At 45.1% G+C, this 237,500-nt stretch overlaps 5 protein-coding genes across 11 annotated transcripts in view; 3 read left to right on the top strand and 2 right to left on the bottom strand.

The window, feature by feature from the left end:
* Window positions 1-7,879, top strand: part of areg (amphiregulin) — a 17,332-nt gene extending 9,453 nt beyond the window's left edge. The window contains exons 5-6 of the mRNA XM_036936479.1: window positions 6,164-6,270; window positions 7,457-7,879. Of these exons, the coding sequence (XP_036792374.1) occupies window positions 6,164-6,260 (97 nt within the window). The 3' untranslated portion in view covers window positions 6,261-6,270; window positions 7,457-7,879. The remainder of the gene's footprint in view (window positions 1-6,163; window positions 6,271-7,456) is intronic.
* A 21,712-nt stretch (window positions 7,880-29,591) lies between these two features.
* LOC110536463 (granzyme A) lies at window positions 29,592-32,115 on the bottom strand. 2 transcript variants are annotated; one of them, XM_021622234.2, is made up of 5 exons: window positions 31,879-32,115; window positions 31,634-31,781; window positions 30,945-31,083; window positions 30,582-30,857; window positions 29,592-30,238 (listed from the first exon to the last, which is right to left on the bottom strand). In XM_021622234.2, exons 1-5 carry the CDS (start codon window positions 31,940-31,942, stop codon window positions 30,077-30,079), a joined length of 789 nt encoding a protein of 262 aa, XP_021477909.2. In that variant the 5' UTR covers window positions 31,943-32,115; the 3' UTR covers window positions 29,592-30,076. The 2 variants fall into 2 exon arrangements, with proteins under 2 accessions (XP_021477909.2, XP_021477910.2); XM_021622235.2 differs by lacking the exons at window positions 31,634-31,781; window positions 31,879-32,115 and adding an exon at window positions 31,216-31,428.
* A 13,810-nt stretch (window positions 32,116-45,925) lies between these two features.
* On the top strand, window positions 45,926-48,193 carry LOC110535132 (probable glutathione peroxidase 8). Of its 3 annotated transcripts, XR_005034754.1 has the most exons (4): window positions 45,938-46,226; window positions 46,383-46,644; window positions 46,921-47,352; window positions 47,383-48,193. XR_005034754.1 is itself a non-coding variant. In XM_036936478.1 (3 exons), exons 1-3 carry the CDS (start codon window positions 46,005-46,007, stop codon window positions 47,082-47,084), a joined length of 582 nt encoding a protein of 193 aa, XP_036792373.1. In that variant the 5' UTR covers window positions 45,926-46,004; the 3' UTR covers window positions 47,085-48,193. The 3 variants fall into 3 exon arrangements, 2 of the variants coding, with proteins under 2 accessions (XP_036792373.1, XP_036792372.1); XM_036936478.1 differs by having other exon boundaries at window positions 45,926-46,226; window positions 46,449-46,644; window positions 46,921-48,193; XM_036936477.1 differs by having other exon boundaries at window positions 46,921-48,193.
* A 20,469-nt stretch (window positions 48,194-68,662) lies between these two features.
* On the top strand, window positions 68,663-172,558 carry LOC110535133 (BMP-2-inducible protein kinase). 3 transcript variants are annotated; one of them, XM_036936475.1, is made up of 16 exons: window positions 68,663-70,031; window positions 115,772-115,890; window positions 123,913-124,018; window positions 124,279-124,421; window positions 128,282-128,403; window positions 133,968-134,049; window positions 134,810-134,987; window positions 141,473-141,576; window positions 141,704-141,783; window positions 142,044-142,291; window positions 142,665-142,804; window positions 146,740-146,850; window positions 153,767-154,053; window positions 154,344-154,558; window positions 155,876-156,004; window positions 169,801-172,558. In XM_036936475.1, the coding sequence occupies exons 1-16, from the start codon at window positions 69,893-69,895 to the stop codon at window positions 171,366-171,368; spliced, it is 3,771 nt and encodes a 1,256-aa protein (XP_036792370.1). In that variant the 5' UTR covers window positions 68,663-69,892; the 3' UTR covers window positions 171,369-172,558. The 3 variants fall into 3 exon arrangements, with proteins under 3 accessions (XP_036792370.1, XP_036792369.1, XP_036792371.1); XM_036936474.1 differs by having other exon boundaries at window positions 154,341-154,558; XM_036936476.1 differs by having other exon boundaries at window positions 68,664-70,031; window positions 134,855-134,987; window positions 154,341-154,558.
* Window positions 172,559-176,871: 4,313 nt separating this feature from the next.
* On the bottom strand, window positions 176,872-192,268 carry paqr3a (progestin and adipoQ receptor family member IIIa). Of its 2 annotated transcripts, none has more exons than XM_036936471.1 (7): window positions 192,081-192,268; window positions 189,997-190,229; window positions 189,473-189,635; window positions 184,840-184,995; window positions 180,570-180,767; window positions 180,222-180,312; window positions 176,872-177,825 (listed from the first exon to the last, which is right to left on the bottom strand). In XM_036936471.1, exons 2-7 carry the CDS (start codon window positions 190,182-190,184, stop codon window positions 177,683-177,685), a joined length of 939 nt encoding a protein of 312 aa, XP_036792366.1. In that variant the 5' UTR covers window positions 190,185-190,229; window positions 192,081-192,268; the 3' UTR covers window positions 176,872-177,682. The 2 variants fall into 2 exon arrangements, with proteins under 2 accessions (XP_036792366.1, XP_036792367.1); XM_036936472.1 differs by having other exon boundaries at window positions 189,997-190,226.
* Between the last annotated feature and the right edge of the window lie 45,232 nt (window positions 192,269-237,500).

The following is a 237,500-nucleotide window of genomic DNA, read 5'->3' as shown; positions in this document are numbered from 1 at the left end:
TAGGAACAGTGGGTTTAACTGGTCTAGGAACAGTGGGGTTAACTGGTCTAGGAACAGTGGGTTAACTGGTCTAGGAACAGTGGGGTTAACTGGTCTAGGAACAGTGGGTTAACTGGTCTAGGAACAGTGGGGTTAACTGGTCTAGGAACAGTGGGTTAACTGGTCTAGGAACAGTGGGTTAACTGGTCTAGGAACAGTGGGTTAACTGGTCTAGGAACAGTGGGTTAACTGGTCTAGGAACAGTGGGTTAACTGCCTGTTCAGGGGCAGAATGACAGATTTGTACCTTGTCAGCTGGGGGGGTTTAAACTTGCAACCTTCCGGTTTACTAGCCCAACGCTCTAACCACCAGGCTACCCTGCGGCTAGAAGCGATATGTGTTAATTGTGGGGGTGCCCATGGGGCTGGGGATCAGAAGGATCCGGAGAGAGAGAGAGAGAGAGGCACCGGGGTTGAGGTCGATGTATTCCGGTGTGTAACGGATGTGAAACGGCTAGCTTAGTTAGCGGTGGTTCGAGCTAAATAGCGTTTCAATCAGTGACGTCACTTGCTCTGAGACCTTGAAGTAGTGGTTCCCCTTTGCTCTGCAAGGGCCGCGGCTTTTGTAGAGCGATGGGTAACGATGCTTTGTGGTTGACTGTTGTTGATGTGTGCAGAGGGTCCCTGGTTCGCGCCCGGGTATGGGGACGAGGGGACGGTCTAAAGTTATACTGTTACAGAGGCAGTGAAGAAAGTAGAGGAAGATGAGTCAAGACAGGGAAGGATCCCGAGAGGAGTGGTGTGAGTAATAGATCTCTATCAGTACAGAGGGATTGGCCCGACGAGTGATATACTGTATGCTTCAGTAAGATTTTTTGTTTGTTTGTTTTGGCGTTCATAGCAATGGTGAGTAATTGCACTGCCGGGATGGAACGTAAAGTTGCAGAAAATAGAGGTTGTGTTGACAACCGCTGAGGTTGTGTTGGCAGCCGCTGAGGTTGTGTTGGCAGCCGCTGAGGTTGTGGTGGCAGCCGCTGAGGTTGTGGTGGCAGCCGCTGAGGTTGTGGTGGCAGCCGCTGAGGTTGTGGTGGCAGCCGCTGAAGTTGTGGTAGCAGCCGCTGAGGTTGTGGTGGCAGCCGCTGAGATTGTGGTGGCAGCCGCTGAGGTTGTGGTAGCAGCCGCTGAGGTTGTGGTGGCAGCCGCTGAGGTTGTGGTGGAACTGAGAAATGTTTGGGTGTACGAGATTTGACCTCAGAAGAGTTACAGGGTTTGTTGAGTGTTGGTGTCCCGTTCCGTCCTTTCAGGATGTTGGCCTGAGGTCGGACTAGGTAGGTTTAAATAGTGGAGTAGGGTGGTGTGTTTTAAATGAGTGTACGGTTAGACGGCAGGGTATTTGTTGGTGTCCCGTTCCGTCCTTTCAGGATGTTGGCCTGAGGTCGGACTAGGTAGGTTTAAATAGTGGAGTAGGGTGGTGTGTTTTAAATGAGTGTACGGTTAGACGGCAGGGTATTTGTTGATTCATTTGACTTTTTTTTCAAGCAAAGTACAAGGTAGTTATACTCCAGCCTAGTAGGGGGCAGTAATGCCACATTTATTGGATGCCAACTACCATTAAACCTCATGGAAGAAGTCTTCCCTTGTTAGTAGTAGCAAGCTGACAGCCTGGATAGCTTTTAGCCTGATCTGCAGACAGTGAGTATAGACCTAATACAACCATAACACAACGTTAATATAACCATAACACAACATTAACACAACCATAACACAATGTGTATTCAACCATAACAAAACGTTAATACAACCATAACACAACGTTAATACAACCATAACACAATGTTTATATGGCACAATGTTAATACAACCATAACACAACGTTAACACAACCGTAACACAATGTTTATATGGCACAATGTTAATACAACCATAACACAACATTAACACAACCATAACACAATGTGTATTCAACCATAACAAAACGTTAATACAACCATAACACAATGTTAATACAACCATAACAGCCATAACACAACCCAAACGTACTGCTCATGACCTGTGCACAGTAAGTAACAATGACACAACGTTAACTCAACCACGACACAACCCAAACGTACTGTTCATGATGCAACCATAACACAACATTAACACAATGTAAACACAACACGAATACGACCATAACACACCTTTAACACAATGGTAGTGACACGAACACTCCAAAACGCCCCCCCCCCCCCCTTTAACTCAGGGTAACGCATCATTGAAACACCTGCACACATCCTCAACAAACCCTTATACACCCCCTCGCCCACGCTGACATACCTTGATACTGCTCATGACTATATCAAGGCAATACCTTTTATGACTATGAGAAATCATATATTTACTTGGACATAGACGATGCCTGATGAACACAAAGGTGGACTCAGCGCACACACACACACACACACACACACACACACACACACACACACACACACACACACACACACACACACACACACACACACACACACACACCACACCTTATCAATCAGTAACCCCGTTATGTCATTTACGAGAAATGTCTAAATGAGGGACAAAGTCAACAGTCCAAGTCAGAGCAGATATGATACATGGGCCTGGGATTCCTCATAATGGCCTGCAGTTTGTACTGTTCAGAGAGCAGTTTGTACTGTTCAGAGGGCAGTTTGTACTGTTCAGAGAGCAGTTTGTACTGTTCAGAGAGCAGTTTGTACTGTTCAGAGAGCAGTTTGTACTGTTCAGAGAGCAGTGGTCTGGTTCAGATAGGAGAGGGCAGTGGTCTGGTTCAGATAGGAGAGAGCAGTGGTCTGGTTCAGATAGGAGAGAGCAGTGGTCTGGTTCAGATAGGAGAGAGCAGTGGTCTGGTTCAGATAGGAGAGAGCAGTGGTCTGGTTCAGATAGGAGAGAGCAGTGGTCTGGTTCAGATAGGAGAGGGGCAGTGGTCTGGTTCAGATAGGATTCATTTCATGAAGCTCTCAACAAACAGTTATTGTGCTGAAGTTGCTTCCAGAGGCAGTTTGTAACTCAGTAGTGAGTGTTGCAACCAAGGACACTCGGCGGTCCCAATCTGCAAGCTTCTGCGGCCTACCACTTCATGGGTGAGCCGTTGTTTCTCCTAAACATTTCCACTTCACAATAACAGAACTTGCAGTTGACAATGGCAGCTCTAGCAGAGCAAAAATTTGACAAACTGACTTGTTGGAAAGGTGGCATCCTAGGACGGTGCCACATTAAAAGTCATTGAGCTCTTCAGTAAGGCCATTCTACTGCCAATGTTTGTCTATGGAGATTGCATGACTGTGTGCTCGATTTATATACACCTGTCAGCAACGGGTGTGGTTGAATTTAAAAGCAAAATGTATTTAACCTTCATTTAACTAGGCAAGTCAGTTATGAACAAATTCTTACTTAAAATCATGGCCAACCTGGGAATAAACCTTAATTCCACATACTTTTGTACATATAGTGTATACACATCAACACCCCCCCCCCCCTTCAACCGTGAAAAACCCAGCAGCGTTGCAGTTCTTGACACAAACCTGTGCACCTGGCACCTACTACCACACCCTGTTCAAAGTCACTTAAATCTTTTGTCTTGCCCATTCACCCTCTGAATGGAACACATACACAATCCATGTCTCAATTGTCTCAAGGCTTAAAAATCCTTCTTTAACCCGTCTCCTCCCCTTCATCTACACAGATGGATTTAACAGGTGACCTCAATAAGGGATCATAGCTTTCACCTGGATTCACCTGGTCAGTCTGTGTCATGGGAAGAGCAGGTGTTCCTAATGTTTTGTCCCCTCAGTGTATATACTCCCCTTGATTCATGCCCATTGATTGAAAGACAGGAAGGTGATTATTGCACGAGTGAGCCAATAGGTTCATCAGCAACCGTGGTGGAATTGCCATGCTCATAGGCTGAGACGTGACGCTATGCTGATGAGGTAACATTATAGACACTACCATAGATACCTGCTATGCTGATGAGGTAACATTATGCTGATGAGGTAACATTATGCTGATGAGGTAACATTATAGACACTACCATAGATACCTGCTATGCTGATGAGGTAACATTATAGACACTACCATAGATACCTGCTATGCTGATGAGGTAACATTATGCTGATGAGGTAACATTTATACTGATGAGGTAACATTATAGACACTACCATAGATACCTGCTATGCTGATGAGGTAACATTATGCTGATGAGGTAACATTATGCTGATGAGGTAACATTATAGACACTACCATAGATACCTGCTATGCTGATGAGGTAACACTATAGACACTACCATAGATACCTGCTATGCTGATGAGGTAACATTATGCTGATGAGGTAACATTTATACTGATGAGGTAACATTATAGACACTACCATAGATACCTGCTATGCTGATGAGGTAACATTATGCTGATGAGGTAACATTACGCTGATGAGGTAACATTATAGACACTACCATAGATACCTGCTATGCTGATGAGGTAACATTATGCTGATGAGGTAACATTATGCTGATTAGGTAACATTATGCTGATGAGGTAACATTTATACTGATGAGGTAACATTATAGACACTACCATAGATACCTGCTATGCTGATGAGGTAACATTATGCTGATGAGGTAACATTATAGACACTACCATAGATACCTGCTATGCTGATGAGGTAACACTATGGACACTACCATAGATACCTGCTATGCTGATGAGGTAACATTATAGACACTACCATAGATACCTGCTATGCTGATGAGGTAACATTATGCTGATGAGGTACCATTATGCTGATGAGGTAACATTATGCTGATGAGGTAACATTTATACTGATGAGGTAACATTATAGACACTACCATAGATACCTGCTATGCTGATGAGGTAACATTATGCTGATGAGGTACCATTATGCTGATGAGGTAACATTATGCTGATGAGGTAACATTTATACTGATGAGGTAACATTATGCTGATGAGGTAACATTTATACTGATGAGGTAACATTATAGACACTACCATAGATACCTGCTATGCTGATGAGGTAACATTATGCTGATGAGGTAACATTTATACTGATGAGGTAACATTATGCTGATGAGGTAACATTATGCTGATGAGGTAACATTATACTGATGAGGTAACATTATGCTGATGAGGTAACATTTATACTGATGAGGTAACATTATGCTGATGAGTGAGATAGGAAGCAATGTGAATTATATGAGTTTACTAGATTAATGACAAGTGACAATTCATTCAGACCAGCTTTTTACTGATTGAACTTTCATAATCTACGTTATGTTGTTACCTATAAGACTAATTGGTTTTTGACAATGTAGCTAAAGACATGAGTGATAGCAGAGCCATATACAGTAGAAACCTATTGTATTAGACAAGCAAAAAATATATACAGTTAATGTAAGCTAACCACGGGTAATAATGAGCCCATGTTCATCTGAATCGATTTTACAGTCAACTGTGTGGTGCTGGAATACTGGACTCTGCTAGGATGCTGTGGTAGTGTAGTGGAATTGATTTCTGAATCCTGCTAGGATGCTGTGGTAGTGTAGTGGAATTGATTTCTGAATCCTGCTAGGATGCTGTGGTAGTGTAGTGGAATTGACTTCTGAATCCTGCTAGGATGCTGTGGTAGTGTAGTGGAATTGATTTCTGAATCCTGCTAGGATGCTGTGGTAGTGTAGTGGAATTGATTTCTGAATCCTGCTAGGATGCTGTGGTAGTGTAGTGGAATTGATTTCTGAATCCTGCTAGGATGCTGTGATAGTGTAGTGGATGTGAAACCAGCCCATGTTGCCTGGGGTGGCAGGTAGCCTAGTGGTTAGAGTGTTGGGCCAGTAACTGAAAGGTTGATAGGATCGAATCCCCAAGCTGACAAGGTATAAATCTGTCACTCTACCCCTGAGCACACCAATTAACACACTGTTCTCCGGTAGACTGTCACTGTAAATAACAATTTGTTCTTTAACTGACTTGCCTAGTTAAATAAAAACCATGGTGTGATTCACATTCCCTAAAATCTAAAACTAACTGAATGAAAAACTTGGTCTCTTTGAATGCTGTTGTGCAATTCAAGCTCCATTTGTGGCAGAACGGATTGCACGCTATAAGAGTAAACTCCCTCTCTCTGTGCGTCTGTCTGCCAGTTACAGGACACATAAGAACTTCCTGGTTGCCTACCTGGCCTCCAGCAGTGAGAAGCAACAGCTCCAGAAGACCACACCCTGTGACATCACGGTGTGACCATCAGCAGGTAAGACACACACACCTGTTGAGACTGCAACAAACCGCATTCAGGTGCGTTTGTGTGTGTGTGTGTGTGTGTGTGTGTGTGTGTGTGTGTGTGTGTGTGTGTGTGTGTGTGTGTGTGCGTGCGTAGGTGGGTGGGAGTGTGAATTGCGTCACATGAGGAGGTGTAAGAATGCAGTATTAGACTGGATTACTGGTGATGTCTCATAACCCCACACACACACGCACACACACGCGCGCGCGCACGCACGCACACGCACACACACGGACACTTGCACACACACACACACACACACACACACACACACGCACGCTTGCCCACACACACACACACACACACACGTACACTTGCACACACACACACACACACACACACACACACACACACACACACACACACACACACACACACACACACACACACACACACACACACACACATGCTCTCGCACACATGAATGTCTAAGTCACTGTGACCTCACACACATAAATCCCTTCAGTTAAACAAACTGGCCTTTCAGCATTCTCCTCATGCATGTCTGTTAAAACACGAATTAAAGGCTCCGTCTTGCTTTAGACTGGTCTCTGGTACCTGGTCTCTGGACCATGATGTCCCAAAGCCTTCACATTCTTTACCCAGATTTTCCTGTCAGACTTGGATTGAAACTGTCGACCCTCAGGTTGCTGGACCATCTCTCTAACCTCCTGGCTAACATACCTGGCTAACCTCCTGGCTAACATACCTGGCTAACCTCCTGGCTAACATACCTGGCTAACCTCCTGGCGAACATACCTGTATATCCTCCTGGCTAACATACCTGGCTATCCTCCTGGCTAACCTCCTGGCTAACATACCTGTCTAATCTCCTGACTAACATACCTGTCTAATCTCCTGACTAACATACCTGTCTAACCTCTTGACTAACCTCATGGCTAACATACCTCTCTAACCTCCTGTCTATCCTCCTGGCTATCCTTCTGGCTAACCTCCTGGCTAACATACCTGTCTAACCTCCTGGCTAACCTCCTGGCTAACATACCTGTCTAACATACCTGTCTATCCTCCTGGCTAACCTCCTGGCTAACCTCCTGTCTAACATACCTGTCTAACCTCCTGGAAGTCTTTATTACTGGCAATTGGTCAATTCAACAGCTAAATACTGACAATTTGCTCTCTTCTCTTACTCTAGAGAACTTAAAGGTCTGGAACCATAATTTAGAACCATGAGAACCGAGACAATCAGAGGAGAACCGGTGCTGACTCCTGCCCAGCGGAGTGATCTACTGAACGGACACTACAACTCCAGATAGTAGAGCGTTCTGTAGAAGAACCAGCGTAGAACCGTCTTGAAGAACCACATAGAACTGCCTTGTTGTTTATTTATTTGATTTGACTTATTTATTGAGGACAGAGCTTTCTTTTGACTGGTGTTGTGTTAGATGTGATTGGACCGTGATGTTGAGCATACCGTCCAATCATTTCACTACTAAGTTATTGCTTATTTATTGCCTTGCGTCTCCTAGGAAACAACAGAGAGATACGGCTATCGATAATCCTGGACATAGATGGAATCTATCGGTTCACTAATAAAGTCCTTCAGTGTTATAAGAAACGTCTTTATGTGTGTTTGTGTGTCAACATGCGTGGGTGTATGTGGGTGAGTCCTGTACCCAAACATAGATACACAGTAAAATGTCAGAGGGAGAGAGAGAGAATAACTCCGACAAAGAACCTCAGCACATAGTTCTAATATTTAATTCTCTCTCTTTGTCTCTCTCTGTGATGTCACAAAGGGATGGAATGCATTATTTATGACATCACCGAAGTAGGATTTTAAAACGGAATGGAACACTCCGAAGCATCTGATAGGTTCCGCAAACCATAGCATCATAGTTCTCGTATATTCTCCTGGGAGTGGATCTGGAACAAAGTGACATGAGTTGAATGAAAGGATTGGAACCATCATAAAGATACAAAGAAAATTGAAGCAATCTTGCGTAGGTCACTTTCCGTGCTCTTTCTATGGTATATTAATCATTATCCTTTATCTCATTCTGGAGCCAACCAAAACTATGGAAGTTGAAATGATAGAGAAGAAGCATCATAATCATCAAGATAGTCTGATCTTTATGGTTCATAAACTCAGTTCATGTGTAATGCCATCATCCGCGAGGAGATCAAATACTAAGTTCATACATAAAGACAGAAAATAAAAACATAAGTTGATTTGGGATCAATCTCCTTGTCCCTCCCTCCCTCCCTCCCTCCCTCCCTCCCTCCCTCCCTCCCTCCCTCCCTCCCTCCCTCCCTCCCTCCCTCCCAGCTCTCTTTCTCTCTCTGTTGTTCCCTCTGTTTTCCTGTTCACATGCAGACCTCTCTGTTACCATGGTGCAGAGCTGTTTTGAATGGCAGAATAACGCCCATTGCGGATTGAATGAATGAGCACAAATAGCTATGTGTGTTTGAGTTAGGAGAGAGGGAGTGACTGGGCTATTCTGAGCTACAACAATAAGCAGGTCAGACGTGCTTGGGAGACACGTACACGCTGCGGTATGTAAACAGAGAGGTGCCTCTAATTACAAGGCTAACATCAACGGAACAAAAAGAACAGACTAACCCTGAAATGTAGTTTAGACTTATCAAGCAAGCCCAGCCACTTCACTCGGAGCAAAGACTAGCTATTAGTTGAAGTCGAAGTACGAAGTCATGAATGTTCACCTCATATGTTCACCTTTATGTTCATCTCATAAAGGCGTTATGAAGTGGATACGAATTTGTTACTAAGTCAAGCGATTCCCAAACTTGGGCGTCGGGGCCCCATGAGCGGTCACCTGAAATTAAAAATGTGGTCCCCTGAGAAAAATCTATAATCTTATCAAACAAATGAAGAACATGTTTTCTCTCCTCAGATGAGTATAGCATACAACCTTTAAGCATCAACTAACACTATTAGAATGTTCTTTCTGGTCAATATTATCTGTTGAGACAGCCTGCAGGAGTAAATATGTTGAGTGAATACTGTATGCTGAGTGAATATGTTGAGTGAATATGTTGAGTGAATACAGTATGTTGAGTGAATATGTTGAGTGAATATGTTGAGTGAATATGTTGAGTGAATACAGTATGTTGAGTGAATATATTGAGTAAATATATTGAGTGAATATATTGAGTGAATATGTTGAGTGAATACAGTATGTTGAGTGAATACAGTATGTTGAGTGAATATATTGAGTAAATATGTTGAGTGAATATGTTGAGTGAATACAGTATGTTGAGTAAATATATTGAGTAAATATATTGAGTGAATATGCTGAGTGAATACAGTATGTTGAGTGAATATGTTGAGTGAATATGTTGAGTGAATATATTGAGTGAATATGTTGAGTGAATACAGTATGTTGAGTGAATATATTGAGTGAATATATTGAGTAAATATATTGAGTGAATATGTTGAGTGAATACAGTATGTTGAGTGAATATATTGAGTGAATATATTGAGTAAATATATTGAGTGAATATGTTGAGTGAATATATTGAGTGAATATGTTGAGTGAATACAGTATGTTGAGTGAATATGTTGAGTGAATATGTTGAGTGAATATATTGAGTGAATACAGTATGTTGAGTGAATATGTTGAGTGAATATGTTGAGTGAATATGTTGAGTGAATACAGTATGTTGAGTGAATATGTTGAGTGAATATGTTGAGTGAATACAGTATGTTGAGTGAATACAGTATGTTGAGTGAATACAGTATGTTGAGTGAATATGTTGAGTGAATATGTTGAGTGAATATATTGAGTGAATATGTTGAGTGAATACAGTATGTTGAGTGAATATATTGAGTGAATATATTGAGTAAATATATTGAGTGAATATGTTGAGTGAATATGTTGAGTGAATACAGTATGTTGAGTGACTACAGTATGTTGAGTGAATATATTGAGTGAACATATTGAGTAAATATATTGAGTGAATATGTTGAGTGAATACAGTATGTTGAGTGAATATATTGAGTGAATATATTGAGTAAATATATTGAGTGAATATGTTGAGTGAATACAGTATGTTGAGTGAATACATTATGTTGAGTGAATATATTGAGTGAATATATTGAGTAAATATATTGAGTGAATATGTTGAGTGAATACAGTATGTTGAGTGACTACAGTATGTTGAGTGAATATATTGAGTGAACATATTGAGTAAATATATTGAGTGAATATGTTGAGTGAATACAGTATGTTGAGTGAATATATTGAGTGAATACATTATGTTGAGTGAATATGTTGAGTGAATACTGTATGTTGAGTGAATATGTTGAGTGAATATGTTGAGTGAATACAGTATGTTGAGTGAATATGTTGAGTGAATACAGTATGTTGAGTGAATATATTGAGTGAATACATTATGTTGAGTGAATATGTTGAGTGAATACAGTATGTTGAGTGAATACAATATGTTGAGTGAATATATTGAGTGAATATATTGAGTAAATATATTGAGTGAATATGTTGAGTGAATACAGTATGTTGAGTGAATACAGTATGTTGAGTGAATATATTGAGTGAATATGTTGAGTGAATATGTTGAGTGAATACAGTATGTTGAGTGACTACAGTATGTTGAGTGAATACAGTATGTTGAGTGAATATATTGAGTGAATATGTTGAGTGAATATGTTGAGTGAATACAGTATGTTGAGTGAATACTGTATGTTGAGTGAATATATTGAGTGAATATGTTGAGTGAATATGTTGAGTGAATATATTGAGTGAATACAGTATGTTGAGTGAATATATTGAGTAAATATATTGAGTGAATATGTTGAGTGAAAACAGTATGTTGAGTGAATATATTGAGTGAACATGTTGAGTGAATATGTTGAGTGAATATGTTGAGTGAATACTGTATGTTGAGTGAATATATTGAGTGAATATATTGAGTAAATATATTGAGTGAATATGTTGAGTGAATATGTTGAGTGAGTACTGTATGTTGAGTCAAATCAAATCAAATGTATTTATATAGCCCTTCGTACATCAGCTGATATCTCAAAGTGCTGTACAGAAACCCAGCCTAAAACCCCAAACAGCAAGCAATGCAGGTGTAGAAGCACGTTGGCTAGGAAAAACTCCCTAGAAAGGCCAAAACCTAGGAAGAAACCTAGAGAGGAACCAGGCTATGTGGGGTGGCCAGTCCTCTGTGCCGGGTGGAGATTATAACAGAACATGGCCAAGATGTTCAAATGTTCATAAATGACCAGCATGGTCCAATAATAATAAGGCAGAACAGTTTAAACTGGAGCAGCAGCACGGCCAGGTGGACTGGGGACAGCAAGGAGTCATCATGTCAGGTAGTCCTGAGGCAAGGTCCTAGGGCTCAGGTCCTCCGAGAGAGAGAAAGAAAGAGAGAATTAGAGAACGCACACTTAAATTCACAAAGGACACCGAATAGGACAGGACAAGTACTCCAGATATAACAAACTGACCCTAGCCCCCCGACACATAAACTACTGCAGCATAAATACTGGAGGCTGAGACAGGAGGGAATATGTTGAGTGAATACTGTATGTTGAGTGAATATATTGAGGGAATATGAACACACCTGGTGTCCCCTGCATTTCCTAGTGTCAATTTGAGGTTGTGTGCACTGCAGAAAGGGTTTGGGAACCACTGTATGAAGCCTTATAAGGTCTATTAAACGCTGTATCATCTCATGACCATATTTGGACTGCTGTTTTATTGTGCTGTCTTTTACTGACCCATGTCACACAGTGTGCAAAATGTGTGTGCGTGCGTGTGTGCGTGTGCGTTCGTGTGTGTGTGTGTGCATATGTGTGATCTACCAAGATAAGACTGGGCAGACTAACTGGGGGAAAGGTGAGTGCAGGTGAGTGTGGCTACAAGGATTTACTCACATGATGCAACCTGTCAGCCAGTCAGTTGGCCCGTCAGCCTGTCAGTTGGCCATTCAGTCAGCCAGTCTGTCAGTCAGCCAGTCTGTCAGGCAGTCTGTCAGTCAGTCAGTCAGTTAGACAATATGCCAGTCAGCCAGCCAGTCAGTCAGTTAATCAGTCAGTCGGTCAGTCAGTCAGTCAGTTAATCAGTCAGTCGGTCAGTCAGTAAGTCAGTCAGTTAATAAGTCAGTCAGTCAGTTAGTCGGCCAGTCAGTCAGGCAGTCAGTCTGTCAGTCAGCCAGTCATCCAGCCAGTCAGCCAGTCTGTCAGTCAGCCAGTTTGCCAGTCTGTCAGGCAGCCAGCCAGCCAGCCAGTCAGTCAGTCAGTCTGCCAGTTGGCCATTCAGTCAGCCAGTCTGTCAGTCATCCAGTCTGTCAGCCAGTCAGCCAGTCTGTCAGTCAGCCATTCAGTTAGCCAAATATGTCAGTCAGCCAGTCAGCCAGTCTGTCAGTCAGCCAGTTTGCCAGTCAGCCAGTCTGTCAGGCAGTCAGCCAGTCAGCCAGTCAGTCAGGTACTGTAAACATGGGACCACACACACACACACACATGTGCTTTTCCATGTGCATGGTGCTACTTCTAGCCTGCTAGCCAAGATGTTAGCCAGTCATGCTAGCTCTTAATGTTGTATACCATGTGCCTCGTTTAGGATGGCCTGTATACACTGAACAAAAATATAAACACAACATATAAAGTGTTGGTCATATGTTTCATGAGCTGAAATAGAAGATCCACAAAATGTTCCATACGCACAAAAAAAAGTATTTCTCTCAAATTTTGTGCACAAATTTGTTTACATCCCTGTTAGTAAGTATTTCTCCTTTGCCAAGATAATCCATCCACCTGACAGGTGTGGCATATCAATAGCTGATTAAACAGCATGATCATTACACAGGGGACAATAAAATGCCACTCTTAAAATGTGCCGTTTTGTCACACAACACAATGCCACAGATGCCTCAAGCTTTGAGGGAGTGTGCAACTGTCACGCTGATGACAGCAGGAATGTCCACCAGAGCTGTTGCCAGAGAATGTAATGTTTATTTCTCTACCATAAACCGCCTCCAACTTGGTTTTGGAGAATTTTGGCAGTACGTCCAACCAGCCTCACAACCGCAGACCGCCTGTAAGGCGTTGTGTTGGGCAAGCGGTTTGCTGATGTCAAAGATGTGAATAGAATTCCCAATGGTGGCAGTGGGGTTATGGTATGGGCAGGCATGAACTACAGACAATGAACACAATTTCATTTTTTCGATAGCAATTTGAATGCGCAGCGACATCGTGACAAGTTCTCGAGGCCCATTGTAATGCATAGCCCCATGTCGCAAGGATCTGTACACAAAATGTCCCAGTTCGTCCATGGACTGCATATCATTGAGCATGTTTGGGATGCTCTGGATCGACGTGTAATACAGCTGGCTTCATATCCAGCAACTTCGCACAGCCATTGAAGAGGAGTGGGATAACCTTCCACAGGCCACAATCAACAGCATTGATCAACTCTATGTGAAAGAGAACTGTCACGCAGCATGAGGCAATTGGTGGTCCCACCAGATAATCTGTGACCAACAGATGCATATCTGTATTCTCAGTCATGTGAAATCCATATACTAGGGCCTAATGAATTTATTTCAATTGACTGATTTCCTTACAACTCAGTAAAATCGTATAAATTGTTGTATGTATATACAGTATGCAATAATCATATGGTCTGTGTATGCATATCTTCATGCTTATTGATATTTACAACCTTTGTGTAGCTTCTGTCACGATTGTTGTATGAAGTGGACCAAAGGGCAGCGTGGTATGAATGCATCATTTTATTGAATGACGAAAAACACGACGCACTTTTGAAATGCACAGCAACAGAATTCAGAACATGGGCCGTTCTTACAGTGTTCTCCCTGTACACCAAGTCAGAACCGTAGGATAAATAAAGGGGGCATATAGGCAGACAATGAAAGCTCTTACAATATTCGATGATGACATTTCTCTAAAACTGGCTATAGGCTACATGTGCACCACCAAGTCAGAACAGTAGGTAAAATTAAGAGGGGGAAAAGGGACATGTTAGGGTGAGGCACACGGGATACTAACAGCTTACTACACAACATACACTTAGTATTACTTTCTTAGCTACAGTGTACATATCTCGCTGGCATATTACATAATTTATGCAGCAGTGTACAAGACATTTATGGACTCACCTTGTTGTGCTATGCTCACTTGATAAGGAAGGTGGCGCGGCAGTCCTTCGAGGGCAATTTTTTTGTCACCAAATTCTGGCATTCTCTGGATTCATGGTGCTTTCAAGACAACTGGGAACTCGGGGGGAAAAAACAAGGTGGGAATCATGATTGACGTCAGTGATCTTCAGGTCGTAGCTCTACAAAAGAGGCCTGAGTTCACAACTTACAATTGCAAGTTGGATGACAGTTCAAAACGTATTTTCTCAGTCGGAGAACGTTGTCTTGAACTCACGGAAGTCAGATTTCCTACTTCCGAGTCAACAGTTGTTTTGTGCAGAAAGCATGCTGCATTGACAGCATGGCAATGTTGAATGTGTGTAACTTGTAGCTTGGGAAAATAAACCCTTAAACCCAGAATTGGGACCGCAACACCCACTCTGACTAGCAGTCTAGGGATTGCTTTGCAATGCTTGAAGTTAGCCACGGATTCCTTCCAAACCACTCATTGTTTATTTTGCGATTTCCAACTTGTTGTGTAACGTTTATGTCCAATGGCCGATGAGCATGATACATTTTATCTATACTTTATCTCAATACGACAAGGATTAAAAAGGATTTGACAGTAGATTGTTGACTTGATTCATGATGATGACTGCTAGCTTGCTAGCTAAGATTTAGAAAGTACGATGTTGACATGATCAGTCTAATCAAAGCTACTGTAGATATAAGGTGATTTGACCTAATTTTATCTGTAATTTTATCTGTAGCCAATGACCTTGAGACTTCATGGATGGGCATTTCTAATGTAACTATATGGCAGCACCCAAGGGGCTTGAATTTTCGAGCTCTACCCTTAGATTTGGCATTGACATAATGTCCCCATGAGTGACAGACCCCTGAACCAATCACGGCACAACTAGAGAATATTACCAACTGCTACACCCCACCACCACAGAAAGCAAAAAAGAGACCAAGTTTGTATACAGCTTCATTAACTCAATGATTTTCTATTTAATTTTTTACAATGTTTGCAAACTTATATGTGACACGTATTAATGCCAAAATAACATGCAAAACAGGCAACCCCTCAAAATAGGTGGGGGGGGGATCTACCCCACCTGCCCTGAATGATGGGTCGACTTTGCTCCCTCTTCATCTGAAATGAAACAAAAAAACAAAAACATGACTAAGAATTAGCCCAGTCAGTCAACTTTCATCACTGTCTGATAATAAGTCACCTTGTCCGAGAGAGATTTACATTGTTATTACGCCTATACGAAACATCCCTTATTTTAAATCTAAAATCCCCTGTAGGGAAAATTTCCTTGTTTGACCGCTAGGTGTTATGGGTATTATGACTCGTCCTGTGGTACTCTATAGGGGCACGTTTTTAAGGACACACCTCCAATATTTCCACCCCTCCCTAAGGACACACCTCCAATATTTCCACCCCTCCCTAAGGACACACCTGCAATATGTCCACCCCTCCCTAAGGACACACCTCCAATATTTCCACCCCTCCCTAAGGACACACCTCCAATATTTCCACCCCTCCCTAAGGACACACCTCCAATATTTCCACCCCTCCCTAAGGACACACCTCCAATATGTCCACCCCTCCCTAAGGACACACCTCCAATATGTCCACCCCTCCCTAAGGACACACCTCCAATATTTCCACCCCTCCCTAAGGACACACCTCCAATATTTCCACCCCTCCCTAAGGACACACCTCCAATATGTCCACCCCTCCCTAAGGACACACCTCCAATATGTCCACCCCTCCCTAAGGACACACCTCCAATATGTCCACCCCTCCCTAAGGACACACCTCCAATATGTCCACCCCTCCCTAAGGACACACCTCCAATATGTCCACCCCTCCCTAAGGACACACCTCCAATATTTCCACCCCTCCCTAAGGACACACCTCCAATATGTCCACCCCTCCCTAAGGACACACCTCCAATATGTCCACCCCTCCCTAAGGACACACCTCCAATATGTCCACCCCTCCCTAAGGACACACCTCCAATATGTCCACCCCTCCCTAAGGACACACCTCCAATATTTCCACCCCTCCCTAAGGACACACCTCCAATATGTCCACCCCTCCCTAAGGACACACCTCCAATATTTCCACCCCTCCCTAAGGACACACCTCCAATATGTCCACCCCTCCCTAAGGACACACCTCCAATATGTCCACCCCTCCCTAAGGACACACCTCCAATATTTCCACCCCTCCCTAAGGACACACCTCCAATATGTCCACCCCTCCCTAAGGACACACCTCCAATATGTCCACCCCTCCCTAAGGACACACCTCCAATATGTCCACCCCTCCCTAAGGACACACCTCCAATATGTCCACTCCTCCCACCTCAGCTCAAGCCTGCTGATGTTAGACAGGTAAATTGCCAAACCTGGCGTTAGGAAAATGCCAGGGCGCCAGTTTTTACATGACGAAATGGAAAACTAACGTGCATCTGACACCTGCGCCTCCTTATCACCACCCGAAAACAGAGCCCAGAGACACAGTTGCTTACGGGGTGACAGGTAGCCTAGTGGTTAGAGCGTTGGGCCTGTAACCAAATCCCTGCTGCATCAAATCCCTGATCTGACAAGGTAAAAATCTGGCATTCTGCTCCTGAACCATTCAGTTAACCCATTGTTCCCCGGGCAGCCGTCATTGTAAATAAGAATTTGTTCTTAACTGACTTCCCCAGTTAAACAAAAGTTACATTTTATAATTTAAAAAAATGTAGGATGTGATGCTGGTGGTAGTGTTGGTGAGGTGAGTGTCTCCATGGTGACTGGGTAAATACATTGATGGCATTGGGTCAGCCTGTTACCCTTGATGATGTCTTGGACAAGTGAATAAATTACTGTGTTGTTGGTATTTCCAGCGCCAACAGCTTCCAGGTATGTGTTGTTGTCAGTGTGCATTTAACACCACACTGTCTCTTAAGGCAATAGACTTGAACGTTTACTAATAGCACCACCTAGAGGAACTCAGGGAGAATATACTGCAGTACAGAGAGTTTAATAGTACCATGTAAAGTCAGTTGTACAAGTGAAATGTGTCTTCTGCATTCAACCCAAATCAGAGAGGTGCAGGGGGCTGCCTTAATCGACATCCACAGCACCCGGGGAACAGTGGGTTAACTGCCTTGCTCAGGGGCAGAACAACAGACTTTTACATTGTCAGCTCAGGGAATCGATCCAGCAACCTTCTGGATACAAGTCCAATGCTCTAACCACTAGGTACAGGGTCGCAGGTGTGATTGCAGGGTATAGTGAAAATATTAGGCTCCGAGCTTCAATATGCAGGACTAAATTAAACGTCCCTTTTCAGGACCCTGTCTTTCAACGATAATTTGTAAAAATCCAAATAACTTCACAGATCTTCATTGTAAAGGGTTTAAACACTGTTTCCCATGATTGTTCAATGAACCATAAACAATTAATGAACATGCACCTGTGGAACGGTCGTTTAGACACTAACAGCTTACGGACGGTAGGCAATTAAGGTCACAGTTATGAAAACCTAGGACACTAAAGAGGCCTTTCTACTGACTCTGAAAAACACCAAAAGAAAGATGCCCAGGGTCCCTGCTCATCTGCGTGAACGTGCCTTAGGCAAGCTGCAAGGAGGCATGAGGACTGCAGATGTGGCCAGGGCAATAAATTGCAATGTCTGTACTGTGAGATGCCTAAGACAGCGCTACAGGGAGACAAGATGGACAGCTGATCGTCCTCGCAGTGGCAGACCACGTGTAACAACACCTGCACAAGATTGGTACATCCGAACATAACACCTGCGGGAAAGGTACAGGATGGCAACAACAACTGCCCGAGTTACACCAGGAATGCACAATCCCTCCATCAGTGCTCAGACGGTCCACAATAGGCTGAGAGAGGATGGACTGAGGGCTTGTAGGCGTGTTGTAAGACAGGTCTTCACCAGACATCACCGGCAACAACGTCGCCTGTGGGCACAAACCCACCGTCGCTGGACCAGACAGGACTGGCAAAAAGTGCTCTTCACTGACGAGTTACGGTTTTGTCTCACCAGGTCGGATTCACATTTATCTTCGAAGGAATTAGCGTTACACAGAGGCCTGTACTCTGGAGCGGGATCGATTTGGAGGTGGAGGGTCCGTCATGGTCTGGGGCGGTGTGTCATAGCATCATTTGACTGAGCTTGTTGTCATTGTTGGCATTCTCAACGCTGTGCATTACAGGGAAGACATCCTCCTCCCTCATGTGGTACACTTCCTGCAGGCTCATCCTGACATGACCCTCCAGCATGACAATGCCACCAGCCATACTGCTCACGCTGTGCGTAATTTCCTGCAAGACAGGAATGTCAGTGTTCTACCATGGCCAGCGAAAAGCCCGGATCTCAATCCCATTGAGCATGTCTGGGACCTGTTGCATTGGAGGGTGAGGGCTAGGGTCATTCCCCCCAGAAATGTCTGGGAACTTGCAGGTGCCTTGGTGGAAGACTGGGGTAACATCTCACAGCAAGAACTTACAAATCTGGTGCAGACCATGAGGAGGAGATGCACTGCAGTACTTAATGCAGCTGGTGGCCACACCAGATAATGACTGTTACTTTTGATTTTGACCCCCCCCCCATTGTTCAGGGACACGCTATTCAATTTATGTTAGTCACTTGTCTGTGGAACTTGTTCAATTTATGTCTCAGTTGTTGAATCTTGTTATGTTCATACAAATATTTACACATGTTAAGTTTGCTGAAAATAAACTCAGTTGACAGTGAGAGGACGTTTTTTGTTGTTGCTGAGTTTATAAAGTAACACAATAAATAACAGTAACGGGACAATATACAGGGGGTACCGGTACCAAATCACTGTGCGGTGTTACAGGTTAGTTGAGGTAATTTGAACATGTTGGTAAGGGTATGCATAGATAATAAACAGGTATTATCTGATTGGTCGTCCGCCCACAGATCACTTCATAATAGGAGGTATTATCTGATTGGTCGTCCGCCCATAGATCACTTCATAATAGGAGGTATTATCTGATTGGTCGTCCGCCCACAGAACACTTCATAATAGGAAGTATTATCTGATTGGTCGTCCGCCCACAGATCACTTCATAATAGGAGGTATTATCTGATTGGTCGTCCGCCCACAGAACACTTCATAATAGGAGGTATTATCTGATTGGTCGTCCGCCCACAGAACACTTCATATTAGGAGGTATTATCTGATTGGTCGTCCGCCCACAGATCACTTCATATTAGGAGGTATTATCTGATTGGTCGTCCGCCCACAGAACACTTCATAATAGGAGGTATTATCTGATTGGTCGTCCGCCCACAGATCACTTCATAATAGGAGGTATTATCTGATTGGTCGTCCGCCCACAGATCACTTCATAATAGGAGGTATTATCTGATTGGTCGTCCGCCCACAGATCACTTCATAATAGGAGGTATTATCTGATTGGCCGTCTGCCCACAGAACACTTCATAATAGGAGGTATTATCTGATTGGTCGTCCGCCCACAGATCACTTCATAATAGGAGGTATTATCTGATTGGTCGTCCGCCCACAGATCACTTCATAATAGGAGGTATTATCTGATTAGCCGTCTGCCCACAGAACGCTTCATAATAGGAGGTATTATCTGATTGGTCGTCCGCCCACAGATCACTTCATAATAGGAGGTATTATCTGATTGGTCGTCCGCCCACAGATCACTTCATAATAGGAGGTATTATCTGATTGGCCGTCTGCCCACAGAACACTTCATAATAGGAGGTATTATCTGATTGGTCGTCCGCCCACACATCACTTCATAATAGGAGGTATTATCTGATTGGTCGTCCGCCCACAGATCACTTCATAATAGGAGGTATTATCTGATTAGCCGTCTGCCCACAGATCACTTCATATTAGGAGGTATTATCTGATTGGTCGTCCGCCCACAGAACACTTCATAATAGGAGGTATTATCTGATTGGTCGTCCGCCCACAGATCACTTCATAATAGGAGGTATTATCTGATTGGTCGTCCGCCCACAGATCACTTCATAATAAGAGGTATTATCTGATTGGTCGTCCGCCCACAGATCACTTCATAATAGGAGGTATTATCTGATTGGCCGTCTGCCCACAGAACACTTCATAATAGGAGGTATTATCTGATTGGTCGTCCGCCCACAGATCACTTCATAATAGGAGGTATTATCTGATTGGTCGTCCGCCCACAGATCACTTCATAATAGGAGGTATTATCTGATTGGCCGTCTGCCCACAGAACACTTCATAATAGGAGTGTCACGTTCTGACCATCGTTTGTGTGTGTTTTCCTTGTTTTAGTGTTGGTCAGGACGTGAACTGGGTGGGCATTCTATGTTGGATGTCTTGTTTGTCTATTTCTATGTCTGGCCTGATATGGTTCTCAATCAGAGGCAGGTGTTAGTCATTGTCTCTGATTGGGAACCATATTTAGGTAGCCTGGGTTTCACTGTGTGTTTGTGGGTGATTGTTCCTGTCTATGTGTTTTTCACCAGATAGGCTGTTTTAGGTTTTCGTTACGTTCATCACGTTCTTTATTTTGTAGTGTTTGCATTGATTCGTGTTTTACGTTTGTTCATTAAAACATTGATCGCAATCTACACGCTGCATTTTGGTCCGACTCTCCTTCTCATAAAGAAAACCGTTACAGAATCACCCACCAAAAAGGGACCAAGCAGCGTGTCAACAGGCAAGAACAGCCCAAAGTGGAGAACAGTATGGACTATACTTCTTGGGAGGAGATAGACAGGTGGGCGGTCGACCCAGGGAGAGTGCCGGAGCCCGCCTGGGATTCGATGGAGCAGTGCGCGGAAGGATATAGGAGAATGGAGTTTGCGAAGCAAGCAAGGCGGCGCGGACGGAGGCCCCATAGTCAGCCCCAAAAATTTATTGGGGGGGGGCTCAGGGAGAGTGTGGCAGAGTCAGGAGCCAGACCTGAGCCAACTCTCCCTGTTTATCGTGAGGAGCCAAGGAGGAGACCAGAACCAGAGCCGGTGTTGGAGGTGAGCGAAACAGAGACTGTGAAGGAGTTAATGGGGAAATTGGAGGAGAGAGAAATGAGGGAGTTGCTGTGTTGGTGTTTTAAACATGGAATTTGCCCGACGGAGCGTGTCGGGGATTTGATGGCACCTGGGTCAGCGCTCCATACTCGTCCTGAGGTGCGTGTTAGTCGGCTGGTGAAGATGGTGCCAGTCTCACGTACCAGGCCTCCTGTGCACCTCCCTAGCCTTGCACGTCCTGTGCCAGCACCGCTCTCAAGATCTCCAGTACGCCTTCACGGTCTAACCCATCCTGTGCCACCTCCACACCCCAGCCCTCCGGTAGCAGCTCCCCGCACCAGGCTTCCTGTGCGTGTCCTCGGCCCAGTACCACCAGTGCCAGCACCACGCATCAGGCCTATAGTGCGCCTCGCCTGTCCAGCGCTGTCGGAGCCCTCCTCCTCTCCAGCGCTGTCGGAGTCTCCCGCCTGTTTAGCGCTGTTAGAGCCTTCCTTCTCTACAGCGCTGCCGGAGTCTCCCGCCTGTTTAGAACTGCCAGTTAGCATAGAGCTGCCAGTTAGCATAGAGCTGCCAGTTAGCATAGAGCTGCCAGTTAGCATAGAGCTGCCAGTTAGCAGGGAGCTGCCAGTTAGCAGGGAGCTGCCAGTTAGCAGGGAGCTGCCAGTCTGCAAGGAGCTGCCAGTCTGCAAGGAGCTGCCAGTCTGCAAGGAGCCGCCAGAGCTGCCTTTCTGCAGGATGCCGCCAAAGCTGCCAGTCTGCAAGGAGCCGCCAGAGCTGCCAGTCTGCAAGGAGCCGCCAGAGCTGCCAGTTAGCATGGAGCAGCCAGGGCCGCCAGTTAGCATGGAGCAGCCAGGGCCGCCAGTCAGCATGGAGCAGCCAGGGCCGCCAGTCAGCATGGAGCAGCCAGGGCCGCCAGTCAGCATGGAGCAGCCAGGGCCGCCAGTCAGCATGGAGCAGCCAGTCAGCATGGAGCAGCCAGAGCAGCCAGTCAGCATGGAGCAGCCAGAGCTGCCAGTCAGCATGGAGCAGCCAGTCAGCATGGAGCAGCCAGAGCTGCCAGTCATCATGGAGCAGCCAGTCAGCATGGAGCAGCCAGAGCAGCCAGTCGACCAGACTCTTCCAGATCTGCCAGTCGACCAGACTCTTCCAGATCCGCCAGTCGACCAGAATCTTCCAGATCCGCCAGTCGACCAGAATCTTCCAGATCCGCCAGTCGACCAGAATCTTCCAGATCCGCCAGTCGACCAGAATCTTCCAGATCCGCCAGTCGACCAGAATCTTCCAGATCCGCCAGTCGACCAGAATCTTCCAGATCCGCCAGTCGACCAGACTCTTCCAGATCCGCCAGTCGACCAGACTCTTCCGGATCCGCCAGTCGACCAGACTCTTCCGGATCCGCCAGTCGACCAGACTCTTCCGGATCCGCCAGTCGACCAGACTCTTCCGGATCCGCCAGTCGACCAGACTCTTCCGGATCCGCCAGTCGACCAGACTCTTCCGGATCCGCCAGTCGACCAGACTCTTCCGGATCCGCCAGTCGACCAGACTCTTCCAGAACCGCCAGCCAGCCAGGATCTGCCGGATCCAACCACCTGCCTGAGCTTCCTCTCAGTGCTGAGCTTCCTCTCAGTGCTGAGCTACCCATCAGTCCCGAGCTACCTCTGTCCCGAGCTGCCCCTCTGTCCCGAGCGGTCTTTAAGGAGGGTAACCTATCTAGGGACGCTAAGGAGGTGGACTAAAACTGTTATGGAGTGGGGTCCACGTCCAGCGCCAGAGCCGCCACCGCGGACAGATGCCCACCCACACCCTCCCCCATAGGTTTAAGTTGTGCGTCCGGAGTCCGCACCTTGGAGGGGGGGTACTGTCACGTTCTGACCATCGTTTGTGTGTGTTTTCCTTGTTTTAGTGTTGGTCAGGACGTGAACTGGGTGGGCATTCTATGTTGGATGTCTTGTTTGTCTATTTCTATGTCTGGCCTGATATGGTTCTCAATCAGAGGCAGGTGTTAGTCATTGTCTCTGATTGGGAACCATATTTAGGTAGCCTGGGTTTCACTGTGTGTTTGTGGGTGATTGTTCCTGTCTATGTGTTTTTCACCAGATAGGCTGTTTTAGGTTTTCGTTACGTTCATCACGTTCTTTATTTTGTAGTGTTTGCATTGATTCGTGTTTTACGTTTGTTCATTAAAACATTGATCGCAATCTACACGCTGCATTTTGGTCCGACTCTCCTTCTCATAAAGAAAACCGTTACAAGGAGGTATTATCTGATTGGTCGTCCGCCCACAGATCACTTCATAATAGGAGGTATTATCTGATTGGTCGTCCGCCCACAGATCACTTCATAATAGGAGGTATTATCTGATTAGCCGTCTGCCCACAGAACGCTTCATAATAGGAGGTATTATCTGATTGGTCGTCCGCCCACAGAACACTTCATAATAGGAGGTATTATCTGATTGGTCGTCCGCCCACAGATCACTTCATAATAGGAGGTATTATCTGATTGGTCGTCCGCCCACAGATCACTTCATAATAGGAGGTATTATCCGATTGGTCGTCCGCCCACAGAACACTTCAAATTAGGAGGTATTATCTGATTGGTCGTCCGCCCACAGAACACTTCATATTAGGAGGTATTATCTGATTGATCGTCCGCCCACAGATCACTTCATATTAGGAGGTATTATCTGATTGGTCGTCCGCCCACAGATCACTTCATATTAGGAGGTATTATCTGATTGGTCGTCCGCCCACAGATCACTTCATATTAGGAGGTATTATCTGATTGGTCGTCCGCCCACAGATCACTTCATATTAGGAGATATTATCTGATTGGTCGTCCGCCCACAGATCACTTCATATTAGGAGGTATTATCTGATTGGTCGTCCGCCCACAGATCACTTCATATTAGGAGGTATTATCTGATTGGTCGTCCGCCCACAGATCACTTCATATTAGGAGGTAGTACTATCACTAATCATTTTGACATTTTTAATGAAGTATGCTGTTAGTCACATGTCTGTGGAACTTGTTCAGTTTATGTCTCAGTTTTTGAATCTTGTTATGTTCATACAAATGTGGCATGACCATTTGGGGGGTGGGGGGAATGACCATAGAGGGAGCAGCATGACCATCGGGGGGGTGGGGGGAATGACCATAGAGGGAGCAGCATGACCATCGGGGGGTGGGGGGAATGACCATAGTGGGAGCAATTAACAACTAATACAATTTGATTTGATTTGACATCTGTCTCATACATTAGAATCCATCCACGTAGTTTCTGAGAAACGGGACGGTTTAGTTTAATCTCAGATCTCATCACAATGACAATCATGGTTTCTCAGGAACGCTGTGGTTTCACCTCATGGGGGTCTGTGGTGAATCTGCCATCAAAGTATTTCATCATGTCAGCAATTTCTCTGAACTAGCTGGCACTAACCCTATCCCTGCAACCAAGCTTGAGACACACTTCTTCAGGCCGTGGTTGTAAATAAGAACTTGTTTTTCATTGACCTACCTGGTAAATTAAAAGGTAGAAATGAAAAAAGGAATAAACGCTGGAGATCATTAAACCACCCTTGTACGACACAGAAACATCTTTTTTTTATGGATGTGTTGTGTGCTTTCACATTTCATCAGTGAAGATGGAAGATAGCTGACGATGTTTAGGGAATAAAGATAACTTGTCTCGGTAAAACAGACAGCATTTGTGTTAAAGCATTCTGGTAAACAGGAAGTTCAACAGGAAGCTACAAACGGCACTCTATTCCCTGTGTGCATTACTTGACCAGGGTTCATATGGATTGGGTGTCATTTGGGACACCCCACCCTTGTTAGCGTGGGATACTTCTGAAGAAAACCAATGGTCTTTGCAGATGCAGATAGAGTCAGAAGTAAACCCTGACTGTGGTCTGTGGGTTAGTTTACTGACAGCCTGTGAGCTACAGGGGAGGGGATGTCAATACAGGCAGGCAGTTATGCTGACTCAGTGTTTCAGGGTAGTTAGTGAGTTAGTGAACCACTGTGTGAGAGGAAACTAGCGAGATGGGGGCTGGGGCGGTGGGGCGGGGGGTCTTCAGTTTCACAACCGCTGATAGGCTTGGTTTTCCACTGAGTGCCTCACACCTCAATCTGCCCAGTGTTATGGGAATTGGTCATGATCACACACTGCGTGTATACATTCTATTTCATTGATTTATATGGGTTTTATACCATGGCATTGCTGAATTCTTTCTGATTGGCTTGTAAGGGCATTCTAGAATGTGCACTGTTTCCCTAATAATGGATATGATGTTTATTCTTACATGTTCCTCGTTTGAGCTGCTTTTTTTCCCCCGATTTTCACAATAGCAAGTCAGCAGCACTGGTTAGCTAAGCTAGCATGTCTGTTCGTTTGGTTACCATGGCAACTACTGTAGCTATCTGGTATTCTTGCTAGCTACTCTACATCAGTGGATGTTGAACACATTTACAATGGATAATCAACTCAGGGCTGTATGCATTTTCTAGGAAAATAATGAAACTCTGTTGGAAGGATAATGCCACTTCCTAGAGCGTCGTGGCATTCCTTTCATGCATTATTTTCAACAGAGTGCATAGCCCTTTGCTGATTATCCTTTATAGAATGTATTAATGCATTAATAACTGAAACACTGCTGGCTTGGTAATGGTGCCCGGAGGGGATGGCTGCCATTTTACGCTCTTAACCAACTGCAATTTTCTGTGGTTTTTATTCTGAATTGTTTGTAACTTATTTTGTACATAATGTTTCTGCTACTGTCTCTCATGACCGAAAAAAGCTTCTGGATCTCAGAAAAGTGTTACTCATCTGAAACTGGATATAGATTTTCGTTTTTTATGAATCCGACACAAAAGATATACTGCTTCTCCGAGACCAGGCTCAAATTCCCATCATTAGCGTGAAATTAAAAAGACGGAAATACAGGGGGAAGAGATCGGGTTGTGAGAATTAGTCAGCGAGTGGGTAATCTGCCCTTTCCATTCGTTCACTTGACCAACGTGTAATCACTGGGGAAAAAACGGGATGATCTCACTGAGTGAGGGGGTATAACACCTCAGTCACTGACTTCATCAATAAGTACATTGACAACGTCGTCCCTACAGTGACAGTAAGTATATATCCCAACCAGAATCAAATCAAATGTATTTTTATAGCCCTTCTTACATCAGCTGATATCTCAAAGTGCTGTACAGAAACCCAGCCTAAAACCCCAAACAGCAAGCAATGCAGGTGTAGAAGCACGGTGGCTAGGAAACCGTCCCTAGAAAGGCCAAAATCTAGGAAGAAACCTAGAGAGGAACCAGGCTATGAGGGGTGGCCAGTCCTCTTCTGGCTGTGCCGGGTGGAGATTATAACAGAACATGGCCAAGATGTTAAAATGTTCATAAATGACCAGCATGGTCAAATAATAGTAACCAGAATCCCAACAGAAGCCATGGATTACAGGCAACATCCACACTGAGCTAAAGGCTAGAGCTGCTGCTTTTTGTGGTTAGAGCGTTGGACTAGTAACCGGAAGGTTGCAAGTTAAAATCCCCGAGCTGACAAGGTACAAATCTGTCGTTCTGCCCCTGAACAGGCAGTTAACCCACTGTTCCTAGGGCGTCATTGAAAATATGAATTTGTTCTTAACTGACTTGCCTAGTTAAATAAAGATTAAATGAAAAGAAGGAGCGTGACACTAATCCGGATGCTTATAAGAAATCCTGCTATGCCCTCAGACGAACCATCAAACAGGCAAAGAGCCAAAACAGGACTAAGATTGAATCCTACTACACCGGCTCTGAAGCTCGTTGCATCTGGCAGGGCTTGCAATCTATTACGGACTACAAAGGGAACGCGAGCTTACCAGATGAGCTGAATGACTTTTATGCTCCCTTCGAGGCAAACAACACTGAAGCATGCATAATAGCATCAGCTGTTCCGGACGACTGTGTAGTCACGCTCTCCCTAGTCGATATGAGCAAGACCTTTAAACAGGTGAACATTCACAAGGCCGCGGTGTCAGACGGATTACCAGGACGTGTACTCAGAGCATGCACAGACCAAATGACAAGTGTCTTCAGTGACTTTTTCAACCTGTCCCTGGCCGAATTTGTAATACTTACGTTTCAAGCAGACCACCATAGTCCCTGTGTCCAAGAAAGCAAAGGTAACCTGCCTAAATGATTACCGCCCATAGCACTCAGTCAGTAGCAATGAAGTGCTTTGAAAGGCTGGTCATGGCTCACATCAACACCCTAGACCCACTCCAATTTGCATACAGTCTGAACAGAACCACAGATGGCTCAATCTAAATCGCTCTGCATGTGAGAATGATCTTCATTGATTACAGCCCAGCGTTCAACACTATAGTGCCCACGATGCTCATCACTAAGCTAAGAACCCTGGGATTAAACACCTCCCTCTGCAACCGGATCCTGGACTTCTTGACGGGCCGCCCGCAGGTGGTGAGGGTAGGCAACAACACATCTGCCACGCTCATCCTCAACATGGGGGCCTTTCAGGGGTTCATGCTTAGTCACCTCCTGTACTTCCGTACCCCTGTACTGCGTGGCAAAGCACGACTCCAATACCATCATTAAGTTTGCTGATGACACAACAGTGGTAGGCCTGATCACTGACAACGATAAGACAGCCTATAGGGAGCAGGTCAGAGACCTGGTAGTGTGTTGCCGAGACAACAACAATCTCCCTCAGCATGGGAAAGACAAAAGAGCTGATGGTGGACTATAGGAAAAGGAAGGCCGAACCCCCCCCCCTCACATCAACAGGGCTGTAGTGGAGCGGGTTGAGAGTTTCAAGTTTATTGGTGTCCACATCACCAACAAACTATCATGGTCCAAACACACCAAGACAGTCGTGCAGAAGTCACGACAACACCTTTTCCCCTGCAGGAGACTGAAAAGATTTGGCATGGCTCCACCAGATCCTTTAAAAAAGTTATACAGCTGCACCATCGAGAGCCTCCTGACCTGTTGCATCACCACCTGGTATGGCAACTGCTCGATGCTATGGCTCAAGACATCACTGGGGACCAAGATTCCTGCCATCCAGGACCTATATACTAGGCAGTGTCAGAGGAAGGCCCAAAAAAGTTTCCAAGACTCTAGTCACCCAAGTCATAGACTGTTCTCTCTCTCTCTCTCTCTCTCTCTCTCTTACTTCACGGCAAGTGGTACTGGAGCGTCAAGTCCTGGTCCAGAATGCTCGTTAACAGCTTCTACCCCCAATCCATAAGACTAGTGAACAATTAATCATATGGCCACCCAGACTATTTGTATTGACACCCCCTCTCTTTTTACACTGCTGCTACTCGCTGTTTATTATCTATGTATAGTCACTTTACCCCTACCTACATGTACAAATTACCTCAACTAACCTGTACATTGATTCGGTACCGGTACCCCCTGTACATTGCCCCATTATTGTTGTTTATTGTGTTACTTTATATTTAAAAAATTACATTTAGTAAATATTTTCTTAACTCAATTTCTTGAACTGCATTTTAAGGGCTTGTAAGTAAGAATCTCACAGTAATGTCTACAACCGTTGTATGAGGTGCAGGTGAAATATTTTGTTAACACCAGATGACTAATAGGGGTCTCTGTTTTTAAGCCACCGCGAAGCCATTTATGATACTCCACTGTAAAAATATACCTTGGGGGTTATAGAAAATACATGTATTGAAGGTGCTACCCATAGGATTCATTTTTATGTTTGCGTTGTAATTTCTGAAATTGTCCATAATACATCTGCAGTTCTAGTGGAATGATTGTGTTTCACAGTATTTACTTAACTTCCAGTGCTGTGATTAGCTGGGATATTCTCCTAATGATTTCTACAGTTTTTTAATGTGTATAGTATTGCTTACTAGATGATAACCACTCCCTCCAGGGTTTATACACATCATTGGATTGGTCGGTGGCGGTTCTATAACAGGTTTTTTTTCCGATGACTACGTTGGGCCCTGAGGATGTGTATGTTTCTGTAACTAAGGTTGAGACGGTGACAGGAAGAGTGTGGTTTTTCAGATGAAAGACGTTTCTCACGGTGTGACTTTCATGTTTTTAAAAAAAAGACGACACTTCCTGTCTTGAACTATCTACTAACTAACTTTATTTCCAACTAGAACAAGACTTGACATGTCAGGTTGAATAGATAGTAGTCAATTTAAAAGGATGGTAAAACACCTGAAACGTCTGTTTGTTTTCACATTTTAATTTTTGTGAGCAACTCCTTTAGCCATATGTAACAGTATAGCTTCCGTCCCTCTCCTCACCCCGACCTGGGCTCGAACCAGGGACCCTCTGCACACAGCGACGACAGCCACCCTCAAAGTATCGTTACCCATCGCTCCACAAAAGAGCAACTTCAAGGTCTCAGAGCGAGTTCACATCGGTTACACATATTTTCCCATCTTGTACCTACATCACATGCCTAGGTTCACATGACATCTTCACACAAAGCTTGGCAAGAGTTCAAACATACTTCACAGCTTCCAGCACGTGAGTTATAATTCAAATTCAGTAAATATTAAATTGTTTCACAAATGATTGAGAAAAGCCTGAGAAAGCAGGTATCAATCAGTCAATCAGTGACTTCCTCATGGTTTTGTTGATCCAGTCAAGGTACATTTTCGATATGAGTGTGTACACCCCCGGTTTGGTCTTGATGCCACATTTTGTACCGAACGACACGACTCCCCTTAGTTCACCTCCACACACCAACGGGCCACCAGAGTCTCCCTGAAACACACAGCACATCAATTCATACATGATTACTTTGTCATTTACAAACAATATATACAGTTTAAACGCATGTATCAATGGTTGATCATTGGCTCCCTGCAAAATATATTACAACTTTATCAGAGAGTACACAGACACACAGGAGGCTGGTAGGAGGAGTTTTAGGAGGATGGGCTCATGGTAATGTCTGGAACGGCATCGATGGAATGGGGTCAAACATGTGGTTTCCATGATGTGTTTGATGTGTCTGACACCTTTCCAGTAATTCCATTCCAGTCATTACAATGAGTCCGTCCTCCTGCAGCTCCTCCCACCAGCCTCCTCTGACACACACACACACCTGACATGAGTCCACCCTGGTCTTGTCCACAGAGCCGGCACACAGCATGCTGTAGGTGATGATTGGGGTCATGTTGTAGTAGTCTGCAGAGTTACACTTTCTCCTGTCGATCACGGTGACGTTGGTCGATTTCAGGACGTCAGACATGGTTTTAGCATTGTTCTCGGTGGCTCCCCATCCAGACACTGAGCAGGGGGTCCCTGCTTGGACGTCTGGCACAGGGACAGGTAACGCTAGAGGTCTCACCGCCTTAGTCGGCTTTACTTTCTTATCCAACTGGATAGAAGAAGAAGAGGGTCGTGTCAATTCTCCTTCAAACGTCTCTAGATTTGAATAATGGCTGACACCACGGTAGTGACTGACCTTCAGCAGCATGATGTCGTTGACTTTGAATTCGGCGTCATAACAGGGATGAGGGACGCGACCTTTCACCTTACGGACCTGTCTAGTCTCCTTCTCCTCCTGTTTGATGGAGTGGACCCCTAGAAACACCTTGTTGATGCTTCAGACAGACACACAACCTTCTGGTTAGATCAGCTGAAGGATGCAGCCCAACAAATACAATGACACAATCTCAGAAGCACAATGTAAAAAAATCTAACATTTGAGACGGAGTTGTTAAGCAAACCATTACAGTGACAGCATCTGTACAAGGACAACAACACTGATATTGTCACGACCGTCGTGTGAATAATTGGACCAAGGCGCAGCGTGAGTAGAGTTCCACATGTTAATGATAGTGACACTTCCAAAACAACAACGACAACAACAACGACGATGATGATGATGATGATATAACGATCGTGAACTACATCGCACACATAGGCACTCATACGAAACAATATCCCACATCGCAGGGGGGGGGGGAAAGGACAAACTAAGTATGATCCCCAATTAGAGGTAACGACTATCAGCTGCCTCCAATTGGGAACCATACACACACACACACACACACACCAACATAGAAATATAATACCTAGAAACCCCCCTAGTCACGCCCTGACCTAAAACACCATAGAGAGCCCTCGGGGTGTGACAGATATTGGACCTACTCAGTACAGTGGGCCGCAGTCAGAACCCACTGCTGGTGGATCAGGATTCCTCCACACATTTTGTTTCCTTTGTTGTCCTCCAGTAGAGCCATGTAGGGTAAGGAGTGAGGCTTCACCTCCTTTCCACCAATGATCTCTGCACAGTCACCTAGGAGCATTGGACAAAACACCAACACTAACTAATTAGAGAAATAATAATATATATGTATTTGTCAGATAACATAAACACACAAACACACACCTACCTGAGTGCAGATATAGAAGGATCATGGTAGAGGTCCAGAAACTGGCTGTTGTGGAGAGGATCATGGTTATTTAACTGATGTAACCTCAGTAGTTCAGGGGCTACTGTGCTGTGATGCTCTCTGATCTCTCTCTTTATACTAGAGGATGTGGTCTGATGTTCACCTCAAAGTGGAAACACACAAGCATGCACACACACACGCACACACACACACACACACACACGCACACACGCACACACGCACACACACACACACACACACACACACACACACACATCTTACTTAAATGTCACCATTCAACACCTTAAATCCCAATTTCATTAAAACAAGACGACTGAATGTGTAAAACAAGATGACAATGACAAGACAAATTACAAAAGGAGAAACAAGAGTTTATCATTTTCTCCAGTAGTATTAGAGCTTTACAAAATGACCCTCGGTCCACAAAAAGTTGTTTACTGTCTAGTTTAGTTTCTAATATAGAAGTACATCATAACACTGTTAGCCCACTCAGTCTGTTGAAGAGAATATGTTCACCAATTAGTAGAGACAGAACGCCAACAACGAAGTCATTCCATTCATATGAAGACCCAATGACTCAGTTACACAAGAAAGTTACATCATTGACAGAGGTTTCACCTTTCACTCATTATTTTCCCTAGGTGGGTGAGGTGGTCTAGGAGGGAGAGGAGGGTGAGGTGGTCTAGGAGGGAGAGGAGGGTGAGGTGGTCTAGGAGGGTGAGGTGGTCTAGGAGGGAGAGGAGGGTGAGGTGGTCTAGGAGGGAGAGGAGGGTGAGGTGGTCTAGGAGGGAGAGGAGGGTGAGGTGGTCTAGGAGGGAGAGGAAGGTGAGGTGGTCCAGGAGGGTGAGGTGGTCTAGGAGGGTGAGGTGGTCTAGGAGGGTGAGATGGTCTAGGAGGGAGAGGAGGGTGAGGTGGTCTAGGAGGGAGAGGAGGGTGAGGTGGTCTAGGAGGGAGAGGAAGGTGAGGTGGTCTAGGAGGGAGAGGAGGGTGAGGTGGTCTAGGAGGGAGAGGAGGGTGAGGTGGTTTAGGAGGGTGAGCTGATCTAGGAGGGAGAGGAGGGTGAGGTGGTCTAGGAGGGTGAGGTGGTCTAGGAGGGAGAGGAGGGTGAGGTGGTCTAGGAGGGTGAGGTGGTCTAGGAGGGAGAGGAGGGTGAGGTGGTCTAGGAGGGAGAGGAGGGAGAGGAGGGTGAGGTGGTCTAGGAGGGAGAGGAGGGTGAGGTGGTTTAGGAGGGAGAGGAGGGTGAAGTGGTCTAGGAGGGAGAGGAGGGTGAGCTGGTCTAGGAGGGTGAGCTGGTCTAGGAGGGAGAGGAGGGTGAGGTGGTCTAGGAGGGAGAGGAAGGTGAGGTGGTCTAGGAGGGAGAGGAAGGTGAGGTGGTCTAGGAGGGTGAGGTGGTCTAGGAGGGTGAAGAGGGTGAGGAGGTCTAGGAGGGTGAGGAGGTCTAGGAGGGTGAAGAGGCTGAGGTGGTCGAGGAGGGTGGGGTGGTCTATGAGGGTGAGGAGGGTGAGGTGGTCTAGGAGGGAGAGGAAGGTGAGGTGGTCTAGAAGGGAGAGGAAGGTGAGTTGGTCTAGGAGGGTGAGGTGGCCGAGGAGGGTGAGGTGGTCTAGGAGGGTGAGGAGGGTGAAGTGGTCTAGGAGGGTGAGGTGGTCAAGGAGGGTGAGATGGTCTAGGAGGGTGAGGTGGTCAAGGAGGGTGGAGGTGGTCTAGGAGGGTGAGGAGGTCTAGGAGGGTGAAGTGGTCTAGGAGGTCGAGGAGGGTGAGGTGGTCGAGGAGGGTGAGGTTGTCTAGGAGGCTAAGGAGGTCTAGGAGGGTGAGGTGGTCTAGGAGGGTAAGGAGGTCTAGGAGGGTGAAGTGGTCTAGGAGGGTGAGAAAGTCTAGGAGGGTGAGTAGGTCTAGGGGGTGAGTTGGTTTAGGAATTTCTCGTGAATCACTCTCCAACCATAAACTGCTGTTAATTTCCATCCCTTTTTTTCTCCCCTCTTCTTTACCATCCTCCAGTCATTCTCACCAACTGTATTGGAGACAACAGATTCACACAATGCTTCCACCATTGCTCAATGTTCCATACTGCACTCACCTCCTTCTCAAAACCCATTGGATGACAAAACTCCAATGGGTTTAGAGAAGGGAGAGAGGAAGTGAGGAGTGTGCAATTGAGATTTTCCACATGTGTTTGATCTATCACACCTGATTCAATTTATCAACTAATCATCAAGCCCTTGATTGGGTGAATCAGGTGAGCTGGTTCAGGGCTACAACAAAATTACTGATCTAGATCAAGGATATTGAGTAACACAGTATGGAGTCATAAAACCCCGAAATGGTTCCAATCGTTTTTACACTAATCGTTTTTCCATCAGGGATTTTAGAACTATACGGTCTGTGTTTCGTGTAGGTGTGACAGAGTGAACATTTAGAGTTTCCATCCAACCTCCTGCGCAATGTAGATATCAAAGAACACCGCAGGTCGCGGGTAGAGTAGTGGGTGAAACCGTTCACTTCAAGAAAAGCTGTGATATAAATAAAGTTTCGTTATGTGTTGTCGAATTCATACAAATATTTGCTGCCATTGTAGTAAGGTTGGCAATAGGAGAGGTCTTCAGGATGAACCATTTCCTTTGAAAGAACAACTAGTGGGTTTCGAGTGCGTCTTCCTTTATTTGGGAAGTTGGTCTGTCTGCTCTTCAGTCTGAGAGAGATTTTCTGCGAGCAGTGAACGTGTGGCTGTGAAAGTCCTGTTTTAATGCATGTCTTCACCGTTTTATATATTTTACTGCAGATACAAAAATCAAGTCAATCTGAAGTGTTGGTGTCCGTGTGTTCCCTCTTCTGCTTACCCTGGCATGATGTTTTGATAACCTTGCAAATCTCTCGGACAAGGTCATTTTTTTTAATCAATAATTATCATTGCGCATTTGAGAGTAAATTGAGGCGAATATATTGATGAAATGCACCTTGTCCGAGAGAGATTTTACATGGGTATCAAAATAATCACGCCAAAGTAACAAATAATTGAAATTTTTAAAATGTGAAAAATGAACGGGGGGGGAACCCATTGGAACTATTTCCTGTATCTCATAATAGATATCAGGGTTACATATCTCATAATGACGTGATGACGTCTGCCCCCATATAAATATAATCTAAATTAGGTAGCCTAGTGGTTAAGAGTGTTGGACTAGTAACCGAAAGGTTGCAAGATCGAATCCCTGAGCTGACATGGTAAAAATCTGTTGTTCTGCCCCTGAACGAGGCATTTAACCCACTGTTCCTAGACCAGTTAACCCACTGTTCCTAGACCAGTTAACCCACTGTTCCTAGACCAGTTAACCCACTGTTCCTAGACCAGTTAACCCCACTGTTCCTAGACCAGTTAACCCACTGTTCCTAGGCTGTCATTGAAAATAAGAATTTCTTCATAACTGACTTGCCTAGTTAAAAATAAAGGAAAACATGTATATTTTTGGTCTGCACTTCAGGTGAGTTATTTGTTTCAGCAGTTTGAGTTAGTTTGTGAAATGTGAGAGTGTGTTATTTACCCAGGAAACCCAATCGCTGCAGGGGTGAGGGTTAAGGTTAATGTGTCAGTCTGATTGGTCCGCTGGGTAGGTGGGGTGTCTCTCATCTCCTCCTGACCCCTTGTGATGCAAGCCACGTTCAAAACAACTGTGAACTCGGAAGAATACGAGGTCAAATCACGACGTCAGTGATCTTCAGGTAGGAAAGTCGGAGCTCTAGAAAGAGGCCCAAGTTCCCTAGTTGGATTTTTCCCAGTCGGAGCTCTAGAAAGAGGCCCAAGTTCCCTAGTTGGATTTTTCCCAGTCTGAGCTCATTTTCTTCCCAGTTCTGAGCTGTTTTGAACGTGGCAGCACTCTCGGTCCATTTCAATTCAAGGGCTTTACTGGCATGGGAAACATATGTTAACATTGTAAAAGCAAGAGCAGTAGGTAACAAACAAAAGTGAAACAAACAGAGGTTGACAGTAAACATTACACTAACACAGAAGTTCCAACATAATAAAGACATTTCAATTGTCATTAAGTACAGCAAACCAAATTTAATTTGTGACATACATTGGTTAGCAGATGCTAATGCGAGTGTAGTGAAATGCTTGTGCTTCTAGTTCCGACCGTTCAGTAATATCTAACAAGTAATCTAACAATTTCCCAACAACTACCTTATACACACAAATCTAAAGGGGTGAATGAGAACATGTACATATAAATATATGGATGAGCGATGGTTGAGCGGCATAGGCAAGATGCAATAAATGGTATAAAATACAGTATATACATATATTGTATTTATTTAACCTTTATTTCACTAGGCAGTCAGTTAAGAACAAATTCTTATTTACAATGACGGCCTAGGAACAGTGGGTTAACTGCCTTGTTCAGGGGCAAAGCAACAGAGTTTTACCTTGTCAGCTCGGGAATTCGATCCACCAACCTTTTGGTTACCAGCCCAAGTCTCTAACCAGTAGTCTACCTGCCACATCATTTGAGTAAAGTAAGATATATAAACATTATTAAAGTGGCATTATTTAAAGTGGCATTGTTTAAAGTGACTAGTGATCCATTTATTAAAGTGGCCAATGATTTCAAGTCTGTATGTAGGTAGTGGCCTCTCTGTGTTAGTGGTGGCTGTTTAACAGTCTGATGGCCTTGAGATAGAAGCTGTTTTTCAGTCTCTCAGTCCCAGCTTTGATGCACCTGTACTGACCTCGCCTTCTGGATGATAGCAGGGTGAACAGGCAGTGACTCGGGTGGTTGTTGTCCTTGATGATCTTTTTGTCCTTCCTGTGACATCAGGTGGTGTAGGTGTCCAGGAGGGCAGGTAGTTTGGCCCCGGTGATGCGTTGTGCAGACCTCACTACCCTCTGGAGAGCCTTACGGTTGAGGGCGGAGCAGTTGCCGTACCAGGCGGTAATACAGCCCAACAAGATGCTCTCGATTGTGCATCTGTAAAAGTTTGTCAGGGCTGTTGCGCCTTCTTCACAGCACTGTCTGTGTCTATGGGTTGACTGTGTATTTATGGGTTGACCCTGTGTCTATGGGTTGACTGTGTATCTATGGGTTGACTGTGTATCTATGGGTTGAATCTGTGTCTATGGGTTGACTGTGTATCTATGGGTTGCCTGTCTGTCTATGGGTTGACTGTCTATCTATGGGTTGACTGTATCTATGGGTTGACTCTGTGTCTATGGGTTGACTGTCTGTCTATGGGTTGACTGTCTATATATGGGTTGACTGTATCTATGGGTTGACTGTCTATCTATGGGTTGACTGTATCTATGGGTTGACTGTATCTATGGGTTGACTGTATCTATGGGTTGACTGTATCTATGGGTTGACTGTCTGTCTATGGGTTGACTGTCTGTCTATGGGTTGACTGTCTATATATGGGTTGACTGTATCTATGGGTTGACTGTCTGTCTATGGGTTGACTGTCTATCTATGGGTTGACTGTATCTATGGGTTGACTGTCTGTCTATGGGTTGACTGTCTGTCTATGGGTTGACTGTCTGTCTATGGGTTGACTGTCTATCTATGGGTTGACTGTCTGTCTATGGGTTGACTGTCTATCTATGGGTTGATTGTATCTATGGGTTGACTGTATCTATGGGTTGACTGTATCTATGGGTTGACTGTATATCTATGGGTTGACTGTATCTATGGGTTGACTGTCTGTCTATGGGTTGACTGTATCTATGGGTTGACTGTATCTATGGGTTGACTGTCTATCTATGGGTTGACTGTCTGTCTATGGGTTGACTGTATCTATGGGTTGACTGTATCTATGGGTTGACTGTATATCTATGGGTTGACTGTCTGTCTATGGGTTGACTGTATCTATGGGTTGACTGTCTGTCTATGGGTTGACTGTATCTATGGGTTGACTGTCTGTCTATGGGTTGACTGTCTATATATGGGTTGACTGTATCTGTAGGTTGACTGTCTATCTATGGGTTGACTGTATCTATGGGTTGACTGTATCTATGGGTTGACTGTATCTATGGGTTGACTGTATCTATGGGTTGACTGTATCTATGGGTTGACTGTCTGTCTATGGGTTGACTGTCTATCTATGGGTTGACTGTATCTATGGGTTGACTGTATCTATGGGTTGACTGTATCTATGGGTTGACTGTATCTATGGGTTGACTGTCTATATATGGGTTGACTGTATCTATGGGTTGACTGTATATGGGTTGACTGTATCTATGGGTTGACTGTATCTATGGGTTGACTGTATCTATGGGTTGACTGTCTATCTATGGGTTGACTGTATCTATGGGTTGACTGTCTCTATGGGTTGACTGTCTATCTATGGGTTGACTGTATCTATGGGTTGACTGTCTGTCTATGGGTTGACTGTATCTATGGGTTGACTGTATCTATGGGTTGACTGTCTGTCTATGGGTTGACTGTCTATCTATGGGTTGACTGTATCTATGGGTTGACTGTATCTATGGGTTGACTGTCTATCTATGGGTTGACTGTATCTATGGGTTGACTGTCTCTATGGGTTGACTGTCTATCTATGGGTTGACTGTATCTATGGGTTGACTGTATCTATGGGTTGACTGTCTGTCTATGGGTTGACTGTATCTATGGGTTGACTGTATCTATGGGTTGACTGTATCTATGGGTTGACTGTATCTATGGGTTGACTGTATCTATGGGTTGACTGTATCTATGGGTTAGGGTTAAGGAGCAAGACACTTCGTGTTTTCCAGTTGCTAACAAAATAATTATGTTAAATGCCATTTTTCCTCACAGTATATCAATGTTTTTCAGAATAGACAGAAGTTTGTCTATATCAGCCAGCGGTTTGGATGGCTGTATTGATCCAGTCCTGGTGTTTAGATGTGAGTGTGTACACTCCAGGTTTGGTGTCGCGACCACATCCATACGCGAAGGACACGACTCTTACGCCTTTTAACAGTCAACAGCCGCCACCATCTGCAGGGCTCTCTTCGCGTACGGACTAGTACCGAGTTAACTCCCATTTTGGTTTGCATTGTTAGCGACACCTGAAAACAGATGGCATACAGGGAGGGATTGGAAGAGCCCTGCTATAGAGGGCTACCTCGTTATCTCCCTTACATACTAAGGACTCCTTAAGAGAGTCATTGTTACCCCCGCCGTTTACCCGCGCTTCATTGAATTTCTTCACTTTGACACTCAGAGCACTGGGCAGAAATCACATCACGTCATCACCCACCTTGGGCCTTCGCGATGCTTTGTTTGAATTAAACTGTCGGATTCCCCTGGTCCGCACCAGTTCAAAGTCAGCTGCTAGGCCCTAGCTGATCTGACTTGCCGACTTCCCTTACCTACGTTGTTCTAACATGCCAGAGGCTGTTCACCTTGGAGACCTGCTGCGGATATGGGTACGGCCCGGCGCGAGATTTACACCCTCTCCCCCGGATTTTCAAGGGCCAGCGAGAGCTCACCGGACTCCACCAGAACCGCAACGCTTTCCAGGGCTTGGGCCCCCTCTCTCGGGGAGAACCCATTCCAGGGCTTGGGCCACTCTCTCGGGGCGAACCCATTCCAGGGCTTGGGCCCCTCTCTCGGGGCGAACCCATTCCAGGGCTTGGGCCCCTCTCTCGGGGTGAACCCATTCCAGGGCTTGGGCCCCTCTCTCGGGGCGAACCCCTTCCAGGGCGCCCTGCCCTTCACAAAGAAAAGAGAACTCTCCCCGGGGCTCCCGCCAGCTTCTCCGGGATCGGTCGCGTTATCGCACTAGACGTCTAGTAGTGCCCGTCTCCGCCAGTCCGTGGACATTCTGAAAGTAGTTTGAGGTCAGTAGGTCACAAATGAGAAAGTTTGAAAAATGTATGTAAAATCTTATGAGTTGAAAATTTACACATTTTAAAGGATGTGCAAAGTGTAGGCCCACTGAGTGTACATTCGGAACCTTGTTTGAGTCCAGTAGGTCACATGACCAATTAGCTATTGAAATTAGAATGTTTGAAAAATATATGTAAAATCATGTGAGATGAAAATGGACAAACCAAAGGATGTGCAATGTGTAGGCCCACTGAGTGGACATTCTGAACCTTGTTTGAAGTCAGTAGGTCACATGACCAAGGAGCTATTGAAATGTAACATTTTGAAAAATTAATGTAAAATCATGTGAGATGAAATTGGACAAACTAAAGGGTGTGCAATATAGAAGGGTAGTCAGTGGACATTCTGGGCCTTGTTTACGTCAAGTAGGTCACATGACCAAGGAGCGATTGAAATTCGAATGTAAAAAAAAGTTTGTACTTTGTTTACGCTCCCTAACTAATTCAACTAGGAATACAAAATGCTGCTCACTTTTCCACGTGTTTATTAGCTTTGGAAAGCAAATTAATGCTTTCCAATAAGACCTGTGCAATGTTGTGCGCAATTTTTCCAACATCATGACACTGATTTGGAGTCTGTGGCTCAAGTGGTTTGAAAGCGCTAATATCCGTTGAATTTCCAACTTGAAACTGTCTTTACCTCGGTCGTGTTGTGACTGTGGAATTTGAATAGCGCCTCACAATCACACATAACATAGACGGCACTGCTATTAACTGCTCTTAACACTTCACCAATCTTTCCCAAATATTACTTTTCTGGCTCTCCCTTCACTTTTTCAACTCTCATTTCGCAACTTTTGTCTTATTGAATTAAACTCCGACAATGTCACTTTTGCCTCCGTGGATTGACATGAATTTGTTCTGCCTGTTCCCATAAACATTATTCGGTGATTGGCGTGTAGGATATTGGCGCACGTAAAGTTAAGCCCTACGGTTACGTTTAGGTTTATGTACTACTGCAAGAATAACTATAGATATAAACTACACAATAATTATACATGTATGGATATTTTAAATATTGTTTTCGCTTTATTCAAATCGCCCTTATTTAATGACCCTAAACCCGTCTGCCCCCTGGATATAACCGCGGGGACTGCGGGTTATGAGTTAACACGCGCATCACTAGGACACGTGCACGGTGACACAAGTATATGTATCTTATTAGCTGATGTGTAGTGAACGTTCTGGTACAAACAGTGGTAGCCCACATCTCCCAACTGGGTGCCACACATTGACCGTGGACGAGGTGAGTTTCCCCCTTACTATGTAAAGCGCTTTGAGTACATCCGTAGGCTGAAAGGCGCTATTTATAAATCCAATCCATTATTTGTGATTGTTGTGGTTATTACTTTAAATTAAAAACAACATTATTCCCAAATACATGTGGTGGGTCTCTCAATCTGTTTTTACACCTCATTTTGAATGAGAAATATCATGGATTAGTTTTGGTGCAATTTATTGTTTATGAATTATCCTGACCTGCATGTAGCAGCATGATGTCGTGGCGGTGGTCCGCAGCATTGTAGTAAGGATAAGGAACGTGCTCCTCCACATCTCTGACCTGTCTGTAAGCCTTCTCGGTTTAATTTACGAGGTTGACCGTCTTTATTCTAAAGACAATATCCAGAATCCGATTCGTTAGACAATACATTCCTTAGAAAAATGTACATGGAGACGTGTTGGATACACTAGCTGCTCTGAATATACAGTACAGGATCACAGTACAGGATCACAGTACAGGATTCAGCACAATAACGTTTGACTTGATTCATTTCAGCTTTGCATAATTATTTTATTTTTTATTAATACATTTTCTCAGCAATTAAACAAAAACAATATTGCAAAAGATGCACAAAAAACATTTAGTATTGTGACAACCTACAAATGTGAGAACAAGCCCTCTTTTACTTGACAGTGGGCCTCATCGTTGATGAGGATCAACGAATCATGGGATGAGGATCCCTCCACAGACTAGATCACCCTCCACAGACTAGATCACCTTTGCCGTTCTCCAATAGGGCCAGAGTGAGGCACCACCTCCACTCCACCAATGATCTTTGCACAATCACCTTGGAGGACATATGAAAGTATACATTGACGTGGATCAGTGAAGACAGGGAACATGGTACATACATACTGCCAGACAATGAACATATACAGACACTGAGCACCAAGACAACGGAGAAGATCAGATATGATGGCGTGCATGTACCCCACACATACACAGGCACACAGAGACTCTTACCTGTGTGCAGATATACAACGGGATAATAGTGACGACCCAGAGACAGACGACTATGATGTGTGTCATGGTCGTGTCCTTCAGACTCAAACTCAGTGCCTCTTTGCTTGACATCATGGGAAAATCAAAAGAAATCAGCCAAGACCTCAGGAAAAAAAATTTAAGACCTCCACAAGTCTGGTTCATCCCTGGGAGCAATTTCCAAACACCTGAAGGTACCATGTTCAGCTGTACAAACAATAGTATGCAAGTATAAACACCATGGGACCACACAGCCGTCATACCACTCAGGAAGGAGACGCGTTCTGTCTCCTAGAGATGAACGTACTTTGGTGTAAAAAGTGCAATTCAATCCCAGAACAACATCGAAGGACCTTGTGAAGATGCTGGAGGAAACAGGTGCAAAAGTATCTATATCCACAGTAAAATGAGTCCTGTATCAACATAACCTGAAAGGCCTCTCAGCAAGGAAGAAGCCACTGCTCCAAAACCACTGTAAACACAGGCATTAACAAACCGATACCAACACACACACACACACTCCTGGAAATACATAATCTGACAAAGATCCAGGTCAAGGTTTAACGTGTAAAGGGTAAAGGTTAAACCTTATCTATTCTATCGACCACCATAACACAATGGATAAGCACTCTGTTCAAAGTTATTTTGTGGTATTCACTCACTCACTCACTCACTCACTCACTCACACACCTCACTCACTCACACACCTCACTCACTCACTCACTCACTCACTCACTCACTCACAAACTCGCGCGCACACACACACACAGTAGTCAACCTCCAGCGAGGGAACTGCCAGACTCAGCTATGGTATAGACTAGGCATATTCAGCACAGAGAACGGCTGCAGGACAGAATCACACAGAGATACACAGTCCACCTTAAATATACACAGTCAACCTTAAAATATACAGTCCACCTTAAATATACACTGTCAACCTTAAAATATACAGTCAACCCATAGATACAGTCAACCTTACAATATACAGTCAACCCATAGAATTACAGTCAACCCATAGATATACAGTCAACCTTTAAAATATACAGTCAACCCATAGAGACACAGTCAAACCATAGATATACAGTCAACCCATAGATACAGTCAACCTTACAATATACAGTCAACCCATAGATATACAGTCAACCTTTAAAATATACAGTCAACCTTTAAAATATACAGTCAACCCATAGATACACAGTCAACAAATAGATATACAGTCAACCCATACATACACAGTCAACCCACAGATACACAGTCAACCCACAGATACACAGTCAACCCATAGATACACAGTCAACCCACAGATACACAGTCAACCCACAGATACACAGTCAACCTACAGATACACAGTCAACCCATAGACACACAGCCAACCCATAGACACACAGTCAACCCATAGACACACAGTCAACCAATAGATACACACAGTCAACCCATAGATACACAGTCAACCCACAGATACACAGTCAACCTACAGATACACAGTCAACCCACAGATTTACAGTCAACCCATAGACACACAGTCAACCCATATACACACAGTCAACCCATAGATACACAGTCAACCCATACACACAGTCAACCCATAGATACACAGTCAACCCATAGACAGACAGTCAACCCATAGATACACAGTCAACCCATAGATACACAGTCAACCCATAGATACACAGTCAACCCATAGACACACAGTCAACCCATAGATACACAGTCAACCCACAGATACACAGTCAACCCATAGACACACAGTCAACACATAGATACACAGTCAACACATAGATAGTAGTAAATAGAAGTGAAACATATCCATTGTTAAATGAGCCTCCATACTCTATCTGCATTCTCTGTGCATCTGTCCTGTTCTCTAGAATCAGATCAAACCCAGTCCATCAACAACATGTCCTGTTCTCTAGAATCAGACCATACCCAGTCCATCAACAACATGTCCTGTTCTCTAGAATCAGATCAAACCCAGTCCATCAACAACATGTCCTGTTCTCTAGAATCAGACCATACCCAGTCCATCAACAACATGTCCTGTTCTCTAGAATCAGATCAAACCCAGTCCATCAACAACATGTCCTGTTCTCTAGAATCAGACCATACCCAGTCCAACAACATGTCCTGTTCTCTAGAATCAGACCATACCCAGTCCATCATCAACATGTCCTGTTCTCTAGAATCAGACCATACCCAGTCCAACAACATGTCCTGTTCTCTAGAATCAGATCAAACCCAGTCCAACAACAACAACATGTCCTGTTCTCTAGAATCAGACCATACCCAGTCCATCAACATGTCCTGTTCTCTAGAATCAGACCATACCCAGTCCATCAACAACAACATGTCCTGTTCTCTAGAATCAGACCATACCCAGTCCAACAACATGTCCTGTTCTCTAGAATCAGACCATACCCAGTCCAACAACATGTCCTGTTCTCTAGAATCAGACCATACCCAGTCCAACAACATGTCCTGTTCTCTAGAATCAGACCATACCCAGTCCAACAACATGTCCTGTTCTCTAGAATCAGACCATACCCAGTCCAACAACAACATGTCCTGTTCTCTAGAATCAGACCATACCCAGTCCAACAACATGTCCTGTTCTCTAGAATCAGATCAAACCCAGTCCATCAACAACACGTCCTGTTCTCTAGAATCAGACCATACCCAGTCCAACAACATGTCCTGTTCTCTAGAATCAGACCATACCCAGTCCAACAACATGTCCTGTTCTCTAGAATCAGACCATACCCAGTCCAACAACATGTCCTGTTCTCTAGAATCAGATCAAACCCAGTCCAACAACAACATGTCCTGTTCTCCAGAATCAGATTGAGACTTACAGTCCAACAACAACAACACGTCCACCAACACAAACAATTATTGAGACTTACAGTCCAACGAGTGCATATATTAGCAGGAGGACACTTTTAGAACTTTTAACGCCAATCAACAGTTTTGGTGTGGTGTGTTGTGATGTGTGTGTGTGTGTGTGTGTGTGTACGGACAGACCTGTTTAGGCACATTCCTCCTGTAGGTGGTTAATCTTATGACAGGTGTCATATTACCTGTGTGACAGTCCGGCCTCCACCACTGTGTCTGACGGAGAAAGGTCACACCATCAGCTTGCATCATGGGTGTTTGTATACCTTAACAGTCTTTTAGGTGTACAATAAGACCATAGTTTTGGCCGTTTTGCACCTGACCAATAGTGTGTGAATTTGAAGGTGTGTAAACTTATTTGTCTTAGTAGTATTTACATTGCAACGCAATTTCCCCTATTGGATATTACAGTATTTGTTGATTCATTCACTCAAACCTTGAAGACGTGACTCTGTGCTCTCTTCTTGCGGTGAATGCAGACAGTCTCTGGCAGATCGTGGAATTCCAGGCAGGGAGAATGGCGCCATCTGGTGGCTACGGGGATATTGGCTAAAGTCTGCTCTGCGCTCAGCCGCCTGCTCACCATCCGATTTAAAAGCGCTTGTGAGATGATTAAGATGCCTCAATTCTTGTTTAAAGAAAAACAGAAAAAACGACGTACTTAACATTAGAATAATGTCTGATAAAAGGGTTACTTATTAACTGAAATCCATTGGATAAATTATCGGCCTATTTTTACATCATTTTCACTTTAAAAAAAAGTAGGTTAGACTAAAGTAAACATTTCCAGATTTCAAGATTAGCCTGCTTGACTCTCCATGTTCTTTTCTTTTTATTATATTTTTAATAATGATTACAGGTCTTAAAAAACGAATAGTATCTGGACTGGCTGTAAAATCTCAGATAAAATTAGATGATGAGATTAAAGTGCTGCTAAATCGCCCAAAAAACACGGAATTCCCTTACAGAAATATGATCCCTAAAACGGAAAAGACCTCCTCCCAAACCGTTACCTCCTCAATCGTGAAATCCACTAGATTCAACCCCCGTTCCCAAACTCCTTCCCCCGCCCCAAACCTTCCTTATTCCCCCTCCAAGATGGAGGCGCTGGAGGTTTTGGGGGGCTACCCGACCAAGCCCTTAAACCCGAGAGCCCGAATGGTCAGGGTTCTACTGAGTATGACGGTGTGCATGGGATGTTTATTAATGCTACATAGTTTTCTCAAAATCTCCAAGTCCAGGAAGCCGCAAGATTTCTATTCTTTTGAGGTGAAGGACGCCAAAGGGAGAAGCGTTTCTTTGGAGAGATACCGAGGCAAAGTAAGTCCGCATCAGCAAAACTCAACGAGTAGACTAACCCTGTCTACTGCAAAAGTCAGTGAGTTTATCTAAAAGGTTGATAACTTGTTTCTGAGATGTAGCATGTTTACAATTCCCCCACATGTATATATATATATATTTTCCCCCCTGGCACAGGCGTCTCTGGTTGTCAACGTGGCGAGCCACAGCGAACACACTGAGATGAACTATCGCTCTCTGCAGGAGCTGCACCGGGAATTGGGTACGTCCCATTTCAACGTCCTGGCGTTTCCCTGCGGCCAGTTCGGGGAGACCGAGATGGGGGCCAGCCGGGACATCGAGGCCTACGCCAAGAACACCTATGGCGTCACCTTCACCATCTTCAGTAAGGTCAAAATCATGGGTTCGGAGGCGGAGCCAGCCTTCAAATTCATAACAGGTAAGCACAGTAGGCTTATTATAAGTCTGATATTTAATAAAGACAGTTTATGCTATTTTCTAAGGACAAGAAAAACGAAGGGTAGTTTAACAAAGCCTAGCCATACATGCCTATCTTTAGTCTAACGTTTTTAAAATAGTAAAATATTATATTCACGATAATATTTTTCATGGGAAATGTGGGTGTGGGAGGAATTGCAGTTATTATTGGCACATTGGCACACAACACAACAAAGACGTTGGGCCTAGTAACCATTTGTTTCCATTCACCATACAGATTCTGTGAAGAAGGTTCCGAAGTGGAACTTCTGGAAGTTCCTGGTGAACCCAGAAGGCCAGGTGGTGAGGTTCTGGAAGGCAGAGGAGCCCGTCGACAGCGTTCGTCAGGAGGCCATAACCATGGTGCGTCAGATTATTCTAAAGAAAAGGACAGAGCTCTGACGGGATGGCGAGGAGTGGAATAAGGACACCTCTGATGGTTTCAGAGTTAGAATTAAAGGTTATGAGGTATTAATTAAGATACAAAGTCAACTCTGTTAGGTGCTGAGTGGTGACTTTAGACTTTAGGTGCCTTGTGGTATGGGAAAGGGTTTGACATTATTTTTCTGAAGATGAAGACTGAAGATGATGACTATTGCAATAAGAGATTAAAGGGTGTGTGTGTTATGCCACTAAGAGGGTGACACTGACATTTCCTGACAACCACCAGGTCCATAGTGAATTCCATGACAACCACCAGGTCCATAGTGAATTCCCTGACAACCACCAGGTCCATAGTGAATTCCCTGACAACCACCAGGTCCATATTGAATTCCATGACAACCACCAGGTCCATAGTGAATTCCATGACAACCACCAAGTCCATAGTGAATTCCCTGACAACCACCAGGTCCATAGTGAATTCCATGACAACCACCAGGTCCATAGTGAATTCCATGACAACCACCAGGTCCATAGTGAATTCCCTGACAACCACCAGGTCCATAGTGAATTCCATGACAACCACCAGGTCCATAGTGAATTCCATGACAACCACCAGGTCCATAGTGAATTCCCTGACAACCACCAGGTCCATAGTGAATTCCCTGACAACCACCAGGTCCATAGTGAATTCCCTGACAACCACCAGGTCCATAGTGAATTCCCTGACAACCACCAGGTCCATAGTGAATTCCCTGACAACCACCAGGTCCATAGTGAATTCCATGACAACCACCAGGTCCATAGTGAATTCCCTGACAACCACCAGGTCCATAGTGAATTCCATGACAACCACCAGGTCCATAGTGAATTCCATGACAACCACCAGGTCCATAGTGAATTCCCTGACAACCACCAGGTCCATAGTGAATTCCCTGACAACCACCAGGTCCATAGTGAATTCCCTGACAACCACCAGGTCCATAGTGAATTCCCTGACAACCACCATGGCTTGTTAAACCAGTATAATCACCTCAAAGAACCACTATTATGTGTAACATAGATATGTCTGATTTAAAGCAGGTTGTTACTTGTTTTGTAATTTTCAGATTAAAAGACTGTTCTTTAAACATGTCAATCCCTGTTTACAGTAATGTAGAACAATCATTCTGTTCTTTAAACATGTCAATCCCTGTTTACAGTAATGTAGAACAATCATTCTGTTCTTTAAACATGTCAATCCCTGTTTACAGTAATGTAGAACAATCATTCTGTCCTTAAAACATGTTAATCCACATTTACAGTAATGTAGAACAATCATTCTGTTCTTTAAACATGTCAATCCCTGTTTACAGTAATGTAGAACAATCATTCTGTTCTTTAAACATGTCAATCCCTGTTTACAGTAATGTAGAACAATCATTCTGTCCTCAAAACACGTTAATCCATGTTTACAGTAATGTAGAAAAATAATGTAATGTATAACATCTCTACCAGTATTGGATTTATAGATAAATGTTTACAAAGGTTGGATTTAAAATATTCAGATGACACTTGAATTAATTGATTTATAGAAGGAATAGACTCTCAAATGTTTATTCAATGTAGATGTATTTATATATCTTATTCCATCGTGGTCAGGTAGTCAGTCACGTGTGGGGACATGGAAGTATGTAACAGCTGAAGTGAGAACAGTCAGCTAACACAGCACTGCCTCAGCGTGACACACGATGGAAACAAAGCCGAGTCCACACCGACCATCTGAGAAAAGTCAAGGAGAAAAATAATAACAAAAATCGGACAACCTCTGTGGTTCCAAGATTTTTTAAAATCTGAATTCAACTGACAATATTTGAACCAGTTGAGATGAGTCTAGATTTTTCTCAGATGGTCTGTGTGGACTCAACACTTGGTAGCAGTACTTTATTGATCCTAATGAGGGAAATTGATGAGTGTAAAGTTTCATTTCAACCCCAGTGCCGGTTTACATGGACAGCTAGAGGGCAGCAGCAGGTAAACTGATAAAACAGACCAATCAGCTAACGAGACACTGCCTCCCAGCCGCCCAATCAGAACAGAGAAGAGGGAAGGGGCAGCTTAGCGTAGCAGGTGCATGAGCAGCGTTTCCTTCTTTCAGATCTGCTCTAACACCTAATTCAGATCTGCTCTAACACCTAATTCAGATCTGCTCTAACACCTAATTCAGATCTGCTCTAACACCTCATTCAGATCTGCTCTAACACCTAATTCAGATCTGCTCTAACACCCAATTCAGATCTGCTCGAACACCTAATTCAGCTCTGCTCTGACACCTAATTCAGATAATCCAAGGATGGCAAATCCAGTCCTCAGTTGATTAAACTTAACTGAACATCATGATTAGTTGATTATTAACGGGGCAAAAGTGTGACACCAATCAGGTCCCGAGGACTGGAGTTGCCCATCCCTGAGCTAATCAATGTCACAAGGAACAGCTGAGTAATAGGATCAGGTGTGGTAGTGCAGGGATGGAGAAAACCCCTGCATGCAGAGTTCACACCCAGGTGGAGGCGGAGTTTCAGGTGAGAGTTTAGAGGGCAGCTGTAGCGTGAGCTGACGAATCAGATAACAGTCAGTTAACATTACACTGCCTACTAACCAATCACATGTTACGTTACACTGCCTACAAACCAATCACATGTTACATTACACTGCCTACCAACCAATCACATGTTACATTACACTGTCTACTAACCAATCACATGCTACATTACACTGCCTACCAACCAATCACATGCTACATTACACTGCCTACTAACCAATCACATGTTACATTACACTGTCTACTAACCAATCACATGCTACATTACACTGCCTACTAACCAATCACATGTTACATTACACTGCCTACTAACCAATCACATGCTACATTACACTGCCTACTAACCCTCCTCTCCCCTGTAACTATTCCCCAGGTCGTTGCTGTAAATGGGAATGTGTACAATGTTGACAACACCTCCTTACCCTCTGGCTGGAGCAATGTCTCCTCTTCGTCTTGAAATCCCCCAGCAATCTCCTCGTGATGTTATCCTGCCAGTCAGAAAGACATTAGTTTACATGACTTTATTGCTGACGGTATTAGACAACAACACACTACAACAGCAGCAGGTGAATTCGACGACGGGTATTAGACCACAACAACACACAACTGTCCTCGGTATTAACTTTAAAATTAGAATATCTCTTTAACTTCAAGTCCATATAACTGAAATAATTCAGGTGAAAACTTTACTGTCTGGTAGTAGTAACTTGTTACCCTTCAACTCACTGTGGCTGAATGTGCACCTGTGCCTGTTCTCTGTGCCTCGTACAAATACGCGCAGGGGCGGTTGATGGAGCGGGAAGCCTGTTCCCCGGCTGGCCATTGGTGGACAGAAACGTGTTTCTCAGTCACTAGCAGTAGACGCGTCCTGGTTGCCCTGGAGACTGACAAGAACTAACACAGTGACCTGGTTTCCCTGGAGAACGACATGAACTGCTACAGTGACCTAAAGAATCAACAGAGCCAAACGCAGCAAAGGGTGTGTTCATAAATTCAATCTGGAGCGCCAGAGTGCGCTCAGAGTGCGCTCTGGGCGTTCGGTAAATTCAGAGCGTTCAGAGACGCACACTGAAGTGTTCTGACCTCACAACAGCAGTCAAGCACCCAAGTTAACTGGCTAATGTTGGCTAGCTATTTCCAGACACAAATAAGAGAACACCTATTTATTTTTAATAAGATAACACCTCATACTGACAATTTTACGCCCGCCAGGCTGTTTTTAGGCTGTTTTCAGGCTGTTTTCATGTTATCTAGAGCGTTGGTGACTGTAACTGTCCCGCTGGCAACAATTTAAATACGCCTTTTTTTTTTGTGCCAACGTTTACTTACACCGGCCATATTTAACTGGTGTTGAGCGTCCGTAAATTCATCAGTTATTATCTGTTACACTCAGACGAGAGTGCTCTGAAATCGGAGTATATAGCCAGAGCGAATTTACGAACGCACCCAAAGTTTTAATGGTCTTGGCACGGTTATAGTTTTTTTCTCCATCTCTTCATTTAAAGACTCAATCATGGACACTCTTACTGACAGTTGTGACTGCTTTGCGTGATGTATTGTTGTTAGCATGTTGCTACCATGTTGTTGTCATGTTGTGTTGCTACCATGTTGTTGTCATGTTGTGTTGCTACCATGTTGTTGTCATGTTGTGTTGCTACCATGTTGTTGTCATGTTGTGTTGCTACCATGTTGTTGTCATGTGTTGCTACCATGTTGTTGTCATGTTGTGTTGCTGCCATGTTGTTGTCATGTTGTGTTGCTACCATGCTGTGTTGTCATGTTGTGTTGCAAGAACACTAAGGTAACCTGCCTAAATGACTACCGACCCGTAGCATTCATGTCTTTAGCCATGAAGTGCTTTGAAAGGCTGGTCATGGCTCACATCAACACCATTATCCCAGAAACCCTAGACCCACTCCAATTTGCATACCGCCCCAACAGATTCACAAATGATGCAATCTCTATTGCACTCCACACTGCCCTTTCACACCTGGACAAAGGGAACACTTATGTGAGAATGCTATTCATTGACTACAGCTCAGCGTTCAACACCATAGTGACCTCAAAGCTCATCACTAAGCTAAGGACCCTGGGACTAAACACCTCCCTCTGCAACTGGATCCTGGACTTCCTGATGGGCCGCCCCCAGGTGGTAAGGGTAGGTAACAACACATCACCAACAAACTATCATGGTCCAAGCACACTAAGACAGTAGTGAAGAGGGCACGACAAAACCTATTCCCCCTCAGGAGACTGAAAATATTTGGCATGGGTCCTCAGATCCTCAAAATGTTCTACAGCTGCACCATCGAGAGCATGACTGGTTGCATCGCCGCCTGGTAGGGCAACTGCTCGGCCTCCGACCGCAAGCCACTACAGAGGGTAGTGTGTACGGCCCAGGACATCACTGGGGCCAAGCTTCCTGCCATCCAGGACCTCTATACCAGGCGGTGTCAGAGGAAGGCCCTGAAAATTGTCTAAGACTCCAGCCACCCTAGTCATAGACTGTTCTCTCTGCTACCGCATGGCAAGCGGTACCGGAGCACCGACTCTAGGTCCAAGAGGCTTCTAAACAGATTCTACTCCCCAAGCCATAAGACTCCTGAACATCTAGTCAAATGGCTTCCCAGACTATTGGGCTTCCCAGACTATTTGTACTGCCCCCCTCCCTTTTACACCGCTGCTACTCTCAGTTATTATCTATGCATAGTCAGTTTACCTCTACCTACATGTGCATATTACCTCAATTACCTAGACTAACCAGTACCCCCCCCTGTAAAAAGCCCCGCTACTGTTATTTTACTGCTGCTCTTTAATTATTTGTTACTTTTCTTTCTTATTGATTACTTATCTATTTATTTATTTATTAAAAATGCATTGTTGGTTAAAGGCTTGTAAGTAAGCATTTCACTGTAAAGTCTACTACAGCTGAGCATGTGACTAATAACATTTCACTGTAAGGTCTACTACACCTGAGCATGTGACAAATAGCATTTCACTGTAAGGTCTACTACACCTAAGCATGTGACAAATAACATTTCACTGTAAGGTCTACTACACCTGAGCATGTGACAAATAACATTTAATTTGATCAGCAGGGGATACTTAGAGACAATTGAAAATGCTCTGCAATAATAATTCGATTTTGCACATTTAATTGATTTTGTATTTTTCGATTTTGTATGTTTTATTGTAGCCCAAAAATAATCTCACTCTGCACCAAGTGAACCTGAATTACCTGATGCCAAAATATATTATTTCAGCTTTTCAACTTCGACTAGTAAAAAGGAAAATCGAATGGTTTGGGATAGAAAACAAAATAGACTATGTATTCGTATTATTACTAAGCAATAACATGTTGACGAATCAATTATGCATGTTATTATGAGGTTATTATTATTATTAATATGCTATTACAATTAGTCTATCATTGTCTAGACCTACTAGACTAGAGGCTACCATTTTTGTTCTTGCCATCTTTGTTGTAAAATTACACGACGATAAAGTGGTCCTGATTGGCTATCAGAATGAGATCAACCCAGAAAGCCCTCCGTTGCTCGCGGGCAATTCCTTATGAATCAACCTGACTGAACCGCGGAAGAGAGGGATTTGATTATAGAACCGCATCCCACTCCCATTCGCCTCTCTTCCTCACACCCTGACCCTCAGCCTCAGTCTGGCCTTGATGTTACAGGTGCGCTCAATGACAGGAGAGACAACAGATGCTTCCCCCTTAATGTCATTACAGAGAGAGAATGGATGTTTTCAGCAGGCATGTATTTAATCTAAATGTATGTTTTATTATTATCATCATCATCATCATCATCACTTTTGTCTTTATCATCGTCACCGCTATCGTCATCATCCTTCTTCTTCTCCTCCTCCTCCTCCTCCTCAGCGGTGGAATCAGTTACTGATTACATTTATAGGCCTATTTAGTCTACCATTCATTTCACCCGCTGAAATACTTCCTAATTCAGTTGCCTTGGAGACGCATTTTCTTTCCCGCATTCTCTCCCGCAGTTCGGTAGTAACCGACGGACCCTTCAGCGGCACTTGTGCTGAACTGCCCGCTGTTCATTGTTCTGAGTGTTCATCATCAGTGAGAAAATTATTCGTTTTCTAGAAGAATAGCCCAAGCCACTCTTTGGCCATACAAGCTGACTCGAAAGTAGTTAATCAAAGGAGGAAGCCCATTATTTCTGACAGCAAGCGTCTTGTTTTATTTACTAACGGCATCAAGGATACCAACTCTGAACATTTCAATTTATATTAAAAAGAAACGTGATATGCTTACTTAAGCGAAACCTCAAATATAATCACACCTTTAATAATTTAAACAATGTGAACTCTTCAGAACATTCTATTCTACTCTATTCCACTCACTCAATCTGTTCTAGGCAATTATATAACATCATCATTAGGACAATTTGGACATTCTTTAAACATATCCCTGTGTTGTACACTATCACTGTTGCAAAATCATCTCTATCCATATCCAATCATATTCTCATCATGTCAATTGTATAATATCCTATCATATCAGGGCTCCAAAGCACTGCATCTCAGTGCTAGAGGCGTCACTACAGACACCCTGGTTTGATTCCAGGCTGTATCACAACCGGCCGTGATTGGGAGTCCCATAGGGCGGCACACAAATGGCCCAGCGTCGTCCGGGTTTGGCCGGTGTAGGCCGTCATTGTAAATAAGAATTTGTTCTTAACTGACTTACCTAGTTAAATAAAGGTGAAATAAAGGTGAAATATGTCAATGTTTGATTTTTTATATCATATCCTCATTATGTCAATCAAGAGAGTCGTCACTATCTGGCCAAGTTGCAAAGTAGGAAGCCCCTCCTAGTTCTCTTCTTAAAATCGGATTTGAAACCTTACCTCATCATTGATAAATGTTGTGATGTTTGATGATTCAGGAAGTAGACACACATAAAGATGCCAATGGCCAGGTTGTTAGGCTGAGGAGAATGGTTAAAATAAAAATAAAATTAAATAAATTATTTTACCTTTATTTAACTACACAAGTCAGTTAAGAACAAATTCTTATTTACAAGGACAGCATACCGGGGAAAAGTGGGGTTAACTGCCTCGTTCAGGGGCAGAACGACAGATTTTAACCTTGTCAGCTCAGGGATTCCATCCAGCAACCTTTCAGTTACTGTCCCAACACTCTAACTAGACTATCTGCCGCTCCTATGGTGTCAAGACCCACTACCAGGGGAGTTTCCCAGATGGTGATTGGTCTTCTATTGACTGGGGGGAGTCATTAACAGATGGTGATTGGTCTTCCATTGACTGGGGGAGTCATTAACAGATGGGGATTGGTCTTCCATTGACTGGGGGGAGTCTTTAACAGATGGTGATTGGTCTTCTATTGACAGGGGGAGTCATTAACAGATGGGGATTGGTCTTCCATTGACAGACTGGGGGGAGTCATTAACAGATGGGGATTGGTCTTCCATTGACTGGGGGAGTCATTAACAGATGGGGATTGGTCTTGCATTGACTGGGGGAGTCATTAACAGATGGGGATTGGTCTTCCATTGACTGGGGGAGTCAACAGATGGGGATTGGTCTTGCATTGACTGGGGGAGTCATTAACAGATGGGGATTGGTCTTCCATTGTCTTTCACAGATGGTGATTGGTCTTCTATTGGGGAGCCATTAACAGATGGTGATTGGTCTTCTATTGACTGGGGGGAGTCTTTAACAGATGGTGATTGGTCTTCCATTGACTGGGGGAGTCATTCACTTCTTATGGTTGCAGGGGCACCATTGAGTAGCTTGGATGAAAGGTGCCCAGAGTAAACGGCCTGCTCCTCAGTCTCAGTTGCTAATATATGCATATTATTAGTATTGGATAGAAAACACTCTGAAGTTTCTAAAACTGTTTGAATGATGTCTGTGAGTATAACAGAACTCATATGGCAGGCAAAAACCTGAGAAGAAATCCAAACAGGAAGTGAGAAATCTGAGGTTGGATTATTTTCATCCCATTCCCTATTGAAATCCCCTTGGGATATGAATGAAGATTCACTTCCTAGGGCTTCCACTAGATGTCAACCGTCTATAGAAATTTGAATGAGGCTTCTACTGTGTTGTGGGACTGAATAAGAGGGGAATAAGTCAGACTACTGGCAGAGAGCCAGTTCCAGGTCACATGATATCTTCCTGCGTTCCGTTCCTCCTCAAGACACAAAGGAATTCTCCGGTTGGAACTTTATTGAAGATTTATGATAAAAACATCCCAATGATTGATTCAGTACTTAGTTTGAAATGTTTCTTCGACCTGTAATATAATTTTTTAAAGTTTTTGTCCGACGATATGGTCGACCAGCACCAGCGTTTGGATAGGTGTACCAAACGCGACATTATCGAACAAATCAATAATTTATTGTGGACCTGGGATTCCTGGGAATGCATTCTGATGAAGATCATCAAAGGTAAGTGAATATTTATCATGTAATTTGTGGTTTATGTTGACTCCAAAATGGCGGCTAATTTTATTATATTTCTGAGCGCCGTCTCAGATTATTGCATGGTTTGCTTTTTCCGTAAAGTTTAAAAAAATCTGACACAGCGGTTGCATTAAGGAGAGGTATATCTATAATTCCATGTGTATAACTTGTATTATCATCTACATTTATGATGAGTATTTCTGTTGAATTGATGTGGCTATGCAAAATCATTGGATGTTTTTGGAACGTACCGCGCCAATGTAAACTCAGATTTTTGAACTTTATCAAACAAAACATACATATATTGTGTAACATGAAGTCCTGTGAGTGTCATCTGATGAAGATCATCAAAGGTTAGTGATTCATTTTATCTCTATTTGTGCTTTTTGTGACTCCTATCTTTGGCTGGAAGACCTAACATAATCGTTTGTGGTGCTTTCGCTGAAAAGCATATTTGAAATCGGACACTGTGGTTGGATTAACAACAAGATTACCTTTAAAACGATATAAGATACATGTATGTCTGAGGAATTTTAATCATGAGATTTCTGTTGTTTTGAATTTGGCGCCCTGCACTTTCACTGGCTGTTGTCATATCATCCCGTTAACGGGATTGCAGACCAAAGAGGTTTTAACAGATGGCGCATGGCAGTGGCGATTTTTGTATGTAAATCTTGTTTGGGCATTTTACTATTTTGGGCATTTTACTATACTATTTTACTACTATTTACTATAATAAAATATCTAACTATTTTATTTATTTATTGTCATATTAATGCCAGCAAAGCCACTCCACAACACTAAAGAATACATTCATTGCACTATAAAGGTGACAAATGGTGCCCACAAACTGTTAGGCCCTACAGAAATCTGTCCCAACAGCAGAGCTTTCTTTTCAGCACCATAGAGTGTATCCTTAACACTGCTACACCGGCCTATCAGTGGAGCCTTGTCTTGCAGCGAAACAGTTCATTCAGCCTCATTTACTGCCTTTTTAAAAAACATAGCTGATATGGCTGACTTACTTTAACAAATGTGGTTTCTACTGACAATTGAGATGTACAAACTATGGCATAAGGGAACGAAGAGCGGATAAGAGGCAATCTGTAATTTCGATTAAGACATTAATTAGCGAGCTAGGTGACATTAGTGAGCAAGCTTGGACAGACATATACTGTAACTATTTGTTCAGCACTTTTGAAATGTACAGTGACAGAATTGAGAACATGAGTTGTTCTTACAGTATCCTCCCGGTACACCAAGTCAGAACCGTAGGAAAAATAAAGGGGGCATATAAGCAGACAATGAAAGCTCTTACAACATTCAATGATTACATTTCTTTAAAATTAAGTTATGAAGGTGAAAGTGACCAAATTATTAGGGTGAGTCACATGGGCTAATAACAGCTTACTACACAAAATACATTTAGGAGTGCTTTCTTAGCTACCGTATACATATCTTCCTGGCATATTATATAATTTACAAGACATCTATGGACTCACCTTGTTGTGCTCACTTGAACAGGAAGGTGGTGCGGTGGTCCTTCTTGTGGGCAAATTTTGTCATTAAACTTTATCATCAAAGTCTGGCATTCTCTGTATTTATGGGGCTTTCAAGACAACTGGGAACTCATAAAAAAACAAGGTCAAATCATGACGTCAGTGGTCTTCAGGTTGGAGCACTAGTAAGAGGCCCTATATCCGACTTGGAATTCCGAGTTGAAGGACCATTCAAAACGTATTTTCCTAGTCTGAGCTAAAGAATGTTGAGGTCCCAGTTGTCTTGAACTCACTGAAGTCTGAGATTTCCCAGTTACATGTTTCCAATTGTTTTGAACGCGGCAGAAGTCATGCTGGATTGACAGCATGGCCGATGTATTCAACTTTTTCTGGCCCATGTGTAACAGCATAGACTTTACGTCCATCCCCTCGCCCCGAACTGGGCGTGAACCAGGGATGCTCTGCACACGTCAACAGTCACCCTCGAAGCATCATTACCCATCGCTCCACAAAAGCCACGGCCCTTGCAGAGCAAGGGGAACCACTACTTCAAGGTCTCAGAGCAAGTGACGTCACCGATTGAAACACCACTAGCGTGCACCACCGCTAACTAGCTAGCAATTTCACATCGGCTACACATGGTGTGTTGCGAGTGAATGTGTTGAGAGTGAAAAATGGCACCGGAGGGACTGGCTGCTGTTTTACGAGCTCCTAACCAACTGTGCTCTATATGTTTTTTCACGTTCTTTGTAACTTATTTTGTAAGTGACCGAAAACAGCTTCTGGATATCAGAACAGCGATTACTCACTTCGAACTTGACAAAAAACATTTCTTTAATGAGTCCGATGCGAAGAATATCGTGTCGTGGTCAAAAGTTTTGAGAATGACACAAATATTAATTTTCACAAAATTTGCTGCTTCAGTGTCTTTAGATATTTTTGTCAGATGTTACTATGGAATACTGAAGTATAATTACAAGCATTTCATAAGTCTCAAAGGCTTTTATTGACAATTACATGAAGTTGATGCAAAGAGTCACTATTTACAGTGTTGACCCTTCTTTTTCAAGACCTCTGCAATCTGCCCTGGCATGCTGTCAATTAACTTCTGGGCCACATCCTGACTGATGGTAGCCCATAATTGCATAATCAATGCTTGGAATTTGAGGATTGACCACAAATTCTCAATGGGATTAAGGTCTGGGGAGTTTCCCAAAATGGACCCAAAATAACAATGTTTTTTTCCCCGAGCCACTTAGTTATCACTTTTGCCTTATGGCAAGGTGCTCTATCATGCTAGAAAAGGCATTGTTTGTCACCAAACTGTTCCTGGGTGGTTGGGAGAAGTTGCACTCGGAGGATGTGTTGGTACCATTCTTTATTCATGGCTGTGTTCTTAGGCAAAATTGTGAGTGAGCCCACACATGAATGGTCTCAGGATGCTTCACTGTTGGCATGACACAGGACTGTTGGTAGCGCTCACCTTGTCTTCTTCGGACAAGCTTTTTTCCGGATGCCCCAAACAATCGGAAAGGGGATCCATCTTTGAAAATGACTTTACCCCAGTCCTCAGCAGTCCAATCCCTGTCCCTTTTGCATAATATCAGTCTGTCCCTGATTTTTTTCCTTGAGAGAAGTGGCTTCTTTGCTGCCCTTCTCGCCTCACTGTGCGTGCAGATACACTCGCACCTGCCTGCTGCCATTCCTGAGCAAGCTCTGTACTGGTGGTGCCCTGATCCCGCAGCTGAATCAACTTTAGGAGATGGTCCTGGCGCTTGCTGGACTTTCTTGGGCGCCCTGAAGCCTTCTTCACAACAATTGAACCGCTCTCCTTGAAGTTCTTGATGATCCGATAAATGTTTGATTTATGTGCAATCTTACTGGCAGCAGTATCCTTGCCTGTGAAGCCCTTTTTGTGCAAAGCAATGATGACAGCACATGTTTCCTTGCAGGTAACCATGGTTGACAGAGGAAGAACAATGATTCCAAGTGATCTCCAGCCTTGTCCTCGTCAACACTCACACCTGTGTTAATGAGAGAATCACTGACATGATGTCAGCTGGTCCTTTTGTGGCAGGGCTGAAATGCAGTGGAAATGTTTTTGGGGGATTCAGTTCATTTGCATGGCAAAGAGAGACTTTGCAATTAATTGCAATTCATCTCATCACTCTTCATAACATTCTGGATTATATGCAAATTGCCATCACACAAACTGAGGCAGCAGACATGGTGAAAATTAATATTTGTGTCATTCTCAAAACTTTTGGCTGCCCTGTTTCTCCGAGACCAGGCCCATTCACATGAAGAAAAGACGGAGGTACAGGGGGTGCAGAATGGGGTGCCTTGTAAGAATTCGTCAGCGAATTCATCCGTTCTATGGCCAACGTGCAATTACTGGAGAATAAACTGGATGAGCTCCATTTGAGACTATCCTACCAACGGGACATTAAAAAACTGTAATATCTTATGTTTCACCGAGTCGTGGCTGAACAACAATAATATACACGGATAATATACAGTTGGCTGGGTTTTCCGTGCATCAGCAGGACAGAACAGCTATGTCCGGTAAGACGAGGGGTGGTGGTGTGCGTCTATTTGTCAATAACAGCTGGTGCGCAATGTCAAATATTAAGGAAGTCTCGTGGCATTGCTCGCCTGAAGTAGAGTACCTCATGATAAGCTGTAGACCACACTATCTACTATACCAAGAGAGTTTTCATCTATATTTTTCGTAGCTGTCTATTTACCATCGTATACCAATGCTGGCACTAAGACCACACTCAATGAGCTGTATGAGGCCATCAGCAAACAAGAAAATGCTCATCCAGAAGTGGCGCTCCTAGTGGCCGGGGACTTTAATGCAGGCAAACTTAAATCAGTTTTACCTCATTTCTACCAGGCATGTGCAACCAGTGGAAAAACTCTAGACCACCTTTACTCCACACACAGAGATGCATACAAAGCTCTCCCTCGCCCTCCATTTGGCAAATCTGACCATAATTCTATCCGCCTGATTCCTGCTTATAAGCAAAAACTACAGCAGGAAGTACCAGGGACTCGCTCAATACGGAAGTGGTCAGATGACGCGGATGCTACGCTACAGGACTGTTTTGCTAGCACAGACTGGAATATGTTCTGGGATTCATCCAATGGCATTGAGGAGTACACCACCTCAGTCACCGGCTTCATCAATAAGTGCATCGATGACAACGTCCTCCCCACAGAAGCAATGGATTACAGGCAACATCTGCACTGAGCTAAAGGCTAGAGCTGCCGCTTTCAAGGAGGTGGACACTAATCCGGACGCTTATAAGAAATCCTGCTATGCCCTCAGACGAAACAATCAAACAGGTAAAGATTCAATACAGAACTAAGATTAAATCGTAGTATACAGGCTCCGACGCTCGTCGGATGTGCAGGGCTTGCAAACTATGTTTTCATTTGTAATTTTACCTTTTTTTATCCAGGGTTTTCTCATTGAGATAACATCTCTTTTCCAAGAGAGACCTGGTCCAATAGCAGCAGGGGGAACAACGTTTCAGACAAAACAACTTACATACACAACATTAAACAAAACTGTAAACACACATACAGTACAACAAAAACATTTTACATTAAAAACACGAAAGTCTTGACTAAAAACAGCTGGCCTAAAAACAATTCCACTCTTCTATGATATACATCGATCAAGTGTTTAAACTCCACCGACGAAACTAGATCATCACATTTTAAAATGTTCAGGAGAGAATTCCAGGAGCTAAGTAACTAAAACTATTTCTACCATGACCTGTTCTAATTTTTGGTACTGTTAGAAGCAAATGAGAATGGGACCGTAATTTATATTTATTTGCCGACCTGACTACAAAAGAACCAAGATAAAATGGCATTTTACCCAACATGGCCTTATAAATCAGTGTATACCAGTGTTTAAGCCTACGCAAGGTCAATGACAACCAGCCAACAGCGCTGTAGAGATCACAATGATGTGTTAGACGTTTCTGATTTGTAATGAACCTGAGAGCTGCATGATACACTGAATCAAGTGCTCTCAGGGTAGTGGCTGAGGCCTGCATATATATAACATCACTAAAATCACTAATATCTATTTTTTGGCACCATTGGTTAGAGCCTGTAAGTAAGCATTTAACTGTAAGGTTTATACCTGTTGTATTCAGCATTTCACTGTAAGGTTTATACCTGTTGTATTCGGCGCACGTGACAAATTAACTTTGATTTGAGGGTTTGTAAATCCGGGCACTCCATTTAGTATGATATGTTACGTTTGGTATGGTATGTATTCATTTGTGGGTGACCATTAGCAAATTTGTTATATGTTACAAATTGCAATTCGTACTAAATGTTACACATTTGCAAAATGTGCAATATGTTACAAATTCTAGTGAGGTTGCTAGGTGGCTAACGTTAGCTAGCTGGATAATGATAGCTAGGCTAGGGTTAATGCTGTGATGGGCATGTAGAATGTTGAGGCGATGTCCTGGGCATGGGCAACTGCATGTCTTGTGGGCCCTGGGATCCAATATTGCTTTGGATTATAGTGGACTAAGCCAATCTATTACTTCTATGCCTGAACTTTGAATTTGGTTGGATTACACAATTCCAGTGACTTCTGTGCCCCTAATCATTCTACTCACACAAATGCTCGATATAGGCAGAATACTCTACCTTTGATGCATTGTGCTCTGGGTTGTATTTTTCCCTGTCTTCTTCTTCAGATACCTACTCCTCTTCTAAATCATTGTTCACTTGTTCCTCCAGGACATCTGAAAAAAATCAGATCTACGACCTGTTGGGCACTGAAACGTGCCCTCGTTGGCTTCAGTAAAAGAGAGAAGGGACTGTCATCTGCAGCACCTTTATAGCCTCTGACTGCATTCCCCAATAGTAAACAATGCTTTCAAGAAATGTTTATTTTGTCTGAAATTGTTTTTATTTTGTCTGTGAACTTGTGTTGTGTGTGTGTGTGTGTGTGTGTCGTCTGTGTGTGGGGGGGGGGGGGGGGGGGGGGGATTTTTTTATTAAATTAAAATTAAATTTTTTATTTCACCTTTATTTAACCAGGTAGGCCAGTTGAGAACAAGTTCTCATTTGCAACTGCGACCTGGCCAAGATAAAGCATAGCAGTGTGAACAGACAACACAGAGTTACACATGGAGTAAACAATTAACAAGTCAATAACACAGTAGAAAAAAAGAGAGTCTATATACATTGTGTGCAAAAGGCATGAGGAGGTAGGCGAATAATTACAATTTTGCAGATTAACACTGGAGTGATAAATGATCAGATGGTCATGTACAGGTAGAGATATTGGTGTGCAAAAGAGCAGAAAAGTAAATAAATAAAAACAGTATGGGGATGAGGTAGGTAAAATTGGGTGGGCTATTTACTGATGGACTATGTACAGCTGCAGCGATCGGTTAGCTGCTCAGATAGTTGATGTTTGGCACATGCACAGGAACGTTTTAGTTTTGTCTGGGTTCAATCCGTAGCACACATAATCTCAATTTCTCCGTGTGTGTGTGCATGTGTGTGTCTTTGTGTTTTTTTTGTGGTGTGTAAATTATTTTATATCTGCTGGGTCAAAAATGACCCTAAGACAATCTTTGTCCCCTGGTGGTGTCCAGCTTTCATGGAAATATGAACAAAGGCAATGTTTCACTTTTTCTAATGTTGAGGTCACTCTAGGAAAAGTCATCAAATTTCAAGTTGAAAAAAATATAATTTAGGGGGGTTACTCTGCTGTTAAACATAGTGGCAGATCCTTTTTGACCCGTAAAAGACAACACATACCAAACATAACGTACATTATGATTTCATTGTCCCGAATTTACATTTTCAATGTTACGGTCTAGTCAGTTTGAACGACTTCATTTTATGTCCAGCAGGTGGCCACATGCCACATTGTCTTAGACTTAGAAGAACCAGCACAAGGAAATCAAGCTCTTTTCAGGGAACGTGAGGGAGGGGGTCTTTCACGGTTGTCCTTCAACTAGCTGTAGCTCCTCTGCCTACCACTGCCAATGGATGAGAGAGAGAGAGAGAGGTCTGATTCTGCCATTAGGGAAGTGCAGGTATAAAGATCTACGCAGCTCATTTACTGTGTTTAATGATGCTCCTCTGTGATGTCAGATGGCCTTGAGAAGGGGAAAGATTGAGAGGGAGGGGGAGAGAGAGGGAGGGGGAGAGAGGGAGGGGGAGAGAGGGAGGGGGATAGAGAGGGAGGGGATAGAGAGGGAGGGGATAGAGAGGGAGGGGATAGAGAGGGAGGGGGATAGAGACTGAGTGGGAGAGAGGGAGTGGGATAGAGGGAGGGGGAGAGAGGGAGGGGGAGAGAGGGAGGGGGAGAGTGGGGGGGATAGAGAGAAATAGAGGGGTAGTGGGTAGAGGAATCTGTACAGCGTACACCAACTGTGAATTCAATCAATGGACACATGGTTGAATTATACATGTTTCACCTTGGCCATTTACAGTAACCCAGTGAGCACAAAATTCATAATTTCAAAGTTTTTTTTATATCTTCAACAGAAAATCTTTATTTTCAACGTCTTCTGTTTTGATAGGGAAGTATCTTACCTTAAATATTGTATCTGTTCCAGTCAGAGGTGAATATATTCTAAAAAGGTAGCCTATTATTGCCTCATTTTTAGCTGTTATAGCCTAAGCCTACTAGCCAATTAAATAAAATTACAGATTTGTAACTATTTTATTGACATTATGAGCGAGAGGGTGCAACAACATCAACAACAAACATGTCGACCTCCACTGCAGGAAGGGAGTGGTTGATGCCAGCAGGAAATATCAACCTCTGCCCAAAGCCCTTTCTTTAATGACATTACCAATGTAGTCTACAGACTGCTTGGAGAAGCAAGGTGAAATACTGTCATGGGAATCTACACTTCAATAATGGAAGGTTATCTCATCCTTTGAATGAATGTCGTGCATAGGCATATTCAAGTAATAATTTACTTACATTTCCATAGATTGACATAGATTATGTTAAAAACTTTGGTAAATTACCTGTCATTTTGCAACCCTAGTTTTGGCCTATATAGCTTTTTTTTCCTCCCCTCTCACAATAATAGGGTGCAGTTATTCCATGTTCTAGGGCAGAAGACCCTCTGATGCTGCTAGCACTATGCCGTAAACCCACGGACAGAAGACCCTCTGATGCTGCTAGCACTATGCCGTAAACCCACGGACAGAAGACCCTCTGATGCTGCTAGCACTATGCCGTAAACCCACGGACAGAAGACCCTCTGATGCTGCTAGCACTATGCCGTAAACCCACGGACAGAAGACCCTCTGATGCTGCTAGCACTATGCCGTAAACCCACGGACAGAAGACCCTCTGATGCTGCTAGCACTATGCCGTAAACCCACGGACAGAAGACCCTCTGATGCTGCTAGCACTATGCCGTAAACCCACGGACAGAAGACCCTCTGATGCTGCTAGCACTATGCCGTAAACCCACGGACAGAAGACCCTCTGATGCTGCTAGCACTATGCCGTAAACCCACGGACAGAAGACACTCTGATGCTGCTAGCACTATGCCGTAAACCCACGGACAGAAGACCCTCTGATGCTGCTAGCACTATGCCGTAAACCCACGGACAGAAGACCCTCTGATGCTGCTAGCACTATGCCGTAAACCCACGGACAGAAGACCCTCTGATGCTGCTAGCACTATGCCGTAAACCCACGGACAGAAGACCCTCTGATGCTGCTAGCACTATGCCGTAAACCCACGGACAGAAGACCCTCTGATGCTGCTAGCACTATGCCGTAAACCCACGGACAGAAGACCCTCTGATGCTGCTAGCACTATGCCGTAAACCCACGGACAGAAGACCTTCTGATGCTGCTAGCACTATGCCGTAAACCCACGGAGCTATTAAAAGCACAACAGTTGATATACACCCAACGACTACTAGGGCCCTGTCATATTCCAATTCTCAGATGTCTAAGCGGCAGTCTCCAACATTCCTATATGTTCAAACTGCTCTCTCTCTCTCTCTCTCTCTCTCTCTGCCTCTCTCTCTCTCTCTCTCTCTCTCTCTCAGTCCTACTGCAATCTACTGTTATTGTACTGTGTGTGGTTGTTATACTCTAAACATGTTCAATTCCTTAAAACGCTGATTAGATGAGAGACCTAGGCCTTTTGGAGTTCATGGTGCTGATCATTGCAGGGTAGTGGGTTCGATTCCTGGGACCAACCATACACGACCGCAAGTCGCTTTGGATGAAAAGATAAAAGTGTCTGCTAAATTGCAGATATTATATTAGTGTGATGAGGAGAGTAGGTTAGGCACACACACACACACGCACACGCACACACGCACACGCACACACACACACGCACACACACACACACACACACACGCACACACACACACAAGTTAGAGCTTATTGAAGTGGAGGAAGGCAGAGAGACAGATCCTCATCCGAGCCATGTAATCACCCAGCATCCTTCACTCCTCTCCATCTCTGCTCAGAGGAGAGGTGGAGAAGACCTGCTAACCCACATCTCTATCCTCACACGTACACAGCTCCCTCCCTGTCACACCAGAGTGTGTGTGTATTCTCTCGAGCAAGCATGCCGTTAAGTGGATTGTTATTGGATCCATTCCCCTAATACCATTCTCTCTGGGTTAGATAGTGGGTTTAGTAGGACCATGACATACATAGACAGCTTCCCTTTCATCCTATAGCCCAGTAGTAGCCTAAAACGTCAACAGCATATCCAGGCTGTATCACAACCGGCAGTGATTGGGAGTCCCATAGGGTCGGCGCACCATTGGCCCAGCGTCGTCCAGGTTTGACAGGTGTAGACCGTCATTGTAAATAAGAATTTGTTCTTAACTGACTTGCCTAGTTTAATAAAGGTTAAATAAAAAAATGAATATCATTCCACAACACAGAACAATAACTGCGTCAATAGACAGAGAGACACAGAGACCCTCCTCTGAGACACTATATGTGGCAGTGGGCCTAGTGTGGAACGGGATCCCTCCTCACGGTCCAGACATGGTAGAGTAGTTAAGTTACCTCCTCCTCATCTCATCGATATCTCTGCCATGTACACCCTCTAATTCTAAACCACTGGCCTAAACTACCCAATGACCTGACTATTATGATCAATCAATTAACATCACTTTGTAAATAGGTCACCTCAGAAAATAATATTTAACTTGTTATGTGGGTCTGTAAGTAGCCCAGGCTAACAGAAACAGTAGCCCAGTCTAACAGAAACAGTAGCCCAGTCTAACAGAAACAGTAGCCCAGTCTAACAGAAACAGTAGCCCAGTCTAACAGAAACAGTAGCCCAGTCTAACAGAAACAGTAGCCCAGTCTAACAGAAACAGTAGCCTAGGCTAACAGAAACAGTAGCTTAGGCTAACAGAAACAGTAGCCCAGTCTAACAGAAACAGTAGCCTAGTCTAACAGAAACAGTAGCCTAGTCTAACAGAAACAGTAGCCTAGGCTAACAGAAACAGTAGCCCAGTCTAAACAGAAACATTAGCCCAGTCTAACAGAACCATTAGCCTAGTCTAACAGAAACAGTAGTCTAGGCTAACAGAAACAGTAGCCCAGGCTAACAGAAACAGTAGCCTAGTCTAACAGAAACAGTAGCCTAGGCTAACAGAAACAGTAGCCTAGGCTAACAGAAACAGTAGCCTAGTCTAACAGAAACAGTAGCCTAGTCTAACAGAAACAGTAGCCTAGTCTAACAGAAACAGTAGCCTAGGCTAACAGAAACAGTAGCCTAGGCTAACAGAAACTGTAACGTAACAAAATGTGGAAAAAGTCAAGGGGTCTGAATACTTTCTGAATGCTCTGTATGAGTGTGGAATGTCAACATTCTAATGTTTTTGAATGTTTGTCAATTGTATTTTTGTCAGTAATGTCTTTGTCATTATGTGTCGGTCCCCAGTAAAACTAGCTGTCACTATTAGTGTCGACTAACGGGGATCCTAAATAAAATCCAAGGGGTCAACTGTTGTTTTGTTATTCATTGTACAAATACAGTACAATGAACATAAGTAACCTACTAAAGTAACCATATGTAGCCTATTCCCCCCCCAGCAGACAGAAAATATTTGGCATGGGTCCTCGGATCCTCAAAACGCTCTACAGCTGCACCATCGAGAGCATCCTGACTAGTTGCATCACCATTTGGTATGGCAACTGTTCGGCATCCGATCGCAATGTGCTACAGAGAGTAGTGCGTAAGGCCCAGTACATCACTGGGACCAAGCTTCCTGCCATCCATAACCTCTATACCAGGCGGTGTCAGAGGAAGGCCCTAAAAATTGTCAAAGACTCCAGACACCCGAGTCATAGACTGTTCTCTCTGCTACCGCACGGCAAGCGGTACCGGAGCACCAAGTCTAGGTCCAAGAGGTTCCTTAACAGCTTCTACCTCCAAGCCATGACTGCTGAACAGCTAATCAAATGGCTACCCAGACTATTTGCATTGACCCCCTTTTTTTACACTGCTGCTACTCTGCTACTGTTTTTTTTAAATTTAATTATGCATAGTCACTTTACCCTTACCTACATGTATTACCTCAATTACCTGGACTAACATGTAGCCCCGTACATTGACTCGATACTGGTACCCCCTGTATATAGCCTTGTTAAAAAAAATGTTTTTTTGCAAACATTTTCTTTAAAAAAAAAATGCATTGTTGGTTAAGGGCTTGTAAGCAAGCATTTCACGGTAACGTCTACTACACTTGTTGTATTCAGCGCATGTGACAAATACAATTTGATATGATTTATTGTAGCCTAATGTGATGTCAATGGCTGCGTTTAGACAGGCAGCCCAATTATTATTTCCACTAATTGGTCTTGACCAATCACATCAGATCTTTCCAGATCATCAGATCTTTTTTTTCAGAGCTGATCTCATTGGTCAAAAGACCAATTAGTGAGAGAAAAAATCTGAACGCAGCCAATAAGAGTCATGCCAAGTCACTTCCTCAAAACAAGGAATTACCCCCCCATTCTCATGTGATTTGGACTGGCATGAGGAAACCATTAGAAAACCACTTTATCTGTCCAGTTTATATAATCAAACTCTGACATCGTGTTGAAGGAATCATACAAAAAAACATTTGTCAAATAAGATGAGAAAGGCATGTTTCAAATGCGTAACCTACATGTAGACATTTTCCCAACGAGGATCACTATCTACTTGATAAGAAATATTATCAGTCACAAATCATCCATTCTCACTCGTTTTTGAAGCTGTTTTGTGTGTTTCTCCCTCAACCTAACAGAGGAAAGGTGAGACGGTGCAGACTGTCATTCACGCCGCCCCATCACAGAGGCGCCCTGTACGTCTCTGAGCTCCGTACACCACCAATCATAACAATAGGAGGGTGACGGACAACGCTGGGTTAGGTTGTCTACTGTCTGATTGGGAAATAACAAAACCTAAAACCACACAGTGCTGCTGAGAGTCGGAAGTTTTACCGAGGGGCTGGGGACGAAGACACAAATACAACTGAATCGGACGCGACATTTATTTGCACTGTGGTTATTCCCCTGTCGAGGTGGTGGCTACAAGCTAACGTTAGTGAAGACGGTCCGCGAGCAAACCACCAACCAAGTGCCGTGGAGAAGTCGGGGGCTGAGATAGTGGAAAGAAGTGTTGGTGGTGTCTCTTCGACAATAGTCTGACAAAGGGGCAGTCAAGACAAATCGTGGCTACTATTAGCGAGACGAAGCCACAGACCGTGTTCAGCACCGGGTAGAGTCCCATATGCTTGGTGGTGTGTATCATACCTTGTTGGACTCGGGTTTTTTGAAGCGTCTGCTAAATGTCTGTAGACTGTCGGGTGCAGCAACGCCTGCATGTATGTGTGCTAGCTAGTTAGCCACAGTAGCTATCCCGTTGATATCATTACATCTGACTCGGTTAGCCAGCAGCGTTGAGCTCGTTTCAACGTCGAAACTAAAACAAACAAAAAAAAAAATAACATTTTGTCTTATTCTTGAGACACCGCTGTTAACTAACCGTGCGAACTAGTGGGGAAAAAATAGCAACATTTCCTCTGATAGCTACGCCTTGCTGTGTCATGTCATTCAAGTTGTAAGCGAAGTCCTTTCCGAAGAGTATGCAGGACAAGAAACGAGTTGGGATAAGTATATAGCAAAAAAGGGGACAGAGCAATCTTACATTGATTGATTGAAGTTCATATCGGCTGCCCCTCCAAAAAAAGACTGCATTTGGAGGTCAAAAGGAAGCCAGAATGAAGAAGTTCTCCCGAATGCCGAAGTCTGAGAGTGGCGGGCTGGGAGGGGGGTCCGGCTCCGGACTCAGCAACTACTTCGGGAAAGTGTTCGGCGTGGGCCGGTTTCAAGTCACCGTGGAAGAACTCATAGCTGAAGGTATGTCTCTATGGGCTTATGTATGCTTAGTAAGGCTATTGCACATACAGTACATACATTGCATAACAAACGAGTAAATACACAGTACCTTCCACTGGCTGTTATTCTTTTTTAAAATGTGTTATTTATTTAACCTTTTAACTATGCTAGTCTTATTTACAATGACGGTCAAACCCAAACCTGGATGACGCTGGGCCAATTGTGTGTGCCACCCTATGGGACTCCCAATCACGGCCGGTTGTGATACAGCCTGGAATCGAACCAGAGTCTGTAGTGACTCCTGTAGCACTGAAATGCAGTGCCTTAGACTGCTGCGCCACTCTGGGGCCAAGTAAGGGGTGGCAGTGATTATTACATTGACAATTACAGTACAGTATGTCAGAATTATAATAGAGCCTAAACAGTGCAAAATGTCGGTGGCATTGTTCTATATTGTGTATTTGCATCTGCGACTTTCCACACTGTTTGCATACTGGACACGCCCCTGTACTGTCTCACTAATTTCCCTGTCTCTCTCTGCATTTCGGTAGTCCTCACTTGACTTTAACAGGGAAAAGGCTCACGGCCTGCTGAATGACCTATCACCAGCTCACAAACTCTGTTGAGGTAGCATCTAGCCCACGTGTCAAACTCGTTCCACGGAGGGCCGAGTGACAGTGGGGTTTCACTCCTCCCGTGTACTTGATTGATGAATTACGGTAACTAATTACTACAGAACTCCCCTCACCTGGTTGTCTAGGGATTCATTGAAAGGAGAAACTAAAAACCCACTGACACTAGGCCCTCCAGCCCTGATATTGCCTATAACCTGCTCCCTAATTATACAGGTGTCCTGATCTCGCATGTCAACAAGTCACTGACTAACTTAACCTGTTCTACCACTCCTTATTTTAAAGCGGAGGCTGTCTGGGCACAGGAAAGTATGCTGTGTTTGCCAGTCTCCCTCTCAAACGGATACAAGGTCCCCCCCTTTTACTGACCTTTTCCAATGTGCTTTGAGAGGGAGGTGAGGAATTTTAGGCCAGAACTAGGACGTAGGAAGCAAGGATGACTGCTAGGAACATGTTCAGACGTCATCTGACGTGGTCTGGAAAGGACCCCACCGTTTAGAATTAGGGAAGTGAGGAGCAAATGAGGAAGCTCTTCTTTTTATTTATTTTTTCCTCTTGAGGGACTGCTTTCCCTTCCCCAGGTCTGTCATGCACCTCCGCCATTATCACACAGACGCTGACTGCAGTACACTGTCATGATGCCTGATTCTGTTTAGTTTTTTTCTCCCATACTCCATTTATTTATTTTTTCCAGGTGTCTGTTTTTTTTTCCCACAATTTTTCACATTTGAATTTTTCAGCTTTGTTGAATTCGGTTTTAATGTCTGTATTCCGTGATTTATAGGGCCCTACATTCCCCGTAAAAGCTCTGTAGCCTAATGATCCTTCTAGAATAGCGCTTAATAAACAACATTGGTTTTGAAGTATGGCTTAACGAAGATGCTTTACACTGACACCCGTAGACAGTGCAGCAGGATATATCCAATGTTATGCAACTTCCTTTGTCTTTGTCTCAGAAACACTTTTTGCATTCCAAATGTCATCCTCTTCCCTACATAGTGCACTACTTTTGACCAGAGCCCTATGGACCACGGTCAAAAGTAGTGCACTACATAGGTAATAGGGTGTATTACTGACTTAAGGACGATCACGATGGCACCCAGCCTCAACCCATTGGACACAAACTACACTATTCACACTATGGAAAAAAATATCAACTGATCTGAATCACCACGGGCGATGGAGTTCTGAATCACCACGGGCGATGGAGTTCTGAATCACCACGGGCGATGGAGTTCTGAATCACCACGGGCGATGGAGTTCTGAATCACCACGGGCGATGGAGTTCTGAATCACTGTGATCCTACTGGAATAAAACACCACTCTTTTACAGAAGAGGCTGTAAGCCCAGTGTCAGAATGTAATCACATGAAGTGACTGAAATCTTCATTTAAGAAGCAGAGTGTGAAGTTCGGTGGTTTAAACAAGCACCATTCATTCATTCTTTCCTTCAGGAAACCATCAAGGAAATCCTCATTCTTCTCTAGAGGAAACCACGGATCCAACACGGCAAGAACAAGGAAGTGGAAACCATGGGCGAATCTCAACTGTATTTCCTTGATTCCTAGCATCATCCTTCTCAAAAAAAACATTGTCGGGGGGAAATCCAAGGAAAGGAACTTCCAGTCTTCTGCTCTAATGTTCTTTGAGAAGGAGACGAAAAGGGAAATGTGAGGAATCAAGTAAATATTACTGAGGTTCACCCTGGGACTTAGAATGGGGCCTCAGGCTAGTCGCCCTGTGACTTCAGCATTGTAAAGGTATTGGAATGGGGCCTCAGGCTAGTCACCCTGTGACTTCAGCATTGTAAAGGTATTGGAATGGGGCCTCAGGCTAGTCGCCCTGTGACTTCAGCATTGTAAAGGTATTGGAATGGGGCCTCAGGCTAGTCGCCCTGTGACGTCAGCATTGTAAAGGTATTGGAATGGGGCCTCAGGCTAGTCGCCCTGTGACTTCAGCATTGTGAAGGTATTGGAATGGGGCCTCAGGCTAGTCGCCCTGTGACTTCAGCATTGTGAAGGTATTGGAATGGGGCCTCAGGCTAGTCGCCCTGTGACTTCAGCATTGTGAAGGTATTGGAATGGGGCCTCAGGCTAGTCGCCCTGTGACTTCAGCATTGTGAAGGTATTGGAATGGGGCCTCAGGCTAGTCGCCCTGTGACTTCAGCATTGTGAAGGTATTGGAATGGGGCCTCGGGCTAGTCGCCCTGTGACTTCAGCATTGTGAAGGTATTGGAATGGGGCCTCGGGCTAGTCGCCCTGTGACTTCAGCATTGTAAAGGTATTGGAATGGGGCCTCAGGCTAGTCGCCCTGTGACTTCAGCATTGTGAAGGTATTGGAATGGGGCCTCAGGCTAGTCGCCCTGTGACTTCAGCATTGTGAAGGTATTGGAATGGGGCCTCAGGCTAGTCGCCCTGTGACTTCAGCATTGTAAAGGTATTGGAATGGGGCCTCAGGCTAGTCGCCCTGTGACTTCAGCATTGTGAAGGTATTGGAATGGGGCCTCAGGCTAGTCGCCCTGTGACTTCAGCATTGTGAAGGTATTGGAATGGGGCCTCGGGCTAGTCGCCCTGTGACTTCAGCATTGTGAAGGTATTGGAATGGGGCCTCAGGCTAGTCGCCCTGTGACTTCAGCATTGTGAAGGTATTGGAATGGGGCCTCAGGCTAGTCGCCCTGTGACTTCAGCATTCAGCATTGTGAAGGTATTGGAATGGGGCCTCAGGCTAGTCGCCCTGTGACTTCAGCATTGTGAAGGTATTGGAATGGGGCCTCGGGCTAGTCGCCCTGTGACTTCAGCATTGTGAAGGTATTGGAATGGGGCCTCGGGCTAGTCGCCCTGTGACTTCAGCATTGTGAAGGTATTGGAATGGGGCCTCAGGCTAGTCGCCCTGTGACTTCAGCATTCAGCATTGTGAAGGTATTGGAATGGGGCCTCGGGCTAGTTGGCGTTCCACCGAGGAGTTGAGGACACAAAGCAAGGGCAGAGACGCTTTGGCTAATCTGAATGCTCGCCTCTCTCTGGCCCCCTCTTAAGACCGGCTGCCCTGCTTGCAGCCGGGTGGTGTCTGTCAAAGGGTCGTTGCTGGTGTGACTTTGCTCTCTTTCTGTCTCAGGAAAACAACTCAATGAATCATGGAATGTTCCTCAGAGGGAGGCTCATCTCGCCACCCCCTCTCTCCTTTTCTCCTATCTTTATCTCTACCCCATTTCTCTCTTCTCTCTCTCTCTCTTCTCTCTCTCTTCTCTCTCTCGTTCTTCTCTCACCCCCTCTCTCCTTTTCTCCTATCTTTATCTCTACCCCATTTCTCTCTCTCTTCTCTCTCTCTCTTCTCTCTCCCGCTCTTCTCTCACCCCCTCTCTCCTTTTCTCCTATCTTTATCTCTACCCCATTTCTCTCTTCTCTCTCTCTCTCTTCTCTCTCTCTCTTCTCTCTCTCGTTCTTCTCTCACCCCCTCTCTCCTTTTCTCCTATCTTTATCTCTACCCCATTTCTCTCTCTCTTCTCTCTCTCGCTCTTCTCTCACTCCCTCTCTTTTGCCCCCCCCCATACTCCAGCTGTGCCAGTTTAATGAAAAGCATGAGATTCCCTCAAAGCCCAACTTAACAGAGAATGTGGTCTGCTCTGCACAAAATGTTATAGGAGGAAGTAATGTGAATTATGTGAGTAACCTGGGAGGTATCCTAGCTTTTTGACCATCCTTTTCAGTGCACTAAAGCTCCCAACTTATTTTTCAGTGCATTTTTAATTGATTGGCTTTTCTTTTGACATTTGGAAAAATACTCACATGTGTCTGAGTGGTCAAGTCAATATCTTTTTATTGTACAAATTAGGATGTTTGTGTGAAGGTTCAGCAAAAAAAAAACATGCCGTTTCAACTCTGCTCATCATTGGCCAGTGCTAAGCATCAGTCACAACAGAATGGTTGTATTTAGTTATGAGCAGAAACACACACAAACACACACACACCAGTGTTTCAGGAAAATGAGGCACCAGACATTTCACTGTTAAATTGTATTTTCATTTACTGGATATTTCAGAAATGTACTGGATTCATATTCACTGGGTGTGTAACTTGATTAGGGCATCCAGCCACTGCTCAGAATGACAAAAATCACATATATAGATTATGGTCATTCGTTTTAACAGAACAGTCAACTCGAGGATGCAAAATGGCGTGCGCGTCCTTAACGAATTCCGATGCGCAGATTGAAGATTTTACAATAACTGTGCACACTTTTTTTTTCCTTAGTCTACAAGACCAGTAATGAACAATAAAATCACGAGCCTAACTCAATCTACTAGCAGAAAAAGGTAACCTATTCTATTGGTCAGCTTGTCGAGAAAGAAATACTCTATTCCAAACAGACTCTGGGACAGTTGTGGGTCGATTAGATCCCACATTTATACAACCAGTAGGCCTAGGATACATACAAAACGTGTTAAATAGCAATGAGGCTGGTGGAACAGATCAGAACATTCAGATTCAAATGTTGATACATTATGTATACACGTAAGTGCAGCAACAAGCCGGTAGGCCACATGCAAATGTTGGTCCCGTAATGCAATTGATTGAGAGAAAAAAACCCCACCATTGCCAGCGGTTTCATGAGACTGAGATGAAAAATATCTGTTACAAAGAGGGGAGATCTAAAGATGCAACAACTAGCATGGGATGCTAATATGCCTGGGATTGTCATCAACTAGCATGGGATGCTAATATGACTGGGATTGTCATCAACTAGCATGGGTTGCTCATATGACTGGGATTGTCATCAACTAGCATGGGTTGCTAATATGACTAGGATTGTCATCAACTAGCATGGGTTGCTAATATGACTAGGATTGTCATCAACTAGCATGGGTTGCTAATATGACTAGGATTGTCATCAACTAACATGGGTTGCTAATATGACTGGAATTGTCATCAACTAGCATGGGTTGCTAATATGACCTGGGATTGTCATCAACTAGCATGGGTTGCTAATATGACTAGGATTGTCATCAACTAGCATGGGTTGCTAATATGACTAGGATTGTCATCAACTAGCATGGGTTGCTAATATGACTAGGATTGTCGTCAACTAGCATGGGTTGCTAATATGACTGGGATTGTCATCAACTAGCATGGGTTGCTAATATGACTGGGATTGTCATCAACTAGCATGGGTTGCTAATATGACTGGGATTGTCATCAACTAGCATGGGTTGCTAATATGACTGGGATTGTCATCAACTAGCATGGGTTGCTAATATGACCTGGGATTGTCATCAACTAGCATGGGTTGCTAATATGACCTGGAATTGTGCCTTTGGCTACTGGTCAATGAAAGAAAGTTGAATTGAAAACCAATAGAATATGAGCGAAATAGGCTACTGGTTTCAGTGGCATATGGACGTCCTTTTAATGGCCTCCTCGTTTCTATGGTCTGCTTTGGCTAGGCTACTTTGTAGCAAGGTAAGACGACATGCCTCATAACATGAACCAAGACGTTCAGGTTTCAAACTATTTTAAGTATATGTTTTCATGCTACTTACTGCCTCCTTCAGCTCAATGCGAAGTGGTGTGTGATGCACTGAAGCCTGTCTACCGTTTGCCTATTTTATTTATTTACTTAACCTTTTATTTAACTAGGCACGTCAGTTTAAGAGCAAAAATTCTTATTCACGATGACGGCCTACCCCCGGCCAAACCTGGATTCGAACCAGGGACTGCAGTGACGGCTCTTACACTGAGATGCAGTGTCACTCAGGAGCTCGAGCCTATGCACTTGAGTGGCGAATTGGAAGCGTGCTTCAATCACCAGTGGAGAAATAGAAACAGTTTTGATAGACAAAAAAAAATAGAAGCTATTTGTAACACGTGATTGCATTTTGAATTGTTGTGCAATTATTAGGCTTATAAAAAAAATATAAGAAATCACGTTTCACTTTAGACGGCAAATTCTGAGCTGTTTTGACAATCTGTAGCAGCTGCTCTCGTGCTGTCTGATTTTTTTTTTCCCGCTCAATCTCGGCTCTGTGTCTGTCTGTATGCTGTTGGCTCGTGATAAATAAAATACATAACGACTAACGAAAATACACGCCGCCAGTTTAATTCCGCTAAGTTATGCAAATTGACCTGTAAACCGATAAGCATGACCATTCAAATGCCTTTACATCGACTGGTAGGCTAAAAGGCATTATTTTGCAATGGGATTTTATTTTCTTTCTTGTCCCAGACACTTTGCCAGTGGCAATTTTTGTATTTATCGACCAAAAGCCAGCTATTACCGGCTAACGGAAACCCTGACACACACACACACACACACACACACACACACACACACACACACACACACTGCAGTGGTTTTATCTAGTGATAAGCAAGAACTTAGTTATTGCCATTCTCCTCCCACCACATTGCTCTCAGTCTCTCTGATGAGGTATGTCACTGTCTCAGAGGTGGTTCCTTTCTGGAGCCAGCTAATCCCCGTCAGGCTGACTTGTGTTTTGGTAGCAGACTGAGTGAGTAAGCAGGTATGGTCTATGTCTCAAATTTACACAGGGCACATAGTGCTCTGGTCTAATGTAGTGCACTATATAGGGAATAGGGCTCTGGTCTAAAGTAGTGCACAATATAGGGAATAGGGCTCTGGTCAACAGTAGTGTACTATATAGGGAATAGGGCTCTGGTCTATAGTAGTGCACTATATAGGGCTCTGGTCTAAAGTAGTGCACTACATAGGGAATAGGGCTCTGGTCTAATGTAGTGCACTATATACGGAATAGGGCTCTGGTCTAAAGTAGTGCACGATATAGGGAATAGGGCTCTGGTCTATAGTAGTGCACTATATAGGGCTCTGGTCTAAAGTAGTGCACTACATAGGGAATAGGGCTCTGGTCTAATGTAGTGCACTATATAGGGAATAGGGCTCTGGTCTAAAGTAGTGCACGATATAGGGAATAGGGCTCTGGTCTATAGTAGTGCACTATATAGGGCTCTGGTCTAAAGTAGTGTACTATATAGGGAGTAGGGCTCTGGTCTAAAGTAGTGCACTATATAGGGAAGAGGGTGCAATTTGGAACACAGACTCCCTTCTCCAATAGTGAACAGACGCATGCACCCCATCAGGGTTCTGTTCCCCCTTCCTTAAAGCTACCAGGCAGACAAGCTAGCCTTCATCTGTTTATGTAGCAGTGCTTGCAAATGTCAGCTTGTATGTCGCACAGCCGACGAAGAGGAAGGTCTAGGAAATGTCCCTCTGCCCTTTTTTTGTTGTTTTTTGTGTTTTTTGTTTGTTTGTTTGTTTTCCATATCAACGACGCCAGACATTTCAGGTCGTCAGTATCACTGGTCTCAGCCAGTCGCTCACGTGCGGTATTAGCCCGTCGCCACGGTAATGAGGTGTGAGTGTATCCCAAATGGCACCGTATTTCCTGTATAGGGAACACACAGGGCTCTGGTCTAGTGCTCTTATGCAGTGAAGCAGCTGAGCCTACTTTGCCCAGAGAAGTTTGTGTCTGTGTTTTAGCTTGTATAACTTGTTCCTTGCTTTGTATGGCTTTTACGGTGCTCAGTTGAATTTATTTCCTGTCTTTTAGGACCTTTTTTTTTTTCCAGCTCTAAAACAATTTTATTTTGTGATTTTGAATTCCCTTTTTTATAGTAAGATAATGTTTGTGTATATAGGAGATCACCATTATTACCAAGTCTAAAATGGACTACCACAAAACACAATGCATCCTGGGAAAGTCCTCTGCGTGTATGTACAGTTGATGCATTTGAGAGAAAAAAAAGTGAAGTCAGCCTGTAGTTTCACTCACAGAACATGCTGATGGTGTCACTATTTAAATGATATTTTCTGTCAGCAAAATTCAGAAACCAAGCCTGCCCTACACACTCACTCAGTTTGATCACAACAACAGCCTTAACACTGTTCGGTTGTGTAATCAGCTTTTTGTATCTTGACCAGAGGCCTTTATTTTGAGAGATAAGGGCAAACTGAGAGAGAGAGGCGAGATCAGGGCTCTCCAACCCTGTTCCTGGAGAGCGACCATCCCGTAGGTCTTCTCTCCAACCCTGTTCCTGGAGAGCGACCATCCTGCAGTGTGCCCGATTCTAATAATTGGATTGATATGTTGAATCAGGTTAGTCACAACTGGGTTTGGATGGATAACCTCCAGTAATATGGTTGGAGAGCCCTGGGCTAGATGGTACAAGTTGGCTGTAGAGAGCAGAGACTCCTGGACCTAGCAGAGCTACAGCTGACCAGAGACATATTCAATGGGGCCCACAATGGGGAAAACGTTTGCTACTGAAATATATATATTTAGTTTCTTAGGATTTCTTCTACGACTTATTTTCTCATAAGTCCAAAAATGTTCTTTCCGTTTTGTTGTAACCCTTATCATGTAAACACGGTTTCCATGTAGTCCCTCTCTGCTTTCAGTCTGTTTTCTTCTGTTTGTTTTCTGATGGTTTCCATGCACACAGCTGCTGTGGTCACAGTAAAACACAGGGCTTTGTCCCAAATGGTATCCTATCCCCTATGTAGTGCACTACCGTTGACCACAGCTCTGGGTCTGGTTTAAAGTAGTCAGAAGTAGTGCACAACATAGGGGTTAGGTTACCATTTTGGGACACTACTCATTTTTGCTACTTATCTTTGAGGTACGGGCCACTGTGGGGTTATCGACCCAAGTATTGGCCACGGCCATTCTAGAAATGACAGAATGATGTAATCGATGCATATAATTGTGTCATTGTTGATTTTCTGTCCAGCAAATGGTAGACCTTTTTTCTAGGTCTAATAAACATAAAATGGGTATGGACTTGGATTGGAAAGGCTTCAGTTGATCGTTGATTTAAAAAAAATATATCGAGTTATGAACTAGTTAGTTCTGTGATTAAGAACAACATGTAGATTTCTGCCGAAATAGACATGTAATAATTTTTCATGAGATGACCATCGAGTAATGCTGCATAGTTCTAGAATGTTCTGGAACCGTCCTTTTCAGGCACAAATAGTAATTCGGTGGATTCTGAAAGTATTCAGACCCCTTGACTTTCCTTGTCATTATGGGGTATTGTGTGTAGATTGATATCACAATACCCCATAATGACATCACAATACCCCATAATGACATCACAATACCCCATAATGACAATGCAAAAACAGGTTTTTAGAAATGTTTGTTAATTTAATACAAATAAAAAGCTGATATCACATTTACATAAGTATTCAAACCCTTTACTCAGTACTTTGTTGATGCACCTTTTGGCACAGATTACAGCATCGAGTCTTCTTGAGTATGACGCTGCAAGCTTGGCATACCTGTGTTTGGGAGTTTGTCCCATTCTTCTCTGCAGATCCCCTCAAGCTCTGTCAGGTTGGATGGGGAGCGTCGCTGCACAGTAATTTTCAGGTCTCTCCAGAGATGTTCGATCGGGTTCAAGTCTGCGCTCTGGCTGGGCCTCTCAAGGACATTGAGACATGTCCAGAAGCCACTCCTGCTTTCTCTTGGCTGTGTGCTTAGGGTGGTTGTCCGGTTGTAAGGTGAACCTTCGCCCCAGTCTGAGGTCCTGAGCGCTCTGGAGCAGGTTTTCATCAAGGATCTCTCTGTACTTTATTCTTCATCTTTCCCTTGATCTTGACTGGCCTCCCAGTCCCTGAGGCTGAAAAACATCACCACAGCATGATGCTGCCACCACCATGCTTCATGGGATGGTGCCAGGTTTCCTCCAGATGTGACTCTTGGCATTCAAGCCAAATAATTCAATATTGGTTTCATCAGACCAGAGAATCTTGTTTCTCATGGTCTGAGAGTCCTTTAGGTGTCTTCTGGCAAACTCCATGCGGGCTGTCATGTGACTTTTACTGAGGAGTGGTTTCCTTCTGGCCTGATTGGTGGAGAGATGGTTGTCCTTCTGAAAGGTTCTCCAATCTCCACAGATGAACTCTGGAGCTCTTTCAGAGTGATCATCGGGTTCTTAGTCACCTCCCTGACCAAGGCCCTTCTCCCCCGATTGCTCAGTTTGGCCGGGCGGCCAGCTCTAGGAAGAGTCTTGGTGGTTCTAAAATTCTTCCATTTGAGAATGATGGAGACCACTGTGTTCTTGGCAACTTTCAATGCTGCAGAAATGTTTTGGGACCCTTCCTCAGGTCTGTGCCTCGACACAATCCTGTCTCGGAGCTCTACGGACAATTCCTTCGAACTCATGGCTTGGTTTCAGCCAGCATGTTGGTGTAAATTCTAAACCTGTTTTTGTTTTGTTATTACGTGTAGATGGAGGGCGGAAAAAAATAATTTTAGAATAAGGCTGTAATGTAACAATGTGGAAAAGGTCAAGGGGTCTGAATACTTTCTGAATGCTCTGTACATCACTGAGGTGTACTCACTGTTGAGGAGGACACAAGCTCAGGTACATAGTACAAATATATATTTAAAAAAAACATGATTTTCCCCCCTAGTTCTTGAAATGACTGAAATGCTTCTAAACATAGTGTTCGGTTCTAAACAAACCTTATACAATTTCACAGATTTAGTAAAGCTTAAACCCAGTTTATTCCCCCATTGGGTCATACAGCTGCGTAAGGCAAAGAATGGTTCCTCCAGTGGTAGTGTTCTATACAGTGGTCCCCCCCAGTGGTAGTGTTCTATACAGTGGTCCCCCCCAGTGGTAGTGTTCTATACAGTGCCCCCCCCCAGTGGTCCCCCCCCCAGTGGTAGTGTTCTATACAGTGGTCCCCCCCCCAGTGGTAGTGTTCTATACAGTGGTCCCCCCCCCCCCCCCCCCCAGTGGTAGTGTTCTATACAGTGGTCCCCCCCCAGTGGTAGTGTTCTATACAGTGGTCCCCCCCCCCAGTGGTAGTGTTCTATACAGTGGTCCCCCCCCCCCCCCCCCAGTGGTAGTGTTCTATACAGTGGTCCCCCCCCAGTGGTAGTGTTCTATACAGTGGTCCCCCCCCAGTGGTAGTGTTCTATACAGTGGTCCCCCCCAGTGGTAGTGTTCTATACAGTGGTCCCCCCCTCCAGTGGTAGTGTTCTATACAGTGGTCCCCCCCCCCCCCCCCCCAGTGGTAGTGTTCTATACAGTGGTCCCCCCCCCAGTGGTAGTGTTCTATACAGTGGTCCCCCCCCAGTGGTAGTGTTCTATACAGTGGTCCCCCCCCCAGTGGTAGTGTTCTATACAGTGGTCCCCCCCAGTGGTAGTGTTCTATACAGTGGTCCCCCCCCCCAGTGGTAGTGTTCTATACAGTGGTCCCCCCCTCCAGTGGTAGTGTTCTATACAGTGCCCCCCCCCCCCCAGTGGTAGTGTTCTATACAGTGGTCCCCCCCCAGTGGTAGTGTTCTATACAGTGGTCCCCCCCCCAGTGGTAGTGTTCTATACAGTGGTCCCCCCCAGTGGTAGTGTTCTATACAGTGGTCCCCCCCCCCCAGTGGTAGTGTTCTATACAGTGGTCCCCCCCAGTGGTAGTGTTCTATACAGTGGTCCCCCCCTCCAGTGGTAGTGTTCTATACAGTGCCCCCCCCCCCCCCCCCCCAGTGGTAGTGTTCTATACAGTGCCCCCCCCCCAGTGGTAGTGTTCTATACAGTGGTCCCCCCCCCCAGTGGTAGTGTTCTATACAGTGGTCCCCCCCTCCAGTGGTAGTGTTCTATACAGTGGTCCCCCCCCAGTGGTAGTGTTCTATACAGTGGTCCCCCCCCCAGTGGTAGTGTTCTATACAGTGGTCCCCCCCAGTGGTAGTGTTCTATACAGTGGTCCCCCCCCCCAGTGGTAGTGTTCTATACAGTGGTCCCCCCCTCCAGTGGTAGTGTTCTATACAGTGCCCCCCCCCCCCCAGTGGTAGTGTTCTATACAGTGGTCCCCCCCCAGTGGTAGTGTTCTATACAGTGGTCCCCCCCCCAGTGGTAGTGTTCTATACAGTGGTCCCCCCCAGTGGTAGTGTTCTATACAGTGGTCCCCCCCCCCAGTGGTAGTGTTCTATACAGTGGTCCCCCCCAGTGGTAGTGTTCTATACAGTGGTCCCCCCCTCCAGTGGTAGTGTTCTATACAGTGCCCCCCCCCCCCCCCCCAGTGGTAGTGTTCTATACAGTGCCCCCCCCCCCAGTGGTAGTGTTCTATACAGTGGTCCCCCCCAGTGGTAGTGTTCTATACAGTGGTCCCCCCCCAGTGGTAGTGTTCTATACAGTGGTCCCCCCCCAGTGGTAGTGTTCTATACAGTGGTCCCCCCCCCCCCCCCCCCAGTGGTAGTGTTCTATACAGTGGTCCCCCCCCCAGTGGTAGTGTTCTATACAGTGGTCCCCCCCCAGTGGTAGTGTTCTATACAGTGGTCCCCCCCCCCCCCCCCCCCAGTGGTAGTGTTCTATACAGTGGTCCCCCCCCCAGTGGTAGTGTTCTATACAGTGGTCCCCCCCCCCAGTGGTAGTGTTCTATACAGTGGTCCCCCCCCCCCCCCCCCCCCCCCAGTGGTAGTGTTCTATACAGTGGTCCCCCCCCCCCCCCAGTGGTAGTGTTCTATACAGTGCCCCCCCCCCCCCCCCCCCAGTGGTAGTGTTCTATACAGTGGCCCCCCCCCCCCCCCCCCAGTGGTAGTGTTCTATACAGTGGTCCCCCCTCCCAGTAGCTTGCGAAAGTATTCTCTCCCCTTGGCTTTTTCCCCTATTTTTAAAACCTGGAATTAAAATTGATATTTTTGTAGGGGTTTGTATCATTTGTTTTACACAACATGCCTACCACTTTGACGATGCAAAATATTGTTTTATTGTGAAACAACAAGACCAAAAAACAACAGAACTTGAGCGTGCATAATTATTCACCCCCCCCCCCAATGTCAATACTTTGTAGAGCCACCTTTTGCAGCATTTACAGCTGCAAGTGTCTTGGGGTCTGTCTCTATAAGCTTGGCACATCTAGCCACTGGGATTTTTGCCCATTCTTCAAGGCAAAACTGCTCCAACTCCTTCCAGTTGGATGGGTTCTGCTGGTGTACAGGTATCTTTAAGTCATACCACAGATTCTCAATTGGATTGAGGTCTGGGCTTTAACTAGGCCATTCCAAGACATTTAAATGTTTCCCCTTAAACCACTTGAGTGTTGCTTTAGCAGTATGCTTAGGGTCATTGTCCTGCTGGAAGGTGAACCTCCGTCCCAGTCTCCAATCTCTGGAAGACAAACAGGTTTCCCTCAAGAATGTCTTTGTATTTAGCGCCATCATACCTTCAATTCTGACCTGTCCCTGCCAATGGCAAAACATCCCCACAGCATGATGCTGCCACCACCATGCCTCACTCTGGGGATGGTGTTCTATTGTTGATGAGGTGTTGGGTTTGGCCAGACATAGCGTTTTCCTTGATGACCAGAGTACCTTCTTCCATATGTTTGGGGAGTCTCCCACATGCCTTTTGGCGAACACAAAACACGTTTGCTTATTTTTTCTGGTCACTCTTCAGTAAAGCCCAGCTCTGTGGAGCGTCCCGCTTAAAGTGGTCTTATGGACAGATACTCCAATCTCCGCTGTGGAGCTTTGCAGCTCCGTCAGGGTTATCTTTTGTCTCTTTGTTGCCTCTCTGATTAATGCCCTCTTTGCCTGGTCCGTGAGTTTTGGTGGGCGGCTCTCACTTGGCAGGTTTGTTGTCGTGCCATATTCTTTCCATTTTATTTGTTAAATAATGGATTTAATGGTGCTCCATGGGATGTTCAATGTTTCAGATATTTTTTTTATAACTCAACCCTGATCTGTACTTCTCCACAACTTAGTCCCTGAACTGTTTGGAGAGCTCCTTGGTCTTCATAGTACCGCTTGCTTGGTGGTGCCCCTTGCTTAGTGGTGTTGCAGATTCTAGGTCCTTTCAGAACAGGTGTGTGTGTGTGTGTGTGTATATATATACTGAGATCATGTGACACTTATATTGCACACAGGTGGACTTTATTTAACTAATTATGTGACTTCTGAAGGTAATTGGTTGCACCAGATCTTATTTAGTGGCTTAAGGGGTGAATACATATGCACACACCACTTTTCTGTTTTGCTTAAAAAAATGCTCAATTTTTATTTTTTTTTTCCACTTCACCAATTTGGACTATTTTGTGTCTGTCCATTACATGAAATCCAAATAAAAATAAATGTAAATTACAGGGTGTAATGCAACAAAATAGATAAAAACGCCAAAGGGGGCTGAATAATTTTGCAAGGCGCTGTGTGTGTGTGTGTGTGTGTGTGTAGATCGATATATCTATCCCACAATATGGGTGACGTCCTCCTTATTAAACATCACGCCTTTGTTGCTAGGCAGGAAATTAAGTGAGGCGGGCAATTAACTGTTCTCCCTTAACGTGACCTGACCTTGACCCCCCCCCCCCCCCCATCACTAAACCACCTCTCTCCATCCTTATCAGTGCCTGTGATTGTCTTTTCTTTTACTCCATACAACCCCCCCCCCCCCCCCCCCCCCCCTTACAGATACCCGTTAACTTCTGGTGTACCTGCTAGACTATGCCACTCAATATTCCAATAGGATACCTGATAATAACAATATTTCAAGTTTTAGAACTCATCAATAGTTCAAATCTAATTATTAATGACTTAGTTTAAGACTTCACCTTTTTTTATAACTGTAAAATAATTATGGTGGTATTTAGTGATAGTACAAATTTGTCTCCATTTCATGTAACTGACGACGGAACATTTTCAACAGATCGTCGTCCTCTGAGCAACGCAGAAACACCGATTCGAATGTCTACGGACTCTTGACTTTTGTCACGAGGAGAGAAATCTAAATCTGTCAGAGAATACCACAGCGAGGTGAAACCACCATTTCTGGATTCACTAGACAGTCCCCCTTTTTTTAATATGCCGTTTCCCAGGCTCCGTCGCTCACAGGCAGAAGAAACCAGTTATTTGTCAGGATAGGTCAGAAAATGTGACACGTCACTCCCTATGCAAATGAGGAGAGTGAAACCTGACACTTGAAATCAGCTCCACTGACAGAGTGGTAGCAGAGAGGAGACAGATTGGACTTTCTGCCACTGTAAGGTACTGGACCCTGTGATGTTCACAGAGGACGTTGTACACCGACATGTTGGTCAGAACTGGTCCAGAACCGCTCAAATATCTGAGGTTTAAAAAAAACAACAACAACAAAATATGAAGACCTAAAAGCAGCATGAGAATGGGGTGTAATTGAATTGATCAACATTTATGAATGATGGCTAAAGACTACAGCCTTCATTTACAACTATTTGTCCAAATGCTTATGACTCTTTTCTTTGCTGAGACTAACTGTGGTGTAAAATGCTGCCTGTTACCCATCCATCTACATTTATTAGCATACTGTAACTGATAATGAATGGGTGGATTGTGGCTCCTTTGTCCTGCTCTTGTACCCTATAAAGAATGCTGCTGGTACGATGCAGTTCTCTCTCTCTCGCTCTCTCTCGCTCTCTCTCGCTCTCTCTCGCTCTCTCTCTCTCGCTCTCTCTCGCTCTCTCTCGCTCTCTCTCGCTCTCTCTCGCTCGCTCTCTCTCTCTCTCTCTCGCTCGCTCGCCGGGTCCCATGACGGAGCGGTCTATCCTTTGTGCATGATCATTCAACCCTTCTCTCTCCGTCTCTCTATATAATCATCATTGTCTCTTTTGTGTTATTCCAAATGAATTATTTTCCTACCAACTAACTTATTTACAGCATCCCAAATGGCACCCTATTCCCTGCATAGTGTGCTACTTTTGACCCAGAGCACGAGAGGGCCATGGGATGCAATTTGGCCATTTGGGATGCCTCATTATTCATCCAGTTTGGGTGGGCATCGGGCCAAGTCAACTTTGGAGCTTCGGAAGACTAAACGAGAAATAAAGAGCTGGACTGTTGTGGATTAATTGATTTGCACAGAATAGACAAAACGCACATCCCGACAAGAGATACAACACTACAAGATGAAGAGAGACCTAAGACGACAACATGGCAAGGCAGCAACACATGACAACACAACATGGTATCAACACAAAACATGGTACAAACATTATTGGGCACAGACAACGGCACAAAGAGCAAGAAGGTAGAGATGATTTATAATGAGGACTGTCTGTATAATCAGGAGAGTCTGTGACTAATCCTTCACTGGTACTCCCTTATGAAGCCTAAAACTAGTGTTGAATTATAAATCATCCTGTAGCTACAGGAAATGTGCATTATAATTAATGTTTTTTTGTTTTGTTGTTGTTGTAGGGGTTACATTTTAAGTTGGCGCAAATCAAGAGTGAAATTTTAAATTGGAAATGACAAACTTCGGAAGCCTTTTTAAACCTTGAATACACTATAAGTTTGCGTTTAAATGACCTGCAACAACAGTGTGATCAAATTTAAGATTATTGTGTATATATGTTGGGCTAAATTTGCCATAGCTGATTTAACTAGCCTGAATGTTTGTGGAAGTGTTGCTCTGAAGTGGAAGTCATGCCGCGAACAGACCACATCTTTGTTGAATCACATGAATCAAGCGTTTTTTTTTTTTTAAAGGAAACGCCCACATTGTTCCACTGACAAATAAGAACAGACATAAGGCTTGATCCCAATTTACACCCTATTCCCTATTATTGTGCACTACTTTTGGCCAGACCCCTGGTCAAAAGTAGCGGTCCACTTTTTATATAGGGGATAGGGTGCTGATTGGGATGCAGACAGAGGATTATTATTTTTCTTCACAGCCAGTGGAGTTTATTTATCCTAGTGCTGACCCCATTTAGTTGACTAGTTGGTTGATTGGCTGTGTTTGTTGGACAGATTTTTTTGTTTTTATTCTTTTTTTTATTTTTTAGAGCGGTTGCAAATTGATAAATCTTCATGACACTTGTATGATTTTTGCGCCTGTCTCAGTGGACTAACTCATTGTTGAGTCCGCCAGGATGTCACAGTCCATCACGCTAACATGCTGACTTGACCAGGCACGCCAGACGCGATCGGGGCACGCCAGACGCGATCGGGGCACGCCAGACGCGATCGGGGCACGCAGGTAGAAATATCAATATGAACTCAGAGCCAACTATATTAGTTTGGGGACAGGTCTAAAAGCATTCATGGCAATTTATCTAGCTACCTTGCTGTTGCTAGCTAATCTGTCCTGGGATATAAACATTGGGTTGTTATTTTACCTGAAATGCACAAGGTCCTCTACTCTGACATTTCATCTACAGATAAAACGGAACACCAAGTTCGTTCTAGTTAATCCCTCATCCTTCAAGCTTTTTCTTATTTGGTGGTTGGAAACCAACTTTAAGGTGCATTACCACCACCAACTGGACTGGAGTGTGGACCTCAGTTCGTCTTTCAATCACCCACCATAAGGAGATGGGAGAGGTGGGACTTGCGGCGTCAAGCGTCACAAATACTTATATTTTAACGTCTGGCTATGCAGACGCTCGTGAGCAGTTTGGATGCAATGATTGAATAAACGTGTGTGTGCATTTTATTTTGCAATGCTTGTGGACGTAACAGGAGCGATCTGGTCAGCATGTAAGACCAGCAAAAAAAAGTTAAATTGCATTGGTTTTCTATAAATGGTGCCTGCTTTGGACCTGACACCGGTTGTGAGAGTATTCCTTAGGCCTACAGTAGGTGTGAATATAATATGTCTTGGGTATAATTTTAATATGTTGAGTCAAGAAGAACGGGAGTGTTGCTAAGATACACATGTGTGTGTCTCTCTCCACAATGTGCTCTTTCCCGTATTTAAGCTCATTCATTGTTCCATAATTTCATTGTGTGAATTGTTTGTCCTTTTTGTTTCTCCTTATATATATAATCACCGGTAGTTTACCTGTCATTTCTCATTTATAATGTTTGGTTATGGTAATTTGTTAACACATTCAATATATTATTAGTCTTTTTACAGTCGTTTGTCATTGTGGACGTGTTGTTTGCAGAGCTCCAAAACTATGCTACACTTGGTTTTATTTTATTAAATGTATAATTTTGGCAAAGTTATTCATGGTCTTTTAAAAAAAAAATTTTTTTGGAGCGCTCCTGTCAATGTTTAGTAAGGACTCACACCTGATTACACATAGAAGTAGGCCTATAGGCTACCTGGCCTGCGCGCAACTGTATGCTTATAAATGTGCCCATTTGGGGATCTGATTTTAGTATTTCTGATGGTCTTAACTCACCACCACTAATGAGCTGTGGAGCTTCTCAAAGTAAATGTTTTCTTCACCTCAAAACAGCAAGTTAAACAACGTCTGTTTTTTACATCCATTGAGATTGACAATAGTTTCTCAATGTATTTGAAAAATATTTCCAGCTCTCTCTCCCTTTTTTCGATAACCACCGAGCCTCGGTGTGAAAGGGGAAGACGCTCTGATCCAGTGGAAACGGCAGAAAATAACTGATTACTTGGTATCCCTTCCGCATATACAGCCATCTGTCCAGAGCTCACTGGTGCAGGAAACCCACTGCTCCCTGGTGCAGCAAACCCACTGCTCCCTGGTGCAGGAAACCCACTGCTCCCTGGTGCAGCAAACCCACTGGTGCAGGAAACCCACTGCTCACTGGTGCAGGAAACTCACTGGTGCAGGAAACTCACTGGTGCAGGAAACCCACTGCTCACTGGTGCAGGAAACCCACTGGTGCAGGAACCCCACTGGTGCAGGAAACCCACTGGTGCAGGAAACACACTGGCGCAGGAAACACACTGGCGCAGGAAACACATTGCCCACTGGTGCAGGAAACCCACTGGTGCAGGAAACCCACTGGTGCAGGGAACCCACTGGCGCAGGAAACCCACTGCTCACTGGCGCAGGAAACCCACTGCTCACTGGCGCAGGGCCCAGAATAGTTGATACAGTATTGCAGGTTTGCTAGCTGATCTTCAGGCTGGACCCAGTTGATAGTTAATACAATGTTTCAAGTTTGTTGCAGACAGGCGGAGTACAGAGATGAACATGAGCAAATGTCCATGTGTAGCCAATGATTCTTTATCAGAATATTTTAAACCTGCAATGTTTTTTATTTTTGGGCAATAGAAGTCAATTGCATTGGTATATAGGCCCAATTCTGGGTTCTTTAGCTGCCAATGGCTCACGGTGTAGCCTGTCATACAATGTGTCCATTTGGCCGAGGCAGACACTCTTGCAATAGATCAATTTACAACTTTTAGATTGTGTTATTTGCAATTAGGTTTAGATAGAATTTAGATGAACAAACGTGACGGTGTGGTTTTGACATACGAAGACATTATTAGAATTGAAAAATGAAACTGTTCCACAAAAAATGTGCATATGAAAAATCGTAACTGCCACGTAGATTGGTAAGATAAGTTAACACTCCAAATAGACAAAAGGTGCGAACATCTATTACCTGCAACTTCAGGAACGTAACAATCACATTTCAATCAATCAAATGTATTTATAAAGCCTTTTAAAAAAATTCAGCCGATGTCTCACAGTGCTGTACAGAAACCCAGACTAAAACCCCAAACAGCCAGCAATGCAGATGTAGAAGCACAGTGGCCAGATGTAGAAGCACAGTGGCCAGATGTAGAAGCACGGTGGCCAGATGTAGAAGCACAGTGGCCAGATGTAGAAGCACGGTGGCCAGATGTAGAAGCACGGTGGCCAGATGTAGAAGCACAGTGGCCAGATGTAGAAGCACAGTGGCCAGATGTAGAAGCACAGTGGCCAGATGTAGATGCACAGTGGCCAGATGTAGAAGCACAGTGGCCAGATGTAGATGCACAGTGGCCAGATGTAGATGCACAGTGGCCAGATGTAGAAGCACAGTGGCCAGATGTAGAAGCACAGTGGCCAGATGTAGAAGCACAGTGGCCAGATGTAGAAGCACAGTGGCCAGATGTAGAAGCACAGTGGCCAGATGTAGAAGCACAGTGGCCAGATGTAGATGCACAGTGGCCAGATGTAGATGCACAGTGGCCAGATGTAGTGGCCAGATGTAGATGCACAGTGGCCAGATGTAGATGCACAGTGGCCAGATGTAGAAGCACAGTGGCCAGGAACACCTCCCTAACAGCAGAATCTGTGAAAACCAGCAGCAGAGGGAGGAGGGTCGAACTGTTTTTATTTTTTGTTCTTCTGGTTATCTTGACCTCTTGAGACATTTGTGTGTGTCTTTTTTAAATTATTTAATCAAAACCGTGCGCTTAAAGCATCAGACAAGCTCAGTGCATATAGTTGATTTTTATTCAAACACAGGATGTGTCTATATGGAAAAGTAGATGTTTAAAATGTCGAAAGAACAGATGACTCTTGGTTAACTAACAAAATATTTTTTTTGGGAGGGAGCAGCAGCCCTGATTTCTCCACAGCCACTCACTGAGCATGTGTTCCAAGAATGTCAACACTGACAAGCTCAAAGTCGGCAGGGTTATTTCCTTATCTTTACACAAACAAGCAGTCCTTGCTTCGACCAAGTTCTCTGTTTTGATGTCTGGTTCAGGGCAATTTCACAGTAACAGAGTGACACTGAGACTCCATATTTTTCACTTTAAAATGTTTTGTCAAACAAAAACCAGTGATTGCAAAGTTAATCAAACCATATGCACTAGGACTACTTCAAAATAATGTCTACAGAAAAATGTCAAACACATTTACTTGAACAGTTCATATGCAAAGTTTGGTAACAGATTGGTGGCATAAACGGCACAAATCTGTTTGTTACCAAACTTTGCATCTGCACTGTTCAAGAAAATTATGGTTTGTTCAACTTTTCAATCATTGGCTTTTGTTGGACATTTTTAAAGTGAAAAATCTGAGTCTCACATTGTCACTCTGTTACAGGTGTGATTGAAAGGTACGCAGAAAATCTTAAACGCCTAGCCCGAACGTGCAGGACTAAGTGAAATAAATAATGAAAATCTTTAAGGTTAGGTATTAACCTCGAAGGATTAAGGTTTGGGATAGGTCTGAGGAGTTAACTCGGTAGGCTAACTTTGGTCAACTCGGGATAACCTGTACCATGAAAGTGGCTGACCTTTTATCCAGGTAAATTTCTATGGCAACAAATCCTTCAGAACTAACCTGCTCCGGTCCTGGCTAACTCTGATTTAGCTGCGAGTTGAGGACCAATGAAATTGGATTCCTTCCCCCGTCGCAAATATTGCATCATCCCCCTTTCATTTGAGAAAGACAACTGATTTTTTAAAATATTTTATTAATCAAATGTTCTTTTGTCTTTTTAATTATAAAAAAAAATATTGAAATACTAATCATATTTTAGTAAAGACAGAATGCATTTAACACTACACACACATTTGTATTTTTATAACTTTATAATAATATTATATATATATATATATATATATATATATATATATATATATATATATATATATATATATATATATATATATATATATATATATATATATATATATATATATATATTATTATACTTCGATAGAAGTGTGACCCTCCAGGGTTTCTGTTAAAACCCCCAAAATGTTCTGCCGGACAACATGATTGGGAAGATTTAAAATTGACAGCCATTTTGATAACTTAACCGGACCCTATTGGGTGTATTACCCATTAGGGTCGTTCACCCACGTTGCTCAGAATGACCGAAATCACATTTTTAGATTGTGTTAATTAATCCTAACAGAACATGCAACTCCTGTAATGAAGCAGCCAAGAGAAACTAATTTTCAAACATTTGCCGAAATGCAATTTGTGGGAAAAATGGGGGACTTCGTTATAAACAGCGCACCTGATGAGCGCGGTATATGACAGAGATGGTATATCTCCTGTAGAAACTTAAGAGGGTGAATCTAAAGATGTAACGACTAGGATGGGTTTGCCATTATGACTAGGATTGTGCCTTTTCCTGTAGAAACTTAAGAGGGTGAATCTAAAGATGTTGTCACTAAAGCACCTTATACCACCCACCACTGCGACTTGTATGCTCTAGTCGGCTGGCCCTCGCTACATATTCGTCGCCAGACCCACTGGCTCCAGGTCATCTACAAGTCCATGCTAGGTAAAGCTCCGCCTTATCTCAGTTCACTGGTTACGATGGCAACACCCATCCGTAGCACACGCTCCAGCAGGTGTATCTCACTGATCATCCCTAAAGCCAACACCTCATTTGGCCGCCTTTCGTTCCAGTTCTCTGCTGCCTGTGATTGGAACGAATTGCAAAAATCGCTGAAGTTGGAGACTTTTATCTCCCTCACCAACTTCAAACATCTGCTATCTGAGCAGCTAACCGATCGCTGCAGCTGTACATAGTCTATTGGTAAATAGCCCACCCATTTTCACCTACCTCATCCCCATACTGTTTTTATTTATTTATTTTTCTGCTCTTTTGCACACCAATATCTCTATCTCTACCTTTACATAACCATCTGATCATTTATCACTCCAGTGTTAATCTGCATAATTGTAATTATTTGCCTACCTTCTCATGCCTTTTGCACACAATGTATATATAGACTCCCCTTTTTTCTACTGTGTTATTGACTTGTTAATTGTTTACTCCATGTGTAACTCTGTGTTGTCTGTTCACACTGCTATGCCTTATCTTGGCCAGGTCGCAGTTGCAAATGAGAACTTGTTCTCAACTAGCCTACCTGGTTAAATAAAGGTGTTCTCAACTTGCCTACCTGGTTAAATAAAGGTGTTCTCAACTGGCCTACCTGGTTAAATAAAGGTGTTCTCAACTGGCCTACCTGGTTAAATAAAGGTGTTCTCAACTGGCCTACCTGGTTAAATAAAGGTGTTCTCAACTGGCCTACCTGGTTAAATAAAGGTGTTCTCAACTGGCCTACCTGGTTAAATAAAGGTGTTCTCAACTGGCCTACCTGGTTAAATAAAGGTGTTCTCAACTGGCCTACCTGGTTAAATAAAGGTGTTCTCAACTGGCCTACCTGGTTAAATAAAGGTGTTCTCAACTAGCCTACCTGGTTAAATAAAGGTGTTCTCAACTGGCCTACCTGGTTAAATAAAGGTGTTCTCAACTGGCCTACCTGGTTAAATAAAGGTGTTCTCAACTGGCCTACCTGGTTAAATAAAGGTGTTCTCAACTAGCCTACCTGGTTAAATAAAGGTGTTCTCAACTGGCCTACCTGGTTAAATAAAGGTGTTCTCAACTGGCCTACCTGGTTAAATAAAGGTGTTCTCAACTGGCCTACCTGGTTAAATAAAGGTGTTCTCAACTGGCCTACCTGGTTAAATAAAGGTGTTCTCAACTAGCCTACCTGGTTAAATAAAGGTGTTCTCAACTGGCCTACCTGGTTAAATAAAGGTGTTCTCAACTGGCCTACCTGGTTAAATAAAGGTGAAATAAAAAAAAATAAAAAAATGTAACGACTAGGATGGGTTTGCTATTATGACTAGGATTGTGCCTTTTGGCTTCTGGACAACAAAATAATTTTTAGACAATTGTAAAAAAAGATATAAAGAAAAACCATTTGAATGAGTAAGTGTCAAATTTTGACTGGTACTGTAGAAAGAGGCCAAAGGTAGGTAGTTTGTGTGAACGAGGACGAGCAAAAGTTGTCAAAAGTCTCCACTTCTGGAGGCGCCTGGCCTAACTGTGGTGCTTCATCCTTGCCTTTCACACTCGCCAGACAGGAGTTTGCCATGCACCAAATTGAGTTTTGGGAGAAATTAGGTCAGTTAAGTCTGCTAGTCAAATGGAGGCCGAGTCTGGCATACCTCGCTGCCGTGCGTCGGCTCGGACGGCGTTTTCGTTGTTGAAACACCCACTGTTTCCATATTGCAGCTCAGGGCGTTTTTGATTGGAATCTTGAGTACCTGCACTTGTTACTGTTCATTTCAGTTTGTGTTTCTGATAGTTGATTTGAGTTAGGTCTGTTTTTATTTTTTTATTTTTTCACCTAAACCCCCCCCCCCCCCCCCCTCTTCTCTCCACTACAATACTGAATTAACTAATGTATCGCAAGAGCAGAGCATAACCTGGGTCGACGCAGCGTAACCTGGGTCGACGCAGCGTAACCTGGGTCGACGCAGCGTAACCTGGGTCGACGCAGCGTAACCTGGGTCGACGCAGCGTAACCTGGGTCGACGCAGCATAACCTGGGTCGACGCAGCGTAACCTGAATCTTCCACTCTGAATTTAAGCTGATCTAAATGAAAATGGAGGGAAGACGATAGCAAGTCTGTTAAGTGTCAACAACGGCAGGGCAGGGGGGCGGCCTTATCCTCCCTCCCTCCCTCCCCACTAAGAAGGATCTGAGAGGATCGATGTTGTCCCTGTCTTTCACTCCTCTACAAGTCTTTTTGAACACTGAATCATCTGGCAGGGGAAGTAAAACCCCCGTTCTCCTGCATCTCTACCGTCCCATGGATTATTAGGCATGCACAGTCTTGTCTAGGTAGGTATGTCATCCAAAAGACGTCATGATGTCCTAAAATAACAGTCCCCTGTTAGGATCACAATTCTGCTCAAGAAGTGTTACACAAACCTCTTTCCGGAGTACCCACCCAGCCAGTCCAAATTTGCTTGATTATATTCCAGAACTAACACACAGCTACATGGTTGTGATGATCAGGTGATTGAATCCGTTGTGCTCGTGTACTGGAGTAGACGTTTTGACAAACCTGTTCTGGAAACAGTGGTGCTCTATTAGACTGTCCCGGTAGACTGAACACACGTTTAGAACAACTGGTGTAAGTAAGCATTTTCACTGTGAGGTCTACTACACCTGTTGTATTCAGCATTTTCACGGTGAGGTCTACTACACCTGTTGTATTCAGCATTTTCACGGTGAGGTCTACTACACCTGTTGTATTCAGCATTTCACGGTGAGGTCTACTACACCTGTTGTATTCATCATTTCACTGTAAGGTCTACTACACCTGTTGTATTCAGCATTTCACTGTAAAGTCTACTACACCTGTTGTATTCAGCATTTTCACGGTGAGGTCTACTACACCTGTTGTATTCAGCATTTTCACGGTGAGATCTACTACACCTGTTGTATTCAGCATTTCACGGTGAGGTCTACTACACCTGTTGTATTCAGCATTTCACGGTGAGGTCTACTACACCTGTTGTATTCAGCATTTTCACGGTGAGATCTACTACACCTGTTGTATTCAGCATTTTCACGGTGAGGTCTACTACACCTGTTGTATTCAGCATTTTCATGGTGAGGTCTACTACACCTGTTGTATTCAGCATTTTCACGGTGAGGTCTACTACACCTGTTGTATTCAGCATTTTCACGGTGAGGTCTACTACACCTGTTGTATTCAGCATTTTCACGGTGAGATCTACTACACCTGTTGTATTCGGTGCACGTGACTAATAAAATGTCAATTTGATTGTATATTCTCCTTCCATGGGCTGCCATGATGTTGTCTTAAAATCATGTCAAATGTATTTGTCGCATGCTTTGTAAACAACAGGTGTAGACTAACAGGGAAATGCTTGGTAAACAACAGGTGTAGACTAACAGTCAAATTCTTACTTACCAACAATGCAGAGTTGTATTTTTTCATTTGATGTATTTATTTAAGATATTAACGAGGGATAAATAATAACAAGGCATAAATACTCTTAATTAAGTCAGTCAGACCAACCTGTTTTTTTTTTTTTTTCAATGCTCCGAGACTATTTTCATCTCTGGGCTTCAATGCCTCACCACTGTCTGTCTGATTTAGTATATGGCCGGAATATGTGTTTTTTTTAAAAAACATTTTTTTTTTTTTTTACATGGCTTTCTCAAACTCGATATCAAGCTCTTACTAATGCACATCTGTTTTAATATCTCATTGTTGCCAACAGCCAGGTGCTGACGACTCTGGCACAACTTGAATTTTAAACATTTTACTTCTGTTTTTGTTTTGTTGTTCAAACACTTCCTGGGGATTGAATGATTGTTAGTTAGCTGATTGCCTCGAACTCTCTCTGAACCTAGCAATAATCTCAGGCCAGATGCTAGGTGCCATCCCAGAGCCGTAGACGTTGTCATCCCCTCTCTCTCTCTCTCTCTCTCTAGGTTTATAAATATCTGCCCTAAAACCAACCTTTATCTTCCAGTCTTGGTCACTACCGACTTGGAGGGAAAGGTAGGAAGAGTAGGGCTGAGCTACACGGTGGTAGTACTCCTGACTTGGAGGGAAAGATAGGAAGAGTAGGGCTGAGCTACACCGTGGTAGTACTCCTGACTTGGAGGGAAAGATAGGAAGAGTAGGGCTGAGCTACACCGTGGTAGTACTCCTGACTTGGAGGGAAAGATAGGAAGAGTAGGGCTGAGCTACACGGTGGTAGTACTCCTGACTTGGAGGGAAAGATAGGAAGAGTAGGGCTGAGCTACACGGTGGTAGTACTCCTGACTTGGAGGGAAAGATAGGAAGAGTAGGGCTGAGCTACACGGTGGTAGTACTCCTGACTTGGAGGGAAAGATAGGAAGAGTAGGGCTGAGCTACACCGTGGTAGTACTCCTGACTTGGAGGGAAAGGTAGGAAGAGTAGGGCTGAGCTACACGGTGGTAGTACTCCTGACTTGGAGGGAAAGATAGGAAGAGTAGGGCTGAGCTACACCGTGGTAGTACTCCTGACTTGGAGGGAAAGATAGGAAGAGTAGGGCTGAGCTACACCGTGGTAGTACTCCTGACTTGGAGGGAAAGATAGGAAGAGTAGGGCTGAGCTACACGGTGGTAGTACTCCTGACTTGGAGGGAAAGATAGGAAGAGTAGGGCTGAGCTACACCGTGGTAGTACTCCTGACTTGGAGGGAAAGATAGGAAGAGTAGGGCTGAGCTACACCGTGGTAGTACTCCTGACTTGGAGGGAAAGATAGGAAGAGTAGGGCTGAGCTACACGGTGGTAGTACTCCTGACTTGGAGGGAAAGATAGGAAGAGTAGGGCTGAGCTACACGGTGGTAGTACTCCTGACTTGGAGGGAAAGATAGGAAGAGTAGGGCTGAGCTACACCGTGGTAGTACTCCTGACTTGGAGGGAAAGGTAGGAAGAGTAGGGCTGAGCTACACGGTGGTAGTACTCCTGACTTGGAGGGAAAGATAGGAAGAGTAGGGCTGAGCTACACCGTGGTAGTACTCCTGACTTGGAGGGAAAGATAGGAAGAGTAGGGCTGAGCTACACCGTGGTAGTACTCCTGACTTGGAGGGAAAGATAGGAAGAGTAGGGCTGAGCTACACGGTGGTAGTACTCCTGACTTGGAGGGAAAGATAGGAAGAGTAGGGCTGAGCTACACCGTGGTAGTACTCCTGACTTGGAGGGAAAGATAGGAAGAGTAGGGCTGAGCTACACCGTGGTAGTACTCCTGACTTGGAGGGAAAGATAGGAAGAGTAGGGCTGAGCTACACCGTGGTAGTACTCCTGACTTGGAGGGAAAGATAGGAAGAGTAGGGCTGAGCTACACGGTGGTAGTACTCCTGACTTGGAGGGAAAGATAGGAAGAGTAGGGCTGAGCTACACGGTGGTAGTACTCCTGACTTGGAGGGAAAGATAGGAAGAGTAGGGCTGAGCTACACCGTGGTAGTACTCCTGACTTGGAGGGAAAGGTAGGAAGAGTAGGGCTGAGCTACACGGTGGTAGTACTCCTGACTTGGAGGGAAAGATAGGAAGAGTAGGGCTGAGCTACACCGTGGTAGTACTCCTGACTTGGAGGGAAAGATAGGAAGAGTAGGGCTGAGCTACACCGTGGTAGTACTCCTGACTTGGAGGGAAAGATAGGAAGAGTAGGGCTGAGCTACACGGTGGTAGTACTCCTGACTTGGAGGGAAAGATAGGAAGAGTAGGGCTGAGCTACACCGTGGTAGTACTCCTGACTTGGAGGGAAAGATAGGAAGAGTAGGGCTGAGCTACACCGTGGTAGTACTCCTGACTTGGAGGGAAAGATAGGAAGAGTAGGGCTGAGCTACACGGTGGTAGTACTCCTGACTTGGAGGGAAAGATAGGAAGAGTAGGGCTGAGCTACACGGTGGTAGTACTCCTGACTTGGAGGGAAAGATAGGAAGAGTAGGGCTGAGCTACACCGTGGTAGTACTCCTGACTTGGAGGGAAAGATAGGAAGAGTAGGGCTGAGCTACACGGTGGTAGTACTCCTGACTTGTTTGGGCTCATTTTAAAGATCAAAGGGATGGTGAGCCCTGTTTTTTACATTTTTATTTTGTAAGTGCTCATAGTTTCCATGTTTCTCAAACCTATCCTCGAGTACCCCCAGCTAACTAGTTCTACATGTTTGATCTATTCACAACTAGCACACCTGATTCAACTACCGAAGGGCTTGATGATTAGTCAAAAAAAATAAAAAATAAAAAATAAATAAATAAATCAGGTCTCCTTGTTGTACTGGAATACATCAAGTAAGTGGAACTGGTTGGCTGGGGTTATCTGAGGAAAGGTTTGGAAACAATGGAATGAATGAATAAATATGTAGTTGACAATCAGTCATAGGCCTAGTTGTATGTAGTGATGTCATAAGGTCCCACCCGGCACTTAGGGTCTTGTGACATTGGTCTAGAGCTCGTTACTGCATGCCAGGGTTCCTATGGCAAATATAATTTCCTCTGTAAAAGCACGTGGGATGCTACTGCCCGTTTTGATGCCGTCTACTCATGGAAGATATAGAGCGGGGTCGGAGTAACAGGAGGCTCTTTTTTAAAACCACGAGAGCCAGTGTCTTTTCACGGGGCCACAATTGCGTTCTTCTCTTATTACATAATGTTTGACGTCCCTTTTTATAACAAATGAGCAATCTAGCGAAGTAGACCGATTTTTAAATGTTGGATAAACAAGCTTTTATACAGAAGATATCTGAATAGTTTAATGAACAGGTGTTTTTATTTAATTTAAAAAAAATTAAACAGAAGACAGAATTACCTAGCCTGGTTCGTCTAAACCTGACAGATAAAAAGAACTGAAAGAATGTTTCTCCTTATCAAAGGGCTTCTGTTGATTCCAGAATGCCTGGAAAGTTCCAGAGAGAATGACAAGTCAGCTCCAAGCTCTGTTAAGGGGGAGATATACGCTCCTGGTGTAGAATCTATCAACTGCACACCAAAAGCAAGCTGTTCTCTATTTTTAGACCGACAACCTAGTACGCAGATACATTTTGTGAACATCATTATGGTGTAACTTTGGTAGACTTAAGCTGTGTTCTTAACATATACTTACTAGCCTGAAGTGAAGTGGGTTACAGAGGAGAGCCTTGATGTTAGTGAGTGGGAAATAAATATCCACATCCGCACATGAAGGAGAGTGTGTGTGTGTGTGTGACAGAAGTGAATCCAATCCATTACAAAGTGAAAGCTTAGTAATACACAGTAAACACTGTACTGAGTAGGCTCGGGCAGTATCCAGATTGTCATACCGACCTTGTGCCGTCCTGGGATATTTGATTAATACTGGCACTGAACACAAGGGGAGCTATTTTCAAACTCCACTGAGCTTCTGTTATCTGAAGATTGGCAATGCTAACAAGTACATGTACAATCCCATAGAAAATGCTAGCTAAATGCTAACGAGCTCATTGGTAACATTTTATACAGTCTCAGACACACCATGTCTGCAGGACAGACATTTTATGCTCATAAAGTTATACAAGTAACACAAAAAATGCTACTCACAGTTTGCAGTACGCCCAAAACAATTATTAGACAGCAAGGCTCTTGATCCAGGAGGGTATTTTCTGTTCTCTACCAAAAGAAGCTTGATTTAGCAAGAAGCTAACCTGTTAGCTAGATAACTATCTACTAAATTAGCAAACCAAATGCACAACTGCAGAGCATTTATCACATTTTAGACACTTAACTAAATAGTTAGAGCTGGCAAACATTTAGATTACGTGCTTGGGGGGAATAATGGGGGAGGGTGGGGTAGTGATGAATGGGGTAATACTAGGTTAGTATTGGGGGAGGAGGGGGTGATGAATGGGGGAGTACTGGCGGGGTGATGAATGGGGGAGTACTGGGGGAGTGATGAATGGGGTAATACTAGGTTAGTATTGGGGGAGGATTGAGGAGTACTGGGGTAGTGATGAATGGGGTAATACTAGGTTAGTATTGATGAATGGGAGGAGGGATGAATGGGAGGAGGGATGAATGGGAGGAGGGATGAATGGGGGAGGGATGAATGGGGAGTACTGGGGGAGGGATGTAAGGGTGGGATAACGTTTTACAGGTTGGGGCCTCTTTTCTCTGAAGAACCCTGAGAGGGAGGGGTCGTCTGTTCTCTGAAGAACCCTGAGAGAGGGAGGGGTCGTCTGTTCTCTGAAGAACCCTGAGAGAGGGAGGGGTCGTCTGTTCTCTGATGAACCCTGAGAGAGGGAGGGGTCGTCTGTTCTCTGATGAACCCTGAGAGAGGGAGGGGTCGTATGTTCTCTGATGAACCCTGAGAGAGGGAGGGGTCGTCTGTTCTCTGATGAACCCTGAGAGAGGGAGGGGTCGTCTGTTCTCTGATGAACCCAGAGAGAGGGAGGGGTCGTCTGTTCTCTGAAGAACCCAGAGAGAGGGAGGGGTCGTCTGTTCTCTGATGAACCCAGAGAGGGGGAGGGGTTGTCTGTTCTCTGATGAACCCTGAGAGAGGGAGAACTCCATAATAACAGAAAACACTATGTCATCATCAATGACATCTTGCATCAGATGGATGAAACTATCTGCTTCATGCCTGAACAGAACCACACACACACGATCTGTGTTTGTCCCTTTTTATGAAGCCAATCCTCCTGTTTCCCCCCCCATTTTCCTTATTGGGTTTCTCTTTTCTACTCCTCCTCTTGCTTTGGCAGCCCTGACAGTCTATTGGAATAGTAATCCAGTCGGTTGTATTCTGTTACGCCTTCTGTGTGGGTGTTGTGAAGTAGGCCTGTCATTACTGGGGAATTTTCCCCATCTGTGCTCTAGATTCAGGGACCATGACCTCGCCCGGCCTCCACTAAAGCCCAGGCTTCAGGACCTCGCCCGGCCTCCACTAAAGCCCAGGCTTCAGCACCAGGACCTTGCCTGGCCTCCACTAAAGCACAGGCTTCAGCCCCAGGACCTCGCCCGGCCTCCACTAAAGCCCAGGCTTCAGGACCTCGCCCGGCCTCCACTAAAGCCCAGGCTTCAGCACCAGGACCTCGCCCGGCCTCCACTAAAGCCCAGGCTTCAGGACCTCGCCCGGCCTCCACTAAAGCCCAGGCTTCAGCACCAGGACCTCGCCTGGCCTCCACTAAAGCCCAGGCTTCAGCCCCAGGACCTCGCCCGGCCTCCACTAAAGCCCAGGCTTCAGGTCCTCGCCCGGCCTCGACTAAAGCCCAGGCTTCAGGACCAGGACCTCGCCCGGCCTCCACTAAAGACCAGGCTTCAGGTCCTCGCCCGGCCTCCACTAAAGCCCAGGCTTCAGGTCCTCGCCCAGCCTCCACTAAAGCCCAGGCTTCAGGTCCTCGCCCGGCCTCCACTAAAGCCCAGGCTTCAGGTCCTCGCCCGGCCTCCACTAAAGACCAGGCTTCAGGTCCTCGCCCGGCCTCCACTAAAGCCCAGGCTTCAGGTCCTCGCCCGGCCTCCACTAAAGCCCAGGCTTCAGGTCCTCGCCCGGCCTCCACTAAAGCCCAGGCTTCAGGACCAGGACCTCGCCCGGCCTCCACTAAAGCCCAGGCTTCAGGTCCTCGCCCGGCCTCCACTAAAGCCCAGGCTTCAGGTCCTCGCCCGGCCTCCACTAAAGCCCAGGCTTCAGGTCCTCGCCCGGCCTCCACTAAAGCCCAGGCTTCAGGTCCTCGCCCGGCCTCCACTAAAGACCAGGCTTCAGGTCCTCGCCCGGCCTCCACTAAAGCCCAGGCTTCAGGTCCTCGCCCGGCCTCCACTAAAGCCCAGGCTTCAGGTCCTCGCCCGGCCTCCACTAAAGCCCAGGCTTCAGGTCCTCGCCCGGCCTCCACTAAAGCCCAGGCTTCAGGACCAGGACCTCGCCCGGCCTCCACTAAAGACCAGGCTTCAGGTCCTCGCCCGGCCTCCACTAAAGCCCAAGCTTCAGGTCCTCGCCCGGCCTCCACTAAAGCCCAGGCTTCAGGTCCTCGCCCGGCCTCCACTAAAGCCCAGGCTTCAGGACCTCGCCCGGCCTCCACTAAAGCCCAGGCTTCAGGTCCTCGCCCGGCCTCCACTAAAGCCCAGGCTTCAGGTCCTCGCCCGGCCTCCACTAAAGACCAGGTTTCAGGTCCTCGCCCGGCCTCCACTAAAGACCAGGTTTCAGGTCCTCGCCCGGCCTCCACTAAAGCCCAGGCTTCAGGTCCTCGCCCGGCCTCCACTAAAGCCCAGGCTTCAGGTCCTCGCCCGGCCTCCACTAAAGCCCAGGCTTCAGGACCAGGACCTCGCCCGGCCTCCACTAAAGCCCAGGCTTCAGGACCAGGACCTCGCCCGGCCTCCACTAAAGCCCAGGCTTCAGGACCTCGCCCGGCCTCCACTAAAGCCCAGGCTTCAGGACCTCGCCCGGCCTCCACTAAAGACCAGGCTTCAGGTCCTCGCCCGGCCTCCACTAAAGCCCAGGCTTCAGGTCCTCGCCCGGCCTCCACTAAAGCCCAGGCTTCAGGACCTCGCCCGGCCTCCACTAAAGACCAGGCTTCAGGTCCTCGCCCGGCCTCCACTAAAGCCCAGGCTTCAGGTCCTCGCCCGGCCTCCACTAAAGCCCAGGCTTCAGGTCCTCGCCCGGCCTCCACTAAAGCCCAGGCTTCAGGACCAGGACCTCGCCCGGCCTCCACTAAAGCCCAGGCTTCAGGTCCTCGCCCGGCCTCCACTAAAGCCCAGGCTTCAGGTCCTCGCCCGGCCTCCACTAAAGCCCAGGCTTCAGGACCTCGCCCGGCCTCCACTAAAGCCCAGGCTTCAGGTCCTCGCCCGGCCTCCACTAAAGCCCAGGCTTCAGGACCTCGCCCGGCCTCCACTAAAGCCCAGGCTTCAGGTCCTCGCCCGGCCTCCACTAAAGCCCAGGCTTCAGGTCCTCGCCCGGCCTCCACTAAAGCCCAGGCTTCAGGACCTCGCCCGGCCTCACCTAAAGCCCAGGCTTCAGGTCCTCGCCCGGCCTCCACTAAAGCCCAGGCTTCAGGTCCTCGCCCGGCCTCCACTAAAGCCCAGGCTTCAGGTCCTCGCCCGGCCTCCACTAAAGCCCAGGCTTCAGGTCCTCGCCCGGCCTCCACTAAAGCCCAGGCTTCAGGACCTCGCCCGGCCTCCACTAAAGCCCAGGCTTCAGGTCCTCGCCCGGCCTCCACTAAAGCCCAGGCTTCAGGACCTCGCCCGGCCTCCACTAAAGCCCAGGCTTCAGGTCCTCGCCCGGCCTCCACTAAAGCCCAGGCTTCAGGTCCTCGCCCGGCCTCCACTAAAGCCCAGGCTTCAGGACCTCGCCCGGCCTCACCTAAAGCCCAGGCTTCAGGTCCTCGCCCGGCCTCCACTAAAGCCCAGGCTTCAGGTCCTCGCCCGGCCTCCACTAAAGCCCAGGCTTCAGGTCCTCGCCCGGCCTCCACTAAAGCCCAGGCTTCAGGTCCTCGCCCGGCCTCCACTAAAGCCCAGGCTTCAGGTCCTCGCCCGGCCTCCACTAAAGCCCAGGCTTCAGGACCTCGCCCGGCCTCCACTAAAGCCCAGGCTTCAGGTCCTCGCCCGGCCTCCACTAAAGCCCAGGCTTCAGGACCAGGACCTCGCCCGGCCTCCACTAAAGCCCAGGCTTCAGGTCCTCGCCCGGCCTCCACTAAAGCCCAGGCTTCAGGACCTCGCCCGGCCTCCACTAAAGCCCAGGCTTCAGGTCCTCGCCCGGCCTCCACTAAAGCCCAGGCTTCAGGACCAGGACCTCGCCCGGCCTCCACTAAAGCCCAGGCTTCAGGTCCTTGCCCGGCCTCCACTAAAGCCCAGGCTTCAGGACCTCGCCCGGCCTCCACTAAAGCCCAGGTTTCAGGTCCTCGCCCGGCCTCCACTAAAGACCAGGTTTCAGGTCCTCGCCCGGCCTCCACTAAAGCCCAGGCTTCAGGTCCTCGCCCGGCCTCCACTAAAGACCAGGTTTCAGGTCCTCGCCCGGCCTCCACTAAAGCCCAGGCTTCAGGTCCTCGCCCAGCCTCCACTAAAGCCCAGGCTTCAGGTCCTCGCCCGGCCTCCACTAAAGCCCAGGCTTCAGGACCAGGACCTCGCCCGGCCTCCACTAAAGCCCAGGCTTCAGGACCAGGACCTCGCCCGGCCTCCACTAAAGCCCAGGCTTCAGGACCTCGCCCGGCCTCCTCTAAAGCCCAGGCTTCAGGACCTCGCCCGGCCTCCACTAAAGACCAGGCTTCAGGTCCTCGCCCGGCCTCCACTAAAGCCCAGGCTTCAGGTCCTCGCCCGGCCTCCACTAAAGCCCAGGCTTCAGGTCCTCGCCCGGCCTCCACTAAAGCCCAGGCTTCAGGACCTCGCCCGGCCTCCACTAAAGCCCAGGCTTCAGGTCCTCGCCCGGCCTCCACTAAAGCCCAGGCTTCAGGTCCTCGCCCGGCCTCCACTAAAGACCAGGCTTCAGGTCCTCGCCCGGCCTCCACTAAAGCCCAGGCTTCAGGTCCTCGCCCGGCCTCCACTAAAGCCCAGGCTTCAGGACCTCGCCCGGCCTCCACTAAAGCCCAGGCTTCAGGTCCTCGCCCGGCCTCCACTAAAGCCCAGGCTTCAGGTCCTCGCCCGGCCTCCACTAAAGCCCAGGCTTCAGGACCTCGCCCGGCCTCCACTAAAGCCCAGGCTTCAGGACCTCGCCCGGCCTCCACTAAAGCCCAGGCTTCAGGTCCTCGCCCGGCCTCCACTAAAGCCCAGGCTTCAGGACCTCGCCCGGCCTCCACTAAAGCCCAGGCTTCAGGTCCTCGCCCGGCCTCCACTAAAGCCCAGGCTTCAGGACCTCGCCCGGCCTCCACTAAAGCCCAGGCTTCAGGTCCTCGCCCGGCCTCCACTAAAGCCCAGGCTTCAGGTCCTCGCCCGGCCTCCACTAAAGCCCAGGCTTCAGGACCTCGCCCGGCCTCCACTAAAGCCCAGGCTTCAGGTCCTCGCCCGGCCTCCACTAAAGCCCAGGCTTCAGGTCCTCGCCCGGCCTCCACTAAAGCCCAGGCTTCAGGATCTCGCCCGGCCTCCACTAAAGCCCAGGCTTCAGGTCCTCGCCCGGCCTCCACTAAAGCCCAGGCTTCAGGACCTCGCCCGGCCTCCACTAAAGCCCAGGCTTCAGGTCCTCGCCCGGCCTCCACTAAAGCCCAGGCTTCAGGACCTCGCCCGGCCTCCACTAAAGCCCAGGCTTCAACGCCAGCTCCCCTCCTTTTCTTTCCTTTCCTCTGGGCTTGACACACACACACACACACACACACACACACACACACACACACACACACACACGGTGCTGGCCAAAGTAGAAGAGATTTTGTTTTGTTGAACAACTGAGAAGGTCACGTCTGGTGCCTTGTTAAAAGGACTTTCTACTTAAAAATGCATGAAGGAATAAAATGATTCTCCTCTCCCTTCACCCTGCTGCTGATTATTTTAGAGGGCACTTTGCCTTGAACATGATTACATTGTTAATCTGGGTAAGATTATACTGTGCCTTCAGAGAGTTATCATACCGCTTGATTTATTCCACTTTTTGTTCTTAGATCCGTAATTCAAAATGGATTACATAAAAACAATTTTCACCCATCTACACACACAACCCCATAACCACAGTGAGATTTTCGTTGTTGAAATGTTAGAAAATGTATTGAAAATGAAATACAGAAATATCTCATTTACATAACTATTCACACTCCTGAGTGAGTACATGTTAGATTCACCGTTGGCAGTGAGTACAGCTGTGTCTCTTTGCACACCTGGATTATACACATTAGTTGATTAGCAATGATAAACATTTTCAAGTATTGCAATAGATTTTCATGCCAATTTAAGTCAAACTGTATCTACTCGTGAATATTCAATGTTGTCTTGGTATGCAACTCCAGTGTTTATTTTTGTTGGCCTTTGTGTTTTTTGGTTATTGTCCTTCTGAAAGGTGCATTTGTGTCTGTTGGAAAGCAGACTGAACCTGGCTTTCCTCTAGGATTTTGCCTGTGCTTAGTTCTATTCAGTTTAATTTTTATCCTAAAAAACTCCCTAGTCCTTGCCTTTGACAAGCATATCCATAACATGATGCAGCCACCGCATGCAGTATTTTTACTTTAGTGCCTTTCTGTTAACAGGATGCATGTTTTGGTATATTTTTCTGTACAGGCTTCCTTCTTTTCACTGTAATCTAATCTATTTTGAGTCAAAAAAAAAAAATGTTTTGCTTACTACATAATTCCATACGTGTTGTTTCATAGTTTTGATATCGTCATTATTATTATACAATGTAAAAAAAAAAAACTTGAATGAGTAGCTGTGTCCAAACTTTTGACTGGTACTGTATATTTAGGAGCTACCGAATGTCATTTTTTGGGGGGGGAATTTGGACATCTACAAGCTAATCTGAAGGAAGAACAGTACTGGCTCCGGAGCAGCATGAGTACATGTTGTGTCTGTGTGGAGTCTGGAGTCGCTAGGGCGACGGGCCTGCATGCTCTGCTTAAAAAAAAAGATGGGGGGGAGGGAGGAGCAGAGCCCGAGAACAGTGGAGAGAAAAAAAAAACGCAAGAAAATCTGAAGATTGCGGTGGCAGCTGTTCAGATAACTCATTCTAAGGGCTTTGACTTGATCAAACACGACGGAAACCGAACACACTATGATTCCCCGTCACTTTATTAAGGCAACCACTTATTTAAATAACTAGAAAATTAAACTTCCTTTTTTATTTTTTCACCGGAAAAAAATAAACGCATAAGAAAAATCTTGCCGCTCTAAAATGCTTCGTAGTGTAATTTCTGCTCGGCATCAGACTCATTTTGTCCTTCAGTTGCACTTCTCCGCCTGATTTGCGAAGGGGCATTTTATCAGCAGACAGCGCTCTGACTCATGTGTAGCTCGTTTTCTCTGGTACTTTTCTTGGTGTAGCTAGCCTAGTCTTCTTAGGTATTATTAATGCATGATGAACTTTTTAAGCAAAACATTAGGAAATGATGGCTTTTGCAATGAAGACCTTGCTTTGTCATTGTAAGATAATTTAATACCAGCCAAATACAGTTGCTCTTCTGTTATCTGAGGAAATTAAGATGATTTCTGCTGACTGTGTTGCACAAATGTATTTTTTTGATAAATAAAAATATAGTTGCACGTCAATGATCACTCTCTTAAAGCAACAAAAAAAAAAAACACTTAATTTTAAAAATAAAATGTGACCCCCTGTACACAGCTACTCCCATTGTGGTATTTCCAAACTAACGTGACTGGCTCAGCTGTTCTGGGGAACTATGGGAAGCTTGATAACGTGACTGGCTCAGCTGTTCTGGGGAACTATGGGAAGCTTGATAACGTGACTGGCCCAACTGTTCTGGGGAACTATGGGAAGCTTCATAATGTGACTGGCCCAACTGTTCTGGGGAACTTTGGGAAGCTTGATAACGTGACTGGCTCAACTGTTCTAGGGAAATTTGGGAAGCTTGATAACGTGACTGGCTCAACTGTTCTGGGGAACTTTGGGAAGCTTGATAACGTGACTGGCTCAACTGTTCTGGGGAACTTTGGGAAGCTTGATAACGTGATCGGCTCAACTGTTCTGGGGAACTTTGGGAAGCTTCATAATGTGACCGATGAAATGAACGTGATCTGCTTTACTTCCTGATGTATTGCACAAGTTGAATGCAGGTTACTTAAAAAGTAGCTACAAACACTTAAAATTGTTATTCAACGGTATAAAAAATAAAAAAACGTCTCGTGGCTATTTCCAAATACCCCTGTATACGGTATACCGCCCAAGCCTAGTAGCCAGGACCAATCTCCTGTACAGAGGCTTCCTTTTGTCCACACACACACACACACACACATTGGTACGCAGGGTACAAAGCCCCCTAAGAAATCATCCGTCCTGAGGCACTCTGGGAGAATAATGGAGTCTATAGCCGCTGCACTTCCGTGGCTGGCATGGCAGAGCGTGTGAACTAAAGCAACAGAGCTTTGATTTTAGTGAGAACCTGATCAGGAACCATATGGCTCCCGTCAGAGAGGGAGAGACCGGCAGGCTCAGTAGAGAGAGCGAGAGCGAGCGTTTTGGTTATTTAGTTAATTGGTTATTTTCTCACTGTCCAGAATTTGCAAATAATAGTCCTCTGTCCTTTTTTCTTTCTTTTCAATACTCCCTGATTGACTAGCTTTCCTTTTCAGTGATTATTAGTGAGCTGGACATGGTCAATAAACTGTGTGAATGTAGGTCCATTATCATTCTACAGTTTTAATTTGGTTTGAGTCATTTTAAAGTATGTTTGAGTTTGTCTGTCTGTCCTCCCCCAAAACACACACATATGTGACCCGTTTCAGGAAACTAGGCCTATGTTGCAGGCCACTACTTCACAGGAGAGGAAAACGCGAACTTTCATGTTTTTTATAATCAATCCTCAGGTTGTTTTTAAAATATATAACCGATAATATATCAACCGCAACTGTATTTTTCAGTAGGAGAGGGAAAGGAAATGGCTGTCCAAACTCTGTTGCGTGAGCAAAACTCATGCGAACACCTGACGCGATGTTATCTTTCTGGCTCATTTTTCAAATTAAAAGCCTGAAACTATGTCTGAAGACTGTTGACACCTTGAGGATGCGATAGGAAAAGGAATCTGGTTGATATACCTTTAAATGGAGCAAAGGCAGGCTATGGAACATGGAGTTTTCAAAATAGAAGCCACTTCCTGGTTTAATTTTCCTCAGGGTTTCGCCTGCAGTATCAGTTCTGTTATACTCACAGACAATATTTTGACAGTTTTGGAAACTTTAGAGTGTTCTCTATCCAATACTAAAGTAATATGCATATATTAGCAACTGAGACTGAGGAGCTGGCCGTTTTACTCTGGGCACCTTTTCATCCAAGCTTCTCAATACTGCCCCTGCGGCCATAAGAAGTTAACTACCTGCAGATTCATGCAGGGTAGTAACGTCATGTGTTGGGATTATGGTTAATTGTTTAGCTAGCTACATGTCTTAACAAAAGACTCCACTATGCAAGTAACTATTTCGGGTGCATTCGTAAATTCAGTCTCTGCTCCGATTTCAGAGCACTCTCGTCTAATTGTGACGGAGCGAAGAATAACTGATGAATTTACGAACGCTTAACACCTGGTGAATATGGTCGGTGTCAGTAAACCGTGGCAAAAAAAGTGTAATTAAATTGTTGCCAGCAGCACAGTCACATTCACCAACACTCTAGATAACATGAAACAGCCTAACCAGCTCTACCAGGGTGAGTAAAATGGTCAGAGTGAGGTGTTCTCTCATTGGTGTCTGGAAGTAGTGGAGGTTAAAGCTGAAGAGGGTGTAGACAAAGAAGAGCTCTCCAGTAGGTACCAAAAAATATTCAAAGGCCATTTTCTCAAGTGAGGTTACAAGTTGATCAACTTTCAAAGCAGAATTACTTTCCCATTGTTCCTCAAATGCAGTGTATGATAAACCATGTTATAGCTCTGAGTCTGCTTATCCAATGTAAAAAAAATATAGATTTATATAAATAATCCAAAGTTGCTTCATAAGACCGAAATCAAGGTGGTTGGTCAACATATTATATACAGTGTTTACCATATATGTCTTGCTCTCTCTCACTCTATAACTTGTATTCAGGACGGAAAGTTAATTTCTTTGCAACATTTATTTGCAGTTTTGCTTTGGTCTTATTGCAAACAGGATGTATGTTTTTGAATATTTTGTATTCTGTACCGACTTCCTTCTTGACTGGGTGGTGTAATTAATAACTTCATCATGCTCAAAGGGATATTCAATATCTGCTTTATAAAAAAACGTATGGGTTTCCTTCTTTGCGAGGCATTGGAAAACCTCCCTGGTCATTGTGGTTGAATCTGTATTCACTACTCGACTGATGGACCTTTACAATTATCTGTATGTGTGGGGTGCATGGATGAGGTAGTCATTAAAACATTATTTTTTAAACACTTATTGCACCCAGAGTGAGTCCATGTAACTTATTATGTGACTTGTTAAGCACATGTTTTACTCCTGAACTTTATTTAGGTTTGCCATAACAAAGGGGTTGAATAGTTATTGACTCGAGACATTTCAGCGTTTCATTTTTTATGAATTTGTAAAAACAAAATTCCACTTTAACATTATGGGGTTGTGTGTGTGTAGACCAGTGACACATCTCAATTGAATCAGTTTTAAATTCAGTCTGTAACACAACAAGATGCGTAAGTGAAGGAGTGTGAACACTTTCTGAAGGCACTGTAGTGCACTACTTTGGACCAGAGCCTTATGGGTCTTGTTTAAAAGCAGTTCACCTCATAGGAAATAGGATGCCGTTTGAGACACAACAGGTTGTTTTTGAGAAACCCTTAGGCCCAGTTGGTTATAATAGGATGCGCCAGCAGAGCAAAGCAGTACAAAATGAACAAAACAAAAAATCTAGGCCAACAAACCGGTTTGGTTTCTGCTGACTGACTGTTGTTGGTAGTAAAGTACAGATTCTTTCCTTTTTAGGTGCCTTTCCCTTTTTAAGGTGCCTTTCCTTTTTAATCTTGGGGATAGGGGGCAGAATTTTCACTTTTGGATAAATAGCATGCCCAATTTCAACTTCCTGCTACTCATGCCAAGAATATAAGATATGCATATTACTCATAGATTTGAATAGAAAACACTCTGAAGTTTCTAAAACTGTTTGAATCATGTCTGTGACTGTAACATAACTTATATAGCAGGCAAATCCCTGAGGACTAACTGTTCAGATTTCCCTCTCCCCCCTCTCTGTTGAATATATTGTCTTTGCCATTGGATATTTAATAGGAACCCATTTTCAGTTCCTACCGCTTCCACACGATGTCGCCAGTGTTTGGAATATGGTTGAAGTTATTTCTTTGTTTATTGGGGAAGTAGGCCAACTCGGAACTGGGGACACATTTGTGAGTTGCGCAAGACGTGAACAGCAGTGCTGGTTTGGTTTCGTTCCTGTATTGAATACAGATTGGCCCTGTCTACAATTTGATCGATTTATTAATGTTTAAAAATACCTAACGTTGTATTACAAAAGTAGTTTGAAATATTTTGGCAAAGTTTATAGGCAACTTTTGAAATATTTTGTAGTGACGTTGTGTTTTGGTAAGCTGTTCTTTTCTGGATCAAACGCGCTTTATAAATGGACATTTTCAATATATACAGTGCCTTGCGAAAGTATTCGGCCCCCTTGAACTTTGCGACCTTTTGCCACATTTCAGGCTTCAAACATAAAGATATAAAACTGTATTTTTTTGTGAAGAATCAACAACAAGTGGGACACAATCATGAAGTGGAACGACATTTATTGGATATTTCAAACTTTTTTAACAAATCAAAAACTGAAAAATTGGGCGTGCAAAATTATTCAAAGTTCAAGGGGGCCGAATACTTTCGCAAGGCACTGTATGTATAGACGGAATTAATAGAACAAAAGGACCAATTGTGATGTTTATGGGACATATTGGAGTGCCAACAAAAGAAGCTCGTCAAAGGTAATGTATATTTTATATTTTATTTCAGTGTTTTGTGTAGCGCCTGCTACGTTATCTCCTTTGTTTACTGCTGGTGCAGATGGATACAGGCTATTCGATAATTTGCTTCTTATGCTTTCGCCAAAAAGCATTTTTAAAATCTGACATGGTGGCTGGATTCACAACGAGTGTAGCTTTAATTGAGTATCTTACATGTGTGATTTAATGAAAGTTTGCATTTTATAGCATTTTATTTGAGACTGGCGTTCTGCATTTCCCCTGGCTTTAGGCCAGTTGAGACGCTAGCGTCTCCCCTATCCATATTAAAGTGCCTTTCCCTTTTAAGGTGCCTTTCCCTTTTAAGGTGCCTTTCCCTTTACTGCGTGTGAAACGAGGCCTCAGTACTGTAACTGAAGAATGTCACCCAAGCTTTTGTGGAACGAGCACCATTATCCAAATAATCATGTCACGCAGGGAAGAAGAATGAAGCTGCTCATAAAAACACTAAGTTATCTTTACCCCAATACATCCTCTCTGTTCATATTCAGAACAGGCTGTGACCACGAAGATAGGGTACGTGCTGACTGGGAGTTCAGTCAAGATTTGATGTAGTTGTTCCTCTCGGGTTTCAACTACGGCGGGTGCTTTTTGTTGTTGAGTTCTCACTCGGCACAGCATGAGTTGAAGAGGGCTGGTTAACGTTTGATTGCAATGGTCAGATTCCCAGATTGCACTTTTGTATTGGACTGCAATGCGTCTATAGTCAGAAACAAGAACAGTTTCCCAACACTGATAATGATAAGTCTGGCTGTGTTTGTTTAACGTTAAGTCCATTTTTTAAAAATTTCCCTTCGGCTAACTCAATTCACTTTTAATTAAGGTTGTTCCTTCCTGCCTGCTTTAAACCCTGACATACTTTGTTTGCATGATGATGAGGTTAACCTGCTCTGTTGTTGCGGTGATCATGTTAACCTGCTCTGGTGTCATGGTGATTCGCCTATCCAGAGGGCATGTGAGGTGTCTGGCTTCTCCTCTAATGTATTAACTGCTGTTCTGTGTGGTGCTCTCGGTACCTGATAACACGGTGGGGTGGGGGGGGCACCACCGACTGTAATGAGTCGGTGGTGATTCCCCCTGAGCAGACTGTAATGAGTCGGTGGTGATTCCCCCTGAGCAGACTGTAATGAGTCGGTGGTGATTCTCCTTGAGCAGACTGTAATGAGTCGGTGGTGAGTCTCCTTGAGCAGACTGTAATGAGTCGGTGGTGATTCCCCCTGAGCAGACTGTAATGAGTCAGTGGTGATTCCCCCTGAGCAGACTGTAATGAGTCGGTGGTGATTCCCCCTGAGCAGACTGTAATGAGTCGGTGATGATTCTCCCTGAGCACACTAATGAGTCGGTGATGATTCTCCCTGAGCACACTAATGAGTCGGTGATGATTCTCCCTGAGCACACTAATGAGTCGGTGATGATTCCCCCTGAGCACACTAATGAGTCGGTGATGATTCTCCCTGAGCACACTAATGAGTCGGTGGTGATTCCCCCTGAGCAGACTGTAATGAGTCGGTGGTGATTCCCCCTGAGCAGACTGTAATGAGTCGGTGGTGATTCCCCCTGAGCACACTAATGAGTCGGTGGTGATTCTCCCTGAGCAGACTGTAATGAGTCGGTGGTGATTCTCCCTGAGCAGACTGTAATGAGTCGGTGGTGATTCTCCCTGAGCACACTGTAATGAGTCGGTGGTGATTCTCCTTGAGCAGACTGTAATGAGTCGGTGGTGAGTCTCCTTGAGCAGACTGTAATGAGTCGGTGGTGATTCCCCCTGAGCAGACTGTAATGAGTCAGTGGTGATTCCCCCTGAGCAGACTGTAATGAGTCGGTGGTGATTCCCCCTGAGCACACTAATGAGTCGGTGGTGATTCTCCCTGAGCAGACTGTAATGAGTCGGTGGTGATTCCCCCTGAGCAGACTGTAATGAGTCGGTGGTGATTCCCCCTGAGCACGCTGTAATGAGTCGGTGGTGTTCCCCCCTGAGCAGACTGTAATGAGTCGGTGGTGATTCCCCCTGAGCACACTGAAATGAGTCGGTGGTGATTCTCCCTGAGCACACTGTAATGAGTCTGTGGTGATTCCCCCTGAGCAGACTGTAATGAGTCGGTGGTGATTCCCCCTGAGCACACTGTGCAATGAGAATCATGCTCTACTGCCCTGTCACAGGAATGACAAAATCCCATAGTACTATTCCTGATAGTACCATCTAGAATAGTACTATCAGTGTACACACGCGTACTTGCCTCCTACTGTGGTCATTCCGTCTCCTCTATGAATCACATCTGCACGAACCCAGTCTTCACTGAGTCATCCATACATCAATTGTCTTAAATCATTTATTTATTACTAAGTGGTTCACAGAAATGCATAAACAAAGTAAATATGGTTACAAGGAATGATAGGATAATGTGCCCCTAGTGGGCTAAACCGGTATCGCGGCTTGGTGGACAAAACGGGGAGTGGGGGTCAGCTGAGAAGTCACTACAGAGGTGATAACTATAACAATTTAAATACTAATCCTTTACACATGAACGCTCACTCATTCGGGAGCAATTGCAATCAATATATATATTTACGCTCAGTGTGTCGTCTTGATGGCTGGTGAAAAGTTTGTTTCTTTTGTAGAATTGTCTCTCTCTCTCTTGTGGTTAGAGTGGATTGTTCAGAGTAACATTCCTTCATTCGTTATAGAATAGCTGTTTCGGCGGTTGTCGTTCTTCACGTTCAATGATACCGAATTCCTAGCTGCAGACTAGTAATTAACATCAAAGACTTGTTCTTATTCTGTCGGTATCGATAGTCTAAGAGTTTAACCACGTGGTATGGTTAAAAGATTCAGCAATGGTCTACAACCTTCGTCCCCTCCTAATGGAGGTCTGGTGACATGGTCTGGTGATCATTTCTCAAAGTTGGGTTTTATTTGGAATGGCAGAAAAGGTCTGTCCCAGGATGTTTGACCCTAACTGGGCTCAGGGGCGGTCCTCTGATTTAGTTGACTCCAATTCCCTTTGAGTTTTCCTTCATTAATCAGTCCAAAATCACATTGTAAAATTGTGTAAACAGTGTCATACTCACTCATTCATCTTATACAACAATTAGATGTAAACCTCATATCTGAGGCTATTATATAAACAGCGTTATGGTAATGTGGCCACACCGTCTCCCATGAGCTTCCCCAAGTTGTAACAAACGGACCAGTTCGTAGCTGGATTCTTCACCGATCTTTTATACCTTTTCCGGAACATGAAATTTGTTCGGACCTTGAGTTCTGTGAGGTGGAAGAAATTCCTTTGTTTTCTATGAAACTTCACTCTGTCTCTTATACTGTGTGACCATGAGGAGATCCTCAGGAATTTACGACCTCTCTCTGACCACAGCAGCCTAGTTGAAGGAGGAAAGGGGGAGGCAGGGAGAGGGGGATGGGGCTTGCTCTACCCAAACAGGGCAACGTCATGACAGTAGGGTACATCTTTCTCCTGGCGATGCAACAGGGTTTTTGAAGCCTCCTGCTCAGTCCACTAATGAGAGAGGGAGAGAGACGCACCCAGGAGTACGTGGACTGTGTGTGTGTGTGTGTGTACTCAACATGTGTATGATCCTAACTGTTCTCCTTCTGGCTCCTCTCTCCAGGCGGTTTCTCTGTGGTGTTCCTGGCCCGGACACAGAGTGGCATGCGCTGCGCTCTCAAGAGGATGTACGTCAACAATGTCCCTGACCTCAACATCTACAAGAGAGAGATCACTATTATGGTGGGCAGATAGAGTGTGAGAGACTGTGTGTGTGTGTGTGTGTGTGTGTGTGTGTGTGTGTTTGCACCTTAACATGATTACTTGACTTAGGTCTGTGACGGTCATTTGAATTTTGGATGACGGTTATTGGCCAGACAAATCATTTTTGAATTTTTTTTTATGTCCTTTTTTCAGCAGATGTCACAAAGTGTTTATACAGAAACCCAGACTAAAACCCACAAAGGATTGTGGTCACCGTAATAACCATTCAATGCACATTTTCTCCGCTCCTGACTGCATGTGCTGCCACAGAAATATAATGAATAAAACAGGCGTACCCATTCCAGTCAATGATGGCATAATGGGTCAGACTGGCGGACATCGTGAGTGTACCAATGGGAGCAAAGCAGGAAGTAAACGCCAGAAGTGTACCCATCAGTATGTGCTGTGATTTGTTTATTTAAAAAATAAGTGTATTCAAGTGAATGGACATTACAGGGACACATCAGTTTAAAAAAAAAATAAAAAAAAAAAATGGTTTTAACTTTTATTTGACTAGGCAAGTCAGTTAAAGAACAAATACTTATTTACAATGACGGCCTAGGAACAGTAACCCGGACGACGCTGGGCCAATTGTGGCGCCGTCCTATGGGACTCCCAATCACGACCGGATATAATTCAGCCTGGATTCGAACCAGGGACTGTAGTGAAGCCTCTTGCACTGTGATGCAGTGCCTTAGACCCCTGCGCCACTCTTGAGCCCAGTTAGAGGTAGACGCAGAGAAATTACGGAAACAAAATAAAGATAATAATAATAGATCATCGATTTCTTCTACAACAATGCTTGGCTCGATTTCTCCGCTGTTTTGGTCCCCGTACCTACCACGCCCTTAACGGCGTGAAGCGAACCCTTGCAGATACGGTGTGTGAGAGCGAAGTCTTGTATCTCACTCATCTCAATATCTGCGTTTCTGCTTGTGGCAACGTCATTTCGCTGAGTCTACCTTTGTTTTTCTTCCACATTTGAATGAACATTCTACATTAGCGTGGAACCTTGCTTGTTTCAGCAAAGGAGCAACAACGTTTCATTCTCGTTAAGTCTGTTAGTGCAGAAAGGGTCTCAACCACTTGAATGCCATCAGCTGTTCGTTCCACAATTTATATATATATTTTTTAAAAACGGTTGACATTTTAGTTTAATGATGGTCTTCGTCCGTAACCGTTGGTAATACAGTAATCGTGACGGCCCTAGCTTGAATTTGTCTCTTAATGTTTTACGCCATCCAGAAAATCCACTTTAGTTATTTGAACTGAATGACCTCTAAGAAAGAGAGTAGATCAACATGTCCCCCCCCCCTAAATTTTTTACCCCTGTCTAACTCAACAGCTAGTTTATTTTCTGTGGGGTTTGCTGACTTAAACCACGAGTAATATGTTCACTACCTGTCTCAAAATGTCCATAAACAAAGACCTTTCTTCTGAAACTTGTCATTCTATTCTTGTTCTGAGAAATGAAGGCGCTTTCATGCGAGAAATTGCCAAGAAACATAAGATCTCATGTAACGCTGTGTACTACTCCCTTCACAGAACAGAGCAAACTGGCTCTAACCAGAATAGAAAGAGTGGGAGGCCCCGGTGCACAACTGAGCAAGAGGACAAGTACATTAGTGTGTAGTTTGAGAAACAGACGCCTCACTAGTCCTCAACTGGCAGCTTCATCTCAATGTCAACAGTGAAGATGCTGGCTTTCTAGTCAGAGTTGCAAAGAAAAAGCCATATCTCAGACTGGCCAATAAAAATAAAAGATTAAGATGGGCAAAAGAACACACTGGACAGAGGAAGACTAAAAAACAAAAGTGTTATGGACAGACGAATCTAAGTTTGAGGTGTTCGAATCACAAAGAAGAACATTTTGTGAGAGGAAGAAAAGATGCAGGAGGAGTGCTTGACGCAGTCTGTCAAGCATGGTGGAGGCAATGTGGTGGTCTGGGGGTGCGTTGGTGGTGGTGAAGTGGGAGATTTGTACAGGGTAAAAGGGATCTTGATGAAGGAAGTGTATCACTCCATTTTGCAACGCCATGCCATACCCTGTGGACAATGCTTAATTGGAGCCAATTTCTCCTACAACTGGACAATAACCCAAAAGCACAGCTCCAAACTATGCAATAACTATTTAGGGAAGAAGCGGTCGGCTGGTATTTTGTCTGTGCTGGCCACTCCATTATAGTCTCAGGTTTTCAACCCTTTTGAGCTGTTGTGGGAGCAGCTTGACCGTATGGTATGTAGGAGGTGCCCATCAAGCCAATCCAACTTGTGGGGTGTAACTGTAACTACCGTAGATGTGAGGTGGCTGTAACTGTGACTACCGTAGATGTGAGGTGGCTGTGACTACCGTAGATGTGAGGTGGCTGTGACTACCGTAGATGTGAGGTGGCTGTGACTACCGTAGATGTGAGGTGGCTGTAACTGTGACTACCGTAGATGTGAGATGGCTGTGACTACCGTAGATGTGAGGTGGTGGCTGTGACTACCGTAGATGTGAGATGGCTGTGACTACCGTAGATGTGAGGTGGCTGTAACTACCGTAGATGTGAGGTGGTGGCTGTGACTACCGTAGATGTGAGGTGGCTGTGACTACCGTAGATGTGAGATGGCTGTGACTACCGTAGATGTGAGGTGGCTGTGACTACCGTAGATGTGAGGTGGCTGTGACTACCGTAGATGTGAGGTGGCTGTAACTACCGTAGATGTGAGGTGGGTGTGACTACCGTAGATGTGAGGTGGTGGCTGTGACTACCGTAGATGTGAGGTGGTGGCTGTGACTACCGTAGATGTGAGGTGGTGGCTGTGACTACCGTAGATGTGAGGTGGTGGCTGTGACTACCGTAGATGTGAGGTGGCTGTGACTACCGTAGATGTGAGGTGGTGGCTGTGACTACCGTAGATGTGAGGTGGCTGTGACTACCGTAGATGTGAGGTGGCTGTGACTACCGTAGATGTGAGGTGGCTGTGGCTGTGACTACCGTAGATGTGAGGTGGCTGTGACTACCGTAGATGTGAGGAGGTGGCTGTGACTACCGTAGATGTGAGGTGGTGGCTGTGACTACCGTAGATGTGAGGTGGCTGTGATTACCGTAGATGTGAGGTGGTGGCTGTGACTACCGTAGATGTGAGGTGGTGGCTGTGACTACCGTAGATGTGAGGTGGCTGTGACTACCGTAGATGTGAGGTGGCTGTGACTACCGTAGATGTGAGGTGGTGGCTGTGACTACCGTAGATGTGAGGTGGTGGCTGTGACTACCGTAGATGTGAGGTGGCTGTGACTACCGTAGATGTGAGGTGGCTGTGACTACCGTAGATGTGAGGTGGTGGCTGTGACTACCGTAGATGTGAGGTGGTGGCTGTGACTACCGTAGATGTGAGGTGGTGGCTGTGACTACCGTAGATGTGAGGTGGTGGCTGTGACTACCGTAGATGTGAGGTGGTGGCTGTGACTACCGTAGATGTGAGGTGGTGGCTGTGACTACCGTAGATGTGAGGTGGCTGTGACTACCGTAGATGTGAGGTGGTGGCTGTGACTACCGTAGATGTGAGGTGGTGGCTGTGACTACCGTAGATGTGAGGTGGCTGTGACTACCGTAGATGTGAGGTGGCTGTGACTACCGTAGATGTGAGGTGGCTGTGACTACCGTAGATGTGAGGTGGTGGCTGTAACTACCGTAGATGTGAGGTGGCTGTGACTACCGTAGATGTGAGGTGGCTGTGACTACCGTAGATGTGAGGAGGTGGCTGTGACTACCGTAGATGTGAGGTGGCTGTGACTACCGTAGATGTGAGGTGGCTGTGACTACCGTAGATGTGAGGTGGCTGTGACTACCGTAGATGTGAGGTGGCTGTGACTACCGTAGATGTGAGGTGGCTGTGACTACCGTAGATGTGAGGTGGTGGCTGTGACTACCGTAGATGTGAGGTGGTGGCTGTGACTACCGTAGATGTGAGGTGGTGGCTGTGACTACCGTAGATGTGAGGTGGTGGCTGTGACTACCGTAGATGTGAGGTGGTGGCTGTGACTACCGTAGATGTGAGGTGGTGGCTGTGACTACCGTAGATGTGAGGTGGTGGCTGTGACTACCGTAGATGTGAGGTGGTGGCTGTGACTACCGTAGATGTGAGGTGGTGGCTGTGACTACCGTAGATGTGAGGTGGTGGCTGTGACTACCGTAGATGTGAGGTGGCTGTGACTACCGTAGATGTGAGGTGGTGGCTGTGACTACCGTAGATGTGAGGTGGTGGCTGTGACTACCGTAGATGTGAGGTGGTGGCTGTGACTACCGTAGATGTGAGGTGGCTGTGACTACCGTAGATGTGAGGTGGCTGTGACTACCGTAGATGTGAGGAGGTGGCTGTGACTACCGTAGATGTGAGGTGGCTGTGACTACCGTAGATGTGAGGTGGCTGTGACTACCGTAGATGTGAGGTGACTGTGACTACCGTAGATGTGAGGAGGTGGCTGTGACTACCGTAGATGTGAGGTGGCTGTGACTACCGTAGATGTGAGGTGGCTGTGACTACCGTAGATGTGAGGTGGTGACTGTGACTACCGTAGATGTGAGGTGGCTGTGACTACCGTAGATGTGAGGTGGTGGCTGTGACTACCGTAGATGTGAGGTGGCTGTGACTACCGTAGATGTGAGGTGGCTGTGACTACCGTAGATGTGAGGAGGTGGCTGTGACTACCGTAGATGTGAGGTGGCTGTGACTACCGTAGATGTGAGGTGGCTGTGACTACCGTAGATGTGAGGTGGCTGTGACTACCGTAGATGTGAGGTGGTGGCTGTGACTACCGTAGATGTGAGGTGGCTGTGACTACCGTAGATGTGAGGTGACTGTGACTACCGTAGATGTGAGGTGGTGGCTGTGACTACCGTAGATGTGAGGTGGTGGCTGTAACTACCGTAGATGTGAGGTGGCTGTGACTACCGTAGATGTGAGGTGGCTGTGACTACCGTAGATGTGAGGTGGCTGTGACTACCGTAGATGTGAGGTGGCTGTGATTACCGTAGATGTGAGGTGGCTGTGACTACCGTAGATGTGAGGAGGTGGCTGTGACTACCGTAGATGTGAGGAGGTGGCTGTGACTACCGTAGATGTGAGGTGGCTGTGACTACCGTAGATGTGAGGTGGCTGTGACTACCGTAGATGTGAGGTGGCTGTGACTACCGTAGATGTGAGGTGGCTGTGACTACCGTAGATGTGAGGAGGTGGCTGTGACTACCGTAGATGTGAGGAGGTGGCTGTGACTACCGTAGATGTGAGGTGGCTGTGACTACCGTAGATGTGAGGTGGTGGCTGTGACTACCGTAGATGTGAGGTGGTGGCTGTGACTACCGTAGATGTGAGGTGGCTGTGATTACCGTAGATGTGAGGTGGCTGTGACCACCGTAGATGTGAGGTGGCTGTGACTACCGTAGATGTGAGGTGGCTGTGACTACCGTAGATGTGAGGTGGCTGTGACTACCGTAGATGTGAGGTGGTGGCTGTGACTACCGTAGATGTGAGGTGGCTGTGACTACCGTAGATTTGAGGTGGCTGTGACTACCGTAGATGTGAGGTGGTGGCTGTGACTACCGTAGATTTGAAGTGGCTGTGACTACCGTAGATGTGAGGTGGCTGTGACTACCGTAGATTTGAGGTGGCTGTGACTACCGTAGATGTGAGGTGGTGGCTGTGACTACCGTAGATGTGAGGTGGCTGTGACTACCGTAGATGTGAGGTGGTGGCTGTGACTACCGTAGATGTGAGGTGGCTGTGACTACCGTAGATGTGAGGTGGCTGTGACTACCGTAGATGTGAGGTGGCTGTGACTACCGTAGATGTGAGGTGGCTGTGACTACCGTAGATGTGAGGAGGTGGCTGTGACTACCGTAGATGTGAGGTGGCTGTGACTACCGTAGATGTGAGGTGGTGGCTGTGACTACCGTAGATGTGAGGTGGTGGCTGTGACTACCGTAGATGTGAGGTGGCTGTGACTACCGTAGATGTGAGGAGGTGGCTGTGACTACCGTAGATGTGAGGTGGTGGCTGTGACTACCGTAGATGTGAGGAGGTGACTGTGACTACCGTAGATGTGAGGTGGGTGTGACTACCGTAGATGTGAGGTGGTGGCTGTGACTACCGTAGATGTGAGGTGGTGGCTGTGACTACCGTAGATGTGAGGTGGCTGTGACTACCGTAGATGTGAGGTGGCTGTGACTACCGTAGATGTGAGGAGGTGGCTGTGACTACCGTAGATGTGAGGTGGTGGCTGTGACTACCGTAGATGTGAGGTGGCTGTGACTACCGTAGATGTGAGGAGGTGGCTGTGACTACCGTAGATGTGAGGTGGTGGCTGTGACTACCGTAGATGTGAGGTGGCTGTGACTACCGTAGATGTGAGGTGGCTGTGACTACCGTAGATGTGAGGTGGGTGTGACTACCGTAGATGTGAGGTGGTGACTGTGACTACCGTAGATGTGAGGTGGGTGTGACTACCGTAGATGTGAGGTGGTGACTGTGACTACCGTAGATGTGAGGTGGGTGTGACTACCGTAGATGTGAGGTGGTGACTGTGACTACCGTAGATGTGAGGTGGCTGTGACTACCGTAGATGTGAGGTGGTGGCTGTGACTACCGTAGATGTGAGGTGGGTGTGACTACCGTAGATGTGAGGTGGCTGTGACTACCGTAGATGTGAGGTGGCTGTGACTACCGTAGATGTGAGGTGGCTGTGACTACCGTAGATGTGAGGTGGCTGTGACTACCGTAGATGTGAGGTGGCTGTGACTACCGTAGATGTGAGGTGGCTGTGACTACCGTAGATGTGAGGTGGCTGTGACTACCGTAGATGTGAGGTGGTGGCTGTGACTACCGTAGATGTGAGGTGGTGGCTGTGACTACCGTAGATGTGAGGTGGTGGCTGTGACTACCGTAGATGTGAGGTGGTGACTGTGACTACCGTAGATGTGAGGAGCTGGCTGTGACTACCGTAGATGTGAGGTGGTGGCTGTGACTACCGTAGATGTGAGGTGGTGGCTGTGACTACCGTAGATGTGAGGTGGCTGTGACTACCGTAGATGTGAGGTGGCTGTGACTACCGTAGATGTGAGGTGGCTGTGACTATCGTAGATGTGAGGTGGTGGCTGTGACTACCGTAGATGTGAGGTGGCTGTGACTACCGTAGATGTGAGGTGGCTGTGACTACCGTAGATGTGAGGTGGCTGTGACTACCGTAGATGTGAGGTGGCTGTGACTACCGTAGATGTGAGGTGGCTGTGACTACCGTAGATGTGAGGTGGTGGCTGTGACTATCGTAGATGTGAGGTGGCTGTGACTATCGTAGATGTGAGGTGGCTGTGACTACCGTAGATGTGAGGTGGTGGCTGTGACTACCGTAGATGTGAGGTGGTGGCTGTGACTACCGTAGATGTGAGGTGGCTGTGACTACCGTAGATGTGAGGTGGCTGTGACTACCGTAGATGTGAGGTGGCTGTGACTACCGTAGATGTGAGGTGGCTGTGACTACCGTAGATGTGAGGTGGCTGTGACTACCGTAGATGTGAGGTGGTGGCTGTGACTACCGTAGATGTGAGGTGGCTGTGATTACCGTAGATGTGAGGTGGCTGTGACTACCGTAGATGTGAGGTGGTGGCTGTGACTACCGTAGATGTGAGGTGGCTGTGACTACCGTAGATGTGAGGTGGTGGCTGTGACTACCGTAGATGTGAGGTGGTGGCTGTGACACACTGGGACAGGACGTGAACACTAAGAAACAAAGACCAACACCTGATGGTTGGACTGATGACTGACTTCACTTCTATGAGGAGAATAAGCCAGTCCCCCAATGTCCTCAATCTACAGTAGATTGAGGGAACAATAAAAACATTTGAATCCATTTTAGAATAAGGCTGTAACGTAACAAAATGTGGAATTTGTCAAGGGGTCTGAATACTTTCCGAATGCTCTGTATCGATCTCTTAGAATGTCCTCCTCCTCCTCCTTCTGCAGAAAGAGCTGTCAGGTCATAAGAACATAGTGAACTACCTGGACTCTACCATCAACTCCGTAGGGGACAGTGTCTGGGAGGTCCTTATCCTCATGGAGTACTGTAAAGGTAGGAGTTTTGGGTCCCCCCCCTTCCATTTTCATACATTTGTTCGGTCCGGTAATGTCATTTTTTTTTATTGAGCATACAGATATGGGACAAATATACTTCAGAGTTCAACAAATATTCCTGTGATTTTTTTTTTTTCTGTCTTCTTATTGACCCTGGATTGTAACTTAAACATTCTCCTTCTCCTCTCTCACCCACTACCTCATTCTCCCCCTCTTTTTCACTCTCCTGCCCCCCCCCCCCCCCCCCCCCCTCCCCAGCTGGTCAGGTAGTGAAGCAGATGAACCAGCGTCTCCATATAGGGTTTACGGAGCCGGAGGTGTTGACCATCTTCACTGATACCTGTGAGGCTGTGGCCAGGCTGCATCAGTGTAGAACCCCTGTCATACACAGGGACCTGAAGGTAAGGAGAATAAACACACACGCACACACACACCTCATACACAGGGACCTCAAGGTATGGAGAAGAAACAGACCTCGGTCCTTCTCGCTCCTCTCTACTCTCTCCTTGACCACATCATTTGTGTTTCTCTGTTCTGCATAGTTTTCCTTCTACTCATTGTCCACCTCTCAATGCTCCTCTTCCTCTGTCATATTCTCTCTTCCGCTTCATCCTTGACCCCTTCTCCCCCTCCTCTTCCTATCGTCTGCCACAATGCGCTTATCTTTAATTCCCCCCCCTCCTCTACCTCCACCTTTCTCCATGTTTCTTCATCTTCCTAACACGGGGGTCTGCCCAGCCTGTCCTAACACGGGGGTCTGCCCAGCCTGTCCTAACACGGGGGTCTGCCCAGCCTGTCCTAACACGGGGGTCTGCCCAGCCTGTCCTAACACGGGGGTCTTCCCAGCCTGTCCTAACACGGGGGTCTGCCCAGCCTGTCCTAACACGGGGGTCTGCCCAGCCTGTCCTAACACGGGGGTCTGCCCAGCCTGTCCTAACACGGGGGTCTGCCCAGCCTGTCCTAACACGGGGGTCTGCCCAGCCTGTCCTAACACGGGGGTCTGCCCAGCCTGTCCTAACACGGGGGTCTGCCCAGCCTGTCCTAACACGGGGGTCTGCCCAGCCTGTCCTAACACGGGGGTCTGCCCAGCCTGTCCTAACACGGGGGTCTGCCCAGCCTGTCCTAACACGGGGGTCTGCCCAGCCTGTCCTAACACGGGGGTCTGCCCAGCCTGTCCTAACACGGGGGTCTGCCCGGCTAGGGTTAGAGTACAGGTTAGAGTACAGGTTAGAGTACAGGTTAGAGTACAGGTTAGAGTACAGGTTAGGGTTAGAGTACAGGTTAGGGTAAGAGTACAGGTTAGGGTAAGAGTACAGGTTAGGGTAAGAGTACAGGTTAGAGTTAGAGTACAGGTTAGGGTAAGAGTACAGGTTAGGGTAAGAGTACAGGTCAGGGTTAGAGTACAGGTTAGGGTAAGAGTACAGGTTAGGGTTAGAGTACAGGTTAGGGTAAGAGTACAGGTTAGGGTTAGAGTACAGGTTAGGGTAAGAGTACAGGTTAGAGTACGAGTACAGGTTAGAGTACGAGTACAGGTTAGGGTTAGAGTACAGGTTAGGGTTAGAGTACAGGTTAGGGTTAGAGTACAGGTTAGGGTTAGAGTACAGGTTAGGGTAATAGTACAGGTTAGGGTAAGAGTACAGGTTAGGGTAAGAGTACAGGTTAGGGTAAGAGTACAGGTTAGGGTTAGAGTACAGGTTAGGGTAAGAGTACAGGTTAGAGTACGAGTACAGGTTAGGGTTAGAGTACAGGTTAGGGTTAGAGTACAGGTTAGGGTAAGAGTACAGGTTAGGGTAATAGTACAGGTTAGGGTACAGGTTAGAGTACAGGTTAGGGTACAGGTTATAGTACAGGTCAGGGTAAGAGTACAGGTCAGGGTAAGAGTACAGGTCAGGGTTAGAGTACAGGTCAGGGTTAGAGTACAGGTTAGGGTTAGAGTACAGGTTAGGGTTAGAGTACAGGTTAGGGTTAGAGTACAGGTTAGGGTAAGAGTACAGGTTAGGGTAAGAGTACAGGTTAGGGTAAGAGTACAGGTTAGGGTAAGAGTACAGGTTAGGGTAAGAGTACAGGTTAGGGTAAGAGTACAGGTTAGGGTAAGAGTACAGGTTAGGGTAAGAGTACAGGTTAGGGTAAGAGTACAGGTTAGGGTAAGAGTACAGGTTAGGGTAAGAGTACAGGTTAGGGTACAGGTTAGGGTACAGGTTAGAGTAAGAGTACAGGTTAGGGTAAGAGTACAGGTTAGGGTAAGAGTACAGGTTAGGGTAAGATTACAGGTTAGGGTAAGAGTACAGGTCAGGGTAAGAGTACAGGTCAGGGTAAGAGTACAGGTCAGGGTAAGAGTACAGGTCAGGGTAAGTGTACAGGTTAGGGTAAGTGTACAGGTTAGGGTAAGAGTACAGGTTAGGGTACAGGTTAGGGTACAGGTTAGAGTACAGGTCAGGGTTAGAGTACAGGTTAGGGTACAGGTTAGAGTACAGGTCAGGGTTAGAGTACAGGTTAGGGTAAGAGTACAGGTTAGGGTAAGAGTACAGGTTAGGGTAAGAGTACAGGTTAGGGTAAGAGTACAGGTTAGGGTAAGAGTACAGGTTAGGGTAAGAGTACAGGTCAGGGTACAGGTTAGGGTTAGAGTACTGGAGAAAGTGGGAGGACAGGTTAGTGTTAGACGTTTATGGTTAGGGGTAGGGTTAGGTGTAAGGGTTAAGGTTTAGGTTTATGAGTTATGGTTAGGGTTAAGGTTTAGGGTTAGGAGTTATGGTTAGGGTTAGGTGTAAAGGTTAAGGTTTAGGGTTAGGTGTAAGGGTTAAGGTTTAGGGTTATGAGTTATGGTTAGGGTTAAGGTTTAGGGTTAGGAGTTATGGTTAGGGTTAAGGTTTAGGGTTAGGTGTAAAGGTTAAGGTTTAGGGTTATGGTTAAGGTTAAGGTTTAGGGTTAGGAGTTATGGGTAGGTTAAGGTTTAGGGTTAGGGTTAGTTTTAGGGTTAGAAGCTAGGTTTAGGGTTATGAGTTATGGTTAGGGTTCAGGTTTAGGGTTAGGGTTATGGTTAGGGTTAAGGGTTAGGTGTAAAGGTTAAGGTTTAGGGTTAGGTGTAAGGGTTAGGGTTAGGTGTAAGGGTTAAGGTTTAGGGTTATGAGTTATGGGTAGGGTTAGGTTTAGGGTTAGGAGTTATGGTTAGGGTTAAGGTTTAGGGTTAGGTGTAAAGGTTAAGGTTTAGGGTTAGGTGTAAGGGTTAGGTGTAAGGGTTAAGGTTTAGGGTTATGAGTTATGGGTAGGGTTAGGTTTAGGGTTAGGAGTTATGGTTAGGGTTAAGGTTTAGGGTTAGGTGTAAAGGTTTAGGGTTAGGTGTAAGGGTTAAGGTTTAGGGTTATGAGTAATGGTTAAGGTTAAGGTTTAGGGTTAGGAGTTATGGGTAGGTTAAGGTTTAGGGTTAGGGTTAGTTTTAGGGTTAGAAGCTAGGTTTAGGGTTATGAGTTATGGTTAGGGTTATGAATTATGGTTAGGGTTAAGGTTTTAGGTTTAGGGTTAGGTGTAAGGGTTAAGGTTTAGGGTTAGGGTTAGGTGTAAGGGTTAAGTTTAGGGAAAATAGGATTTTGAATGGGACTGAATTGTGTGTCCCCACAAGGTTAGCTGGACAAGACTGTGTGTCTGTGTCATTCAGCTCTCTTTCCCCTTCTGTCCTTTGTGTCGCTGTCCCCCCCCTCCCCCCTCTCCTTCTCCCATCATTTCATCCTTTGTGTCACTTTCAATCTAATATTCATCCTGTTCCCCTCTCGTTCCTCTCTCGTTCCCATCTCCCTCAGTAATGTTTTGTGTATCTTGGCATATCTCTCTGCTGTGGACTAAAATAGTCAACAAAACAGAACCTGTCCAAGTCCTGTGAATAAACTCGTTTTCTATTGGCCAGCTTTAGTAGTCCAGCTACCTCACCATCCACATTGTAATTTGGGCAGTCAGTGACTCTCTCTCTCTCTCTCTCTCTCTCTCTCTCTCTCTCTCTCTCTCTGTCTCTCTGTCTCTCTGTCTCTCTGTCTCTCTGTCTCTCTGTCTCTCTGTCTCTCTGTCTCTCTCTCTCTCTCTCTCTCTCTCTCTCTCTCTCTCTCTCTCTCGGTCTTTGTCTCTGTCTCGGTCTCTCTCTCGGTCTCCTTCCTCCATCAATATCTGTCGCTTTCAATCATTCACGTCCTCTTTTTTTTTCCCCACCTTCATCTCCCCCTTCTGTCCATCTCTTACTAAAGTTTTGTCTCTCTCCTCCCCCCGTCTCCTCCAGGTAGAGAACATCCTCCTGAGTGATAATGGGAGTTATGTTCTGTGTGATTTTGGAAGTGCTACTCACAAGGTGCTGCTCCCACACAAAGACGGAGTGACCGCCGTGGAGGACGAAATCAAGAAGTGAGTGGGTGACCTTTGAATGTGTGTGCGCCTCACTTGTCATCTATGTGCATACGTTTGTAGATACACGTCATCACTGAGTCACGATTGTCCATCGGATTGACTGTAAAGGCTGTCTTTGCCAGGGCTGTCTTTGCCAGGGCTGTCTTTGCCAGGGCTGTCTTTGCCAGGGCTGTCTTTGCAAAGGGCTGTCTTTGCAAAGGGCTGTCCTGTATGGTGTAAATTCTCACTAAAAGATGGGCATGCCATTGGTAGACATTCCATCAGTACCTGGTAACATAATAATCACCCATCAGTACCTGGTAACAGAATAATCACCCATCAGTACCTGGTAACAGAATAATCACCCATCAGTACCTGGTAACAGAATAATCACCCATCAGTACCTGGTAACAGAATAATCACCCATCAGTACCTGGTAACAGAATAATCACCCATCAGTACCTGGTAACAGAATAATCACCCATCAGTACCTGGTAACAGAATAATCACACAACACAGGATGGTTAAGTAAATTTAAATGTCTGAAATAACTTTTTTAATTTTTTTTATTTATTTCACCTTTATTTAACCAGGTAGGCTAGTTGAGAACACCTTTATTTAACCAGGTAGGCTAGTTGAGAACACCTTTATTTAACCAGGTAGGCCAGTTGAGAACACCTTTATTTAACCAGGTAGGCTAGTTGAACACCTTTATTTAACCAGGTAGGCTAGTTGAGAACAAGTTCTCATTTGGAACTGCGACCTGGCCAAGATAAAGCATAGCAGTGTGAACAGACAACAGAGTTACACATGGAGTAAACAATTAACAAGTCAATAGCACAGTAGAAAAAAAGGAGAGTCTATATACATTGTGTGCAAAAGGCATGAGGAGGTAGGTGAATAATTACAATTTTGCAGATTAACACTGGAGTGATAAATGATCAGATGGTCATGTGCAGGTAGAGATGTTGGTGTGCAAAAGAGCAGAAAAGTAAATAAATAAAAACAGTATGGGGATGAGGTAGGTAAAATCGGGTGGGCTATTTACCGATAGACTATGTACAGCTGCAGCGATCGGTTAGCTGCTCAGATAGCAGATGTTTGAAGTTGGTGAGGGAAATAAAAGTCTCCAACTTCAGAGATTTTTGCAATTGGTTCCAGTCACAGGCAGCAGAGAACTGGAACGAAAGGTGGCCAAATGAGGTGTTGGCTTTAGGGATGATCAGTGAGATACACCTGCTGGAGCGCGTGCTACGGGTGGGTGTTGCCATCGTGACCAGTGAACTGAGATAAGGCGGAGCTTTACCTAGCATGGACTTGTAGATGACCTGGAACCAGTGGGTCTGGCGACGAATATGTAGCGAGGGCCAGCCATACAAAACTAAGGAGATGATTGTGGACTTCAGGAAACAGCAGAGGAAACACCCCCCTATCCACATCGATGGAACAGTAGTGGAGAGGGTAGCAAGTTTTAAGTTCCTCGGCATACACATCACAGACAAACTGAATTGGTCCACTCACACAGACAGCATTGTGAAGAAGGCGCAGCAGCACCTCTTCAACCTCAGGAGGCTGAAGAAATTTGGCTTGTCACCAAAAGCACTCACAAACTTCTACAGATCCACAATCGAGAGCATCCTGGCGGGCTGTATCACCACCTGGTACGGCAACTGCTCCGCCCTCAACCGTAAGGCTCTCCAGAGTTTACTAGGGTAAGTTTGGCAGCGTGAGTGAAGGAGGCTTTGTTGCGGAATAGAAAGCCGACTCTAGATTTGATTTTAGATTGGAGATGTTTGATATGAGTCTGGAAGGAGAGTTTACAGTCTAGCCAGACACCTAGGTACTTATAGATGTCCACATATTCAAGGTCGGAACCATCCAGGGTGGTGATACTAGTCAGGTGTGCGGGTGCAGGCAGCGAACGGTTGAAAAGCATGCATTTGGTTTTGCTAGCGTTTAAGAGCAGTTGGAGGCCACGGAAGGAGTGTTGTATGGCATTGAAGCTCGTTTGGAGGTTAGATAGCACAGTGTCCAAGGACGGGCCGGAAGTATACAGAATGGTGTCATCTGCGTAGAGGTGGATCAGGGAATCGCCCGCAGCAACATCATTGATATATACAGAGAATAGAGTCGGCCCGAGAATTGAACCCTGTGGCACCCCCATAGAGACTGCCAGAGGACCGGACAGCATGCCTTCCGATTGGACACACTGAACTCTGTCTGCAAAGTAGTTGGTGAACCAGGCAAGGCAGTCATCAGAAAAACCGAGGCTACTGCCGATAAGAATATGGTGATTGACAAGAGTCGAAAGCCTTGGCCAGGTCGATGAAGACGGCTGCACACTACTGTCTTCTATCGATGGCCGTTATGATATCGTTTAGTACCTTGAGCGTGGCTGAGGTGCACCCTTGACTAACGTTTACACGTGGGAGTAATGATTCATAAATGATGAGTGGTGTACTGTTTGTAAATGCCTTATTAAAGGTTTATAAACACCTTATGAATGGTTTATGAACGGACCCTTTAAATGAGGTGTTCTCCACTTCAGCCCTGCACTCAAACGTTGCACTATGCAGTGCACTAACGTGGGCTCTGGTCTAAAGTAGTGCACTATATAGGGAATAGGGCTCTGGTCAACAGTAGTGCACTAACGTGGGCTCTGGTCTAAAGTAGTGCACTATATAGGGAATAGGGCTCTGGTCAACAGTAGTGCACTAACGTGGGCTCTGGTCTAAGGTAGTGCACTATATAGGGAATAGGGCTCTGGTCTAATGTAGTGCACTATATAGGGAATAGAAATACACTATAGGGTCTATAGTAGTGCACTACATAGGGAATAAGGCTTTGGTCTATAGTAGTGTACTATATAGGGAATAGGGTCTATAGTAGTGTACTATGTAGGGAATAGGGTCTATAGTAGTGTACTATATAGGGAATAGGGTCTATAGTAGTGCACTACATAGGGAATAGGGTCTGTAGTAGTGTACTATATAGGGAATATGGTCTATAGTACTGTACTATATAGGGAATAGGGTCTATAGTAGTGTACTATATAGGGAATAGGGTCTATAGTAGTGCACTATATAGGGAATAGGGCTCTGGTCTATAGTAGTGTACTACATAGGGAATAGGGTCTATAGTAGTGCACTATATAGGGAATAGGGTCTATAGTAGTGCACTATATAGGGAATAGGGCTCTGGTCTATAGTAGTGTACTACATAGGGAATAGGGTCTATAGTAGTGCACTATATAGGGAATAGGGTCTATAGTAGTGCACTATATAGGGAATAGGGTCTATAGTAGTGCACTACATAGGGAATAGGGTCTATAGTAGTGTACTATATAGGGAATAGGGTCTATAGTAGTGTACTATATAGGGAATAGGGTCTATAGTAGTGCACTATATAGGGAATAGGGTCTATAGTAGTGCACTACATAGGGAATAGGGCTCTGGTCTATAGTAGTGTACTACATAGGGAATAGGGTCTATAGTAGTGTACTACATAGGGAATAGGGTCTATAGTAGTGTACTACATAGGGAATAGGGTCTATAGTAGTGTACTACATAGGGAATATGGTCTGTAGTAGTGCACTATATAGGGAATAGGGTCTATAGTAGTGCACTACATAGGGAATAGGGTCTATGGTAGTGTACTATATAGGGAATAGGGTCTATAGTAGTGTACTATATAGGGAATAGGGTCTATAGTAGTGCACTATATAGGGAATAGGGTCTATAGTAGTGCACTACATAGGGAATAGGGCTCTGGTCTATAGTAGTGTACTACATAGGGAATAGGGTCTATAGTAGTGTACTACATAGGGAATAGGGTCTATAGTAGTGTACTACATAGGGAATAGGGTCTATAGTAGTGTACTACATAGGGAATATGGTCTGTAGTAGTGCACTATATAGGGAATAGGGTCTATAGTAGTGCACTATATAGGGAATAGGGTCTATAGTAGTGTACTACATAGGGAATAGGGCTCTGGTCTATAGTAGTGTACTATATAGGGAATAGGGTCTATAGTAGTGTACTACATAGGGAATAGGGTCTATAGTAGTGCACTACATAGGGAATAGGGTCTATAGTAGTGTACTATATAGGGAATAGGGTCTATAGTAGTGTACTACATAGGGAATAGGGTCTATAGTAGTGCACTATATAGGGAATAGGGTCTATAGTAGTGTACTATATAGGGAATAGGGTCTATAGTAGTGTACTACATAGGGAATAGGGTCTATAGTAGTGTACTATATAGGGAATAGGGTCTATAGTAGTGTACTACATAGGGAATAGGGTCTATAGTAGTGTACTACAAAGGGAATAGGGTCTATAGTAGTGTACTACATAGGGAATAGGGTCTATAGTAGTGTACTACATAGGGAATATGGTCTGTAGTAGTGCACTATATAGGGAATATGGTCTATAGTAGTGCACTATATAGGGAATAGGGTCTATAGTAGTGTACTACATAGGGAATAGGGCTCTGGTCTATAGTAGTGTACTATATAGGGAATAGGGTCTATAGTAGTGTACTATATAGGGAATAGGGTCTATAGTAGTGCACTACATAGGGAATAGGGTCTATAGTAGTGTACTATATAGGGAATAGGGTCTATAGTAGTGTACTACATAGGGAATAGGGTCTATAGTAGTGCATTACATAGGGAATAGGGTCTATAGTAGTGTACTATATAGGGAATAGGGTCTATAGTAGTGTACTACATAGGGAATAGGGTCTATAGTAGTGTACTATATAGGGAATAGGGTCTATAGTAGTGTACTACATAGGGAATATGGTTTATAGTAGTGTACTACATAGGGAATAGGGTCTATAGTAGTGCATTACATAGGGAATAGGGTCTATAGTAGTGTACTACATAGGGAATAGGGTCTATAGTAGTGCATTACATAGGGAATAGGGTCTATAGTAGTGTACTACAAAGGGAATAGGGTCTATAGTAGTGTACTACATAGGGAATAGGGTCTATAGTAGTGTACTACATAGGGAATATGGTCTGTAGTAGTGCACTATATAGGGAATAGGGTCTATAGTAGTGCACTATATAGGGAATAGGGTCTATAGTAGTGTACTACATAGGGAATAGGGCTCTGGTCTATAGTAGTGTACTATATAGGGAATAGGGTCTATAGTAGTGTACTATATAGGGAATAGGGTCTATAGTAGTGCACTACATAGGGAATAGGGTCTATAGTAGTGTACTATATAGGGAATAGGGTCTATAGTAGTGTACTACATAGGGAATAGGGTCTATAGTAGTGCATTACATAGGGAATAGGGTCTATAGTAGTGTACTATATAGGGAATAGGGTCTATAGTAGTGTACTACATAGGGAATAGGGTCTATAGTAGTGTACTATATAGGGAATAGGGTCTATAGTAGTGTACTACATAGGGAATATGGTTTATAGTAGTGCACTACATAGGGAATAGGGTATAATTTCAGCTGCTTCATACTTTCATAACACTAGAACCGAAACGCAGGTGACTTTTGACGCTGAGCACTTACTGTGTGTGTGTGTGTGTGTGCCCGTGTGCCCGTGTGCCCGTGTAGGTACACGACCCTGTCTTATCGAGCTCCAGAGATGATTAACGTGTACGCAGGGAAGGCCATTACCACCAAGGCTGATATATGGGTAAGTGGTTGTGGTGTTTGTACGGAACCCTTAGGGGTGTGTGTGTGTGTGTGTGTGTGTGTGTGTGGACTCTAGCCAGTCAGTAACAGAAGAGCTTGAGTTGTGTGTGTGTGTGTGTCGTGAATGTACCCAGCATGGCCAAAACTGTGGACACCCCTTCAAATTCGCGGATTCTAATATATCAGCCACACCAGTTGCTGACAGGTGTATAAAATACAGCACACCACCATGCAATCTCCATAGACAAACAACATTGACAAGTAGAATGTCTTTACTGAAGAGCTCAGTGACTTTTCAACGTGGCGTTCCTAACTGCCTCTGGAAGTGACATCAGCGCAGGAACTGTTCGTCGGGAGCTTCAGGAAATGGGTTTCCGTGGCCGAGCAGCCGCACACAAAACTAAGATCACCATGCGCAATGCCAATCGTCGTCTGGAGTGGTGAAAAAGCTCGCCGCCATTGGTCTCTGGAGCAGTGGAAACGCGTTCTCTGGAGTGATGAATCACGCTTCACCACCTGGCAAGTCCGATGGACGAATCTGGGTTTGGGGCGGGGGGGGGGGGGGATTATAGGTGTGGAAAAACTGAATGGAGAAATACACTGTCTTCATTTGTCTGACAGAGGTAACAGCAGTCCATGTTATATAACATAACATGTATTGTAATATGGTTTAATATCATATATCATGTTGTACAAGCTGTGTTTCTTCTGTTTCAGGCTCTTGGTTGCTTGTTGAACAAGCTGTGTTTCTTCTGTTTCAGGCTCTTGGTTGCTTGTTGTACAAGCTGTGTTTTCTTCTGTTTCAGGCTCTTGGTTGCTTGTTGTACAAGCTGTGTTTCTTCTCGCTCCCGTTCGGGGAGAGTCAAGTCGCCATATGTGATGGAACCTTTGTCGTTCCCGACAATTCCAAATTCTCCTTCAAGCTGCACTGCTTAATCAGTAAGTCCATCTGCCTTGTTCCTCAGCAACACACCAACCCACAAAGCTGTCAATACATATAACAATTATACCACATTGAACATTGTCATGTGAATATTTCTGATGCGTAAACATTTAACAGTCCAATTAATTTGCCCAATCAAACTACCATTCATTGTTTACACACCCACTGTAGGCCTTTAATATAAATATTATCCAATAGCGCCACCTTGTGGTCAAACGTGAGATGGACATTTAATGCATTGTACCAGGGTGAAAAATGTATTATAGAGAGGTAATACTAGTATTTTCATACACGTTTCAATTCACTTATTTATATTTTAAACCTGTGTAAAGTGTACATGCCTTCTCTTAAGGAAAGTGGGGATTCTCTGATATGTCTGCGATACTATTAAGTAATGTGTGTTAAACTATAGGATATATTAATATATCTCCAGGATATAGTAAACTATATGTCCCCTCTTCTCCAGGATATATTAAACTATACCACCCCTCTTCTCCAGGATACATTAAACTATATTTCCCCTCTTCTCCAGGATATAGTAAACTATATTTCCCCTCTTCTCCAGGATACATTAAACTATATTTCCCCTCTTCTCCAGGATATAGTAAACTATATGTCCCCTCTACTCCAGGCTATAGTAAACTATATGTCCCCTCTACTCCAGGATATATTAAACTATATGTCCCCTCTACTCCAGGATATATTAAACTATATGTCCCCTCTTCTCCAGGATATAGTAAACTATATGTCCCCTCTTCTCCAGGATACATTAAACTATATGTCCCCTCTTCTCCAGGATATATTAAACTATATGTCCCCTCTACTCCAGGATATATTAAACTATATGTCCCCTCTTCTCCAGGATACATTAAACTATACCACCCCTCTTCTCCAGGCTATAGTAAACTATATGTCCCCTCTACTCCAGGATATAGTAAACTATATGTCCCCTCTACTCCAGGATACATTAAACTATACCACCCCTCTCCTCCAGGATACATTAAACTATATGTCCCCTCTACTCCAGGATATAGTAAACTATATGTCCCCTCTACTCCAGGATACATTAAACTATATGTCCCCTCTACTCCAGGATACATTAAACTATATGTCCCCTCTTCTCCAGGATACATTAAACTATATGTCCCCTCTACTCCAGGATACATTAAACTATATGTCCCCTCTACTCCAGGATACATTAAACTATATGTCCCCTCTACTCCAGGATATATTAAACGATATGTCCCCTCTACTCCAGGATACATTAAACTATATGTCCCCTCTACTCCAGGATATAGTAAACTATATGTCCCCTCTACTCCAGGATACATTAAACTATATGTCCCCTCTTCTCCAGGATACATTAAACTATATGTCCCCTCTACTCCAGGATACATTAAACTATATGTCCCCTCTTCTCCAGGATACATTAAACTATATTTCCCCTCTACTCCAGGATATAGTAAACTATATGTCCCCTCTACTCCAGGATACATTAAACTATATTTCCCCTCTACTCCAGGATACATTAAACTATATGTCCCCTCTTCTCCAGGATACATTAAACTATATTTCCCCTCTACTCCAGGATATAGTAAACTATATGTCCCCTCTACTCCAGGATACATTAAACTATATTTCCCCTCTACTCCAGGATACATTAAACTATATGTCCCCTCTACTCCAGGATATATTAAACTATATGTCCCCTCTACTCCAGGATACATTAAACTATACCACCCCTCTTCTCCAGGATACATTAAACTATATGTCCCCTCTACTCCAGGATACATTAAACTATATGTCCCCTCTTCTCCAGGATACATTAAACTATATTTCCCCTCTACTCCAGGATACAGTAAACTATATGTCCCCTCTACTCCAGGATACATTAAACTATATTTCCCCTCTACTCCAGGATACATTAAACTATATGTCCCCTCTACTCCAGGATATATTAAACTATATGTCCCCTCTACTCCAGGATACATTAAACTATATTTCCCCTCTACTCCAGGATACATTAAACTATATTTCCCCTCTTCTCCAGGATATAGTAAACTATATTTCCCCTCTTCTCCAGGATATAGTAAACTATATTTCCCCTCTTCTCCAGGATATAGTAAACTATATTTCCCCTCTACTCCAGGATACATTAAACTATATTTCCCCTCTACTCCAGGATATATTAAACTATATGTCCCCTCTTCTCCAGGATATAGTAAACTATATGTCCCCTCTACTCCAGGATATATTAAACTATATGTCCCCTCTTCTCCAGGATACATTAAACTATATGTCCCCTCTACTCCAGGATACATTAAACTATACCACCCCTCTTCTCCAGGATACATTAAACTATATGTCCCCTCTACTCCAGGATACATTAAACTATATGTCCCCTCTTCTCCAGGATACATTAAACTATATGTCCCCTCTACTCCAGGATACATTAAACTATATGTCCCCTCTACTCCAGGATATATTAAACTATATGTCCCCTCTACTCCAGGATACATTAAACTATATGTCCCCTCTTCTCCAGGATACATTAAACTATATGTCCCCTCTACTCCAGGATACATTAAACTATATGTCCCCTCTTCTCCAGGATACATTAAACTATATTTCCCCTCTACTCCAGGATATAGTAAACTATATGTCCCCTCTACTCCAGGATACATTAAACTATATTTCCCCTCTACTCCAGGATACATTAAACTATATGTCCCCTCTACTCCAGGATATATTAAACTATATGTCCCCTCTACTCCAGGATACATTAAACTATACCACCCCTCTTCTCCAGGATACATTAAACTATATGTCCCCTCTACTCCAGGATACATTAAACTATATGTCCCCTCTTCTCCAGGATACATTAAACTATATTTCCCCTCTACTCCAGGATATAGTAAACTATATGTCCCCTCTACTCCAGGATACATTAAACTATATTTCCCCTCTACTCCAGGATACATTAAACTATATGTCCCCTCTACTCCAGGATATATTAAACTATATGTCCCCTCTACTCCAGGATACATTAAACTATATTTCCCCTCTACTCCAGGATACATTAAACTATATTTCCCCTCTTCTCCAGGATATAGTAAACTATATTTCCCCTCTTCTCCAGGATATAGTAAACTATATTTCCCCTCTTCTCCAGGATATAGTAAACTATATTTCCCCTCTACTCCAGGATACATTAAACTATATTTCCCCTCTACTCCAGGATATATTAAACTATATGTCCCCTCTTCTCCAGGATATAGTAAACTATATGTCCCCTCTACTCCAGGATATATTAAACTATATGTCCCCTCTTCTCCAGGATACATTAAACTATATGTCCCCTCTACTCCAGGATACATTAAACTATACCACCCCTCTTCTCCAGGATACATTAAACTATATGTCCCCTCTACTCCAGGATACATTAAACTATATGTCCCCTCTTCTCCAGGATACATTAAACTATATGTCCCCTCTACTCCAGGATACATTAAACTATATGTCCCCTCTACTCCAGGATATATTAAACTATATGTCCCCTCTACTCCAGGATACATTAAACTATATGTCCCCTCTTCTCCAGGATACATTAAACTATATGTCCCCTCTACTCCAGGATACATTAAACTATATGTCCCCTCTTCTCCAGGATACATTAAACTATATTTCCCCTCTACTCCAGGATATAGTAAACTATATGTCCCCTCTACTCCAGGATACATTAAACTATATTTCCCCTCTACTCCAGGATACATTAAACTATATTTCCCCTCTTCTCCAGGATATAGTAAACTATATTTCCCCTCTTCTCCAGGATACAGTAAACTATATTTCCCCTCTTCTCCAGGATATAGTAAACTATATGTCCCCTCTACTCCAGGATATATTAAACTATATGTCCCCTCTTCTCCAGGATACATTAAACTATATGTCCCCTCTTCTCCAGGATATATTAAACTATACCACCCCTCTTCTCCAGGCTATAGTAAACTATATGTCCCCTCTACTCCAGGATATAGTAAACTATATGTCCCCTCTACTCCAGGATACATTAAACTATACCACCCCTCTTCTCCAGGATACATTAAACTATATGTCCCCTCTACTCCAGGATACATTAAACTATATGTCCCCTCTTCTCCAGGATACATTAAACTATATTTCCCCTCTACTCCAGGATATAGTAAACTATATGTCCCCTCTACTCCAGGATACATTAAACTATATTTCCCCTCTACTCCAGGATACATTAAACTATATGTCCCCTCTACTCCAGGATATATTAAACTATATGTCCCCTCTACTCCAGGATACATTAAACTATATTTCCCCTCTACTCCAGGATACATTAAACTATATTTCCCCTCTTCTCCAGAATATAGTAAACTATATTTCCCCTCTACTCCAGGATACATTAAACTATATTTCCCCTCTTCTCCAGGATATAGTAAACTATATTTCCCCTCTACTCCAGGATACATTAAACTATATTTCCCCTCTTCTCCAGGATATAGTAAACTATATGTCCCCTCTACTCTAGGATATAGTAAACTATATGTCCCCTCTACTCCAGGATATATTAAACTATATGTCCCCTCTACTCCAGGATACATTAAACTATATGTCCCCTCTACTCCAGGATACATTAAACTATATGTCCCCTCTACTCCCATGTCTCCTCCAGGATACATTAAACTATATGTCCCCTCTACTCCCATGTCTCCTCCAGGATACATTAAACTATATGTCCCCTCTACTCCAGGATACATTAAACTATATGTCCCCTCTACTCCAGGATATATTAAACTATATGTCCCCTCTACTCCCATGTCTCCTCCAGGATACATTAAACTATATGTCCCCTCTACTCCAGGATACATTAAACTATATGTCCCCTCTACTCCAGGATATAGTAAACTATATGTCCCCTCTACTCCCATGTCTCCTCCAGGATACATTAAACTATATTTCCCCTCTACTCCAGGATACATTAAACTATATGTCCTCTCTCCCATGTCTCCTCCAGGATACATTAAACTATATGTCCCCTCTACTCCAGGATACATTAAACTATATGTCCTCTCTCCCATGTCTCCTCCAGGATACATTAAACTATATGTCCCCTCTACTCCAGGATACATTAAACTATATGTCCTCTCTCCCATGTCTCCTCCAGGATACATTAAACTATATGTCCCCTCTACTCCAGGATACATTAAACTATATGTCCCCTCTACTCCAGGATATATTAAACTATATGTCCCCTCTACTCCAGGATACATTAAACTATACGTCCTCTCTCCTCCAGGATATATTAAACTATATGTCCCCTCTACTCCAGGATACATTAAACTATATGTCCCCTCTACTCCAGGATACATTAAACTATATGTCCCCTCTACTCCAGGATATAGTAAACTATATGTCCCCTCTACTCCCATGTCTCCTCCAGGATACATTAAACTATATGTCCCCTCTACTCCAGGATACATTAAACTATATGTCCCCTCTACTCCAGGATACATTAAACTATATGTCCCCTCTACTCCAGGATACATTAAACTATATGTCCCCTCTACTCCAGGATACATTAAACTATATGTCCCCTCTACTCCCATGTCTCCTCCAGGATACATTAAACTATACGTCCTCTCTACTCCAGGATATAGTAAACTATATGTCCTCTCTACTCCAGGATACATTAAACTATATGTCCTCTCTACTCCAGGATATAGTAAACTATATGTCCTCTCTACTCCAGGATACATTAAACTATATGTCCTCTCTACTCCACGATATAGTAAACTATACGTCCTCTCTACTCCAGGATATAGTAAACTATATGTCCTCTCTACTCCAGGATACATTAAACTATATGTCCTCTCTACTCCAGGATATAGTAAACTATACGTCCTCTCTACTCCAGGATATATTAAACTATATGTCCCCTCTTCTCCAGGATACATTAAACTATATGTCCCCTCTACTCCAGGATATATTAAACTATATGTCCCCTCTACTCCAGGATACATTAAACTATATGTCCCCTCTTCTCCAGGATACATTAAACTATATGTCCCCTCTACTCCAGGATATATTAAACTATATGTCCCCTCTACTCCAGGATATATTAAACTATATGTCCCCTCTACTCCAGGATACATTAAACTATATGTCCCCTCTACTCCAGGATATATTAAACTATATGTCCCCTCTACTCCAGGATACATTAAACTATATGTCCCCTCTACTCCAGGATATATTAAACTATATGTCCCCTCTACTCCAGGATACATTAAACTATATGTCCCCTCTACTCCAGGATATAGTAAACTATATGTCCCCTCTACTCCAGGATATATTAAATTATATGTCCCCTCTACTCCAGGATATAGTAAACTATATGTCCCCTCTACTCCAGGATACATTAAACTATACGTCCTCTCTCCCATGTCTCCTACAGGATATATGCTTGAGCCTGACCATGAGAAGAGACCAGACATCTATCAAGTCTCCTACTTTGCCTTCAAGTTAGCTGGAAAGGAGTGTCCAGTGCCAAATCTCTTTGTAAGTCGCTGTTCATTGATTGTGACAGATGTGTGTTGTATTATAAGTGAAATGAAGACCCGTGTCTGGAGAAGTTGGGTGTCTATATACCCAGCAACAGTGACGGTTGTATTGGGCCCCTCTGCAGAGCTCCCCTCTCCCCACGTCACTCCCTGAGCCACTCACAGCCAGCGAGGTTGCTGCTAGGAAGAGCATGACGAAAGCCAGGTACAGCCACATTGCGTTTACTTGATAGCCACCTACACAAATAGCTAGCTAGAACAAAGTGTTAATAAGAAATGAATTTAAAAAGATTAAAAGCAATACAAATAAGTTCTCCCTTCACTGTGCTGTGGATATTTGTGAAAGAATACGAGTCGGGTCTCTTTTTTTGTAAAATATGTTTTTTTATCTGCCAATGAGAATGTATAAATAAACGTTAATAATGAAGTTTTTCCACTGTTCTGGTTGTTCCCCTACTACTCCAGAATCACAGAGTCCGCGGGCCCGACGGCAACTTCCATCGCTCCGAGACAGAGACCCAAGGCTGCCAACAGTAATGTGATACCCATCCCTGTAGCCAACACAGCTGTCACCCCTATAGCCGTGCCTGCCGCTGCCACGCCCATCGCCGCCACGCCCATCGCCGCCACGCCCATCACCGCCACGCCCACCGCCGCCACGCCCATCACCCCTACAGCTGTGCCTTCTGTAGCCGTCAGCAATGGGCAGAAAGGTGAGAAAGCAAAAATACTGTGTTTGTTTATCTGCCATCGTGCCCCCTGAGCGAGACTCTGAACCCCCTGAGCGAGACTCTGAACCCCCTGAGCGAGACTCTGAACCCCCTGAGCGAGACTCTGAACCCCCTGAGCGAGACTCTGAACCCCCTGAGCGAGACTCTGAACCCCCTGAGCGAGACTCTGAACCCCCTGAGCGAGACTCTGAACCCCCTGAGCGAGACTCTAAACCCCCTGAGCGACTATCCCCCAAGGGGCACTGCTCCGTGGCGGACCCTGTGCATCTCAACGGGTTTATCTGAGAGGGTTTGTATAGGCAGAAGACACATTCTCACTAAATAGACAACGATCTCCTCTCCTTTTGTATCACAGCTCCAACACCTGGTAACAGCCAGCCGGTTGCTCCACAGCCCCAGACAGCCAACAGGGTCCTTCAACAGCTGCAACCTGGAGACCTGCGTCTGCAACAACATCTCCATCCTGTCCATCCACAGCAGCTCCAATACCTTCAGGTACTGCTGAGAAACCCTCACGCTATCTGACACCAGGGGGTATATTAAGGTTCTACTGATAAACCCTCACGCTGTCTGACACCAGGGGTTATATTAAGGTTCTACTGATAAACCCTCACGCTGTCTGACACCAGGGGTTATATTAAGGTTCTACTGATAAACCCTCACGCTGTCTGACACCAGGGGTTATATTAAGGTTCTACTGATAAACCCTCACGCTGTCTGACACCAGGGGTTATATTAAGGTTCTACTGATAAACCCTCACGCTGTCTGACACCAGGGGTTATATTAAGGTTCTACTGATAAACCCTCACGCTGTCTGACACCAGGGGTTATATTAAGGTTCTACTGATAAACCCTCACGCTGTCTGACACCAGGGGTTATATTAAGGTACTGCTGATAAACCCTCACGCTGTCTGACACCAGGGGTTATATTAAGGTTCTACTGATAAACCCTCACGCTGTCTGACACCAGGGTTATATTAAGGTTCTACTGATAAACCCTCACGCTGTCTGACACCAGGGGTTATATTAAGGTACTGCTGATAAACCCTCACGCTGTCTGACACCAGGGGTTATATTAAGGTTCTACTGATAAACCCTCATGCTGTCTGACACCAGAGGTTATATTAAGGTTCTACTGATAAACCCTCACGCTGTCTGACACCAGGGGTTATATTAAGGTTCTACTGATAAACCCTCACGCTGTCTGACACCAGGGGTTATATTAAGGTTCTACTGATAAACCCTCACGCTGTCTGACACCAGGGGTTATATTAAGGTTCTACTGATAAACCCTCACGCTGTCTGACACCAGGGGTTATATTAAGGTTCTACTGATAAACCCTCACGCTGTCTGACACCAGGGGTTATATTAAGGTTCTACTGATAAACCCTCACGCTGTCTGACACCAGGGGTTATATTAAGGTTCTACTGATAAACCCTCACGCTGTCTGACACCAGGGGTTATATTAAGGTTCTACTGATAAACCCTCACGCTGTCTGACACCAGGGGTTATATTAAGGTTCTACTGATAAACCCTCACGCTGTCTGACACCAGGGGTTATATTAAGGTTCTACTGATAAACCCTCACGCTGTCTGACACCAGGGGTTATATTAAGGTTCTACTGATAAACCCTCACGCTGTCTGACACCAGGGGTTATATTAAGGTTCTACTGATAAACCCTCACGCTGTCTGACACCAGGGGTTATATTAAGGTTCTACTGATAAACCCTCACGCTGTCTGACACCAGGGGTTATATTAAGGTACTGCTGATAAACCCTCACGCTGTCTGACACCAGGGGTTATATTAAGGTTCTACTGATAAACCCTCACGCTGTCTGACACCAGGGTTATATTAAGGTTCTACTGATAAACCCTCACGCTGTCTGACACCAGGGGTTATATTAAGGTACTGCTGATAAACCCTCACGCTGTCTGACACCAGGGGTTATATTAAGGTTCTACTGATAAACCCTCATGCTGTCTGACACCAGAGGTTATATTAAGGTTCTACTGATAAACCCTCACGCTGTCTTACACCAGGGGTTATATTAAGGTTCTACTGAGAAACCCTCACGCTGTCTGACACCAGGGTTATATTAAGGTTCTACTGAGAAACCCTCACGCTGTCTGACACCAGGGTTATATTAAGCGAGGCACACTTTAGCAAAACCAAAATCAGTGTTGTCAACTCAGCAAAAAATAAACATCCTCTCACTGTCAACTGAGTTTATTTTCAGTAAACTTAACATGTGTAAATATTTGTATGAACATAACAAGATTCAACATCTGAGACATAAATTGAACAAGTTCCACAGACAAGTGACTAACAGAAATTGAATAGCGTGTCCCTGAACAATGGGGGGGTCAAAATCTAAAGTAACAGTCAGTATCTGGTGTGGCCACCAGCTGCATTAAGTACTGCAGTGCATCTCCTCCTCATGGTCTGCACCAGATTTGCCAGTTCTTGCTGTGAGATGTTACCCCAGTCTTCCACCAAGGCACCACCTGCAAGTTCCCGGACATTTCTGAGGGGAATGGCTCTAGCCCTCACCGTCCGATCCAACAGGTCCCAGATGTGCTCAATGGGTTTGAGATCCGGGCTCTTCGCTGGCCATGGCAGAACACTGACATTCCTGTCTTGCAGGAAATCACGCACAGAACGAGCAGTATGGCTGGTGGCATTGTCATGCTGGAGGGTCATGTCAGGATGAGCCTGCAGGAAGGGTACCACATGAGGGAGGAGGATGTCTTCCCTGTAACGCACAGCGTTGAGATTGCCAACAATGACAACAAGCTCAGTCCGATGATGATATGATACACCGCCCCAGACCATGACGGACCCTCCACCTCCAAATCGATCCCGCTCCAGAGTACAAGCCTCTGTGTAACGCTCATTCCTTCGAAGATAAATGTGAATCCGACCTGGTGAGACAAAACCGTAACTCTTCAGTGAAGAGCACTTTTTGCCTGTCCTGTCTGGTCCAGCGACGGTGGGTTTGTGCCCACAGGCGACGTTGTTGCCGGTGATATCTGGTGAGGACCTGCCTTACAACAGGCCTACAAGCCCTCAGTCCATCCTCTCTCAGCCTATTGTGGACCGTCTGAGCACTGATGGAGGGATTGTGCGTTCCTGGTGCAACTCGGCAGTTGTTGTTGCCATCCTGTACCTGTCCCGCAGGTGTGGTGTTCGGATGTACCGATCCTGTGCAGGTGTTGTTGCACGTGGTCTGCCACTGCGAGGACGATCAGCTGTCCGTCGTGTCTCTCTGTAGCGCTGTCTTAGGCGTCTCACAGTACGGACATTGCAATTTATTGCCCTGGCCACATCTGCATTCCTCATGCCTCCTTGCAGCTTGCCTAAGGCACGTTCACGCAGATGAGCAGGGACCCGTGGCATCTTTATTTTGGTGTTTTTCAGAGTCAGTAGAAAGGCCTCTTTAGTGTCCTAGGTTTTCATAACTGTGACCTTTAATTGCCTACCGTCTGTACGCTGTTAGTGTCTTAACGACTGTTCCACAGGTGCGTGTTCATTAATTGTTTATGGTTCATTGAACAAGCATGGGAAACTGTGTTTAAATCGATATCAATCTAAGATGGTCTGTAAATAATCGATAGCAATCTAAGATGGTCTGTAAATAAACGATAGCAATCTAAGATGGTCTGTAAATAATCGATAGCAATCTGAGATGGTCTGTAAATAATCGATAGCAATCTGAGATGGTCTGTAAATAATCGATAGCGATCTGAGATGGTCTGTAAATAATCGATAGCGATCTAAGATGGTCTGTAAATAATCGATAGCAATCTGAGATGGTCTGTAAATAATCGATAGCAATCTGAGATGGTCTGTAAATAATCGATAGCAATCTAAGATGGTCTGTAAATAAACGATAGCAATCTAAGATGGTCTGTAAATAATCGATAGCAATCTGAGATGGTCTGTAAATAATCGATAGCAATCTGAGATGGTCTGTAAATAATCGATAGCGATCTGAGATGGTCTGTAAATAATCAATAGCGATCTAAGATGGTCTGTAAATAATCGATAGCAATCTGAGATGGTCTGTAAATAATCGATAGCAATCTGAGATGGTCTGTAAATAATCGATAGCAATCTAAGATGGTCTGTAAATAATCGATAGCAATCTGAGATGGTCTGTAAATAATCGATAGCGATCTGAGATGGTCTGTAAATAATCGATAGCGATCTAAGATGGTCTGTAAATAATCGATAGCAATCTGAGATGGTCTGTAAATAATCGATAGCAATCTGAGATGGTCTGTAAATAATCGATAGCAATCTAAGATGGTCTGTAAATAATCGATAGCAATCTGAGATGGTCTGTAAATAATCGATAGCGATCTAAGATGGTCTGTAAATAATCGATAGCAATCTAAGATGGTCTGCCTCTGTCCTCTCAGTACCAGCAGGCCCTTCAGCAGCAGATGATGATACAGCCCATGTATCAGCAACAACAGGCCCAGGCCCAGGCCCAGGCCCAGGCTCAGGCACAGGCCCACTACGTAGCAATGGTAAGACACACACACACACACCCACACACAAGCCCACTACGCAGCCATGGTAGGTAAGACACACCACAGCTGATTTTAAATTGGATGAATGGTGAAGTCTATGTGCTTGGTGTACATATCCCGGAAAAGTTGAGTGATCTTGAAACCTTTGAGAGGGAAACACGTGTTAATTTAATTCTCTGATTAATTCTCTAGTGACATCACAGTTAACATATGTATTCCTGCTTCTACCGACTCCAGGAAAATATTTTCTCAAATCATGCGGGGGAAAAAATGATTTCACCTTATTTGGAATGGCTAACCAGTTAAAGTTAAACAAGCATATTTATATAACATACATCAGTTTGGACAGTTAAAACAATGACATATTAAGCCATTAATTAAGCCTCTCTTAAAGCCCTTCCATTGGACTGAAATTTGATCTAAATCCAAACAGGTTTTCTATCAAGCTACTAAGAGAGGCCCAGCCTATGTTTAAAAATGGGCTCTTTCTTCTAATTAAAACCTTGGTGGTACGTTTTCGCGACTAAAGACGCCCTTCTAGCTAGCTGACCACCAATTTTCATTGCAATTTGTAATTTAAATGAGGTTTTTGGTGAGTTTTCATTAAAGTGATCTATTTTACACATTTTGTGGGACAGGCTGTATATTGTAATCTAAATTATTCACTCATTTATATGTTAGTATTAAACTGTTATCTACTTTTTCAAAACCACAAGATTTAATCTGTAAAACAAAAATAATGAAACATTATTTGGTTACAACACTGAAAATGATGTTGGTAGAAGAAAAAACATTTTCAAGAGTCTTCCGCGGGCTTCACAATGAAAAGTTGACAAGCAAATGCTGTTGTTCTTACTGGAAGAAGAGACAACTATCTAGGAAACACTTCGGATCTGAGGTTGGTGTCTCTTTTTTTGAACAAAATTAAACGGATATATATCTTGTAATTGAACAAAATAGTAAGGTGGACAATAACTGCCGATTAGTACAGGACATATTTAATTTTTTTGCTTAACAGCTTATGCAAAATCTGATGGTAGTAGTATTTCCACTGAAATGTGAAACATGCTAATTGCTAACCTGTTAGCCAACATTTTTACGACACCATCAATCACAAAACATTGATGGCTTGTTCCCAAGATAACACTGTTAAAGGTAATAATACATTTCTTAAATGCTGTTGAATATGCCGATTTAATACGGGGTGCTACGACACATATTACTATTTAACTAAAGGTAACGGAGTGAGTGGAATATCTGTAAGGAGAAGCATTGCTGGAGGAGATAGCAGGGGTAGTAGGGAGGTGGGGAGGGGTTAGTAGGAAGGGGGGGTAGTAGGGGGGGGAATAGTAGAGGGGGGGAGGGGTTAGTCGAGGGGGGAGGGGATGGTAAAGGGGGAGGAGAGGATAGGAGAGGGCAGTAGAGTGGGGGGGGGGAACTAGCAGGAGAGTGGGGGGGGGAACTAGCAGTAGAGTGGGGGGGGGAACTAGCAGTAGAGTGGGGGGGGGGGAACTAGCAGTAGAGTGGGGGGGGGAAACTAGCAGTAGAGTGGGGGGGGAAACTAGCAGTAGAGTGGGGGGGGGAACTAGCAGTAGAGTGGGGGGGGAAACTAGCAGTAGAGTGGGGGGGGGAAACTAGCAGTAGAGTGGGGGGGAGAATAGCAGTAGAGTGGGGGGGAGAATAGCAGTAGAGTGGGGGGGAGAATAGCAGTAGAGTGGGGGGGAGAATAGCAGTAGAGTGGGGGGGAGAATAGCAGTAGAGTGGGGGGGAGAATAGCAGTAGAGTGGGGGGAGGAATAGTAGAGTGGGGGGGGGGAATAGTAGAGTGGGGGGGAGAATAGTAGAGTGGGGGGGAGAATAGCAGTAGAGTGGGGGGGGGGAATAGCAGTAGAGTGGGGGGGGGAATAGTAGAGTGGGGGGGGGGGGAATAGCAGTAGAGTGGGGGGGGGGAATAGCAGTAGAGTGGGGGGGGGGGATAGCAGTAGAGTGGGGGGGAGGGGAATAGCAGTAGAATGTGGGGGGGACTGGCAGTAGAGTGGGGGGGGGACTAGCAGTAGAGTGGGGGGGGGCGCTAGCAGTAGAGTGGGGGGGAGGGGGACTAGCAGTAGAGTGGGGGGGAGGGGGACTAGCAGTAGAGTGGGGGGGAGGGGACTAGCAGTAGAGTGGGGGGGGGGACTAGCAGTAGAGTGGGGGGGAGGGGACTAGCAGTAGAGTGGGGGGGATAGCAGTAGAGTGGGGGGGAGGGGACTAGCAGTAGAGTGGGGGGGACTTGCAGTAGAGCTGGGGGGATAGCAGTAGAGTGGGGGGGGACTAGCAGTAGAGTGGGGGGAGGGGACTAGCAGTAGAGTGGGGGGGAGGGGACTAGCAGTAGAGTGGGGGGGACTAGCAGTAGAGTGGGGGGGGGGGACTAGCAGTAGAGTGGGGGGGGGGACTAGCAGTAGAATGGGGGGGGACTAGCAGTAGAGTGGGGGGGAGGGGACTAGCAGTAGAGTGGGGGGGAGGGGACTAGTAGTAGAGTGGGGGGGGAGGGGACTAGCAGTAGAGTGGGGGGGAGGGGACTAGCAACAGGCCCACTACTCAGTCATGTCACAACATCAACAACAGGCCCACTACTCAGCCATGTCACAACATCAACATCAGGCCCACTACTCAGCCATGTCACAACATCAACAACAGGCCCACTACTCAGCCATGTCACAACATCAACAACAGGCCCACTACTCAGCCATGTCACAACAACAGGCCCACTACTCAGCCATGTCACAACATCAACAACAGGCCCACTACTCAGCCATGTCACAACAACAGGCCCACTACTCAGCCATGTCACATCAACAACAACAGGCCCACTACTCAGCCATGTCACATCAACAACAGGCCCACTACTCAGCCATGTCACAACAACAGGCCCACTACTCAGCCATGTCACATCAACAACAGGCCCACTACTCAGCCATGTCACAACAACAGGCCCACTACTCAGCCATGTCACAGCATCAACAACAGGCCCACTACTCAGCCATGTCACATCAACCACAGGCCCACTACTCAGCCATGTCACAACAACAGGCCCACTACTCAGCCATGTCACAACAACAGGCCCACTACTCAGCCATGTCACAGCATCAACAACAGGCCCACTACTCAGCCATGTCACATCAACAACAGGCCCACTACTCAGCCATGTCACATCAACAACAGGCCCACTACTCAGCCATGTCACATCAACAACAGGCCCACTACTCAGCCATGTCACAACATCAACAACAGGCCCACTACTCAGCCATGTCACATCAACCACAGGCCCACTACTCAGCCATGTCACATCAACAACAGGCCCACTACTCAGCCATGTCACATCAACAACAACAGGCCCACTACTCAGCCATGTCACATCAACAACAACAGGCCCACTACTCAGCCATGTCACATCAACAACAACAGGCCCACTACTCAGCCATGTCACATCAACAACAACAGGCCCACTACTCAGCCATGTCACATCAACAACAGGCCCACTACTCAGCCATGTCACATCAACAACAACAGGCCCAGTACTCAGCCATATCACATCAACAACAACAGGCCCACTACTCAGCCATATCACATCAACAACAACAAGCCCACTACTCAGCCATGTCACATCAACAACAACAGGCCCACTACTCAGCCATATCACATCAACAACAACAGGCCCACTACTCAGCCATATCACATCAACAACAACAGGCCCACTACTCAGCCATGTCACATCAACAACAACAGGCCCACTACTCAGCCATGTCACATCAACAACAGGCCCACTACTCAGCCATGTCACATCAACAACAGGCCCACTACTCAGCCATGTCACATCAACCACAGGCCCACTACTCAGCCATGTCACATCAACAACAGGCCCACTACTCAGCCATGTCACATCAACAACAACAGGCCCACTACTCAGCCATGTCACATCAACAACAGGCCCACTACTCAGCCATGTCACATCAACCACAGGCCCACTACTCAGCCATGTCACATCAACAACAGGCCCACTACTCAGCCATGTCACATCAACAACAGGCCCACTACTCAGCCATGTCACATCAACAACAGGCCCACTACTCAGCCATGTCACATCAACAACAACAGGCCCACTACTCAGCCATGTCACATCAACAACAACAGGCCCACTACACAGCCATGTCACATCAACAACAACAGGCCCACTACTCAGCCATGTCACATCAACAACAACAGGCCCACTACTCAGCCATGTCACATAAACAACAACAACAGGCCCACTACTCAGCCATGTCACATCAACAACAACAGGCCCACTACTCAGCCATGTCACATCAACAACAACAGGCCCACTACTCAGCCATGTCACATCAACAACAACAGGCCCACTACTCAGCCATGTCACATCAACAACAACAGGCCCACTACTCAGCCATGTCACATCAACAACAACAGGCCCACTACTCAGCCATGTCACATCAACAACAACAGGCCCACTACTCAGCCATGTCACATCAACAACAACAGGCCCACTACTCAGCCATGTCACATCAACAACAACAGGCCCACTACTCAGCCATATCACATCAACAACAGGCCCACTACTCAGCCATATCACATCAACAACAACAGGCCCACTACTCAGCCATGTCACATCAACAACAACAGGCCCACTACTCAGCCATATCACATCAACAACAACAGGCCCACTACTCAGCCATATCACATCAACAACAACAGGCCCACTACTCAGCCATGTCACATCAACAACAACAGGCCCACTACTCAGCCATGTCACATCAACAACAGGCCCACTACTCAGCCATGTCACATCAACCACAGGCCCACTACTCAGCCATGTCACATCAACAACAACAGGCCCACTACTCAGCCATGTCACATCAACAACAACAGGCCCACTACTCAGCCATGTCACATCAACAACAACAGGCCCACTACTCAGCCATGTCACATAAACAACAACAACAGGCCCACTACTCAGCCATGTCACATCAACAACAACAGGCCCACTACTCAGCCATGTCACATCAACAACAACAGGCCCACTACTCAGCCATGTCACATCAACAACAACAGGCCCACTACTCAGCCATGTCACATCAACAACAACAGGCCCACTACTCAGCCATGTCACATCAACAACAACAGGCCCACTACTCAGCCATGTCACATCAACAACAACAGGCCCACTACTCAGCCATGTCACATCAACAACAACAGGCCCACTACTCAGCCATGTCACATCAACAACAACAGGCCCACTACTCAGCCATATCACATCAACAACAGGCCCACTACTCAGCCATATCACATCAACAACAACAGGCCCACTACTCAGCCATGTCACATCAACAACAACAGGCCCACTACTCAGCCATATCACATCAACAACAACAGGCCCACTACTCAGCCATATCACATCAACAACAACAGGCCCACTACTCAGCCATGTCACATCAACAACAACAGGCCCACTACTCAGCCATGTCACATCAACAACAGGCCCACTACTCAGCCATGTCACATCAACCACAGGCCCACTACTCAGCCATGTCACATCAACAACAGGCCCACTACTCAGCCATGTCACATCAACCACAGGCCCACTACTCAGCCATGTCACATCAACAACAGGCCCACTACTCAGCCATGTCACATCAACCACAGGCCCACTACTCAGCCATGTCACATCAACCACAGGCCCACTACTCAGCCATGTCACATCAACAACAGGCCCACTACTCAGCCATGTCACATCAACAACAGGCCCACTACTCAGCCATGTCACATCAACAACAGGCCCACTACTCAGCCATGTCACATCAACAACAACAGGCCCACTACTCAGCCATGTCACATCAACAACAGGCCCACTACTCAGCCATGTCACAACAACAGGCCCACTACTCAGCCACTACTCAGCCATGTCACATCAACAACTACTCAGCCATGTCACATCAACAACAGGCCCACTACTCAGCCATGTCACATCAACAACAACAGGCCCACTACTCAGCCATGTCACATCAACAACAACAGGCCCACTACTCAGCCATGTCACATCAACAACAACAGGCCCACTACTCAGCCATGTCACATCAACAACAACAGGCCCACTACTCAGCCATGTCACATCAACAACAACAGGCCCACTACTCAGCCATGTCACATCAACAACAACAGGCCCACTACTCAGCCAACTCACCCAACGGTTACCATCTGTTTTAATTTCAGCAGCAATCTGCTCCGTCCACACGGTTATCAGGGGAAGGGAGAGGAGGAGAGGGGAGGGGAGAGGAGAGGAGGGGAGAGGAAGGGAGAGGAGAGGAGAGGAGGGGAGAGGAGAGGAAGGGGAGAGGAGGAGGAGGAGAGGAAGGGAGAGGAAGGGAGAGGAGGGAGAGGAAGGGAGAGGAGGAGGGGAGAGGAAGGGAGAGGAGGAGGGGAGAGGAAGGGAGAGGAGGAGGGGAGAGGAAGGGAGGGGAGAGGGGAGGAGAGGAGGAGAAGGAGGGGAGGATGAGGGAAGGGAGGGGAGGATGAGGGAAGGGAGGAGAGGAGAGGGGGGGAGGGAGAGGAGAGGGTAAAGCTCCACCGGTTCGCTGTGTGTGACTGTGTTAAATTGTGACATATGAAGCAATTACACAGGGGAAATCAGGCTCTCTCTCGTCCGTTGTAGTCACTTTAGCAAAGTGAGTGTTTTAGGAAATATCACTTATCCATACATTTTGCGTTTCGTCACTGTCAAGCCATAATCAACCTTTTAATATAAGTCTCTATTACTGTCAGTCCTATGGTCTGATCCTGTCCATCACAGATTCAGTGTGTCTGTAATCATGTCTCTCTCATCGTCAACGTGACATCACTGTTACCTCGTTCCCCTCCCCTGTCAGATGCACCAGTACCACCAGGCCTTTGCGCAGCAGCAACAACAACAACAACAACTACTACAACAACAGCAACTACAACTCCATCAACAACAACAACAACAACTACTACAACAACAGCTACAACATCAACAGCATTCCACCCAGCAGCCCACTGTGACCTCCCCGCTAGAGTTCCAACATCCTTTGGGCTCTTTTAACCCGCCTGGATCTGGGGTCAGCCCTGGGGTCGTGGCAATCGGGGCTGGTGCTGGAAATGTGACACCTTCCCCTGTTGAGGCTCTATACACCAGGTAACATCCCTCAGTCACTTCATACCCCAATATTTATGTGCCTGTAATGTCTGTCAGTAGCACAGACACCACAAGTAATACAGCACATCATAAAGCATCTCAATCTATGGTGATCATTAGCCTGCCCCACTTCATATCTTCCTCTCTGTTCCTCTCTGTTCCTCTCTGTTCCTCTCTCTTCCTCTCTGTCTCTCTGTTTCTCTTCCTCTCTCTTCCTCTCTGTTCCTCTCTGTTCCTCTCTGTTTCTCTCTTCCTCTCCCTCTCCCTCTCTCTTCCTCTCTCCCCAGTAGAAACCCTCTGGTGGACCTAAAGGTGACCACCCCTCCCCCCCGGACCCAACCCCAGACCCTGGTCACCCCCCAGACCCTGGTCACCCCCCAGAGCCTGGTCACCCCCCAGAGCCACCCTCCTGACATGTCCCGCTGGAACCCCTTTGGAGAGGACAACTTCTCCAAACTAACAGAGGAGGAACTTCTGGACCGCGAGTTTGACCTCCTCAGAGCAAGCAAGTGCCCCGTCTTTTACCTTCCCCCAGCAAGTGCCCCGTCTTTTACCTTCCCCCAGCAAGTTCCTGGTCTTTTACCTTCCCCCAGCAAGTTCCTGGTCTTTTACCTTCCCCCAGCAAGTGCCGCATCTTTTACCTTCCCCCAGCAAGTGCCGCATCTTTTACAGTCCCCCAGCAAGTGCCCCATCTTTTACCTTCCCCCATCTTTTACAGTCCCCCATCTTTTACAGTCCCCCAGCAAGTGCCCCATCCTTTACCTTCCCTCATCTTTTACCGTCCCCCATCTTTTACCGTCCCCCAGCAAGTGCCCCATCTTTTACCGTCCCCCAGCAAGTGCCCCATCTTTTACCGTCCCCCAGCAAGTGCCCCATCTTTTACCGTCCCCCAGCAAGTGCCCCATCTTTTACAGTCCCCCAGCAAGTGCCCCATCTTTTACCTTCCCCCAGCAAGTGCCCCGTCTTTTACCTTCCCCCAGCAAGTGCCCCGTCTTTTACCTTCCCCCAGCAAGTGCCCCGTCTTTTACCTTCCCCCAGCAAGTGCCCCGTCTTTTACCTTCCCCCAGCAAGTTCCTGGTCTTTTACCTTCCCCCAGCAAGTTCCTGGTCTTTTACCTTCCCCCAGCAAGTTCCTGGTCTTTTACCTTCCCCCAGCAAGTTCCTGGTCTTTTACCTTCCCCCAGCAAGTGCTGCATCTTTTACAGTCCCCCAGCAAGTGCCCCATCTTTTACCTTCCCACATCTTTTACCGTCCCCCATCTTTTACAGTCCCCCAGCAAGTGCCCCATCTTTTACAGTCCCCCAGCAAGTGCCCCATCTTTTACCGTCCCCCAGCAAGTGCCCCATCTTTTACCGTCCCCCAGCAAGTGCCCCATCTTTTACCGTCCCCCAGCAAGTGCCCCATCTTTTACAGTCCCCCAGCAAGTGCCCCATCTTTTACCGTCCCCCAGCAAGTGCCCCATCTTTTACCTTCTTCCCCTTTCCATTACTGTTCCACCTGGGTTTGATTCCCACAGGGAACATGTCTGCACTCACAACGGATAGTCGCTCTGGAGAAGAGCTTCTGCTAAATGACTGACATGTAAACACATATATTAATAGACAAAAGGTTCCTGCTCTTAGTTGCCATTTGTCAATATATTAATATGTTTAATTACCTGTCTCAATTTGTTACTTTTCTGTCTGCAAACGTTCTTATATTTCACTAAATGCACTCCTGATTCCAAAGACAATTATTTATGTCTAATGTTAATTTGATGGCTAGTTAAAAAAATTTTTTATTGGAATTTCCTGTGTGTAACGATCCCCTATCTGCCCGAGCAGGTAAACCCATGGAGAGAACCACTAGCATGGAGGCAGACCGACCGCTGCAGCCAATCACCTCCGCCGCAACCGCCAAGCCCCTCCTCCCTGAATACCTGTTTGGCTCCGCCCCCTTCCTGGCTAGCGCAGGCAAGTCTTAATGGAGGCCCCTCCCCCAACCCTGTCTCGCCACGCCCCAACAGGACCCAACACTTCAGTTTGGAACTCTCCTGTCTTCATTTCTCCCCTGCCAAACTATTCTGCCCCACCCTTAAACCCCCAACCACACTCACTATTCTTCCCCCCCCCTTAAACCCCCAACCACACACTGTTCTGCCCCCCCCTTAAACCCCCAACCACACTCACTATTCTGCCCCCCCCTTAAACCCCCAACCACACTCACTGTTCTGCCCCCCCTTAAACCCCCAACCACACTCACTATTCTGCCCCACCCTTAAACCCCCAACCACACTCACTGTCCCCCCCCCCCCCCCCGTTAAACCCCCAACCACACTCACTGTTCACCCCCCCCTTAAACCCCCAACCACACCCACTGTACTACCCCCCCATTATTAATTATGATCTGAAAGGCTACACTGATCCTAGATCAGCATTCCTACTTTGAGAAGCTTTGTGAAATACAGACCCTGGTGAGTAATTGCAGTCTTTTGGTGTAAATGGTCTCAATCTCAATGGGAATACGTTTTACCAGGTTAGACTTCAGAGAACCAAACAGCACATCTTGTTAATGAACAGTAGGATGTATAGTGGGGTCCCAAATTACAATACATTTAAAAAAAATCAAACCTTTTATTTTAACTAGGCAAGTCAGTTAAGAACAAATTCATATTTACAATGACGGCCTATTTACACATGATTGACACCCTCGATAAAGATGAGCATTTAATGACTATAAAATGAATAAATAATATTATTTGAATCTAATTCTGCCAGGAGGCTGAAACTTGGCCATAAGTGGCTCTTCCAGCAATACAATGACCCTAAGAAAACATCAACATCCACAAATAAGTTGTTAATTGGCCACACAAATCAACATTTTGCTATGGCCATCTCACTCTCCGGACTTGAAACCCATTTGAGAACGTGTGGATTTAATTGAAGAGGGCACATCCATCAATCATTTTTGACCCCTACCTTTTTGAGACACAAAATGTATTTATTTCTCTGAGCAATTGAGGCAACCAGATTTTTGGGCAAAAATATACTAAAATTGTACGAGTATAAAATAAATGTAATTCTCCAATATAGCTCAGTATTGACTTATTTTACATAGCAATTTGTGTGTCAATTTCAGACCCCACTGTATATGATGGGTACAGTAGTGATTCATAATTTAGTCACAAACCAGCAGTGAAAGAATGCGTGGTTGTTTAGCCATAAAATATATATATATATTTTTTGATTTTGCTTATTGAGTCCATTTGAAACTAGCATATTTATAAATATCCTTAAATCTCAAAAGCCCCACCTTGGGCGTAATAAGTTTTATTTCCTGTTAAGAGATTTTCCAAAATGTCATGTCCCTTTTGGGTTGTACTGTGCACTTTACTACGGAACAACTATCCTAGCTGCCGCCCACACCCCAAAATTATTCATTATTACAAGAATTGTATAACTAAAATGTATCTTAAGAATTATCGTAAGAATGTCACCATTCTTCTTCTTCTTCTTTTTTTAATGGTAGCTAAATTACATTTTTTGTTGTTGTGATATAACAGTCAGCTGTGCCCATTATATTAAAATATGTTAACTAGAGAATGACAATAAAATCCCAGAATGACTTCAGTTAAGTGATTTTTATAGTAACTTAGAGAGCAAACTGAAGTCTGACTATAAGTTAGACGTTCTGTCTGTATATCGAAATGGAAATATGAATCCCATGTCTCACTAACTTAGTATAACATTGTAGTTCAAGGTATATAGCTGAGCTAAGGAACAACCAAAAACGAAAAAAAGCTGTGTGAAAGTACTTGACCACTGATTAGGTTATGGGACGCTCAGAAGGGACCGTAATTCTAGAAATGGAGCCCCAACATACGGTTGAAGTCATCCCAAAAGGCTGGAATGACAACATTTGGTGACAAATGTACAAACAGCCTCCATTTTATGTATGTATTTGTGCCATAGACGATGTTGTCAAGGTCATTCATATTTTCTTTGGTTGTCTAGTCTGTCCAAAGTCTGAAGGGACTTTCAGGGACTTATGACAAAATGTTCCAACCAATTCATCTCTGAAGTTTGTTTGTATCTACTAACCATTTCAACGTGCTCTCATTAAAGATGGGCATGAAGTTGCACCTATATTTGGGTGGTGATGTAGGGTTGTATGCTATACTACATCTGGTCCTGGAGTCTCCACTTCTAGGTCTGACAGCAGCAGGCCTGGAGTCTCCACTGCTGGGTCTGATAGCAGCAGGCCTGGAGTCTCCACTTCTAGGTCTGATAGCAGCAGGCCTGGAGTCTCCACTTGTAGGTCTGACAGCTGCAGGCCTGGAGTCTCCACTGCTGGGTCTGACAGCTGCAGGCCTGGAGTCTCCACTGCTGGGTCTGACAGCAGCAGGCCTGGAGTCTCCACTTGTAGGTCTGACAGCAGCAGGCGCGGAGTCTCCACTGCTGGGTCTGATAGCAGCAGGCCTGGAGTCTCCACTTGTAGGTCTGACAGCTGCAGGCCTGAAGTCTCCACTTCTAGGTCTGACAGCAGCAGGCCTGGAGTCTCCACTGCTGGGTCTGATAGCAGCAGGCCTGGAGTCTCCACTTCTAGGTCTGATAGCAGCAGACCTGGAGTCTCCACTTCTAGGTCTGATAGCAGCAGACCTGGAGTCTCCACTTCTAGGTCTGACATCTGCAGGCCTGGAGTCTCCACTTCTGGGTCTGACAGTTGCAGGCCTGGAGTCTCCACTTCTAGGTCTGACAGCAGCAGGCCTGGAGTCTCCACTTCTAGGTCTGAGCTGCAGGCCTGGAGTCTCCACTTCTAGGTCTGAGCTGCAGGCCTGGAGTCTCCACTTGTAGGTCTGACAGCAGCAGGCCTGGAGTCTCCACTTCTAGGTCTGATAGCAGCAGGCCTGGAGTCTCCACTTCTAGGTCTGACAGCAGCAGGCCTGGAGTCTCCACTTCTAGGTCTGAGCTGCAGGCCTGGAGTCTCCACTTCTAGGTCTGACAGCAGCAGGCCTGGAGTCTCCACTTCTAGGTCTGAGCTGCAGGCCTGGAGTCTCCACTTCTAGGTCTGACAGCAGCAGGCCTGGAGTCTCCACTTCTAGGTCTGATAGCAGCAGGCCTGGAGTCTCCACTTCTAGGTCTGATAGCAGCAGGCCTGGAGTCTCCACTTCTAGGTCTGACAGCAGCAGGCCTGGAGTCTCCACTTCTAGGTCTGATAGCAGCAGGCCTGGAGTCTCCACTTCTAGGTCTGACAGCAGCAGGCCTAGAATCTCCACTGCTGGGTCTGATAGCAGCAGTCCTGGAGTCTCCACTTCTAGGTCTGACAGCAGCAGGCTTCAGTTATGCACACTTGCCTATACAGTAATAAGCTGCTTTCATTCCTTGATAACAACTCCATATATTCTATTTATTTTCCAAAGGTAAGTTTAACCATTAACAAGGGGAGAAGGGAATTGCTGGATTCCTCAATACCCCAGTCATTCTGTTGCATTTCATTGTCAATTTAAGAGCTCTGTACTCTTGACTATTTTGATAAACTAATAATAAGTGTACAATTATTTAACTTCTGTTATTGTTTCCATGTTGTAATGCAAGACAGTCATACTCAGAAACATCTTGTTCAAATAGTGTACTGGTGGACAGATTTCTGATTCAACAGCCATAATTGTTTGATCTGTTATTTTGTACAATTAGAAAGGAGAAAAAAGAAAAAAAAAGCCATTTAATTACAAGAATGACTTGAGCCATTAATTACACTGATGATCAAGTTCAAGACGAACAGGAAATGGTAGTGAAAAGTTTGGATGGTTTAAGACCTCCCAGCAGCGTTCAAAAAAACAGTATTGAATATGTTGTGTTGTTTACATTGATATATTTTCTTTCTTTATTTACAAATGTTAATGCTTTTGATTTTGGGTCATTGGTTTCACTTCCTAGCCTTTTTGTTACTGTGGTGAAACAGCCTTCATCGTTTTATATTTGGTTGCTTTAGAACATCGTCATCAACATACAGATGTTCATAGCAGCTGTTTGTTCCTGTGAAACATAACGCATCGGTTATTGTAAGAATGTCAGAACTTGTTGGTTAAGCAGGTTGTTTGTTGTGCTGCCTCTCCGGGGAAAGGAAAATATACTGCGTTAGATGCATAAGTTGTATATAAAAAAAACAATTTTAAAATATCTGTTTTTCAACAGACAAACTATGTAAATGATCTTGTACCATACTGTGAATGTTTTTTTTGTTTAAAAAAAATATATATATACAAAATGCTTAATGGTGATAAATAAAAACATTATTCAAAAAGCAATATACATTTTTTGGGGGTTTGTTTTATTGATGGCTTTTACAATGAGTAGATAGATGCCAAACGATGAGGTGTTTGTAGGTTTCTGAGTGGTAATATCTGCCCACCGTTACACCAAGATGTTTCTCAGATTAACATGGCTGTCTTTGTGGGTCTGCACCTCCTGAATGACTAACATACAAACAACAAAAAAGCGACAGACATTTGTTCTGATAATGAATTGAAGCAACACTTATGTTTTGGGTATTGAGAATCCTTAACCGACATGTTATACCGGTGCCTTCTGGAAAGCAGTCAGACCCCTGGTCTTGGTCCACATTTTGTTACGTTACAGCCAGATTCAAAATTGTTTATTGAATTGTTATTTTCCCTCATCAATCTACAGACAATACCCCATAATGACATCACAATACCCCATAATGTCATCACAATACCCCATAATGACATCACAATACCCCATAATGGCATCACAATACCCCATAATGGCATCACAATACCCCATAATGGCATCACAATACCCCATAATGACATCACAATACCCCATAATGACAAACCAAAAACAGGTTTTTAGAAACTTTGGCTAATTTATTTTTTTTAAAGTTAAAAAAACTATCACATTTACGTAAGTATTCAGACCCTTTACTCAATATTTTGTTAGAAGCACCTTTGGCAGTGATTACAGCCTCGAGTCTCCTTGGGTTTAACGCTAGAAGCTTGGCACACCTGTATTAGGTTCTCCCATTCCTCTCTGCAGATCCTCTCAAGGTCTGTCATGTTGGATGGGGAGCATCGCTGCACAGCTATTTTCAGGTCTCTCCAGAGATGTTCGATCGGGTTCAAGTCCGGGCTCTGGCTGGCCCACTCAAGGACATTCAGAGACTTGTCCTGAATCCACTCCTTGGCTGTGTGCTTAGGGTTGTTGTCCTGTTGGAAGTTGAACCTTTGCCCCAGTCTTTGGTCCTGAGCGCTCTGAAGCAGATTTTCATTAAGGATCTCTCTGTACTTTACTCTGTTCATCTTTCCCCTCGATCCTGACTAGTCTCCCAGTCCCTGCCGCTGAAAAACATCCCCACAGCACGATGTTGCCACCACCATGCTTCACCTTAGGGATGGTGCCAGGTTTCCTCCAGATGTGACGCTTAGCATTCGACCAAAGAGTTCAATCTTAGTTTCATCAGACCAGATAATCTTGTTTCTCATGGTCTGAGAGTCTAGGTGCCTTTTGGCAAACTCCAAGCGGTCTGTCATGTGCCTTCTTACTGAGGATTGGCTTCCGTCTGGCCACTCTACCATAAAGGCCTGATTGGTGGAGTTCTGCAGAGATGGTTTTCCTTCTGAAAGGTTCTCCAATCTCCACAGAGGAACTCTGAAGCTCTGTCAGAGTGATCATCGGGTTCTTGGTCACCTCTCTGACCAAGGTCCTTCTCCCCCGATTGCTCAGTTTGGCCGGGCGGACAGCTCTAGGGAGAGTCTTGGTGGTTCCAAACTTCTTCCATTTGAGAATGATGGAGGCCACTGTGTTCTTGGGGACCATCAATGCTGCAGAAATGTTTTGGTATCCTTCTCCAGATCTGTGCCTCAACACATTCCTGTCTCGGAGCTCTACGGACAATTCATTCAACCTCATGGCTTGGTTTTTGCTCTGGCATTCACAGTCAACTGTGGGACCTTATATAGTCAGGTGTGTGCCTTTCCAAATCATGTCCAATCAATTGAATTTACCACAGGTGGACTCCAATCAAGTTGTTGAAACATCTCAAGGATGATCAATGGAAACAGGATTCACCTGAGCTCAATTTCAAGTCTCATAGCAAAGGGTCTGAATACTTATGTAAATAAGGTATTTCTGTTATTTTTATTTGTTATACAGAAACTTCTTAACCTTTTTTCTGCTTTGTCATAATGGGGTATTGTGTGTAGATTGCTGAGGATTTTTTATTTATTTAATACATTTTAGAATAAAACTAACATAACAAAATGTGGAAAAAGTCCAGGAGTCTGAATACTTTCCAAAGGCACTATACATACAGTATTGTGCTTTGGGTATGGGGAATCCTTAACCAACATGTTATATAAACTGGACTGTGCTTTCTTTTTGAAAAGGTAAACAGGTGAATAAGATATTAAACCATAAGCAGCTCACTGCCTGTCTCTCTCAAAACCTCAGAGTGGAGAACATGTACTGGGTAAATCCCAGCTTTGATGTTTAATCAGTTGTAGAGTGGCGGTTATGTCTCTTTTTAATAATCCAATCTGATTGCAAAGTCCAAGTGAAAATATCCTGACACAGTCCTCATTGAGATCAAACTGTGTTTGCTGATTTATTTTACCTTTATTTAACGAGGCAAGTCAGTTAGGAACAGTGAGTTAACTGCCTTGTTCAGGGGCAGAACGACAGATTTGTACCTTGTCAGCTCGGGGATAGGAACTTGCAACCTTTCGGTTACTAGTCCAACACTAACCACTAGGCTACCCTGCCGCCCCATGTCTGCTTGACTAATATGTTTAATTCATGACTGTAACCAGGGATGCAACTTTGGTTTTAGAAGTGTGGGGGGGAGGGCCATTTTTTTTTTTTTTTTTTTTTAAATGTATCCAGTCTGATAAACACTCCAAACAGCCTTCCCTGCAGCTCGGAGGCGTCCTCGTGGTCCTAAAGCACACCTCTGCCTCTTTTTTGTATCACATTCCAGTGAAATATGCACCCCTGACTGTAACATGCTTAATGCATGGCATTTTAGTTTCAGTCAACTTGTCTTTTCTATGATTTGGCCTATTGACCTAAATTCACCTCAGTCCCAACTAGATTCGTGGATTTTTTTTTGTTGGCTAATTAGATTTGATATAATATACTTTTTAAATGTGACTTTTTTTTCCTTCTCAGTAATTCCAGTGCACCTTCCCACATAATTACATTCTAATAGACCTCTCTACCGCCCAGGCCTTATCTCAATTAGATGTGCTCACATCCTCTCTCTCACTTTCTTTTGGAAAAAAAAAGGTCAAAGTTCATCAAGGAAACATGGATGGGAAATGCTTGAAAAAAGACTTTCTCCACTCACGTGTCATTTAGGCTAATTTACGTTTACGAAGTGGATCCCAAAACAAATAAAGTTCTCTAGTTAGTTGTGCAAAATACATTTTATATACTGAACAAAAATATATAATGAAACGTGTAACAATCGAAAATATTTTCAATGTCAATGAAAAATACATTTATTAAACCCTGATCTAGTGATTGATTGGTCACAGATACCTTTTTTTTTTTAAGGTATTAGAAAACCAGTTCAGGTGTGACTCATTTGCGTCACGCAGCGCCACACAATCTCCTTCTCTTCTCATAGAGTTGATTAGGCTGATGGTTGTGGGCTGTGGAATGTTGTCTCAACTCCTCTTCAATGGCTGTGTGAAGTTGCTGGATATTGGGCGGGAACTGGAACCACGCTGTCGTACACGTCGATCCAGAGCATCCCAAACATGCTCAATGGGTGTCTGAGTATGCAGGCCATGGAAGAATTGGGACATTTCTTTAGCTTCTCGTCACGGTATGTCTGTGCATTCAAATTGCCATTGATAAAATGCGATAAATTCCGTTTTTCAGTTGGTTAATTAATGCCAGGGGCCTTCCTTCGGCCTCTAAATCCTATAACAATAGTATTAAGTGTAAATGTTGTACATTTTGTATGCTTTGTGTACATGTAAGGCTCCCATGAAAAAGAGGCGTTGGCCTCGATGGCATTTCCCTGCTAAAATAAAGGTTAATAAAAAATAGAATATTCAATTTAATTACGTCATAGATATCGTTAGATATGAGATGTATTATAGCAATGATTGAGAATGTAAAGGACTGTGACGTCTGATTTGTATTACTGTGGGGGGGGGTGGGGGTTCTCTCGTTCCTTTGGGCAAAAGTCAGTCGCAATGTGTCCCATGTTTCATGAACTGAAATAAAAGATGCCAGACATTTTCCATATGCACACACAACAACAACAAAAAAGCTAATTTCTCTCATTTTGTGCACAAATTTGTTTACATCTCTGTTACTGAGCATTTCTCCTTTGCCAAGATTATCCATCCACCTGACAGGTGTGGCATAGCATAATCATTACACAGGTACGCCTTGTGCTGAGGGACATTAAAAGGCTGCTCTAAAATGTGCAGTTTTGTCGCATGCCACAGATGTCTCAAGCTTTGAGGGAGTGTGCAATTGGCATTCTGACTGCAGAAATGTCCACCAGAGCTGTTGCCAAATAATTGAATGAAAGAATTTGGCAATAATTAGAGACTTTGGCAGTACGTCCAACCGGCTGCACAACCGCAGACCATGTATATGGCTTTGTGTGGGCAAGTGTTAACGTTGTGAACAGAGTGCCCCGTGGTGGTGGGGTTATGGTATGGGCAGGTATAAGCTACAGACAACTAACACAATTGCATTTCATTGATGGCAATTTGAATGCACAGAGATACCGTGAGGAGATCCTGAGGCCCATTGTCGTGCCACTCATCCGCCTCCATCACCTCATGTTTCAGCATGATAATGCACGGTCCCAGGTCGCAAGGATCTGTACACAATTCCTGGAATCTGAAAATGTCCCAGTTCTTCCATGGCCTGCATACTCACCAGACATGTCACCCATTGAGCATGTTTGGGATGCTCTGGATCGACTTGTACGACAGCGCGTTCCAGTTCACGGCAATATCCAGCAACTTCGCACAGCCATTGAAGAGGAGTGGGACAACATTCCACAGGCCACAATCAACAACCTGATCAACTCTATGTGAAGGAGATGTGTCACGCTGGATGAGGCAAATGGTGATCACACCAGATACTGACTGGTTTTCTGATCCACGCCTCTACCTTTTTGTTTAAGGTCTCTGTGACCAACAGATGCATATCTGTATTCCCAGTCACGTGAAATCCATAGATTAGGGCCGAATGCATTTAATTAAATTGACTGATTTCCTTATATGAACTGTAACTCAGTAAAATCTTTGAAATTGTTGCATGTTGCATTTAGTGATAGAATGATGGCCTTCTAGGCAGAGTTGCAAAGAAAAAGCCTTATCTCAGACTGGCCAATAAAAATAAAAGATTAAGATGGGCAAAAGAACACAGACACTGGACAGAGGAACTCTGCCTAGAAGGCCATTATCATGGAGTCGCCTCTTCACTGTAGACGTTGAGACTGGTGTTTTGCGGGTACTATTTAATGAAGCTGCCAGTTGAGGACTTGTGAGGCATCTGTTTCTCAAACTAGACACTCTAATGTACTTGTCCTCTTGCTCAGTTGTGCAACGGGGCCTCACACTCTATTCTGGTTAGAGCCAGTTTGTGCTGTTCTGTGAAGTAAGTAGTACACAGCGTTGTACGAGATCTTCAGTTTCTTGGCAATTTCTCACATGGAATAGCCTTCATTTCTCAGAACAAGAATAGACTGATGAGTTTCAGAAAAAAGTCATTTGTTTCTAGCCATTTTGAGCCTGTAATCAAACCCACAAGTCATTTACAACATTCACAATGCATTTCTGATCAATTGAATGTTATTTTAATGAACCAAAAAATTGCTTTTCTTTCAAAAACAAATACATTTCTAAGTGACCCCAAACTTTTGAACGTGTGTGTGTGTATATAAAATCTGATAGACAACAAAACGATTAGGCCTAAGTATTGGCGTCTGTCTTTGTTAGAAGGTGGAAACTGAGAGAGCAAACACTGTGGCCAGTTTATTAGGTACACCACCCTGTTCACAAAAAATGATTAGCTTCTACAAACAGTGAGTCACATGGACGTGGCTTGCTGTATAAAGCAGGCAGACGGGCATCGAGGCATTCAGTTACTGTTCCATTCAACGTTAGAATGGGTGAAACCAGTGACCTAAGCAACTGTGAACACGATATTGTTTTCAAGGCCAGTGTCTCCGAGTCAACTGCTCACATCCTGTTTAGTGTTAATGGTACAGGCTGGTGGCCGTGGTTTAATGATATGGGGGGTGTTTTCTTCGTACAAGTTAGGTCCCTTGATACCAATTGAGCAATGTCTCCATGCCCTGAAGAATTCCGGCGGTTCTGGAGGCATAGGGGGGACCGACCCGGTTCTTGATGGCCACTGAGTGTATGTAGCCCAGCCAGTATTATCCCCTGTCACAGTGGCTTCTCTGTTAGACAGTAAACATATGTAGCCCTGCCAAGGATACCCTGCCAAGGTAGCCCTGCCTGACACCCCAACCCCCTGAGAAGGAGTGCTGATCAAGGTTGTAGTGCTTACCTGTGTCCTAGCAGTCTCTTCATTCAGATCTAAAAGGCTAAACTGATCCTAGATCAGAAATCTGAGATGCTTTATAAACCCCAGTAAGTGAACTGCTTAAGTCCTTCACCTCATTCTGCGATAATATACGGTGACATAAGTGTTTTCATTACGTAGCGCAGCAGGGTCTTCTGGGAGATCCTAGGAAGGATCTAGTCGCTGGTTGAGTACATCTTAGTAGTGGTGGTGAGACTCATTTGAGTTAAAATCTTTTTTTTGCAAGAGAGATTTGTTCAAGGTAGCAGCAGTCAGCAGTTATGCACAAACAAACATTACAGGATATGACACATACAGGACAGGACATTACACATTACAGGATATGACACGTACAGGACAGGACATTACGACACATTACAGGACATGACACATTACAGGACATTACACATACAGGACAGGACATTACACATACAGGACAGGACATTACACATACAGGGCAGGACATTACACATACAGGACAGGACATTACACATACAGGACATTACACATACAGGACAGGACATTACATTACACATACAGGACAGGACATTACACATACAGGACATTACATTACACATACAGGACAGGACATTACACATACAGGACATTACACATTACAGGACATTACATTACACATACAGGACAGGACATTACACATACAGGACATTACACATTACAGGACATTACATTACACATTACAGGACATTACATTACACATACAGGACAGGACATTACACATACAGGACATTACACATTACAGGACATTACATTACACATTACAGGACATTACACATACAGGACATTACACATACAGGACATTACATTACACATACAGGACATTACACATACAGGACATTACATTACACATTACACATACAGGACATTACACATACAGGACATTACACATTACAGGACATTACATTACACATACAGGACATTACACATACAGGACATTACATTACACATTACAGGACATTACATTACACATTACAGGACATTACATTACAGGACATTACACATACAGGACATTACATTAGATAGAGGAAGGAGCAGATGCCATCCCATGCGTGGTGGTGTAAGATCGTGAGCAGAGGATGGAGCAGATGCCATCCCATGCCAGCCAGAAGAGAATTCTGGGTAATCCAGTGGGCGGCCATGTCCTGACGGTACCAGAATGGTCCTGAGTTCCCACTGCCAGACTCATTTGATTTGATTCATTTTTTTGTGTGTGTGTGTGTGGGGGGGGGGGTTAAAGTTAAAATACAAATCCTAGAGGATAACACATGCAAGCATTATAGAACACGTCTTTCTGACGTTTGAATTAGACCCAGCCCCATATACAGTGGAGCTTGACCCTTCGCTGTCCCTGACCAGCTTACATCATTCATGTACATGGTTGTTAACGACACGTTTAACGAGGTCTGTGTTTGGCCGTGTCATCCGCATGTCTGTTTTAAAAAAAGAAAAAGAAAGAACATCAGAAAATAAATGTATTTCTCTCCGGGTTGCAATCTTTCTTTCTTTCTCTTCGATTAAAAGATGTTCCACTGAGGTAGGTGGTTAGATTAGGACATGTTGTCATATAGACAGGTTTGTCCCAACAGATTCAGAAGGTTTCCTCGCTTCGCAAACACTCATGAACACAAAGCCCGCGAGAAGAGTTGTTTTTTAATACTTTAGAATCAAGTTAACAGTATGTAACTATTTTTTAAAGTTAAGTTATAATTAGGATATTAACAGTTAATCATTTATTAAATACATTTATAAATCATTCACGTTTTAAGCTCTCTGAAAATGAGTTTTCCTCTCTGTTTCTACCCGCCCTCCCTCTTCTTTATCGTTGGCTTTGTTCATTACTGTAGAACAATGGTTTTGGTTAATCCTCTATCTGTCATGTCCTGCCAGTTTGGAGATTTTCAGATATTAACAGATTTCCATTTCTGTCTGCACAGCGGGGGGGGGATGGGGGGGGATATGTTCGGGCGTACTATCGCAACTAACTTATTCATAGTGAACAAATGCTATTCAGTTACCTCTAGTCTTTCTCAAAAAAAAGACACTTGGTTTCTATTAGGGTGTGTGATCGTGTAGAAAAGAGTAATTGGCATTCAAAGATTGAAATGCGAAAGAAAGAGAATTCTTAAATTGCTCCATTTTAATTACGCAGTTAAAAAATAAACACTTTTTTTTGGGTGGGTGGGGGGGTGGGTGGGGGGGGGGTAGGGTCTTAAAGACTTATAAGACATCTTGTTTGTTCTCCTGCTGCGCCTAAAGCCTTCTGTTGTTAGTGGGGTCAAGTTAGGCCTCTGAGAAAGAGAAAGAAAGAGCGGCTTTTGCACCATATGAGTTTCTATAATTCTCCTCTGCTGTGCCTTCTGCTCCAATACAAATGGAACAAACTGTTGGGATTTGCTTTTCTCAAATCATTCTGAGATCGTCAAGGTTACCTCGGAAGAATCCCCGATAGAGCAGTCGGGTTAATCCAGATTTGCCTGATACTACATCCTAGTGATATTAGAATTTACACGCTCTAAAGAAGCGTTGTCCAGCTTCCTGTCCAGGGGGTGTATTTCGTACAACAAGCTGCCTCTCTCCACGGAGAGAGGCTCCTGCTCCCATGAGCCCTTCCAGCTCATGCAAAAGCTACGTAATAAGAAGCATCGTTACTCGATTTAGAACAACAAAAAAAAAAGCAATAATCACGTTTTAAGTCTTAAAAATGTCCCCTCCCACTCCCCGTCCCTTATCTACTCTGCGTGCTCTATTGTCATCTTAAACCCTTGTTGCATTAAGTTGTGGTTCTTCTGTATCTCTCTCTTTTTCTAACATAGGCTTCTTTGACATTTTCATATTATTTTAATCAGAAAATCTGTTAAACTTGAAAGTAGGTTTTAGGATTTTGTACTTTTAATCTTCTTTCTGTGTTATGAAGTGGAATTTTCTGGGAATGGATGGTACAATTACATTGGCTGCAACTAGTATTAACATTGCAATATTTTCTAAATTGATCTTAATTCCATGCACCAAATTAAATGTTAAAGAAAATGTAGATAATACAGTGTGTGTGTGTGTGTATATATGGTCACATATAGCTTTGGGTGTAAAGGCTACCGGTAATTATATAATTGACATCTTCAAGTTCTCCTGTCTTTTGTAACAGTCTCTTGTCTGCTTCAATCCCACAGGTTCTAGTGTGATGACAGATCAGCCCATTGAAGAGCTCAGTATCCCAGCCGCTGCTCCTGTCCCCATGGGCCAGCCAGCCCTTGAGGAACAGCTACAGCAACCTCCTGCCAAGGAGCACAAACCAAGCAGGAGGAGAAACTCCTCTGACAGCGGTTCACAGACGACCCGCAAACCACCGGGCGGCGAATCAGACAGCGACTTCGAGTCGGACCCTCCTTCCCCTAAGAGCAGCGAGGAGGAAGACGAGCCGGAGGAGGACGAAGGGCTGAACAGCGAGCAAGAGCATGGAGAATTCTTCAACGAACTGGAAAATGTGGAGGAAATGGAGACGCTGGGCCAGAGGCCTCTGTTAATGGACTCGGAGGACGAGGAGGATTACGACAAACACAGCTCCGACTCGGACTACGAGCCCAGGAAAGCTAAGGGAGGACGCTCAAAGAGGCTCCCAGGAGGTAAAGGAGGGGCAGTGGCTGCTGCAGCTACTGTCTCCCATGAGGGAGGTCCAAGCGGGGAGTCGGAGGCCACGCTGATCATGATCACACCTTCTGAGTCGCCCGGTGTGGCTGCTGTTAGAGCTCCCCCTAGTGGTGGTGGAATCAAGGACATATTTGGTGCCGATGTGTTTTGCGCGGTGCCTTTCTTTCCCCCTGTGGCGTCCCCCACAGAAAGAGCAGACATCTTTTCCGCGGCTCCCTTCAGGCAGGTGAGCCAAGAGGCCGTGGCCATCCAAGCCACGGAGGAGTTTGATGTCTTTACAAAAGCTCCGTTCAGCCGGAACCTCTCGAAATCTGGCAAGACCGGCAGCAGCGAAGTCTCTATGGGTCAGAACCCGCCTGTGTCCCCTGAGATTATCGACCCGTTCGGCTTCTCCCCCTTCCAGCCCGGCCCCACGGCCCCGCCACCAATCACCTCCAGGAGCGCCGAGGACATCTTCCATCCAGCCTTCGACGATTTGACCAGTCCTCAGCAGCAGAGGCTAAAGCAGCGCAGCCTCCAGAAGCTGTCTTCGCGGCAGAGGAAGCTCTCTGGCAGCACCGACGGCGGCGGCAACGGCAAGCGCCACCACGGTACGCCTACCGGCGGCCGCAAGAGCAACAAGCCCAGCTTCCGAACCCCAGAGCGCGTCCGCCGGCACAAGAAGGTCGGCAGGAGGGACTCCCAGAGCTCCAACGAGTTCCTCAGCACCTCAGACTCCAAGGAGAACATCAGCGTCGGCAGCGTAACGATGACCGACAAAGACAAAGGGTCTTCCCTACCTAGCCTTCCTAGTGAGGTCGACCCCATCTTGGACCCATTTGGTGCCAAACCTTTCGGCCCTCAAGATGGCAGCCGACTCAACCAGGGCCAGTACCAAGGTCTAATGGACGGCAAGACAGACATAGTTTCGGCCAATGGCAGGCCTCAGACCAGCTCCCTCCACGGGGCGCTGGGGGTTGGGAACATCATGGATGACTTTGGGGCGGTGCCCTTCACAGAACTGGTGGTTCACCCTGGACAGCAGCAGCAGCCGTCTCAGCTCGTGGAGCTGGATCCTTTTGGAGCTGCTCCTTTCCCCTCCAAACAGTGAATGTCTCACTCGTCTTCCCGCCACAAACACACTCGTGCTCTTGTCTTTCTCAATCACGTCGCTGTGTTACGCCAAGCCTATGCAGTCCCCAGGGGGGTGAATTCCCATCCAAAGGATGGCAGCTAGATCGGTGGTGTGGTAGTTGATTATCTTTTCAGCCAAATGAAACTACCAGCAATGGCTCGAACGACTCTCAAGTGTTTCCAATGCTTTTTTTTTTTTTTCCCTTCTCAAAAATATTTTTTAAACACGCTAGTAACTGGATATTGGGATTAACAAAACCAACGTAAACCTGTGGAGTATGGATGATTTATTTCAGGTTCGGTATGCGTCTACTTCTGCCTGTACCTGTTTTCTAACAAGCCTTTTATGCTGCATCGCATCGATACATTTCAACAGGATTGATACCGGTTTCACTCAAGATCACACTGTGACAAACAACAAAGCTCGCTCAGTGTTCCGACTGGTTGAGTTGCTGCAGCAACAAAAAAAAACTAATACTTTTATGTGTAGATATAGTGGCCTCCTTCGAGATCTACCAATAAGATTTGATTAATTTAGCACCATAAAGCCTTATATGGGCATGGCTCTGCCCTACTGCACAGTACCTCGGAAACCATTGGCTAAGCAAATGACACAAAAGGGCAACGTTAGCCAACAGAATGAGTCGTTTCAGAGTAGGCATTCACCACTGTATTATGTCACCCTACATAGACCCTTTTCTATGCATATTTTTACATTTACAGTCGACTTAGACACAGCGATAAATGTTTTTGGTTTTGTAATTGTTTTTATTGCATTTAATACTAGAACGAAAGGGATTTTGGTTCTGTTTTAAAGATGGCTTTTTTTCCTTCTTCGTGATTTAAGACCGTTTCAATGTTAGGTTTGTTTCTATACTTTTAGCATTACAACTGTGTCAGTAAATTAAATTCTGTTCTATTTTAAAAAGTGATGTTATTTTACCTTAACCCAATTTTTGAATGAGAGGAAGAACACAACTGTTCGCCTACGTAGTGACACGGAATCTACCGATATCTGACTACTTCCACCTCTTCTTAGTCCTGAAAACAGACTCTCTCGTCGATTTGGTAACACAAGCCATGCATTCATAAAGGGAAAGGGAGTCTAAAGAGGTACAACTTATTAGAATCAGTTCGTGTTGAAATTAAATGCACTTTCAGCATCAACGCTTCCATTGTCTGGTAATTATAAAACCAATGTTACAGAATGAAAGATCTTTACAGTCGGGCAAAAAAGTATTTAGTCAGCCACCAATTGTGCAAGTTCTCCCACTTAAAAAGATGAGAGAGGCCTGTAATTTTCATCATAGGTACACTTCAACTATAACAGACGAAATGAGAAAAAAAAATCCAGAAAATCACATTGTAGGATTTTTTATGAATTTATTTGCAAATTATGGTGGAAAATAAGTATTTGGTCACCTACAAACAAGCAAGATTTCTGGCTCCCAGACCTGTAACTTCTTCTTTAAGAGGCTCCTCTGTCCTCCACTCGTTAACTGTATTAATGGCACCTGTTTGAACTTGTTATCAGTATAAAAGACACCTGTCCACAACCTCAAACAGTCACACTCCAAACTCCACTATGGCCAAGACCAAAGAGCTGTCAAAGGACACCAGAAACAAAATTGTAGACCTGCACCAGGCTGGGAAGACTGAATCTGCAATAGGTAAGCAGCTTGGTTTGAAGAAATCAACTGTGGGAGCAATTATTAGGAAATGGAAGACATACAAGACCACTGATAATCTCCCTCGATCTGGGGCTCCACGCAAGATCTCACCTCGTGGGGTCAAAATGATCACACTCTCTCATCTTTAAGTGGGAGAACTTGCACAATTGGTGGCTTACTAAATAATTTTTTGCCCCACTGTACCTACTTACAACAGCTGGGAGTTGCCTATGGAACCCATTGGTTAATATTTATTTTGCCATAATTTTGTTGTCTAATGCAATTAACTTTTTTATTTATTTTTTAATTAAGATTAAAATGGCCTTAAGTCATGTAGCATTTAGAGCCTTCTGTTATCCAATCTGTATTTTATTACCACAACTTGGAGTTAATGTACAAAACCATAGAAAGTAAGACCTACGACAAAATTGATTTTTAGACACTTCCAACACAAGAGCCTGTAGTGTTTCAGAGTAGGATTACTGATCTAGGATCAGTTTTAGATTACAATGAATATTACATGGACCAGCGAGACTTGATCCGAGATCCAGCAGTCCTACTCAGAGATGCTTTATCATTACACTTCTACAGACAACCATCGCATGTATGAACCTGCTCAAGGGTAGTACTGTAGCATTTATAAATATTGAGAAAAATACAAGCTTGTCATTCTACAACTTTAAAAGGTTAAATATTACACATTTACAAAACATTGTCATTGCACATAACACTAGTAGGGTCTTCAATAGAAAGAACAGGCATACAACTAAAGACATGACTGTAGCTTTATCCTCTAAGGCAGACAGGGTCTATGTCACCTGTAGCTTTATCCTCTGAGGCAGACAGGGTCTATGTCACCTGTAGCTTTATCCTCTGAGGCAGACAGGGTCTATGTCACCTGTAGCTTTATCCTCTGAGGCAGACAGGGTCTATGTCACCTGTAGCTTTATCCTCTGAGGCAGACAGGGTCTATGTCACCTGTAGCTTTATCCTCTGAGGCAGACAGGGTCTATGTCACCTGTAGCTTTATCCTCTGAGGCAGACAGGGTCTATGTCACCTGTAGCTTTATCCTCTGAGGCAGACAGGGTCTATGTCACCTGTAGCTTTAACACTAACTAGGTCCCAGCAGTCTTAACAGATCAAGAAAGAAAAATAAACAGACAACACAGTCAATTAGCACTTCATATGAGCATCGTTCTGTTAGCCTGTACTCCAGAACAACAGATCTGCAGGTTCAACTCGCCGAACAGCATACGATTATACATATTCCTACTGATCGTTAGACTTAAGTGTCATTTGCTACAATGCTGCACAGTGTAATGCGTTCATAAGTCAGTCCCAAACAAAAATCAATGTATAAAACGATGACAAAGGGCTACAGTACGGTTGTCAATGACAACAACATATATATATATAGCCAAGTTAAAAAGGAGAGCACACATTCAAAGAGACTCTTAAATACTTGTTTCCACTATTGGGGGAAACTTGTGAAAACCAAAAAGGTTCCTTTTTTTAATTCCACTTATTTTTCTTCAAAACAAAAAGTCTAATTAGGCCTAGATTCATAACGAAAGATCGATTACAATGCATTCACACCCCTTTGCCTATTTACACATTCTGTTTGTGTTACAGCCTGAATACAATTGAGATTGTGTCACTGGTCTACGCACAATACCCTCATAATATTGATTTTTTTTTTTTTAATTTTCTACAAAAACACGAAAAGCGGAAATGTACTGAGTCAATAAGTATTCAACCCCTTTGTTAGGGGAAAGCCTAAATAAGTTTAGGAGTACAAATTTGCTTAACATGTCATAAGTTGCATGGACTCTGTGTGCAATAATTGTGTTAGATTTTTTTTTTTTATGACTACCCCACACATGCAAGGTCCCTCAGTCGAGCAGTGAATTTCAAACAGGTCGAACCACACAGACCAGGGAGGCTTTCCAATGTCTCGTAAAGAAGGGAACCTAGTAGATGGGTAAAAAAAACAAAAACTTTGTAAATATCCCTTTGAGCATGTTGAAGTTATTAATTACACTTTGGATGGTGTATCAATACACAAGTCACTGCAAAGATACAGGTGTTCTTCCTAGCTTAGTTACCGGTGAGGAAGGAAACCATTCAGGGATTTCACTATGATAGAAAACTGAGGATGGATCAACAACATTGTAGTTACTCTACAATACTAGCCTAAATTACAGCGTGAAAAGGAAGCCTGTACAGAATAAACAATATTCCAAAACATGCATCCTGTTTGCAATAAGGCACAAAAGCAAAACTGCTAAAACAATGTGGCAAAGAAATTAACTTTGTCCTGAAAACAAAGCGTTATGTTTGGAGCAAACATCATCACATTTTCAAGCATGGTGGTGGCTGCATCATGTTATGGGTATGTTTGTCATTGGCAAGGACTAGGCAGTTTTTTTTTTAGGATAAAAAGAAACAGGATAGAGGAAAACCTGCTCCAGTCTACTTTCTGGGAGACACATTCACCTTTCAGCAGGACCTAAAAACACAAGGCCAAATATACACTACAGTTGCTTACCAAGACGACATTGAATGTTCCTGAATGGCTGAGTTAGTTTGGACTTAAAACAGCATTAAAATCCATGGCAAGACTTGAACATGGCTGTCTAGCAATGATGAACAACCAACTTGACAGAGCTTAAAGAATTTGTTAAAAATAGATGTGCAAAGCTCTTAGAGACGTACCCAGAAAGACTCACAGCTGTAATCGCTTCCAAAGAAGATTCTAACATGTATCGACTCAGGGGGTTGAATATTTCTGTAAAATTAGCTACTTTTGTATTGTGTATAGATGGGTGACAGCATTCAAAATGTATTAAATGTATTTCAGGCTTTAACACATCACGTGGAATAAGGCAGGGGGTCTGAGTACATTCAGCGGGAACCACTTCAGCCAATATAAGCTCCCTCCATATCTTTGGTTTGATTCCAAACGGGATTGCTTTTAAATCACAGCTAAGTTGTCATATTTCTTCACATACCTCATTAGTGTTATACCATCAATGAATACTGATGCTGTCCATATAAGTCTCTTCGTTACTAAAAACAAGAAAATGTTAAAATATATATCAGAAGTGCTACCTGGTACATGATCAGCATAAGCACTTCATTAACAGAGACTACAAAACATAGTTCACTTAAAAAAAAAATATATATATATATATACACACCACAGTACAATCACATCTGTATGAACGGTTAACAGGATGTTGTTCAGAGAAAGAGGAAGGACCTTGCGAGTGCTTTAGGTGTGTTCCTGTAGCAGCAGATTGGAAAAGGGGGACCAGTACCAGGCCTGGAGTAAACACTGCTGCAGTAGTACACCCGCTCTCTCGATGCTCCGGCTACAAACAGCTAAGCTAAGTAGAATTAGTCTCGGGAGTAGCGTATCGTATTGTTGTTCCCAATGCCAGCTTTCAGGCCGAGTCTACGCGCCTGGTCAATGTAGTGTGACAACATCCCACTATACGTAAAGATCCTGCGGACCAAGTCACAATAGAATATATTATCCAAAACATTTCTAATGGTTGACTGGGTGGGATTTGACTTGTTGTGGTTGGTGCTGCCTTGCTTGCTCTGTCTCTGGCATGGCCGCTCCATGGTGGCAGAAGCTGATTCTGGCTCAGTACATCTCTCTCTGTAGCAGCAGTCCTTGGAGTAGTTATTTGATGTGGGGTGACGGGTAAACGCTGCTCTGTGAGTGTTGTGCAGAAGGGTCCAGGTTCGAGCCCAGTGATGGGCCTGGACGAGGCCTACTCTGTTACGCCGGGGGTAGTTTACTCTGGGCAGTCCTAGTCACGCTGGGGGTAGTTTACTCTGGGCAGTCCTAGTCACGCTGGGGGTAGTTTACTCTGGGCAGTCCTAGTCAAACTGGGGGCAGCCCTAGTCACGCTGGGGGGTAGCCCGGGTAGTCTTAGTCACGCTGGGGGTAGCCCGGGTAATCCTAGTCACGCTGGGGGTAGCCCGGGTAATCCTAGTCACGCTGGGGGTAGCCCTAGTCACCCCGGGGGTAGTTTACTCTGGGCAGTCCTAGTCAAGCTGTGGGCAGCCCTAGTCACGCTGGGGGTAGCCCGGGTAGTCCTAGTCACGCTGGGGGTAGCCCGGGTAGTCCTAGTCACGCTGGGGGTAGCCTGGGTAATCCTAGTCACGCTGGGGGTAGCCCGGGTAATCCTAGTCACGCTGGGGGTAGCCCTAGTCACCCCGGGGGTAGTTTACTCTGGGTAGCCCGGGCCACGCTGGGGGTAGCCCTAGTCACGCTGGGGGTAGTTTACTCTGGGCAGTCCTAGTCACGCTGGGGGCAGTCCTAGTCACGCTGGGGGTAGCCCTAGTCACGCTGGGGGTAGTTTACTCTGGGCAGTCCTAGTCACGCTGGGGGTAGCCCTAGTCACGCTGGGGGTAGTTTACTCTGGGCAGTCCTAGTCACGCTGGGGGTAGCCCTAGTCACGCTGGGGGTAGCCCTAGTCACGCTGGGGGTAGTTTACTCTGGGCAGTCCTAGTCACGCTGGGGGTAGCCCTAGTCACGTTGGGGGTAGCCCTAGTCACGCTGGGGGTAGCCCTAGTCACGCTGGGGGTAGTTTACTCTGGGCAGTCCTAGGTGTGCACAGTGTAGTCTGGGCAGGGGTGGCTGTGGCGGTGGGTTAAGATAAAGAGGGCAGCCTGGTGCCACCAGTAGAACATCACGATGACCAGAACATGCCACACCTGGTGGCTGGAGCCCAGGTAGTTCAACTGACCTGAGGGAAGACGCAAAGACATGGTTATGATGGGTTTACAAACAACATTAAAGAATGCATGGTTTCCTAACCAGGTTCATCACCATAACAACAAGGGAAATTAAAATGTCATCTAGGCTATAAAAAAAAGAAAATTCTGTGATTCCTTGCATCCCATCTCCTCGCATTTAATTCTCACCCATTCTAAAGGAGACGGACTAAAATCCACTCACACCGTCCCCAAATCTTTTTCCAAGAAAAAGGGAGAGGCGAGGGGATGCAGGGAGAGGCGAGGGGATGCAGGGAGAGGCGAGGGGGGGATGCAGGGAGAGGCGAGGGGGGGATGCAGGGAGAGGCGAGGGGGGGATGCAGGGAGAGGCGAGGGGGGGATGCAGGGAGAGGCGAGGGATGCAGGGAGAGGCGAGGGGATGCAGGGAGAGGCGAGGGGATGCAGGGCGAGGCGAGGGGATGCAGGGAGAGGCGAGGGGATGCAGGGCGAGGCGAGGGGATGCAGGGAGAGGCGAGAGGATGCAGGGAGAGGCGAGGGGATGCAGGGAGAGGCGAGGGGATGCAGGGAGAGGCGAGGGGATGCAGGGAGAGGCGAGGGGATGCAGGGAGAGGCGAGGGGATGCAGGGAGAGGCGAGAGGATGCAGGGAGAGGCGAGGGGATGCAGGGCGAGGCGAGGGGATGCAGGGAGAGGCGAGGGGATGCAGGGAGAGGCGAGAGGATGCAGGGAGAGGCGAGGGGATGCAGGGAGAGGCGAGGGGATGCAGGGAGAGGCGAGGGGATGCAGGGAGAGGGGAGGGGATGCAGGGAGAGGCGAGGGGATGCAGGGAGAGGCGAGGGGATGCAGGGAGAGGCGAGGGGATGCAGGGAGAGGCGAGGGGATGCAGGGAGAGGCGAGGGGATGCAGGGAGAGGCGAGGGGCTGCAGGGAGAGGGGAGAGGCGAGGGGATGCAGGGAGAGGGGAGAGGCGAGGGGCTGCAGGGAGAGGGGAGAGGCGAGGGGCTGCAGGGAGAGGGGAGAGGCGAGGGGATGCAGGGAGAGGGGAGAGGCGAGGGGATGCAGGGAGAGGGGAGAGGCGAGGGGATGCAGGGAGAGGCGAGAGGATGCAGGGAGAGGCGAGAGGATGCAGGGCGAGGCGAGAGGATGCAGGGAGAGGCGAGGGGATGCAGGGAGAGGCGAGGGGATGCAGGGAGAGGCGAGGGGATGCAGGGAGAGGCGAGAGGGAGGGTGCAGGGAGGGGCGAGAGGGAGGGTGCAGGGAGAGGCGAGCGGGAGGGTGCAGGGAGGGGCGAGAGGGAGGGTGCTGGGAGGGGCGAGAGGGAGGGTGCAGGGAGGGGCGAGAGGGAGGGTGCAGGGAGGGGCGAGAGGGAGGGTGCAGGGAGGGGCGAGAGGGAGGTTGCAGGGAGAGGCGAGAGGGAGGGTGCAGGGAGAGGCGAGAGGGAGGGTGCAGGGAGAGGCGAGAGGGAGGTTGCAGGGAGAGGCGAGAGGGTGGTTGCAGGGAGAGGCGAGAGGGTGCAGGGAGAGGCGAGAGGGAGGGTGCAGGGAGAGGCGAGAGGGAGGGTGCAGGGAGAGGCGAGAGGGAGGGTGCAGGGAGGGGCGAGAGGGAGGGTGCAGGGAGGGGCGAGAGGGAGGGTGCAGGGAGGGGCGAGAGGGAGGGTGCAGGGAGGGGCGAGAGGGAGGGTGCAGGGAGGGGCGAGAGGGAGGTTGCAGGGAGGGGCGAGAGGGAGGTTGCAGGGAGAGGCGAGAGGGAGGGTGCAGGGAGAGGCGAGAGGGAGGGTGCAGGGAGAGGCGAGAGGGAGGTTGCAGGGAGAGGCGAGAGGGTGCAGGGAGAGGCGAGAGGGAGGGTGCAGGGAGAGGCGAGAGGGAGGTTGCAGGGAGAGGCGAGAGGGAGGGTGCAGGGAGAGGCGAGAGGGAGGGTGCAGGGAGAGGCGAGAGGGAGGGTGCAGGGAGAGGCGAGAGGGAGGGTGCAGGGAGAGGCGAGAGGGAGGGTGCAAGGAGAGGCGAGAGGGAGGGTGCAGGGAGAGGCGAGAGGGAGGGTGCAGGGAGAGGCGAGAGGGAGGTTGCAGGGAGAGGCGAGAGGGAGGGTGCAGGGAGAGGCGAGAGGGAGGGTGCAGGGAGAGGCGAGAGGGAGGGTGCAGGGAGAGGCGAGAGGGAGGTTGCAGGGAGAGGCGAGAGGGAGGTTGCAGGGAGAGGCGAGAGGGAGGGTGCAGGGAGAGGCGAGAGGGAGGGTGCAGGGAGAGGCGAGAGGGAGGGTGCAGGGAGAGGCGAGAGGGAGGGTGCAGGGAGAGGCGAGAGGGAGGGTGCAGGGAGAGGCGAGAGGGAGGGTGCAGGGAGAGGCGAGAGGGTGCAGGGAGAGGCGAGAGGGTGCAAGTAAAGTGAAGGAAAGAAGTGAAAAGTTGTGAGCGGCGAACCTGGGAAGTAGCGCTCGGGGACCTTCGAGACGTAGAAGACGAAGGCTACGGCAGCGATCGCGTACATCCCCAGAACACGAGGAATAAAAGACTGGAGAAAAGACGAATATTACATCATATATAGTTGAAATTGGGTTGTAGGCCGCTAGGGGACGATTCAAGGAGTGACATTATAAAAGGACCTGTAGGGTTAGTTTCCTAGACACAGTTTAGGCCTCATCCTGGGCTAAAACACAGATCCTCCACTGAGCAGATGACGGTGTCCAGAACGAGAGGCTTTAATCCGTGTCCGGGAAACCAGCCCTTAAAGTTTTAGAATCCTTTGGAGACAGTTACTAGTTATCTGACCTGTACGAGGTCTGAAGAGAAGCCCCCATTGAGCCAGACCCAGTGTACGGTGGGGATGAGGCCGTAGCCGGCCACGCTGCAGAAGAGAACAGAGCGGAGTCGCTGCCACTGCTTGCTGAGGTAGTGGGGGTGGATCTGGGCAAAGAACACCGCCAGGATCATAGCTAGCACCGTCACCAGGTACACTTGACGCCAGTACTGAAATGAGAAGGAGTAGAACAGATATTATTGTCCATTTTTACAATAGAAATGGATTAATTTGCTCGGGGGGGGGGGGGGGGGGGGGGGCTCCTGAGTGGCACAGTGGTCTCAGTGCTAGAGGCGTCACAGAATCCAGGCTGTATCACAACCGGCCGTGATTGGGTGGCGCACAAATAACCCAGCATCGTCCGGGGTTTGGCCGTCATTGTAAATAAGAATTTGTTATTTTATTTTTATTTCACCTTTATTTAACCAGGTAGGCAAGTTGAGAACAAGTTCTCATTTACAATTGTGACCTGGCCAAGATAAAGCAAAGCAGTTCGACACAAACAACAACACAGAGTTACACATGGAGTAAAACAAACATACAGTATAAACAAGTCTATATACGATGTGAGCAAATGAGGTGAGAAGGGAGGTAAAGGCAAAAAATGGCCATGGTGGCAAAGTAAATACAATATAGCAAGTAAAACACTGGAATGGTAGATTTGCAGTGGAAGAATGTGCAAAGTAGAAATAGAAATAATTGGGTGCAATGCAGCAAAATAAATAAATACAGGGGAAAGAAAGAGGTAGTTGTTTGGGCTAAATTATAGATGGGCTATGTACAGGTGCAGTAATCTGTGAGCTGCTTAAAGCTAGTGAGGGAGATAAGTGTTTCCAGTTTCAGAGATTTTTGTAGTTCATTCCAGTCATTGGCAGCAGAGAACTGGAAGGAGGCGACCAGAGGAAGAATTGGTTTTGGGGGTGACCAGAGAGATATACCTGCTGGAGCGCGTGCTACAGGTGGGTGTTGCTATGGTGACCAGCGAGCTGAGACAAGGGGTAAGATCTTAACTGACTTGGCCTAGTTAAATAAAATGTAGAAAATACACCCAATGTCTCACACAAATGTCTGAGGATATGAAATGTAGACCTATATATTCAAGTGTTTAAAAAAACGATCATTTTTTTGCACTTTGTACTTTTCCAGGGCATTTATTCAGATACCTTCAGCTTGCCAATTGGAGTGAAATTCACAGCGATTTCATTTTCACACAGAAAATACCAACACAGAGGACTACTGGGATATACACTTCCAGTATTTTCCATTCCACAAAGCGTGACTTTATTGTATTCGAGTTATATTACTAAAAATACAAAATAAAAATGTAAAACCCAGCCCTTTTTTGTTTGGGGACTCGGCTGAGTATTCACCCAGAGTGGAGAAGCCTCAGCCATGGTAGGCAGGGGAGGAGTGGAGATGGTTGTCTCCCCTATGTGTGAATGTCATATGGTACGGACCGCTCTATGAACGCAGCCATCTGGTTCTGACTGGAGCAGATTTCAGCCGCGTTCTTGGGGGCACAATAACCCAGCACTTCCAATAACTGGGGGGGGGGGGGGGGGGGGGGGGAGAGGTAACTGGCTGTGCTGCCAGAACTCTGACAGAAACAAGTGAGGGGTGGCTGGAGAAGGAATCGATGGGACATGCTTGGGCCACACTTCCAAGTGTAAGTGGTTTTCTTTCAGCAGTACAGAGCAGCAATGAAATTAAACATGTATTATTTTTGATGGGAACCGTGAATTTGAAGTGAAACATTCAATGAACTCTTTTCAAGGGTCACCATGTAGAAATGGTGAGAAAGCAGGCTCCACTACTACACTAGAGTCCTTAAGGAGTCAAACAGAAATGTTCAGAACAAAGATGCAGGAATGGAAAATGAAGCAAGCCCGCTAGCCCGAGGTTATTGAAGCAAGCCCGCTAGCCCGAGGTTATTGAAGCAAGCCTGCTAGCCCGAGGTTATTGAAGCAAGCCCGCTAGCCCGAGGTTTATTGAAGCACGCCCGCTAGCCCGAGGTTATTGACGCTAGCCTGTTAGCCCGGGGTTATTGAAGCAAACCCGCTAGCCCGAGGTTATTGAAGCAAGCCCGCTAGCCCGAGGTTATTGACGCTAGCCTGTTAGCCCGGGGTTATTGAAGCAAACCCGCTAGCCCGAGGTTATTGAAGCAAGCCCGCTAGCCCGAGGTTATTGACGCTAGCCTGTTAGCCCGAGGTTATTGAGGCAAGCCCGCTAGCCCGAGGTTATTGAGGAAAGCCTGTTAGCCCGAGGTTATTGACGCTATCCCGCTAGCTTCAATAGGCATGGTTATGGGTTTACATAACCAGGCCAGCCCGAGGTCAGTGTAGCTAGCCCGAGGTCAGTGAAGCCAGCCCGCTAGCCCGAGGTCAGTGAAGCCAGCCCGCTAGCCCGAGGTCAGTGAAGCCAACCCGCTAGCCCGAGGTCAGTGAAGCTAGCCCAGGGTTAGTATTTTTCAGACTGTATAGTGATAAACCCTTTCTTTCCGGCTCATTCCCAACAAATGCAGTAATAATATAACACATGAGAAATAAGAACGCAAGAAGTAAGCAGTAAGGCTCAGTTCCAGGGTCAGTAGCTATATACAGACTAGAAAATCGTAGTCTACTAGACGAGCTGGTCAGTGCCAGGAAATCCTTAAGTGTCTTCATTCCTAGTGAAATCCTCAAGTGTCTTCATTCCTAGTGAAATCCTCAAGTGTCTTCATTCCTAGTGAAATCCTCAAGTGTCTTCATTCCTAGTGAAATCCTCAAGTGTCTTCATTCCTAGTGAAATCCTCAAGTGTCTTCATTCCTAGTGAAATCCTCAAGTGTCTTCATTCCTAGTGAAATCCTCAAGTGTCTTCATTCCTAGTGAAATCCTCAAGTGTTTTCATTCCTAGTGAAATCCTCAAGTGTCTTCATTCCTAGTGAAATCCTCAAGTGTCTTCATTCCTAGTGAAATCCTCAAGTGTCTTCATTCCTAGTGAAATCCTCAAGTGTCTTCATTCCTAGTGAAATCCTCAAGTGTCTTCATTCCTAGTGAAATCCTCAGGTGTCTTCATTCCTAGTGAAATCATTAAGTGTCTTCATTCCTAGTGAAATTCTGCCCTTTTTTCAGAACAGCAGCTCTTGCCCCATTTCTCCTGTGCAAGTGATGCCCCCAACAGAAGAGTGATATCAGCTGATGCCCCTCAACAGAAGAGTGATATCAGCTGATGATGCCCTCAACAGAAGAGTGATATCAGCTGATGATGCCCTCAACAGAAGAGTGATATCAGCTGATGATGCCCTCAACAGAAGAGTGATATCAGCTGATGATGCCCTCAACAGAAGAGTGATATCAGCTGATGATGCCCTCAACAGAAGAGTGATATCAGCTGATGATGCCCCCAACAGAAGAGTGATATCAGCTGATGATGCCCCCAACAGAAGAGTGATATCAGCTGATGATGCCCCCAACAGAAGAGTGATATCAGCTGATGATGCCCCCAACAGAAGAGTGATATCAGCTGATGATGCCCCCAACAGAAGAGTGATATCAGCTGATGATGCCCCCAACAGAAGAGTGATATCAGCTGATGATGCCCCCAACAGAAGAGTGATATCAGCTGATGATGCCCCCAACAGAAGAGTGATATCAGCTGATGATGCCCTAAACAGAAGAGTGATATCAGCTGATGATGCCCTCAACAGAAGAGTGATATCAGCTGATGATGCCCTCAACAGAAGAGTGATATCAGCTGATGATGCCCTCAACAGAAGAGTGATATCAGCTGATGATGCCCTCAACAGAAGAGTGATATCAGCGGATGATGCCCTCAACAGAAGAGTGATATCAGCTGATGATGCCCTCAACAGAAGCGTGATACCAGCTGATGATGCCCCTCAACAGAAGAGTGATACCAGCTGATGATGCCCCTCAACAGAAGAGTGATACCAGCTGATGATGCCCCTCAACAGAAGCAGGATAACGTGTGTTGCCTGAGGCCTCTTTCAGAGGGTGCCGTTCAGGTCAGGTAAACGATCCCCACTGGATGGATTACATCAACTCTTATCAAACCTAAACCCATCCACATCATCGACTAACAGCACGCGAACACTACTACACCTCACGTCGTACACAAAAACCCTTTACGTGTCAAGCTGTCCCGGAAGTCGGGATTTCATGCAAACTGAACTACAGCTGGGAAAGTCAAGTGAGGTTACAGCAAGGAAAAGTGTTTTACGTGGTTAGAAGTTTGTTACGTACGTTATTGCAGTAGAATGCGTAGAACACCCCAGGTACGTAGCAGCCCAGGATGCCTATGGAGATGCCAGCGTAGTCCAGAGCCATCCAGCGACGACTGGTCTTCTCTGATCGGTGACAGCAGAACAGGTGGTATCCCACGGAGCACAGCATACAGAGCTGAACAGAACGGAGACCATGTTAGGAGGAGCACAGCATACAGAGCTGAACAGAACGGAGACCATGTTAGGAGGAGCACAGCATACAGAACTGAACAGAGAGGAGACCATGTTAGGAGGAGCACAGCATACAGAGCTGAACAGAACGGAGACCATGTTAGGAGGAGCACAGCATACAGAGCTGAACAGAACGGAGACCATGTTAGGAGGAGCACAGCATACAGAGCTGAACAGAGAGGAGACCATGTTAGGAGGAGCACAGCATACAGAGCTGAACAGAGCGGAGACCATGTTAGGAGGAGCACAGCATACAGAGCTGAACAGAACGGAGACCATGTTAGGAGGAGCACAGCATACAGAGCTGAACAGAGAGGAGACCATGTTAGGAGGAGCACAACATACAGAGCTGAACAGAGTGGAGACCATGTTAGGAGGAGCACAGCATACAGAGCTGAACAGAGTGGAGACCATGTTAGGAGGAGCACAGCATACAGAGCTGAACAGAGAGGAGACCATGTTAGGAGGAACACAGCATACAGAGCTGAACAGAGCGGAGACCATGTTAGGAGGAGCACAACATACAGAGCTGAACAGAGAGGAGACCATGTTAGGAGGAGCACAGCATACAGAGCTGAACAGAGCGGAGACCATGTTAGGAGGAGCACAGCATACAGAGCTGAACAGAACGGAGACCATGTTAGGAGGAGCACAGCATACAGAGCTGAACAGAGAGGAGACCATGTTAGGAGGAGCACAGCATACAGAGCTGAACAGAGAGGAGACCATGTTAGGAGGAACACAGCATACAGAGCTGAACAGAGCGGAGACCATGTTAGGAGGAGCACAACATACAGAGCTGAACAGAGAGGAGACCATGTTAAGAGGAGCACAGCATACAGAGCTGAACAGAGTGGAGACCATGTTAGGAGGAGCACAGCATACAGAGCTGAGCGGAGACCATGTTAGGAGGAGCACAGCATACAGAGCTGAACAGAGAAAACAAACCTATTTCAGAGAATAAATGCTTTGAATGAAAGCTACATTCCTCATAATTTGGCTTATCTAAGGTCATGGGAACTCAGAACATGAATCTAGTTGGACTGGCTGATCAGATTGAGTGTTTGTCACCGCTCAGAGAAGTGGTGTAGGCTGTATCCTTGATTACTTGTGTACTCTCCTCATCTCCTTCTCAAAACAAATTGGAGGAGAAAATATGAGGTTCCTCTCCTCTGACCTCCTCTTACAATGAGTTGAGGACACGAATCAAGGAAATTGAATTGAGATTCATCCATTGTGCCATTTTGTAGGGCAGTATAGTGTCACTCACTACCCCACTGGGTATGGTATAGTAAGCACCCCACTGGGTATGGCATAGTAAGCACCCCACCGGGTATGGCATAGTAAGCACCCCACCGGGTATGGTATAGTAATATCACCCCACCGGGTAAGGCATAGTAAGCACCCCACCTGGTATGGTATAGTAATATCACCCCACCGGGTATGGCATAGTAAGCACCCCACCGGGTATGGCATAGTAAGCACCCCTCCGGGTATGGCATAGTAATAGCACCCCACCGGGTATGGCATAGTAAGCACCCCACCGGGTATGGTATAGTAATATCACCCCACCGGGTATGGCATAGTAAGCACCCCACCGGGTATGGCATAGTAATATCACCCCACCGGGTATGGTATAGTAATATCACCCCACCGGGTATGGCATAGTAAGCACCCCACCGGGTATGGCATAGTAAGCACCCCTCCGGGTATGGCATAGTAATATCACCCCACCGGGTATGGTATAGTAATATCACCCCACCGGGTATGGCATAGTAAGCACCCCACCGGGTATGGCATAGTAATATCACCCCACCGGGTATGGTATAGTAATAGCACCCCACCGGGTATGGTATAGTAATAGCACCCCACCGGGTATGGTATAGTAATCACCCCACAGGGTATGGTATAGTAAGCACCCCACCGGGTATGGTATAGTAAGCACCCCACCGGGTATGGTATAGCAAGCACCCCACCGGGTATGGCATAGTAATATCACCCCACCGGGTATGGTATAGTAATATCACCCCACCGGGTATGGTATAGTAATCACCCCACAGGGTATGGTATAGTAATCACCCCACAGGGTATGGCATAGTAAGCACCCCACCGGGTATGGCATAGTAAGCACCCCACCGGGTATGGTATAGTAATATCACCCCACCGGGTATGGTATAGTAAGCACCCCACCGGGTATGGCATAGTAAGCACCCCACCGGGTATGGTATAGTAATATCACCCCACCGGGTATGGTATAGTAATAGCACCCCACCGGGTATGGTATAGTAATATCACCCCACCGGGTATGGTATAGTAATCACCCCACAGGGTATGGTATAGTAAGCACCCCACCGGGTATGGTATAGCAAGCACCCCACCGGTTATGGCATAGTAATATCACCCCACCGGGTATGGTATAGTAATATCACCCCACAGGGTATGGTATAGTAATATCACCCCACCGGGTATGGTATAGTAATCACCCCACAGGGTATGGTATAGTAAGCACCCCACCGGGTATGGTATAGCAAGCACCCCACCGGGTATGGCATAGTAATATCACCCCACCGGGTATGGTATAGTAATATCACCCCACCGGGTATGGTATAGTAATCACCCCACAGGGTATGGCATAGTAAGCACCCCACCGGGTATGGCATAGTAAGCACCCCACCGGGTATGGTATAGTAATATCACCCCACCGGGTATGGTATAGTAATATCACCCCACCGGGTATGGTATAGTAATATCACCCCACCGGGTATGGTATAGTAATATCACCCCACCGGGTATGGTATAGTAAGCACCCCACCGGGTATGGCATAGTAAGCACCCCACCGGGTATGGTATAGTAATATCACCCCACAGGGTATGGTATAGTAATATCACCCCACCGGGTATGGTATAGTAATATCACCCCACCGGGTATGGTATAGTAATATCACCCCACAGGGTATGGTATAGTAATATCACCCCACAGGGTATGGTATAGTAATATCACCCCACCTGGTATGGTATAGTAAGCACCCCATCGGTTATGGTATAGTAATATCACCCCACCGGGTATGGTATAGTAAGCACCCCACCTGGTATGGTATAGTAATATCACCCCACCGGGTATGGTATAGTAAGCACCCCACCGGGTATGGTATAGTAAGCACCCCACCGGGTATGGTATAGTAATATCACCCCACCTGGTATGGTATAGTAATATCACCCCACCGGGTATGGTATAGTAAGCACCCCACCGGGTATGGTATAGTAATATCACCCCACCGGGTATGGTATAGTAAGCACCCCACCGGGTATGGTATAGTAAGCACCCCACCGGGTATGGTATAGTAAGCATCCCACCGGGTATGGCATAGTAATATCACCCCACCGGGTATGGTATAGTAAGCACCCCACCGGGTATGGTATAGTAATATCACCCCACCGGGTATGGCATAGTAATATCACCCCACCGGGTATGGCATAGTAAGCACCCCACCGGGTATGGCATAGTAATATCACCCCACCGGGTATGGTATAGTAAGCACCCCACCGGGTATGGTAAAGTAAGCACCCCACCGGGTATGGTATAGTAATATCACCCCACCGGGTATGGTATAGTAAGCACCCCACCGGGTATGGCATAGTAATATCACCCCACCGGGTATGGCATAGTAAGCACCCCACCGGGTATGGTATAGTAATATCACCCCACCGGGTATGGCATAGTAAGCACCCCACCGGGTATGGCATAGTAATATCACCCCACCGGGTATGGCATAGTAAGCACCCCACCGGGTATGGTATAGTAATATCACCCCACCGGGTATGGCATAGTAAGCACCCCACCGGGTATGGTATAGTAAGCACCCCACCGGGTATGGTATAGTAATATCACCCCACCGGGTATGGCATAGTAAGCACCCCACAGGGTATGGCATAGTAATATCACCCCACCGGGTATGGCATAGTAAGCACCCCACAGGGTATGGCATAGTAAGCACCCCACAGGGTATGGCATAGTAAGCACCCCACCGGGTATGGCATAGTAAGCACCCCACCGGGTATGGCATAGTAATATCACCCCACCGGGTATGGCATAGTAATATCACCCCACCGGGTATGGCATAGTAAGCACCCCACCGGGTATGGCATAGTAATATCACCCCACCGGGTATGGCATAGTAATATCACCCCACCGGGTATGGCATAGTAAGCACCCCACCGGGTATGGCATAGTAAGCACCCCACCGGGTATGGCATAGTAAGCACCCCACCGGGTATGGCATAGTAAGCACCCCACCGGGTATGGCATAGTAAGCACCCCACCGGGTATGGCATAGTAAGCACCCCACCGGGTATGGCATAGTAATATCACCCCACCGGGTATGGCATAGTAAGCACCCCACCGGGTATGGCATAGTACCCACCTGGAAGCAGAAGAGTCCTATGGAATAGATGACATAGTCCTCCCGGGAGGCCCTGGTGGCAGGCAGCACAGACGCCATGTCGTAGATCCCCAGCGTGAAGAACAACAGGAAGCCCAGCAGGTGGCTCCAGATATTCACTGTCTCATTGGACAGGATGAACAGACTACAGGAAGTAAAAACAGATATACGCCGTCTCATTGGGCAGGATGAACAGACGACAGGAAGTGACACATGGTAGAAGTGTTAGGCCTAGGTAGGATCTGTCTGAAAAATGTACAAGCTGTCAAATTCTTGATTCCTCTGTCCTCGTTTCCTCAATTTTACCCTCTTTCTCATTGGAGGAGAGGCTCCAAGATCTCTCCTCTTGGAGCCTCTCCTCCAATGAGAGAGAGAGAGAGGTGAGGAATGGACGAATCAAGGACAAGAGGAATCAAGGATTTGACAGTTAAATGTGGCCCAGATATGTATACTGCACAGAGCAAGTTCCATGCATCTGTTATTTAGTTGTGCATGTTAAAACTCACCTTTTGATGCATAGCCTGGAGGGCAGGTAGGCTCTGTAGCCATCTGTGATGTAAGGGTTATCCCTCAGGAACACTGGGATCTGTTCGTATGTGTACAGCCTTATCCCTCTGGGGACCAGCACGGGCCAGTACTGGTATCTCCCCCCCAGCTCGATGTAGTGGGCACTCTTCATCAGCTTCTGAGGCATGGTGAAACTACAGGAACGGTGTCACCGCTGTATCACAGTCATCTGCTGAGAGGGGGGGGGGGGGGGGGGGACAGAGACAGACACAGAGAGAGACAGAGAGAGAGACACAGAGAGAGACAGATACAGAGAGAGAGAGAGAGCGAGAGACAGATACAGAGAGAGAGAGACACAGAGAGACAGAGAGAGAGACACAGACAGATACAGAGAGAGAGAGACACAGAGAGAGACAGAGATATTTTAAGTCAGAAATCAGTCAGGTATTTAGACAACTAGTCCTAGCTAGTAGTTTGGAATTGAAGACAGAGATACAGTGCCTTCAGAAAGCATTCATACCACTTGACTTTTTCCACATTTTGTTGGGTTACAGCCTGAATTTAAACATTTATCAAATTTAGATTGTGTCACTGGCCTACACACAATACCCCATAATGTCAATGTGGAATTTCGTTTTTAGACATTTTGACAAAATTAATATCTTGAGTCAATAAGTATTCAACCCATTTGTTATGGCAAGCCTAAATAAGTTCAGGAGTAACATGATTTTTGAATGACTACCTCATCTCTGTACCCAACACACACAATTATCTGTAAGGTCCCTCAGTCGAGCAGTGAATTTCAAACACAGATACAACCACAAAGACCAGGAAGGTTTTCCAATGCCTCGCAAAGAAGGGCACCTATTGGTAAAAAAAAAGCAGACATTGAATATCACTTTGAGCACGGTGAAGTTATTATTTACATTTTGAATGGTGTATCAATACAGCCAGTCACTACAAAAATGTGGCAAAGAAATTATCTTTCGGTCCTGAATACAAAGCGTTATGTTTGGGGAAAAATACAACACATCACTGAGTACCACTCCATGTTTTTTAAGGATGGTGGTGACTGCATCATCTTATGGGTTTGCTTGTCTTCGGCTAGGAATATGGAGTTTTTCAGGATAAAAAGAAACAGGATACAGCTAAACACAGACAACATTCTAGAGGAAAACCTGGTTCAGTCTGCTTTCCAACAGACACTGGGAGACACGTTAACCTTTCAGCAGGACAATAACCTAAAACATAAGGCCAAATGTACACTGGAGTTGCTTAACAAGACAACATTGAATGTTCTTGAGTGGTTTAGTTACAGTTTTGACTTAAAATCAACTTGAAAATCTGAGGCGAGACTTGAAAATGGTGTCTATCAATGATCAACTTGACAAAGTTTGAAATACTCTTAAGAGACCCAGAAAGACAGCTGTAATCGTTGCCAAAGGTCATTCTAACTGACTCAGTGCTGTGAATACTTATGTAAATGAGATATTTCTCGATTTCATTTTCAATACATTTGCAAAAATGTCTAAAAACATGTAGACGAGTGAGAGAGAGAAAAACATTTAATCAATGTTCAATTCAGGCTGTAACAACACAAGGTGGAATAAGTCAATGGGTATGAATACTTTCTATAGGCACTGTTTTATCAGCTGTTGAGATCTGTTGATATGGATACGTGATTATGTTTCCCTTGTTATTCAACAGTTTAAAACATACAATGAACTAAAACACAATGAATTGAACATAGCTAAAATGATAGTTAGGCCGCAAGCATGTACACCCTTGAGTATCGACAAGACACGTCTTGCCTGACCGGCAAATTAGTTAGCTAGAATTTTAATCTGTACTAATCACTGATCAGTCCATTAAAAAGCTATGTGTATTGCTTCAGTTAGCGAATGATTCAACGGTGTGATGGTTTGGTACAACGTATAACGTACATCAGTTAGCTTTATAAAACAGCAAACTAGACAATAAACCGCATTTGGCAATAACTAAGTAGCTAGCTAGCTAGCTCTGGTGCCAGCTAGCGATTTTTTTGCTCTTTAGAGCTGGCTAAATCCTTATCAAAAGAGCTTACCTTTCAGTTTGCTGTACGCGTAGTTAGAGCCATTCACACATTTCTTGTATGAATTACTGTACATTTATTTGGATCTCGTAATAGAGATTAGTTGACAACAAAAGTAGACACATCAAAAACACAAACAGGTTACCACCATCTTCCAAATCATCCGTCCCTCTGACGTCATCAGCGATGGACCCAGTAAAGTTCGTTCGTTTGATTTGCCTGAGTAAAAAAATAAATTGAAATAAATACATATTTGCGCTGTAGTGCTGAAATCAGTGCAAGTTTGCGTTTGCTTTTTTTTGTGGTGAGACCGCAGATAGGTCATGACCTATCTTTTCACATGATAAAACAGCTTGTAGTTATCATGTCTAATTCTCATTAAATGACTATCAATGAGCATAGAATATAATATAATCGAGCCTATCATTCAGTTATCTGAATTCAACATCCTTAGTCATTGATAAAATGTTGATTGATGATGCCAATACATATTTTTCTAGCCTACGATAATATTTGGACAAATAAACTGGAAAGAAATATGATTTTATAACCTTCTAGGTAACGTAAGATGGCAGGCCTAGAACACAGGGAATGATATAGGCCTCTAGTGGCCAAAAGGTTGAAATAGCATGGGCAGCTCCATTGAGAACTTCTAACATTTTGATGTATTCAACTGGGTGGGACTTCCAACTTTATTGGCTGATCCGTCCTGGTGTCCATGCTGGAGTCGTGTCCAATCGGGTCATAAGGAGGGATCAGGCAGTTGTGAAGAAGAAAATGGACTACTTCAAAATGGAGATGAACTCAATGGTGCTGCCCATGCTGTCACAGACTCTATAATGGCACAGATACAAAGATGAGTCCTCTATCTATCTCTATGGCATACAAAAAGGCAACTCGGCATATGCTACCTTACAGTTGACATTATTTGACTTAATTTGTGGTGGTGTGAGTTCACTGAGTTTGTGATCTTTCTTGGGGAGTGTTTGCAGACACACAGTTGTCGGCACACATTCCAATCGAGACGTCGTAATTCTCTCCAGACATTTCAGGTGTGAGCTATGGCCCTGCTGCTGTACAGTAGGACCCCGCAGGCGCAGAATCACACATTGTCACCCTCCTCTCCTCCTCCTCCATCCCGTCCTTACATTACACCCAGTCAGTTAATTCCTTTGTGGGAGTGTGTGTTCTTCATTAGCACTACTAATGTACCTCTCAGCATCTCCACTTCGACTAACTGTCAACTGCTATGCCAAGATAATAATGCATGCTATGTCAATGTTCAGGAAGTAAACCTAGTGCCATAATCCAACCTGGTCTCAGAGAATTTTGTATTATTCTGTATGCTAATCTGAAACAGTCCAATTAGTATGTCACATTACATTTCTTATGGCATATGTTAATTTGTCCATCGCCCATTTCGTATGATATGTTACAAATTACTATTCGTCTTGTATATGAATTTGCAAAATGTAGAATGTGTTATGAATTTGCAAAATGTAGAATGTGTTATGAATTTGCAAAATGTAGAATGTGTAATGAATTTGCAAAATGTAGAATGTGTAATGAATTTGCAAAATGTAGAATGTGTAATGAATTTGCAAAATGTAGAATGTGTAATGAATTTGCAAAATGTAGAATGTGTAATGAATTTGCAAAATGTAGAATGTGTAATGAATTTGCAAAATGTAGAATGTGTAATGAATTTGCAAAATGTAGAATGTGTAATGAATTTGCAAAATGTACAATATGTTACTAATTTGCCAAACCGTATGGCATGTTTTAGTTTCTCAGATTTACGTCTCGTCTACGAGACCAGACGGCATAAATCCTAAAATACCAAATCATCTCTGGTACACCTTGGCCTAGATGTTTCTTGCTCTCTGTAACCTGTTTAGCTAGTAATGGAACATGAGAGTAGCTAGTAATGGAACATGAGAGTAGCTAGTAATGGAACATGAGAGTAGCTAGTAATGGAACATGAGAGTAGCTAGTAATGGAACATGAGAGTAGCTAGTAATTGGAACATGAGAGTAGCTAGTAATGGAACATGAGAGTAGCTAGTAATGGAACATGAGAGTAGCTAGTAATGGAACATGAGAGTAGCTAGTAATGGAACATGAGAGTAGCTAGTAATGGAACATGAGAGTAGCTAGTAATATAACATGAGAGTAGCTAGTAATGGAACATGAGAGTAGCTAGTAATGGAACATGAGAGTAGCTAGTAATATAACATGAGAGTAGCTAGTAATGGAACATGAGAGTAGCTAGTAATGGAACATGAGAGTAGCTAGTAATGGAACATGAGAGTAGCTAGTAATATAACATGAGAGTAGCTAGTAATATAACATGAGAGTAGCTAGTAATGGAACATGAGAGTAGCTAGTAATGGAACATGAGAGTAGCTAGTAATATAACATGAGAGTAGCTAGTAATGGAACATGAGAGTAGCTAGTAATGGAACATGAGAGTAGCTAGTAATGGAACATGAGAGTAGCTAGTAATATAACATGAGAGTAGCTAGTAATGGAACATGAGAGTAGCTAGTAATGGAACATGAGAGGGGTCCCTTGTTTTTTACTTTTTAGTTTTAATAGAAATGTGTTCCTTCTGGGTCTGATTGACCCTCATTTTGCTCTCAAGCCCAAACCAATCTTTCCCAATCCAACAGCCTGTGTCCTTCATTCCCTGTTACAGTAAGAATCTCAGTGAGGGGGAGAGACAGTCCCTGCCTTGGTGCTCGCAAAACGTTAGCTCACCTAGCACCGCTAACAGTGAGTGAGACTAGACACTGGCCCTGTCCAAACAGACTGCCAGGCTGCATAGCATGGTAGCATATCTAACAGGTCCCATCCAACCAGGCTGCATAGCATGGTAGCATTTCTAACAGGTCCCATCCAACCAGACTGCCAGGCTGCATAGCATGGTAGCATTTCTAACAGGTCCCATCCAACCAGACTGCCAGGCTGCATAGCATGGTAGCATATCTAACAGGTCCCATCCAACCAGACTGCCGGGCTGCATGGCATGGTAGCATATCTAACAGGTCCCATCCAATCAGACTGCCAGGCTGCATAGCATGGTAGCATTTCTAACAGGTCCCTTCCAACCAGACTGCCAGGCTGCATGGCATGGTAGCATATCTAACAGGTCCCATCCAACCAGACTGCCAGGCTGCATAGCATGGTAGCATTTCTAACAGGTCCCATCCAACCAAACTGCCAGGCTGCATAGCATGGTAGCATATCTAACAGGTCCCATCCAACCAGACTGCCAGGCTGCATAGCATGGTAGCATTTCTAACAGGTCCCATCCAACCAGACTGCCAGGCTGCATAGCATGGTAGCATATCTAACAGGTCCCATCCAACCAGACTGCCAGGCTGCATAGCATGGTAGCATTTCTAACAGGTCCCGTCCAACCAAACTGCCAGGCTGCATAGCATGGTAGCATATCTAACAGGTCCCATCCAACCAGACTGCCAGGCTGCATAGCATGGTAGCATTTCTAACAGGTCCCATCCAACCAGGCTGCCAGGCTGCATGGCATGGTAGCATTTCTAACAGGTCCCATCCAACCAGACTGCCATGCTGCATGGCATGGTAGCATATCTAACAGGTCCCATCCAACCAGACTGCCAGGCTGCATAGCATGGTAGCATTTCTAACAGGTCCCATCCAACCAAACTGCCAGGCTGCATAGCATGGTAGCATATCTAACAGGTCCCATCCAACCAGACTGCCAGGCTGCATAGCATGGTATTATATCTAACAGGTCCCATCCAACCAGACTGCCAGGCTGCATGGCATGGTAGCATTTCTAACAAGTCCCATCCAACCAGACTGCCAGGCTGCATAGCATGGTAGCATATCTAACAGGTCCCATTCAACCAGACTGCCAGGCTGCATGGCGGCATATTGGCGGCCCACTGGTCTCACCGGCTTTATTTATCGTGTGAATATGCCAGGAGACATCTGCTGCAGCTGCGGCTCCATCCCCCCGTGTCCACTCAGAGGAGCACGTCAGCCTCTCCTAGAAGATCCATCAGGGAGGTGACCAGTCGGTCTGCGGGGAGAACAGGTGACAGGGGCTTCTGCATCCCTTTACAGTATTTATATTGGGCCGACCCATAGTGCTCTGGTCAAAAGGAGTGCACTATATAGGGAATATAGTACCATTTGAGACACATCCTGGGAGGAGACTACATTATGCCGCCTGCTGTCCAGCTGCATGTTGCTCCAATAGGATGGATGTCCTCTCAGATCGCCGTTCACCCAGCTCTGATTAACGCGATGGGAAGACAGAGGGAGGTTTCACAGCATGTTGCGTCTCCGGCCTCTCCGGCGCTGGCCCTCATGTTTAGATGTTTACTGGATCTGAGAGCTGTTGTTTTGTTGTTTGGTGTCTGCAGTCTGCTCGCTGCTCGCTGCTGTATGTGGCTATTTTTGGGTGCAATGAGGGTACAGCTCTGCTCTGCAGCCATCTGATGTGGCCTGGCTCGTCTGTCATTGTACTCTCTGTCTCTCTCCCTCTCTCTGTTTCTCTCTCTCTCTCTCTCTCTCTCTCTCTCTCTCTATCTCTGTCTCTCTCTCACCTTCTCCCTCTCCTTCCACACCAGTAGGTCTCACTCTCTCGTTCTAACCCACACTGAGAGAGAGAGAGAGAGAGAGAGAGAGAGAGAGCAGTGAAAATGTCCTTTGTTTGCTTATTCCTGAAAAGAGTAACCAAGAAATACATTTCAGCTTGACAAATATCCACGGTGCAATTTCCAGAATAAATTTGTAGCTTAGAATAGAATAAGTAGTGACTTATGTCCCAAAAAACTGTACATCTTATTTTGAAGTGTTGTACAGCGCGGGCCTACGTCAATCTGCAAACCAACATTCACACGTTGTTGCCTTGTGGCATAGCAGAACAATTTAAAACATTTTTTAAACATGTTTAAATCGTATTACTCTGTGTAATGTGTTTCCCTGCAGTTCACTTTATAGTAAAATAATTCAACACACATTTCATTTGGGTCATAAAGCACATTTACAGAATGAAATGTCTTCCTGACACTTTTTTAAAAATTTTTTTTACAAAGTTTAATCCTTATAACAATATTGAAAAGAATTACATCTTCATTTTAGAGCTTCCTGCTTTTACTGTTGTGTTGTTGTATCTCCTCCTCAAAAAAAGAAAACAAGAAGTACATCTGTCTCTCAGTCTTATAATTCCCCTGAGGTCTGAAATAAAAGACAAAACCATTTTCACAATAAGCAAGAGATTAGGTTGGGGGGGGGGGGGGCGGATATTGTGATTGTTTTATGGCATTTACCAGCCACTAGAACAAGATTAATATTCTCAATCAAACAATGGATTGGCGTGTGTTGCTTTTTTCCTGCCTGAAAGGCTGCACTTCTGTGTGTGTGTGTGTGTGTGTGTGTGTGTGTGTGTGTGTGCGTGTGTGTGTGTGTGCATGTGTGCATGTGTGTGTGTGTGTGTGAGTCCTCAAATCCTAAACCCACCCATTCCGCTGACTGAAGAAGCTTTTTGGCAGCAGGAGTAAACTGTAGCCTATTGGGTACTTATTCAACAATGCCCAAAATAAGCACTTTATTATAAAACATAATACAATGTGTGTATATATTCCTCTTTTGGAATTATCTTCTTCTTTCCTTTGGGGGTTACAGGAAAGTAGATTGGTTGTTCATGGTTTTCAAAAGGAGCTTTAGAATAAAAAAATACAATTGTGTTTTTAAAAAATTGTGTTTTTTTTTTATGAAGTTTACATCAAAAGTATATTTTTGGGATTGTTCCATGTACTCGCTTGCTTTAACAAACAGTCACAGGACAGTAAGAAGCTCATGTTAAAGATAAATAATATCATAACCTCCATAATGTATTTTGGGGGAGGAAAGCAAAATCAAAGAAACGTGCAACACAAGCATCATACATTTCTGTAAACATTTTGAAAAGACAATTATCCTTTTTATCCTCGTGTTCCATTTTTATCCCATCAGAACAGGCTCAATTGGTCGGGACATGGACTCTACAAGGTGTTGAAATCGTTCCACAGGGATCCCGGGCCATGTTGGCTTCAATGTTTCCCACAGTTGTGTCGAGTTGACTAAATGTCCTTTGTGTAGTGGACCATTCTTGATACACACGGGAAACTGTTGAGCATGAAAAACCCAGCAGCGTTGCAGTTCTTCACACTCTCAAACCGGTGTGCCTGGCACCTACTACCATACCTCGTTCAAAGGCACTTAAAGGCACTTAAATCCTTTGTCTTGCCCATTCCCCCTCTGATTGGCTCACATACAATCCATGTCTCAATTGTCTCAAGGCTTAAACGTCCTTCTTTAACCCGTCTCCTCCACTTCATCTACTCTGATTGAAGTGGATTTAACAAGAGACATCAATAAGGATCATGTTCTATGTCATCGAAAGAGAAGGTGTTCCTAATGTTTTATAGACTCAGTGTGTGTGTGTGTGTGTGTGTGTGTGTGTGTGTGTGTGTGTGTGTGTGTGTGTGTGTGTGTATCTATGTATAATTTAAGGTTAATACCATAATCACACATCCATAGGCTTAAATGAAATCATCTTCGTTTATGCGACTAGTTTAGTTTAAATATAGTGCATTAATATGGCTACATCTCTTATTTGATCATAATAATAACTTTACTCCCATCAATTGTTGATAATAATTACAAAAGTGATTTTAAATTCTTCCCAATTCCTAATCTGAAACATCAATGACAGTGAAAGTTTATTAATGTAAAGGGGTTAGTACGCCAAGTGAAAGTTCCACTAGCCTCCTGTAGGTGTCACTCTGTATCTACACTGAATATCAAACAAGCAACCCGTCACAGACTGATGTGTGCATTGACCACTAGGTGGTGCTATTGTACAACAGATGTGTGCATTGACCACTAGGCGGTGCTATTGTACATGAGAACAGTCCGACAGAACTGAAGCTTCAACCATCACTACTGTTTCTGGACTCATCGGAGTGTCATCATGTGTAATTATCAAAGCAAAGAAATGATGCACCACAGTCTCCCTCTAGCTCTTTTATAAAGCCAATAATGTACTGATTTTTAATTTATTTGTCCTTCATTTACACAGGGAAGTCACATTGAGATTGACATCTCCATTTCAAGTGAGCCTTGATACAGTGATGTTTTATCATGTGATTTATTTAGTAGTGAGTCCATTACAAATACCACGATAAAAAGAGGTTGTGATTAAGTGATTGACAGGACAGGGACCACTGAACCGAATATTAAAAATAGATGGAAGGATTTCATCTTGTGAACACTGTACACCAATATTTCAACAGATCCGATTTGGTTTTTAATACCAGTTTATTAGAGGTGGGATTATATATTGACATGTTCTAGTTATAAACCTTCTGCAAAGTGGATTTTTTTTTATCACAGGGTGAACACAGTCCCGAAATAACCTTGGAACAAACTGATGGAACGTTGTTTTGAAAGGATTGCATTCACAGTACATATGCAATCCCGGAACACTTAGACGGATACTACTCCCACCCAATCCTATCAACGTAACGGCATGTCATCATATCGACTGTCTGCTGGTGGGGAAGAGAGGAGACTGCATTGTGGATTTCTTTGTTTCGCCAGATCTCTGCGAGTCGCCACACGTCTAGTAGTCCACATGCACTGTTGGAGCTGGAAACACAAGCATTTCGCTGCACCTGTGATAACATCTGCAAATCTGTGTACGCCATCAATAGACTTTGATTTTTAATTTTAATTTGATTTGATGCCAGGGAATATTACGGGATCACTTAGTTGCTACAAAATGAATATGTGGGAAGTTGGGATGCGTCTTACTGTTGGGATGAAATTATTGAAAGAGACGGGAGACTGGGAGTCACTGGTTCCCATCCAAGGCACTCCAAACTGGGGAGAGGCTTTGGCCATCAGCCACCAGGGTGGAAGGGACATCTGTCTCACATAGAGATGAGGGAGAAAGAAAAAGACAGGGGGAAAGAGAGAGATACTTGTCTTTATTGAGACGTCCTAATTTGATTTTAATATGTCTTTATTGAGACATCCTAATTTGACTTTAATCTGTCTTTATTGAGACATCCTAATTTGACTTTAATCTGTCTTTATTGAGACATCCTAATTTGACTTTAATCTGTCTTTATTGAGACGTCCTAATTTGACTTTAATCTGTCTTTATTGAGACGTCCTAATTTGACTTTAATCTGTCTTTATTGAGACATCCTAATTTGACTTTAATCTGTCTTTATTGAGACATCCTAATTTGACTTTAATCTGTCTTTATTGAGACATCCTAATTTGACTTTAATCTGTCTTTATTGAGACATCCGACTTTAATCTGTCTTTATTGAGACATCCTAATTTGACTTTAATCTGTCTTTATTGAGGCGTCCTAATTTGCTTGAAAACACCCCAGTACCCCCCCATCACGTTTCATAAAAGAGGAGAAAAATAAAGACAGGAGAGAGAGAATGACATGGAGGAAGGAGGGAAAGAAGGGAGGGAGGAAGGAAGGGAGGGAGGGAGGTGGCACTGAACCCTGCACCCTCAGGAGTGCCTGTTGCCGGAGCTAGCTGTCTGTCTGGGGGATTGGCACTAATTCAGACGCCTCTCTCCTATCCTCGCCTCTCCTCTCGCCATCCCACACGCTAGCACATCGCTCAACCCAGCGAGGACCTAGGGCAACGCCCCCTCACCATGGTTCTGCTGTTTCACCTAAAAGAGGAAAAGGAGGTGGGAGATGAGTGGGGGGACTCAAGGTCAACGCAAGAGCCATGAATTGGGGTGGAAGAGATCTGATGAGATTTTCATTCTCTCTCTCTGCCCCACGCGCCGCTGCGCAGGTCTGGTAGCATCACCATCACCTTGCAGAACTGTCAATCCCACCACCTTCACCACCTTCACTACCTTCACTACCTTCCACCACCTTCCACCACCTTCACCACCTTCACTACCTTCCACCACCTTCACCACCTTCACTACTTTCCACCACCTTCACCACCTTCACTACCTTCACTACCTTCCACCACCTTCACTACCTTCCACCACCTTCACCACCTTCACTACTTTCCACCATCTTCACCACCTTCACTACCTTCACCACCTTCCACCACCTTCCACCACCTTCCACCACCTTCCACCACCTTCACCACTTTCCACCACCTTCACCACCTTCACTACTTTCCACCACCTTCACCACCTTCACTACCTTCACTACCTTCCACCACCTTCACCACCTTCACTACCTTCCACCACCTTCACCACCTTCACTACTTTCCACCACCTTCACCACCTTCACTACCTTCACTACCTTCCACCACCTTCCACCACCTTCACTATCTTCACCATCTTCCACCACCTTCACCAACTTCCACCACCTTCCACCACCTTCACTACCTTCCACCACCTTCACCACCTTCACCACCTTCCACCACCTTCCACCACCTTCACTACCTTCCACCACCTTCACCACCTTCACTACCTTCCACCACTTTCACCACCTTCACTACCTTCCACCACCTTCACTACCTTCCACCACCTTCACCACCTTCACTACCTTCCACCACCTTCACCACCTTCACTACCTTCCACCACCTTCACTACCTTCCACCAACTTCACCACCTTCACTACCTTCCACCACCTTCACTACCTTCACCAACTTCCACCACCTTCACTACCTTCCACCACCTTCCACCACCTTCACTACCTTCACCAACTTCCACCACCTTCATCACCTTCACCATCTACCACCACCTTCACCTCATCATCCCCCTGTTTTAGAAGGCAACGAAGGAACAAGGGAGTGAGGGGTGGATGGAAGGGGGAGAAAAACAAGGGAAAGCCTGTTTATTTCCCAGCAGGCCTGTTAATCTATGTGGACTGGGAGGTAATAGGACATTTGCATGAGGGGCTGAGGGAGGTGTCAGTGATAACTACATGGTAGTGTCATCCCTTCCTAAATATGCTGAGCTTTCTCTAACCCCCTCATCAAACACCAGGATCTTTATGGGCTGTTTCATATTGTGCCGTAATGTGCTTTATTGTCCACAGAATAAGCTTTCTTTAAGGTAATTGGAAAGTGGGGGGAAACGGTCTCTCGCTATCGTCTCGATATTTAAATACATTATTTCTGAAATGTGCCCTGGCGTAATGACCCTGTCGGTGTAAAACGTGAGATTTATCTTGGCAGAGGAAATTGATCCATTTCACCTTTGTCTAATGGAAATGTTTTATCCTACCGGGTTATCTGGGGATATGTAAATGGTCCTGGAGACGGGGTGTGTGTGTTGGTGTGTGGGTGTTAGTGGGTATATGTGTGTGTGTGTGGTTATCTGATCTGTGTAAATGAATGGCCCTGGGAGCCGCTGTATAAGGAGGAGGAGGCCCTGCGAGTCAGAGTATAAAGAGGAGGAGGCCCTGGGAGTCACAGTTTAAAGGGGAGGAGAGGCCCTGGGAGTCACAGTTTAAAGGGGAGGAGAGGCCCTGGGAGTCACAGTATAAAGGAGAGGAGAGGAGGCCCTGGGAGTCACAGTATAAAGGAGAGGAGAGGAGGCCCTGGGAGTCACAGTTTAAAGGAGAGGAGAGGAGGCCCTGGGAGTCACAGTTTAAAGGAGAGGCTAGGAGGCCCTGGCAGTCATTGTTTAAAGGAGAGGAAGCCCTGGGAGTCACTGTATAAAGGAGAGGAGAGGAGGCCCTGGGAGTCACAGTATAAAGGAGAGGAGAGGAGGCCCTGGGAGTCACTGTTTAAAGAAGAGTAGGCCCTTGGAGTCACTGTATAAAGGAGAGGAGGCCCTGGGAGTCACAGTTTAAAGGGGAGGAGAGGCCCTGGGAGTCACAGTTTTAAGGGGAGGAGAGGCCCTGGGAGTCACAGTATAAAGGAGAGGAGAGGAGGCCCTGGGAGTCACTGTATAAAGGAGAAGAGAGGAGGCCCTGGGAGTCACAGTTTAAAGGAGAGGCTAGGAGGCCCTGGCAGTCATTGTTTAAAGGAGAGGAAGCCCTGGAAGTCACTGTATAAAGGAGAGGAGAGGAGGCCCTGGGAGTCACAGTATAACGGAGAGGAGAGGAGGCCCTGGGAGTCACTGTTTAAAGGAGAGGAGGCCCTGGGAGTCACTGTATTAAGGAGAGGAGAGGCCCTTGGAGTCACTGTTTAAAGGAGAGGAGGCCCTTGGAGTCACTGTATAAAGGAGAAGAGGCCCTGGGAGTCACTGTATAAAGGAGAGGAGGCCCTGGGAGTCACAGTTTAAAGGAGAGGAGGCCCTGGGAGTCACTGTTTAAAGGAGAGGAGAGGAGGCCCTGGGAGTCACTGTTTAAAGAACAAGAGAGGAGGCCCTGGGAGTCACTGTTTAAAGGAGAGGAAAGGAGAGGCCCTGGGAGTCACTGTATATAGGAGAGGAGGCCCTGGGAGTCACTGTATAAAGGAGAGGAGGCCCTGGGAGTCACTGTATGAAGGAGAGGAGAGGAGGCCCTGGGAGTCACTGTTTAAAGGAGAGGAAAGGAGAGGCCCTGGGAGTCACAGTATAAAGGAGAGGAGGCCCTGGGAGTCACTGTATAAAGGAGAGGAGAGGCCCTGGGAGTCACTGTATAAAGAAGAGGAGGCCCTGGGAGTCACTGTATAAAGGAAAGGAGAGGCCCTGGGAGTCACTGAATAAAGAACAAGAGAGGAGGCCCTGGGAGTCACAGTATAAAGAACAAGAGAGGATGGTGTACCAGTTGAAGAATACCAAACCTTTTTCTATGTACTCAGAGGACCACTATTAGCATGTTTTAACCACTCCTATAAAAATGGTATTTGTATTTATTAAAGCTCCCCATTAGTTCCTGCCAAGGCATCAGCTCCTCTTCCTGGGGTTTATTATGGATCCCCATTAGTTCCTGCCAAGGCAGCAGCTACTCTTCCTGGGGTTTATTATGGATCCTCATTAGTTCCTGCCAAGGCATCAGCTCCTCTTCCTGGGGTTTATTATGGATCCCCATTAGTTCCTGCCAAGGCATCAGCTACTCTTCCTGGGGTTTATTATGGATCCCCATTAGTTCCTGCCAAGGCATCAGCTCCTCTTCCTGGGGTTTATTATGGATCCCCATTAGTTCCTGCCAAGGCAGCAGCTACTCTTCCTGGTGTTTATTATGGATCCCCATTGGTTCCTGCCAAGGCAGCAGCTACTCTTCCTGGGGTTTATTATGGATCCCCATTAGTTCCTGCCAAGGTAGCAGCTACTCTTCCTGGGGTTTATTATGGATACCCATTAGTTCCTGCCAAGACAGCAGCTACTCTTCCTGGGGTTTATTATGGATCCCCATTAGTTCCTGCCAAGGCAGCAGCTACTCTTCCCGGGGTTTATTATGGATCCCCATTAGTTCCTGCCAAGGCATCAGCTACTCTTCCCGGGGTTTATTATGGATCCCCATTAGTTCCTGCCAAGGCAGCAGCTACTCTTCCTGGGGTTTATTAGGGGTCCCCATTAGTTCCTACCAAGGCAGCAGCTACTCTTCCTGGGGTTTATTATGGATCCCCATTAGTTCCTGCCAAGGCATCAGCTACTCTTCCCGGGGTTTATTATGGATCCCCATTAGTTCCTGCCAAGGCAGCAGCTACTCTTCCTGGGGTTTATTAGGGGTCCCCATTAGTTCCTGCCAAGGCAGCAGCTACTCTTCCTGGGGTTTATTAGGGGTCCCCATTAGTTCCTACCAAGGCAGCAGCTACTCTTCCTGGGGTTTATTATGGATCCCCATTAGTTCCTGCCAAGGCAGCAGCTACTTTTCCTGGGGTTTATTATGGATCCCCATTAGTTCCTGCCAAGGCATCAGCTACTCGTCCTGGGGTCCAGCAACATTGAGGCAGTTATATACAATTTTAAATATGACATATTACATTACATTTCACAACACTTTTCATAACACATTAAGTGTGTTCCCTCAGGCCACTACTCTACTACCACATATCTACAATACAAAATCCACACGTGTGTAGAGTGCGTGTCTTATCATGTGTGTGTGTCTGTGCCTGTGTGTGTGTGTCTCTTCACAGTCCCAGCTGTTCCATAAGGTGTATTTTTATCTGTTTTTTTAAATCTGATTTTACTGCTTTCGTCAGTTACCTGATGTGGAATAGAGTTCCATGTAGTCATGGCTCTATGTAGTACTGTGGAATAGAGTTCCATGTAGTCATGGCTCTATGTAGTACTGTGGAATAGAGTTCCATGTAGTCATGGCTCTATGTAGTACTGTGGAATAGAGTTCTATGTAGTCATGGCTCTATGTAGTACTGTGGAATAGAGTTCCATGGAGTCATGGCTCTATGTAGTACTGTGGAATAGAGTTCCATGTAGTCATGGCTCTATGTAGTACTGTGGAATAGAGTTCCATGGAGTCATGGCTCTATGTAGTACTGTGCGCCTCCCATAGTCTGTTCTGGACTTGGGGACTGTGAATAGACCTCTGGTGACATGTCTTGTGTGGTATGCATATGGGGTGTCTGAGCTGTGTGCCAGTAGTTTAGACAGACATCTCGGTGCATTCAACATGTGCATTCAATACACAATACCTCTGCATCTCGGGGGCATTCAATACCGCTCACAAATACAAGTAGTGATGAAGTCAATCTCTCCTCCACTTTGAGCCATGGGAGATGTACATGCATGTCATTAATGCTAGCTCTCCGTGTACATTTATGAGCCAGTGGTGCTGCCCTGTTCTGAGACAATTGCAATTTTCCTAAGTCCCTCTTTGTGGCACCTGACCACACGACTGAACAGTAGTCCAGGTGTGACAAAACTAGGGCCTGTAAGGACCTGCCTTGTTGATAGTGTTGTTAAGAAGGTAGAAACTAGGGCCTGTAAGGACCTGCCTTGTTGATAGTGTTGTTAAGAAGGTAGAAACTAGGGCCTGTAGGACCTGCCTAATTGATAGTGCTGTTAAGAAGGTAGAAACTAGGGCCTGTAGGACCTGCCTTGTTGATAGTGTTGTTAAGAAGGTAGAAACTAGGGCCTGTAAACACCTGCCTTGTTGATAGTGCTGTTAAGAAGGTAGAAACTAGGGCCTGTAGGACCTGCCTTGTTGATAGTGTTGTTAAGAAGGTAGAAACTAGGGCCTGTAAGACCTGCCTTGTTGATAGTGTTGTTAAGAAGGTAGAAACTAGGGCCTGTAGGACCTGCCTTGTTGATAGTGTTGTTAAGAAGGTAGAAACTAGGGCCTGTAGGACCTGCCTTGTTGATAGTGTTGTTAAGAAGGTAGAAACTAGGGCCTGTAGGACCTGCCTTGTTGATAGTGCTGTTAAGAAGGTAGAAACTAGGGCCTGTAGGATCTGCCTTGTTGATAGTGCTGTTAAGAAGGTAGAAACTAGGGCCTGTAGGACCTGCCCTGTTGATAGTGTTGTTAAGAAGGTAGAAACTAGGGCCTGTAGGACCTGCCTTTTTGATAGTGTTGTTAAGAAGGTAGAAACTAGGGCCTGTAGGACCTGCCTTGTTGATAGTGTTGTTAAGAAGGTAGAAACTAGGGCCTGAAGGACCTGCCTTGTTGATAGTGTTGTTAAGGTAGAAACTAGGGCCTGTAAGGACCTGCCTTGTTGATGGTGTTGTTAAGAAGGTAGAAACTAGGGCCTGTAGGACCTGCCTTGTTGATAGTGTTGTTAAGAAGGTAGAAACTAGGGCCTGTAGGACCTGCCTTGTTGATAGTGTTGATAATAAGAAGGTAGAAACTAGGACCTGTAGGACCTGCCTTGTTGATAGTGTTGTTAAGAAGGTAGAAACTAGGACCTGTAGGACCTGCCTTGTTGATAGTGTTGTTAAGAAGGTAGAAACTAGGACCTGTAGGACCTGCCTTGTTGATAGTGTTGTTAAGAAGGTAGAAACTAGGGCCTGTAAGGACCTGCCTTGTTGATGGTGTTGTTAAGAAGGTAGAAACTAGGGCCTGTAGGACCTGCCTTGTTGATAGTGTTGATAATAAGAAGGTAGAAACTAGGGCCTGTAGGACCTGCCTTGTTGATAGTGTTGATAATAAGAAGGTAGAAACTAGGACCTGTAGGACCTGCCTTGTTGATAGTGTTGTTAAGAAGGTAGAAACTAGGGCCTGTAGGACCTGCCTTGTTGATAGTGTTGTTAAGAAGGTAGAAACTAGGGCCTGTAAGACCTGCCTTGTTGATAGTGTTGTTAAGAAGGTAGAAACTAGGGCCTGTAGGACCTGCCTTGTTGATAGTGTTGTTAAGAAGGTAGAAACTAGGGCCTGTAGGACCTGCCTTGTTGATAGTGTTGTTAAGAAGGTAGAAACTAGGGCCTGTAGGACCTGCCTTGTTGATAGTGCTGTTAAGAAGGTAGAAACTAGGGCCTGTAGGATCTGCCTTGTTGATAGTGCTGTTAAGAAGGTAGAAACTAGGGCCTGTAGGACCTGCCCTGTTGATAGTGTTGTTAAGAAGGTAGAAACTAGGGCCTGTAGGACCTGCCTTTTTGATAGTGTTGTTAAGAAGGTAGAAACTAGGGCCTGTAGGACCTGCCTTGTTGATAGTGTTGTTAAGAAGGTAGAAACTAGGGCCTGAAGGACCTGCCTTGTTGATAGTGTTGTTAAGGTAGAAACTAGGGCCTGTAAGGACCTGCCTTGTTGATGGTGTTGTTAAGAAGGTAGAAACTAGGGCCTGTAGGACCTGCCTTGTTGATAGTGTTGTTAAGAAGGTAGAAACTAGGGCCTGTAGGACCTGCCTTGTTGATAGTGTTGATAATAAGAAGGTAGAAACTAGGACCTGTAGGACCTGCCTTGTTGATAGTGTTGTTAAGAAGGTAGAAACTAGGACCTGTAGGACCTGCCTTGTTGATAGTGTTGTTAAGAAGGTAGAAACTAGGACCTGTAGGACCTGCCTTGTTGATAGTGTTGTTAAGAAGGTAGAAACTAGGGCCTGTAAGGACCTGCCTTGTTGATGGTGTTGTTAAGAAGGTAGAAACTAGGGCCTGTAGGACCTGCCTTGTTGATAGTGTTGATAATAAGAAGGTAGAAACTAGGGCCTGTAGGACCTGCCTTGTTGATAGTGTTGATAATAAGAAGGTAGAAACTAGGACCTGTAGGACCTGCCTTGTTGATAGTGTTGTTAAGAAGGTAGAAACTAGGGCCTGTAGGACCTGCCTTGTTGATAGTGTTGTTAAGAAGGTAGAAACTAGGGCCTGTAGGACCTGCCTTGTTGATAGTGTTGTTAAGAAGGTAGAAACTAGGGCCTGTAGGACCTGCCTTGTTGATAGTGTTGTTAAGAAGGTAGAAACTAGGACCTGTAGGACCTGCCTTGTTGATAGTGTTGTTAAGAAGGTAGAAACTAGGGCCTGTAAGGACCTGCCTTGTTGATAGTGTTGATAATAAGAAGGTAGAAACTAGGACCTGTAGGACCTGCCTTGTTGATAGTGTTGTTAAGAAGGTAGAAACTAGGGCCTGTAGGACCTGCCTTGTTGATAGGGCTGTTAAGAAGGTAGAAACTAGGGCCTGTAGGACCTGCCTTGTTGATAGTGTTGATAATAAGAAGGTAGAAACTAGGGCCTGTAGGACCTGCCTTGTTGATAGTGTTGTTAAGAAGGTAGAAACTAGGGCATGTAAGGACCTGCCTTGTTGATAGTGTTGTTAAGAAGGTAGAAACTAGGGCCTGTAAACACCTGCCTTGTTGATAGTGTTAAGAAGGTAGAAACTAGGGCCTGTAGGACCTGCCTTGTTGATAGTACTGTTTAAAAGGCAGATCAGTGGTTTATTATGGACAGGGAGAAGTCTATCTTAGCTGCTGTTGTATCAACATGTTTTGACCATGACAGTTTTACAATCCATGGTTACTCCAAAGCAGTTTAGTCACCTCAACTTTCCACATCATTTGTTACAAGATTTGTCCCAAATACAATGCTTTAAGTTTTTTAAATATTTAGGAGTAACTTATTTCTCGCCACCCATTCTGATACTAACTGCAGCTCTTCGTTAAGTTGCTGCAGGGATTTCACTCGTTGTAGTAGCTGACGTGCATAGTGTTGAGTCATCCGCATACATAGACAGATTGTCAGACACTCAACGAGAAAGATCCAGTCGGACGCTTCAGTGTCGGGATGCAAATATTCTAGCAAAATGCATAGCGCATAGAATTAAAAAACTATTGTCGGATATTATTTATCCTAATCAGACAGGTTTTTTTTTACATGGATGATACATTGGATATAATATAAGACAAGTACTGGAAACAATAGACCACTATTGTAACGGTTTTCTTCTGGGGAAAGAGAGGCGTACCAAAATGCAGCGTGGTTAGTTTTGTACATCTTTAATAAAGATGAAAATACAACAATCTACAAAACAAGAAAAAAAGAACCAAACCAGTCCTATCTGGTGTAACAAACACAAAGACAGGAACAATCACCCACAAAACAGTCCTATCTGGTGCCACAAAGACAGGAACAATCACCCACAAACCAGTCCTATCTGGTGCCACAAACACAAAGACAGGAACAATCACCCACAAACCCCAACACAAAACAGGCTACCTAAATATGGTTCCCAATCAGAGACAACGACTAACACCTGCCTCTGATTGAGAACCATATCAGGCCAAACATAGAACTAGACAAACTAGACATGTAACATAGAATGCCCACTCAGATCACACCCTGACCAACCAACACATAGAAACATACAAAGCAAACTATGGTCAGGGTGTGACAACTATGAAATATCTGGGAAACCAGGCCTGGTATTCATAGCTGACTTTGAAAAGGATTTTGATAAAGTAAGACTGGAGTTTTATTGTTAATGCCTGGAATATTTACGATATTTACAATATCGGCATATCTATTTATTATGGCCATCGAAATGTTAGCTATTTAAATCAGATGCAACAATAATATTAAGTGGCCAAAAATCCAGGTGTCATTGTACGCTGATGATTCATGTTCTCTTTTAAATCCACAATGTTGATCCCTCCACAGCCTCATAGAGGATCTAGGTTTTTCGAATCTCTCTGGATTTAAAACCAAATTATGATAAATGCACTATATTATGTATTGGAACACAAAAATATTAAACTTTAACATTACTGTGTCGTTTACCAATAAAACGGTCTGACTGTGATGTGGCCATACTCTCTATTCATATCCCGAAAGAAAGAAATGATTTCACTACAATAAAAATTAAAAATAAGAAGTGGAAAGATCTTCCTACCATGGAAAGATCTTCCTACCATGGAAAGATCTTCCTACCATGGAAAGATCTTTCTACCATGGAAAGGAAAATACCTGTCTATTTGTGGAAAAATCACCCTGATTAACTCTTTAGTCATATCACAGTTTACCTAATTTCTTATGGCCTTGACTCCAACTAGCAACTTGTTTTTTTAAATTATATGACAAAAAAAGATTGCATTTTATTTGGAATGACAACCCAGACAAAATTAAATGGGCCTATGTATATAATGAACATGAATTCAGAGGGCATAAATGATTAAATATTAAAGCATTAGACCTCTCACTAATGGCTTTAGTCATACAAATGTTTTACTTAAATCCAAACTGCTTCTATTGCAGATTAGTAAGAACATTAGACAACAGGTGGAAAATATAGGCATTTAGCAAGACACCCCCAAAAAAGGAGTGGTTCTGCAAGAAACTTTTTTGTTTTTCCAGCGGTCCATGTCCTTTTTGGGCTACCTCATATCCACGGAGAGAGTGGAGATGGAGGAGCAACGTGCTCCAGTCCTGAGGAGTGTTAATGAGGTAACGTACCATTTGCAACTCCCTGCTGATTACCTCATTAACCTGACTTTTCATGTGTCTCTCCTCAGGCCAGTGGTGCCTGGTCCCCTCGCTGAGGCTGACCCAGTGGTGCCCCTTGCTGAGGCTGACCCAGTGGTGCCCCTCTGCCTCCTATGGACATCGAGGCAGGTCCGGCGTACTCGGTCCTTGAAGTCCTGAATTCGAGGCGTCGGGAGGGGCGTCTCCAGTACCTCATCGACTGGGAGGGGTACGGCCCAGAGGAGCGGTGCTGGGTTCCTGCGTCCTCAGTCGCCGCCCTGACCGACCAGCACCGTGTCCCTGTTGTCATCCCAAAGGCCGGAGTCGTACCGCTGCTGGTGCAGCTCGTCGGGGGAGGGGGGAGGGGGGGGGGGTACTGTCACAGATTCCCCCTGGTACTCCCGCTCATTCTGTTTACTAGCTCCGGAGGTCTTCGTCACTGGCCCTTCTAATCGTCACTGAACTGGATCGTCACCACCAACCCCGGACTGTCTTGTCTCAATACGCACACCTGGTTCCCATTCCCCCTGATTAGTATGTGTATATATGTGCCCTCTGTTCCCCATCATCCTTGTTGATTATTGTTCCATGTCCGTTGGTCTTGTGAGTACCTGTGCTCTGTTGTATCGGATTGTGTGTTTTCGTGTTAGTGTGCACTTGTTATTACGGGTCTCGTCCCGTGTATTTATTAGAGGTTTACACCTTGCTCTTTGTTTGGGGTACAGCCCTGTGTTAAATAAACTCAGCAAAAAAAGAAATGTCTTCTCACTGTCAACTGCATTTATTTTCAGCAAACTTAACGCGTAAATATTTGTATGAACATAACAAGATTCAGCAACTGAGACACAAACTGAACAAGTTCCACAGACAAGTGACTAACAGAAATTGAATAATGTGTCCCTGAACAAAGAGGGGGGAGTCAAAATCAAAAGTAACAGTCAGTATCTGGTGTGGTCACCAGCTGCATTAAGTACTGCAGTGCATCTTCTCCTAATGGACTGAACCAGATTTGCCAGTTCTTGATGTGAAATGTTACCCCACTCTTCCACCAAGGCTCCTTCAAGATCCCGGACATTTCTGGGAATGGCCCGAGCCCTCACCCTCCGATCCAACAGGTCCCAGATGTGCTCAATGTGGATTGAGATCCGGGCTCTTCGCTGGCCATGGCAGAACACATGGCCTGTCTTGCAGGAAATCACGCACAGAACGAGCAGTACGGCTGGTGGCATTGTCATGCTGGAGGGTCATGTCAGGATGAGCCTGCAGGAACGGTACCACATGAGGGAGGAGGATGTCTTCCCTATAACACACAGAGTTGAGATTGCCTGCAATGACAACAAGCTCAGTCCGATGATGCTATGACACACCGCCCCAGACCATAACGGACTCTCCACCTCCAAATCGATCCCACTCCAGAGTACAGGCCTCGGTGTAACGCTCATTCCTTCAACGTTAAACGCAAATCCGACCATCACCCCTGGTGAGACAAAACCGCGACTCATCAGTGAAGAGCACTTTTTGCCTGTCCTGTCTGGTCCAGCGACGGTGGGTTTGTGCCCTTAGGCGACGTTGTTGCCGGTGATGTCTGGTGAGGACCTGCCTTACAACAGGCCTACAGGGCCTCAGTCCATTCTCTCTCAGCCTATTGCGGTCAGTCTGAGCACTGATGGAGGGATTGTGCGTTCCTGGTGCAACTCGGGCAGTTGTTGTTGCCATCCTGTACCTGTCCCACAGGTGCAGTCCTCATGCCTCCTTGCAGCATGCCTAAGGCACGTTCATGCAGATGAGCAGGGACCCTGGGCATCATTCTTTTGGTGTTTTTCAGAGTCAGTAGAAAGGCCTCTTTAGTGTCCTAAGTTTTCATAACTGTGACCTTAATTGCCTACCGTCTCTGTAAGCTGTTAGTGTCTTAACAACCGTTCCACAGGTGCATGTTCATTCATTGTTTATGGTTCATTGAACAATCATGGGAAACAGTGTTTAAACCCTTTACTATGAAGATCTGTGAAGTTATTTAGATTTGTATGAATTATCTTTGAAAGACGGGGTCCTGAAACAGGGACATTTCTTTTTTTGCAGAGTTTTAATACCTGTTTGTTTTGGGCTTCGTCTCCGTCATGTTCCTGACGTACGCTGTTTTGGGTAGAATAAAATACCCTATTTCGTAATCCTGCGCCTGTCTGCTATCATTATATAACGTGACACTATTGTAAAATATACTGTGTCCGTAAAATTTATATAGGTTCAGGGCTTTGTGAAACAGCACAGTTAAAAATGTATGGCAAATAGAAATCAAAACCGGATGGTCTTCAGAGATAGAGGTGGGGTGGCAGGTGGGGTGGCAGGGTAGCCAGGGTAGTGGTTAGAGTGTTGGACTAGTAACCAGAAGGTTGCAAGTTCAAATCCCTGAGCTGTCATTCTGTCATTCTACCCCTGAACAGGCAGTTAACCCACTGTTCCTATGCCGTCATTGTAAATAAGAATTTGTTCTTAACTGACTTGGCTCACTGAGTGAGGCGTTAAATCTCACTGGCAGTAGGTGCTGATGTGAAGAGTGTGCAATCATCAGCATACATACATAGTCCAATCTTTTTTATTGTTATTATAATTTTATTACAATGGTGTTTGTTCTTCACTGGTTGCCCTTTTCTTGTGGCAACAGGTCACACATCTTGCTGCTGTGATGGCACAGTGTGGCATTTCACACAATAGATTATCAAAGTTTATCAAAATTTTCAAATTCTTTTCAAATTCTTTGTGGGTCTGTGAAATCTGAGGGAAATATGGGTCTCTAATATGGTCATGTATTTGACAGGAGGTTAGGAAGTGCAGCTCAGTTTTCACCTCATTTTGTGGACAGTGTGCACATTCTCTCTCTCTCTCTCTCTCTCTCTCTCTCTCTCTCTTTCTCTCTCTCTCTCTCTTTCTCTCTCTCTCTCTCTCTCTCTCTCTCTCAGACCTCCTATACCTCCTCTCCTTCAGGACAGTACATGATGGCAGTGAGGGGTGATGCTCCAAATAGGATGTATCTATTATGTTTTGGCTGATCTGAGACCATTTTAATTAGGCGCTGGTTTCCATATGCCAAGAGTCATGAAATGGACAGGGAATATTTTGGTGCATCGTTTGAGGAGTAATCTCCCTGTCGGAGGCTGGCTCAGGTCTGGGAGTACTGTACAAATGGCACGGTGGAGTAGAGGAGGGGATAGAGATGGAAGATAATGGACCAGACTGGTTAGAACAGCATTTAGAACCCCTCACCCTGTTGATGTCTACCCAGTTGAGTTGGCCCCCAGTTATAGACTGATACATGCTCACACAGTTACTTCTTCGTCCTGAAATTACTCACCTGTGAGTTGAACTGACCTGACCTCACTACTGAAATAAATAAATACAAATAAAAAAAGAAGTCCTGATTATTAACAATTGGCAAACAGTTGATTTTCTCTATCATTTCTGACTTCTTGAAAACATAGAAACAAGATAGCCAAGATCATCTTACTATGGTATATAACATCGCTGTACATCATGTAAAACCGCGAGGCGAACTATGGTTAGGTTACCCTACCTTTCATGTTGCATTACACACAATGACATCTTCAACTGCCATAGGATTCACTTTTGTCAGCTCACACAAGGACTCACAGCTCCCTAACGCCCCCATGTCAACCTACAGCCCCCTGGCCTGGTAACGCCCCCTTGTCAACCTACAGCCCCCTAGCCTGGTAACGCCCCCTTGTCAACCTACAGCCCCCTAGCCTGGTAATGCCCCTTTGTCAACCTACAGCCCCCTGGCCAGGTAACGCCCCTTTGTCAACCTACAGCCCCCTGGCCTGGTAACACCCCGTTGTCAACCTACAACCCTCTGGCCTGGTAATGCCCCTTTGTCAACCTACAGCCCCCTGGCCTGGTAACACCCCGTTGTCAACCTACAACCCTCTGGCCTGGTAATGCCCCTTTGTCAACCTACAGCCCCCTGGCCTGGTAACACCCCGTTGTCAACCTACAACCCTCTGGCCTGGTAATGCCCCTTTGTCAACCTACAGCCCCCTGGCCTGGTAACGTCCCTTTGTCAACCTACAGCCCCCTAGCCTGGGAACTCCCCCCCCTTGTCAAATAAAATAACATTTTATTTGTCACATACACATGGTTAGCAGATGTTAATACGAGTGTCACAAAATGCTTGTGCTTCTAGTTCCGACCATGCAGTAATATCTAACAAGTAATGTAACCTAACATTTTCACATCAATTACCTTAAAAACAACTGTAAAGGAATGAATAAGAATATGTACATAAAGATATATGAATGAGCGATAGCCGAACAGCGTAGGCAAGATACAGTAGATGGTATAGAGTACAGTATATACATATGAGATGAGTAATGTAGGGTATGTAAACATTACATAAAGTGGCATTGTTAAAAGTGGCTAGTGATACATTTATTACATCCAATTTTTCCATTATTAAAGTGGCTAGAGATTTGAGTCAGTATGTTGGCAGCAGACACTCAATGTTAGTGATGGCTGTTTAACAGTCTGATGGCCTTGAGATAGAAGCTGTTTTCCAGTCTCTCAGTCCCAGCTTTGATGCACCTGTATTGAACTCACCTTCTGGATGATAGCGGGGTGAACAGGCAGTGGCTCGGGTGGTTGTTGTCCTTGATGATCTTTATGGCCTTCCTGTGACATCGGGTGGTGTAGGTATCCTGGAGGGCAGGTAGTTTGCCCCCGGTGGCGCGTTGTGCAGACCTCACTACCCTCTGGAGAGCCTTACGGTTGAGGGCGGAGCAGTTGCCGTACCAGGCGTTGAAAATAAGAATTTGTTCTTAACTGACTTGCCTAGTTAAATAAAGGTCAAATAAAATTTGGAGTTGTACCTGGAGGATGTTTTCGCAGAATTCTGCATTCAGAGTTTCAAATTGGTGTTTGTCCCATTTAGTTAATTCTTGGTTGGTGAACGGATCCCAGACCTGACTACCATAAAGGACGATAGATTCTATAATTGATTCAAGTATTTTTAGCCAGATCCTAGTTGGGATGTCGAATTTTATGTTCCTTTTGATTGCTTAGAAGGCCCTTCTTGCCTTGTGTCTCAGATCATTCACATCTTTGTGGAAGTTACCTGTGGTGTTGATGTTTTGGCCGAGGTAGGTGTAGTTTTTTTTTGTGTGCTCAAGGGCAACAGTGTCTAGATGGAATTTGTATTTTTTGGGAACACCATTATTTTGGTCTTACTGAGATTTACTGTCAGGGTCCAGGTCTGACAGAATCTGACAGAATCTGTACAGAAGTTCTAGGTGCTAATGTAGGCCCTCCTTGGTTGGTGACAGAAGCACCAGATCATCAGCAAACAGTAGACATTTGACTTCAGATTCTAGTAGGGTGAGGCCGGGTGCTGCAGACTGTTCTAATGCCCTCGCCAAATCATTGATATATATATATATATGATGTAGAGGGTGGGGCTCAAGCTGAATCCCTGTCTCACCCCATGGCCCTGTGGGAAGAAATGTGTGTTGTTTGTGTACATGGATTTTATAATGTTGTATGTTTTCCCCAACACGCATTTCCATCAGTTTGTATAGGAGACCCTCATGTCAAATTGAGTCAAAACCTTTTTTGAAATCAACAAAGCATGACAAGACTTTGCCTTTGTCTTGTTGTGTTTGTTTGTCAATTAGGGTGTGCAGGGTGAATATGTGGTCTGTCGTACAGTAATTTGGTGAAAAGGCAGTTTGACATTTGCTCAGTAATTGCTTTCAATAAGAAACTCTACGAGTCTGCTGTTAATGATAACGCAGAGGATTTTCCCAAGGTTGCTGTTGACGCATATACCAAGGTAGTTGTTGAGGTCAAATTTGTCTCCACTTTTGTGGATTGGGGTGATCAGTCCTTGGTTCCAAATATTGGGGAAGATGCTGAAGCTGAGGAAGATGTTAAAGAGTTTTAGTATAGCCAATTGGAATTTGTTGTCTGTATATTTTATAACTTCATTTAGGGGCCATCAACACCACAGGACTTTTTGGGTTGGAGGGTTTTTATTTAGTTCATTCCAGTAGTTTCTGGTAGTTTTTAATAGCTGATTCTAAGATTTGTATTTGATAATGTATATGTTTTTGCTGTTTGTTCTTTGTTCTAGAGACAAAAAGATTGGAGAAGTGGTCTATCCATACATCGTTGTTTTGGATAGATAACTCCCCACAGTTACTGTATGTACATACAGTACCACAACCAGAAGCCATGGACTACAGGCAACATCCACACTGAGCTAAAGGGTGGAGCTGCCGCTTCCAAGGAGCAGGACTCAAACCCGGACTCTTATAAGAAATCCTTTTATTTTCTCCGACGAACCACCAAACAGGCAAAACACCAATACAGAACTAAGATTAAATCGTAGTACACGGCTCTGACACTCGTCGGATGTTCCAGGGCTTGCAAACTATTATAGACTACAATTGGTTCTATATAGATGTGTTCTATTGGTTCTATATAGGTGTGTTCTATTGGTTCTAAACAGATGTGTTCTATTGGTTCTATATAGATGTGTTCTTTTGGTTCTGGAATGATGTGTTATATTGGTTCTAGATTGATGTGTTCCATTGGTTTGAGAAATATGTTTTATGTGTTCTATTGGTTCTAGATAAATGTGTTCTATTGGTTCTAGAAATATGTTTTATGTGTTCTATTGGTTCTAGATAGATGTGTTCTTTTGGTTCTAGATAGATGTGTTCTATTGGTTCTAGATATATGTTTTCTATTGGTTCTAGATAGGTGTGTTATAGATAGGTGTGTTATAGATAGAATCGTTCTAGATAGATGTGTAGATAGATAGATAGATTGGTTCTTGATGCATGGTTGAGACTGCTTGCAGAGGATGAGACAGACATTTTGGAGAGGAGTTATTGTGGACCTGATGAGGAGGATGGCCCTGCAAAAGAACAAACCAGTGTGGTTCGTCAAGCCCACCTACTGGCGGAGTGAGGTGCTCATTGTCCTTTACAGAGCTGCTTGACGAGCCACATCACATGGATCATGTCTGGGGAATTTTGATCAAGGCAACCTACAGTACCAGTCAAAAGTTTGGACACACCTACTCATTCAAGGGTTTTTCTTTATTTTTTAAAACTTTTTTCTACATTGTAGAATAATAGTGAAGACATCAAAAGGATGAAATAACACAGATGGAATCATGTAGTAACCAAAAAAGTGTTAAACAAATTTAAATATATTGTGTATTTTAGATACTTCAAAGTAGCCACCCTTTGCCTTGATGACAGCTTTGCATTCTCTCAACCAGCTTCACGAGGTGGAATGCATTTCAATTAACAGTTGTGCCTTGTTAAAAGTTCATTTGTGGAATTTCTTTCCTTCTTAATGCGTTGAGCCAATCAGTTGTTGTGACAAGGTAGGGGTAATATACAGAAGATATATTGGTAAAAGACCAAGTCCATATTATGGCAAGAACAGCTCAAATAAGCAAATTGATTTGTTTAACACTTTTTTGGTCACTACATGATTCCATATGCGCTATTTCATAGTTTGATGTCTTCACTATTATTCTACAATGTACTTTTGACTGGTACTGTATATCCCATGGACCCCTCAACCCTCAGCACTATAACATCCCCAACAGAGGCTTGCCCTGGACAAAGCTGGAGCTGTTCTTGATTCTTTACAAAAAGCTTTTGTTGATCTTTCAATTTTGATTAGGCTCGTACATATTCCTCCCACCTCCCTTTAACACATGTAAGCATCACATTCAGAATTCCAAGCTTAATGACAGTGTCTTCTTAAAAATCGCGCAGAGTACTGGCCAGATTCATCCAGCTTGGTACAGAGCTAGTCTCCATGGAGGTTACTTTAGTTTCAGGCCCTGTTTAGTCTATGCAGATGCTATTACCTGCTTTATCCTGCTCTACTGAAATTAATTGTCATCCTTCAAGTGAATTTGTGTGTTTTATTCAAGGAACTAAGAGTTGTTTTGTCGTGAGCTGCTGGAAAAATCTTGATAATGGTGCTTACATTTTATTTCAGAAAATGTTTAGGAACCATGATGTGTGATATTATTAATAATAAAAATTATTAAAAGTAATTTATTCATGAATTCATTCCTAATTCACTGTACTTCATTCATTCATTGAATAATTAATTGTGTTTTTACCAGTGACAGCCACTAAAGCAAGCTAGCAATGACTATAATTAGCATTCAGTGACTATAATTAGCATTCAATGACTAAAATTAGCATTCAATGACTAAAATTAGCATTCAGTGACTATAATTAGTATTCAGTGACTATAATTAGCATTCAATGACTAAAATTAGCATTCAGTGACTATAATTAGTATTCAGTGACTAAAATTAGCATTCAATGGGGCGAAAAAGCATGCGTAACCTTGCGGACTAAAATGGAGATGTATTGCAAACTGATGTCAAAGGCGTGCACTGGAATTTCAAGATGTGTCCTGCTTTTATTATTTAAAAAATATATATATATATACATTTATATGTATATATTTTTTTACCTTTATTTAACTAGGCAAGTCAGTTAAGAATAAATTCTTATTTTCAATGATGGCCGAGGAACAATGGGTTAACTGGTCTAGGAACAGTGGGTTAACTGCCTTGTTCAGGGGCAGAACGACAGATTTTTACCTTGTCAGCTCGGGAATTCAATCTTGCAACCTTTCGGTTAACTAGTCCAACGCTCTAGGGCAGTAACTGCCACTAGTGGGTGGACGTGTGTGATTTACTGAACCGTTTCCGGACAAATTCACATCCGTGGACGCCCACGCACAAAAAATGGTCAGTAGTTGGAGATTCACGAAAGGTGTGCAGGGCCGAACACTGTTGGGCACGTGCCTGCAAATTTCCAAAAACGTTTACATTTTTGGACTTGTGCACTGGAGTTCTCTCTCTCTCTCTCACCCTCTCTGTCTTTCTCTCTCCCTCTCTCCTCTCTCTGTCTTTCTCTCCCCGTCTCTCTGCCTTCTCTCTCTCTCTCACTCTCTCTTTCGCTCATTCTCTATCTCTGTGTAGATACCCCTGGCTCTTTTTCAAGCCTTCGCATCACTGTCACAGCATCACGGCAACAAGATGCTGTCAACAAAGCGACCAGGGATCAACACCATAAAACATCAAACTGTCCAGGTAATACAATACAGGTGCCTATTTCCAAGTGGCTACCATAGATATACTGTACTGTGACTACTCTATACTTAAAAAAAAAAGTTGAACCTTTATTTAACTAAGCAAGTCAGTTTGGGAACAAATTCTTATTTTAACAATGACGGCCTACCCCGGCCAAACTCTCTCCTAACCCGGACAACGCTGAGCCAATTGTGCATCTCCCTATGGGACTCCTCATCGCGGCCGGTTGTGATACAGCCCGGGATCAAACCAGGGTCTGTAATATCTTCTCTAGCACTGAGATGCAGTGCCTTAGACCGCTGCGCCACTCGGGATCCCTTTAAATTCTTCTATGATAGTGGCTATACATCAAGCCTTTTCAATGTGGTTGTGGTGTGTAATAGGTTTTCCAAAACATGGGGGGGGGTGATAAATTGTGGTCCTTTAAAAAAAAATGGTCCTTCGAGCCAGATTTGGTAATTTTCTCCATAAACAGGCTAAAGGCAGCTCCATTGAGATGTCGTCAACTTGCTTCCTGTCTCTTGAAGACCCATTTCAGTTGGATACGTTCAGTTGGACATCCATGGGTATCCCCCTTTCCCTTTGATTAGTGCCACTGTGTGAGATAATCTGAAGGAAGTAGTTAAAACTTATTGGGGCTGAGATCCCGTTAACGGGATCGATATGACAACAGCCAGTGAAAGTGCAGGGCGCCAAATTCAAAACAACAGAAATCCCATAATTAAAATTCCTCAAACATAGAAGTATTTCACACCGTTTTAAAGATACCCTTCTTGTTAATCCCACCACAGTGTCCGATTTCAAATAGGTTTTACGGCGAAAGCACCACAAACGATTATGTTAGGTCAGAGCCAAGTCACAGAAAAACACAGCCATTTTTCCAGCTAAAGAGAGGAGTCACAAAAATCAGAAATAGAGATAAAATGAATCACTAACCGTTGATGATCTTCATCAGATGGCAGTCATTGGACTTCATGTTACACAGTACAGGTATTTTTTTTGTACTATTGCCATGTATGAATCTGTTATTCAATGTGTTTCTATTGGCTAATAGCAGGCCAAATACAATCAAATCATTTTAAATATATATATTTTTTCCTACCTAAATGGGGGTCCTACAAATCAAAATGATATTACCATCTCAAAAAAATTCCATATGATAGTTTAGTACAATTTAATTCATATTTAACAAAGTTTTGTTTGTTTGTGAATGGACTAAAACAATTAAGGTCCAGATCAGGAAGTGGGTCAAGTGGGCATCATAAGGTGAATGTAGTGCCCTATGGGCCCTGGTCTAAAGTAGTGCCCTATGGGCCCTGGTCTAAAGTAGTGCCCTATGGGCCCTGGTCTAAAGTAGTGCCCTATGGGCCCTGGTCTAAAGTAGTGCCCTATGGGCCCTGGTCTAAAGTAGTGCCCTATGGGCCCTGGTCTAAAGTAGTGTCCTATGGGTCCTGGTCTAAAGTAGTGCCCTATGGGTCCTGGTCCAAAGTAGTGCCCTATGGGTCCTGGTCTAAAGTAGTGCCCTATGGGCCCTGGTCTAAAGTAGTGCCCTATGGGTCCTGGTCTAAAGTAGTGCCCTATGGGCCCTGGTCTAAAGTAGTTCCCTATGGGCCCTGGTCTAAAGTAGTGCCCTATGGGTCCTGGTCTAAAGTAGTGCCCTATGGGTCCTGGTCCAAAGTAGTGCCCTATGGGCCCTGGTCTAAAGTAGTGCCCTATGGGTCCTGGTCTAAAGTAGTGCCCTATGGGCCCTGGTCTAAAGTAGTGCCCTATGGGTCCTGGTCCAAAGTAGTGCACTATAATGGGAATAGGGTGCCATTTGGGATGACGTTTTTTTGCTTCTACATGACCATGAGTTTGGTGGACAGGGCATTGCTGCCATCGCTGTCTAGACACACGGCTAGTACTTATCACCCAAAGGGTGTGTGTGTGTGTTCATGAGGGAGAGAGAGGGAGAGAGAGAGAGGGAGAGAGAGGGGGCTATTTGTATGAGTGTGTGTAAGTGATGGGGAGAGGTGTGTGGGCCTCTCCCTCTTCTCTCTCCCCCCTCTCTCCCTCCTCTCTCCCCCTCTCTCCCTCCTCTCTCCCCCCTCTCTCCCTCCTCTCTCCCTCCTCTCTCCCTCCTCTCTCCCCCCTCTCTTCCACCTCTCTCCCCCCTCTCTCCCTCCTTACTCCCGGTGTGTGTGTGCTCCTCTATCCGTGTAAACCCTCTCCTTCTCTCTTCTCCTGTCAGTAATTTGTTGCTAATCAGCTGTCAGCCCGGCAGCGATGATGAGGTGATCATCTCGGCAGACGAAGGTAATGGCCTTAAAAGTCACAGAGTCAATGTCAATGGGATCACTCGGATTCAATCACCGACCCCAGCTCCCCACCCAGCCCGCTGCTGAAGGATGGCCCCCGCTGACATTACCACTCATTTTGAGCCCAAGCATCTGGGCCCTAGTAAATAACCATCAGTAGGTGGGTCTAGCCGACAGGTCATTAGCCCTGAGAAAAATAAATATCTCCCCTCTCTCTCACCTCTCTCGTCTCCCCCCATCTCTCTACCCTCTTCTCTCTCCCCCCTTCACCTCTCCCTCTTCTCATGAATGCTGCAAGTAATTTACCACAGACCAGGACATTTCACCCTAGATTAAGTATGATGGGCCAATAACAGTCAGTGGGGGGGGGGGGTGTAAATGGAGGGTGAGGGGGTATAAGGGGGGTGGGTGGAAGGTGAAGCAACTAGATGATGAAATAAAATGTCTAATTTTATAAATATAATGAGACTCGACAGACTCCTCCTCCTTTACTATGAAGATAGACTCCTCCTCCTTTACTATGACGAATCCTCCTCCTTTACTATGAAGATAGATTCCTCCTTTCTATGGAGATAGACTCCTCCTCCTTTCGATGAAGATAGACTCCCCCCCCTTCTATGAAGATAGACTCCTCCCCTTTTCTATGAAGATAGACTCCTCCTCCTTTACTATGACGACTCCTCCTCCTTTGCTATGAAGATAGACTCCTCCCCTTTTCTATGAAGATAGACTCCTCCTCCTTTACTATGAAGATAGACTCCTCCTCCTTTACTATGAAGATAGACTCCTCCTTTACTATAAAGATAGATTCCTCCTCCTTTACTATGAAGATAGATTCCTCCTCCTTTACTATGAAGACTCCTCCTCCTTTACTATGTAGATAGACTCCTCCTCCTTTACTATGTAGATAGACTCCTCCTCCTTTACTATGAAGACAGACTCCTCCTCCTCTACAAGGAAGATAGACTCCTCCTCCTCTACTATGAAGATAGACTCCTCCTACTTTACTATGAAGACAGACTCCTCCTCCTCTACTATGAAGATTGACACCCTCTCTGTTCATGAGGCCATCTTGCCCGGTGTTCCTGTTCGCACAGATGGGGAGGAACTGCTGTTTAATAGGGTTGGAGGTGTGTGTGTGTGTGTGTGTGTGTGTGTGTGTGTGTGTGTGTGTGTGTGTGTGTGTGTGTGTGTGTGTGTGTGTGTGTGTGTGTGTGTGTGTGTGTGTGTACGCACATGTGTGAGCGTGCGTGTGTTTGTGCACGTGTGTGCGCGTGTGGGGATAACTGCTGGTTAATAGGGTCGGAGGGCAGTTATCCGCTACCAAACATATTTTGTTGTTGCTAAGTGAAAGGAGTGCTCTAATTGGGCAATTAAGGTTCCTTCCTGGTAATGGGGTTGCCCCTCCCCTCACTTCATATTAGGGCTGATTGTATTTCAAGCCCCAGAATAAAGACTTACAGACTCTGGGAGTCGCTGCCTTATAGTGTTTATGAACTTTGTTTGCAGGGTACTATTGGTGTCTCAGTTGATTTTCTGAGAGAGGTACAGTACGATAGCCCGGGTAACCATCTTTTTTTGTGCTAACATTCCTAGTACTCTGTCAACATGTTTGGCATTACAAGTACTGGTAAGGAGCGGAACGTTAGCTGTAACAGACTGGTTCCCCAGGCTAGACGTATGAGACTTTGAACCTCAATTGTTTTTTAAAATTCAACGTAAATCAAATCAAATCAAATCAAATTTATTCATATAGCCCTTCGTACATCAGCTGATATCTCAAAGTGCTGTACAGAAACCCAGCCTAAAACCCCAAACAGCAAGCAATGCAGGTGTAGAAGCACGGTGGTTAGGAAAAACTCCCTAGAAAGGCCAAAACCTAGGAAGAAACCTAGAGAGGAACCAGGCTATGCGGGCTGGCCAGTCCTCTTCTGGCTGTGCCGGGTGGAGATTATAACAGAACATGGCCAAGATGTTCAAATGTTCATAAATGACCAGCATGGTCCAATAATAATAATGCAGAACGTATATAAAACATAATATCGTAGCGATGAAGGATAGATCTACTGTCTTATACCACTCATTTAGAGCACTATAATGTAATAATAACGATAACAGACTTCCATGTATCACATTCACAAAGTCACGTCTCACAAAAGTTAGGCACAGGCAGACAAGACAGTCAATTCAACTTTCCCACTCTCCCGAGCGACGCAGCGGTCTAAGGCACTGCGTATCAGTGCAAGAGGCATCACTACAGTCCATGGTTCAAACCCAGGCTTTATCACATACGGCTGTGATTGGGACTCCCGTAGGGCGGCGCACAATTGGTCTTGCGTCATCCGGGTTTGGCCGAGATAGGCCGTCATTGTACATAAGAATTCATTCTTAACTGACTTGCCGAGTTAAACGAAATAAATAAATTCAATGAAATCCATGAAATAAATAAATGAAAGTCAATGCAACGTGTCTAATGTAAACTCCAAATGACCTTCACAGCTTTGAACTTACTACCATCAATTCAATTAACATGTAATGACTCATCCGAACCCATTACAGATTCAAATATAATACAAATATCATTATATTAACCTCCAATTCTATTCTAATTCTATCAACATAATTCATTTAATCAATTTGAAAGTGAGGGCTATATGAATAACTTAAATATTAAATATTCTTGTTGGTTAATGTAATCTCTGAGAGACAGTGGCTCTCACTATCAGGCCAAGTTCCAGAGTTGGATGTAGAACAATTTCTCTCATTAACCCTGAACCATAAATAAAAATGAGAAATATTATCACAGGCATTACAATGCATCATAGGGAATATAATGTATCATAGGCATTACAATGTATCATAGGCATTACAATGTATCATAGGGAATATAATGTATCATAGGCATTACAATGTATCATAGGGAATATAATGTATCATAGGCATTATGATGTATCATAGGCATTATGATGCATCATAGGCATTACAATGTATCATAGGCATTACGATGTATCATAGGCATTATGATGCATCATAGGCATTACAATGTATCATAGGGAATATAATGTATCATAGGCATTATGATGTATCATAGGCATTATAATGTATCATAGGCATTATGATGCATCATAGGCATTACAATGTATCATAGGCATTACGATGTATCATAGGCATTATGATGCATCATAGGCATTACAATGTATCATAGGCATTATAATGTATCATAGGCATTATAATGTATCATAGGCATGATGATGGATCATAGGCCTTACAATGTATCATAGGCATTATAATGTATCTTAGGCATTATGATGCATCATAGGCATTACAATGTATCATAGGCATTACAATGTATCATAGGCATTATGATGCATCATAGGCATTACAATGTATCATAGGCATTACAATGTATCATAGGCATTATAATGTATCATAGGAATTATGATGTATCATAGGCATTACAATGTATCATAGGCATTATAATGTATCATAGGAATTATGATGTATCATAGGCATTACAATGTATCATAGGCATTATAATGTATCATAGGAATTATGATGTATCATAGGCATTATAATGTCTCATAGGCATTATGATGCATCATAGGCATTACAATGTATCATAGGCATTACAATGTATCATAGGCATTATAATGTATCATAGGAATTATGATGTATCATAGGCATTATAATGTCTCATAGGCATTACAATGTATCACAGGCATGATGATGTATCATAGGCATTATGATGTATCATAGGCAATATAATGTATCATAGGCATTATAATGTATCATAGGCATATTACATGTAGCAATGAGTAAGACAGACAGTGGAGAGGTCTACCGGCTCAGTCTGTGTCCCTGTCCTCAGTCTGAATGGGGGAGGCCCACAGCCAAACAGCAGAGAGAGAGAGCGAGAGAGAGCGAGATAGCGAGAGAGAGCGAGAAAGAAAGAGAGCGAGATAGAGAGAGCGAGATAGAGAGAGAGCGAGATAGAGAGAGAGCGAGAGAGAGAGCGAGAGAGAGAGCGAGAGAGAGAGCGAGATAGAGATAGAGAGCGAGAGAGAGCGAGAAAGAGATAGAGAGAGAGCGAGATAGCGATAGAGAGATAGAGAGAGAGCGAGAGCGAGAGAGCGAGAAAGAGAAAGAGAGAGAGCGAGAAAGAGAGAGAGCGAGAAAGAGAGAGAGCGAGAGAGCGAGAAAGAGAGAGAGCGAGAGAGCGAGAGCGAGATAGAGCGAGAAAGAGAAAGAGAGAGAGCGAGAAAGAGAGAGAGCGAGAAAGAGAGAGAGCGAGAGAGCGAGAAAGAGAGAGAGCGAGAGAGCGAGAAAGAGAGAGAGCGAGAGCGAGATAGAGAGAGAGCGAGATAATGATAGAGAGAGAGTGAGATAGAGAATGATAGAGAGAGAGACAGAGAATGATAGAGAGAGAGACAGAGAATGATAGAGAGAGAGAGAATGATAGAGAGAGAGAGAGAGAGAGAGAGAGACAGAGAATGATAGAGAGAGAGAGACAGAGAATGATAGAGAGAGAGAGAATGATAGAGAGAGAGAGAGAGAGAGAGAGAGAGAGAGAGAGAGAGACAGAGAATGATAGAGAGAGACAGAGACAGAGAATGATAGAGAGAGAGAGAGACAGAGAATGATAGAGAGAGAGAGAGAGAGAGAGAGAGAATGATAGAGAGAGAGACAGAGAATGATAGAGAGAGACAGAGAATGATAGAGAGAGAGACAGAGAATGATAGAGAGAGAGACAGAGAATGATAGAGAGAGAGAGAATGATAGAGAGAGAGAGAGAGAGAGAGAGACAGAGAATGATAGAGAGAGAGAGAGAGAGAGAGAGAGAGAGAGAGAGAGAGAGAGAGAGAGAGAGAGAGAGAGAGACAGTCCTGACTTGTTATAACTTTCTGGTTGTTATGTGTGAGATTAACACTATTAAATTAGCCAAAAACATATAGGTAATCAAATTGTACAACTGAAGATCACCACAGGAGGAAAAGATTGATCTTTTAACTAAAACGCTGTCAATCTTAATTGTGCTAGCTAGCTAAATTAAAATCTGACAGCTAGCATACTGGCTAGCGCCTACTGTTTACTGGGGGTAACCATAGCAACATGGCCACTAGCAGCACCAGGAACAGCAGCACTGGCAGAGACTCCCCCCATCCCCCTTTTTGTTTTTTTGAATTTCCAGAAGATATCAAATCATAGAAGGGAAGGGAAGAATCCAATTTTAAACACACAATTCAGAGGGGGAACCCAGAAACGTTGTTTGCCGACTACTTACACAACAGGACTGTTACAAACCTGTTACTTTACACAGACCACACTGCTGCCTGGCATACAGCTGCAACCAGGCATTTCAGCTGCAACCAGGCATTTCAGCTGCAACCAGGCATTTCAGCTGCAACCAGACATTTCAGCTGTAACCAGGCATTTCAGCTGCAACCAGGCATTTCAGCTGCAACCAGGCATTTCAGCTGTAACCAGGCATTTCAGCTGCAACCAGGCATTTCAGCTGTAACCAGGCATTTCAGCTGCAACCAGGCATTTCAGCTGTAACCAGGCATTTCAGCTGTAACCAGGCATTTCAGCTGTAACCAGGCATTTCAGCTGTAACCAGGCATTTCAGCTGTAACCAAGCATTTCAGCTGCAACCAGGCATTTCAGCTGTAACCAGGCATTTCAGCTGTAACCAGGCATTTCAGCTGCAACCAGGCATTTCAGCTGTAACCAGGCATTTCAGCTGTAACCAGGCATTTCAGCTGTAACCAGGCATTTCAGCTGCAACCAGGCATTTCAGCTGTAACCAGGCATTTCAGCTGTAACCAGGCATTTCAGCTGTAACCAGGCATTTCAGCTGCAACCAGGCATTTCAGCTGTAACCAGGCATTTCAGCTGTAACCAGGCATTAACCAGGCATTTCAGCTGCAACCAGGCATTTCAGCTGCAACCAGGCATTTCAGCTGCAACCAGACATTTCAGCTGTAACCAGGCATTTCAGCTGCAACCAGGCATTTCAGCTGTAACCAGGCATTTCAGCTGTAACCAGGCATTTCAGCTGCAACCAGGCATTTCAGCTGTAACCAGGCATTTCAGCTGTAACCAGGCATTTCAGCTGCAACCAGGCATTTCAGCTGTAACCAGGCATTTCAGCTGCAACCAGGCATTTCAGCTGCAACCAGGCATTTCAGCTGCAACCAGGCATTTCAGCTGCAACCAGGCATTTCAGCTGTAACCAGGCATTTCAGCTGCAACCAGGCATTTCAGCTGTAACCAGGCATTTCAGCTGCAACCAGGCATTTCAGCTGTAACCAGGCATTTCAGCTGCAACCAGGCATTTCAGCTGCAACCAGGCATTTCAGCTGCAACCAGGCATTTCAGCTGCAACCAGGCATTTCAGCTGTAACCAGGCATTTCAGCTGCAACCAGGCATTTCAGCTGTAACCAGGCATTTCAGCTGTAACCAGGCATTTCAGCTGCAACCAGGCATTTCAGCTGTAACCAGGCATTTCAGCTGCAACCAGGCATTTCAGCTGTAACCAGGCATTTCAGCTGCGACCAGGCATTTCAGCTGTAACCAGGCATTTCAGCTGCAACCAGGCATTTCAGCTGTAACCAGGTATTTCAGCTGCAACCAGGCATTTCAGCTGTAACCAGGCATTTCAGAAGCAACCAGGCATTTCAGCTGCAACCAGGCATTTCAGCTGTAACCAGGCATTTCAGCTGTAACCAGGCATTTCAGCTGTAACCAGGCATTTCAGCTGTAACCAGGCATTTCAGCTGTAACCAGGCATTTCAGCTGCAACCAGGCATTTCAGCTGTAACCAGGCATTAAAGCTGTAACCAGGCATTTCAGCTGTAACCAGGCATTTCACCTGTAACCAGGCATTTCAGCTGCAACCAGGCATTTCAGCTGCAACCAGGCATTTCAGCTGTAACCAGGCATTTCAGCTGTAACCAGGCATTTCTGCTGTAACCAGGCATTTCAGCTGCAACCAGGCATTTCAGCTGTAACCAGGCATTTCAGCTGCAACCAGGCATTTCAGCTGTAACCAGGCATTTCAGCTGTAACCAGGCATTTCAGCTGTAACCAGGCATTTCAGCTGCAACCAGGCATTTCAGCTGTAACCAGGCATTTCAGCTGCAACCAGGCATTTCAGCTGTAACCAGGCATTTCAGCTGTAACCAGGCATTTCAGCTGTAACCAGGCATTTCAGCTGCAACCAGGCATTTCAGCTGTAACCAGGCATTTCAGCTGTAACCAGGCATTTCAGCTGTAACCAGGCATTTCAGCTGTAACCAGGCATTTCAGCTGTACAACAAAGAAAGGCATCTGCAATGGAAGGCCATCAGACATTCACAGCCCAGTAAACTGTCCAACATCACAGCCCAGTAAGCTGTACAACATCACAGCCCAGTAAACTGTCCAACATCACAGCCCAGTAAACTGTCCAACATCACAGCCCAGTAAACTGTCCAACATCACAGCCCAGTAAGCTGTACAACATCACAGCCCAGTAAACTGTCCAACATCACAGCCCAGTAAACTGTCCAACATCACAGCCCAGTCAGCTGTACAACATCACAGCCCAGTAAGCTGTACAACATCACACATTCACAGCCCAGTAAGCTGTACAACATCACAGCCCAGTCAGCTGTACAACATCACAGCCCAGTAAACTGTCCAACATCACACATTCACAGCCCAGTAAGCTGTACAACATCAGACATTCACAGCCCAGTCAGCTGTACAACATCAGACATTCACAGCCCAGTCAGCTGTACAACATCAGACATTCACAGCCCAGTAAGCTGTACAACATCAGACATTCACAGCCCAGTCAGCTGTACAACATCTGACATTCACAGCCCAGTAAGCTGTACAACATCAGACATTCACAGCCCAGTCAGCTGTACAACATCAGACATTCACAGCCCAGTAAGCTGTACAACATCAGACATTCACAGCCCAGTAAGCTGTACAACATCAGACATTCACAGCCCAGTAAGCTGTACAACACCACAGCCCAGTCAGCTGTACAACATCAGACATTCATACAGATGGGCCCAAAACAGCACAGAAGAATACCAGAAAGCAACCTGTAACCAAAATATCGAAACACTCTTAGATAACTTTCTGGACACCACATTCACTCACAGTAAAGAAGGCATCAATCTAGCCGTACAAAAACACAAAAATATATTCAGGCAAACGGCAAAACAGGCACAACTGAAATTGATTAAAAAAAATAAAATTAAAAAAAAAAAGACTGGTTTGATGCAGATTGTAAAGTTATAAGGAAAAAACTTGGAACACTGTCAATCCAAAACAACAGAGACCCAAATAATGGTGAACTACGCCTTCATTACCGTGGGACTTTAAAACTCTATAAACGTAACACTCAGAACCCCCCCCCCCCCCCCCCCCCAAAAGCACAGTACAACATTATTAATATTTAAATTATGTCAATAATTGTAAATCTCCAAAGTAAGCTTTGGCAATATGTACATAATATACGTCATGCCAATAAAGAAAATTGAATTGAATTGAACAGAGAGAGAGAGAGAGACAGCGAGAGAGAAAGAGAGAGACAGCAAGAGAGACAGCGAGAGAGAAAGAGAGAGACAGCGAGAGAGAAAGAGAGAGAGACAGCGAGAGAGAGAGAGAGAGAGAGATAGATAGAGAGACAGAGAGAGAGAAAGAGAGAGAGAGAGAGACAGCGAGAGAGAAAGAGAGAGAGACAGCGAGAGAGAGAGAGAGAGAGACAGCAAGAGAGGGATAGATAGATAGATTGATAGATAGATAGATAGATAGATAGATAGATAGATAGATAGATAGATAGATAGATAGATAGACAGAGAGTGTCCACAAGTCTGAATTGGGGAGGCCATAGTACCACAGCACCTTCACAGCAGATGGACAACAAATATGTGTCGAATTCATCTGGCCCGTGATTAAACTGTGAAGAAACAACACCACACCAAATGGGGGGGATGGTAATATATTCATGAAAATGTATTCATAAACATTAGAATAGTGATCAAAGCCTTAGCACGCCAGATGAGTCAATAAAACAGAGGAAATTGACAAGCGTTGGTTATATGGACAAGGCTGGTACTAGCAGCAGGAGAGTCAGCCCCCTATCACCCTGATTGATCACCATGAGAGGAGAGAGTGTGACATGTGTTGTACTTACGCAATATATAGCTTCTGATTAGTAAACTGTTATTCCTACTAAAAAAATGGGTAACTTGAATGAGCAGATACCCCCAACGTGAGTCTGACAAACCTAGTCAGATTAGCTGTGAATCCCCAACGTGAGTCTGACTAACCTAGTCAGATTAGCTGTGAAACCCCAACGTGAGTCTGACTAACCTAGTCAGATTAGCTGTGAATCCCCAACGTGAGTCTGACTAACCTAGTCAGATTAGCTGTGAATCCCCAACGTGAGTCTGACTAACCTAGTCAGATTAGCTGTGAATCCCCAACGTGAGTCTGACTAACCTAGTCAGATTAGCTGTGAATCCCCAACGTGAGTCTGACTAACCTAGTCAGATTAGCTGTGAATCCCCAACGTGAGTCTGACTAACCTAGTCAGATTAGCTGTGAATCCCCAACGTGAGTCTGACTAACCTAGTCAAATTAGCTGTGAATCCCCAACGTGAGTCTGACTAACCTAGTCAGATTAGCTGTGAATCCCCAACGTGAGTCTGACTAACCTAGTCAGATTAGCTGTGAATCCCCAACGTGAGTCTGACTAACCTAGTCTGACTAACCTAGTCTGACTAACCTAGTCAGATTAGCTGTGAATCCCCAACGTGAGTCTGACTAACCTAGTCAGATTAGCTGTGAATCCCCAACGTGAGTCTGACTAACCTAGTCTGACTAACCTAGTCTGACTAACCTAGTCAGATTAGCTGTGAATCCCCAACGTGAGTCTGACTAATTTTGGGCGAAGCAAAGACTTTGAGACGAAAGAAACATGGCCGCTGAATAATAATGAGTTAGCAATTTAGGAGCTCCTGATTGGCTCCCTTGGACGTTGACTGTCTTGTTGTGGTTGACAGCATTTAGCTGAGACCTGGAGACAGCCGGGACACAGACTGATGTGGTTCATTATCTCCTCCATTTTCAATGGTGTCTGACTCACTAATGACTCTCTTTCAGGCAGGAACGGTCCAATGTTAGAAAACACAACAGACAAATATATTCTGATTCAATCCCCATGAACTGATTGGTCATTAGTTATACCAATCACTGGATTACTTTATTTACACTACATATTTCAGCTTTAAGCAATATACTTTTACTCAAGATTTATTAAACTTTTTTTCCCCGGATTGGATGAATGACCTAATGAGGGAACAGAGTAACCTTACCTGGCAACAGGTGTGAAGTGTCGTTGGAGGTATGATGTCATACTGGTGCCATGCATGTGGATGCCTGGCCTGGTCTGACCCAGGGATCCATGCCCGCCTCATCACTGGCACACACACCTGGACACAGCACCTGTTTCTGTCAGTGGAAAGGGTGCCATGTCCGTGGCACAGCCCTTCAGGCCTCCTCTAAGGTCAGTGCATTCTCCCCACTCCAACAATCCCTTGGATAGAGGACTGCTGCAAAACCATAAAGTACATTATACCTAATGATGCCTCGCCAAGAGTTGCTGAGTGTGGAAGAGGTAGGAAAAGGAGAGAGGAGAGGGAGGGGAGGTAGAGGGAATGGGAGAGATATATGGCTGGAGACCAGGTGAGAGCTTTGGGGGAAGCAGGAGAAAAGAGAGAGAGAGAGAGGGGGGGGGGGGGGGAAGAGAGAGAGAGTGAAAGGAGAGAGGAAAGATGGAGAGAGAAAGTAGAGAGAAAGAGAGAGAGATAGAGAGAGAGAGGGAGAAAGAGAGCAAGAGAAGAGGGAGAGAGAAAGAGCGAGAAAAGAGAGAGAAAGGAGAGAGAAAGAGAGAGAGAGAGAGAGAGAGAGATAGGGAGAAAGAGAGCAAGAGAAGAGAGAGAGAGTGAAAGGAGAGAGGAGAGATGGAGAGAGAAAAGAGAGAGAAAGGAGAGAGAAAGAGAGAGAGATAGAGAGAGAGAGGGAGAAAGAGAGCAAGAGAAGAGAGAGAGAGAAAGAGCGAGAAAAGAGAGAGAAAGGAGAGAGAAAGAGAGAGAAAGAGAGAGAGAGAAATGAGAGAAAGAAGAGAGAAGAGAGAAAGAAGAGAGAAAGAGAGCAAGAAAACAGAGAGAAAGGAGAGAGAAAGAGAGAGAGACAAAAATCGACAGTACACCGTGGCTAAATATTTGACCATGGTTACTGATCAAAACCTTAGAAAAACCTTGACAAAGTACAGGCTCAGTGAGCACAGCCTTGCCATTGAGAAGGGTAGACACAGGAAAACCTGGCTCCCTGTAGAGGAAAGGCTGTACAACCACTGCACAACAGCAGAACCTGAGACAGAGCTGCATTTCCTGACAAAATGTCAAAAATATAAAACAATTAGAGAGTGTCATTTCCCCAAATGTGAAACCCTTATTCAAGGTTTCAAAGACCTCTCTGATGAGAGTAAGCTACCCGTACTGTTGGGGGAGACGCAGAGAGCTGTGTGTTGGCAGCGCACTACACTGCTGCCTGCCATAAGATGAGGGACAGTGTCTGACAGACCAACCAACCTGCACATGTCCTCTACTGTATGCGTATTGTTATTGTTGAATGTATGGTTATTTTGACCCATGGTTATTGTTGTTACTGTTGTCCCGTTGACAATTTGATTCTCATTTTTATTTATTTCTATATGGTAAATATCCAAAATAAGTGTTTGGCAAGATGTACATTGTTGTCAATGGAATTGAGAGAGAGAGAGAGAGAGAGAGAGGGAGAAAGAGAGCAAGAGAAGAGAGAGAGAGAGAAAGGAGAGAGAGAAAGAGAGCGATAAGACTGGTGAACTGTGTATGCTCTGGTCATTCAACATGAAGGTCATTGCAGGTCACTGCAGGTCATTGCAGGCTGTCCAACACCCCTGAGGTTCGACACAACAGTTCAGACACAGATAGAACAATGAGACATATTTCACCAGATGCATGAATCTGAAGCAGCCGGTTGGCGTTTCCACTCATTACCAAATATGGCAATGAGAGGACGGAGCGAGATGGATTTTGGCCAACATTCTGCTAATTTTCTCATTGATGAAACATTTGATCTCCATACAGTTTTCTGTTTCCAAAACTAGAATCTGCAACGAACAGAGTGGACTATGTTTTGTAGACTTTACCCGTTGCCAACATTTCAAAAAATTGCGTTCTTTAGAAGGAGTGCAAGGGTCAATTGAGTTGGTGTTCCCTAACAGAAATATGCAAATAAATGCTAGAACGCGCCAATAGGATCTCGCTAGCTCGTTCTTGGCTCTGCCCACCTCCTTGCTTGTTCTGCACACCATGAATCATTTGCTCCCATTGGAATTGACAGGCTGTGGTCTATCTTGGGTTATTTATAATTTTTTGGGGTTGAAGAACCAAAATGGCCCCTCTCGCTGCATTCCCAGTTACACCATGCTCAGTGGTGGAGAAAGCCAGGGCGGTCGCTATAGGTTAGCAGGTTAGCAGTACGGTTAAAGACTTCATTTAAGGTGAGGGTTACACATGAGGTTAGCAGGTTAGCAGGTTAGCAGGTTAGCAAGTTAGCAGGTTAGCAGTTTAGCAGTACGGTTAAAGACTTCATTTAAGGTGAGGGTTACACATGAGGTTAGCAGGTTAGCAGGTTAGCAGGTTAGCAGGTTAGCAGTACGGTTAAACACTTCATTTAAGGTGAGGGTTACACATGAGGTTAGCAGGTTAGCAGGTTAGCAGGTTAGCAGTACGGTTAAATACTTCATTTAAGGTGAGGGTTACACATGAGGTTAGCAGGTTAACAGGTTAGCAGGTTAGCAGGTTAGCAGGTTAGCAGTACGGTTAAACACTTCATTTAAGGTGAGGGTTACACATGAGGTTAGCAGGTTAGCAGGTTAGCAGGTTAGCAGTACGGTTAAACACTTCATTTAAGGTGAGAGTTACACATGAGGTTAGCAGGTTAGCAGGTTAGCAGGTTAGCAGTACGGTTAAACACTTCATTTAAGGTGAGGGTTACACATGAGGTTAGCAGGTTAGCAGGTTAGCAGGTTAGCAGTACGGTCATTTGTGTTTATTTTTGGCATGAATCTGCTTCCATACGCAACGCAGATAAATGTCACATTGATTATTTAATAGCCACTCATCTTGGACAAATGTCAGATATTGTTTTTGGATGAATATGTTGGTCATTGTGTCAAATAGAGCGGCCTCAATGCTTTGTTGTCCCGGCTGGTTTAATCAGTCTGAACGAGTGTTTCACAGGACATTGTAAAGCCCTTCCTCATCAGACGGACTGCGTCTAACGGAGTGTGTGTGTGTGTGTGAGTGTGTGAGTGTGAGTGAGTGAGTGAGTGAGTGTGTGAGTGAGTGAGTGTGTGTGTGTACGTCTAGAGGTGGAAAAAGTACTCAGTTGTTATACTTGAGTAAAGATACCTTAATAGAAAATGACTCAAGTCAAAGTGAAAGTCACCCAGTAAAATACTACTTGAGTAATCAAATTCCATATATAAGGCAGAACATACAGCAGGATATTATTTTATTTACAGACAGCCAGGGGCACACTCCAACACTCAGACATAATTTACAAACTGTAAGGGCGTTCGTCTGTAGGAGGAAGAGAAGCGGACCAAAGCGCAGCGTGGTGGTTATTCATGTTTTAATAAATCGCTACACATGAACAAACTAACAAAAACAAGAAATGTGAAAACGCAAAACAGTCCTATCCTGTGACACCAAACACAGTGACAGGAACAATCACCCACAAACACACAGTGAAACCCAGGCTACCTAAGTATGATTCTCAATCAGAGACAACTAATGACACCTGCCTCTGATTGAGAACCATACTAGGCCGAAAACATAGAAATGCCCCAAAACATAGAAAAATAAACATAGACTGCCCACCCAACTCACGCCCTGACCATACTAAATAAATACAAAACAACAGAAATAGAGGTCAGAACGTGACACAAACACACTATTTGTGTTTAGTGATTCCGCCAGATCAGAGGCAGTAATCAAATCAAATTTATTTATATAGCCCTTTGTACATCAGCCTAAAACCCCAAACAGCAAGCAATGCAGGTGTAGAAGCACGGTGGCTAGGAAAAACTCCCTAGAAAGGCCAAAACCTCGGAAGAAACCTAGAGAGGAACCAGGCTATGTGGGGTGGCCAGTCCTCTTCTGGCTGTGCCGGGTGGAGATTATAACAGAACATGGCCAAGATGTTCAAATGTTCACAAATGACCAGCATGGTCGAATAATAATAATCACAGGCAGAACTGTTGAAACTGGAGCAGCAGCACGGCCAGGTGGACTGGGGACAGCAAGGAGTCATCATGTCAGGTAGTCCTGGGGCATGGTCCTAGGGCTCAGGTCCTCCGAGAGAGAGAAAGAAAGAGTGATTCACACTGGACACCGGATAGGACAGGAGAAGTACTCCAGATATAACAAACTGACCCTAGCCCCCCGACACATAAACTACTGCAGCATAAATACTGGAGGCTGAGACAGGAGGGGTCAGGAGACACTGTGGCCCCATCCGATGACACCCCCGGACAGGGCCAAACAGGAAGGATATAACCCCACCCACTTTGCCAAAGCACTGCCCCCACACCACTAGAGGGATATCTTCAACCACCAACTTACCATCCTGAGATAAGGCCGAGAATAGCCCACAAAGTTCTCCGCCACGGCACAACCCAGGGGGGGTCGCCAACCCAGACAGGAAGATCACGTCAGTGACTTAACCCACTCAAGTGACGCACCCCTCCCAGGGACGGTATGAAAGAGCACCAGTAAGCCAGTGACTCAGCCCCTGTAATAGGGTTAGAGGCAGAGAATCCCAGTGGAAAGAGGGGAACCGGCCAGGCAGAGACAGCAAGGGCGGTTCGTTGCTCCAGAGCCTTTCCGTTCACCTTCACACTCCTGGGCCAGACTACAGTAGGGATGACAAGGCGTTATATTGACAGATGCGTGAAATGAATTATATTTCCGTCCTGCCTGAGCATTTGAAATGTAACAAGTACCTTTTGGTGGCGAGGGAAAAGCTAAAGAGTAAAAATGTACATATTTTCTTCAGGAAAAGAGGAGTAAAAGTAAGAATGTAGTGAAGTAAATGTAAAATCAAGTACAGATACCCAGAAAATGG

This window comes from Oncorhynchus mykiss, chromosome 11 (assembly GCF_013265735.2).
Source record: "Oncorhynchus mykiss isolate Arlee chromosome 11, USDA_OmykA_1.1, whole genome shotgun sequence".
Classification (NCBI taxonomy): Eukaryota; Metazoa; Chordata; class Actinopteri; order Salmoniformes; family Salmonidae; genus Oncorhynchus; species Oncorhynchus mykiss.
This window is presented reverse-complemented; position numbering and strand designations above follow the sequence as displayed.

Excerpts from the sequence above, each read along its gene's own strand:
- LOC110536463 (XM_021622234.2), bottom strand. The coding sequence starts at position 31,942 with ATGATCCTCTCCACAACAGCCAGTTTCTGGACCTCTACCATGATCCTT. Across the intron at positions 31,782-31,878 it reads CCTTCTATATCTGCACTCAG|GTGACTGTGCAGAGATCATT; the intron begins GTAGGTGTGTGT and ends CAATGCTCCTAG. Across the intron at positions 31,084-31,633 it reads ACTGCGGCCCACTGTACTGA|CATCAACAAGGTGTTTCTAG; the intron begins GTAGGTCCAATA and ends GTCTGTCTGAAG.
- LOC110535132 (XM_036936477.1), top strand. The coding sequence starts at position 46,005 with ATGGAGGCGCTGGAGGTTTTGGGGGGCTACCCGACCAAGCCCTTAAAC. Across the intron at positions 46,227-46,382 it reads TGGAGAGATACCGAGGCAAA|GCGTCTCTGGTTGTCAACGT; the intron begins GTAAGTCCGCAT and ends CCCCTGGCACAG. Across the intron at positions 46,645-46,920 it reads AGCCTTCAAATTCATAACAG|ATTCTGTGAAGAAGGTTCCG; the intron begins GTAAGCACAGTA and ends TTCACCATACAG.
- LOC110535133 (XM_036936474.1), top strand. The coding sequence starts at position 69,893 with ATGAAGAAGTTCTCCCGAATGCCGAAGTCTGAGAGTGGCGGGCTGGGA. Across the intron at positions 124,019-124,278 it reads CCTCATGGAGTACTGTAAAG|CTGGTCAGGTAGTGAAGCAG; the intron begins GTAGGAGTTTTG and ends CCCCCTCCCCAG. Across the intron at positions 141,784-142,043 it reads AAGAGCATGACGAAAGCCAG|AATCACAGAGTCCGCGGGCC; the intron begins GTACAGCCACAT and ends CTACTACTCCAG.
- paqr3a (XM_036936471.1), bottom strand. The coding sequence starts at position 190,184 with ATGCCTCAGAAGCTGATGAAGAGTGCCCACTACATCGAGCTGGGGGGG. Across the intron at positions 180,768-184,839 it reads ACGCATTCTACTGCAATAAC|TACTGGCGTCAAGTGTACCT; the intron begins GTACGTAACAAA and ends TTCTCATTTCAG. Across the intron at positions 180,313-180,569 it reads TCTCTTCAGACCTCGTACAG|TCTTTTATTCCTCGTGTTCT; the intron begins GTCAGATAACTA and ends TCTTTTCTCCAG.